The sequence below is a fragment of the Condylostylus longicornis genome, unplaced genomic scaffold (assembly GCF_029603195.1).
Source record: "Condylostylus longicornis isolate FDR11 unplaced genomic scaffold, ASM2960319v2 ptg000010l, whole genome shotgun sequence".
Lineage (NCBI taxonomy): Eukaryota > Metazoa > Arthropoda > Insecta > Diptera > Dolichopodidae > Condylostylus > Condylostylus longicornis.
The window spans coordinates 13089962-13378319 of NW_026577979.1; the positions used below are offsets into that span (position 1 = coordinate 13089962).

At 24.6% G+C, this 288358-nt stretch overlaps 7 protein-coding genes across 10 annotated transcripts; 2 read left to right on the forward strand and 5 right to left on the reverse strand.

The window, feature by feature from the left end:
- Positions 1 to 36561: 36561 nt before the first annotated feature.
- LOC129618857 (chitooligosaccharidolytic beta-N-acetylglucosaminidase) lies at positions 36562 to 46246 on the reverse strand. 2 transcript variants are annotated; one of them, XM_055533879.1, is made up of 13 exons: positions 46090 to 46246; positions 39257 to 39521; positions 38852 to 39063; positions 38688 to 38781; positions 38516 to 38616; positions 38333 to 38450; positions 38103 to 38238; positions 37845 to 38036; positions 37627 to 37747; positions 37259 to 37561; positions 37147 to 37194; positions 36986 to 37085; positions 36562 to 36921 (listed from the first exon to the last, which is right to left on the reverse strand). In XM_055533879.1, the coding sequence occupies exons 2-13, from the start codon at positions 39502 to 39504 to the stop codon at positions 36840 to 36842; spliced, it is 1755 nt and encodes a 584-aa protein (XP_055389854.1). In that variant the 5' UTR covers positions 39505 to 39521; positions 46090 to 46246; the 3' UTR covers positions 36562 to 36839. The 2 variants fall into 2 exon arrangements, with proteins under 2 accessions (XP_055389854.1, XP_055389855.1); XM_055533880.1 differs by lacking the exon at positions 46090 to 46246 and adding an exon at positions 41283 to 41396.
- A 3511-nt stretch (positions 46247 to 49757) lies between these two features.
- LOC129619090 (homeobox protein SMOX-3-like) lies at positions 49758 to 59234 on the reverse strand. Its single transcript, XM_055534174.1, has 3 exons — positions 58447 to 59234; positions 50553 to 50688; positions 49758 to 50492 (listed from the first exon to the last, which is right to left on the reverse strand). Exons 1-3 carry the CDS (start codon positions 58651 to 58653, stop codon positions 50056 to 50058), a joined length of 780 nt encoding a protein of 259 aa, XP_055390149.1. The 5' UTR covers positions 58654 to 59234; the 3' UTR covers positions 49758 to 50055.
- Positions 59235 to 87083: 27849 nt separating this feature from the next.
- On the reverse strand, positions 87084 to 89030 carry LOC129618890 (uncharacterized). Its single transcript, XM_055533916.1, has 2 exons — positions 87511 to 89030; positions 87084 to 87452 (listed from the first exon to the last, which is right to left on the reverse strand). The coding sequence occupies exon 1, from the start codon at positions 88690 to 88692 to the stop codon at positions 87559 to 87561; it is 1134 nt and encodes a 377-aa protein (XP_055389891.1). The 5' UTR covers positions 88693 to 89030; the 3' UTR covers positions 87084 to 87452; positions 87511 to 87558.
- A 984-nt stretch (positions 89031 to 90014) lies between these two features.
- LOC129618871 (translocon-associated protein subunit alpha) lies at positions 90015 to 92149 on the reverse strand. The gene is made up of 3 exons (XM_055533896.1): positions 91953 to 92149; positions 91067 to 91789; positions 90015 to 90249 (listed from the first exon to the last, which is right to left on the reverse strand). Exons 1-3 carry the CDS (start codon positions 92014 to 92016, stop codon positions 90101 to 90103), a joined length of 936 nt encoding a protein of 311 aa, XP_055389871.1. The 5' UTR covers positions 92017 to 92149; the 3' UTR covers positions 90015 to 90100.
- A 1478-nt stretch (positions 92150 to 93627) lies between these two features.
- LOC129619069 (40S ribosomal protein S28) lies at positions 93628 to 94091 on the forward strand. 2 transcript variants are annotated; one of them, XM_055534148.1, is made up of 2 exons: positions 93628 to 93945; positions 94003 to 94091. In XM_055534148.1, the coding sequence occupies exon 1, from the start codon at positions 93713 to 93715 to the stop codon at positions 93908 to 93910; it is 198 nt and encodes a 65-aa protein (XP_055390123.1). In that variant the 5' UTR covers positions 93628 to 93712; the 3' UTR covers positions 93911 to 93945; positions 94003 to 94091. The 2 variants fall into 2 exon arrangements, with proteins under 2 accessions (XP_055390123.1, XP_055390124.1); XM_055534149.1 differs by having other exon boundaries at positions 93628 to 93940.
- Positions 94092 to 96228: 2137 nt separating this feature from the next.
- On the forward strand, positions 96229 to 115655 carry LOC129618743 (sodium-dependent neutral amino acid transporter B(0)AT3). Its single transcript, XM_055533706.1, has 13 exons — positions 96229 to 96671; positions 111351 to 111625; positions 111692 to 111975; positions 112047 to 112224; positions 112300 to 112491; positions 112588 to 112822; positions 112904 to 113036; positions 113109 to 113199; positions 113255 to 113383; positions 113440 to 113643; positions 113712 to 113869; positions 113929 to 114192; positions 114247 to 115655. The coding sequence occupies exons 2-13, from the start codon at positions 111536 to 111538 to the stop codon at positions 114443 to 114445; spliced, it is 2157 nt and encodes a 718-aa protein (XP_055389681.1). The 5' UTR covers positions 96229 to 96671; positions 111351 to 111535; the 3' UTR covers positions 114446 to 115655.
- Positions 115656 to 118854: 3199 nt separating this feature from the next.
- LOC129619050 (tRNA dimethylallyltransferase) lies at positions 118855 to 233345 on the reverse strand. Of its 2 annotated transcripts, none has more exons than XM_055534126.1 (9): positions 232941 to 233345; positions 231667 to 231804; positions 202991 to 203128; positions 202744 to 202847; positions 146333 to 146471; positions 121206 to 121309; positions 121014 to 121147; positions 120618 to 120919; positions 118855 to 119136 (listed from the first exon to the last, which is right to left on the reverse strand). In XM_055534126.1, the coding sequence occupies exons 1-9, from the start codon at positions 233055 to 233057 to the stop codon at positions 118981 to 118983; spliced, it is 1332 nt and encodes a 443-aa protein (XP_055390101.1). In that variant the 5' UTR covers positions 233058 to 233345; the 3' UTR covers positions 118855 to 118980. The 2 variants fall into 2 exon arrangements, with proteins under 2 accessions (XP_055390101.1, XP_055390102.1); XM_055534127.1 differs by lacking the exon at positions 232941 to 233345 and adding an exon at positions 232289 to 232411.
- Between the last annotated feature and the right edge of the window lie 55013 nt (positions 233346 to 288358).

The window sequence follows — 288358 nt, forward strand, 5'->3', positions numbered from 1 at the left end:
ATATCAAAATCAAAACTTTTTTTTTTTTCATACATGTTAATTTTCTGATTTCCTTCTTTAATAATGCTTGTATGTATGTAGATGTGTAAAAATATTTTAATTTTGTATTTCCAATTTTATTGGTTCATTGAACTGTGCGTATATTCACGAACCAAATTTTAAAGAAGAGAAAGTGACAAAACGTTGATAAATTTATAGCAACAATAAAAATAAACACAAAAAAAAAAATGTTGCAATTTAATTTGCACGTCTTTAACACTATAAAAACAAAAACTGTAATGTAACCGTATAGGCTCTAAAATTATGTTATTTAAAATGTTAAAAAAAATGTAGGAAAGAAAATGTTTTGAAAGAATATTAAATAAATCCAATTGGTATATTGGAGTCTATGCCTGTAAAAATTTTTATTGTATTATTTTTTAGACTGTATAGAAAGAATTTAGTGCTGCGAAAATAAAAAAGGTGTTGTAAGTACCTGTAAAAATGTCAGAAAAAAAAACTTTTTTTTTGCATTTCTTTATTTTATTATTTCTTACAGATTTCTAATTGTAAATATATTGAATAGAATTTTTTATAAGAATTTCTTAAAAAAAAGCAATTATGACTCATGAACGTATTGCAATGCACAGTTCGTTCTTGCAATTGAGAATTGAGAGAAAGTTGACCTTCACAATAAAAATTTAAGAAGAAATTGTTTACATAAAATTTAAAGTATAATATTATTGTCCTGCAAAAGTATTCTATACTGATTATAAAAATTAAAAAAATTGTAAATAAAAAAAAAATTATTTTATTGTAATTTACCCTATCAGATCATCTTTCAATTATAAAATTAAGAGGTATGAACAAAGTGCTTTTTTATTTTACAAGAAATAATAATTTGAAATTAATTGTTTATGTGACCACGTACATAAATTTCAATAAAAATATGGGGAATTTTTCCAAAAAAATGAAAATGGGATAAAGAGCAGAATTTTTAAGACCAACTTCAAATATTAAGTCAATAGTTTTGTTATACGAAAGCTAATATTAACATATACGCTTTAAATATAACAAATTTAAGATCTAGACGATCTTAAATAACCTAAAGTCAATCTTTTTGACTTAAATAAACTTAAATTTCATTCCTGAAGGGTAAGTATATAAAATAATTGCACATAGGTTCAACAAGTGTCATAACGAAAATTATTAATACAATATTTTAGACATTCATGTATGACAAAAATTTAAAAAATTTGGTTTCACGCATTCTATTCAAATAATTGAAAAAATTTTTATGGATCTATTGATGAAACGGTAACTCTATTCTTTTTTTTTTTTTTTCTTACGGTAAATTCATGTAAAAAAAAAAGTCAAATTATCATAATTGACCTAATCTTAATTGAATCTGGGGCATATTCAAGCATTATTTTAATGCTTAAATTTTTGTTCTTATCCTGAAAGTATGCAATATTTAAAATATATTTTTGTTATACTAATGCGGGAGTAATTTAAATAGAAGTTGATTATATTTACTAATTTAGGTCTATTTTATGAACCAATGTCTTTATTTAATTTTCATTTACATATCTTATATTTTATCCTCTACAAAATAAACAGCAAAATATTTATTCAATTGCATACAACAAGGGATAGTACTTTTATATATATATGTATATTTCAAGCTGATCTGGAATATGATTGGCAGATATTTAAATTTTGATACGAAAAATACATAGTTGACTAAAATGAACAACGGTTAAAAAATTTCGATGGATATGACCGTTTAAGTTCAGCGATAGGGCTGAAAAAGATAAAATGAAAACATTTTTATTGTTCACTTATTTAAAATTTTAAGAAAGGTTGTAATCTTTCTAGATTTAATTAAGCAAGAATGCAAATTTAAGCCTCATTATTCATATCAAATTTCCGCCTTAAAATTTATGTGATACATTCCGTATTGTATGCAATGTTTTTCGGCAATAAAAATACTCCAATTGTATTAAATCCGAATTGTTCGAAAATAATTACAATAACTATTAAAACAAAAGTTCTTTTCACTCCAGGAAGATGTACTCCAGGATTAGTTTTTGTAGTATATTTCAACCTTTTATGTACTCACGGTTATTAATTTGTAATTTGTGATCTTATGTTGTATAGTTTGTGCAACGCAATGAAAAAATTTGTTCATATTCCAGAATATGATCAAATGTAAATAAGGCACCATTTGGTATGTAACACACACATATTATATACAAATATATGAACATTCTCTACGGCACATGAATTTACTTTAAGTACAAAATTATTTTAGGAAATTGAATATTGAATACAAAATGAATTTTTGATGATTTCTCGAAACAAAAACAAAAATTATAAAAAATTTTATTTTTAATGTGATTTTTTACCATCTTGTATGAATTGCACAAATGCAATAACTTCATTACGTTTTATTATCGCAATTATTGTGAAATTGTAATTTAATTTTTTTTTTTTTTGTATTTATTTTGAAATTTTTTTAATATGAAGTAATAAACAAAAAAATTAACAAAAATTGTACATGAAATTTTTTTTGTGTTGTTTTACAAAACTCTGCAGTATTTCTCTTGTTTTATACGCATAAGTCTATACTACATTGGGTAAATGAAATAAAATAAGAAAAAAAAAAAGAAAATTGAAAATCCCCCAAAAATATTAAATAGGCATGCCAGTATATACCAAATATATATATACAATATATAGAAGGCATTTTATGCATATAATATAAATGTTATGTACAACATGCATTAAAAAGCAAATTACGACCAGTCGCATAAAAATTTCAAATCTTTTTTTTTTTTTAAAAAGCAAATTTACGAAAAATAAAAAAGAATAAAAAATAAAAAAATTCTGGCTTACAAATAAGAAAAAATGAAATTAAAAAAAAAATACTTATATATATTTACATGTATATGTAGGTAGGTAGGTGTATGTACTACTATTCAGCTCATCAGAAAAGAAGAAGTAGTATAGAAAGAAATAAAGAAAAATTTCAGACCTATATACGAGGTTTCCATCAGACTCTAAACTAACTTTATATGGGCATATTTATTTACTACTATTATATATGTGTGTTTGTATGTATATTGTTTGTGTACATATAATGAAGTACATACATTTAGGTATGACGATATTCTCATATAATTTTGTATTTTTGTGTTTTTTTTTTGTTTTTGTTGTAAAATTATGATAATCTGTGATAGTAAGTTAGTAGTGCCATCACGGCTGGAGAAAGTCTGGTCGCAAGCGCAACAGTGTTATTTTTTTTCTGTTTGTTTTCTTATGAATGTTTATTGTTTTTATTTTTTCTTCTTTTTCTGAGTTGGGTTCAATAAACTCCATGTCGTTCGCCAAAAATTATATTTATATTTGTTTTGTTTTTGTTATTACTTTATTTTTATTTTAATTTTTCCTTATTTTCTTTCTTTTTTGTTTTTTTTTTTTTTTGGTTGAATGTTTACAAATTTTAGTCTACACACTGTACTTGTATAACATAATATTATAATTTTTTACTATAACATTATTGTAGCGGTGGGTAATGGGAATTAAAAAAATTAAAAAAATGCAAAAAAGAAAAAAATTAGAGTTGTTCTGGATAACTTTATAGTTGATAAGTATGTATATTATATTATGTATATGTTATGAGTATGTATGCAAAGAGTAGAAATATAGGAGTAAGAATTAATGCAAATATGTGCCTACAAACGAGTAAATATTCATAGTTAATTCAAATTTTATAAATAGATAATGAATTTATAATTATATAGCAATACAAGTACTTTTTAATATTTGTTATAAAACTTACATGTCTTTTAGATAATAAACTGTAATTTATGCAAATAGATCTTGTTAAGAAACTTATTTCGCTTGATAGAAAATTTTACCCACCTCTGCAAAAGTTGTGAGCCTCAATTTATCCTAAGGATGAAATTTCTTGAAAGCTTTTTGTATCAAAACAACAAACATTTTTCCAAAGATGTTTTAATGAAACCGTAAGCTTTTCTGAGTTTCTATAAAAGAAAAAAATTAACGGTAAATGGTTTTCTATCAAAAAACATAATTGTTTGCTTTAAATCATTTAATCAATCATCCAATTCGACTATTATATTATTTTTTTATATTTTGTTTTCTTATATCCTAAAAGTATGCTATAATTATGAAATATTTTGCAAGATGCTCTCCATTCTCTCAGATTGATTCGGTCGATTTAAACACTGTTGGCATTATCAGAATTCATTTATTAAATTAAGGCTAATAAATTATCAATTATTTGGGATCTAAAGATGAGATCTAGTTAATTCTTAGAAATCAGAATTTGGCTATAAATCGATTTTGTGAAATTCAGCTAGTCAGTTAACTCCAAAGCATATATGAATTGAATATTAATATACACATTTTTGTTATTAGATTTATTGGTATTACAAATAAAAAATCAAATTTTCCATACTTTTTCAATTAGTCAAAAATGCATATGATTGAAATTAAATCACAGTCGGATCAACTACTCACCAGAATATTAAAAAAGATTATAGCTACATATATATATATATATATATATATATATATATATATATATTAATTTATGACAATATGAAAAAAGAAAATCAAAAAAAAAAAATAAAAAACAAAAAAGTTGCAAGATGTCTTAATAGTTAATTAATGTACGAAATTTATGGCTTCAAAATGATAACAGTGTATCTCACATAATATCTAATTTAATGCAAAACCAAAAAAAAATTTTTATTGTTCTTTATTTTTGATAAGTACATGTTTTAATTGACGTATCTTAATTTAAATAATTTCTTAACTCCAAAATTTTTTAAATAGTTATCCTGTAAGAATTAAGGTATAATTATTTAACGTACAAGTTACATCAAACATATATGGAAGAAGATGTTAAAAAACAATCCTAATGTTGCTGTGACAAAATGAGAGAATTTTTAAAAGTTGAGTTGTGCGAAACATTGCGAACGAAAATAACCGCTATAATTTTGTGATAGTGTGAACGAAAATTAACCGCTGCAGAAAACATAGTTTCAGAATTAAATCTATATTCTGTAAAATTTAGAAAATTTCGTATTATGGATTTCCTACATTACAAAACAAATTTTTTCATATTGCAAAAACCAGAGTGTAATATTGTAATACTGAAGTGAAAGCGAAGACTTCACAATTTTCCAAAATATCCTATCACATAAAAGAATACCGATGATGTAATAGCCAGTAAAGCCAGAACTGCTACAACCCGTACCAAAATCCGTGGAAGGTGCGCTCGAAACGTGAATAGATAGAACATGGAAGATAAGCTCGAAAGCATGGATGTCGCAATAAAACGCCTCTACAACAACCTTTCAGAACACATCCACCTGATAAATTCAAATAGCTTGAAAAATCCGGCAGAACTCAGCAACAACTTAGTATAGTTCAACGAAATTGTCTTATGAATTCTAAAAATCATAAAGTACACCAAACATTTCTTAGTCTTTAATAATATGTCACCGGCCTGTACTCAGATTACAGAGAGCTTCAATCAAATTACGTTTCGATTCGATGAACTATAGTAAATTAAAACGTACATTTGTTGTTAAACCATTTGAGAGAACTTCAAAAATCCTTCATTGAAAGCTTAAATTTTAAATGAACTTCTAATTGAAAGTTTTTGTTTTTTAAGTTTTAAGAATTTTGTCATGTTGTCATAGTAAATTTGTTTTTTTGGATTAAATTAATGTTCATTATGAAAACTCCAATTTACTATATCAAACAAGACATTTAAAATTTTTTTTTTAATTATTTATTATTCATTTAAATAATAGTTTTGTCCAAAATCAAATAAGGTGTACACGCCTTTAATGTAATATGAAATAATATTTTAATTATAATTTCACAAAATCTACTATTTTTAGAGTTATTAAGCTTTTGATTTGATTGAAACATTAACAGAAATAAAAAAAAAGAACAAAAATAATAATAAAATTTTAAATGATTATTACAGCGCGCTTCATATTAAATATACATTTTATGTGAACATATATAATATATATACATATATACATACTACATTGTATAAATGAAATTTTCGGAGGGTACCTACATATACATATATATACAAAAATTGTGACTTTATTTCATATTAAATATAGATATGTTTATATGCCCACATATAAACAACCACACTACATACATATATAATATTATAGAGTCTCTTTTGTTTTTATAAACTTAAAAATCATATAAGTTATTCGCGAAAGAGTTTGGGATCAATGATCGCAACCGAAATATATTATACAAAAAAAAAAAAAAACAAAAAAAGTAAAGCAACTGACCACTACCCAACAAGAAAAAAAAATTCATTTTTTTTTTGTTTTTATACAATTCAAATCTAGCTCTTTAATATGTTAATCATCCATTAAACCTTGTAGGCCTATTATATTTTAATAGGTAAAGTATCTCTTGTTTTATTTTTATTGAATTATTATAACAAAAGAGCGCGCCGTGCAGACACACCAAATATTTATGCGATTATGAATGCTTATAAATATTTGTATGTATATGTATAAGTGTGTGTGTAGGTATATTGTATATACAAGTATGTAAATTTTATAGTAGATTTTGTGTCTGAGTTTTGAAATTTTTAAATAATGATTTTATTAATTTTTTTTTTTTATTGATATGAAACTTTTGAACAGTTTAGCAAGTATTAACAAAAAAAAATGCATTGACACCAAATTATGTAAAAATTAGACACGATTGTTTTTTTTTCTTCTTCTTCTATGGATTTTTTAAGCTTTTTTAGCATAGAAAATGTTCAAATTTGTAAAGTGTATGAAAAGATATTGAAATTTTTTTTTTTGGGTAATCAAAAGGAATGATCTTTTTGTTATTATTTAGAAATAGTAATTATTATGTGTGAGAAAGTCAAAGCGGGAAATTATAATAGGGGCTTATGATTGCGTTAAAAAATTAAAAATATGATTTTGAATAAATTTGTTTTCGAATTTGAAGAGCATTGCCCTTAAAATAACAATCGATTTCGTTGAAATTTGTAGTACTTACTGAAAATTTAAATAAGTCTAGCAACCGAAATACGATGATTCGTAAATTTGCTTAACAGGGAAACTTTTTGTTGTTTTTTTTGTAGAATTCAAACTTCTTTATTATAAAAGAAAAGAGGATAACCCTTAATTTATAACACAAATATTTAATAAATAAATTTCTGATTTTTAAGAGATTAAATTTATACAATACTTAATATGGAGGCTTGGCTTTCTTTTCTTATTATTTAAAAGTTGACTGATTATAAATTGTTTTCAATGTACAATTGAATGTGATTTCATATATGAAAGGTCATTGCATTTTTTTCTTTGTTTCAATTTATTTGTGTAATAATTTAAATTTTTATTTGCGTACCATAAAATTTTATTAAAGGGTACATATGTACATATATTATGAGTAGAAAAGCATAATGCTAATCAATCAATAAAAATATTAAAAATTTGCTCTTACATAATCGAATTAAAAATGTGTTATAAAAAATTTTATTTATAATTCATTTATAATCGATATGATTTTTGATATAAGAACTTTATACAAAATTAAAAATGTTATATAATATTGGTGTATTTGCGTTATATAATATAATATTAATATTGCAATTATAATTGTTATAGTATGGGTCTTTATAACTAAAAGTTAATGTGGTTTTGAAATTGATCCCCACCTTAGATTGTATGATATTGTTGTAATACTGTTAATCATATAATTAGAAAATAAAAAAAAATTTTAGCTTCTAGTTTAACAGTTAATTTTAAGGTATTTAGCATTTATAGTACAGTTTTACAGTCGCATCAAATGTATACTATCTACATTTCAACAATTGTATTTGTTTGGCATTTGTATAAAAGTATTATAGTTACCGCAACTTTGAAAAAAAAAATTCTAAAAAGATCAAAAATTGCTTACAAAGACAATTAAACACTCTCAATTTTTTAGCGAATCATTGCAACTAATTTTTAAATTTTTTTAAATTGGAAATAATTAATTCATAAATTTAAATGTAATTGAATATATTAGCGAAAAGTTTCAGAATTCGTGTACTTAATCACACACTGATTTTAGCTAACAAGCAGACCCGCCGGCACAAAAAATATTGTGATATAACTTATAATAAATAGACGATTCCAAAAACGATAACATAAGAAATCTAAAAATCAAAATAAAATGAAATTACTAAGAAAATATTTAAGTAAATTAAAGCAAATATTTAAGGTTACTGCATGCAATTAAATTAAATTAACGTTAAATTACCATATTAACTGCCAGACCAATAATTAAATGCAGGTGAATGCGCCTACAAACATTAAAACTCTTTAAGTAAACATCAGTATTTCGGAAATTCATTCTATTCGAATAATCCACTTGATTGAAAGTTCCACAAATTGAATATCATTTAATCTAAAATCAAAATAAGACTCTACATTACTTTGTTATTCTAGAAATATTACGAAATTCCAACACTTTATATTTAAATTTTGGTGCGGTTTTTCTTTTTTTAAATTAAACCTAAATTATAAAATTTATTTAATTATTTAAAAAATGGTTTTTAAATATTTTTCATTAATTTCGATAATAAAAAGAAAATATAATTAGTACAAATATTAGCATTAAATTGAAAGTAGATTATATGATGTGCTAATCATGTTAAAAAGAGTCATATAACAGAAGATTATGTTAATTACAAAAAATTTAAATTAACAATGTAGCGTAACTTTCTCGTTATTGTTTTACAAATAAAAATAAAAGTTTAGAGCAGCGACTTTGTAAGAATAATTTTTTGTTTTTTCTAGTCTTGGAATATTTGCAAAGTTTTTAAATCGAATAATTTTCACCAAAAGAGGTGCTACGTACTTTGATATTGAAATATTGTGAATTTGTGAACCTAAAGAAATATTGTGAATTTGTGAACATGATGACGTTATTAATAATATTTGTTATTTGAATTGCATGCAGGAAAATGCATTTTATTATTTTCCGCCAAAGGCCAATGAGTAACAGTAGAAATATTTTTGTTCTACACTATTTTTTCTGGATTAAGCTAAAGTATTAAAAGGGTAGCAAAATTCGCAAAAAATAATATTTTAAAAAAAAATCCAAAAAATTTAGGAAAGAAACAAAACAAACTAAAATTAAGACAATTGAAATCAAATAAGAAAACTTTTTTATAATTCGGTTATAAATAATTCACAATCAGGTTTTGAAGAAACATGGAGAAGCAGCAAATTCCAGAACTCCATAGCTAAAACGATATGAGCTGAAAAATAAATTTTTTTATTCAATTTAATATGATTCTCCCCCATAATCTCTGCCAATGAAATTGCAGTAAATTTGTATTAATACAGAGTTCAGACTTATGAATTCAAACTCCTGAATTGTGAATTAATACCAGTATAACCGAAATTTTTATAGTCAGGTGATGTCGATGTAAAACTTTGACAATCTAAATAGCGATCATTCAATGCAGTTTTAAATATTTTTATTACATATATCTTTTTTAGCCGAAGATTACATAGGTATCGAGAAAGTAAAATTAAAACAAAAATTAGCATATTAATTTTCATTCGTTCCAAAAAACTAAAAAATTTAATTAAAAATCTTAATATTTCTATAAAAACATACAAATGTATATATATACAAACATGTTTTATATCTAAGCATCTATATAACATTAAGACATAGAAATATACATAAATAAATTTTATTTAATATCTATAATTTATATGCTCATATAATGTGCATTTAAATGAACTTATTATGACCTTTATATCTGAAAATTCCAAACTGAAATGAAAAGTCATCATTTCCTATATTGCGTACGTTGACCCGTTAAATATGCAATTAGATAATAGGCATTAGATTAAGCAAAGTTTTTCCTTGAAAATTATAGAAAAAATACAGTTTTTTTTTTCTTTAATTTTTTTCTTATTATTATTGATCTTTTTTATATTGTATGTATGTATATATTTATAGTATACTCATATTTCAATACAATATTTTGTTTTAATGATTTTGAATGCCCTAGGTCATGGTAAAATATTAAAAAAGTTCATATACCTAGAGATAACGTACATTAATGTTTTTATTATTATCATAGGCTTTATTAAATGTAGATATGTGTGCATGTGTGTGTGTTACCTACATTATTCATATAAATATAAACAGTTTTAACTAACTTTATGATATTGTTATAAATATTATGGGTATTTAATGATAAATGAATGTGCACCTATACTATATAGCATGTATATTGTTAATATGAGAATTAAAATCTTTATACTTTATTTTACGAATAAAATATTTTAAAATTTTATTGTGCTTTATGAACAGTTATTGAATTAAATAAATGTAGGTATACACACTATTATCTTACATTGTTAAAGTATGTTATAATATTTGAATTCTTGCATATTTAGATTAGTATACAATAGAATTTATATAGGGTGTTTTTTTTGCATAGAAAGAACTAAGCTATAAAGTGGCTTTGTGCTATCTATGCAAAATTTTATGTGAAAAAATAAAAACAACTGAATCAGGTAACATGATTATAGAAGGTTTGTTGAAAAATATATGAAGTGATACCAATCTAAAAGAGACTATGAAATTATTTTTAGAAACCTTTCATCTGTTTGGTGAAATTTATGCGGCATCATTAGATTTTCCAAAACTTTATCAGAAACAGCTTTGTATTCAAAGAAGATCTTTCCGATATTCAAAAATATTTTGTTTGAAAAGAAGAATGATATTGACCCACAAGGAATGTGAACATTGGAGACAAAATTATACGCTCAAAATTTGTTCCATCATAACAACTAATGCAGTGATTCTGTCAAATCATTTTTAAAAGTGCACGCCATTTCGTAAAGATCAAATGTTGATTGAAAATTTTATTGATCTTAGAAAAATACATCCTATGTAAATATTGTAGTCGTATGTACATCAAATATTAAGTGAAAATTTAATTATTACTTGTACAGTAGTTTAATTTATGTAATATTATGCCGGAGTATAACATTAAAACATTAAAACACGTGGAACAATTAAAAACTTTAATATTCACAAACATATAATATATGTTTATATGCATTTAATATTAATAATATGGCAATTATACAAATATTAAAATTCAATAGAAAAAATAATAGATTCATTACACGTGTATGTTTATCAATAACACTGCACTTTATATGCACAATAAAAAGCACGTGTACATTTATTAAGTATGGGAGTTTTTTAATTTATTTATATAGAAATTTCTTTGAGCAATAACAAAAATATGATCAATATTTTTTTTTGTTAATAATATTATATGAATATTTTGTTAATCCTACATACATATGTACATATATAAAAAATAAACTTAAATAATAACAAAAAATTTATAATAATAATTTACAATTAAATAAGCAATTAAATATTAAATCATCAATTGGTGGCGCTACACTTTAAAACTATGAGCTGAAAAATAAATTTTTTTATTCAATTTAATATGATTCTCCCCCATAATCTCTGCCATTGAAATTGCAGAAATTCGGCGCAGACCATAGGTACATTTATATTGAAAAGCGTCTCAGTATTTAAAGAAAGACGATTGATCAAGAACTTTAAATATGGAAGCTAACTGACTCATCTTATACTGAGTTCTTTGAAAACCTTTAACGGGCCTTATTAAAAGAACGGGCCTTAAGATCTCCGAAAATTTCAAACAAATATTCGTGAGATGTAATCACGTGGTTTTAATTTATTCATGTAATATATCAAGAGATGCCATTTTATTTTTTGATCGCAGTAGCGAGCTTGTGACGCTATATATATTCTGCGTAATTATTTATAGCTCAACATAGTTAATTCAGCGATGTGCGTGTGTAATATGATCTTTAAAAGAACATGGCAAATAATATACCTTATTAAACTAAAACAATATACTCAGAACCCTCGGGTTAAAATAGACTATATGAAGAGCCCCTAATATTTATTTTTCCTTTTATAGTAATAAAATCGACAACCACTTATTTTGTAAATCAGAAAGGTCATAAACACACACTGTACGCTATTTAATTGTTATAAATATTTTATTCATGAAACAAAATGTCACCCAACTATAATAAATTATTTTTAATTTAATTAAAATAAATAACATGCATATGTAATGGTGTGTATGTAAATAATTTATTTGAAAAATTCATATTTCGCGAATATTATCATTTATTTCAAAATCATATATATATGTTGAATAAACAAAAAAAAAATTTGTTTTTAATTTATTTGATTTGATTTACACTTCATATTTTTTTCTATAATAATATTGTCCATGACGAGATCATGACGTATGTAGTGCATTGTATTTTATATATAAAAAGATTTTGAAGATCTAATTCAAATGGAAATTTTTACACATAATAATAATAATAATGGTGACCTATTGTAAATAAATTGTTGAAGGCTATATGAATACTAATTTAAAAATTGTCTGCGATATTATTAATTAATTCAAATAAAAAAATGATTTTAATTTAATTAAATTCAAAACTTTTACAATAAACCAAAAAATAAAAAACAAAATTATAATTTACACTACAACTAAATTTTTATATGTGTATATATGTGTAGTAATAATCGGCTAAGAATAGACGAAAGGAATGCATATAGTTTTAATCAAATAACTTGTGTTGCTCAACAATTTCCGAAAAAATTGTATATAAAAAATAATCAAACTTTTCCTCTAATTCAAATGTTTTTGCAATGCTTCAATTCCACTCTGTCAGTCCGGGTCTATCTACTTACAAAATTTCTGTCTTCAAAAATTTTATAGGAATAAAAGAATGAATCTTTGTGAAAAATTTACATATCTAGAAGAAAGTTTTTTACTATCTTTATTGGCCATCCCATAAATAATGGAAATATATTAAAATATCAAAATAATTATTGAAATTTGTTGTCACTTAAATAGATCATAAATTATACCAGTATAGGAACTGAACAGTTCTTTTGTAGTATTTAATTAATAGTTGATTTTGTTGAAATAAAAATATTTCTCTTCTCTTTCCTTTTAAGATATCGCCTATCGAAATTAACATAATTAGAATTTTTTCCTTTTATTCTTCCCAAAATGTAAAAAATTTCTAGAACAGCAGGACATATTAGGTCTTTATCTAAACTTATTTATGTAAATCACAAGCAAATTCTGCTATTATGTGTACATCCTAAAAGTATGCAATAATATAATTTTGCTACAAGAAAAATGTTTTTAAAATAAAAAATATTCTCACTTCTCATTTAAAAGAAATGCACTTTTACAAACCGTTTTATTTTTATTAAATCAAACAGAGTCAAAATATCTGCGAAACTAAAATAAATAAGCATTTACAAAAATGTAACCAAAAAAACTCTAAAATACTTATGAATTTTACTAATACAACATCATAGTTGCGGAATTAATAAGAATGTGCTTATTACACTACTACGTCATCTATCTGTTCTGCAGTTGAATGAAGAAATTTCCATTAAGATAAATTAGTAGTGTAATAAGCACATTCTTATTAATTCCGCAACTATGATGTTGTATTAGTAAAATTCATAATTTAATTAGTGCAATAGGCACAATCCTATAAATATATATGTTCTTGTTATTGTGTGTTTCAATAGTAGATTGTATGTAGCAATCAATGTAAACAAAACAAATACTTAGTAATCACGTGAATTACAGTATAAGCAATGTAGAGAACATTTCGTCGGCAATTTCTTCATGCCTCTGTAGCTCAGTTGGTAGAGCGTCCGCCTAGAAAGCGGTAGGTCACTGGTTCGAGTCCAGTTCGAGGAGAAAAATTTTTTTAATGAATTTTTCTGCCTTTAACTCGTTCCTTTGATTACGTCATCCATCTGTTCTGCAGTTGCATGAAGAAATTTCTAAAATACTCTTTAATGTGTAAGTACACTAAATCAAATATTGTATTTATGCTGCAGACTAGTACTTGACCAACTATGATGCCTAAATACTTTATAACACTTAAATATGTTGTGGGTTATAATGCAAAATAATAATAAGGTATAATTTCCATATTATTAAAATAACAAAATAGTACAAATGTTAATGTAAACTGTTAAAACTTAATTAAAATTTCAATATTATATATATATTAACATAGGTATATATATATTAAACATTGATATTAGCATGAATAGATTTTACTTAAATCAAAAATGAAATTTGGTGCAGACATTTATATTGAAAAGCGTCTCAGTATTTAAAGAAAGACGATTGATCAATTAATAAAAAAATACTAGCTACAGCGATTTAAATTGCTAAAATAAAAAAAAATCTTCGATTTCCATTAAATTAACATAAAATAAAATTAATATTCCGATTTACAGATGATGCGAACAATAAAAATTCACTATGTAATATAAAATTTGATAAATCATTTTCGTCTCGCATTTTAATTGACAAAAAAAAAGTATAGAAAAGATAAAATTTTTATTTTAAAAAAAAATTTTTAAAATTTCGTAAAAACTTTTTAAATCGATATCAGGTGATTTCGAATTTAAATTTAAAATAAAATTAATTGATTCATTGATTTTGTTCAATAAAATTTATCAATAAGTCAGATAAATTTTTTATTTTCGTTTTATGTAATTTTGTGAATATTTTAAATGATTTTAGGCGAAAATTTTGCGTATAAGCTATCAAATTACCAACATTGATATGTTATATACTTAAATAAAAACTACCACATTTTACAAATACTTTGATAAATGCTCTATACCTACTTAACTTTGTTTTAGGTACTTAAAATTAAAGAAAGGATTGAATTAAAGAGTGTTAGAAAATAAATTCGAGTAAAACCAGTGGTTTACAGAGCAGCACTTTTACTTAATCGTAAAACTTTTTAAACACACCAAAGTAAACAGTTTGGCTTTTTAGTCAGATATTAAATAATATTATTTTATCAATGATATTCTACAATTTACATTATTTACTTTATTCTGTCAACATTATAAGCTATGAATTTGCATACTTTTAGGAGAAGAATAGAAATTAGAAAAATATAGTCAGAGAACTGTAATTTTATACATAGGTTAATTATAGAGAAATTAAAAATTTTAATTGAATTCAAATTTTTTTATTATATGGTAAAAAATTGAAGTTGCTTCTTTTCATAAAAATTTCATAAAACTTATGTTACATTATTCAAAAGAAATAAATTGCCGAATCAAGAAATTTTACTGATATTATTAGACGAAAAGGAAAATAAAAACAAAAAATCTAACATTTTTTACTGAGAGAAGTATGCAGTTAAGAATTCGAAATATGTCCATAATTACATAATTTTAAAAATGCGTTTATGATACTATGAATGCTTTAAAAATTGATACAGGGCGAAGTAAAGCAAAAATAATTTTCTTGTAGAGAAATTTTAAAATTCATTTGTGTACACAATTGAAGTTTAAAATTTTAAGAGAATTTCAAGAGATTTGAAATTTTGTGTGCCTGAATTGACCGACAGGGTAAAACTAATAAGCACTTTTCGTTTTAGTTTTTCATTTAAATGGAAATTTTTGCTAAAAAATTGCAAAATTAAAAATTTTTTTAAAATTTTATTTCATATTATTCAAAAATTTAGGCTTAAAATTAATTTTTTTTTTTCTTTCATGTATTTAAATTAGGTGCTGCTAATTAATTATTATTAATTGATAGTATTTAAAATGACAGAAAATTTTATTTAACTATTAATATATGTAGTTCATTGAAAAAGCGAAAGAAATACATCTGAGTAATTTTAATTGGAAATTATTTGCTATACTTATAACAATTTTCTTAATATCCTACGACAATCGTTTTTTTAGATTGAATTGTATTAGAAAAACATAAAAACTACTCGTATTTAAACCTGTGATTTTAGAGCACATATTTTAAAGGGCAAACAAAATTTTCATTTTACATTTCCCATCAATTTTATTCAAGACTCTCATGTTATTTTTGAAAATTTTTAGAAAAATATGAATTTTTTCAACTAATTTAAAATAATTGATAACTTAAATAAAATATATATATATGTAAGTATGTATTGTAAGTTATATAACAGTTTACAGTTTTATTACGAATTCTAAAAGTTAAATTTGAATATTAATCACTTTTTTTCATAATTTTTATTTTTTGTTGTAAAATTCAAGAAATAAATTTGTTAAAATTTTAATTTTAATGTAGAAGAGAAAAAAATAAAAATGATAAGAACTTTTAAAATGACATTATCAATTGCGTAAATGATAATAATTTTTAAAATGTATTTGAAGATTATTAATTACGACTTTTTTCTAATATTTTGCATTTTTCTTATCATAAAACTGCATATTATTTATTATACATATTACATATACATATTGTATAAGTATGTGTATATACTTCAATATTATAACAGTTTTACGCAGTTTGTAAAACAATATCATTGATATTCATGAAAATATTTTATTTTATATAATAATACAAAAAAAAATTAATAATAAATTTTTGAAATTTTAAATTTTAATTTAATACTCATATTCAATATATACATACAAACATACATATTATATGTATGTTAATAGCAACATAATTAAAATATTTAGTTTTTGATTTGAATTTTATTGAATATAATTAAATTTTTCTGTCACCAAATTAGAATTTATGTAAAATATACAGTTAATTTACTTATGAAAGTTACCTAATTCCCAATATTAGAAAAAAATCACTGTCTTTAGAATTATTTATAAAATGTAGTGTATATAAGATATTGAAACGTAAAAATTTTAATTTATGCAAGATTTTGAGTGAGATTTAACTAGGAGAATTGCCATAATAACTTCAAATAAAAATTTTTTAATTGAATTTAGAATTCAGGACATTGTGGTATAATTTTTTAAACCAATTGAACATATTGAGTCCTTTTAACATTTAGAAAAATAATATTATTAAGAAGAATTTAACGGGTCAAACTGCAAAAAAGAAAATGAAATCTTAAAATTCTTAATTAGGATTTTTTTTCGTTAATTTAATTTTATCTTGAATTCAGAAATTTATTACCCCCCATCTTCATTTCTATTTTGCAATTAAATACATAGATATAAAATATTTAAACCATCACAAAAATTTATTTGAAATTAGTAGATGCTTTCTTAACATTTGAAAGATTAAAAAAAATTAATACCGTATAATCATAAATGAGCATTATTTATTAATTCCGAAAATATTCAAAACTTTATTCTATACAAAATTCTTTTTAAATTATTTCTTATAAAGCCTTGACCATCAGCCATAGCTTTAAACGGAATGTATATTATTCATTTAAAAATCTGTTTATTTTAAAACTTATCAAAATTCTACTGCTCGTGAAGAGACCATATTTTAATGGTAAGCAATAATCACAACCAACCAATGTAGATATTATATGCTTTTTTGCTTAGAGGCTTAAAAAAATAATATCATTACCCTTTGACTTCTTTTATAGTAATGAAGCTATGATTGAAATAAATTTTTAAATAAATAAAGAAAAGCATAATAAAAGCAAAGCTTTTTATAATGTAAATGTACCATATTATAAGTTATTTTATTACATTTTCTTTTATTACAAAAAGCTCTAAAATTTTAACTCTTCAAATTTTCATAATTTTTTGATGAAATGTTTTAAACTCTTACATTCTCTTTTTAAATATAAAAACAAATTTGTGACTCTCGATCAACATTGATTCTTATATTTTTTGTATTTTTTGTATTATATTAATTTCTCTTGAAATTTTTTGAGCTCTTGCAATATATTTCACTCATTTTGATTAACTTGTGTCATGTGCTCAACTTAATTATTCATCTTTATACAATATAGCGCATAATACAGACTCAATAAAAGAAATATATACGTTAATATGCAGCAATAAAAATGATCAGAGAATTAAATAATTAAATTTTTCCTATATTAATTATTTTCAATATTAATGTATATAAACATCAGAACGACAATAATTATTACAATAGTAAAAGCATCACTCATTTTAGTAGAATGATAGAACTTATATTATCATTCTCACGAAATTAAAAAATTATACTGTAAAATTAAAATCATTCTTAACTCTCATACACTCATAAATGTATTGTAATTGCAATAATTCTCTCTGTAACTTAATTAATTCAATTCAACATTTTTTCTTTTTTAAATGAGCGTATACAATTATATTTATTTATTGCATGATTATTCTCTTTAACTTCAATATTTATCTCTTATCAGTGAGATTAAAAGTTAAAATTATATTATGCCAAATAAAATGTGTATAGTGCAATAATATGTGTAAAATATACAAGAAACCGTATATAAGAATGTAACTTACAATAATCACGACCACGACAATAATGCTTTTATGTTGATTAATAAACTAGTCAACATTTGAACATCTTATTGAGTTGATTTTTTGTTTTTTTTTTTTTTTGGTTTTGAGTATCTCTTACACAAATTATTTGTTCGATATATTTTTTAAATAAATACAAATATTTGTATTCGAATTTGTATTTTACTAACATATGCGCAACAGTAGAGCATTATGTATATATAATATATACATTATGTATCTAAATGTCACACAAATATACACATAATATGTGTACATTTAAAACTTTATTTTTTGCTCACGTTTTTGTCATTTATTTTACTTTTTTTTACCTTTCTTCTCTGCATTTATTTTCTTTTTTATAAATTACAATAAAAGTAATCAAATGTACGATAGCATACATAGCACATATATGTATATTGTACAGCTATATAACACTCATTAAATTTTACTCAATACAAACATGTAAATATTTACAATCACCCAAAGTTGTTAAAGAAGTAAATAAGAAATAAAAAAAAAACAGAACATCATTATCATCCGCTCTCCGTTTACATTAATCGGTATTTCATCCATCCAGTCCAGAGTATAATACTAAAATATTGATAGGTTGTAGTCGACAAAAAGCTAAAACCAGTGATAGTACATTATATAAAAATGACAAACTCATAATAAATCGCGCATATAAAAGCGACTAAGACGTCATTCTTTTTTTTCTCATTTTCTTCTTCTTATTACACTTTTTCGTTCTTCTTTTGTTTTCTTACTTTATATTTCTTCTGTGCGTATATTTTTTACTATCATGTTTGTATATAAAATAATAAATGTATATACACAGTTTTGTATATAATTTTTTATTTTTCTTTTTTACACATAGAGTGCAAGTGAGAATGAATTGCTGATAAATAACTGTATGTGCAAGCGGTCATTCACCCACAATTTGACCTATCTAAAAAGTGGAACACTATGTGACAGCTGATCGGAAATGTTGTGAATCTTTTACGTTTTTTCTTTTGTTTTCTTTTTTTTTTTGCTTCTTTTCTTTTTCTTAATCTTTGCGCATAATTTAATTTAAGAAAAGAAAAAGGAAAATAAAAGAAGAAAATGACTTTTTTTTCATGTAGAAAAGGTAAAAATATTGTAGGTAATATTTGTTAGGTAGGTTGGTTTAGTATGTCGATAGGTAGGTAGTTAGGTAGGCAGGGTAGTAAAATATAGTTTTATTTATATGAGTTCTATATATTATGTATATATAAAATTGTATTAAATGTAAATAGGTATGAATATAGAAAGATTAGATTAAATATTTTTAAAACAAAAAGCAAAATAGAAGAGAATGAGAAAAATTTTGTAAACATTTTTGACTACACAAGAAAATTATCGTGGTTTTTATAAGTGCCACAAATAGTGAATAATAAGAGGAATAGCAAATAAACTAAGTAAATATAGAAATTATTCACACAAAAGATGCATACATTTAAGCGATTCTTATCACTCTTATATTTTTTTTCTCAAAACTATTTTCGATACATTACTGTGTGTATAACTGAATGTATGTTAACAATATCGGAGAAGATTAGAAAACGCTTATTAAAGAAACAAAGTATAAAAGTCATTTAAAGGTTTTAGAAATAATTGTGTATTTATTGAGTAGAAAAGAAGAATAAAGGCTTCTAATAAGTTTTATTATAGAAATTAGAAGGTAAATAAAGAGATAAAATTAAAATGTATATAGAAGAGCGTAAATTGAGTTTTAATTTAATATTTGAGATAGATCATTATTTATTGGTATATATATATATTTGCTTACATAAGCACACAATGCAACATTAATATTTTATTTTAGTTGCAAGAATAATTTGTTTGAAAGTATGTAAATTTTATACATAAATATTCTGAGAATATAATATGTTGATCGAGTAATATATGTATATTACTAAATTGTGTTCCTAATATATACCTACATATATACACATTCAACCATTATATATCATATTATACCTTCCTACATTATGTGAATTACGTGTAAGTAATGTAAATCATCAATATATTTTGTAAATAAAATTGTACACACATGCGCATGGTGATATGCTTCGTTAGAAAATTAATACTTATGCTTTATATATGCTATGTGCATAGATATGAAAAAGAAGAAAATTAAAAAAAAAACGAGAAAATATTAGTTAGAAAAATGCAAGATAAAAAAAAAAGTTAAATTATATTTCTCTTCTTATGTCTGTATATAGTTATACATAATTTTTTTGTTGTTGTTATTTTTATTATTGTTATTGCTTTTTTTTATGGGTTTTAATAATTTTTGCGATGAGAACCAGTGAAAGTACATCCGCGGAAGTAACTTGTTGCAATTTTTTTTTTCTTTTTGTTTTTTTTTTGTTGTTATTAACTTTTCTTATTATTATATTTTTGTTGCATTTTTATATATTTATACTTTTTTTTTATTTAACTCTACATATCGTATAGCATACATAATATACAATGGATATATATATATGCATATAAATGTATGTATATAATAATATTATAGATTTTTTTCTCTTACAGTTCTACATTTAAATAAAAACTATAAATTTAGTAGGTAACTTTCTTTTATTTATGAAATTTGAAATCATTAAAAGAATATATTCATAAGTTCGTATATATGTGAACACATATTGTACATATATTAATTAAATTTATGAAAAACTGCACACATACAATTATACATGCTTTGATTGGCAATTAGTGTTAACATTTTTGTTTATAAATAAAGTGCATATTGTTGAATGCACATTTGAATTAAAGAAATTTTTATGTATTTTAACTTTTAAGTTTTTCTTAATAATTTTAAAATTTTCTAAAATTTCTCGGTCCTTAAATAATTAATATAAAAAATTTGAATCTTGGTTTTGGTTAGTCACTTATTTTTCATCAAATTTTATTGAATTCTAAAATTCTTCATCATTTTATTAAGTTAAAAGTAAAATATAAGAGCTTAGAAACAAAATATTGCATTTTTATGAAAAAATATCAAAAATTTAATTTGATTTTGCAGCTTTATCTAAAATATGATAGGCCAATATTATTTTATTTAAAAACTCGTACAATTGTCAAAAAACAAAAATCCAGCCTGCAGGGGATTTCAAATCGTTTTTTATCCTTTTTCTCCGCATTAATTTGTAAGATAATATGTGAAAAGTGAAAAGCCGAATTATTTAACAATTATTTTACCAAAAGTAATACATTTAATACAATATTATATTTATTATACTCGTAAGTTATAAATTACTTCCAATGTTCTGTGTAACCTCACTGCCATGCCAGTAACGACAATTTTTTATAATTTAATTTAAATTCTAATATTATAAGTTTACATGCTCAAAATGACTTAAAAATAAGCAAAAATTTATTTTAAAAGAGAAGAGAGAATTAAAAACAAAGTTCATGCAAACAATTATGGATTTCACTATCAATATAACAATAAATTGTCTCCGTAAAATTTCAAATGTCAGAAGAGAAAGTTTGAAAGTAAATAATATAAGCAGTGTTAATTAAATAATTTTGAACTTGATTTTAATTAAGAATCTCAAATTCAACTAGAACTATATTAACACATTAATAAAATATTCGGAAACGTTATATGCCCATGTTCTAAAGCAAAGTTGAAACATAAAATGAGTTTATTTAATTATAATAATGATTTTTATGTGGTTGATTTTAATACTCCTAATCTCTCTTAATAGTTCAATATTGAGTTATACGGCACAGTGAATTCAAATTTTACAATAGAAAATTTTCTAAAATTTGTATAAAATAGAATTTATTACAAAAATATTATTAAAATTAATCTAGAAACTTCTACTTAATATAACAAATACAGGCATAATAACATGTTATATAGGCTACTACAATTATATTAAAATACCATCAGATTTATCTATGTTCTTTTGTCTATCTTGCAAATGTACAAACATGTTGTTCACAATTAAATATATACGTATATATATATGTATAAATATTTGTATGAATTTTTAGATTATTAAGGACAAAATACAATTACTTATTCACCCACAATTTTGTACAATCATTCACAATGATATTATAGATACGAAAATACAGAAGCATACAATTTATTTGTGTATAGAGTTCCAAAATTTTCTTATTTTTAATCTTATTGCAGAATATTTTATGTAAATGCACTTATACGTATATATGAATTGAATCTATACAATAAAAGATATTTATTTGACATATTTATGACTTAAGGTGTTTCCTATTAAGGTATGCAATCATTTTATCTATACATAATATGTACATAACTTCTTATATTCGTTATAAGTGAAAAGGTACTACTAACCTTACAATATGTCAAGTTTCCAAGAGTTTATTTTCATTCATTAAGAATAATGTTAAGGTAAAAATAAAAAAATACAAAATGGTAAAATCATTTATTTCTGAATTTAAAGAAAAAGAAAAAGAAACAGAACAAAATAAAATAATAATAATAGTAATATACAAAGAAGAAATTAAAATTTGTAAAATCTACACTTGTATATACACATATATATTAAACGTGCATATTATTTATAAATGTACATATCATTATATATATAAAATATGTGTATATGTTCATCTGCGTTAAGTATTAGTGTAACGAAACTTCAGCAAATTCGAAAGTAGGACACAAACAAATTGTTATATGTTAATATATGAAAAAAAATAAAGAAAATACAATGAAGGTAACAATAATATGATAAATAATAATAATAACAATAATAACAACAGAATCGTAATATAAAAGAAGCACAATTCAATAAAAATGCAATATACAGAAGATGTATAAAGCAAATTGTACGCACAGAGTGTTATCGTAATATTTGTAATTCTAATCAAATATGATTTGCTTATAGAACAAACTTTGTTAAGTAAAATCAATCAGAAGTATGTTTCGCATTAAAAATTAGACTTAAATTATAATAAAAATTATGTACATTTACAACTAAAATTAAAATAATCGAAATGCTCCATTGAAATAATTTCCTTGTTATATGACAAAATAATTTTGCATAATTTCAGGGGAAATCATAAAATAATAATTTTCAATAATAATAATAAAATAAAATTTTTAACAATAATAATTTATATGTCCAATTTTTTATTCTTTTGGATAAGAAGACGATATCTACTACGATTACGGAGATAATGTAGATTTAAATAATACAAAAGCTATATACAATGGAACTATGTTGCAGAAGAAATAGGGGACCGATGAATGGCATAAGTTCTAGAGGAATAGTGATTCCATTAGAAAGAAGAGAGAGAGCAAATACAATATTTTTTGTTTTAATAAAATAACACTTTTATCAATATCTAACGTACACATACATACGCACATATTAATCGATATCTATACGTAAAGCTCTATGACGCAATGGAACTGAAACATGCTATCTATGATACTCGTAGCTCCGTGGTCCTCCTAGGGGTGAAAAAAGGAAAAAAATTTTTACATATGTATAAAGATATGTGTATATGTACAAAATTTTATAATGTTTATAATAAAACAATAACGGTAAATATTTAACTTTATGCAAATATACACTTTGATTGGCTCGATTATTGAATCCAAATAAATCTTTTTAAATAATTTTTTTATGTTAAATCTTTTCATATTTGGCTCTCCTCCTGGAAGTATGCAGAAACAGGATGATAAGGAATGTTTGTCGATATGGCTATTGTATATTTAAAATAATTATATTTAAAACTGTTATCAACAATTAATAATTGAATATTTGACAATGGCAGTACAGAATTTAAATAATTTTTTTAAAAATTAGAATGAGCACAAAAAATAAAGATTAGATCAATATTGTACAATAGCTATGAAATTATTAAAAACTTAAATAAAATGTTAATTTAGAAAAAAAATTTAAGGTTTTGTTGCAAAATTTAAGGTATAATGAGCAGTAAGTTTGCAAATAAAATTTATTAATGAAAAAAGAAAAAAATGCAATTTGAATATTTGTTAAATCCGGTTAAAAATTATGGAAATGGTTGAACAATATAGTACAAACTATAAACACAATCTACGTAGGAATTCTTTAATGTTTGGAAGAAAACAGAATTCCCTTAAAATTGCATATTAGATTATTGTTACGTTATCAGTTAGCTTTTGTGTTTAGATCACGTAAAATGTAAAATATTAATGAAGTCTTGCCAGCAATCAGAAACAGAATGTGATTTGCATTTATAGCGTTGCCTATTATTCAAAAATCTTCAAGACGCAATAACTATGCTTTACAAATTATAGTTTAATACATTTTTTTTCAATTGAGTAAGTGCACATATTAATGCAGAACAACCTGTAAATAATATTGAGAAAATACACAACATACATACTTATATAATTCTATGTATTCACATACAGCAAAAATTGCTTTTTTTTTTTTGTGTTCAAGAAAACACAAAAAATTTCCTTTTCGGTATTTTTGATTTGAATCGGGAACAACCAAGCATTTGTTTATGTTTTTGCATAAAAAGTATGCGAAGAAGACGGTAATGTCATTGAACTTTGCAGCGCCACAATATAGACTGATTTTTTTTTAAACAGCGGATATTATAAAAAAATAAATTGTAAAATATTCAAACAGAATATCAAAATAACAAGAAGAAAAAAAATAATAAGAGAGAAAAAAGAAAAAAAATTCACAGATCTAGGTATTTTTATATTGATGTGTATGCATGAATATTGACGAAAAATTATCATATGCATATTATACGTACGAGTAAATTTAAGTATGTGGGCTATAAAGTAAATGAAATCTAGGTATATTTGAGATGTATACATACGAATTTGTATGAATATTTCATATTTTGTTTAACGAAATTAATGCATTTTTCTTAAATAAGAATTAATGTAGAATTTTAAAGAAATTTGAACGTCCGTCATAAAATAATTTAGTGGTTATAAAATTTTTTATGGCAAATTTTCACAAGAGGAGCTTTATTAAATTTTTTTTTTTAATGTACTTTGAATCTTACTTTTAGGTATTGAATTTTTGGGGAAAAATCTCAAAAATTAATTGAAAAATTGCAGAAATACTTGAAATGTCATTGCATCAATCTTAATTGTAATGATTCAACCTCAATTGGAGAATTGAAGATTGAAAGTGCCAATAACTTACTGACTGATTGTCAAAATACTTCTAGATTATCACAATTCATTATCGCCAATTTATTAAGTGGCTATAATTTTTGGTGAAAACTTAAAGATTTTTGTTTCTACATTTAATATGATAGTTGATATTTTCAAAAATGTTTTTAGTATAGAATATGGAAAAACTTAAACGAGATATTTACCTATAAATGTAACATAAGAAAGGCATAATACACACACACAGCATCTGTACGGTATAAAATAGTCATGCCTTATTTTTACTCGTACATAAAATATGTAATAAAGATTAATATTAGAAAATAAAAGTTAAAAGCATATTATAAGAAGCGCATTCTATTACATCTGTTGAGTTTGATTGTAATTTTGTATTTTATTGGAAAATTAAATTTTTTTCTTCAAATACATTTGGTTTATTTGTTGATTGAAAAATTCAAATAATAAATTGTAAAATATTGTTACGAGTATTACTTTTCTTTAGAATAAATTTTAAAAATGCCCTTCACTCAGATTTCAATAATTTTGTGTCATTTTTGTATCAAAATTTTCACAAACTAAAACGTCTATAGAAAAATGAAAAGTAAACAAAATAAAGTAGATGAAATCACATATTTCGTTCTACATTTTTTTTTTCTTGTGATATATTTTAGATTGTGGGAGCATTATTTTTTAGATGCGGGTACATAAAAATCAACCGTAATAGTCAAAAACTTGCAAATTTATTCCAATATTTTCGAAGCATTTTTTATGTATTTTTTGGCATAAATGAATGGGGGTCCTGGAATCTCGTGTTTGGTATTTTGTCATGTAAAAGATATTTTATTAACATTTTATCGGTAACATTTTACAATAACGTTGACTCCCCATATGACTGCCAATAACAATCCATTCGTGATAATCAATAGTAAATTTTAAAATTTAACTAAGGAACTCATGGAATTTCATATTAAATAAGAATGCAATTATATTCGATAGGATAAGCTTGGCGTATTATAACACTATTTTATAAATTTTAAGAGCTTTTATATCAAACGAATTTAAAAATTTATATAGAAAAAAACATTCTTATTAAAATATAAAAATGAGCTCTTTTTTTTCAAATTGCAGCTTGTAGCTTCCAGCCTTAATTAATCTGGCAAACTATATTATTAATTCAGTAAAGAATAATTCATTCTGTGATTTATTATGTAAAGAAATGGCATAACCTAAGTTGAAAATAAATCATAGAATGCATTCTAAACTTGAATACTTTTACTGATTCCGCAATAGCAAGTCCATAAGATTTTTTTAACGAAACACTTAATTTATTATGTAAGAAGCATTTTGCATAAAAGATAACACTTGAATTGAATACTTTTTTTCTATTATTCTAATATGAGCTACATTAATTGATAAATTGGCTTGAAAATGTTCTATACGAATTGATTTATTTTATTTTATTCGTACAATTTTAATTCAAGTGTTGCCGTTATATTAAGTATAGTGTTGTATAGCAAAAATATTTAAATGTAAGGAGGAAAAGTTGCAAAACAAAAATTTTATAGACTGCTATGCGTAATGATAATTTTTAATCTAAACTTGTATGTTATGTATGTTTGTATGTAGAAAAAGAAAATAATTTTTGTGAAAGCTTCTTAATTTCTTTTTTCCGACTTTTTCGGAGTTTCTGCTTTTTTTGTTGTTTTTTCGTTTTTTTTTTGTCATAAAACAAGAATATGATGATTTCTTTATTCTGTTTTTTTTTCTTATACTTATTGGTTGTTTTTTTTTGCTTTCTTTGGTAAAGATTTTATATTTTTATATTGCTTATTAATTCTTTTCTCATATACAACATACATACATAGTTTGCACATATATACACACACACACAACCTTATCTGTAAGTATACAATCTGTTTATTTAAGGTTTTCACTGAAAATATACTCAATTTAAATATGTAAGTATGTATGTATATAACTAAAATTAACCGCTAAGTTCATTGTAAATAAAAGAAAAAATAAATTTTTGGAAAAAGTTGCAGGTTTTTCTGATCTAAAAAAAATAAATATCTATACATACATACATACATACGTACATAAGATATAGAGAATTTGTGATTTCCCTTTTTTCCTCATTATAGGTGAAATTAAATTTAAATTTTGCTTGTTCAGAATTACAAAAATTTTAACACTAAAAATTTTTGATTCTATCGTATAGCAGAATTTTGGATATTTCAGTTTTAATGAAATTGTAGTAAGTAAAAATTTATACATACATAAAAAAATGCAAATGTAGAATAATTAATTTTATTCTAATGTTTTAAAAAATTAAAAAATTCATTAAATCGCATTCGAAAACCTTTAATGGAGTGTGAGTATGAAAATCTTAAAAAATTTTGCTAGTATAAATAATTATTATATTCGTTGATGCAAACGTATTTTGTGACGTAAGAGATAATTCCTGTGATATAAGAAATGATTCCTATGACATTAGAGGTGATTCCTATGTTATAAGAGCTGATCCCTACAAAACCTTGAAATATTTTACATATTTTTGTTTTCATTGTGTATTTGCAGCAAACACAAAAAAAAATCTGAAACTATAAGAGTTACGTTATTACTAAGAGGTAATATTAATTCAGGATATAGTTTTTACTGTTTTATATATGAGAAGAGTATGGTGGACTCATTACCTAGCTAGTAAATATCGATGACGCAAAGAACTGGTTCATGGTTATGGTTATTTACTCTACAATATGATGCACCAGCCCTATGCTCCTCCCAGGAGCGAGGTAGGTTAAAAAAAAGATTTATGAAAAGAATGAATTATTCTCGAAAAACAAAGGAGAAGAACTAAGTTGTTAAAAAATTGAGAAATGCTGACAATACCAGAAAATCAAAATCGTACGGGAAATTTGTTTGTGTTCTTTGGCAGCATAATTGAATTGGATAATATTTTATATAGGATATAAAAATATATAAGTGTCGTAGATTTGTGCAAAATTCGAGCTATTTAAGACTTGGTAAGATAATTAATTAAAAATCATAATTTACTCACAACTTTCATTAAATTAATTTCTTGTAATTTTTGCTTTAAAAAAAAACTCTGAAAATTTTTTATCAGAATAGAAAAGGAATAAAATTATTACCAACTTTTTTCCTATAAATACATTATCGTATTGTTCTAATAGTTCGTACTGTTCTCTAAGTAGCTATACTATCATTTTTGAAAAATGCTCATTTACTGACAATTAGTTATATTTTCTCTCTTAATTCTTCTAATAATTTTCTTTTTTTTCATTTTATAGCAGTCGTTTTTTGCTAATCGGTAGTACGGGTACAACATTATCTGTAGCATTTCCTATACATGATTTGCCTAATTTCATTTCTATTTTTTTTTGTTTTCCTAAATTACACTCAATTTTGTCAATATTGTTTAAAATTTTCCAAAAATAGAGAAAAAGTATAAGGAGAAACAAGCAATAAAAGATAATTATAAAGAAAAAGCTTGTTAGTTCTGCATAAACAACTTTTTCTAGAAATGTTTAGAAAAGTTTACAAGCTTTTCTTTTTTTTTATTTCATCTTTTTGATTTCATTCACTTTATCGCTATAATAGCTGTGTACCGCGTGCTGCTAATATTGCATTTCTCTCGACTTAAATTTTAATTTCACATATAGTGAAAAATATTTTTTTTTTTGTTTTTTTTTTTTATGAAAATAATTTCTTATTTTATGCATACAGCTGCATATATATTAAGATATATATATATATATATATAATATATATTTGTTTTAATATATTATGTATACACAATATGTGTATACCTGTATGAAAATTGACAAATAAAAAGCAGAATAGGTGGAAAAAAACAACAACAACTTATTTAGGTCAAAAAAAACTAAATATTCCAATGATATATAAAAATAAAATCGACGTCCGTTAATATCGGTTAATACCAAATTTCATCTTTTTTACACGTTTTACAAGATTTTCAAAACTTTTCACATACTTCGAAAAAAAAAATAAAAAAATAAATTCAATTTTTTTTTTTGCTTCTTTTTTTCTGGGAAAACTTCATCTTTTTCAATTGAAAAAATTAATTACAAAAACAACAACATCTCTAAAACATTAAAAAAAAAATAATATAATTTTTCTAACTAAACTAGCGAACTCTATATTTAAAAAATAATAATAATAATGGTATAGTAAAAATATTAAAAAAATTGAAAAAATGATTAAAATAAGCAATGAGCAACTTAAACCAAATCACAATTCTGTTTAGTTTAAAACGTGAATTTTTTTTTCTCAACTTAGATACCTATATACCTATAATATCTACATGTACACACCTACATAATACTACATATATCTACATAATACATTTTTTTAAATAAAATATTATAAAATTTACGAATAAAACCATATTTATATTTTGTGATCTTACACATGCACGCATGTGCAACACACTATATATTTATCTCTCCATATGTATATTAATGGATGCATTCATCTAATTCAAATACAGCAATATTGCAGATCACAACTAAATATACTGCCATATATATATATATTTGTACATACATATTGCAGGCTTACATTAAACTCTATATTAATATAAAATGTTAATAATCAGGTAATTGGATTTTATATATTATAATCATATACATATATACATATATGAGTTTCATTCATATACATTAATTCATCTATATCTGGTTGTTAATTGATTCCGGAAGGAAACTTACCTGACTATACAAATATTATTATACTATGTTCACTGTTGTTTCTACCTGTCTACTTAATGTTTATGCGAAATTAAGCTCTTTATTGCGTTATATGTGGAAAATTGTGATGCACCAATCGCGGCAAAATATATTATAAAAGAAAAAAATGTACACAAAATGTAAAAGAAATTAATATATAGCAAAAAAAATAAGAAAGAAAATAAGAAGAAGAAGAAGAAAAAAAGCATCAACTTTCGCAATTTGAAGAATTGCCAGTTACATTTTTTTATCATCTTTAAAATATAAATAATAAGTACGCATATATGTATATAAAATATTATTTACTATTATTATATACAAAAATCATGTATGTGGGGTAATCTTATTTTTAATTTGATTATAAAAGATGTGTTCTTTTATTTAAATTTATTTTTTTTTTAAATTAATTACTATTCGACTTCCGATCTCTTTACATTTCATGTAGTAGGCGAGTTGACACACATATACACTTTCTTGTTGAGCATATTGCAATATTCTAAAATAATTTACACCAATACTTTTACAAATTTTTCGTATTCAGTCATTTCACTGCTTCTTTAATCATCACTTTCTCCCTTTTTTAATTTTTTATTCTGTTTATTCTTTTACAATAATAAAATGATATTCATTTTATTATAACTACTAGTTTTATTAGTAAAATGTTTAAATACATCTATATATCAAGTCATGATGTCGCTTGCATGTCAAAAACTGTTATAAGAGAAACATTAAGAACAATTATCTGTAAGTAATAGGAGAGCGACAAATCAATATTTCTGTTCTCACCAGAATTCCCTAAAAATTTTTTAAATTTTTTAATAAAAAAAATTTAGCAAACTTAAGTGAACTACTAATCAAATTTAATTTGAAGCTAGAAATTTTATTATTTATGTGAAGATTTTTAATCTTCATACCAAATTCGAATAATAATTCATTAATTATAAAGTTATCGTTTTAAAAAATTCTTACCATCTCATATATTCTAATCACCATAGAATAATGCAAATCCAAGCGATAACAATAAGAAAATTTAACTTGAATGGCTATACATTTATATATACTCAGTGTTTAAGTATACACAAGTTCATGCATTAATAACGGTCAACATTTTTTGGATATTTTTATATTTACGAGAAATTTTTTTCAATCATAGCGCCATATTGCTTTATAGTAAATAAGGATTACTATAAAGCTTAATAACGCAATTATAAAATGAATTTTGAAGATTAAAAAATTATAAATTTTATTCATGTAAGAATTGAATCCAAAAAAAACTAAATGTATAAGTATCATATAAATTGATACTTATACAATTAATGAATAATAATCAAATATAAACATGGAATATTTTTTATACAAAAGTATTATGAAAGAATTTTATGAATTCTTCAAAATTATAAACCAAAATATAATACAAAAAAAAATATTAAACAGTCCTCAAATGTCTACGTTATTTGAGTTCACTCTATATGCAAAAGCCTTACAGAAATAAAATAGGTCCTATGACCCTATGTTATACATGAAAATTTTGTTAAAATAATTGCTAAAACAGTGGAAAAATTATTTTTTAAAAACCAATTTTGTTCAACGTCAAAAACCACTAATATAAAAATTCTTCTTACAGAAAAACATTTTTTTTAACTGTTCTCAACAAGAATCATGTTTTTCAAAAACCAAAATTTTTTAAATTAGCAACATTTCGATGTTGTCGATTTTTACAAATGTAAAAACACACAATTTGTTTTTTAATAATTTAAATGCAATTTGCGTTTTAGCACATAACAACGTCACAAGTACCATACAATTATCAAAACTGTTATACTAAAAATCTTCATATGTAAATTTTATTTAATTTATTTATCCAACTTCATATAAGTTCATAACTGCTATGCACATATAAAATTTAGTTCTAAAGAAAAAACTTATAATTTGCTTGAACCTAAAATAAAATATTTGTGTGACATTCCAAAATTAACTTGATCACAATATTAACATTGGAATTTTATTTCTTCTGCATTAATTGTGTTTCAATAATTGAAATATGCCAATTATTTTTAATATAACAAGAACTTTTAAAAAATAACCAAAAGTTTATGAATCCTTATGGAAATTTTGAACTTTGAAGATACAAATGTGCTACATATACTACATATACTACATATGCTCTTGTTCCTGGATAAAAAATGATTTCCAAATTATTGATTAATTTAAACAAAAAAAATAGTTAAATCATAATGATCACTTGCCTTAACTGTAAATACGTCAGATATGTTCAATCCAGAGTGACCTGAAGCTTGAATTACAAAAGCGCCTCCATTCATTTCGATTTATGGCGACTTGATACCAATTTAATATATGTCTTTAACTCAAATCTTTAATTTTTTTTGATCAAGTGGATTATCATGCTTTTCGACGCTCTATTTGCACTCATATGCGTTTAATATCCCACATAAAGAAACGTTTGTTCTTTAATCTACCGCAAAATTTCCGAATTTTTCATAAACTTACTGATTGATGATTTTTTCTAGTTTCGCATTCATTGTTTTCATTTATTCATGAACCAAAAATCTTCCTACTACATATAAGAATATGTTCTTATGGGTGAGCAATAATGCTAATATTTCGAAACTATTACTTAATGTTGAATGCAATATCGTTTTCCATATTTATACATATTGAAAATTTTAATTGAATATTTGAATTTTTTGTGTTTATATGTAAGCTAACATAATTAGATCTCGCTTTATGACAATTGAGAATCATATATGGTTTTGAAATTTCCATTTGTTTGTTCAGACAAATTTGCCATATGATGGTAATTGTCAAAAAAAAATTTTAAATCGATTATAGAATTTATAGAACAACAGAAATTCAATTATTTTTCAATAAAAATCGCCCAACTCTTAAAAAAGCAAAAAAAAAAACAAAAAACAAAATAAAAAAAATGCAAGAAAAACTAAAAAGACAATAATCGTAAAATGATAGTTATACATACGTGTTACCCTTTAACTTTGTGTACACATTTTTAAAGCAAACATATAAGTAGAAGCATAACAAAAAAAAACATGAAATTAAAAACATAAAAAACATAAACAATATATAATTACATTGTTGTTTACCATAATGTTTTCTTATTTTCAATGCCATAGCGGCATAACGTTCGCAACTCGCATATTATTTTGAAAACTTTCTTTTTAAAACCAAAATGAAGAGAAAAAAAAATATAATAATAAATTTTTCTTATAAAGTGGAAGTAAAATTTTCTTCCATTTAATGAAATTTAATTTTTTTTTTCTTCTTTTTCTTCTAGTTTTTTCTTCTCATTTTTATTTTTTTTCAAGAATTTATAATTAAACATGTTTATTAGAGATATTCATTTTGGTTTTGTTGTTGTTACTATTGTTGTTTTTTGCATTATTAAAGAAATTTTCTAATAATATCACCACCGTTAAAATATCACTTTTAATTATGTGAATTTATTTAATTTTTTTTTTCTTTTCTTTAAATTTTTATAAATAATAATAATAATTTGATACGCATTGAATTGTAAATAATTTTTACATTTTGCCGGTTTATTTTATGTGTCGGTGGCGACAATATTCATATAACATTACACTTTAAGAATAAATTAATAGAAAATATTTAAATAAAACAGAAAAAAAATGTGAATTCTTTAAAATTATTAACATGTATACACAAATGTATGTAATTAATTTTTTTAATTAAATAAAAAGAAATGAGAAAAATCAAGATATTTTTAATAAACTAAACTGATAATCAACTGCAAAATTAAAGCATGCATTTTATCTTAAAATGAATTTTTTGTTTTGCAAACTAATCCCAATAAATCTTAGCTGAATATTATGAAAGATTAGAAAGAAAGTTTTCGTGTATTAAGTCAGTTCTTAAGCCGTTCATATATGTACACTTAAAAACCCAGGATTTGATTGATTTAATTAGTAGGTTGAACTATTTTTCAAATACGATACTCAATTTACCCTATAAATTATAAAAAAAATAAAAATTTAGTATATTCAATATAAATAAATTCATATCCTATCTTAAAATTTTCCTCCTTTATATTATAATCCTATTTTAATCAAATATGTATTTATTTTACACGATCAGAATTAAATGACTCCCTCATACAAACAAAAATATTTTGGTTCTAAAATTAATTAAACATAATCTGTTTAATGATCGAACATTATTCTAACTTATTTTTCAAATAAAATTCGAAAATAAATTTATGTCAATTAAACATACTCATAATATATAAAATTAATATACAAATTTGAATTTTCTAAATATAATAGTCATTTATATAAACTATGCGAGTTTGTATAAATGACATAGTAGTCATTTATAAATGCGAGTTTGTATGCCTCATGATTTTAAGTAAGTTCTTACTTCATTAGTCCTGTAACTTTACATTTAATTTGACTAATTTATTAAACTTACTAGTTTGTTGACCGTGTCCTATGTATAATACTTCATTACTACAATAATTAAGATGTTAAGGCAATACGCCACTTTAAAAATATGTATACAATTGGAATATTATAAAAATTAAAATTAAAATATTGAAAAATATAAATTTTTAATTTTAACATAACTCAAATTTAATATTCTATTCAAAACTTTTTCATTAAATTCTTGTTCTTTTTCAATTTTTAATTTTTTATTCATATTTTACGTAAATTTACAGCCAATATTTCGACCACCATTTTTGTAATTATTTTAATGGTATGCTTTATTTTAATTTCAAAATAAATAATTTGAAACTATAGACTCAATTATAATTATTAAACTAATATAAAATTTAATTTATAATTTACAAAAGAATTATATATTTCGATTTACTACTAATAGAAATTCATAATTATGGCTCTTCTCATAATATTTTTAATAAGTTAAATATTTTAACTGGGATTATAAAAGAAATTAAAAATTTTGAAATAAATAAATAAATAAATAAATGAATAAATAATTTGATTAATTATGTACAATTAAAGGTAAAATTAATAAATTTATAATTTTATATCATTTTCAGAAAGATTCAAAAAGAATATTATTGCTTTTCTGAGAATACCATTACTATTCATATAGATAGACTATAGACTTATAGAGTATAAAACTCTACTACTAATTACGAATCAACAACAATAGAATCACTGCTCACCGAAAGAGATTATACTATTCTTTTAGAGTTAGCACAGTGTTTTAAGGATGCTTTACAATGAGCTTAAAACTAAAATAATAGCTCCTAAATTCAAAAATGCAAGATGACCTCAAGTAGCTACAATCATAACTCATTTACATTAATAATAATTATCATTGGAAATTTTTCTAAATTATTTACTTTAAATTTTTTTAGAACTTTTTCTTACAAAACTTATTCTTACAATTTTTTTTAATACTATTTTGTTCTTTTATGTACTAATAACGTTTACTAAATACATTTTGGTATTGAACTTTGACAATTTTAACAGTAAAGACACAAACCAGAATGAATATAAATAGGAAAGATAGGAAAAGAAAATACAAAAAATAAGTAAAGACAATTTAAAAAATTAAAAAAACTTTTCTCAACACAGCATTAAAATTTCACCACAGTAAAATTTTAGTTCAAAAATCTTGAATTAGTGATAAAATTTGTATTTTCTTCGAACATTTCGAAATGTTGTTATTAGTATTCGAGGCTCAACTGCTAGTAAAACATATAAAATCATAATATTGAGGTTGAAAAATTCTGTAAAAAAATATTAAGCACTTTAACTTTTCTTAACAAGTTACGTTAACGATTAAGAATTCATCTATTGTTATTATTTGAAAATTGAGCGTTATATCTAAAATGCTACCAGAGTAGGAATTTTATAAAAGTATGATTTGTAACAGTTTCAAGTCTTGCAAAATGTAATTCAGAGACCGTTGTTTCAAAATTTAACATAAATTTTAGAAAATTGTGTAGATTCTCACAGAAATAATTGGTTATGTTTTCAGATATTTTGAAAACATATTCATATCATGCAAGGCAATTTTATTATAATACTAATTTTTTTAATATTTCATAGCTTTATATTACAACGTCATAAATATAATCATCAGAGTTTCATAGTAGCTATAGGTGAACTAGACAAAATATGTAATTCATTTATCGGCACTGATCGGAGTATGCAGCTATTAGTACATTTTGACATTTTGATAAAATTTTAAAAAATGTTCGAGCTCTTTTAAATAACAAATAATATTTATTATATGCTATATATAGGTATATATATTTTAAACATTAAAATGGGACTTACATCAGCTATAATTTCATTAAAAAAAATTTACATTTCAATTTACATAGCAGTCTTAAGACTCTTGCATAATTTTTTAATAAAACTTTTACATTATTATAAAATCATTATTATAGGAGACGGAATATATAAACTAAATATTTTTATTAAAGCTTTCATGACCACGCATAAGTGTTTAAGAATGTGTATATAATGACCTATATTTTAAAAACATTCTCCCTCATTTAGTTCACAATATTTGGGAACTACTGCATCAGGATCAACACCTCTTGTTATTAAACGTTGTCTAAAAACAATTATTAATAATTTATTATCCAAAAAATTAAAAATCACATTTAAATATAATTTACCTATATCTCAAAAATCTTGGTTCTAAATCACTTTCTAAAACTCTTGGGTCTGACCATAATCTTTCGGCTGCTGCACCAGCTCGTGGCCATATTCTACCATCTAAATTAAAATAACATCAAAATGTGTGAATATATTTGTAAAATTATTGAATAAAAATTACCTAAAGTTTGTTCATCAACAAATTCTGACCACATACAAACTTCGCCGCCTATTGAAATATTAAAATATTAGAACCTTCTTGCTGAAAATAATTGTTACTATTTAATACTTACCCAGAACACCAGAATCTCTGGGAATTTGATTTTGATATACTCTTTTCCAATTATAATATGTTGTTTGACCCCAGAAACCATGATCTAAATACCAAGCATCCTTTGTTGAGACAATTATTCTATAACCTTTTTGTAAGAGTTCCGTATTTAGAGGTAAATCGGCTCCAACCCATGTTTGAATGATATATCTATTTTTTGGGAAATATTTTTCTATAACATCTGGATATGTTAAATGACTAGACCATACTATTACTGGTTGTTGATCATTTAATCTTTTTTTTGATTTTATTTCATCCCAGATATCTGTAAGGTAAGGTATCATAAATAATAAATAATTTTATGTAATGAATATCATAAAAATTTTGTACCTAAATTATTCTTATGATAATCAGACCACAAACGATAAAAACTTTCTTCTGTCCTTGACAATCCGTTCAGTTTAAGGTAATCCAAAATTTCATTTGTAGCGTTCCAACATGGAATGAAAACCTGTTAAAATTTAAAAGAAACTTGAAAATCTGATGACTTAATTTAAATGAACTTGGATTTGTATGTGATATTCATATATACGTTATTTGAGTTTTACCTCATCACCTCCCATATGAATAGTTTCCTCTAATGGGATCATATCGGCAATATCATCGAAAAGATGTTTCAGTGTAGGATATAAATTTTCATTGATAGGATTAAATTGACCACATGGTGGTTGAATACAGAATTTGCGCCATGGCTGTGCATTTAAACAAACTACTAAATCGCCTAATCCCGCTCGGGATGCCTGTTTTAAATGTAATTTAGTAAAATAAAATTCTAAATCATAATTACATATAAAATGAATACTAACAAATTGCCAACCATTTCCAACATGGGCTGGTCCATCAAATTCAATTAATACTCTTATACCTCTTAAACGGGCATATTTAATTATATCTTCTATATCTGATTTGGAATACTTCATTTCGGAAGAATATGCGCCTAATCTATTAATTGAAGTGAAGAAATTATAAAATATCTACCTAATATACAATTCAATTTTATTAAAAGTCAATCTTAACAAACCAACATTATTCTAACCTTTGCAGGTGAGGAAGCTTAGAAATTTCTATTGGAAAACTTTGTGAATCAGTTGCATGCCAATGCAGAATATTCATCTTTGAGGCTGACATTGCATCTAAAGTTTTTCTAATATTTCCTAGCAATAAAAATCGGTATTCAAAGTGATGTTTTGAAAATTTTCATAAAACAGCATTTAATTACTTATTGGTATAAAATTCCTTGCAGTATCTAAGAGAAGACCACGATGTTTAAATACTGGGGCATCAGATATTCTTCCAGAAGCTACTGTAACAAGACCGCTCCTAAATAGTATAAAAAATACAAAGATTTAAATCTAAATGAAGTCTTGTTAAAAAAAATCATTTGCTCGTACTTTTGATTCCCAGTAATTAACTGGCTTAATGTTTCAAGTCCCAATCTGGCACCATATATTGAATGAGCTCTAACATCCACATAAACAGTCACATCTAAAAATATATTTGTCATTACAGATAAATTTTCTAATTAAAAATAATTTTCTACAGATATTTAACTTACTTGTTGAATCAATTGTCAAATTATAAGATTCATTAGTGTTCCAGTCAAAAGTCATATCGTCAGAGTTAACGCTAACTTTAACAAAAATTTGTTCCCTACCATCCCAAGCACATGCATTTTTTGGACATTCTTTTAAAATATTTTTTTTGAATAATCGGGAATTGTCTGATAAATACTGTTGAGTTTTTGCACTTGGAGCTACCAAATTAAATCTGAAATTAATAAATATTTGTAATACTGTAAAACATTAATCATCATCAATATTTTTGGAAATAGTAGTTTTTGAAGTACAAATCGATACAAAAGAAAAAAATATTTAATATTTCAAAAATTTTACTCGAAGTTAAACTTAAAAATAAAAGAATTTCCCAAAATGTTGTTAATCAAATAGTGAAAAGAGCTTACCTTACATTAGCGGGATCAAAATATACTCGTTTTGGTGATAACATAATTCCTCCGGTTGGCTGTGGCCATAATGATCCATATGACCCACAGGACAGTCGACATTCATTTTGTGTTTTATATTCGAATTCACCTGTACCTTTTACGCAATGATGGTTTTCATTACAAATGTATGATCGTCCACTAACCACAAATTTTAATAGACTTATTATAATTAAACAACATATTGCGGTAGATTGACAGCTTGTCATCTTCTAATGAAATTTTTCTAAAAATAAAATTTAGCAAAAAAATTAAATTTCTAATTGAATTTTTTTGGAAATAATTTATTTTTTATTGCACTTAAATTAGCTTTTTCAACTGTAGGAATGGTAATAATATTTTAGCTTTTGTTCTTATGTATGGTATGATGCAGTTGGAATGCTATGCGCTTAGAGTATAATATGTTTAAATTAAAGAGCCCTTAAAAAGAACGCCATAAATATAAGGTTGAAAATGTTTACTAAATACTGTAAAATAAAATGTAAATAAACTAATAATAAGTACAACGTAATGGCTACAATCAAATTGTGTCATATAAATTAAACGTTAATTAAATGTAACAATGAGGAATGCGGGATTCCGATAATATTTTTTGAAGTTTTGATAACAATTGACAAAAAATAAAAACATTCTTCTTTATTTTCATAAAACATGCTGAGCTGAGCACACAAATTTTACTTTTGCTCTCTAAATGAATTGCTATTAGAGAGAACAAATTAGTCATGAAAGACAAAGTGGAAGTGATTAATGCCATATAAGTAAGTCACCAATAAAGTGTAAATTAAGTTAACGGCAAACAAAATAACTGTAACACATTGTATGAGCTATTTGAAATTAAATTTTTTGGCAAAGTCAGCTAAGGCAATGGAATAATATCCTGTTTAACATGTAATTGTTACAAAATAATACTATAAACTAATATCACAATTTCACTACATTTCCAAATGACTTATAATCAAAAACATAATGAACTTAATTTTTTGCTAAGTGTCATATTATTTAATTTTTACAGTCAATAAGAAAACATTTTTTTCCATTTAATATAATGAGAGCTGCTTGTACTTTTAACTCATTATTAATTTAAATAATTTTATAATATACACTTGTTATTTTACTATTTGCAAAATCATTAACATATCGACGTTAATTGGATATGTAAGCTTTATACAATAGGTTAATTTTAATAACAATGAAGTATTAAATATTTTAATTATTAAGAACAATAATTTGAAAGTTGATCGTTACAATTTTGGGATATATACAGAAATAAACTTTTATTATAAATAACTTTCACGGCAGTATTTTTTTAAGAAAACGTCTTTGCATTACAAACTTCTTTATGACAGTTGTCACCGTCACCGTATAAAATAGTGTCGACAGTTCAATAAATCAAAAATTTAAATTATTTAAATTATTATTTTCCATAAAAAATTGAATCTGTTATTTTGTTTTTTGATTGAGGAAAATTTTTTGACTAGCTCGCAATAGCATTACCACAGTTTTACTTTACTGTCCTTGTTTCGCTATTTGATAAATAAAATATAAATATACATATTTTTGATCAAATTTTTAAAAAAATGCTACAAATTATAAGTAGATGAATAATTAATCTCATGAATGGTAAATTATTCATTTACTTAAAAATATTTAAGAATAAAACAATAATGTTTCTACATAAAACACATTTTATAACGCACTAATTAAAATGAATTCGCTTACGCATAGGCTTATTTTATGTCATTAGAATTGTTACGAGCAAAAATCTACTTAAAGGCAAAAAAAAACTTTTTTGCCTTTAAATCACTTACAACAGCAGCTGTCATTGCATAATATTAATAATATTATTTTCAATAGTTTTGCTGCTACAAAATTTAATATTCGACACTTATTGTTGCATACACAATATTGTTCATACTAAATGAGTACGAGTATGTACAGAATGATTATCATTGTTTTGTTTTTTTTTTTGTTTTTGCTTTCCACTTACAACTTGAGAGAGCGCTATTTACAAAATAACTTTTCTAGTTTTTTTATTATTCATAATTTAATTTTTTCAGTTTTTAAACTCTCCGGTATTTTATATTATCAGAACGAAATTTTTATTAGAACTGCTATGTATGTTGTTTTAATCTCTTTTCTTTTTTAGTTTTAATATAAAAAATAAAAAACAAAAATATTTTGCTTGTAAAATAAAGTGAAAAAAAATTAAATTGATTCTATTATTTCTGTTTGCCTGACTTTTATAAATAATTTTTTTTTTCAACACTATTTCAAAAAAAAAGCAAACAAACGCTTGCTTTGATCGTTGTTACAAATAAGTATAGGATAGCAATTTATTTGAGATTATTAAACAATAAAAAAATAAAAGCCCACAAATGTTGTTGAATTTTAAAATATTTGCAATGATTTTAAAATTGTTAAAGGGATCCGGAAACTTCCAGGTCACTTTAAATCAAGCATTAACGGCAAACCTCTTGTCTATATTAAACGACACATTTCAGATTACTTTTCCAATTATTACATGTGTTTGTTTGCAAGTTTAAGGTAAATGGCTTAAAGGATGAAAAAATTGCTAAAAATCAATGCAAGACTTAATGTGATTTTGTTAAATTTTGAAGATTTACTATTGAAAATCTCAATTTTATTTTTAACTCTTATTAATCACAAATAAGTTAATCTGAAACTTTCACTCTTACAATTTTTTATCAAATCTACTTTACGAACAGTAAGTTCACATCTCTTTACTTATAAATTATGTTTGGTACAATTACTGTTATTATTATTATTCACAACATAAAACTGCCAAATTTATATTTTTTTTAAATAATTTTTAATGTTTTCTTATTATTAAACATTAACCACATAATAAGAATTTGATATGGGATCAAATATGCCACAACAAAACTCAAACTGTGAATTATTATAAGTAAATTATCGCTCTTACACAATATTTTTCTTCACCCTTCTCAAATTTTAAATTTAATCCCGGTTTCCAGTTTCGTTCAATTTAAAAATTATTTTTTTTTTAATTAATTGTTTTAATATGTTTAACCGTCCACAGTTCAGGTCGCTAATTATTTAATCAAAAAAATCAACTAACACTCATTATTTGCATATTGAAGCAATTAAGTATTTACCCGAAACTTAATGAAAATTCATTCAAAAAAATTTTATTAACAATTTTGACTATTAAAATAAAGAAATAAAATTTATGTATAGAAATACTATATTGTTGCACCCATGTATGTATGTATGTATATAATTCTATTTATATACATTATTGTTTTAATTTATATCCATTTACGTCAGAGTGCGTATATGAAGAAAATTCATACATATATTGCGTTTCGTAAATAATAACATATAAAACAGAAAATTTAGTGTGCATACGAATTTGGTGTAGCACATTATTTTTTGTAATTAGTAAAAAAATATTCTTTCTTTTAGGTTTTTGTCCGTTTTCTAAGTGATTAGCCAAATACAAAATATTTACAAAGGGGTATACTTACCATATAAAATATTTACATACCTGACGTATAAGGTTCGAAATGTGAATTTTCTTATATGTGCACAGTATATATATTAAATAAAACTGTTGTTCTCAATAAAAATGGCGCCTATATACTGTTACTCTCTTTATGAACTTTGTTACTGATCTCAAAGTTTTCATATTTCTACTTAGTAATTATTATTTTCTGAATCACCTGATTCTTTAGCTTCAAGTCAAATTTGAACAGTATTGAGAATAATAGATTACAACTTACAACTAAAATTTAGATGTCATACAGTAACAAAAGATAAAAAGCAATTGTAGAGACAAATTTGCATATAATATGAAAAACATTAATTATGTATGTGTATGGTAAATGAAATATGCTTTTTTGAAACATTTTTTTATTTGCTAACTTAGTACTAAAATCATAATAGAGGTCTAATAAAATTGTATAAGTGTTAAAGGCTCATGTAAAGTATAAATGTACATATATAGTATTATTGGCTAAAATATGTATACATTATTATATGAAATTGTATATATTTCATCATAGAAAAGTGTGCCAATACAAATGTACACAAACATATTTTACAAAATTACCGATTTGCAAAGGGAAAATAGGCTATGTTTTTAACATAGCCTACATATTCACATATTTGTATCTACATTATTATTACAAGTTATCTTGTTATTACATACATGAATATTGTGCCAAATTTGAAAAAATTGAAATACATTATATACATATATATATATATAAATAATAGGGTATGAAATAGAGTACATATTTAATTCAAATTATCTAATTCTAAAATATTCTGATAAGTGTATAGTGTTAAGTATATAATAACATTATTGCTTATTATTTCTTTATAATTTCTTTTCTTTCATTAATGAAATATATTTTTAATAGTAATGTAAGTTAGTTCTAAGTTGTTATAAGTGAAAAAAAAAAATCAAAGGTAAGGTTTTCTCGTTTTCCTTACAAAAATTTCTTTTATATTCTAAAATCTAACTGTAATTAATTATTGTAATGAAAATATTCCAGTTGTGTAGATTTAAGTAATCTGTTCTCTGTAAAGTTATAAATATGCATGTATAAGCAGATCAATATATTAATAATAAAATAATAAAATAAAATAAAAAAAAAAAAATTTCTTTATAACAATTGGAATTTCAAGTGCTGAAACGAAGTTTTCAAGTACATATTTTATTTGATTGTATGATACTTCGATTTCTAACCAATAATATAAAAATATTAAGAGAACAATTTTATATACACAAATTTTTATCGAACGCCCTATTTAATCATTATAATTTTTCTTTTTCTCCTTGTATTTAACCTTACCAAATGTAGTAAAATAGGTTAGTATTTAATAGTCGAGGTTTATATTATCAAAGTCACATCATTATAGCTTCTAACACCAAAGTATATGGACAATTTAGTCTAAAGTTGGAATTGATAACCGTCTGTCTTGTAGACACAATGATGCAAAAATCTGAATCTATACTTATTAATAAAAAAAATTTATTTGAACAAGTCACACTGAATTTAATATATTTAAGTACAATTTTTAAGAAGTTTTACAGGCCTGAATTAATTTTGGTATAATTTATTATTACATAAAAAGAGTATAGTGTACATTACATTTATATTTATATATATATATATATATATATATATATATATATATATGTATACAGATGATTGTACGTTTATACGTTTTGTGCTTTGCATATTTAAGGATTTTACATGAAAATTTTACAAAACTCATAAAAATTATAAAAGTGCCTATGTTCAAATTTTAAACCATAACTAACAATTTTAATTTCTTTTTCAAATTTCTCGATTTGAAGTGAGTCTATGTAACTGTTGAGAATCTCGTAAACTGAAAAACGTAATTTTGATATTCCGAACATCGTAATATTAAAAAAATTTTAAGAGCGTAAAACTATATACATATATAATTATAAATAATCAATATATCCAAATAAATATAGAAATTTGGATAAAATAATTTACTATAATTTCAATAAATTTCAAACATTTAACAAAATTACTTTTTCTATAATAAATTTAATAATTTATATTTAACAAAAAATTTTTTTATTGTAATTATGTTATAGAGTTTACCATTTAATTATCAAATTATCATTTCAATTTGCTTCCGCGCGTGACAATAATTTAAATAACTATAATTGAAAATTTTAGAAAAAAAATTTTTTCTTCTGATATAAAATTTTATCACAATTCAAATGTGAGTTATTTACAAAAATTCATAATTCAAATTTACTTAGCAAGCATTTTATAAAAATTTTTATTTGTCAAAGCATATTTTAATTGAAAATTGGAGTTAATTATTTAATTAAAGAAATATTAATTTAAAACATAATTTTATCATCGTAAGACATTACATATACATATATTAATATTAATTAATCAAGTACAATAAAAACTTGTAATATTAATTATTTCCTATGCCATCAAAGACACTCTCTATAGATAAATAATATTTGTATACTTGTATTTTTCAAACAATGACGAAATTCGTATTATTTTAGCAAGCTCTTAAGGGAATTGATTAAATACATACATATTAAAATCGCGGAATTAATTTTGGTAAGCATAAATCTATCCCAATATAATTGACATATTTCTCAAATACATATTACATCTTACTATTCTAATTCAACACTCATTCCAACGTCAGGATTATGGGATATAGTGAAATATAGGAGTGTCATTATAACTCATTTCTTTTGTTTTGTAACTAAATTAACCGTTACAAAAAAATCACTTTGTTACTGTTATGGACTTCAAATTTTAGGACATTAACCTTATTTCAGGCATAACACGGTAAATTTAAAAAAAATTATTTTTTATCTTCTCTTATTTATACACCAATATTTTTAGAATTAATAAATTTAATTAATCAAAATTTATAAATGATTTTCAGCTTAATGAATGTGGTGATTCAAGTTAAAATGGCCAAAATCTTTCTTATATGTATTTTAAGTTCTAAAATTTAATGGTTTAATAACCCCTATCTAAATAAATATTCACATTTTGAATAAGCTTAATAAATTTGACGTAACGTTACTAATTAACTAATTAATTATTTGATGAATTTATTAAAACATTTTTAAATTCATTATTTCTAACTTATGAGGAAATAAAAGATTAAAAACAATTTTAATTTTATTAAGATTACAGAACACCTTTTAAAATAATATTTAAATTTAACACATTGTTCAATTAATTATCAAAATTTTTTCAAAAAAAAATTACAAAGTTTCTCACCTCTTTTAGATTTAAATTAAGCTTTTATTTTTAATATAATTAAATTTTATTAAAGAAATAATGTTAATTTTAAATTTGAAACATTTATATTTTTTTCATTTATCAATTCTTAGATAGGATGATGACTATTTTTAAATATTTTATAGATCTAGATTCACTGCCTTCAAAATGTCAACTAAACACTGAATTAGAAATTGTGTTTATAAATAAATTTTATTTATACTTCAAGTTTTTTCTTGATATTTATTTATATTTTTTTTATTTTTATTATTTTTTTATTCTCTGGTTTGTATTCTTTAAATCAGTTTTGATAAGAATATAATAAGAGAATAATTTTGTATTTTCTTTCTAACTCAATTGGCTTTTTTTTCAACTGCGGGCGGTGTGATATAATTTTTTGTATTGTAAGCCTCTATGTATGTATAATAGATTATATAATATTATGCATAGCCATATGGTTAGTGTGAATTTTTTAATCGTTTTTAGCACATTTCCAAAAAAAATGCTTTTTAAATGTGAAAAAATGTGCTTGTTCATTTCACCTTGTCCGATTGTTCGTCCGTATTTTTTTTATCTCCTTTTAAAATCTATGTCCTCCAGAAAACCCAAAAATGCAATTTTTTGACAATTTTGGTGGAAATCATAATGATGTTTTACTTCTATTTTGAAATAGCAGAACCAATCACATGACAAAATAGTTTGCGCATTTTTAAATTTTTGGCACGATAACTTTTGGAATCTTTAGATTTGAAAATTTGAATTGTTAATTTTTTTACCTTAAAATCTATTTAGCCTCAGAATTAGCGAAATTTCAATCACTTTTTCTATAAACGTGAGGTCTAAGTTTCTATAATAGTCAGATCTAACTAACAGGAAATGTCTTCCAACCAAAAAAGGTAAATATTTGACTTAACTTACCTATTTAGCCATTATGAATTCGATTATTATGTAAACGCTTCATTTAATTTTGTCCTCGTCCTAAAAGTATGCAATAATTATTTAGTATTTTTTAGTATATTAATGGGAAAAATATTTAAGAAAAGCACTTTTTTTTAGAAGGAAATGTGCTGCTTTATGAACCATTTACTTTATCAATTTATTTTTCTTTAAATCACTTATGCACATTGTACGGACAATCATATTCATTGATATATACTTACTATATATTTACAAATGTCAGTACCTAAATAGATTAGATTTTATTTTATTTCTTTTTGATTTATTTTAAAAATTAATTAAGTATTTAAAACTGATTTTATATTATTATTAATATATTACCATATAACCAATTATTTATAATTATTACAATAATAGCACTTTTAAATTGCATAATTTCTCAGTTTACTTTTTTTGGATATACTGCAATAAAATGGTTTTTGAGATATGTGAAGAATCATTTAACTATAGAAAATTCGCTTATAATTAGTAGTTTATTCAAATTGCAATAATTAGGAATTACAATTAAAAGGTGGGTATTAAAAGTCATCTCCAGTACATAGATTTTTATAATTGCCTTCCATATGAAAGATTTTAATTTTTCCTTTAAATTTTTTCTTTATTTTCTCATTTATTAAATATTTGGAATGAAATTTTTTGAATGAAAAATAGTTATTTCAATTAAAAATACAAAATATTTATAAATTTTAGGCAATTAATATTTAAACATATTGGTTATCATAACAAAACTCACACAAATTGATGGGAAATTCCTTCTTCGCAAATAACTATATAAACTTGCAATATTTTAGTAGAATAATTTTTCATCCTTTATACACAGTTCTTAAAATATGAACGAAAAACATTTTACGCCTACCAAATATGACTATTTGTCATTAATTTCGTTTTGCTTAATATTCGGAACTTTCATCCTAAGAGAATAGGTTGAAAATTATAATAACACATAATATTTATAACCAATTAAAATTTTAAGTACCTAGTTAGACTTCCCATCGATGATATTGACCTACTAAAATAAAAAGATTAGAAAGACAAGTGTTTGATAATTTAATAAGCAGAAGTATGTGTTAAAATCTAGGAAAATATAGTCCCTATATATGGATAAATAAAAATGGGTCTAAGAGATTTGAACTTTATGCTGAATTCTTGTTTGGAACCACACCTAAAATTTGTATAGATACATACATATATAAAACTATATATTTGAATTGAATTTCAGAATTTTTTTAAGAAAAATCTTAAACAGTATTTTGTTGACGAAAATAAAAAGTTTCACAAAGCAATTGTTGATATTAAGATAGATAGATAGATAGATAAATAGTTAACTAGATAGATAGAGAGATAGAAAAATTATAATTGTAACATAAATATTTTTTAATAGTACTTAATAAATGGTTTATTTTGTCGTTTCAAATTTCAGCACCCTACGAGTATTTTTTTGGAAACTATCAGCTTTTGTTATTAATTTTTGTTATCATTCCAAAAGTGTATACAATATACATAGGTAAATTTATGAAAATAATTAAAATAAAAGATTATTTCCACTCGTTCAAGGTGGATTTCAAATTTGCAGTTGTGGTTGTTTGCATGAAACATCCTTACTTCAAACGCGATTTTCATATGTGAACCGTAAAGGTGAACTTAGTAAAATTCAAATTTTCAAAAACTGAATATTCACTAATATTGTAATACTTATTTAATCATAATAAATTATTAATTTTTTTCAAAAGATGTACTCTAAATATGTACTCTAAATTTTCACTCGGCGAACACATTAAATTAAGTAAACTTAAAAGAAAAAAAACACTCATTATTTGAAAGATCCTCTCTCTTTCTCTCAGTGCACTTACTTTTAAGTGAAAAAATTTCCAATAATTTTGCAAGATAGGCAAAAAAAAACGTTTTCAAAATGCTTTTATCATTTTATTGAATTTGAATGATCAAAACAATTGAATAAATAAAATTTCAATTGGCTAAGTATGTAATTGAATAATAACAACAATGTATATACATACATATATGTACGTAGATGTGTATACATTAAGTTATTGTAGAATACTATCTTTTAATTAGCTCATTTATCAATTTGATTACTTTCTGAATTGAAGTATAAGCACAACATTAAGAAAAAAATGTGTGTAAAGAGAAAAAAAAAGTGACATTCGAACTTATTGTAACCCATTTATTTTCGAAGATTATAAACAATTAGTGGGTATAATAATTAAACCGCCATACCGATATGCACTACGTGTGAAAATGTCTATCGAATTTTGTCTTATAATTGTTTATACTTTCAGTTTTATGCATTGTAGTAGCTTTTAGTAGTGCAATTTTATTAATGTACTGGAAATATTAGATTTCATTTAAAATGCTAGACATAAATTTTTATGTCTAGAAATATTACAATTTTCTTGAAAAATTTCGGCCACCTGAAAAATATATAATGCTTTCCACAAGAAAGAAGCTATTTTTCCATTTCTATCTGTCGGTATGCAGGTATCTCAGCAATAACTCCGAAATGAATTAACGAAATTGCATCACATATTTACGAATGGTTTTATTTCATTTTAGAAACGTTGAGATGGTTTGAGAAAGAACGCAGGCAAAACTATACTTTCAATGAATTTCTAAATTTTAATAAATTCAAAAACAAAATATGCCGATAAACGATAAATTATACAATTTCGGTGTCTATTAGGCAATACAAGGCTGATTTTGTTGTCTGACAAGGCTGATAGAGTCCAGAGTAGAACACTAATTGGAATCCAAAATAAAAACTTTGTTAATTAATTTTATTTTTAATTATTATCTAAAGCTTAATTTTAGCATCATCTTCAATTTCTGTACAGATACAATTTAGTTTTTCTTTAAATAAATTTTTACATTTTACATAACTATTATATTTAAAATATAATTGTTTTTTGTTTCATTGTTTTAAATTATTAAGAAGATATGCGAATTTATTTTGGATTTATATTTTTTTTTTGTAAAAGCCTAATGTAAAATTTATTAAAGATTGTTACATTTATTATTAATATTATTGTTAGTGTTATTATTGTTGTTGTTATTATTAGAAAAATCAATACAAGTTCCTGATGATGTAAGATCAATTTCTTCTGAATCAGATCCATCTGATTCTGATGATTGATTACTTAAATTAGTTCTACATCCTGAATCAAAAGAATTTCTATTTGAATTGACACCGTTATTTATACTTTCAATTGTATGTATACTATCTTTGTACATTTTTAATTCTGTATAAGTTTTTTCTGAATTTTCACTTAATTCTTTTAAATGATCATCAGTAATTAATTTATTATTAATAAATGATGAATGCATCATTGTCATATTTGTGGATGAAGTTTCATTTGTATGAAAATTTTTTTCATTATTCGATAAATTCTCTGGTGTATTTTGTGATCCATTAGCATCTAAAGGACCTCTGCCTAAAATATAAATATTCGCATATTAATATGAAAAAATTAGCGATTAAATTAATTTTGTACCTGCATTACCACTACCAGCAGCACCTCCTTGAACTGGTGATGCGCCTATACTTAGACAACGCATTCGCCAGGCATCCTGTAATAATTGTAGTCTTGCTTGTTTTCTCCATTTTGCACGTCTATTTTGAAACCAAACCTGAAAATTTTATTAAATTTTTTACTAATAATGTATTGTTAATCATATTGAATATAAAATGGAAATATGTTTATAAATAAATATATAAGCATTTGCAGTAAAAGCAAAATTATTTCTTATTATTTAGCTCTAAATTAACAGATAAAATTATTTAGCTCTAAAACTAACAGATAAAATTCAAAATTCGATTTAAATTATTGGTTTACAAATTTTAAGATATTCGCTTATGATAGAAATTTTATAAAATATTCAGAGACTTCCCACAACCTCAAGTTCGCAGTTTTTCACCTGTAGCAAAACAAACTTCCCAAAATAGTTTTGTGGAGATTGAAATAATAGTGTAGGAAACAGAAGTACATACAAAAGCACCTACTTTCATTCTCGTATGTGTAGGTAGACGTAAATAGAGAGAAAAAGATAAAACAAAAACATTACAGTTTTTATTAAATTAACGATTATTTTTACATTCACGCGGAAAACCATGTATGAGTTTTCAGCATAAATTAGAAGATATTTTCACATGCAATCTAAAAAACGGCATGTCATCAAACCCACATGCATATGCCGTCATCGTAGCCAACTTGCATAATCAACATCCATGATAAATATGTTTGATCAACAAGCTTGTCATGCACAACCAACTTGCATGATCAACATACAAGACAAACTTTCACAACCAATTTGTATGACCAACATATATTGCCAGCTTGTATGATCAACTTGTATAACAAACTTGTATGGCCAACATGCTTGATAAACTCGTATGACCAACCTACATCAACAATATGTATGTCCAATAAGCATGATCTACTTGCATGACCTATGTATTTCAAAATAAAAGTAGCTGTAAACAAATAACTTTAATTTCCATCTTTAAAATATTGAACTTTCTGATTCCGCAAAACAATCAATACTAAACACAAACCTCTTTGTGTACATGTTTCTAGCATTCTATGCGTCTAAATTTCTATACATAAAGTTTTCTGTTGACTAATTGATCGTTTTGAGCAGAAAAGAAATTAAACGAAAAAAAAAACTTTTCTTGTTTTCTTAAATATTATAAAATATGTGTGTATGTATTTTAGGTTTTCCTTTTTTGTCGTTATCAACAGTAAGAATATCTTATGTTTGGATGACCTCAGAAATCGTTTCTCAATTCGATAGCACGTTATTATAGAACTTCATAATTCTAGGAAAACAATATGTATGTATATTTCGACTTTCGAATCGTGAAAAAACACTATTTCAACAAATTAGTAAGCTCAAACGATTTTTCACTATATGTTTTTCTATTAAGGTTTAATTAATCCTTTTTTAAATTTTTTCTAAAATTTACCTTCTCTTTAGGTAAAAACAAACCGCAGCATGCTTTGTAAAAGTACAAAAATCTTAAAAAAATTTAATTTTAAAACAAGCACATGCGATTTAGAAATGTAACATCGAAACGAATATTAGAACCAAGTAAAAGTATTAAGGTTTGTGATATTGAGTTTGATTTGAGATTCGAACTTTATGATTTGTTGAAAAACTATTGCGGAAAGTAAGTAACTGTTTTAAATACTAAATTGATATTAATTTTTAATTCTCTTCTTTTTTAATTCTCTTAATTACCAGAACTATAATACTTACAAAATTTTTGCCAAAGCAAATGCACCCATAAAAATTCACAAGTATATACAAATAATCTATAAAGGATAATATTATTTGTACAAGAATAAAACCAACATAATATCTTAATGAAAACAAAATGAACTTTTTAACACAATGACAACCATATTATGTACTCACATATTATTAATTTCATTTATAAATTGTGTGTTATTTAATTATAATGTTAAACAAATTTTCATATAAAATTTAATAAGATACATACAAGTGGTTCTATTCTCTAATTATACGACCTGTTAAACATTCATTTAATTTTCTATTCAACATATTATTTATTATACAATTTAATTATATTAAAATTTAATCCCTTTCAAAAATCAAATATATCCTATTGTATAAATCCTTTATTTATTTTCAATGATGTCTCTTTTGTTATTTAATAGAATTTGAAAGACCTCTTAAAAACAACAAAATTTTATACTATATAGACTCAAATATTAAATGATTATAATTAAATGAGGGTTAAAAGTAGTTCACTTAATACCACATTACATTGAATTATTTAATTATATTTAAGGTATATATATATATGTATTCATAAAATTAATAAAATTTTACAATCTTCATCTAAATGGTATGTATGTGTATTCTGCACATAATAAAGAAAAAATTGGGTTTAATAATATTCAAAATTTTTTTTATACAATCACATACTGTTAACGTTTGAAGATTTTATCACCCGAATTTTTTACAGAAACAAAAGGGAAAAACGACTATATAATAAAAAGGATAAAAAAACAAATAGTTGTGCTTGAATGCTTGTCCTTTTGTAATTGTTGATTTTGATTTTAAAAAATCAAGGGAATAACTTTTGTATTTAGTTATGCTGTGCAGTATCCTTATTTTTAGAAAACAAAATTTGCTAATATTATTACAAATTTTTATTATAGCAAAATTATAATTTTCAAGTATTCGAAAAATGTTATCTATGAGTTAATCAAAACGAATAGTTGACTGATTTTCATTATTGTGCTTAAATATGTAACGAACTAATGATTTCGTAAGGAGTAACGTCTACCAATTATAACAACAGCTGACCCTATATCGTGTTAACATTAACATAGTTTTCGTAGACAAATATTATTTGGAATAATGAGAGGATAAAAGTAAATAAACTTTTTAGAAGCAATAACACTACCAGATTTTTCCAATAATTTTGCAGAATTTCAACTAATAAATTGTTGAAAGTTGTGTTTAAAAATTTTTCAAGGATAAGCGGTTTGTCACTTTTTAAACCAAAACTTTTTATCATTAATGTCATTTTGAAATATTTAACTTTGCACTTCCAAACCATAAAAAGGAGAAATGCAAAGAGAAAAGGCAAGTTGTGATTTTTAATAGAATAAATTTTAATTTCGTGTGTACACCCAAGTAAAGTGAACCTTACAGTTTAAAAAATTTAAAATTTCTCCCAAACTTCCATTCACAACAATTTATAAACAGTTGATATTAATATTATATAAACGGTGAAATACTCTATACAAATATTTTAATGTATTCTTCCCAGTGTCGAACTTAAGACATTATTTTTAGACGGCTGAAAACTAGTCGGATTGTTACGCTCTTTTAATAATATCTGGATACACCGTTAAAAATAATTAAATAATATTTCAGAAATATATATTCTATATGAACTACGTATTTTACTAAAAACTTTCCTATTTGAAAAAACAATACCTTGTGTAACATGAATCCTTTCAGCAATTGTGATGCAGTTCTTAAATTTATTCAATCGTATATATATGTACATGCAAATCACTTAAATTTATTCAATCATGGATACTGCAAATCACCGCTTTTTGTTTTTTTCTTTTTATTATTTTTGATATTGCCACAGGGCACTGAGAAATAGTGTAGAATTCAAATTTTATAAAAAAAATGCATAGATGCTGAGTGTATAAATATTTATGCTGGTATGTTTATTTGTATAATTTTTATTACTTATATGAAACCGAATATAATAACATAATATCCTTGCAAAACGAACGAAAAGTGGTTAATTTACTTTCATAATCCTTTTCATTTGGTGTCTAACAACGAAAAAACTATTTTGACTATTCAAAAGTAACATAAAAAAAAGAGTTTGAGTAGAAATTTAAAAGCAGAATAAAAATAACTCCAGTAACATTGAAAACAGACCTTACAATTTAGAAAAGGAATAAATATTTTCTATAACAAAAAAAAAACAGAAATCTAAAATAAAGGGAAAATCGCTTAAAGTCAAAATTTTTACTATTTCAAGTTCAACTACAAGTTAAATATTTTCAAGGAGCCTAAACGATTATGTAGTGAATGCTAGTTAGAAAAATATACATTGAAACACTTTGTAAATGCAATGTAAATTTTTTTCTTCTCTAAGAGGAACAATAAGCTGTCCATTTCATACGATTCTTTTTTTCCTGGCAGAAAACTTTAATTTAACTGTCATTTAGTAAGTTTCTTTAATCTACTATAAATTTAATAACTAAAAACGGTAAATTGAAATTAATTTTTAAATTATAAGTTCAACAATATTTAGGATAACATGCAAAATTTCTATAAAAATAAGATCGTTTAGGTAATATTTTCACACATACATACATACATACGAGTACTTCATCTAATTTCTAAATTCTTAAAATTTTAAAAAAAATCTTAGTACAATAATTTAAGCAAGCCTTTAAAATTATAATTTTTAATAGATATTCCGATTGATATTTTTTAGGATCAGATAAAAAAGCAGCAAGCTCTGCTATAGGCAGACATTGTCTGCAAATTAATAAAAACAGTTAGTCTAAAATTAATATTACAATACCCAAATATTTTATATTTGAATACAAAAACAGTTTTTTTTTTATATTTGACCCTTTTCACACCCAAAACGATTAATTTTTCAATGAAATGTTCTATGTGCCACTTATTCACAAAGAATGGTGGCTATATTATGTTATACACTTAACGTAAACTTTGTGTTTAATATTGACTACTTTATTTTTTTGCTAAAAAACTTAACGATTTGAAAATGAAATCTGAAATTCTGCGTAAGATTAAGCTGCATTTATTTTTTTTTTTTTGAAGTACTGTAAAATCAAAATTTTACGCTTAGCATATATAAGCTTACCGCTTAGCATACTGCCCAAAAATGTAATTTCTTTCTTGTTCTTTTGTAATTTTACGCAAAATGAAATTTTCTATACTTGCTGCCATTCTCAATCAGCAATCAAATCAATTCTAATTGTTGTCATAAATAACTTATTTCTTAAATGTGTTTTGTGTTTAAATAAGAATTTTTACATAACGAACATGGAACTGCTGGCATATGCTAACATTTATAACAAAGAAATTGACTGTGAACCTGGCTAGAACCTGACTTTTTAATTATTTTTTAACTATTATATAGTATTCGCATTTATCATAATCAATAGCATGAATTTTTTTCAAAAACACAAAATAAAAAAAAAATTATAAAATTTTCCAAAAATTTAGTGTGTCATTTCAGAAACTATTTATTTTTTCTTGCAATTTTCTTTGGCATTCCTTTATTTATACGAATCCTATAATTAAATTATAAATCGTATATTTTTAGGAGCAAATATATAGGATGGAGTTAATTTAGCCAAATAAATTAGCAAACAATTTCGAGACGAGGTATATGAATATGTATGCTTTCTTTGCCACTAACAGACATGAAATTCCTTCTTCCTTGTTCTTCTTAAGATTAATAGAAAGTAATACAATTTTTATTGAAATTTCAATTTATCAAACTATTTGTCATGAAATTTTATAAAATGTCAATTTAAGAATTTAGAAGCAAGAATATTAAATTGATAATCTTTTTATAAAACAATACACCTTTGTGCCTTGAATAAGTGAATTTGAAATCTACATTAATTCTGACATTTTGCTAGTAAAACTTTCTTAAAAACTACTTTTCTTCCTCAATTCGAAAAAAGGTGAAAAAATTCTTTGTAATGTTTGCAGGAATCTTAGAACGAATAAAAAATTTTTCTTCAGATTTTTCTATAACTTTATACAATATTATCCAACAATAAGTGCATTATTTTCTTTTCCTATTCAGAACTAAGTTTTTCTTCAAAGATACAATTGCCAATATCAAATTTTGAAAGAGAAGCGTTTTGTAGTACAAAAAATGGTTTTGGTCAACAGCTTTGTAGCATTTTTCCCGAAAATTTGGAAAAAATTGATTACTAATTTCAGTTTGTCAAAATTGTCCGTACAACAAAATTTACAAAATTTTAACAAAACTTCTACACCCTTTCAGATAGAAAAATGAAAATTTATATACAAATAGATCTTTAGCCAAAAACTTATTTTCGTAAAAGAAAATATTTACCCATCTCCTTCTCAAAAAGTTATAGCACTTAAAGATCTACAAATGCCATTTTTTAACTATTTACTGTAAAGGAAAAGCAGAGGTAACCTTCTTCTACTGCGGCATAGCTTTTAAAAGAAAACGTTATCTAAATCTGCTTCTTTCTCCAGTATTTTTAATGCTGTTTTCAAGTTATAGGCCCTCAAAATTTGTAAAATATGTATTTTCTGAACCTAATATTTCCGAAACTGCAACCATCAAAAATGCCATTCATCCATGCCACCAAATAGTATAATTGTTTTTTCATAACTCACGAAATTGACTCATTCATCCGATAACTATGTTAACGTTACTTTCAGTTTTTTTTTTATCTCATCCGAAATATATTTGAAATGTTCTGGTGAACAAAAGTAAATTAAATATTGTAATCGATTGCTTTTAAAAGCAGTATATTTCATTGTCGAACTTGACCCAACTTTATTCAATGTTAATTTTAATCTTGAATGTTTTGTAAATTTCTTAAGTTAATCTTTTGTTAAATTAATCTGTTAAAATAATCTTTTGTAAAATTAATATTAGGAGTAGAACCTGCTCAATACCTATAATCGTGTATGTGAGATTTGTTAAACGAATTTTGTGTGATTATAAGCAAAACCTGTTCTAGACGGGTGTCACGGTGCTTAATTTTATTTCAAAATCCTTTTCTCTGTTGTTAATCTATGCGTATATTCTGTCAAATTTTGATTCATGTGTGTCAAACAATTATGAATACCAATAGTGCAACAAATTAGATCAATTTCATTTTCTACATCCAGTTTGAATTTTTTCATAAATTAATTTCAAATCTGTATTCCTTATAATTTTATTTATCTATAAATTTTGTCAAAATGTTTTCATAATATTTCATTTAATTTCGAAGTTAAAAAATGTTAAAAATAGAATCAAAATTCTTTTTCCACAAATAATTGATAATTGTTTTGTAATTAAAATTAAATTGGAAATTTATTAAATTAAATATTTTATAGAAAAGAACACAATCCAATTATAACCAAATTTTTTTATCGGAATTCCATAAATTTCGTGCAGATGTATTTAAAGAATTTGTAAAAAATTTATAAGAATTAAAAATAAATTTTCTATTTTTTTGTTTTTCAAATATCTTTGAAGCTCTTATAAAACAGAAGCTTGTATAAATTAAAAAATATTAATAGATTAAATAAAAAATAATTAAAATATAATATTATTTTAAACGCTATTCAATTGTTAAATTTTAGAAATGTGTCTGCACATTGGTTATAATCGACATTAAAATTAAAAAATGTTTCAAATATTTTTTTAATTGTTAAAAACACACTCCCTTTAAAAACTAGACTCCCCTCATAAAATTTCAATTAATAATTTTTAAAAACTGAATTTAATTAAAATATTTTTTTCTTGTAATAAAAATTCACTTTTATATTAATAAGACCGATAATTTCTCATTAATAGTAAAAAAATCAAATCCAAAACTTTAATAATAATTTTTTATTTTAAAATTTTTCCAATTTTATTAATTTAATAATATATTTCTTAAGTACCAGATTTATTTATTTAATATTTAATCTACTTTTATTTAATTGAATTTTAACAAAAACATTTGAACGATTTCAAATCAATGTGACAAAATGAAAATTAAAAAATAAACTCATATATCTTCCCTTTTAATATTTATTTTTCATGTTATCATGCGTTATCATCCTTTATATAAGAAAATAAAAGGTGTTTTTTTTTATATGTACCTGTACACGTGCTTCACTCAAACTAATCCGTAAGGCAACTTCCTCTCTGAGAAATACATCAGGATAATGTGTTTTCTGAAATAAATTTTCCAATTCTTGTAATTGTTGTGGTGTAAATGTTGTACGATTTCTTCTTTGTCTTCGACGCCCAAACATATATTCAGTTATTAAATCACCTGGAAGCGGTGATAAAAATGGCCCAGCCATTTATTTTTATATACAATATATTTTAAGTATATTATTATAGTATTTGTAAGTATATGTTAATATAATTTTAATTTCAACTATATTAATGTTTATATGTATGTATATTTTATTATAAAATTTTTGGATTTTGTAATTGAAAAATAATAATTAATTTATTTTTTATTTTTCTCTTTATTGTTGCTTGTATTTTAATTAATTAACAAATAAAAATTGGCTTTTTTTTTGTTGAATTTCGAAATTTTTTTTTCGTTGTCGTCTTAATTGAATACCGTCCGAAACAAAACTAAATTTATTTTTTAAAAAATCACAAGTGAATATTATCAAGTTTTGTCTTTTTTTTTTTTGTTGAAAATAAAATAAAACAAAAAGAATAATAAAATAAAAAAATAACAAGGATAACAAACATAAAATACAAATATCCTTTTTTTGTTTTTTAGGTTTTCTGTTTTGTTTTTTTTGTTATTTTTTTTTTTACTTTTGATTGCAATTTCCCACTTTTCAAAAAAAAAGCATGAAAATAAAGACGAAAGCAAATTATTATAAATTTTTTTTTCTTTTTGCTCATTTTTTCTTCAATTTCAATTTTTTTCCATTCTGATGTTGTTCTTCTTTTTATTTTTGTTTTTCTTTTTTTGTTATTTTTATCACGATCATCATCTATTATTAATAAAAACATTGTTTTAACCAATTTCCTGAATATCCTTATACAACAATAAAATGCATAATATAATTTGTATGTGTGCATGTGTGCATGTGTACCACTTTTTATTTATCTATATATGTACTTGTATGTATATATGTAAATGCGGGCGAATAAAATTCTTATTGTAGTTGTAAATTTTTGTTCACTTTTTTTTCTCTTTCTTTTTATATAATATTATTGTTTTCTTCACTCTGTATCCCAAAAGGTATTAACAAATAAATAATTTTGTTTGTATTAACACATATGTATGCGCTCGTTCACTAAATTCCTTGAAATTATTATTCAACTTAATAAACAAAATAGAAAAAAAAAAAAAAAAAAAGAAAACGAAAAGTTAACAAAACATAAATAAAAAATAAAAACGAATTAAAAAATGCGAATAAAAAACGAAAAAAAAAATAATAATTATGTAAAAATTAAGAATAAAATAAAAAAAAATTATGCAAAAAAAAACAATACTTAACAAAAGGACATAATATGCATGAGTACAAGTAATTATCACATAATCTATAACTTGTTATTTTATAATTACACATAATATATGTATGTATGTGAGTTTATATATTGTACAATGTAGGCATGTAGGCATACGAACATAAGAATACAAAAATGAAATTGTTAAATATATAAAACGAGCAAAAATAATAAAAGCAACAAAATAGATTAGAATATAAAATAAATATTAAATATTTTATGCCACCTCACTGCAGGATACGTATAACAAAAGGATGGGTTCAAAAATAGCAGAATATATTTATCAAGTATTTATAACACGAATGATTATTACATTCAATATTTTATGAATTTAATGAAAAATTTGCTTATTATTGGAAAAGTTATTCTTCTTCTTAATTCAGTCGGAAATTTTATTTTGAAAATTTGACTTTCGATTACAAGACTTAAAATATTTTCAGATTATAAGCAGACTTTACTGGAAGATTATAGAAAGGATAAGTTTACTTTAAAATTAACTAAAAATTTTACATTGTGATTGTATTTTGCACTAAAGACTTCAATTACATAAAGTGATTTTCACTCTAATCACGATTTAGTACTTAGATTTATGAACACACTAATTTCAGAATTTTTTTTTGCAATTTTAATGTTAGTAATTTATAAAGCAAACCAAAGAAAATGTTAATTGAATTTTATTCAAACATAATTTTTTTATTAACAAGGTTTTATCTGAAAATTTCATTGTTCTATTAAGTATTAGCTATTTTTTAATTAATTTATGTAAACTAACAGACGTTGGCAAACTAATTGGAATAGAATATAATAAGCATAGAAGTAAAAGCAAGTTAAGAGCGTACGTATAAAGTCATTGGTTTATAGAATCAAACGTGCTGCTAAAATCTCTGTTCTAGTGAAATTGATCAAATTAACAGAAATAATTTCCAATTAATAGACTATGAATTTTTAAAATTACTTCGTACTTCTTAATATGTACTAATAAAAGCCAAATTTCCTTTTTTAATAATATGGGTAAATTTTAAATAAAATGCTATAAAATTCTCTCTCAAATAATAGTAGCTCTCAAGCTGTAATATTTTCTCTCAAATATTTCTTCCTCAACTTCAATACTATCTGAAAGCTAAATTATAAAATCTCTGCCTGATTTATGAGCAAAAATTTTATATTAAAAAAAAAAGGCTTTCTAAACGTAACTTGGATACAACAACCTTCCAAATCTAACAATCAAAATAATCCTATTGCTACACAAAAGTAGTTAAAAAAAGGAAACAAAAATATTATAAATAGAAAAAAAAATAATAAACAAATAACATAAAAAGTGAAAAAAAAACAAAATAAAAGAGTAAAAATCACAATAATAAAAGAGAAGAGAAAAAATTACATCAAATCAAAAAGAACAATAACGGTGTTTATGCTTACATTTTATTAAATTTTCTTCACCCTCTTTGATACTGCATTTTTGTTTTTTGTTTTGATATTTTTCGTTTTTATTTTTATTTCTCTCTTGCTTTCTTATTGTTGTTTTTGTTTTTGAATGGAGTAATTCTACTACAGTGCATTGCATTCCAATATTAAGGAGTAGCGCCTGCGTGACTTTTTTTTGTTTTTTTCCTCTTTCATTTTTATTTTTTTTATTTTTTGTTGTTTTAATTTACTTTTTGTTTTTAAGTTTTCATCATTTATTTCATTTATTATTTTTTTGTTAATGTTTTTTTTTTGTATTTTTGCTATTTTTAAATAGAAGGGCGGGACATTTAGAGCCAATCATAAAATTTTTTCAAATTTTCTATTGTTGTACATAAACAAATTTTTTTATCAGATTATGTTTCTCTTCTTTTTTTTTTATAATTTAAGAATATACGAGATATTGTTATGTTTTCAGATTTCCACGTGATGAAATTCATAAATATTCAACAACAAAAAAGATGATAAAAAAATTTTATTTTTCTATTTTTGTTATTTTAGAAGACAATTCGAAAAAAATAAAGAAAAATAAAATTTTCTTATAATTTTTTATAAAGATTTTTTGTTTATTATTTTAAGTTTAAATAAATATGATTAGTGCAAGGTTTAATGTTGTACTAACATAGTGTTGTTGAAGAAATTAACATAGTGGCGGTAAAAATGAAAGGAAGGAAAAATGAACTACAGAAATGAAGGAATTAAGGACGAAGTGGGAGTGTATTATGGGGAAATGAAATTTCAAGATTCAAAATAAATTTTAATTAAATCCATAAATTCTTGAGAACCCATTGGAAATCCCTAAAATTAAATCTACCAAAAACAAATTTTTAAAAATTATTTTATTTAATTGTAGTAAATTAACTCGAATACAATATTTTAATTCAAAATCATACTATTCCATCTACATACACCATTCAATTCAAATTGCCTTTATAAAAACAAGTAATATGTTCAAATTTCCACGACTTCAAATAATACAAGCATATTAAAATCAAAATGAAACAAACAAATGAGATCACATTTTTATCCTTGACATTCTAAACAGAATATAACAGAAATAAAATTTTAAGATGATGGATAACTAATTAAATATTATATATACAAAAAAATAAATGATGCCAACAAAATATTTCAAAGAAAATAAGTGTACCTATATTTGTACACTTGTACATTCATATCTAAATCGTGTACCGTAAATACTAAATAGAAAAAGTAAAAATATATTCTTGATTTTTTGCTTCTGGCAGCTATTATTTTCGTTTTTCCCTTGTTATTATATTTTTTCTTTTATTGTCATATCGTCGTATATAATATAATATCCTGATGGTGGTTTGACATTCTGCAACCTATATATAAACATTTTTAGTATATTCATATATACATATATACATGTCACGTTAAAATATTTATATGTATATAAAAGTATTTGTATATATTATGTAAAACAGTAAGCTTTAATGTTTTTCATTTTCTATATATAGTTTTCCAACTTGAATAGTGCGTTGACCTATGACAATAATAAAAGTACTATATTTATAAATATATTCATACATATTTACATATGTATGTACGTACTCTAACAACAAATACATATTGCACTTACATACACATGTATATATGAGTGAAAGATGTGTATGATTGCATATGGAAGTTAAAACATATTCAACATAACGTAAACATAGAAAATAAACTATGCAACTCTAGAACATATTATAAAAATTCTTAATGTGGTAGACATTTGTTCTTTTAAAAAGTTTTCATCTTTTTTTTTCTCATTATTTTTTATTTCGTTTTTTATAGTTTTTCTGTATGTTTTTCTTTTTATATCCTTTATAAATTTTTCTTTTTATTTTGCAACATTTTTGTTTCGTCATTTTAAAAAGAAGAGATAAACTTAACCATAAAGGAATTTATGAACTTGAAAATTATTTAAAAAGGATGATAGATCGAGGAATTCTGATGACATGAACTTGTTTTAATATTATTTATGTACCTACATATATGTTTATATAGACACGAACAGGTTTAACGAGGATTAAATTTTTTTTAATAAAATTTTATTTATTTATTTTATTATATAAGTGTACAAATGTACAGAATATTATTTAAAAAAATAAAAATAGTTTAAAAAACTTTTGTTTCAAAATTGTTATCGTTTAATTTTATTTCATTTTTATAATTTATTTAAAATAATGTTATGCATGAACCACTCAATAAAATGTTTCAGAAAAATACTGAATAATTAAAAGCATATTTTAAGAATTATTTTTATTTTAAATTTGTTAAATTTTTAAATTTCAATGGCTACCAAATCTTTAAATTGCATATGATTAGGATTAATATCACAACACTTCAAATCAATGATTTTTTTATTTTTCTATAATAAGGTTTATGTGTTGATTAAATAATTTCCACTCCTGCGTTTCTTCAAACCCAATTCCAAACTTTTTCTAAAATATAAATCTAAAATTTTCTATATAATTAAATATTTGCAAGAAACCTGATTCTCTAGAAGCAAATTTACACCTGCCTTTCGAAGACATAAAATTATCATATTTTACTATTTATCGTGTCGAAACCATAAACATTTTCTAAATTTCGAAAACACAGATAGCTCCAGAAACACAGTCCATAAGTCATGTTTTAGTTTCGTAAATCATTGTGTTTATCTAGAATTTTTGTTTATATAAAATATTTAAGATTATTGATATATATAGTTTATAATTCAATCTCGAATATTATGAAAATATTTTAATAACTTTTATATTATTTTTTCTTTTAGAGTATTGTGTATTAAGCTTTGTACTATTGAATACAATTTTTAGGTTTTTATGTGTCGGTTAAAAAACCATTACTACAATTATTGCGCCATTGGTCACATCATAAGCAAATATTACAATGATCGAAAACCACTGAAATCGATTGTTATCTTAAACCTGTACTTTTTAAATTTTTAATTAAATTTTCCTTCTATTTCTCTGCAAATTCCAAACTATAAAAATTATAGAAATTTAAATTTTTGACATCTTTTGCGTAATTTTGTTACTGCCCAAAAAATTTAATTATTTATCTTAACTTACTCAGTTTGCCATCAAAATCCATCATTACGTTGCTTTTGTTAATTTCCGAAATAAATGCAATAATTTTTTATTACATAATAGTTAAAATTTTATATTTATTTTCACTAACATGAACAATTTTATTAATGAACGAAATTTAAAATGAAGATTGTTTTTTAAAAAAAAATAATATTAACTTGTTCAAGGAAAATTTGCTGTACTACAGGTACTTAACTAATCCTAAAAGATTTATAACATTTAGTCATAAGCTGATTCCTTATGACATTTCTTTGATTAATTTTTTTTATTTAAAATCTCATAGTTATGAAATACATGTTTTCCATTTTGCACAACCATTTTAATTAAAGATATTATGTAACACAGTAATTTAAATTAGACTCAGAGGTTAATAATTTTGTTAATCTATATCTACTCTGCATATATATATAATACACAATAATATATATTCTATAATTTTGTTTCTTTCCATGTTTCTTGCAAAAATTTACTTGAATTAAGTTGATTTGGCTCAAATTCGTATCAGTTATTTAATGTTAAATTTAAAAAACAATTTATATTAAATTTCAACAAATAGAAATAATATTTTCATGTCCTTTGAATGCAATAATTGTTATAAAACTTATGAAATATTTCAATAAAGCAAATTTATATTTAGAAATAAAACTTAAGGTAATAATTTAGAGTCTAATAAGGTCGCATAAATCAAAAGTTATTTTTATTTTAGAAAATTTTCAACTACTGAACACAATAATTACGATTTTTTAAATATATACAAACTAATCCTGAGAATGTAAAATTTAATTTAGAAAGAGATTTATAAAGTCAATTGAGAATTTGCCGAATATGTATACAAATTTCTTTCGAATCTGTAAAAAAATTTTTAAATAAGATTTATTTTCAGTTTAATTTTGAAATATTTGAAAAATTTGCAATTTAAAATCAAATTTTAATTTAAAGAAACAAAATTGAAAATATTTTATTCATTTAGAGATTTTTGGGGTTTAAAGGGATTGATTTTGAATTATCAAATGTTAATTACGATATTCCCGTACTCATTAAATTTCGAAATTTTCAAAATTACTCAATTCTTATAGACAGAAATTCATTTGAATACTTTATTGAAACTCTTTTCTATTAAAACTAGAATAAAGACAAGAAAAACAATTATCCTTTTTTATTAAAATAACACGCATACAAGTCATTTGTCTAGGATGAAAATTATGCAAGCAGACACTTAAGTTAGATAAAATGGCGTTAATATATTTTTATAGCACTTCTTCCATTTTCAAATTTTCCATTACAGTCAATTTATTTATTTTATTTACGCATTTGAAATATAATTGAAAAGTTGTTTCTTTTCTAATTAATTATTATATAGACCCATCGCATTTTAAACATCATTCATCCATATACAACATAAGCGTTCGCCCTTACACAACATAAACGTTGATTCGCCTTTAAAAAATTTATATTTTATGCTTACAATTATGAAATCTTATCTTAATAAAAACAAAATATTAATTTAAAATTTTAATATAAAAAGAAGTTAATAATTACATCGCCCCACATTATAACAACAACAACATCATTTCTATTAATTTGTACTCGTATATACATATACAAGTAGGTTTATTAAGAGGTATGCTGCTAAAAATAACAATTTTAATTTTACAATAAAACAAAATAAAAATAAAACAAACAAAAAACATTTTTTTTTAATATCCTTACAGAATAATCCTCTTTTATAATTCGAATACACCCTAATGATAATGAGGTAATTATTTTCACTTTATAAATAAATATAAGTTAAAAATTTTTTTAATTACGATTAAAACAAAAAAAATAACAAAAAAAAAAAAACAAAGACTTCAAGGAGTGAAATATCTTCTTCCTTGTAGCTTTCAAATTAATTTCTATTGTTTAAAATATGTTTATGATATCTGCCTATTCTAATTATATTCTCTCCTCTACCATCCGCATCCTACAAATTTTCAGATTCTAATGTTGTTGTTTTTCTCATATTTTCCATTTTTTTTTTTCCTCTTTTTATCTAGAAAATTTTGTTTTACTTAACAATATTTTGTTATTATATTTTATATTTTCTTGTTTTTATTTTTTTTTTTGTTTTTTTTTACTGTCTTTTCAACAGATTTTGGTATTATACTTTACAGCCTCAGACTATTATTTCCAGCCCATTTCCACCCACCTAGAAAATTATTTCATTAATGTGAAATATACTTCTAATATATACTTACATATATTTGTACTTAAACCTTATGTATGTATACAAGTATATGAATTTTGTGTAATAATACAAAATTATGTCGTTAGCTGCTGTCAAAATATAACACAAACAAAGTAGGCGGCTGAATTATAATGGTGCCTAAAATAGGGAAATTTTGTTCTTACATTTTTTTTTTCTGGAATTTATTAAATGTACCGATATACAAGTATTATTATTATTATTACGTTATATACAGCGAAAATGTGTTATATGTATACAAGAAAAAGTTAAAAAACATAAAATAAATCCAAAAAAAAAATAATAATGTTTTTTTTTCATAAAAACAAAAGGATTCACTTTAACTTTGTTCTTGCCGATTCTATACTCGTTTATAAGATAAATTTTTTGGCTTTTTTCAGCTCGCTTTAAAAAAAAAATGAAACAAAAACATATAACATGTTCGTATTAAAAACAAAAATATTTAAAAAAAAAATCTTTGTAAGTAATTCAAAATTACAGTGGAAATTAATTCATTAAACGAAAAATATAAAAGAGAGAATAGAAGTGAAAAAAAAAAACAAAAATTTTCGAATATTATTAACACAATGATAATTTTGCATATTTTTAGGATGATAAAACAAAAATTTTTCGTCAAATGAATTTGTTCTTTTTTTGAGAATTGCAATACTCGTAATTGACTAAGCATAAAAATATTCTCGAAATTCTTATAATTTACTTAATTTTAATGACTTATTTTTGACAAGCAATATTACAATAAAAATTAATAGCTTATAAATTTTGAGATTCTTTGAATTATAAGTTTAAAATGCTCATATAATAAGTATTTGCAATGCAACTACACTTTTCATTTGTACTTTATTAAAATTGCAATAAATATAAGAACTTTTGCTTTGGAATAAATACGATAAAACAAAATTTATATAACAATTCTCTAGAAAAATGATTAATATACTTGGTATGATTATTGACTTCTAATTAATTATTCAAAATCAATAAAATTTACCAAACAATTTTAGCGGAATTCCACTCTTTGTTGTTTTAAAGTTCGACTTATATATGTGCGGCGAAACAATGAACTCAGCTTTAAAACGACACTTGTTATATATGAAATAATTAAGGAAATTTTTACGATAACTTCAAAAACTGTATTTTTAAGATAAAGCCTTTTATATTACCACAAAATTGTTTTCTTTTAAAAATCACTTATTTAAAAAAAATGGTCAAAGATTACAACAATTCAAATTGTGGAATATAGTAAACTCGGACACATATTTTATAAAATTGGATTTTTTTATAAAATCTGCAAATGCTGTCGCAAAAATCGCTGTTAATAGTTTAAACAAATAAAGTGCGGCCATACATATTATCTAATGTGCTTATTTTTAGTTCAGACGATGCTACTCTGTAATAATTAATTGACGTTGTATAGAATATTAGCAACAAAAATTCTAATAATCCAATTATTTTTAATAATCCAATCATTTACTAGTTATAATCCTATACTACAATTTAATTATAATACACATTTATGCACCGCAAATTAAAAAAGTTTTGGATTCCTGTGAAATAGCGAAGTACTATTAACTATAATTCGAAGGTTTATATTATAAAAAAAAAGTTTTATATTTTATGGATTTCCATAAAATATAAAATATTACATAATTTAGCAAAAATTTTTTTATAATATAACAAAGAAATTTATTAAACGTCATGTTCAAGGCGAATAATGCTAAAATTCTTTCACCAAGCTTATCTAATAAAAAATTTTAAAAAATTTATTCATAATAGAACGTCGTACCTCTTCTTTAAAAATCTGAATAACAGACGTAATTTTGAGTCCACATTAGATATTATTACATTGATAAAACACAAAATTTACAGAAAAATAGAATTTTTTTCTTTATTTTACATGTTTGAGATTCTTGGTGCACTCAGTACAGTATATTACATAAGAATTATAACAAAAAACTAGATAATATGAAATTCTCGTAAAATAGTATAAAAATTATATTGAAAAAAAAATAATAAATTTAAAATATGAACGCATTTATAAGTTTAAATTAGGAGTTCATGTCATGAATCGTTATATGTGACTATTGTGAGAACCACTTTCTTATCATTTACTCTCCTTTCTTCATTTTTTTCTATTTCAATGTTATATTTTAATTCAGACTAACTTTCACCAATAGATTCAAATTTTGTTTTCAATAAATTCAAGCAGCCAAAACAATTTTGATTTCCGTATTTGTTGCTCCAGCTAAAAATTTCAAGTGAACAAAAACAATACTCATTATAGTTTCTAGAGTAAAAAAGCCTACAAAAACCACTTTGAACCTCATATTTTTTCATATTGTAACGTCAGAATTCATTTTATTTTAATTTATAAAATTTCAAGTCTTGAAAATTCAAGGAAAGAAAACTGCATAGGTTAATGCATATATATTTAATTTAGAACTTCAAAGCTTCGCGACATTTTTTTTTCATATAACATACGAGTAATAATATTATGTATAACAATCAGAATTCACATATCAAATGTTATAAATTCATAGCCTAACCTGATATATAATTCATCTCATATCAAATTCAATGAAATTTAAATAGGAGAAAAAAAAAATGAAACAAAGTTCATTTTACAGGCTGATTACATTTCAAAAATGATATAATAATAAAAATAAAATGAGAAAAAACAGCAAGAAAGTAGAAAAGAAAATGAAATTATAACAATAAGAAAAAAGGGAACAAAAAAATTAACGTGCCAAACAAAACTGATTTTAATATAAAATAAAAGGTAAAATTATCCTTTTTATTTTTATTTTTTTGTTTTTATTCTGACTGAAAAATTTTCTATTATGGGCAGAAGTATCTACACAGATCTAAAAATTATACCAAATTGCTTTTATATAATTTGAATTTTTCTTATACCTTATAAGGGACATTATATGAACAAAGTTATTTATGACAAAAATTTTATGATTCTATTTTCCAGGAAGTATTTTTTACCAAAAATTCTCATAACCCCGGCTCAGCAAGAAATTTAACATGAATGACCCCGTAATTTCTACTTTTAATTTCTCGATTTTTTCCAAATTTTCTTTTATTTTAATCTTATTCGCTCAGCATTGCAAATTTCAGACTTCTGTTAGTAATATCGCTTGAATTTAATTAATTAGAACTAGAATTTAAAATTTCAGTAATTTCTAACATTTTGAGACCGAAAATCTGGAAAAGGGGTGAAATTCTTCAGGACAAAAATCATACCTTATTTATCCAAGAAAAATTAACTTTGCAATCTGGATTTACTTATAAAACAGTATGACTTTTAGCGTGTTAAGGCTACTTAAAGTTTAAAATTCTCGATTTGAATATCTTAAATTGAAAACTTTAAACTTTATATCGAAATTAATTTAAGATCTAAAATTAAAAATTTTGGAGATTTATATCGAATTTATATCGAATTATATCGTATCAGAGTGATTTTATGCGAGGAATTACTTACTTTTTATTAATATTAAAACTCTTATATAACACGAATTTCTAACTTAAACCGGTTCACAATCATTATATCATATTTCGAAACCTTAGACATTTATAACATATTTAATTTTTCTAGCGCAGACCGGATCTCAGAGCTTTAAATTTTATACATCTAATTTTAAAGTACAATCCTGTGCATAACAGGTAATGTCTTCTTTTCTTTATAAAATTTTAGAACTACGAGGTTTTGATGTCGTTTTCCTTCTGGGATACTTAGAACGAAGATAAAACGAGATTTTTCTAAGCTCACACTTATATTAATTTTTATAAGGTTTTACGGAATTATTACGGTTTGTAGATTATAATCAGAAGGATTTTCATTAATTCCCGAATAAGGACACAAATAATATTGAAATTCAAACACAAAATCATTATTATTTTTTCTCAGTGAAAATTTAATAATTTATTTTGTGTACATGCATTTCAATACACTATACATATATATACACATATACAGTGAATATATAAATATTTTTTGTTGTTTTTCTTTTTTTTTTGTAAAAGTTTATATTTTGTTGTAATTTATTATTGTATTTTACATTATTATTTTTACTTTGCATTCTCCTCATCAACCAAACTTATTTACTTGTGCCCATCAGGATTTTAATGTAAGCAAGTGAATGATATTTTGTTTTAGGCGTTCTGTAGACCCACTTTGATGAGATGAGGAAGTTATCCAATCTGAAATGAAAAATTTGTGCAAAAGTGGAATATTATAATGAATTTTTATTTCTATTGTTATTTTCAATTTTTTTTTCCTGTTTCATTCATTGTTATCATGTATTTTTAATTTTTATTATTTTATTTTATATTTTTACTTTTAATTTTGTTTTTCCCATTTTTTTTGTTAGTTTATTATTTATTATTGTTAATTTTTTTTTTGTTATTTTTAAAATAATTTGTAATTTTAGGCTCAGTGTATTGTAGTATTTTTTTATTATGTCGAAAAATTATTAACACAAGATTAAGAAATATTACTAATGAAATATTGTTTTTGAATTGACTTACTTGTGGTGGAAGGAAATTCATAGACAGCATGACGTAACTGCACTGGAAATGTAAGACCAATTAAAGGTACAATTTTTTTAGGTGTATGAAAAGAAAACTTCCTTTTATTCGGAATAAAATATGCTATAAACTTTTATATTTTCTAATATATTTCGAGCGCTACATATACGCACTTTATCATAGCTGATTTTCTTCTCTTCAGGGCGTATCAGCTTTCAAGAGAAGAAAATCAGATTTGATAAAGTGCGTATGTAGCGCACGGAATATATTCTAGCGAAAATAAAAGTATTTTATAAAAGTATAAAAGTATATTTCGGAAAAATTATCGACATTTTCCATGGACAATTTTTTGAATCAATTAAAGGGTTAATAATATTTTGTTTATAATGTAAAATGTTGATTAACAGACACACTTTTTATTGCATGAAAATTTAATTTACAATAATAAAACTGTGTGCGGTACATGCTTACAAATTCGAGCACATTTACATGTACCCTTTTAAAATAAATCGTAGATCAAATGACAGGTCTCTGATGTGAGTGAAATTAATCACAATCTAAAAAACTTTTTAATGGAATAGTATACAACAATATGTTTTTAAAATATTCCTCTACCTTTGTCTACTTTTTCATTTGCTAATAATCTTCTGACAAATTTGAACCAAATATCCAATTGTTATTTTAAAAAGTTTTATTTTTCAAAATAACATTTGTAATAAACTTAGCTTATATTGTGCTATCGATATTTTCTATCTGTTTTTCTAATAAAGTAAATGTTAGTGTTAGCTATTAAGAATTATAAAATTATCATAACAAAGAACTGTATTCAATGTAGTTTTGTCGACATTGTTATAACCACCTGAACTCACATTTCACAAAAATTTCTTATTTCTTCTATAATCCTTTCTAAAATAAATGTGCCTCGCGATGGCCAAATTCTAACAATCAAACAAAATGTATACAACCCTCCCATCTATCCTTGCAGAATTGACGTTAGGCAGGAAAACATATTTCCCCATAATTATCTGCATATGTAAATGATATTTTTGACTGGACAATATGAGCCATATTCAAATTTTTAAAATTTTCACTTTTCACTTAATCGAACTGAACCCTTTATTAATTTTCAGTTCTTTTTTTCGATCTTCTATAAATGTATAACAAAGCCAAAAATGACAAAATAAAAAAGCAAAAAAAAAAAATTAAAAAACAAAAAAATCATAACAAAAGAAAACTTTATATTATAAAAAAAAATTGAGAAACAAAATAAAAATTATTTAATATTTAATAACGTTTGTGAGTTTGTTAACTGTAATAATATTTTATTATATACACATCTACATGTATATATGTATATGCATATACATACATGAATGAATACAATATTTAAATGAAATATACAAATACATTTATCTCTATATAATTTGTATTGTTGCCTTTTTTTTTGCTATTTTGCAAAAAAAAAGCAGAAAAAGAAATTAAAATTAAAAAAATAAAAAAATGAAATAATAAAGTTTTGTTTTATAATTTTCGACATCATAACTACACCATGTACAGGAATATAAACAAGATTATATACATATACATATTATATAAATATTCATTTATATGAACAATATTAAATAAGAATATTAATATATTGTATAACATAATATATATATATATATATATATATATATATATATGTATATAATATAATATAATACTCAAGGACTTTTTTCATCCACCCACTAAAATTAAATGTTTATATTCATAGATACGTAAATAAAATAATATGTTAAAAAACAAAAACTTAAACCCGAAAACAGATTGAATAAATTTACAAAATCTTACAAAAATATTAAACCATTTAGTTATAAACTTTATGAATTAATAACTAGGTTGGCACATTGGAAATTCCGAGAAGGTAGATTACTTGAGTAATCTAATGAGTACGGCATTAAATAATATTTGACAAAGTTCTGTCTACAACGCTATTATCAATTTAACAAAGTTAATTTTGAGTTTGGCTATATAAAATCTATTTTAAGTGAAACGAAATTTCTTTAAGGTTATGTGACAATAATTTTGTAATTTGTTATTTATTAAATATTGCAGTTTCAAGTGCATTTTAGAATAAATTTACAATAGAACGTAAAATGTCTTTGTGATATCTTAAACTAAAAGAAATATTTTTAAAATGTTTTGAGAATTTTCTCACTGCTTTAAGGTTTTTATTTGATTAAATCAATTTTCCTTCTATTGGACAGTGATTGTTAGGTTAGGTAAATTGTCAATTAATAGTTTGGAAATCGTATTTTTCCAAGTATTGTTTTAAAGGTATTTTATTGTTATTCATTAGCATACAAATTTTCTTTCATGAAACCCTATACTAACTATTGAACTAAAATATTTTAATTAAAAGCAGGTTATTACGTGTACAGCATTAAGGAATCTATACATCCTATTTGAGGATTTCAATACTGAAAAAGCATTATCACTTGCTCAATTAAATAAACTGTAATATTGTTAAAATATAAGAAATTGAGTATTGAATATTTTTTCTTAGAAAAATGTATATTAAAAAAATGAAAAATTTTACATGAATTTCGCCTCAACTTACAACGCTATGTTATTCTTAATTCATAAAAATTTCACATGCTTTCCTGCAGATTACTTCTCGTTTGTTATAAAAAATATTTTGACTGATTATTAAAAGATATATTGGCATTAATCTAAATTATAAAGACGACAAATAATTTGTAATACGATAAGCTCCTTACAATTTTATGAATCTGTTTTACACCTTATTTTAATTCTTATATAGGAAGATTGCAAATTGTATTTGCATAAAAAAAGGCCCACCTTTACCATCTTTTTATGAAAAACAAAATCGAAAGAAAAAAAAAAAACTATGTATACCGACACTGTATAACAGATTATAGGAAGATGCAATTTACAATTGTATTGTAAAAGTTAAAAAAATAAAAATTAAAAAATTACAAATACAAAAAAAATCAAACAAAAAATATAAGCCAAACAAACAAAAAGTAGAATGAGAGTGTGTATGTGAAGGAAAAAATTAATCAAAACATTGTATAAAGGAAAAATAATGAAGTAAAGACTATGAGTTTTTTTGTTTTCAGGAAAATGAAATAAACAAAAAAAAATGAAAATGAAATAAAAAAAAAATAATGAAACACAAAAAATAAATGGAAAACAAAAAAAAAAAGAAATACACAACAAAAGATGAGATAAAAAAACAAATGGTGAAAATTCAATTCAACATTATTATAGGAAAGCGCCTATTTATAGGCAACAAAATTTAGCGTTAAATAAATTTTGCACATTACAATTGTTAAGAATTGCATATTTTATTTCAGTATTAAGTTAAAAGTATAACAATTTTAATAGTTTTAGCGTTAATCTTTCAAAGCAATTGTATTATACTAAACGTTTTTACATATAAAATTTAATAGACTCAATGTAAAACTTAATTAAATTTTAAAAACGACACTCTTTTTTATATTAAAGCTAAATCTTCTATTGAAATATTCAAATTTTAGAATGAGAATGTGCAGAATTTTAGAATGAGAATCATAGAATCATCGGTTACAAAGATGATCTATTACTCTATTAATCTTTATTAAACAAATTTGGCAAATAAAAATTAATTAAAATTTTTAAAGAAAAATTGATTTAAGTACTTAAATTTTTTTTAATTATTTGTATTTTTAAATTCTAATTGCCCAGATACAAGTTTTATAATTAAGGCTCAAATAAAAGAAAATTTAGTTAATTTTTGGGAGGATTTAATGAAATTAATTACATTTTGCATGCATTGAAAAACTAAAATTTCATTTTTTATTCAAATATTAAAATTTTATTGAAATGCGAAAAAGATAGTTGATTGAATGTAAAATTTTATGAAATAGTCTCCGGAATTTTATGAAATTTCAAACGACAAACCATTTTCAGTACAAAAATTCATATAATTGATTAAACCAAAAATTTATGGAATTAATTATAATTTTATTGCATATAACAAGGAATACAGGAGACAAACAAACTATCTCATGTGCTAACAGGATATTCTTTTATATTATTAGCAATATGCAATATGTAGTTTCGTATGTAAAATATAACATAAAATTTCCATAAAATCCCTATTTTCTTCTTTCTTAATATCCAAAAAGTAAAACTAAAATTTAATTAAGAATTTTCACTGCTCTCGAAATTCTCGTAAAACTGCAAATAATTAATAATAATCTATTATTCAATTAACAATCTTCTATAATTCAAACATATCCTACAAGATATATGCAAATAGTAGTATGATAATAAAATAAAGTAAAAATAAATATTGGTGTAGGTACATACATCACTACTATCGTAATAATAACAAAATAACAAAATTTTTTCTCTATTTCATTTTCATCTTATTTATCATCTCTTTTCCATTCTTATGCTATATATATGTAATATAATAATACACATACACACACATAATACATTTATATATAATGTTATTTAGAGCCAAGGATAATGGTATAACAATGCAATGCGCAAATATAACAACAAAAGAGATATTATTATTAAAATGACATGACATAAGTCCTGTCTTCGCTTGGGAGCACATGGTTTAAATTAAATAAGGATATTAAAATGGGCGGACTGGTGCAAAAATAACGATAATAAAAACAAAACGTAAGGAATAACGAAAAAAAAAAAACAAAAATATGAGAAATAAAATTAAAAACAAAACAAAATTAAAGAAAAAAAAATAATATTTATATTTATTTTTTTTCTCCTTTTTTTTTGCAAAAAAAAAAATAGAAAAAATGGCGTCAAAAGTTTAATTACGAAATATGTTTTAATGATTTTTGATTAAATACACATATACATTCACATATTGTAATAGATGTAGATATTTTGTATATCTACTAGTATTCTATATAAATAATAATGTACACAATATACATACAGTCGTACAAGTGTATTGCATGCATGAAAATTTAATATAGAAAATCATAATTTCATTTTTTTTTAAATAAAAACAAAAATTGTCATTCAATTTTCTCTTCTCTTCATGTACATCTTCTCCTTCTCATCATAATTCTCATTTATTTTTTTTTCCTACTCACGTCGCTGTTCTGTTTCTGTTGCTGCATATACTGTTATTTTGTTATAGTCGTCGTTGCCGTTGCTGCTATTTCTACATTATTATTATCATTTTTATTATTATTGTTGTTATTATTTTTATTGTTATTAGTATATAGTTGTTGTTTTATGTTAATATCCTCATAACAGTATTAAAGAAAAGAATTATTATAATGAAAAAGGACTTCATGTATTTTTCTCATCTTGAGATAATTTAATGAACAGATGTGATTTGTTGTTTTGTTATAATTTTTTTTTTTGCTTATTTATTTATTGTTTTGCTGCTCTTGCTACTGAAATGTAATTTGAAAAATTTTTCTTTTGTTTTAACGTTATGGAGGTGTAGATTTTGCTTGTTTTTTTCTCTTTTTTTTTTATTTTTAATTTTTTTTATTTTTTATTTTTTCTATTATTATGTTATTGTTTATGTCCTTGATTAATTAAATCACATTAGAGTTGTTTTTAGATTAAAAATATAAAAAAAAATATTATAATAATTTGTTGCAGAAGATGATATAAATTGTGTTGGAAAATTAAAAAAAAAATAAGAAGAAGAAGAAAAAACAGCAGAAAAAAAAATATAGAAATTAAATAAAATTTTTGCATGGTATTTGTTGTTGTACATACACGCATTTATATTTACATATATAATTAAATAAAAATATAACATGTAAATTGTGGGATTCATAAAGCTTTTGGAATTTTAAATAAATTTTAAGATTATTCTCATTTTGAATATAAATATGAGTTTTGTAGAAATGGATTGTTGATATATTCAACTTGGGACAATTATAATTTTCATAAAAGATTCCGTTTAAAATACACATATACATATTTTGTATATGCATTTTTATATATGCATTTGTAAGAAGACAATAATTGAATTCAAATGTAATATTTGCATGGGCTATTATATCGTAAAATTAATGCATAAGCAAAGTGTGTATACACAATTTTAGAATATTTGATTAATGAGTTTTTAATTCAATAAAAAGCTATGATTTTAGTAAAATATTCTAATTATCAATAATGATTTTATTAAATTCAAAAATTAAATTTGATTTCTACTGAAATATGAGTTGGCTTATACATACTGGAGAATAAATGAATTAGGTTGTTTACTCAATATTCATTACTTAGAAATATTCATATCACATTTCATATTGGTTATATTAGAGTTATTAAAGGCAATTTATAGTGGAATTTAATGAAAATTTTAATATTTTGTCATACTATTTTGTGTTGGCTATTTATTGAGTACTAACTTAGCACAATAGAGTAGCTCTTGGTTCTTTCTTTGAATAAATATTTTTTTTAAGCTATCAAAAGTATGTTTGTAGGAAAATTAATTTTAATAAGTAATTTTTTTCTATTTTCTGAAGTGAAAATTAAAAATAAAAATGAACAATTTGAAAATAAAATTTATAAAGTTTTTCAAATATCATAATTTAATCCTTGCCACTACTTACCCTATAATCATCATTTGTTTATACGTAAACAAATTTTTGAATAGAAAGTAGTAAATTTGACTATTTATAAAGGTCAAAATAATGTGACAAAATTAACTTTAAAAATTTCCATTAAAGAACATTTATAGATTCCATTGAATTTGCATTACTAAAACCAAACAAACTGATAAAAAATTGTAAGAGAAATTAAGCATGTATAGAGTCTATAATTGATGTAAACGGAAAATGAGAGTATTAAGTTCAAAAAATCTTTTAAAGGAATATTAATATTCGGATATCCTATAGTATAACTGTTTGGTTTTGGAAATTTATTATTATCTGTCCCGTTCATAGCGATAAAAATATAATCTCCCCCTAATTATCACATTAATAACTTAAAATAACAAGAACCGAAACCATCAAAATGCAATTTTTTTCCCCCTATTTTGATATTTGACTTCATTCATATTATTCGTAATAATATTCAATACATATTTAGATTTCCCCTAAATTCTAAAATTACAAAATATGAGTTTTAGAAAAAAAAATTTTAAATTTTCAATAATTATAATTTTTAAGCCCAACCACTTTTCTTTTAAAAATATTTGAGCCAAAATCAAGTTTTTCTAAGTTTAGCAAGCATGTTAATAAATTAAATGTAAATTTCAATTATAGATTTATCAAAACTTCAAAATAACAAGAATTTTTTAAACAGAACAAAATTGATTATACCGAATTTTTTATTAGATTTTCTAAAATTTATAATTAAATTTTATTTGTCAGGAATTTTATTAAAAAGTGAATTTAATAATAAAGATTATGGTTTTTAAAATACTTGTAAAGTTTCGCACCTCAGTCTTTCGTTAAGGAACCAAATTTATAAAAAAAAACTCAATTTCTTTATTTTTTATTGTAAACCTACAAAAACAGTACATTTGCGTACTGGTATAATATGAAGTGAAGCCTTATGTCAAGTAAAATTGCACGAATTTAATCAAAGAGTGACAAATTATTTAAACAAATTTCGCACCATATTCGTACAAAGGCCGAATGAGCTGTATTGATTAAAATATCAATGTAATTGAATTGTTCAATATTGAACTTTAAGTTTCTGATTCAAAAAATAATAATGAATAAAATAGGAATTCAATCATAGAAACAACTCATGTGCCGAAAGGCTTAATAACTTTTCCTTGCTAGAAATTTCGCTATAAATTCATAAAATTCTTAAGTGAAGTTACCAATAAGAATGATAATTTATGAAAAATTTAAATATTTTCAAGCAAATTAAGAAAATTTGGGACCCTATAAATTATCTTTGTAAAATTTCATTTATTTTTCTATATGAAAGATCTATATATTTTTTATGCGTGCTTATAGAATGGCAGAAATCACTTCACTACATTATTATATGCAATTTATACATCTCAATTCAAATAAAATTGTGATAGTGATATTTATTTTAAAAATTTTAAAAATCTAAGTAAAATTTTAGATATCACAAATTAATTTTTCGCTCTCTAACAAAACTTCATTATTTGACAATTCCAGTTATTAAATTCGGCAGGGGTGTATTACAAAGCGAAAGAATCCTTTCAATTGCATAATTTTTGTAAACTATTTCTTTGTGCTAAATTATTAATGAACATTACAATAAAACCATTGAAGAGCTCTTCAACTCAACACTAATTAAAGTAATAAAACAAAAATGCAAAGCATTTACACAAAAGTCAAACACAAACAAAAAAAACTGAAAAGCATGAAAAGGTATTTATTACATAATAAAATTTAAATTTAATGAAATTTAATAAAATATTTCAAAAATTTCACAGCAGGTTTCATAATAAAAAATAAAAAAAACGAAATAACATAAGAGATCAACCATAGAAAAAGTGAATTTTATATAAAAGCAAAACTGAAACAAAAACCCAATGCAAAAACAACAAAACGAACAACAGAACTGTAAATCAAACATCAAATGAATAAAATGAATAAATTTTCATATATTTCTATATACATGTATATATATAGATATATACACATAAACACACAAAAAAGGAACAACCCACAATTCCTTTAAAATTGTAAATTAAAATTTCTAATTACAAACCGGCTGATGGTTTTCATTGTGATTTTTTGTTTTGTTGTTTTGTGTTATTCTTTTTCTACTAAATGCTTTATTTTCTCTCTATATAAGTATAGGTATTATTTTGTATATATATATATATATATATATACATACGAACCTATTAATATTGTATATAAAATGTGAATAGCCTCTCAGTGCATTAATGAATTAAATTCAATAAAAACATCACCCCTTTTAAAAAAAAAAATAAAAAAAAACAAAGCATAATACATTAAACATTCATCGAGCTAGGAAGGATCATCATCATCAGTAAGGATACAACATAAATTTATATTCAAATACTTTTTATAAATTCGTTTAAACAATTTTAACAATAAAATTTATAGATCAAGAGCTAATCGCAAATAACGTATATGTTAAAAAATTAAAATTTTTATTAAATAAGTTTTGTGGTCTCGGTAAAATAAATAGTTAAATAATTACATTTTGAGGACTATGAACAGGAGGAATAGTTAAAAATTAATTTTCAGTGGGGCAATGTTAACTAAAAATTTTTTTCTATGAATATAAGATCTATTTGAGTATAAAAGTTCAGATGTCAATTTCAAAAGTGCGTAGAAGTTTTGTAAGCAGGCACACGATGGACGGATGGACGGACAGATTGAAACTAATAAGCAATTTTTTTCATTTTTTTTTTATAGTTCTAACAAGTTATTATTTATTTTCTTAAAACGTGAATCTTCTCTTTAATAGGAATAGATGTATTGCATACCTTCACGAGACCGTACTATCTATATACAATAATTTAATCAAATAATTAAACAATAAATTAAAATACATTTTTAATTAAGAACTAAACAAAATTTTTTTGACAATATTACCGTTTCATTTTAATATAAATTTGGGACCGCTTAAAATTTAAAAAAAAATGATAGCCAAAAATTTACATTGCTCTAATTTTTAAAATTATAAAACCTTAAGAGCTACATCACCTTCTAATAGGTGTAAATAGATGAAATAAATAACTTCAGTACTCTATATTAAAGAGTGTAAACATTCTTTAAAAAATTTTGCATACAAACAAAGTTTTTCTGTAATCAAATTTATTCACAATTTGAATTAAATAAAATTTGAATTTAAATGCAATTAAAAATTATTAACATTTTCATTTACATAATTTTTCAAATCTATTCTTATAACATATTAACAAAATATTAAATTAAACACTTGTATTTAATTGTTATTTAAATCCATTCCTATAATGACATTAAGCTCTGTGACTATTAAATAAACCAATTCGCTTTTATAAAATCAAAGTTTATGTGAGTAATTTGATTCAAATAAATGAAATAATCTTTATAAGATAATAATATACAAATAGCTATCGACAACATTTATAGTACATATTTAAAAGTTACTATTATTTTGATATCATTAGCAAGGACTACTTTTTACCTATAGTATCGTTTTTAAACCATATACAACGTTAATAATAGGAAATTTTCATATACATTATGTATATACCTACATATTTTTCTAATTGGAGTTAAACTTTATATAGAATTTATTCAATTTATAAATAAAATGACAGAATAAACAGAATAAATATACAAAAACGAAAAGAGAAGAAGAAAAACAAAACAGAATGAAAAATAAAAAAACCAAAATCTCATTATCCTTTTTAAAAGAATCAGAGTTCAACTATTGAAGAATAAAAAGTATATTATCCTTTATTTTTCAATGTCGTTCTTGTAAGAAAATAAAATGAATAGATGAATGATGCATCATTACATGTATATGTATATATATATATAATACATTCGTTGGTATGTAAACAACTATGTATATACGAATACATTTGCATAGTAAGAAATATTTTCGTATTTTCTTAAAGTTTAAGAGAAAGATAGAAAATAGGACAAGACTTTAAAAAATTTAAGTTTATATTTTGTTTTTATTTTCATTTTCATAAGAATCTTGACCTTCTCCTCGAAGAATATTATCATGGCATTGATTTTTTAAGATGCTGCTGATTGTACATAATATAAAAAAAGAATACTGCAATAATTTGCTTTTAAAGAAAACGTTTCAATCGTTCAGAATTTTTAAGTGAGTGTTTTGTATAATTTTATCAGTTAAGGTAATGAAAGATATTCAAGTTTAAGAAAATTTTTTTTCAACATCCTTATAGTACGTGCATACATACATAGTAGGAAGGTTTGTATAAATTCCTTAAGATCAAAATATCAAGCATCTTGGTTATAACTTACTTCTTTTTAAGATACAACATGGCAAAATTATTTAGACTTTGGGTTTTCTTCTTGTACAATCTTAAATTAAAAGTCACATTTGGAACTAATTTAATTTTAGACACCAGAATTTCAGATAATTGCACATATAACCGGAATTGTGTAGCAGGTTATTTTTTTTACAAATTTTGCTAAAAAATTCTAATTTTTCAATTATGTGTAGTTATCTACACTTTACCTGCGATGTCAGGTTTCAATTTGCCGATGTCAGGATGCCTTTTGAATGAATTTTGATTTTAATTTTTATAAATGTTTACCAATTAATCTTTACGATGAACAATAACAATGTGAACGGGTATGTTGTATTTATTTACCAATATATTGTAATGATGTTTTTAGGAAAACATGTTGATTCATTATGTAGCAGCTTCTAAAGTAACAGAAGTTGTGAATTTCTACTCAAATTTATATGTTTTATGTGTTAGACGGAGATTTTATTTCAACATTTACTTGGTGAAAATTTTCATTGTAGTTCAAAATGAGTAAGCAACAACAACCGAGTTGAATTTTTGTAATACGTGGGCAGCTAAATCAAGACTCAGTAACATGTATATTAAGTAATTCATAACTGAAGTTATCTATATACTGTAAAAAAAATTTTTAGAGTTTTTCTCTATTATTCTGTGTATTCATAGAGGCTCTACTAACACTTATTCCATATTAAAATTCTAAACATATTCCATATTAACTAAACGTTCTCAAATCTTTGGCAAACTAGATTGGAATTTTCATAATCGACGTTTTTTTTATTTTTAATAACTATGGGATAATAACTCAATAACTCTTTTATGCAGGGTGTTTCGCGTAAGGTGGCAAATAATTCCGACGATGATTCTTTGATAAATTTCCGACAAAAAAATTCCTTATTTTACATACTAAACCAAAAATAAAAATATTCAATGTATGCATTTTTCACGTTTTTCAAAAACACATTTAACACGTTTTACTGCCAAAACTATGACAGATAGAGGAAAATGTTATATAGGTTAGCTTTGAATTCTTCTTGTAGCACTTTAAAAAAAAAATCTGATTTTGACAAACTTTATCTCAAAAACTATACCTCAAATCTATAATTGATTGCAAAATTTAAAATAAAGAGCAATCAATTATCTGTAAAACAAGTCATTGATGGTTGCTCCATGTTGCGTGCTTCCGGTGTTATGAACATTTATGCAGAAAAATAAATATATTTTTTTCAACAGGCTGCAGCTCAAAAACGAGTATGCCTCCCCTACCTCCACTCATAAAAATTTTTTGCTAGAAATTTATCAAAGAATCATTTCTGAAATTATTTGCCACTTTATGCGAAACACCCTGTATATTTCATTTATAAGAAATTAAAATCACTATTCGAAAATAAAAATAAAATAAGATAAGCCATTCATAAATTTCGTTATTCCATTATTAAGCAAAATTATTAAAAAAATAAAAAATTTATTTTTATTATTAGAAAAAATTATTATATAAATTTAAATTTAAGTGTTTGTGTGATTATTTGTAGCAATTATCATATGTGATATTAAAGTAGTGTAAGAAAAAACAATTGAAATCATATTTTTCTGCACTAAGTTTAGGCAAAATTAAGGAAAGGAAGGAAACAAAATTAAAAAAAAAAAAAAATTAATCTACATTGAATATTATTAAATCCACCTTTGGGATAATTTTAACAAGGCAGCAAGCATCTAGGAACAAAAGCTGAAAAAACACACACATACACAAATAATAATAGAGTTGAATAAAAATCTGAAAACAAAAGAATGAACCAAATGTGAAATTAATTTTTTTCCCTACATCTTTTGTTTAAATTATAAATTTTTTTCTTTATTTTTATTTTCACTATATGTGCATACATACATACATATTTGAAATCTCATATGTGGATGATGAATTTAGTCGAGCATAAGAAGACGAATTTATAATTAGGAATAAAATAAAAAAATGCAGTTTTTATAACGTTTTGTTCTAAAACAATAACGGGAATGAAAAATATACATGTCAAGAAAAAAAGTAATTATGAAGCTCTAAAAAAAAAGGATTTTATAGTTTAATTTGACGTTAGAATTTTAGTAGACGATCTGCCTAATATGAAAATTTAATATTTAAAAAAATTTATTCACACTTGCAAAATTTTGCAAAATTTCACATAGCACCCACATAAACTGGATTGCAATTATTTTGCAATGACAATAAAATAATAAAATTTTGTAATAATCCAAGTTTGATGACTGGGTAAAATATTTATTCTTTTAATTAAATCATATTAACACCGCGCTCCTGTTAGTCACAAATAAAATAAGGTAGCCGAGATTTTGATTTATGCAATATTTTTTAAAGTTGTATTGAAAATATGTTGCAATTTATCATTTACATGTTCGTTACCAATAATTAAATCAATCGTATGATTTAAAGACTGTGTCTGTAATAGCAAATTCGTTTATGACTTATTGATTTCTCCTCCATGGCAAAGACAATAGAAAAATAATAAGAGAAAACTTAAATGCACTCATACGACTTTAAAAATTCTTGTTAGTTGTGATAACACCGAAATTTTAGTTTTAATGTAACTGTATGAGTTAGATTCATTTTTTAAAATAAGTGGTTACTTTTTAGATTTTATGCAAAAAAAAAAATTGAAACGGAGTGTTAGTTTATGCGTCTGTCCGTTTGTGTGTCTATTTATAAAGTTTATTTTTTTTATCAAACCAGCCTTTTAATGCTTATAAATCATTTATTGTTCTTGAACAGGAATTTTTTTTCACCTAGGGACCGTCCTTAGCTATTGCCTTTCGAAATTCGTAAGGCTTGAATTTTTAGCGCCTTATATTTCCGAAACTATCAACTCTTCCAAATTTCTGTAAGACAAAAAGCTGACAGTAAATGTCATGTCTTGAAAAATATAATTACATATGTACATACTTATCTGAACTCACCTACTTAAAAATCAAATTCAACTATTATATTAACGCTTAATTTAATCTTTTTTCTTCATCCCAAGTATACGCAGCAATTTGATTTATTTTGGTATATTAATGTATTGATGTATGTAATATAAAATTTATTTTATTTTTTAATAAAAAAAAAAACAGTATTTTCACTTGTTCAAGGGAAAAGTGATTCCTTTTCAAACCATTGATTTGATCAAACTTTATCCAATAGAAGATTCCTATTTTTTTTCAATTGAATTTTGTAATTTTTTTTCGAAACTCTGAAATACGAGTATGTACATATATATATATAATACATATATATAAGTTATAGTTATTAAACTTGGCGTCTTCTAAAACGAAGTGGTATACAAAAGTGTTTTACAAAATGAACAACCGAAAGACGGCCATAATTCCAGAAACATTCTTCTCATTAAAAAGTTTATTATACCGATTATTTTATTTACTATACTTAATTAACATCTCACTCAGCGAGTCTAACGTAATCGAAATTTGTAACATAAAACGAGTTAAAATTGCCCATCACATACAATATGAGAAACTGGCTTGTTTTAATAAAAATTGAATTAAAATGCATAGTCGCATTAAAATTATATTCCAACGGAAACCGAAATTCTTTTTCGGAACACTTATTTTTTAAAGTAGTAAAACAGTCACAATGCTTTTTTCTATTCTTGTAATAAGAAATGCTTTTCTTGAATCACTGAACGATAATTCACCTTCTCCCATCAGTAAACCACAATTAACTCATTTTATTAAAAAGTAGCATAACTATTAGTTTTTCATTTCCTTTTTTATAGCTTTTCGTAAATGAAACTCTTCTTTCCTTTCATGCCTCGCAAATTAGCACATCAATGTAAATTTCAATAACCAACATGTAGATACAGTCCTTCAATAAAAAAATCAAATACATACATAAAAAAAATAAAAGGATAATAAAAACAAACACAATTTTAAAATATAAAAGAAAAACTTTTTATTTTGTTTGGCAACCTTTTTATTGCAAAATATCCTTTTATTCAAAGATATTAGAGCGTAATAAACTAACAAATTTGTGGGATATTTTTAAAATCAAATAACTATTTAAAAAAAAATGAGGAAGTTCATTTAATTGCAAATTTGGAATGGTCCATGCCATAATACTAAAAAACAAAAAAAGAGAATTTTTTTAATATAATTTGCCAATATACTGATAAAATTTTTTTTTAAAAAGTTGATGTGAATCACTTATTCCATTTTTAAGTTAAATTTTAGAAATTAAATCTCTTGAATGTAGTAGATCTGCGGCAAGTAAACTAGAAACCCAATTATTCTAAACTTCGAATAAATAATTTATATTAAATTTTTTTTATAGTTTGCATTTATGTAAACCTTTAAAATTTTTATTTTTTAATTGTGAAACAAAATAATCCTATAATATAATGAAAAACTCTATTTATTTTTTGCAACTAATGTAGAGAAAGTTTATTTAATACCAGACTTTAAAATCTATTAAATTTATGTGTTCGAAAATCTCGTATGTAACATTTACTTTAAAAATTTTTCATCATTCACAACTGATATCTCTCTCAAGATTTAATAAATTCCATGTCCAAATATTGAGCTTGCATTTTCAAAAAACTTTACTGTAATAAAATTAAATATTTGTAAATAAAAAATGTATACGGAAATTTGTCCTAAAGAATCCTATGATTCCAAACTTAAATGTTTTGCATCTTGTTTTATATTTTCATTTTATTCTTTTGTACAAATTTATATTTAATGAAATTGAATAAAAAAATTAAATTCTTTTTCAAAAGAGCATCAAAACAAAACCATCAACATACGAAATTACTTTAACAAAAAAAAAGCCATTAAAAATTGGGAAAAAAAATTTTAACATTTTTTTAATACGAGCTCTGAGAATTCAATTGATTTCATAGTTATTTTCAATTTAATTGAATACATTCGAAAAAAAAGAACAAACAAAATAAAATACGCTCACAGATATACCATTAAATAATTTATTCAAATTAATTCTGCTGATTGATTAGCGACTGAATATTTTTTTTTCGACAATTTAAAATAAAAAAAAACATGTAATTTAACAAGTTTAATCTTTGATATTTAAAATTACTTCGAGAGGTTGCAACTCTTTGTAAGAAATTCCATAAAAGGGAAAAAACATTTTTTTTTCCTTTATGACTGCTGCAGAAAATTTTGCTTATACCAGAAAATGACCGAGAATACGAGTAGAGATCATTATTTTTTCTTATCGCTTCATATTTAATGAATCATTCCCTTTGGTTGTGTATTTAGATTGCTGCTTTTTTTCCTTTAATTTCTATCAGCATCACCATCACCATCAAATCTGTCATGCTAAATGAAAAAAAAGCAAATGTATTTTAAAAAAAATTTTTATAAGTTCCAAGCTTACATTTTTCCGAATGGTAGAAGTTTTTCACTTCTTTTGTTTAATCGGCAGCTAAACAAAGTCCTGTATTTGCTCTAATAACTGATTTGTCTCTTCCACGCTTTCTTCTTTAGGATCCGCTATTCGGAAAATCTTTAACTTGGCGTAACGGATACCGAATCTCAGTTTGTTATCCTGCTTATCAAGAAAATTTAAACTATCCTCATTTATGAGTAGCAAGAATGATTCACTATATTTTTGAGGTTCTTCTTTTTTGATTACTTGCCAGTTATCCATTGGAATTTCAGGATTTGAAATTTTCAACACTTTAAGCAATTTGTCACCTGAAATGTCCGTTTTTGGAATCCAAATGCGAGCCCGAGGCTCTTTAGGAATATCCTTAGCAAGAATAAGGTCAATCTGGCATCCATCCCATTTTTTATCAATATTTGCAACGCATGATCTAAGAAACTTTGCAGAGGGGCCATTCTCACATTTAATTACCCGATAACCCCTAATTACTTCTGAAGAATCAAAGCCTAAAAGCTGTTTTCCACCGGTTGCAAGAAGCTCGTCAATAACCATTTTAGATAATTCGGCTTCAATCCTACTCCACATTTCGTTCGACAGTTTAAGGCTAGTACCTTTTTTATTTATCACCGCAAACCGAAGATTATCATAGGACTCTTCATCTATATGTCTCTTCTGAATCTGATATGTAGTAGATGTTATTGTGCTGACAGTTCTCTCCGGTTCGTCAACTTTCGCTCTTTTATGCACTTGTTGAGTGGATTGTTTATCTGGGTATATAATTCTTTTCCTGAGTTCAGAGTACAATGAATTTTTATAATTATTGTATTCCTCAACTACCTTCTGGTATCTGATTTTATCTCCTTTATCTCTTTCGTTGAATTTACCTTCTGCTTCATTCCGAGCAATCTTGTCCAAAATATATATAGCCTTCGAATATCTTTTCTTAAAGGCACATCCAGGTCCCCTTGATTTTCTCTTTTTGGAACTATGACTGCTTTCTTCAGTGTTTTGTATTGTATGTTCAGTTAGTTCAATTTGTGGTAATTCATTCTGATTCATATTGCTACCACCAATAGATTCCTCTTTCTCCTGACTGGAGATTAATTTATTATCCTCCGGTGAGGAGCCGGTTGATAATTCCTTTTCTAATATATTTTGATTTACATTCTCCATTATATTTCCCACGAGTATGTCCGGAATAATAGTCAATCCTGGCAGAGCCGACTTACCAAGATAAGGCACTTATACAATCGACCTGGCCTGGGCATCGAAGGGAGCTCGTAAACGGCTGGTTTAACCCCCAACCTTTCAGTCCTCGGCACGGATAGCTCACACCACTTTGACATTAGGTTTCACAATTTATACTGTGCTATAATGTAACTTGGGATTCTCTTTGTTTTCGGATCTCACTCTTATTGTATAATTTATTTGCTGAATATTACAAAACTACAATATCCATTAGTATGAAGTTCACTGATCCTACTTAAGCCCCCCCACCACAGCAAGGTGGAATCCCATCGGGAGGGTACACAATAGGTTCTTCACAAAATGTAAACGATAACGTTTTACAATAAACTTTTTTTGTTCATATTAAACACAAAATATAAATAACACGTTAAACAAAAGAGCTCAATTATACAAAAAAAAACAATTGAAGATAATCAAGAAAAAGTTAGTTCAATTATATAACAAATTACGAGTACATATTATATAAGACTTAATTTCATATATGTATGCATATAAAAATTTAATTCAATAATACATACACAATAAAAAAAGGGATGGCTTTTCACTTCTTTCATTTATGCATGTACTTATCATGTTGATATATAAAGCTAACACTGAATAATCTTTAACACTATGCGGGGTTACTGTACGTGTAGGCAAATATATTTTTGAAATACTCATAATTAGCCATAATAACACAAAAACATTAAAATAATATTCAGATCATAACTTCCATTAATGTAATTCATTACTTGCTCTCTTTACCTTAAATAAAATTATAATCTTGTATCAATATTTCTTAAAATTTTCATTAATAATTAATACAAAATAAATTCATCCACTATATCAAAATATTGGAAAACATTGTAGACATTTTTGTTTTAATTATTTTTATTTCAAATTTGATATGCTACATAATAAATTAAAATAAAAAAAAAGAACAGATTTAAGTTTTAAGGATTTTTTTGATTTTTTTTTTGTTTCGTTTTTTTTTTCTACCAAAAAGTAACAAACTTTGTAATATAATGTAAAAAGAATTAAATATAAAAAAATTGTTCAGCATATCTGAGTTACACGGTAAAACATTTTTATTTCTCTTTTTCTTTCAATTTTTTAATTTCGAATTGTTTTATCATTAAAATGCAACTTGCACTTTTGTTAAATTTCGTTTCTTCTGATGTTAATGTATCTTATAAATGTAAAAGTATTTTATTTAGGTGGTAACTATTTTTAATTAGTACAAAACCGAAAATAAAAACGCAAAAATATTTTGTGTTATCTTCTCACAACGAAGACAATAAACGAGAAATTAAACTTTTATTCACAGTCTTAAAAAATAGTATTTAAATTTTATCTAATCATCTGAACCAGCTGTACGTTTAATTTTTCTTTGCTTAGGGCTTTGACCTTGCTGTTGTTGTTTTGGTTTGGGTGATGTTTTTGGAGAAGTTTTCGGTGAAGTTTTTGGTGAAGTTTTTGATGATTTGGATTTTGGTGATTTTTCTGAAAATACAAAAAAAGATTAAAAATAATTTTTAAAGAAAGAGGAAACTATTAAACTTAAAAAAAAATTAGTAGTTACACAAAAAAAAATCATACATACCTATAATGAAATAAAATTACAATTTTACTTATACAACAGAGTACAATTATCCTACTAATCGCAAAAATCTACTAATTACCTTTTGTTAAACCAAAAATATTATATAGCTTTCAATACACAATTGGCATAAATATACTTATTGAGAAAAAGAAGTATAGACAGTTTGAACTGAGATTACAGAAATGAACTGAGTATTACATTTTAATAGAAAATAGAATCAGATTAAAATTATGGCTTTGTTGGCAGTCCTTTATTATCTCATTTGTTATCTGTATTCAAATTACTATTTGCACCTTTTGATTTAAAATTATTTAAGTACAATCATAGCCAAACTACTTGTTGATATGAAATATGTACTGATTTTTCTTATCTCAACAGACTACTTTATGCATGTTTAATTCATACATAGTGAAAAAAAATATAAAACATATATGTAAAATTGGTTATGTAAAATATAAGAACAAATTTCCTATTGTTGTAATTTTATTAGTCTATTATGTATTCGATTTGCTACGTAAAGACTTTCATAAAACTAGTTTTTGCATAACCATAAAGTGAAAGTAAAGTGTGTTGATGACGTAAAATGGCATATGTTACTTTCTCAATTTTACTAACAATTAATATTCTCACTTCTAAATTTTAACTAAATGAACTTTTTTTATATTCTTTTTTTATTTTATATTATTGCAATTAATAAATATAGGTATAGGTACTTACGAAGAGCACGTAAAGTTTCTTCAGGCAACCAATCATAATCAACATTATTGCTGTTGACCGTTCCTGTTTCAATTGTCTTTTTAACAGCTTGTGCACGTTTTCTTTTGCCTACAGAACCAACCAAAAATTGTTGTCCCAAAACAAGTAGTAAAACAACAATACCAGCTAAGAAAACATATAAGAAAATTATTTCCCCGTCAAGCCCTTCATCAACTTCAGTTATATTAACAGTTTCATTAAAAACTGCTTCTGTAAATTGTGCACCATTCGCATCTCTATAATTTAAAGCAATATTTAATCCAAATGGTCTGCCAGCGAATGAATCTGATGGTAAAAATGAATACGAGACGGTTGCCTCATGTCCTGACTTTACTTCGCGGTTATATGGTATTGCTGAGAAATTTTGAATATAGTAATTAAAGTCCTGTGGGTAGCGGAAAGATGCTTCAACACTTTCGATTACAAAATCATCTTCTCCTTTATTTGTAAAGCCAACAAGAAATTCGACTGGATTACCAGCTGGTAAATCAAATTGAGCACCAGGGGTGTAAAGCGGTCTAGTGAACAACAAAAACGTATCGGCATACGGTGATGTAGTCGTTTCAGGCTCCTCCTCTGTTTCAACATCATCCCCTACAACCGCACCATCATCATTTTCTCCTTCAACATCAACGTCATGATCATCATCAATTTCATCTTCAGCATGCACTAAATATTTATTTGCTAAAACAATAAAAGGAAATTATTTTATAAGCTTCAGCAATTCCAAAGTATTAGCAGAAAATTAAGTAATTTTAAATTTTATTTAGAATATAAAATTCATGCTATTAATGCCACGTCTGATGCGCTATCACATTTTTTTTTATATATAATATTCTTTACTTACGTGAGCTAAATGTACATAGAATAGTTGGAAGTACCAATAATAAGAAAAATACTAATTTTTTCATTTTGATTAAGCTACTTTAATTTATAAAACCCAAACGAATTAAATGATGAACAATATTGAAATACTATACTACACTCCACTCAATCTCTCATATCAAAGAAATGTACATATATATAACACAAGCGCAAGTAGAGAAAGACAGCGGTGTCTAGAAATCGATGATTTTTGATGACATTTGACATTTTTAGTTCCAAATCTTTTCTACGTGGAGGCGAAAGACACTTAAACGTCAAAATTGTTACCCTTTAAACAAAACGAAATTATCAAGTACTAACCCTGAAAAAATTTTAGTACATTAAAAAAATTTTCCTTGTTTCCTCTTAAAGGATTGTTAAAAGCGCTAAACTCTGTAAAACAATTCTACATAAAATTAGTTAATTTAATTTGCCATTTCCCATTAGGTCTTATTATTATAATAGTAACTAAATATTTTGTTTAAAATTTTGGGTATATTTCTTGACATAACATACGTCAGTTGTGGCATATTCGGAAAATTTTCCTAATCTTTGCCTTTTGTTCTTTTCTTTTTGTTCATTGTTGTTTACACGCATTGGTAAGATACAATATGTTTTGTACCTAAACTTAAATTGTTACAACACCATTTTCGTCTTTTTGGGTTAAATTCAATTGATGAGATAGAAGAAGAGTGTGGAACTCACAACGCAAAATAAATTAGCTCTTAAGTAATTGCTCAAGTGACTGATTTAATTAGCTCACTCGGAAATTTGAAATTGAAACGGTCAAATTACTTTAAGTTGATATTGTCGAAATATATAAAGTGTCACTTTTTGGCAGTTTAATTTAATAAATTTGAAGAAAAACACTTAAAAAAATTCAATTTTGCAATGTAATTTTATTTGAAATGATAAATCAATAATTGGCATTTTTTTACCAATATTAAAATATTAAAAAGTCCTTTGGAATGGTAAAATTTATATAAATTTTTTTTTGTCATTCTGCGATGAGGATGTCTTCATTTATGCTAATAATTATAATGTTGTAATTATTTTTTAAAGCATTCGTTTAAGTTGGATAGTAGAAGTAGATAACAAATCTTACATCCCACCAAAGAACTATCTTGTATCTAAAACACACGATCAATTGCGGTCAATTGACAGAAAATAACATTTTAATGTGTATACCGCTATCTTTCAGGAACATAATCTATTAAAGAATAAAGAAAATTGATTACTTTTTGAATACTATTTTGAGAAACAAAAATCTTTATTTTAGTACTTGCCATTCTACAAGAGTAAGTAAAAAAAGAGCTGTTTGTTTATACACAGTCTTGTGTCGTATGTTTCTCTTATGTTTACTCACTAAATTTCATTAACATATTACATAATAAGTAGTCCAAATGTATCATATAAAGTTGTATAGTATTCGAAAAAACTTACCTTTGATTTATTATGAATTAATTATTTTCGAAATATGTATGTAATATTTAATATTACTTAATTATATTCTATCAGAATAATATAATTCTCTTTTATTTACATTTATTATGGACTTCAACCGGAAAACGTAATTGTCTTTCACAGCGACATCTAACGATAGATATTGTCTTGATAAAGGTTATTAAATTTTTGATGTTTCATATGTCTTTCTCAAATTTCCTTCTTTTTATTTCCGCCTGTCAAGAAAAGAGGAATTCACGAGTAAAACTTCTTAAATAAAATAAAAAAATAAAATAAACCATGGAAAAACCAACCGTTTGCGCTCGTGTTATTAAAGTTCTTGGTCGTACCGGATCCCAGGGACAATGTACACAAGTTAAAGTTGAATTTTTAGGTGAACAAAACCGTCAAATTATCCGTAATGTTAAAGGTCCAGTAAGAGAAGGCGACATTTTAACACTTCTTGAATCTGAAAGAGAAGCAAGAAGATTAAGATAAAGATGTTTCAGATGATTCAAAAAATTATTCGTAAGGTAAAAATATTGAATTATATGTACTTGTTTTTTTAAAATTATGTTACTTTATTTTAGGTATTTGAATGGATGAAGTAAATAATTCTGAACTGGAATGTTGATTGTATTCTATACTTTCATTGAATAAAGAAGCAGTAACAAGAAAATATTTGTTTTAATTGAAATTGAGATTAATTTAGGAAAGCAGGTCAACACAAAACTTTAATATTTTTTAGTAGAAGTGCGCGTACTCAATTAATATTTATATTTAGTAGATACTAGGAATGGTATACTAGTACATTGCTAAAAATCATATGGCCATTAACCTAGTCAGTAATTTTCTTTACTCGTTACTGGATAAAAGTACCTAAGTACCTTCTTCCTAAATAGTTCAACCACAACGTAATGTATTTCATTACGGTACAACTATGTAATTTGAAGTTATACCTTATTTCTGAAACTATTTTAGTTGAAGAATTGAAATTTTCTTTTCAATCAAGTTTGCTCTGTGTACTATTCCAAAAAAAAAAACTAAATCCATTATGTATATGAGGGCCTTTACAATTTCAATAGCATATCTCAGGAAAATATTCTAGCAGTAATTATAATTATAAAATTATAGTTATAAAAATATTTTATGAAAAGCATCTGCTTGAAACTGTAGTTACATTTTATTAGCCATGGAACTCGGTAGTTATCACAAGATTAACAACATTAAATCGACCTTTTCCTATTTTGCATTTATTTTGATACAAGTTATTTCTTGTACATAAATAACCATGTATGTAAGTACATATACATAATATTGAAGACACTAAAAACAGTAATTTATTCATTCAATCTAATTAAATATTTTATGTTTGGCATTTATAAAATGAAGTTGTTTAAGCAACCTCTTAAAAATATAACTTATTTTTTTGCTTTCTTTAGTTCCAGATCATAATTTTTGCTATATCGAAACAAATGTTTAAAAAACATATTGTAATTCATACAAATATACATACATACATATATTAGTTTTAAATAATATCCTTAAATTCTATTCACATAAAGAAAAATCATTTATTCGACGAACTTAACCTATAATTTATTTTGATTTTAAATTTTAAAATAGACATACCGCCAAAAATCCAACAAAAATTATTCTTAAAATGCGCAGGATTTCAAAATATCGATTCGACTCCGACGCATTTAAACAATTGAATATGTTAAACAAACTGAAATATGCAAGGATATGAGCATAAATTCTTTTTCTTTTTATTTTGGTTATTAATTGTATATTTAACAACATAGGTTGTTTACAGTAATTTCCAAATGAAATATTGCCCAATTAAAATTCATCATTTTTATATAAAAATAAATTGTAAAAGTTGTATATCTTAATTATGAGAAAAAATTAATTACATATATCATGTTGTTAAGAGATTATTTAGGGACTGATCGTCTATCTCGCTGTATTACTCGACAAGGGAGAAGAAGGTGAATAAATAAATGTTCTGCGCATCTCGTTTTTTGTTTTATAAAATATGTAGAGAGTTTATTTACTTCTTTTTTGAAATACAAAAATTCAATTGAATAAATGAGAAATCTTATTGAAAAAAATTAAGTACTCATTGGAAAAACGGAGAATTCTGATTTCAAAGTGAATAAAAATTTTTATATATATTTTTAACTGGATACACAATTAGGTTGTTAATTTTTATTAATAAGGAATAATTCAGTAAACCATTAATTTTTACATATATGTATGATTAAAATTGGATATTATTCCGAGTCTATTGGAGCTGGATATTATTCAAACATATCGGTATTGAAATATTATATTTGAATTAAATGTTTATGTATGTATTCTTAAATTCCAGAATGCAGTTTAGAATATCTGAGCCGAACAGGATTTAAGAACTGTGTATTTTAACACTCTATAAAACTAAAAGTATACTTTATGAAATTTTCAAACTACTATTGTAAGCAGCGTTATGCTTAAGAAAGTTCGCATTTGTATAAATCAACAAATATATTCTGGTTCTATATTTTTGTATTTGGTACGAAAATAATATTAAAAATAGTTGTTTAATAAATTAAAAATAATATGAAAACGAAAAAAAAAAAAAAACTCAATTAAATCTTAATCTTATCTAAAATTTATTACTTTAGTTCTTAATTCATTTGGTATTTTTTTCCACAATCTTCTATACAATAATGTATCTCTCTTCATTTTTATTTAACGAGTAAAAGGACATTCATTCATAGAATGTACCATAGTTTTAATTCTATCATCATATTTACCTGTTGTTGCATTATAAAAATGTTAAAAATATAATTAGAAAATAAAAGAAAAAAAAAAAATAAAATATAAAAATAAAAATTTTTCCTCTTTTTTAAACTGCACATGTTAATTTTATATATTTTTGTTCGTTTAAATAAAAATTTTCTTCAAATAGCAAAAAAAGAAAAAAAAAAAATAAAAATTTATTTTCTAATCAATTAAATCTTTTCATACCAATATACATATAACAAATAATATTTAAAAGGAATTTTATTTTTACAATATTACTATTGAAAAATAAAACATAATTAGAAAAGAAAATAATAAAGAAAAAAAAAGAAAATTATGCAGAAAATGAATAAAATTTTCAACAAAAAGGATATTAGATGTAATGAAAATATTATACATATATATATCTAGATGTTTAATCCTGAAAAATTTCAAGTGTTTGTTATATAATAATAAAATTTTTGATAACAGGGTAAGTTTATAATAGTACAATAAAAAAAAAACACAGAAAAGCTGAAAATTTTAATTTTTGCAAAATTCAACACTTTGCATCAGTTTTTCGTAAAGATTTCACTTTAAGTTTGTTATAAATATAAGATCGGAATGAATTTTAAATAAAATGTTATTGAAAAAGGAATTAGCATACAATTGGCATTTTTCTTTTTCTTGTATTTACTTAGAATGAAAAGTTTCTTATGTTTAATTTTTGTAGTTGGTTTTGGTGTTTTCTTTTAATATAAATGTATTGTATTTGATTAACTTGTTTTTTTTGTTATATAAAGAGGAAAATCCCTCTATATATATATATATATATATATATAAGACAAAATTTATTTTATATACAAATATCTATACATACTTTTACCTTTACTATTGTTTTATTTCGTATACATAAGAAATACATACTCGTATCTAATAGTATAGATATATACGAGTATATGGGTATGTCTTATATTCAAAGTGAATAAAAAAGATAATAAAAAGAGATTAACAGATTAAAATATGTGTGTGTGTACAATTTCATCATATGTGATACATGAATTGTGATATAATGTATAACTACTAATATTCTTATTAAGTATAAAGAGCGTATAATATACTATTTACATATATACTAGTGTATATATAGTTGATATTGAAATATTGAAATGAAAATGTTAAGGCGCATTTTCTTTTCAACAAAAAAAAAAAATATAATTAAAACAATAATGATCGATCATTTATAATATCGAATATTGATTAGAATTTAAAAAAAAAATATAAATGTCGTATCATATCGTATATTTTTTAAACATTACTCTGCTACATGAAAATTGAGTACATTAAAATTATGCATTATTTACAATCGTTGTATAAATGTATGTATGTAATTTTTTGTATTTGAAAAAAACTATTGGCTTAAATAGTGAAAGTATCCTTAGAATTTACTTCTTAATTTAATTAATGAATTTTGAACAATTTGTTAATGTTATATTGTTAGTGTTTTCCTAGAGTATTAAGCGAAAATCATATTTTGTAATTCTCTATGTAATATAACCTAAAAGCTATTATAAGTACTTATAAATATAAATTTAATAATACAATATGTTCTTGGTATATAAGTTAGCTAATCGTAAATTTGACTATTCCATCATGTACAATGTGTCAACTGTCATACGAAATTATAAGACCCAAATTAAAGTTCAATGTAATTTTAATGAATTTTTACATAAAATTTTATTTTGAAAAAAAAGTTGACCTTATTATTTTTTAATCTTTTCAAAATAGATTTTGCATTATTAACGCTATTAAGTTCATATTATAAACTATTTCTATAAAACTATAAAAGTTTACCTCCCTTTGTCTATATTTTACATTTCGTAATACAAAATATTAATCAAAAATTTTAAATGATATTAGAGAAATTTAATAAAATCACCTCTGAATAAAGTATGTGTACTTATTGTATTTTCTGAAATATTTTTAATTTCTTCTTTCATTACTTACTTATGCATGTAGATACGAAAATTATACAATACTTTTAACGACGATTCCCTAATAATTACAAAATATAGTATGAATTTGGTTATATATAAAAATTGCATATAAAACGGCGTTCCACTCTATTTATATGAGCGTAATGTAAATGAATAACATTAATAATTGATATACATGAATACCGCAAGTATACGAGCGTAATCTTAATGAATAACATTATTAGTTTATATACATTAATACCGCAAATATTATAATATAAGCAAATAAATCTCCAATTTAACTAATTATTTTATAAGTAATTTAAAAAAAAAAAATTTGTTCAATTCGTATCTGAAACGTTCTAACGTACAATGACTATTTTAATAAGGAGCTAAGGGTGATAATCGATTTTTTCGGTAATATTAATATACATAAATTTGCAAATTTTTCAAAAAATCCGAAATTTTAGATTGAACCCCAAAAAATGTTGCTTTATTAAATTTTATCTATATATAAAAAAAGAACTTTAAAAATTCCATACAGATTTTGAGTTTTTTTTTCCATAAATTCGATATTTTAAATTGAAAATATTATCAAATTACAATTTTAATTCAATAAAATTTTACGTATTATATTATAATATATTGTGCATGAATAACTTAACCTTGTCAAGTTATTCATATAAGATGAACTTATATTCAAATTTCTGTTATACATATAGATAATGTGCATAAATTTGCATATATACAACATAATTTATTCATAATATATACAATCGCGTATACATATATTTATAAATCTATATATAATATGTAAGAATACTAAGTGCCTATAATATGTATACCACATATACTCATAATATCCTGCACCAACATATGTGATTTTCTGATAGTAATATCCTATCTCTCTTCTCTTATAGCATGCTGTGTATCGCGCAAAAACACAAACAAATCCTTTTTTTTCTTTTTGTCATTCTGTAGACATTTTTATATTAAAAGTTTATTATTAAATATTATAAAATATGCTATTAAAAATGTCTCATGTTTTTCTTTCGTATTCCTTTAAAATAAAAAATGGCACATATACGCATAAATTCAGATTTATTATAATTTTTTTATGATTTTATTCCCTTTGGATAAGAATCTGAAAAGAAAAAATATAAAGGCAGAAAGAAATAAGAAAAAAATTTCGTCTGTTACAGTTTAATGGATTGTGCTAACATTCTGTTTACTCTTAAAGGATAAATTTTTACATTTGTAAGGTTTTTCTTTTATTACGAATTTTTCTAACATTTCGGAGATTTTTTGTTTTTCTTTTTGATAATAAAAGGTAAAAGATAATAATTGTTAAAATATGCAAAATTTACAAAAAACAATTTACAAAAAAGAGAAAAACAAAATTTTTCTATCTCACCACACGTCCTAAAAAGAACATTGAAAAATGTTAACAAAGCAAAAATTTTTCTTTAAAATTTTTCTTTTTTTTTTCATTAACATTAACTCTATGATGAGGTTATATTTAAAGGGAATTTTTAAAGATAAATTTAAAGTTAGTAAAGTTCATGTAGGTTAGAAATTAAATTTATAATTTGATTAAGATAGACAAACTCGTATAATAGATTTTTCAATTATTGAACTGGAATTGTAAACTTGTGGGAGGTGAAAAATTTATTCCTTATTGTAATGAAAATATTTTGCACACATATACATTAAGTATATTTAATGGAATTGAATAAAATTTTATTGATTAATTTAATATTATATTTTGTTATACTTACTTAATATAACATCAGTTTTTGTATTTATAAAAGTGTAATATACTTGAATCATATTTTCTTTATTACTTTTCATAAGCTGAAACTGCGTATGCAAGGGTGAAAAAAAAAACCAAAATGAATTTTAATTTATAATATTGTATGTATGTATGTACATGAAAAATAAATTTATTGCTATATTCGCCAATAAATAAAAATAAAATATATAATATATTTGGATTTATGTATATACATATACATGTATATGTGTATATATATTGCCAATGGGCATTAATTTTAAAATTATTGCATTGATAATTCTTTTATATGTGACCTCTGGTGTATTTATTCATCAACAATTTTGTGATGTGTATAAAGTACTATTGTATTATATAGTAATCTCTTAATCTCTTCTATGACACTTGTATGTATCGTAAAATATCAAGTATCTATTTTTTTATGGTATGGTCTGAATTTTAATTGTGTGGTACTTTAATTATTTTCAGTTGAAAAATAAAATAAATGGTAATATAAGAGAATTCTAGATTTCGGATGCCACAATCAGGTTATAAAATGTTTCTTTTTTCATATTAAAATTTTTTTACAATTCTAATTGAATTGTAATTCATTTGTTATTATTATGTATGTATGTATGTACATGCATACAAGTGGTCAGTTATAAATAAGACACTCTATATTTCGAAACATTAACTGTTTTCGGTACAATTAATTCAAATTTCAAAAGCATTGGTTAAAATTCTTTTATTATTGCATTACAGAACTTGAAAATGTGTTTGACACACAACACGAGATTTTATGTTTTTGCTGCAATAAATGATACCAATTATATTGTGTAAATTTGAATTAGATTGTGTGCAGCTACCCTAATATTTTAATAACTTTTCGAGATGTCCATTCGGAGTTATTGCTCTTGGTGTTTTAAATCTTCTACAATAAAAATAAATAAATTTTGTTTAATGTATTATGAACAAAAATTTTAATTTTATTTATGAAATATTTTTGTAATACCAAAGGAATAATGGGACATTCTTTAACACATGTACGAAATGCGTTCTCTTTTAAGTAAGCAAAAGAATAAGGAAGTATAAATAATAATATTATTATTTCTGCTCATATTGTACATACTTCATTTATACATGCATTCAAACAAAAATTTCTCTATACACGTTGTACAACTTATGTTAAACTGATCCTCTTCTTTAAAAAAAAATATTTTTTTTCATATTTTCCAAATACTGAACAATATATTTGCTTAGAATTTTAATTAATTTACCTACCCTTAGGAAATTTTATTCATCCTTTTCGGTTCTTATATCCTTATCAAAATTGAATTTAGAAAGAGAAAGAGAGAGAGAAAAAAAAACAAAATCCTCAAATTCAAATAAATTAAATTAAAAAGCAAACATAAAATGTGTTGGAATTCAAAATTGGAAATGTGGTGAATTTTTTTATATTTTTACAATTTTTTAAATTTTTAATAAAAATTTAAGTTTCAATTGCTTACTTTTCAAAAATTGTTTATATTAGTAGAAGCACTGCCCTGGTTATTATAACAGATAAAATATATAGCAGTAATAATTAGATTAATAACCAACTAGGGCCTTGGTTCCAAATTATGTGAATAAAAATTATTTTTTCGTTTAAAACCAATTAGAGGCAATTGTTATTAACGAAACTATGACATGCCTATTGAAAATATTTTTGAAACACTCTTTAGTGACTAAAAGCAATATTATGGCCAAAAATATGCTTAAATCTTCATAATCTATGAAAATTTAAAATTTTGTTACCATATCGAATTAATAAAGCAAATTTGTAGTGGTATGGAGTATTTTCAGTAGTGTAGTAATAAAAAATAATGTTCTTAATTAAGCAAATAATTTGGATTAATTATAGAGGTGTAGAATTTTTATAGGTGAAGTACATGAATGTACAAAAATTGACGTAAATATAGTAACATTCAATAAAAAATCCTCTTTGAATTAAAAAACCTAGATTGTTAAAGATCAATTATTTTTGTTACATTCTTATAAGCGTTCGTCCTTATTCATTGATTCCTTCAATTCTACTTTTTAATTTTTGTGTCCTTTAATATTCTTTAAAATCTTTTTCTTTTTTATTAATTTAGAAATAATAATTGTATCTCGTTGAAAAAATCTCGTTTCTTTTCTAAACTTTATCATCATATACTTGTATTGCGGATGGTAGCTATGCGTCTATACACTTATGTATCATTATGTATGTAACAAAATAATTTGGAAAGACGTAATGATATTTTGGGATTTCGATTACTTTATTACAAGAAAAATTAAATAAAAAAAATGTTTATGCATATATATATATATATATATATTTTTTTTTTTTTGTGTATAAAATCGATAAGATTCCCTTATAATGCCTAAAAGTATTCTCATACAAGTCACTCTACAACGTAAGGTTCAGTCAACATTTAATTTTGAAGGTTGATTTTATGATTCAATTTAATTTAATGTAAAATTGGTGAAATAACCAAAAATTTTTGAATATTATTATATAACAAATATGTGTGTATATAAGGAGACATACTCGTACACACAAAAAGAAAGAAATTTAAAAAGTGAATAAACCAGAGACACCCACGTGTACAGACATTTTCATTTTTAATGTAGGTGTATCCTGTGACAATATTGAACACATTTATGCACATACATGTATTCAAATATTCCATACCAATATGTAAATAATATACAAGTATAAGAAACGGTACCTGGATAAAATTTCTTTATACCGTTATATACAAATGTGTAAATATATTCTATGGGAAAAGCAATAAATATTTCCAATATCTACATCCTTTTAATATAGTATATAAGTTATATAAAACTTTAGGCTTACCAGATATTCATCATAATAATCTGGGACAAAGAGATTTTTCTTTATAATTTTATCTTTTGGATAAGTGTTTGAATTGATCCGGATTAAAATAATTGTTTATAAAGTAGCACTTTTCCACCAAATAAAAATGTATCAAAAAAATTATCTTTTATATTTATTTCATTTAAATAACCGAAATATATTAAATTATTGCTTATAGTCAGGATGAGGAAAGAAATATTAAAAAAGTCGTAGCATAATGGACGAATAGCATAACGGTTTGTTAAAGGAGTTAAGATAAATAATTGTGTTGCTTAATGGAACGGCATCTGTTGGGTTTTTGTAAAAATTTGTTACAATTTTGGAAAAACATAAGGCACCAAAATGAAAATTTTAATAATTTCAAGAGACAATAACTTTGAAAAGCTGAAGGCAGAACAAAATTTTCTTTTAAAAAAAGTAAATTGTGTATTATTGATATTGGAAACTACTAAAATTTCAAGCAGCAAAATTTAACCGTATAAAAGCAAGACTATACCCGAAATTGGGAAAAAAGTATTTTAGAAAGAAACTCGTTGCTTGTAAATGTAACAGGTTCGTAACAAACTAATGGAATAAAAAATTTAATACAATAATATTTTTTATAAGAGAACCATTACTTATGTCTTTAAGACAACTATTAATTTCAATTAATAATTTCAACAGCAACATTTGCCAATATACTGTTTGGCAGTATAGAAAATTTTTTTCTAGTCAGATTCATTTGAAAAATGAGTAGAAGTTTTGTAATCAACCACACGAACAGACGGTCAAAGTAAGGGCAAAATAAAAATATGGATATCAGTCGTAATAAATCACTGGCCTTTTTTATTGTAATATTCGAAAAATATAACTTTTTTCAATCTTTCACAACAAAATATAAGAATTTGACTGAAATCTGAAGAAATGAAAAAAAAACGCCACAGCACACGTGAAATATAACTGATTGTATTTTAGATATGCACTGGGACACGACCTTTTATATAATTCATGTACTTAATATACATATTAGATGTTTAGAAAGAATTTTTGTGGGACATTTTATAAGCTCGTTATATTTTCAAGAGTTTTAATTATTTTAAAAAAGTTTTAAAAGCAAAAAGAAGTAGAACAAAAAAAATTCTTTTATCTTTTAGAATTATTAACTTAAAATCCCTTTATCTTCTTATTATCTAAAGTTCATGATTTTAAAAAAAAAAACCTTCAAAAAATGAAGAAAAAAAAAACCAAAATTAATTTCTGACCAACCAATCATTATACAATCATTTGGGTCTTAAAGGCAATTTAAGAGTTAAATTTTGGTTTATTGTTCTTCCACATTTAATGCTCATCTACATTACCTTATAAATTATATAAAAATCAAGATAAATAATGAATTATATAGAACTTAATTTATATAGTATGAAGAAAATAAATTTTTATTCAAAGGTAAAGGTAACAGAACTCATTTATTTGTGCAACCTTCTTATACATTTACATATTCGTCGTCAAATTTTAATTTATTTTCTAAAAATTTTAATATTCTAACCCCGGTACAATTGAAATAAATTAAAATTTATTCTAATATATAATTCAGAACAAAGGATACTTACGAGAATATTTGAGTTACTTGACAATAATAAAAAAATTTCTTAAAATAAATTAGGAAGAACAGGGTTATGTTGGAAGAGAACTGTTCATTAAATATTAAATGGTATACTTTAAGTACAATTGTTCTTCACTTCTATAAGTGACTGAGAAATTTACCTATTAAATTATATTTTTGTTTTTATTGTTGAAAACGACTTTAATATACAATTCGTTTAAATTGGGCTAGATGTTTAAAAAATATGGTGTTGCGCAATTTAAGCAATTAATGGCAATTTTGGCAATTGATCTGCTCACAAAAGTTTTTTACTTATCAAATCTCAGAAATTATATATTTTTTAAAATACTATGTTTTCTTAAACCATTCCCTCACGATTTATGAATGTTATAAGGAAACACATATAACGTTATAAACACATTCATCTAGGGAGAATTCTTGGGTTGAAAGAAAATTTTGAACTTGTAAAGTTCAAAGATATTCCGCTTATAGAATTCGATTAATATAAATCTCGAAATTTCATTTATCTAGAGCTTCAAGTCTACATATTTGAAATTAGAATTTCTAGTAACGTTCTATACTAATAGTACTTATTACATAATTCTTAGTAATATTGAAACTCTAAAATATTTGTATATTATTTATTATTAATAATATGTAGGATTAATTAATATAATATTGAACTGATTCCTCCTATTAAAATTATTGTTAAAGTACAATAAATTTCAATAGTTATTTTAGCTAAAAAATTATTAAAGAACTTATAATCTACTGATTTATTATTGAAATTCTTCGTGGATATCAAATTCAATTTAAATTTGAACTTGTGTTCCAACTTTCTTAAAAATAAACACATATACTTATATATATATTTGAAAATTACTGTAATTTTGCAATTAAATTTTGAATTTAATTTAATCAAATACTAAAAATATTATTTTTCTTGTGTAAAATTAAAGTATTAAGATTCCCAAATACACAAAAACATTCTTGCAGTGATAATAAAAGTTTTTATACGAAAAAAAATTTTGGACAAAAAAAATTTGTTTCGTACTCGTAGCTACTCGTATTACAATTTTTTTTATCATATTTTATTATGGGTACAAAAAGGTACAAAAAATTTCTGAACGAAAATATTTTCTTTATAAAATAAGAGAATCACGGATTAATTTTATTAAATAAGCATTTTTCCTATAAATATGCAAATATAAAATAATGAATGTAAAATTTTTGATTAAATGTGTGTTGTAAAATCAATAAAAAAACAGGAATATTGAAGGACAACTTTGACAAAGCAACGATTTCTAACTTGCCTATGGCTACATGTAAAATTTTTTACACTGCAATTCACCTCACCTTCGCCTTTAAAGTCTTCCTCTCTCCTTTCTTTTGTTTCAATGAACACAAATAAAACATTCGATATGTACGAATCCAATATAGAATTATGAGCTTCATTTTGTTTTCCATTTTTTCAATCACTGAAGCAAGAAAAGGGTAAATGGATGGCGTATAATTGTATAACAGAATTTTAAAATGAAAATCTTTCGCGTTTTTTGAAAAAGGTTAGTTATTTTAGTATTAATTATACTTATTTTTAAAAATCTGGCAGGTTTTTTAGGTTTTATTGAGAAAAGATAAAATATCCAATTAAATATGTGATAAATCTAGACAAATTTCAAATATGTTAAACTAAACAAATTTTAAAAACTAATGAAAAAAATAAGAGGGAGAATCGCAAATATCTAGCGCATCGTAATATTTTGCCGAAGCTATCCTAATTATAACCCTAATTAAATTCAAATTTTCAAATTATTATTCCAATTGGATTTCATACATTTTCACAAATTATAATTTTCGGAATTACATGACAGACTAACGAAAATATAATTTAACATTATTTCATTTCTATACATACATTAATTTCAAATTTAAATATTAGTTGTAAGAATGTGTAAAAATAGAATTAAATAAAATGATAAAATAAAATATTTTTAAAAAGGTTTTTATGTAAATAATAATTTAAAAAAGAAAATTATACAGAACACATCGATATACGCGAATAAACTTTATCTATAGAAAAAATTTTTTATTTTTTATATAATATAGAGAAAGCGCGATGATATAGAAAAATGAAGGTAAAATAATAAGGTAGAAAAAAAAAGTTTAAATAATAAAAGTCCTTCCCGTTTTTATACAATTTTTCTCATTTTTTAAGAAATTATGTTAGTATTTACATAAAAGATCCTTAAATACAGTTATATTTTTATATATTATGTGTATATAATGTATGTATCAATATACGTACGTGTGTACATAAAAATTAAACAATTTGCATATAAAGAATTGTAAGAAACTGTGGTTTAACTACATACATACATAGCTATTCAGCTATTTGATAATTAGTGTACTACTTATGTACATTAGGTAGGTATTTGTCTATTAAATGTACTATAATTTTTAAGCTATTGCTTGTATTATATATGATTACACATGTTTTGTTATATGTATACATATATATATATATATCGTATGTATATATGCATATAGTATATATGTATATATGTATGCAATATTTTCAGTATTCTTCCATCATTATTTTTAGAACAAAGGAGAATAAAACTGACATTGAATTTTGTATAATAAGTATATTAATAAAGTATGTATATTAAACTAAGTATTTATTGTACATATAAACATATATTTATAATACATATTATTTCATACCTTATGAATATTCTGAATTTTTTAATATAAATAAGTTTGCCCAAAATACATATATATTATTACATATAATATCACTTCAGACGAAAAAGATTTATAAATACAAAATTTAGAATTTTCGGTTTTTGTTTTGACTTCTATTTAAGTTTTAAGGTTATGGTATCAGAAGAGGTTATGGTTAAAATAATGAAATGTCAATTATGAAAATGAATGATATTATTAACAATGAATGAATAATTGAAGAATTTAAGCATAATTTATTTAAGTTTAACATTAAATTAGTTTAGGAAACTTTAGATAAGTTTATATTTGCTAAGTTTTATATAATTCAACTGTAGTAAATTAAAATTTATGTAGGTGTTCTTTTTGATATTCATCAATATTATATTCTTTTTGATATTTTAAGTTTGTAATCATATTTGCAGCATTGCAGCCTGAAATTTCGCTTTTTTACTATACAGAAATTATACAATATTTATTATATTATATAGTTTATCTATTCGACTTGCATTATTGTACAATAATGCAAGTCGAATAGATAAACTATAAATCGTTTTAATAATTGAGGTCTGATATAATTTTTGAAATGCCAATAATTTCAAATTGACACTAATATACCAAAAACCAAGTGATTTCCCCAAATATCTAAAACACTCTGAAATAAAGTTTTTTCTCCTTCACCTCTCTTAATCACTGAAAAGACTGAAATAAACGTGAGTTAATATTCAAATAAAAATATAAAAGTAAAACTTTAATGTTTTATTTAAATTTTTTTAGCAAATCCTACAGCACGATTTTTTTTAAGCGTTTTAATGTTCACTCATATAAAATTATACATATATGTATGTTGATATCCCGCGATTGCCCATATATGCAATGTTAATAAATGTGTTATTAAAAAAGGACGAGCATATACAAATATATTTTGATTTCTTTATATATACATACATATATATATTTATATTTACATATATAACCAATTATAATCGTATTATAAATTTATAATGAAATAAACAGATTTTAAAACAATTTGAATATGTTGACATAAAACAATTTCTCAAAGTCAAATTCATAAATTTTAATAAGTTTTAAAACTTAAAAATTATATAAGGTGCCAAATGTACTTTAAGTTGAAAAGCTGCATGAATAAAAAAATAATTCACAATTGGCAAGAACATTTAAAAAAATATTTCTTCCTTTTATATTTTATTTAAATTTGGCTTGAAAATCACTTCAACTGTTGCGGAAAGGATAAGTGAGATATTCAACAAGTAGCAAAAATGTTTGAGTTTTTAAACTTAAATCCACTTGACATCAGCATGAATGTTTGTTTGAATTTAAAAAAATTTACAAATTTTAAATTGCTATTGAAAAAATCCTTACCAACTTTTAACTGTTGATTCAATATTTTCCAACAGGTTATCTTTAAAATTTTATAGATATTGCTACAATAATTTTAGTTTTGGGTCAGATCACACTATACATATTTTAATAAATCATTAAAATTTAAATGAAACAAATGAAATAGATTTAAAAATTGTAGACTTCCAATAAAATTTATGTCTCTCAATTTTATAAACTCTAACACTTTAATAACTCTCTACCATTTCCTTTTCCTTCCTCACTAAATGATGACAATTTTGTTGGGCAATCTGATAGCCGCATTTTGTGCGTCTAAATGATGATTGTTTAGGCTCTTTCGTGCAATGTTTGTCTACGTTATAATTGTTGCTTGGCCTAAGCAATTCGGGTGATAATAAATACAGTAAATGACCTAATATGTTAAAAAAGATAAAGATAAAATATTTTTTTTTGACAGGACATAGGAATGTAAAAAATTCATGCTAAAACACTACAATATATTATACAAGTGTATAACGCTTGAAAAGCACTGAGTTTTATTAACAGTATAATAAAAATATTAAAATGGAAGCTTACTTTAAATTTACCTTTTGTGTTGTGCGTCAAGAACATATTTTTACATTTTTTGATGTTGTTTAAAATAAAAATAATCAAATCAGGAAATATGCGTGCAATCATACGCAAGTGTTCATTTACACACAAACATACATATAATGTGTTATTGAAAGATAATAAAATTTTATACACTTACACACAATTTTTTATCATAATACAAAATAATGTACTTGAAATATATTGAATCAATAGAAATAAAAATGAAAATTTCGATTGCGTTTACATTCAATTTCATATACCTATTTTGTCGAACAATGGGAGAAGAGGAAAAAAATGTTGACTATTAATGAAATTGTTTTCCCGTTTCATTGTAATTTTCGAAAAACTCTACTCGATACATTAGTAAAATTACTTTGAACTCTATATGTACATATATCCATTTGTACCCATATAAGTACAAATTTGCTCTTCAAATGCTTCCCGGCGGAAAAAAAAATGTTTCTATTGTTTTGTTTGCCTAAGTGTTTCCTTGGATTGACGCGCCAACCTAAACAAAAACCTAAAACTTTTGTTTGGATGAATAATTTTACTCTTATTCTAAAAGCATTAGTGAATGGTAAAATAAATGTGTAAGTTTTGTTTTAATAAGAAAAAAATCTGATGTGATCGTCAGCACATAAACGACCGCAATGTGTATTGTCTGGTTAAATGAAAGTGTTACAGAATATTATAAAAATTCCTGTTAAATACTTCTTTCCAATTTTTAGGCCATTAGTAAGCCTATAGTTAATATACCTAAAAAATTTAAATTTGGCTCTTAGTAAAGTTTCGCTTTGTGCTACCCGAATTCCCTGAAATGCTCGTCAGTTAGTATCCGAGATTGGAGTTAGTTTCCAGACCAGTTTCCGAGCTCTGATCTTTCCATAAAATTTATTTGTTCGTTGCTTTAATACGAAGAATTTAAATATTAAATATCAATGAAATCGGTATGAAAAAATGGATATTTGGCCCGTAGTAAACGTCCTGTTGCTGATGCATGATTTCTTTCAAAAGTTAGAAGGTTTCGCGGACGGTCGAGCGAAGTTTATATATGAAATTTCAAGTAAATCTGTTGAATATTTTCTTAATAATGAACAAAATTGTAAAACAGTGAAATAAACTTACACATCACATTTCATCAAAATCGGTTTAGCCGAACTCGAGATACAGTTGTGCACACATAGACAGACAGACCGACAGACCGATAGACCCACAGACCGGCAGACCCACAGATCGACAGATTGCTAAAAAATAGTTTGTTTACACTTCCCTAGCATGGAGAAGTGCTTTCTCACCGAAAACTCGATATGCAAAATTTGTTGCCATCACATAATCTAACTATTGTTTGCACAATACGGTGGGCAAAAAATAAAATCTAAAAATGACAAATAGAATCATAGATACATTCGTTTTAGAAACTAAATAGGTAAGAAACCTATGTGAGTCGAGTAAAACTTTCATTTTTTTCCTCCTGGATTTTCATTTTATGAGTAGAGTTACTCCTATCCACGCTCAATTTTATATATAAAATGTTTCATTATTATTCAATATTCCTTGTATAAACATATTTATTTTCAATTTTAAAAATTTTGAAATTTCTCTATTTCGTTAAGTTGGAAGGCTTCTACAGAACTTTTTAAATTAGTTGAATGCGTATTGAAAATTTTAAATATTAAAAGAAACGTTGACACAAAGAATACTATAAATCAATTATTAAAAATGTATATTTTATTAATACACATAGAAACAAATTATAAGTTAATATCGCCTCAATCACATACATATATTTAAATCTGTTATGGTTATTTTCAGGTAGAATTTTCTATAAATAAACTGACCTCATTAAAAATTTAACCTAAATTTTGTCTTCTTTTAATTTATGATTTTTTATGATAATCAGAATCGATTCACCCAAATAATGCATGTATTTTCTATATATTTTCCTTTTTCTATTTGAATTTTGTTACATAATTTCCTATTATATTTAATATTCCATTCATTATGTGTAATTTATAACAAATTAACTATAGAGTTTTTTATTCAAACCTTAGCATGAAATTTCATTTAACCACGGTAGATGTTAAAAGTGAATGAATTTTTTTTTAATGTAATTTATTGATTATTTCGGTAGTTAAAAAAATTTAGAGAAAATTTTTATTATTAATGTTTTGAATGTTTAAGAACTAATACAAATAATATTTTTATAAAAATAAATTCGTAAAGCAAAATGTATTAAAAATGCACATTAAATTAATTAAAAATATTAGTTACTACATATCACAAATGGAATCGAGCACTTAGCAATTAAAAATTGATGTTTAAAAATCAAAAGCACTCATTACACCCAGATCAAATTTCGACGTTATCAAAGAATAGATTTTAATAATCAAAAAAAAAAAAAACTAAAAACAAACATAAAAAATTAAAATAAACATAAAAATTATAAATAAATATGGCTAATACTGCTCAACTCCTACGCAGGCAAAGTTCTAGGGATTTACACTTAAGAACTCAAAGAAGTATCGATAATCTAGAATTAAAAGTAAGTAAAAATTAATCAAAAAAATTTTATTTATACAAAAATGAAATTTTTTCTTTTTTCCAATAGGAACTACGTGGACGTTTAGTTAGAGCTGAAAATGGTTCTAGAGATTCAGTACCTTTATATGGTGCAACAAATCAGGGATTTATATCAGATGATAAGGATCCAGATAAAGACAATGTTATATTTGGAGATCCATTGACCCCACCACCGCAACAGCATCAATCTCAAACTATAACAAAACAACCATCGACAAATATACCACTAGAGGATATAGTTCAAGAAGAAAAACAAGAAGATGAACGTGAAAGTTGGGATAGTAAAATTATGTTTTTACTTGCAACCATTGGGTAAAATAATATTTTCAATTCATATACCTTTATTTGACTATATAAATTATAAAATTATAAAATATTTGTAGTTATGCAGTTGGACTCGGAAATGTTTGGAGATTTCCGTATTTAGCACAAAAAAATGGTGGCGGAGCATTTTTAGTTCCATATTTCATTATGTTATGCATTCAAGGTATACCAATTTTTTATTTGGAATTAGCCGTTGGTCAACGATTACGTAAAGGAGCTATCGGTGTTTGGAATCAGGTAATTATAGTCACAATTTGGAAATTTATTATAGTTGTTGTTATTAATTATAGGATTTTGTTAATTTTCTTTTAGGTATCACCATTTCTTGGTGGAATTGGTATATCATCGGCAGTAGTTAGTTTCATAGTTGCATTGTATTATAATACCATTATAGCTTGGTGTCTAATATATTTACTACACAGTTTCGAATCTCCATTACCATGGGCCGAATGTCCAACTCGTTTATATAAAAATTTTACATACGATTACGAACCTGAATGTGAAGTAAGTTAACCTTTTATGTGATTAATTTACATTTTATAATAATACTAGTTATATACAAGTAATTATTTAAATATTCTTCAATTAAACTGTTTAAAGGCATCATCACCTACACAATATTACTGGTACAGATCAACTTTAATGTGTTCCGATAGCGTTAATGAGCCTGAACAATTCAATTACAACATGGCCTTAGCATTAATAGTTTCTTGGTTTCTAGTTTATATCTGTATGGTACAAGGAATAACATCATCAGGAAAAATTGTATACATGACAGCCCTGTTTCCTTATGTTGTCCTAATAATATTCTTCTTCAGAGGGATTTCACTTGATGGTATGTAAATATTCATATCAAAACCGAATACTTGCCAAAAACATTGTTAAAAACTAAATTATTTTTAACATTAATCTTTAGGTGCGAAAGATGGAGTCTTGCATTTATTTACTCCACGTTGGGAAATATTATTAGATCCCGTTGTATGGCTTGAGGCCGGTACACAAATATTTTTCTCGTTGGGTTTAGCATTTGGAGGACTAATTGCGTTTAGGTATTATTAAATGACAAACTGTGAGTAAATTTTGTTTCTAACTTGAAATGATATTGTTATCATTTTATTTAGCTCTTATAATCCAGCAAACAATAATTGCTTCCGTGATGCAATTCTAGTTTCAATGACAAACTGTGGAACATCAATGTTTGCTGGGGTCGTGGTAAGTATTTTATTCTATATAAAATGTAATATTATCTCACCAAGTAACAATACAGGTGTTCTCTGTGATTGGCTTTAAAGCTCACAAAACCTACGATAAATGCTTGGAAGATAGGAGACATCTTACTGAAAAAAATATTACTTCAAATTTACCAGAGTGTGATTTACAAAAGGAGCTAGCTAACGTAAGCATTTCTTTTAAACATAATTTTAAGGGAATAAAAATGTTACGAATTTTTAGAGCGCTTCTGGTACGGGATTGGCTTTTATAATATTTACGGAAGCGATCAATCAATTTCCCGGTGCGCAATTATGGGCGGTTTTGTTCTTCTTAATGCTCTTTACATTGGGAATTGACTCCCAATTCGGAACATTGGAAGGTGTTGTAACATCCTTAGTCGATATGAAACTATTCCCAAATTTGTCTAAAGAGCACATAATTGGAGTAATACAAACTTAACTTTAAAAATTCAGTAATTGAATACAGATAAATGATAAAAACTTTCATTCTAGATACTCTGTACTACATGTTGCCTCCTATCAATGGGATTTGCTCATGGGGCCGGAAGCTATATATTTCAATTAATGGACAGTTTTGCAGGAAATTTTCCTTTGTTAATAATAGCATTATTCGAATGTATTTCAATAAGTTATGTATATGGTATTAGAAGGTTAAAGTTTTAAGCAAAACAATTATTGCTTTTATTTACTTTTACTTATTATTTTACAGATTTTCAGATGATATAGAATTAATGACTGGATCCCGTCCGTCCTTCTATTGGATGTTTTGTTGGAAGTATTTATCACCTGTGGCGATGATTACAATTTTATCAGCTAGTTTTTATGATTTAATGACAAATGGAAGCAGTTATCCAGCGTGGATTGCTGCTAAAGGGATGACCGAAGAAAGTGAATGGCCACATTGGTGTCTAGTAACTGCAGCCTTATTAATATTTTCGTCTATATTATGGATACCTTTTGTAGCTATTGCAAGGTAATTAAATTATTTTTTTTTTATATTTTATTTTAATTTTTTTTTTTATTTTAGACTGTGTGGTTTTACAATTGTCGAAGAAACAGATCCTGCATGGTTCCCTTCAGCCGAGTTAAAAGAAGTTCACGGTATTGTACCACATGAACCTACGGATCTTGAAAGAACTTTATTCTGTTTTAATTCGGATGGAACAGAAGGATTTTGCTGTCCCACTTACGGTTTACCAGAAAAAACTTTAGAAGAAGAGGAATAAAAAGATTATATAAAAACAGGTAAATGTTATAAAAATATTTTAATATTAATTAATATACTGAATACAAATTAAGCCCCAACGGAGTCCATATAAATATGCGCGCAACAAAACAAACAACAAAAGGAAAAATTTTAAGAGAAAATCAATGCTCGATAAAAAAAATAATTGTAGCTATGTATATAACTTTAAAATTAGTGTAAAATACTGTTATATTTAGAGGGAACCACCGACTCACACGTGACCAGACAATAACATTGGTTTTGAAACAAACATGCCTCTCAAATTATAATTCTTCTGACCAATTTAATTAAAATAAGTTTTAAACAAGAGCCCATTTTGATTCTTTTTTGAACTTGTACTTATTTTGTAGTTATGATAATTTTCTTCTATTAGATTATATAATTATTTCAAAAGACATATGATTTTGATAGCTCATATATTGAGTACATGAAAGTACTGTGTATTTGTATAATTACATAGCCGGTCTAAAATATAAAGAATTTATGTATTTACAATGCATATTGAATTAATATCTGTTATACAATATTACAAACCATTTGCAATCAACTACAAGAAACACTTCGGGTGATACAATTTTTAAGTGCATTATTCATTAAATATAAAATTATCTCGAAATAATCAATTTTTCAAATTATGTATTTCAATTACACAATTCAAAATATTTCGCTAACACTTTATGAATTCAAATCGAATTTTATGCAGCAACATTATAATATTATATAAATACACAGTAATCTCTATTCTTTTAAATACCATAATTTGTTTGTGAAATATTTTTAAAAAAGTTCACGTAATATAAAATTTAAGAAAAATAATCAATATATATTTTAATATTATTCGCTTAGTTGTACATTATTAAAAATGTTAAAGCATTTTTTAAGAACCTGTGTTAAAAAATATATTATATTCTGTGATTTTAACGAACTAAATTCCTCCGGCAATATCCCTCTAATATCGTAAATAAATAAATTATAAAATACGATATAATTTTAATTAAATATACGTATAAATAAATATCTCATGTGTAAAAAAATTAGATGATTTAAAACGTTAGAAAAATATATTAAAAATTCATAATAATTCAATAATAGATTCATACTGCTCCAGTTTAAATAAATCTAGTTTTATCATATTTTTGATTTTCGAAATTTTATTTTTAATGTACGCCAAAATTGAAATTTTATTTAATACCAAGAAAAATTCAATTCCATGTTCTTATAAAAAAAAATATTATATCTTTGCTATTATAGTTCAAAATAATAATATAAATTAATTATTAGCAAATTCATATTTGTAATTTCTTAATTTGTTTCTAAAGAACAAAAACATAAAAGAAACCTATTTCCCTTTATTATTGCATATCAAAAACTTGCATTCTTTTCACATTTTCTAATTTTAGTTGCAAATATTAAAACAAAAAATTTCGAAAATGTAGAATTTTATGTACGGAATATTAAAAAAAAAATTAACGAAATTAATAAAAAATGTATAAAACTTACGAGGCTATTGCCAATTAATTAATGTATAAAAATATATATAATATGTATGTATTATATAATAAAATTTATAATTGATATTATATAAAAAAAAGGAAAAAAAGAAACTATTTTTTAAGAACAAGAACTAAAAAAAATAATTTTAAAGACTTAAAAATTACAATAATTTACTCATAATGAAAAAAATAAGCAATTAGTGCAAAAAATTTCAAATAATAAAAATAGAAAATTATTGTACATATATGCCTATATACTTACATTAATATTATATAAAAATAGAATGAAAATAACTAAATTAATATATATGTTCATTATTATTAAAGAAATATTTAAAAATTTTTGACTTATTTGCAGAATATGTAAAAGTACCAATTTTTCTATTTAATAAAAATCCGGTTGATTATTTTACTTAATCTAAATTATCAATTAAAATTTTAATTATTTAATTAAAATATATGGAAAAAAATTATAATATATTTTCAGAGTTACTTGATTAAGTTCCACAAACATTACAAAAATTAGTAAAATAATATTTTTTTCAATATCTTCTTTTTCGAACTCTTTTTAAAACATAATAATAAATAAATGTGATTTAAATTTGCAATAAAAAATAAATGTCATCTTATATATTTGTATATAATATATAAATAGATAGTCATATAATTATCTTTAAATTGATATAGTTATTTCAAGATTGTTAAAAATGGTACATATAAATTTTAATTTTAAAAACATATCTTGTTTTAATGTAAATTAAATGTTATTAATTATTGTTATCTAAGTAGAAAATTAATTTTAATTTAAAAAATTATTTTATTTAAAATTGAAAATTTTCTTTAAAATTTAAATATTAATAAATTTTATCATCTATATTACATTTATATATGTATATAAAAAGGAAGTCTTATAATAATGTTGCTTCATATAACATAAAATATGTATATAAAACACAAAATAATAAATAAATGAAGCTATACTAAAAATGTACGTGTATTTGAACAAAATGCAAAAAGGTTTTAAATTATTATGAAAACAAAAAAAAATTGTAATTTCCATATATGCCTTTTTTTGTGAGATTTTATCTGTTGTTTTACATATAATATTATGAAATATGAATTTTAAACTTATAAAAAAAAATAATTAAAATATTAATTTGAAAGTTTCATAAATACTAAATTTTAAATATCCCATTTTTTATAAATGTTATTAAAATCACGATTCATCAGCGGTAGAATTATGATAGTCTTTTTTATAATGGTGTGAAATGAATTTATTAGTATAATATGTTAGGATGATAATTTGTGTAACAAGATTCTTATGCTAGTTTATGCTTAAAATATCCTAAAATACAATATTTTTAATTTAATTTTATTAAGTAAACGTTTTTGTTTTATTAAACAAACCTTATATAAAAAAATTTATAATGAAAAAAAATTATAGTATTTATTCTTTAAATTTTAGTTTTCTATAAAATGAAACTGTTTAAATGAAAATAATTTACTATCCAAATTTTTACTTGTACACATGAAATATGGTTATAACGTATATTGCTACATCAGAACAAATAATTGGAAGCAATGACTTTGTTCATAGATTAAATCAGTTCTAACTTGACGATTCTGTTAACGATATAATGAATAAATATGTATCATATCCATATGTATAAAAGAACAGCAATATAACTTTATGTTTTGCTTCCTCAATCCAAAAAACATTATAATATCATAAATAAAATTTCATTTAATTAGACTATTTAGGGAAAAATAACAATATAAAATTTAGAAACTTATAATAATTATTTTTATTAAAAAATTACAATAAATTTGCTTTTTTTAAATAAACAATTATTTTTATTTTACAATTTTAATGTTATAAACGGCGATTTTACCTAATAGAATGCAATTACAAATACTTTTTATTTTAAGATAGGGCAATATTTGTGGCAATAATATTTGAGTTTCAAAACATAATTACAATAATTTTTAATAGTAAAACCAGACAGACATAAAAAAATTAATAAATTATAAGAGTTAAAGTAAAATTTTGTAAAAATAGACTACAGTAGTTCAATAAAAACTTTTTTTTTTATAACAATTCATTTTAATTACAATGGTTTCTGATTCTCTAAAATACTTTGAGACAATCTTAACTTGGAAAACACAACATGTACATATAACTCGATATTACACTAATAATTTCATTTTATCATATTAGTTTTAAAACATTTAAAGGAAAATTAAAAGTTTTTAAATACGAATAAAAACTTTTGATGAAAAATTTAATCGCCGTTTTTTAAAGTAATTCTTAAAAGTAAGAATTTTTATTTAGATTTTATTTTACTATTAAATTTCTGAAAATATAATATTTTATATTGGAAAACAATATACATACATATGTATTTGTTTATTTTTTATTTATCATAAAAACTATATTTAGTCCTAATAATTATTCTTATTTTAAATTTATTTTATTAATCATCATCACTATAATTGTTTAACAATAAACTTAAGAGACAATAAATTCAAAGTTATACCTTTTTAACATAATAAAATATTATAAAAAATAAAACAAAATGTTCATTTTTAGCATTCCAAGTTTAAATAAAATAACAAAAAAAAAGAACGTATTTATATTTACATTAAAGAGTCCTGTATTCAAAATAAGATTTATTAAAATAAATTATGTATATATATACATAGATATAAATAAATATAATATATACGTATAAATATTTAAAAGATATTATATATATACGTTATTATATATAAATAAATATATACATATATATAATAACATTTTATTATATAAGTGTTTTTGATGTTAAAAGTTTCTTGTATTTATTTTAAAAACAAAACAAAAAAAAATCAAAAAATAATAAACATGCTAAAATAATATTATGAACGTTATTCATACTTTTAAATGTAACAAAATAAAAATCAGGAAAAAAAAATAATAACAAAAGAAAATGACAATAAAGTATTAAACATAAATTGAAATAGAAATTTGTTATTTTTAAAACTATTTTTTCAATTTGGAAATTTCTTCATTTTGCAGCATTTTAAGTTTTTTATTATTACTATCCTTTCGTTTTTTATGTTTATTTGATTTTAGATGTACACCCCACTGAAATTCTCCAATAAAATGTCTTTTACAAACTTCACAATAATTTGTAACCTAAAATAAAAATGAAAATTATTCATTATTCAGGGAAATATCAAAACACCTTTTACTCTGCTAATTTCAAACCCTTGACAAAATTATTCTTTTAATTTTGTCAAGGGTTTGAAATTATCAGAGTAAAAGGTGTCCGATCAAAACTGAGTATTTAATTTTGTTTTCTATTTTAAATCCAAAAGAGTTAATTATAAATTGTTAGTAAAGTTGTTAATTATTAGCCTTAAATCTGTATAAAAGTGACATTATTTAAATGCATTATATTTAGTTGCTACTAAAAATATAGCAAATATTAGATTGCAATTGACTTTTATCACAATTTTAATAAATTATAATTTTAAGTTCTGGCTATTATTTTCAATAACAATTTAATTGAAATTATTATTATAAATAATTTGCAGCATCGTATACGATCAATTTATTCGTACTAAATCAAAGTCAGATGCTCTTGTGCAGCAAAGGTAGGTTATCTTATTTCTGAATCAAATATCAAAAAACTCATTAGAAATATTTTACCTAACTAATTTATTTAAAAGAATTATTTTTTTTTAACAATTTTTTATGAACTTTTAACAATTAATGGAACTTTAATCATTGCCAAATATTATTTTTATAACCGTACGAACTTATGTTTGAGGGGTATACTAAATTTACCTTACCGTTTGTAACGCTAAGAAATAATGGTCTAAGATATAGATTCAAGTGTATGTTTTTGATCAGCGTCGAATTCTGTGTCGATTTAGCTTTGTCTGTCCGTCCCAGCGATAACTCAAAAACTAATTGAGCTAACTTCACCAAATTTTTACAAATGATTTATTGTAGTAAGTGCCAGAACCCTATTTAAATTGGACATGATCGGAGTACTGGTTCGTGTAGCTGCCATACAAATTCATAATTTATTTAACCATATCTTAGAAACTATGAAAGTTGTGGTATTGAAATTTCGTACAAGTAAATATATTAGTAGGGCCAAATTGTTTGAAAAAAGTCATTGAAATTGCTTCGCTCCTTGTGGTAGCTGCCGTACTACTTCAATAGTAGTTTGGCCATATCTTATAAAACATTAAAAACACAGTACTGAAATTTTGCATAAATTAATATGGTAATATGGCAACTTAAAGTCAAACTTAGTCAGCTATGGGATATTCATAACTCACGCATAGGATAACATATTCGTACGGGCATCACAGAGTTGACCGCGTCAACTCATGTAAAATAAACCTCGAATTAAATTAGTGAAATGAATGTTTTCTAAATGGTTTAACATTTTGCTTAGAGATTATAGATTTTTGTCATCAGAAGAAAAATTGTTGAACGAAATTATAATTACAAATTAGCTTTAATTATACAGATAGTATAAAATATCAATAATATTATAGAACCTTACAGATAAGACAAACCTACGAATTTACTTTAGTTTGTTATTTATATTATTACAGCATGTTGAATTAATAAAAATAATAAAATGTAGTGATTATTACTTCTTCATTTAATCCACTTCCCGGATGCTTTATATGTTTTAATGGTTGTATAGTACATGATTTTCCTTCAATAAATGTTTCAATAACATGAATAGCTTTCTTTTGAACTTCGTTTTCCCATTGATTAACATCCGATGTATCTAGTTTATATATTGGTGGTACTTGTCTGTCTTTACTAGCTAAAAATCGATTTTTAATCCATTTGATTTGTTTTTTTGAATATCTTTGTGTCACCAATTTTAATTCCTCAAGGCAATTTAATAATATTGTCATACCTTCTGGTTTATTTTGGTCGCAGTCTTCTAAAATATAATATTAAATAATTTGGATGGTTAATTTATGCTTAAACATTTTAAAATTTCAAATTTCATTGAATTTTTAAATTTTTTTGGCAACCTTTTATTTGAAAATTGTTTTCTTTTAAATATTTTCCAATAATTTCATCATGATTAGAATCGAATTGTTTCAAATATGGTATAAACTCCTTAAATCCAATACTTTGAAGAATTCCTTTTGTATAACTGTCGTCCCTATAATGAAAATGTATTAAAGAAAATTTTTAAAAGGATTTAATAAATTTATTTATACTTTGTTTCCATAAAATGAATATTATAGAAATTCCTTATTTCCTTAAGCAAACCCTGTTTCAGCATAGAATCAACCCTTTTGTTCAATCTGTCATTTAATACATCCTGGAAAAAAATATTAAAAATTGTTGGATAAAATTAATTTAAGATTATTTAAAATTAAATTATAGATTTTTAACAATACAACTCTTTACAATATTGGGAACTTGAATTCAAGCAAAACGCTTCACCCCTGCATTAAAGCGTCAGAGTATAAATATTTTTTAATTAGTTCAAATTTGAATATTTAAGTTGTGCGTAACAGAAAATCGCTAAAAGTAATCTTTTTTTTTTCCTCTTCATAACTAATAAATTTTTTACGTGAAATTTTAATTAAACACAAAATATGCATATTCAATTAATAATCTAGAATTATAAGGAACAAAAAAAATAACTTTTAATTTTTTATATTAAATTTTATTAATTATTTTAAAATAGACTTATGGAAAAAGATAAAAATTTTACATCTCATGAATATTTGAAACATTCTTCTTAGATTCTTTCATCACGCATTAAAATTTATAAATAATTGTTGAAGAAACTAAAGGAAAGTAAAAGCAAAAATTCGAGTTGTTCTTGCATATAATAATGTTTGTTCTCGAATAGTTTTTTTTCAAATTAAATATAGTTAAACTAAAAAATCAGCATACAACCTTGTATAAACAAAAACTATATTGAATATGATAGAAATAGTAATTTGAAACGAACAAATCATAATTTTTATATTTATACATCGGACATTCTCCGATTTCTATCTTTATTATCATACTTTAATTCTAATAAAACTTGTTTCTCAATTATTTGGTAAATGTATTCTTTTCCTCTCCACGTATTCAACCAGAAATGCAGAGAGTGAACGAAAGGCGCAAAGAAAACTAATAATGAAATCAAATAATTGAAAGCATAGTAAACCAAATCAAATCTGTTGCAATATAAAGATATATGAAAGCGATCTTTAAATAAAATTAAGCAAACTTTTAACAGAGCTACAATAATCCCTACCATTGAAGACAAAAGCGCGACATTGAAGTAATAATAAAAACTTTCAAAATATTGGAGCAAATTAAACATAATTTTTTAATTTGTTTGCTATTACAAATTGCTCAGCTAGTTTGAAAAAAATTTGATTTTAAATCATTGCGAGTTCTCATAAATTTTCATTATATTTCATTATTTTTCAACAAATCAATAAGCATTAAAAGCAAAATAAATTCCTAATTACAATCCTACCTAATTTAAAAAGAAAATTCTAAACGAAATTTTTTATTAATTATTTCCTTTCAAACTTTTAACATATTTTTAATTACAAATATTTAAACAACAATAAAAGGAGGATAGAAGAACAAAAACAAAAATAATTCTAAATAAAGATTGATGAGCACAACAAAACTAATCAAGCAGCCTTTGTATCTTATTTTGATTACTTATACAATTTTATTGTACAACATGATTACATACGTATCTCCACTTTTTCTATTCCATGATTTAATTAAAAAACGAGAAAAAAAATAGAGTTGACCTTGTCAACTCTGTGATACCCGTACGAATTTGTTATCCTATGTGCGAATAACTAATGTGCCATAACTAACTATGGGGCAGACTATGACTTTAAGTTGCCTTATTACCATATTAATTTATGCAAAATTTCAGTACTATGTGTTATTCAAAATACTGGTTGTGCCAAACTACTAATGATGTTGTATGGCAGCTACCAGAAAGAGCCAAGAAATTTTAGCGAATTTTATCAAGCACATCGGCCCTACTAATATACTCACTTGTGTGAAATCTCAATATCACAGCTTTTATAGTTTCTGAGATATAGTCAAATAACTTTTGAAGTTGTATGGCAGTTACCAGAAGGAGCCAAGTAATCTAACGACTTTTATGAGACACATTGGCCCTACTAATATATTCGTTTGTGTGAAATTTCAATACTATAGCTTTAATAGTTTCTGAAATATAGTCAAATAACTTTTGAAGTTGTATGGCAGGTACCAGAAGGAGCCAAGTAATTTCAACGACTTTTATGTGGCATATTGGCCCTACTAATATATTCACATGTGTGAAATCTCAATATCACAGCTTTTATAGTTTCTGAGATATAGCCAAATAACTTTTGAAGTTGTATGGCAGGTACCAGAAGGAGCCAAGTAATTTCAACGACTTTTATGGGGCATACTGGCCCTACTAATATATTCGTTTGTGTGAAATTTCAATACCATAACTTTTATAGTTTCTGAGATATAGCCAAATAAATTTTGAAGTTGTATGGCAGCTACCCGAACCGGTAACCCGATCATGTCCAATTTAAATAGGGTTCTGGCACTTACTACAATAAATCATTTGTGAAAATTTGGTGAGCTTAGCTCAATTAGTTTTTGAGTTATCGTTCGGACGGACGGACGGACGGACGGACGGACGGACGGACGGACGGACGGACGGACGGACGGACGGACGGACGGACGGACGGACGGACGGACGGACAGACAAAGCTAAATCAACTCAGAATTTGACGCTGATCAAAAACATACACTTGAGTCTATATCTAACACCGTTATTTCTTAGCGTTACAAACGGTAAGGCAAATTTAGTATACCCTTCGAACATACGTTCGTACGGGTATAAAAATGTAAAAAATTTAAGATTTGTGCTTTGCCAAAATATCTACATAATAAGAAATTAAATAATGAAAAAATAAAAACAATAAAGAAAGCAACAACACAAAACACAACTAAAAAAAAAAAACGAAAAATTAGAATTGAAACGAGAAATGCGAATATAGAAAAAGGTTAATAAAACTTCAACCTTGTAAAGCATATTGACACCGGCCGACACCGGGTCTTTTGAATTATTTTCTCTTTTTATATTTTCTATTATTTTTTTTTATCTAACATAAAAAAAAACTCACTTTATAACGCTCAAATGGCGTATGTATTTGTATTTTTATCGCAATATAAACTTTATCCGTACTCGTTTGTATGAATGTGTTAATACTAAATTTTTTAATTTTGTTCTCACTTATGTTAAGCGTTTTTGTTAAATTTTTGAGTTGTGGTTACGCATATTAACTTTTGCGTTTTGTTTTTTTTTTTTTTTGTTATTATTATTATATTAAATAATTATCATTTAAAGAGTTTGATCAATTTGAATTGGAATACTTACAGAAGTAAATTTCGTTAAGTCAACAGATTATGTTAATAATGAAAATAATTTTTTTACAATAATTTTATTTATACATATTTATAAAGAGTTTCTAATTACAGGGCTTTCAACAGAGATAGGTTTTATAAGCTTTTTTACAATAATTATTACTTACTATAAATGAAAGAAACTTTCTTACACGGTCATTATATCGCATTTGTCATGCATTAGAATAAAAATTGAGTGTCGGAATAAATTCTTGTGTCTATATTTTCAATTAAGTTTGCGAAACCAGTTATGCGCACATAGTGTTAGATATTTAATTGTAGATTGATAATAGAGGCGATAATGTAATGCGACATAACCGATTTATTGTACCCCCGCCCTAAGCGCCTAGTGTCTTACCTAGAGAGCTTTCACATACTCAAATACCCTTACGTTTCAAATGAATCCAACCAAGCTGGCCAGGCCAATATCCTGGAACTACATGTTAACAAATAAAAACGCAGTTTTTGTAAATGAAACATTTTGCCGAAATGTGTAAAGAAGAGTTGACTTTATTGAAATTTTGCATTTGAACTTAAAGTTGCCAAGAAAAAAAATCAAATTTATCGTTATTCTTTTGTCAGTACTGCAGTAGTTTTCATTTTATAATTTCATTCGCGATTAAATTGCATATATTTACAGCATTTTGTTAAAATACGCGAGAAAATCGTTTTTGGATTTCTTTCCAAGAAATTTCGAATCTGAATTGCAAATATTGCTGTATTGCAAATAATTCTATTCAAATGAAATTGAGTGTTGGTCATTGATACAAAAATTTTATATAAACAACAAAAATAATATTAGATAATATTTTAATAATAATAATAAATTTTTTTCTTATCTCTTATTTCAATTACTTTACTCATTACTTTTTCAAATATAGGAACATAAAGACAAAAAAAAAAAAAATATTTTTCTAACACCTTAAATTTTTTTTAAAAAAGAATAAACTGACTTTTTCCTTTTATTTTTCTTTACCATTTTTTTTTTCAATAATTTTAAAAGTCAAGTAACTCACACGCAGCACGCATTTTATTAGTAAAATTTGACTCATTACTTCTTTCATTCTCGATCATATTGAAAAAATTTCGAAGCTCGATTAAGCAGTACGAAACTCATAAGAAAGAAAAAAAAAGAATAATTGCGTTCAAAATGCGAAATTAGAAAAAAAGTAAAATAAAAAAATCTATAAAAATCTAGAAAAGAAATAAAAAGAATAAAAATAATACGCGGCGAAACAGGTTGAAAATATTGATATTCCGATGTTAATGTACTTATTAATTAGGAATGAACAAAAAAAAAAAATAAGAAAAAAAAAAACTTTTGTTCTTGACAATAAATTTAGAATAAATTTTCTTAGACATAACAAATAAGTTTTTGTTATGTAATTTTCATTCAGAATCGTTTTATCGATGAGCACCGAATGAGTGAATGAATATTTTTTTTTTTATTTTGAAAAGGTCTATAACATCTGACGACCGATAAATACTACTCAATGTTAAAATTATGTATGTGTATGTGTATTTGTATATATACTTTTATTTAATACATGCGTGGTATTTACGAATGATTTAAGCGTAAATGATTCCAACGTCTAAAAAAAAAGATTTTAGTTTTTTGTTTCGTTCTTTTTTTGGTTTTGATTATTGTGATTGGAAAATTTTAATAAAATTCTTGTTCTTAATTAAATAAAAAATATTTATACATGCACACATTTTTTTTATTTAAAACAACTTTATTATTAAATATCTTAAATTTTTTTTTTGCTTTTAAAGATGCGAAAAAAAACATGATTAATTTTTTTTTTTTTAGAAAAAAGTGAAATTAAAAATTTTAAAATTTTTTCTTCTTTAAATAAATTTTAGGTTTTTAAACTATTACAGAGAACTACTATAGAAGTATAAGAGAATTATTAAGATTTTGTAAGATATTGGATGTTGTTCTTTTAAGGACATAATTGATATTATTGTCCTTTTAGAATTCCCCACTACCAACGCGCATTTACTCTGGCACACGATTTTATATTTTAATTTGTACAACAGAATACTCTCTTGTATTTTCATACAAAAGAGCATTTCCGATTATGTATGTACTAATTTACTTTCTCAACTCTTCTTAATTAGTGTTTTCATAATTCTGATCAAAATAATGATTTGTAAAATAGCATGGTTCTAGGCGCAAACACTTTTTTTTTAAAAAGAATTATTTTATATAACAAATTTACATCTTTTTCCAGATTTTTTCCAGACAGCGGGCAATTTTCTTGAACATAATTTCATCGTTTCACAAAAATTTTACAGTTCTTAAAATGACAAAAAAATACGACTCCACTTACATATACATAATGTATTTTAAATTAACGAAGTAATTCATATTTCATTAATTGATTCATTAATATTAAAAAATGCGTTTTTTGTTCTTGAATATTGTTTGAATAAAATTCATTTCAGTCTGGTTGTGTTTTGTATATGAATACTACAGTAACAAATTGGCGAATAATGCTGTAGTTCCCAGTATGTTTCCGTAAGCACACATTTTTGCGATTGGTCACATTTCGGCAAACTTACCGGGTCGCACAAAATTTTTCAAAAAACCACACGTTGCCGACCCCTGAGAGAAAGTTAAGAGAAAGAAGGGTTAACATGGAGGAATTATACGATGTGTCAAAATATTAAAATAACATTTCCTCATAAGAAGATTAGACATTTGGTTTTATACACAAATTAGATAACGCTTATACATACAAGTTACACTTGAAAATTGAAATTTTAGTAATTGTGAGGCGAAAAACCTTGAAAAAATAGATGATTTCAATGGTTAATTTTCTATTTTTGTATTTTCTATATCATTTTTTGTACAAGAATACAATGGCATTTTTTCTCCACTTACGAAATTTAAAATAAATTTGTGGTTTGGACAGAATAATAATTCGTCAGTAAATGACATTTTTGGGATTTTGTTTAGAATAAGATTCATTTGCGTATAAATGTTTCTGATTTATAGCTTAGTAGTATTTCAAAGACGAAAAGTTAAACGAACGGACGAATTGAAATTAATTTTCTTATTTTGTGCACTTTCTTTAAACTAAATATACTTGACAGTGTTTAAACCATTATTTTAATCAGTATCTTCAATATTCTTCTCTAAAAATATCTTTATAGCAAAATAAGTGTTTTTGTTTTACAACCTGCCTGTCGCAATTACAGAAATAAGAGCAAGTGATTTAAAGGAATACGGAAAGTACATAAAATGTAAAACAGTTTAGAGAATTAAGTCTTTAATCTAAAATATAAAAATGAAATGATTTACGAAAATATGTAATTATTTATTTTAATAAATTTTGCATTCCATTCACCTTACGTAAACTCTGTGGAACATTATCTACTTCATTGTATATATAGAATCAATTATTATATACATATTATATTTGTTAACTGCTGTTATTAAGAGAAAAAAAAAAGTTCTCCACTTCAGTCTTTTGAATAATTTCTTTATAATTTAATTTATTGCAAAAAAAATATTATTTAGCACAAATGCAATGGAATTAATGTTAAAAAACAAGAGAAAAATTCTAAATAATTTAATCCTAATCCTAATAAATTACTGAAATTATTTGTTGACTGATTTTACTGAAAATAATTTGTACAAGAACAAGAAATAGAGCTCAGAGGACCAAAATTTTAAAAAATGTTTCAATTGCTAAAGAGAATCACATTTAAAACAAAACCTAGACTAAGAAAAATTTTAAAATTTAGATTTAATTTTAAGTTTTAATTTTTTTATTAGCAAATTAAATCGACCGATTAATTTTATTATGGGAACTCCTTTTTGATAAATTTAAAAAAAAAAGCTATTATATAATTACAATGATTTTATTATCAAACAATTAAAATCTTTCAACGTGATTTTCGAATTAAAAGTAATTACTGTAACAGAAACAATCTATTAACTTAAGTTAAACTATACTCAAAATACAAAAGTGTGCTTAATATACCGAGCACTTGGTGTCCTTTATATAAATTATATTTAAAATAAAATAAAAAAATTATTTAAATTTCAATTGTATCTATTTAAAATCTAATTTTATTTTTAATAATTCAAATATTTTTAAATGAATAACAAAGAATTATTTATAACAATATAAAATTCTGACTCAGATAATGTAAAACTATTTATGCATATTAATATATATAAAAATATATTTTTATATGTACGTATGTACATGTCATATATAAGCCAAATAGACATTGAATTTCTTTTTATAACATAATAAAAATTTCGCGTATACATTCCAATCCATTTTAAAAATTTCATGGCCCACTGTTTCTAGGCTTTAACATTTTTTTTTTGTGTTCTTTTTAACTTTCGTGACCAAACATTAAAACCAGTTTAATTTGCAAAAAATATATAGTTTTTTTTTCTCATATATGCTTTCAATTTCTGCTCATTTTCAAATATCTTTTCTAAAACTATGAAAAATTACAAAATTTACATATTTTTTTTTGCGAAAAAATTCAATATAAAAAAATTTTTTTTTTTGGAATGTCACCAACTATTAGATTTATATTATTTGGTATTAGCAACTCATTTCACATACTCGTACATATAAACATTCTTTTTATAAATTAAAACCATGTATGTATGTATATATTATGCGTATTTATTGATCTAAAGTATAAGATATTAAGTAATTTATGAGTTTAAATTCTTATCAAAAATAATATATTATATTTTATATAATAAACGATATACGCAAATAATTTTAAGTTCAATTACCCGGACTAAATAAACAATAATAAATACAAAAATTAAAAACCAAAAAAAAATATACAAAATTTGACCATGAAAATTTGTTAAAAAAGCAATAAATTTCTATTTTTTTGTGTTCGGTTTTTAATTTTTAAATTAACAAAAAAAACAAATGGAAGAAATTATAAAATAAAAATAGTTCTTAATTAAGGATTTTAAAGATAACTTAATAATTATTATTTTTAAGTAAAACAAATGTGAATAGATAAGATTAAATAATGGCACACAAGAAAGCCGTATTTTTGTAATTTAATTTTAGATTAGTTTTTTTTTCTACAAGCCACTTTTGTACGCATATTCAAATGTTACAAGTGTAGAGATTCAAACAGTCTTAGAGAAAGCAATTTTTAATCTACATAAATTTTTTTTCTTTTATAAAATTTTAATTAAAATTCAGATCTTATTCTGTATAATCTGATTATATTTATTTTTTGTTTTAAATTTATTGTTTTCTTTCAACACAAATTAGAAAATTTGCTTATTAAAAAACTCCTACATTCCTGTGTTATACATAGAAATAATTTAAAATATTTAAAAATAGATAAAATACCGAATTATGTTGTGGAATACATTCAACTTCAACAACAGATCTTAGAACTTTTAAAATCAATTTTAAGAAACATTTAAATTTTAAGAGCCTTATCGTGTATCTCGATTTAACTTTTTGTTAATTTTCAAATAAGAATTCTCAGAATTCACATTTTTTAAAAAAAGGGTTTTTTGCATTTCTTTCACATTACTGACTAAACGACTAATCTTCAAAAACAAAGTTAATAAATTTTGTATACATTTTAGAAAAAACGAGATACACAATACGAGACAATTCTTCTCACCCGCAAATTACATTATACAAATTTATGATAGTAACTCACTTTCTGCCCACTTGGCGAGTAAAATAACGAATTTCTTAATTTTTTCTGCTAAGCTTTCCTATCCCCATACATTTTACATTTTTGCAAGAAAATCTAATAAATTAAAATACATTAAGCTTTCTATATTAATTATAACAAAATATTTTATCAAAACACAAAAACCTAGGTATTATCTAGAGTTAATTCAGAAATCTGAGGTTCTAAATGCACGTTTTCAATTAGATACTATTAACTCAATACGAGTAATCTAACTAAATTTATGAATGAATTTTTGTTTTCAGCAACTTTTAAACAATTTTGATTTAAAGGCAAAAATACTATTGCCGCAAATATTATTTGCAACAGGGGGTTCCTATATAGTAAATTTACAGTTTTTCTACATTCTCTATAAGAAAAAGTTACTATTCTTATACACATAATATAGGTATTCTATCTTTTTCTGTTATTTATAATTTAAGTTAAGTTGCGCAAACAGAAACCTGCTAGATAATTAAAATTGGAACATAAATTAGTTTCGTTATTAGGGATCATGATCAATATCTTAAAAATATTATTTGTGTTTCATACTTTTGCATAATTTTTTGAATTTACTAAATATACTCTTCACTTGTAAGTATACACCATTGGTTAGAGGATTGAAAAAGTGTAAACCATTTGTTCCGAAGTGGGTGCCAGTTCTCAAGGATTTCCGAGTTCCAGGGATTTTAAGGAATTTTTATTTATTCAAGTTTTTTTGAATACATCTTCCGTTCTGAAAAAGATGGGAACTTCAAACAAACAGTATCTGAAAGGCCTAGTGAAGGGTTTAAAGTAAATATGTTGCTTGATTCTGTATTTTATGTATGTTCGAAATACAAAGCATTCGAACTTTAGGCAAAATCAAATTTTTCCCTTGTTTTTTTTTTCAGTTTAATTTAATTTTAGATTTCTAACTATAGGTAATTTCGTAAGACATTTTTTTAGAGAGTTATGCCCAGTTGCTTAAGTGTTAATTTAAGTCCTTAAACATTAAAGAAATTTTTATGGTATAGAAAATTTAGCACAAAAATTATTTCTATTTAAAGATTTTAAAGCCCCTATTTTTGAATTTTGCTTATTTTAAACGCTGTAATTATCAACCATTTTTTAATTTTGGATGACAAGAGTGCTATTTTGGATGAACATCACGTTATTTTGTAAAAAATCTGAATTTTAATGTTTTTATTGAAATGTAACAATTAGTAATAAAATTGAAACGAAATTTTATATAAACTTTTATTTGAAAAACAAAAATTGATTTAAAAAAAATTTGAAATTTTTGAAAAGAAAAACTAGAATTTTGTATTAGGAAAAACAAAAAAAAAATTTAGTAATCTAAAAATTTTTTTCGAAACTTTTTTTGGTAAAGAAAATTGATAGGTTTTTTATTTTTGCCAGTTTTTATAAGAAATGGTAACTATATGGTTTGAAATTTTTAAATGCATTTTTCTCACATTGGGTGCAATTTAAAAATTTAAAAAAATAATTTTTAGAATCTAGACACCATTTGGTATCTGAAGTTATTAAAATTATCTAGCTGGAGCGAATTTTTGAAGATACGCCATATAAATTTTGACATTTACATTATTTATTAGAAAAAAATTTTTTTAATAGGAAAATTTAATATTTTACACAAAATGGAGTTTTTAAATGATATGGTATTAAAATTATGAAGCTAATAAATAATTAATAAATAATTTTAGGTAATTAAACTAAAATTATATAAAATTCAGACTACAGAGAATTTCTATAGTTCCTCTTTATTTTATGAAAACTATCACTTTTATTAAGTTAACAACATTTAAGTAACAAAAATACTAAATATTAACGAATAACAGACAAAACTAGTAAGGTACTAATAAATGCAAAATAAATAAAATCGACTTTTTCAATATTACCAAGTCACTGGAATTTTTTTCGGAGTTTACAATAATAGTTGTTTAAATTATAATTGATATGTTTTATAATATGTAAAACAATATAACTAGAAAACTTGAAAGTTTCGGAGCCTATAGCAACACGAGAGAAGTAATAATTAAAAATTTCATTTTGAAGAATATTTTGCTTCCGTTTTAAATACCATACAATAACTTTGAAACAAAAAATAACTCATTTAAGAAACAATAAAATTTAATGTTCGTATATATTATATCAAGCTGTCTGTGAAATTTTCCCCCCAATTTAAATGAATTTAAGGAACACTGTAAAGCTCGGTATATTATGTATCCTATTTTGAACAAGAAATCTTTCCAATTTTACTTTATTACTTAATAAACTCTTACGAATTCATGACTGAATTCATGATATGAAGCTAAACAGGTGATGGATATGTATGTACGTTTAACATTAATAAACTTTGCCTATAATATGTGTATGTAAGTTTCACACAAAGAACTGGTAGTAACTTAAATTGATAAATAAATCAAACTACCATTCTTTTTAGTTTAGTTAATTTTCTTTAGTTCTTTAGATAATTTTAGTTAATTGTTTTCTCTTTACTTTTGAATGTAAGACTTTTCATTACACAGCATAGTTATCAGCTCTCATTTTAATTACTATTAATTCTAAAATTTATAATCCGTGTACTATCAAAATAAAAGTTTCCAATAATAAAAATCTACTTATCATTTACTTTGTTTTGCATAAAAATTTGAAAATTACCTTTCATTAAAAGTATTTTAACACTTTAATTTTTATTGTTTCACTATATTTATATGCTCAAATAGGAAATTCCAACACATTCTTAATCTAAATGAATAAAAAGAAAGAAAATTTCTTTTATGATTTACTTAGAATTTAAGACAGTTACTTAATTCTATTGTCGCACCTTTCAATAAACTAAAAGTAGAATTCAGCAAAGAATAACCCTTTAGAACACACATAAAACTTAAATGGATCTTTTTCTACGCATTCAGAATAAAAATGACTCACTACACCAAAAATATTGGCACTTTAATATACAAGGTATTATGAACTGCTTTATGAAGTTCTTTTTTTGACTTGTTGAGCGAAAAGAAAGACAGTGAGTATCGTAATATGGTTGTATAATGTAATTCTTAAGAGTGAAGTGAAAAGAGTTTATCGCATTCCATATTTATTCATTTAAATTTTTCATAGATCAAAGAACTTTCTGGGTGATTGTCAAAAGCGATAGATATAAAAAAAAATAAGTCAAAACATTTATGAGTCTCCATGGCCCTGGAACGGGAAAGCTTTGTCAAGTGATATCGATGCTACTTCTGACAAATGCCAGATATTTATTAATGGAAGAAGAAGTTTCTGGAATGGTACTTCTTTCCGGCGAAAAAGTGTCGGGTCGAACATTCGGGTCGAAATTGTGAATTATGATTTCAACTAGCTCGATTTGCCCGTTTATATTAAAAATTTACATGGCTTTGCTTAACTCATACTACAAATAAAAAGTAAGGGGTTAAGATTCTAAAACAGAAATAGACTGTAAAAATTTAAAACTAGTGATTTTTTTTAATTTTGATTTTTATACTCGTAATTTTTAAATATTTGAATTATAAAAAAAATTAACATTCTGAACAAGTAGTTAATCGCTGCCATAAGAATTCTATTAGACTATAATAAAATATAAAAAAAATATAGTTCTTTCTATTTCTAGTGATATTTCATCACTTTGCGAATGAAAAATTGTGCGTTTTAAAATTCTTGATTCTATCTTTGGTTCTTTTATTTAAATTAGTTTAATATAACAAAATACTAATGTGTAAAGGCTATGATTCAAAACTAGCTCTTTTTTGATTATCGAAAAAACCCATTAAAAAAATTATTTTTTTGTATTTTTTTTATGCGTATTTAAAACAAATGTATGGCTGGTATTTTTACATATTTAGTAATGTAATTGAATATAGATGAATTGAAAGCACTGAAAGTGAAAAATTCTACAAGAATTAACGAACTTTGAATAATGATAAAGACGTCTTATGTCATATGATATTCAATGAATGAAAGAAAGAGAAAAACAACTATACGTGTGTCTACATTAAACCTACTTAAATGGTCTCAATTCTGAATTTTTTAATAGAGAGAACACATAAAGCAATTTCGTCAATTGAATTCAAAATTTTAAGTGATTAACATTAATATATGAACGACACCATATACTACAAAGCTAATTTTATATTTGGTCTATGAAATACAAGAAATTTAAAATTGCTATGGGAGACTAGATCCATATCAAACCAGACAAAAGTGTATAATTAAAGTAACTATATTAATTTAAGCTTACCATGTTGAGTATAATTAAAAAGTAAGAAAATTTTTTATGGTTTTAAAGGAAATGGGCGCTTACGTAGTACCTTTACTTTTTTTTATAAATAGAACCATTGTAGAAACATTAGAAAATATTGGAAACGTATTAACGGAAATTGTTTATTATTAATAATCCATTTTTGAATATGAAATTTTAAAAAAAACTTTCATTTTTAACACAGAATGTTTTATTTTTATTTGATTTGGGCTGTATTCTAGAATAGCACAAGCTCTTTTGTAGTTTAAATATTAATTCCGATTAGTCAACGTTTTTCAACCATATATACGTATAGATGACACGCCCATAGAAGAGGTAGATAAATCCAATTACCTAGACAGCATTATAACGACATATGGCAAAACCAAGTGCGATGCACTTGGCAACATATCTAAGGCCAGAAGCACATTCGTTCGATTGTGGCCGGTATGGAAATCAACCCAAATCACCAGGGGTGCAAAACATAGAATTTAGAATGTAAGCGTTAAATCTGTGCTGCTATATGGAAGCGAGACCTGGCTGACAACAAAAGCAATATAACAAAAAATACAGCTTTTCACTAACAGATGCCTCACAATAACACGTAGGATCTTCTGACCAAGAAGGGTTAGAAATGAAGAGCTTTGGCCTATGGCACAACTATAGATCCGACATATGTGCATTTAAGAAGAACGAAATGGAAATGGATCGACCGTGTTCTCAGGCAGCCAGAAACAGATGTAGCTCGTCAAGCACTGGAATGGGATCCCCACGACAGAAGAAAAGTGAGAGGACTAAAAATGACTTGGAGAAGATCGATACCGAAAGAGGTAGAATGAACAAACAAGACTTTGTCAGAAATTAAGAGCATGACTCAAAATAGAGTGAGAATTATATGGTGGCCCTACGTTCCCTCGGTTATTGTAAAGGAAAAAAAAAGTCGACTTGCATTTAGCATTTTGATCACCTATTGTTTTGAAATTCTGAAACAAATTGGATAATAGCGTACAGCTGAAATTATTTCACTATCAACCGGTATAGAGCGTGTGCATATTATGTAATTCTTCACCTTTGGTAAATTAAATCGTTAAATTTTTTCTGTTTTTACCTAAATAACCAACGTTTAATTTCTCTTTGCTAATATGGAAGTTTTTACGCATGCGGCATCTACTCAGACGTAGCTCTTAGTTTACACATCTATTTGAAAATATTCCAAGGTTCAAGTTTAACAAAATTTAAAGCAATTTTTTTAATCATAATCGCTAAGGTGTAAGAGCTAGTTTTAATCCTTAATTTCGATTCATCTTCTAAAAATTTCATTTGCCGTTTTTTCTAGCTTTTAATAGTGTTTTTGATTCGATTAATCAAATTTAATATGAGTACTCGTACCGTTTTAAAAACAATAAATGCTCTATATAAACACCTTAGTAATAAATATGAGCATCATATGTACATGTTTCAATACAATGCAAAAATCTTATTTATTATATGGTTATTCTTTCATATGATATTTCTTATATAGTTATTAAAAATCTCTTTTAAATATCTTAATTTAAAATGTTCTATATATGATTAATAAATCACTGAAAAATCTTAATCTATAATAATTTAAAGTTAATTCCCGATATTTCCAATAATTAATATATAATTCAAAGATATTTTTTGTTTCTTATCTATTCTTATAATATCAATGAAAAAAAAAAATTCACAGATTATAATTTACTTACTTAAGATGATTATAAATAATTCTTTGTTTTCAATAACAATGGCTTAAACTTTAAAATATTTTGAAAAATAAAATTTTTATCGTAACACAAAATTTTTAAATTCTATATGACCATATTATTAAGGGCATCGACAAGAGAAAATCTTGACCAAAAAAAAATTTGATTTTTATCACATTAAGTTTTTGCTTTAGTTCCTTTTCAAGCATTCTCCTGCTTATTATACTCGTATTATAATTTTTTATTGTTATTATTGATTTTCGGCTTCTGCTGAAAACAGCCTGAGGAAATTTCTCAAAATCAAATGTATATATACAATGTACATACATATATGTATATGTTTATATATGACAAAAAATGAAGAAAAAAAAAATATTAAAATGATCACAAAAATATTAACGCCGCGTATCAGTCATTTTATTAAAGAACATTTTTGTTCTCCGTCTTTCTGTGTTTTTCTAATGTATTTTATGATGTTTATAAAGCATAATCATTTTATTGAACAGGGGTTTAAAAAGTTTTATTTCGTTGATTCGATAATAATTCTGGTTAATTGAAATTAGTAGTCATAGTATTAAATATTATTACTCATGTTTCTTATAAGCATCTTTTGAGGTGATTGGATATTATTTAATACTGTATTGAAATTTTCAGAGTGATATCGCCCATTACCGCAAGAAAAGTGTTTGTGAGAATGTTGCTGAATTCAAATTGCATATTAAGGTACATATGTATATGATACTGCAATAAATGAAATATTAAGCAAGTATATGCACTTTAACAATGTAAACGAAAAATAGAAAAATTCACAAAATAGTAAATAAAAAAATATTAAACAAAATACAGGTGAATTACTTATCGAAGCAAAAATCAATTAAATTAACAATGGCTTAGAAAATGCTTAAAACATCCAAATTTTACCCATATTTTTTAATCAAATTTCATTAGCAAAAAAAACCTTCTCCATCTCTTTAAATGAATAGCAATAGCTTATAGCAACATATTTCTAATGAATGTCAGAATATTTCAATTATTAGCAGAACCAAATAAAAACGAGAAAAAAATAGAGTTGACCTTGTCAACTCTGTGATACCCGTACGAATTCGTTATCCTATGTGCGAATAAAGATGCCATAACTGACTATGGAGTTGCCGTATATTAATTTATGAAAAATTTCAGTACAATATGTTTTTCAAAATACTGTGTGTGCCAAACTACTGTTGAAGTTGTATGGCAGCTACCAAAAAGAGCCAAGAAATTTTAACGAATTTTATCAAGCACATCGGCCCTACTAATATATTCGTTCGTGTGAAATTTCAATGCCATAGCTTTTATAGTTTCTGAGATATAGCCAAATAAATTTTGAAGTTGTATGGCAGCTACCCGAACCGGTACCCCGATCATGTCCAATTTAAATAGGGTTTTGGCACTTAGTACAATAAATCATTTGTGAAAATTTGGTGAACTTAGCTCAATTAGTTTTTGAGTTATCGTTGGGACGGACGGACAGGCAAAGCTAAATCAACTCAGAATTTGACGCTGATCAAAACCATACACTTGAATCTATATATAAGACCATTATTTCTTAACGTTACAAACGGTAAGGCAAATTTAGTATACCCTTCGAACATACGTTCGTACGGGTATAAACAGACAATTAACACTGAAGTTTTGAGAAATGAAGGTGTACTATGTCACATTAATATTTTTGAATTTTCAAAAGAAATTAAATATTTCCACAAAATTTGATCATAATTAATTATTGTAAAATTATATTTATTTGTGCAAAAAAATTAGATGGGCCAAAAAGGTTATAAAGGCAAAATTGAAAACCTTTCAAAAAATAAATAAATTAGAATATATAGATCCCAACTGATAAATATTAATTTAAGTATTGACTTTGTCAATTTCAAAATATACATACATATATTTATCATTTATTTAAAAGCTACTGTATATGATTTATTATAATTACTGCAAATAATTTTTAAAACAATTAGAATTTTCTAATGCTTGTGACACAAAATAAACTCGAATTCACAATACCGCCAAAATTAAATTTTGTGAATATTTCAGAATGTGTGTCATAAAAGTTCGGAAATGTGAACAATTTTCAACAAACAGATAAACTTGAAAGAGTAGATGCTAGGTTCTACATTTCATAAAATATTTTAAATTTTTTTACAATTTAAAAATCAATTTGGTATAGAATTCTTGTAGTTTAGATCTTATTAAAAGGTCACTTAAAGAACAATATTGGTGATTTTGGAGAAAAAAAAAGGTTTAAATTTAAAATTTTAAAACTATTCAGCATATGAAAAAAATTTTATGAATATAATAAAAATTCAATAAATTTGCAACTTGTATGTGTTTGTACAAATATTCATACAAGTTCACACACATATTAATAATAAAATAATCTGGCTCTTATTTATAAAATTTATAAATTTTTTAATAATGCTTTTCAAATATAAAATGGTAAAAAAAAGTATACATTCATATTATTAATATTAAAAATTATATGCGAACCAAAACTTGAATAACACTGGTTTTATAGAGTTTCTGCCAAATATAAAAAAAAATAAAAAAAATTAAATAAATCCAGTTTCAAGAAAGACTCCTTTCACTTCACATTCCAAAACTTCAAAAATGTTACATGGAACCTGAACCTGAACTGTAACACCAACGGATTATATTTTGGCATCCAACATGAAAAATAAAGTAACCAAACAATATAACTACAACACACAGGTAGTTTAAGGTAAAAAAAAAATAACCAACAAAGCAACTAACATCAAAAATTTGGCTGTTAAATTTTTTTCTCTTTAAATTGTTTTCTTATTTTTGCAAAATTTCTTTTCTTTTTTCTGCCAAAAGATACCAAAAATTATTAAAATTAAAACAACCAAAAGAAGAAAATGAAAAATGTGTTTTTTTTGTAACATTTTCTTATTTTAAAATTCTTTTGGTCAGAATTTTTACATTGTATTTGGACGTACTCATAATATCAATCTGTAAACATTGTAAGGTACACGAGTATTTTTTATATACTTATACTCAAGTATATTGTATGTGTGTTCACGTCCTCGTACACAGGTTCATTCATTCGATTCTTAAATTAAAAAATACTTAATTAAATGTCCAAATGTATGACGGGATTAATGAAAAATGAATATAACATTAACGTTATTTCCCATTCTGATTGAATTTAAAACTTATACATTCTAAATTTTTTTCCTTTCTGTATAAAAACTCTCTTTTATATTGTATAAGATTTTTAATACAATTAATTGATTGAACAATGATTTATTGGTTAATTTATACAAGTAACAGGTATTATGATTGATTAATTAATAAAAAAAATAAAATCGTAATATGAAATAAATTTTTTTGCCACATTTACAGTTTGCAATAAAATCACTTTAAAGATTCCATCTTCAGAAATCATAATTCGAATTTCTATGAAGAAGAAATCTTGATTTTAAATAAAATGATAATTTTATTGATATCACATTGTTTTAAAAAGATTTCAATCGACTTTGGAATTTCAAGATATTAGATCACAAAAACATTTGATCTGAAAACTAAAAAAAATAAAGTTGGGTCGAACCAATGGTTTGTAACGTAGCACTTTTCCAATCTAGCTACGTACAAGAATAGCTATTGTTATTGAAATAGCTATTGTTATGAAAGTAATGTTAATAGATACTGTTGTAGCTATTAATATCATCCTAAAGTTATGTAGTACAGTAGCTATTAATATTACTTTCATTCATATTCAAATATATTTCATAGATTACATAACTTTAGGATGAGCAATATGTGCAATCTTTGATAATATAAAACGAAAAAAAAATTAAAAGAAGCGTTAACATAATGCTCGAATTTAAGAGTTAATTACGTGAGTTAAGAACAATAATTATATTATTTAATGACATGGCATTCACCGTTAAAAAATTTACTTTCTGCAGTTATAAAAATTTGGAAAATCCTTGCAGTTTCGGAAATATAAAAAACCCCAAATTCAATATTGTACAAATTTTGAGCGACGATAACTTGAGAGAAGGTGTAGGTGGAAAAAAATTTTCTTCTAACGAAATAAACTAGTTATTAGTGGCTAAGAGCTGCTAAAATGTTAGACTCTTACAACCTGTGCTGTAGGAGCAAAACAATATCAAAAATTCGGAAAAATAGATTTTAGATAACGGTAAATTTTAACGGTGATTTTATTTTTTTAAAGTTCAAATGCCGCGACAGAAGAAGGCAGCCAGTACTTTTGTCTGAAATCACAACTAAATGTTTAGTTGTGATTTCAGACAAAAGTTTAGTACTTTGACGGCGTTTACAAAGAAAATTTTTGATTTTACTCGACTTCAAAAGTGCTATTTCGATTTGTCAATGTCGAAATCGAAATTCTGAGTTTCTGGTCACAATTCTATTCTTAAATGTAGCAAAAATACAGTCTATTATCTAGAAAATTTCAAACGATTCTGTAATTTTTGTAATACATACATATATCGTAGGTTATATATTTTGTAAATATCCACAAATAGATTACTCTAGATCTAGAATATCAAAAAAAAACCTATTTTCACCTTTCCTTTAATAAAATTTGCATTTTTCTTACACTAGTTTCGTTTATATTCACTGAATGAACACAGTATGAAAAAATATATTTCCCGATTCATAAATGTGAAGTTATTTGGGCAAGAACACCAGACATTTATATTTGCCACGCAGGTAATGAAAATTATTTTTAAAAATTCTATACGAGTTTAAAATTTTTGATTATCCAATTGAATTCAAAATCATTTTTTAAAAATTTTAAACTTGTCATAGAATTAATTTGCCAATTTTTATTAAAGTCTAGACAAAATATAATAATTATAAAATTTAGAAAATTTTAATTGGAATTTTATATTACAGGCGCATATTATAAACAAAGCTAAAATAGGTAATAATATGGAATATAGTTTATGCTATAATAAATATTTTAACTATCCGCAATAAAAAAATTTAAATAATTGTCTTGAATATCAGAACTAGTTATTGAATATTGAATAATATTTGGCTAATCTAGTTTTAACTGCTGCGTAGTTCATTCAGAAAAAGACTCAAAGTCTAAAATTCACTATATTTGAAATGAATCGAAATTTGAATTTATGACAAGAAATTTTGAAACGAACTCCTAAATACGTTCTACATTATTTCGTTCTACAAAATAACTGGTTTCATTTTACAATATTAAAAAGTTAAAAAATACAAAAAAAAAACATAGAATTATGTATGATGAAATATATAAAACCTGTTCGAAAGTATATCTACTAAATGAAATATACCATTTTTTACATTTCATACAAGTATAACATACATTACAATAATTAATAATGTTTGAAAAATATTACTTAATTTATAGTATATATATTAACAATTCCAACAAATAATTGTTGGAAGTTTACTGCGCTTGAATATCATTATTAAACATGTATAAATATATATATTCAAAACTAAATCTGAACCTGTTAATAAAAATTCTTCGGAGTTGAATGTGTTTAATATTTTCGAAGTGATATCCATTAAAACATTCATTTCTACAATCAAACATTTTTCATAGAATTTGTTTGATTTGATTAAAATTTTTTTGAAAGTTAATTGTATAATTTGTATATATAATGTGTTTTGTATATATTGCTTAATACAAAGCACCTAATGCCATCCGATTCTCATCATATAAAATTAATCGAAAATGTTTGATTTCTCGAACTTGTCTAAAAATAAAATTTTAAAATTTAAATTTGCCTAAAAATATGTAATTGAAAACCTCAACTTAATATGAGCTTAAAGCATACCTGCTTTTGCGCATTTTTTTTAAGTATTTTAAATTCTAAAATTCAAATTAAAAAAAAAGTTTTTAAAGCTATTGAATTTATCTGGCAATTCGATTTAATTTTCGATTGGAATAGATTTCGAATCTCAAACGTAAAAGAATTTCGACCTTTAAAGAATCTTTAGCTTGTTCTCTTAATCTATTCATTCTAACAAGATAACCTCAATTAAATTTATTTTTCCAAAACGCAAGTAAAGCGCGGTTATATAATTTAAAAAAATTACGTTAAACTCATCTTTACTTTTAAAGAATTTTTTTCCTGACATCTAAATGTGGTATGAGCTTCAATGCAAAATATTTCTCCATAAACTCACTCATCTTCAAAAAAATTTTTTTTTATAATTTGCGTCTTTATTTTTTGATTTTTCTTAAAAATATTTTATGATTTCGTAGGTCAGGTTTTTTTTTAACTATAAACACAATTAACTAAACTAAGTTATGATGTTAATTAATACATGTGTACATACATATGTACAAATATATATAATACGTATACTTATATAAAAATATTTAAACAAAAATAAGTGTGATGTTTACAAAAAAAAAATTCGTATAGATCGTAACTTTTTTTCGCGTTTTAATATTTTAACTTTTATAAAGAAAATGTCATAAAACGCCAAAAAAATTTGAAAAATGATTAATAAGTAAAAGTGGACAATAAAAGAAATATTTAGAGGCGTCATTTATTAAAAAATTTCTTTTAGTTATGATAAACCAAATAGATTCAAAGAGAAAAAAACACCTGATTGGAGCAAACTTTTTCCATTTTAGTTTGTCCAACAATAGGGCGACAATGGATTCGTTATTTTATTTTTTTACTTTTCTAATTATATTTTATATTCTGCTCTAATATTCGAATTACAGAATATGTTGTACCACTAGTACTTCTTATAATTTCTTACATAATTCCAAAATTGTAATATTGACATTAAAAATTAAATAACATTTATTTAAAATGTTTACTTCTTTGAATATCAAACCATAATTTTTGTCGAGATTTTATACCTTTCATTTTCACGTCAATATCTGAATATACGAGTACTGACATATTTATGCCTAGTAAATTGTGACTGTAACACAGACTTTGTGACTGATTCTATTGCTTTTAATTTCGTTCATTTTCCAGTTGAATTTCAAGATATTTCAGCAGTGGAAATTATGAATTTGTATTTTCTTTCCAAATGATCATAATGTATAATAATCTGCCAATTCTTATATCGTTAGAATATTTTCAAAAATAATTCTTACTTTCGAATTCGAAGTGAAGAGCGGCGGCGAATATCGACAAACATATTTGTTGCCATATTTTAATTGCCGTTCAATTGCGATATTTTATCTTTGCATTAAATATTTAATACATATACAAGTAAATATATTTGAAATGCGATAAATTTAAAATTTATTTGAATTCTAATTAATTTTTATAATTTTTAATTTTATTTGAATTTGAATGAATTTAAAAACATTTTTTTAAAACAATTCTCTATACGCAATTTGAAAGATTGTAGATTAATCAAAACTGAATTTTGAAACTCAAAATATTGATCAGAAACGCTTTTTTATGGTGGAACTCATAGTAGATTTGAACAAAATTTGTCATAAATTCTTATATAAACTCTTTTTTCATTCACTTATGTGTGGAATAATTTTTCTGTTCGTACTTGTTCGTAGAAGCTATAAATTATCGCGTTTTTCTCACCACAATTTTTTTTATAAATATCCATTACAATATTAGATAATTTTATATTTTTAAATTATTTCTAAAATCTTTAATAATTAATTCCATAATTATACAAAACTTTTGGCTCATCATATGTATATGATTAAGAGTTCAATGTTCTTAAATTCAAGGTGAAATTTCAATACTAATTTTCTACTTTTTTCTTTTAATATTTTAGTAAATGTATTATTCAATGTTATTATGAAAAATTAAGTTTAAAATCATAAATAAAATTTTTTGAAATTATTTGAAATAAAATCTCCTGATTGCATCAAAATTAATTGATGCGAACAACTGCTTAAAATTGCTAACAATAGAATTTTTACCGACCGTATTGTGTAAACAATAGGTAGGTTATGTGATGGCAACAAATTTTGCATATCGAGTTTTCGGTGGGAACGTACTTCTCCATAGTAGGGAAGTGTAAATAAACTATTTTTAGCAACCTGTCGGTCTGTCGGTCTGTCGGTCTGTCGGTCTGTCCGTCTGTCGGTCTGTGTGTGCACGCGTGTATCTCAAGTTCGGCTGAACCGATTTTGATGAAATTTTATATGTAAGTTTGTTTCCACCATGGCACGGATCGATCAACTTTTGGTATATATCAGGCCTCGGGAACTGCACTTTTTAGCGGGCCTGTTTTACATTTTTGAACATTTTGAAGAAAATATTCAACCGATTTACTTGAAATTTTATATATAAGCTCAGCTCGACCGTCCGCAAAAATTCGTATGTTTTCGAAGAAATCAGGCATCGGCAACTAGACGTTTACTACGGGCCAAATACACATTTTTGTGTATATAAAGAGAAATAATCAACCGACTTAATTGAAATTTAATATATGAACTCCTCGTATTAAAACAATGAACATATAAATTTTTTGGAAAGATCAGGGCTCGAAAACGGATTTGCGGGCCGAATTTACATTTTACACCATTTTGAAGAAAGTATTCAACCGATTTACTTGAAATTTCATATATAAGCTTTGCTCGATCATACGGAAAAATTCCTAACTTTTGGAACAAATCAGGCATCAGCAACTGGGCGTTTACTACGGGCCAAATATACATTTTTGTGTGTATAAAGAGAAATAATCAACCGATTTTATTGAAATTTAATATATGAATTCCCCGTATTAAAACAATGAACATGTAAATTTTTTGGAAAGATCAGGCATCGGCAATTAGACGTTTACTACGGGCCAAACATACACTTTTGTATATATAAAGAGAAATAATCAACCGATTTCATTGAAATTTAATATATGAATTCCTCATATTAAACCAATGAACATATAACTTTTTTGGAAAGATCAGGGCTCGAGAACTGATTTGCGGGCCGATTTTACATTTTTCACCATATCCACAGAACAAATTGATGGAATTTCTTGAAATTTGATATTTGAGTTCTGGTTGTTACCGAAACTAACTAGCAAGCATTTCAGGGAATTCGGGTAGCACAAAGCGAAACTCTGCTAAGAGCCAAATTTACATTTTTCTAAGTATGTTAACTATAAGCTTACTAATGTCCTAAAAATTGGAAAGAAGTATTTAACAGACATTTTTATAATATTCTGTAACACTTTCATTTAACTAGACAATACACAATGCGGTCGGTTATGTGCTGACCACATCAGATTTTTTTTCTTAATATATTAGAAAAATTTTCAATAGAATTGAAAACGGACTATATAATTCATTTTATGCAATTTATCATTAATATATTTTCAGTTTTTTAAAAACGTAGGTAGTATTCGAGAAATCGATAGATTTTATGAACAAAATTTCATTTCAATACTTTGCTTTTTAGATGGACTTGAAAATTGGAAAATTAGTGTATGACTCCTCCTAATGTACTTTGTGTGCTAATTTATCACTTTAACAACAAATCAATATTAATCAGGTTGTATGAATGCCATATGCATTTATCGCAATACCAAAATAGAGAATTAGTTATATTAAACTTTTGAGATTTTAGCAAACTAAAGATTTGTGATAAATTCAATTTAAAATTTTTAAAAGAATATTTTTTTGGAGTTTCCCTCATATACATCTCAATAGATCCAAGTTGTTTTTGGGATATTGGCCTTTTTGTTAGAACACAATCATTCCCCCTTCTCTATATATAAATTCTCAAGATGTTAAATTTCCTTTTGAAACCTTAAGTACTTATACAAATAAGGTGATAATTATGCTTTCCTATAATTTTTCAAGTAATTTTAACAATTTATTAATTTTTTCCACTAATTTTTTTAGTGTTAATAAACTTTACACGTGTCTACATATTATATATCTATAAAGAATTATGTTTCAATACTCTAAAAAAATTATTGAATAAAAACGAAATATTCATCACATGATCAGCAATATTTCACTTTTTCTCTATATGAATTAATCTCTTTTCTAAATTTAATGAAAAAAAAATCTCTGCGCGTAAAAAAAAATCTATAAATCTATACAAACAAGAAAAAAAAAATTATGATTTAACACCGACGAGTTTTGGTCTCTTTTAATATTATTATTGTTATTATTTTTGATTTTTTTTTCATCTAACATAGGTATACATAGTTGTAAATATTTTTTTTTCTACTATGACTGGTTACCGATTATTTAAGTATTTACCTGATTACATCGCAACCAAAATAATATTGTATGTGGGTATCTAAGTGGCCCACCCAATCGATTTCCGCCTGGTTTATTCCTCTGATCTTTAAGAATTTCGCTAAGGGGTATACCAGTTCGTTTGAAAACATCAAGAGCCCTAGAAAGAAAAATATTTATTTACTTCTACTTTATATACATTTGTTATATTTTACTATTATTTTTATTTTTTTTTTATATTCAAAAGAGTAAAAAGTAGTTTGAAAATTTTTGCTAACAATTATTTTTAAAGTGGTACAAAAAAAAAAATAAATAATAAATGTGGAAAGAAAGCTTAAGGAAAATTAAAAATGTCGAAACTTTTAATCATTCAAGTGTCATTATTATTGAAATTTGAGAATCATTTGTTGCTGGATTTTCAATGGCAAAATCAAAAAATGTTAAATATACTATATAATACATATGTAAAGGGATTATAGTACAGGATTATTGGTAGCAAATCGATTCATACTTTCTTACGTCATAATTGTAAATTACATTAAAATTAATAAACTAAAACTGATTTTGTGTCCTAGAAAACAAGTTGATTTCTATTCTTCCATTCTCCTTGCATTGAAGCTTTCCCGCTCGTCAAAAAACAACTTTGAACTATTAATCTACTTGCTATTCTATACTTGCTTACTTCCTATTCTATATTATATCCAGTACCAATTACGTATTATTTCCGCTGCCTTTTCAGGAGATTAGCATTAAATCTTCAGAGATCTGGCATTAAATATTTAGCATTTTTAAAGTATACAAATAAAATTTTAAGATATACGGATACATATACAAACAAAATTCATACATAATTGCTTTTTTTAATAAAGACTAAATTCCATAATTTTATTTGACAGAAAAAAATTCAAAATGATGAAATATTAAACAATTCCTACATAATTTTGGCACTAAAAATCATTATTTATAAACACTATATGAATACGTATACATACATCTATGTTAAAAAAAAGTGTATATGCCTGTGTGTATTTGTACATAAAATAAATTAAATTGCCTTCGGAATCTAGTTCGGAAATGTTTACATAGAATAGGAAATACTAAAATAGTGTGGGAAAATATTATGTGGGTACGTTATTTTTTTTTGTTGCATATGCATAAATACATATGTACATACAAATGTATATATGAAAAAGAATGTATAATACATACAATTAGAATTGGAAGGGACATTCGGAGAAAAAATATAAAAATTATAGGCCAAAAAATATAAAACTTTTCGTATTATAAGAAAATAAGTCGGAGACCAGTTAGAATATTGTCAAATATATTTAAAAGTCAAGAAGAAATTTCTTACTTTCAAAATTCTCCGCAAAAACTTAGAATTTTTGAGTTCTATGCTTGTGTATATAAAATAAAAATTTAAACAATAAACCGTTTCAACCTTCTTTATGGAAACAAAGAAATATTAAGAGGAAACTTATAATTATGAAAAGAAAATATTGAAATTGGCTAAAAAATGAGAATGTAAAATGAATTTTCCCGGCCGGTATTTTTCATTCTCTGTCATGCTTTATGCCAGTATATCTATGGTGATATACGATATACGACTATTTGAGTATTTCTTTGATATTTGAAAATTTTAGAAAATTTAGTTTTGACATCTTAAATTAAGCATGTTATATATGTAGATATGGTTATATATATATTTGTGCACATAAATATCCGACAAGCTATTCCATGTATATTATGTACAGGTACAAATGAACTTAACTATTAAATTATGGCATGCCATTAACCTCAATTTAATGAAAATATGAAAAAAAATTCTAGTATATCTAATAGGCATACATATATATATGTATATATATTTTTTTTCTCTAATTATCTAAAATTGTAAATTAGCACTTCGCAGAATAACTTTTTATTTAATAATGTTTTGTTGTTGTTTACATATGTATGTATTTGTTTTTTTTTACTACTATGTTACCTACTTAAATCTTTGTTTAAGAGCGAAAAACTATTTGTCACAGACCAAAAAGGCTAAGTTCAAGTGCTTGTCAAGAGTGACATTATTGATACAAATGATTTGGTTCTTTTTTTTTTTGACTTTTTTTTTGTCTTCGTCTTTTCTTTGTGATTATCAAAAAATTTTTTAATTGTTTCAAAATGACAAGATGAAAATGCGTTGTATACCTATTTAAAAAAAAAAAAAAACTAAAATGTGAAAGTAATCATTCTAGATTTGACTGAATAGATCAGTCAGTTCTCTAGTTGCCCACACTCATTTTTCTTTTCTTTAACGACAATAATTATTGTACCTATGTTTTTTTTATTTCACTATTTTAGATAAGATTTTCAAAAATTTTAAATTTGTTTTTTTTTTTTTTGTAATTTTTATACAAAATATACACGTGCACTCATACATACATACATATGTATGTGTATGTAGCTTTTTATTTCGTTATACGCATTTTATTTATTTTGTCAAGGCGGGGAAAAATTTATTCATGCCTAATGTTCACGCGACATTTTTAAAATAATTTTAGGTATGTGTTAAGAATGAATTTCAAAATAATTTTAAAATTAAGAATTAATGTTTGAATTGAATTTTATTTTTGTATTATAAAAACATTCTACCATGCAAAGACCGGTAAAACTATAGTGTACAAATAATAAAGATCTAAAAGAATTTAAAATATGTATCCTATGAAAACTTGGAAAATTCATTAACAGATTCTTATAGAACGTATAAAAAAAACAATAAGAACAATTAACATAGAACTATTTATAATAGCAAAATAAAAATCCGTACGTATACATATACACACAATTACATTCATACATGTATGAATAATGAATCAAAAAAGAAGTTGCGTACACCTACTGTTTAAAAGTTTTTGAGCGAATAAATCACAAAACATGAGCCTAATTTATTACTTTTAAAATTTTCTTAAAACAACATAGTTTAAAAAATTGTAGGAAAAGCAAATAATAAACTATAAGCAACTACATATATATGCATATGTATGTATGTACATGTCAACTCCCAAACAAATACTCAGGAGGAATCTAAAGTAAAAATCTTCTTAAAAGTTCTATTAGCAATTTGTTTTGGAGTAAAAAATATTTTTGAATAAGAAAACGATTGCTATTTTGATTCTGATGAAATAAATGTCCGAAAAATAATATTTTCACAAAATTTATTAAATTGCGGAATTAAGCCGAAATAAAAATTCATACATATGTACATACATGTTTTTTTTTTGGTTAAATAAAGTCGTCTAAGTACACATTTTACCCCTTTCAATTTTATAATCCTTCCAATTGTCATTCACGAAAGAAATGATTCAAAAAATTAAAGAAAAATAAAGTTTAAATAATAAACGGATCATTCGAATATCCCAGTAGTCTACACATATGTATGTACGAGTATATATAGTACATATAGAAAATCAAATAATTGTCCACCTTTTTTGGGTGGTAGGTACTCATTTTATCAAACATACGGAGAACTAGTTTTTACCATTTTACATAACCCAATTTTTATCATCTTATAAAAATTATTAACAAAGTTACCGAAAAACTCGAGTTATCAAGTATCTATTGCAAGAAATTAACTTGTTAATCTGATAATTATGATTAGAGAAATGTAGCGACAAAATACAATTTGCTTTAATATTATTATTTAATACCATTTTTGACATTTATTACTCTTTGTTTTACTTTTCTGGAATTAAATTGCGTACTTGGCAATACTAAATTGATGTAAATATTGCCACATAAAGTAGGTGATATAAAAAAAAAACAAAATCCATAATAAACTTAATAAAATGTAAAAATTTATGATTTCCTATGTAAATAAATATGAAAGTATTAATCTGTGTGCATTTATTTTGTATTTTACACAGCCGTTCAATAATTTATAATGTGTTTATATAAGTATTTGTGTTTGCAATAAAATAAGTTCAAGAGAAACACTGCAAAATTGTGTATGTACCAGCAAAATTATTAAAGCGACATCCCAGTTCTCTTTAAATATTTTTAAATGCTTCTTACTCAATATAAATCAAAACGCTATTCAAAAGAGAAAAAAAGCGACAAAATAATACAAAATAAATGGGTATGACTTTTAATTCTCTTAAATTTACATACGTCTCCAAATTTTTATATTTCTTTTGCCTCTCATATTCTATTGCCATGAACACTATTATGGGTGTGTGTATGCAGTAAAATTTTAATTTCACTTTTTTTATATTATTTATATTTATTTTGTACATAACACGTTATATAATAACCATACGATTATACCTATGTATATAATATAGAATATAAACCCACATTTTCATACATATGTACATGCTATTTGTAAGTACGCATATGCATGTACATCATATACACAGTTATAATATTATTTATATAATATTCCATGGACACAGTATATTAATATTATATTTATATATACATAAAGTAAATAATTTGCTATAATGAATTGTGAAAACATACACATGTACGTATGTATATCAAAAACATAAATAAAACAAGTGACGCGAGATTATTCTCCTAGTATATTGATTTTGGCGCCAAAAATATAATTTAATATGAAATGTAAAAAAGAGAAAGAGAGCGAAAAATAGAGAGCAAACCAAAAACAGATATAAAGGAATTAAAAAGAAATAAACGAAAAATAAAAAAAATAGCAGAAAGATTCGAAGTACATATTCATAAACAGTATTGCCAAGCCCAAACGCAATTTTTCTTTCGGAAACTGTTTAAAGAAGCTACATCGTATTTATTTGCGGTATATTCGAAAATTGCGGTATAATGGAAACTGACAGATGGAACGTTATTACAATTTTCACTAAAATATGGAATTATGGTTATGAAACTTAAAAACATAACTTTTGAACTTTTCCATTTGTTTTCGCATTTGTTTGCGAATAAATATAACAAACGTTATAAACAACTTCATATTAGTTATTTGAATATGCATAATCAAATTATTCGATTATAATTTAATATTCCTTACATTACAAAAAATTTTAAATATTTTTATAAAACCATTATTGTATATACGTATATGTAACACTAATATAAAGCATTCGGACTTAGACGCATATTTTTTTAGGTTTGCCATTGTTACTTAGCTCAAAATTAATGTATTAAAATTATTAAACAAAAGATCGCTTATATGATTTAAAACGCTTAAGCCTTTATTGCACTTATGAGTTAGGCCGCCCACATACCTTAGTAGACATGTGTACATATTTTGATTAATAATCGTTTAACTAACTAATTAGTCATTATAGTTAAATATAAAACGAACTGGCAGTACTGCTGCTATAGCTACAAAATGTAGTTATGAGTAAATAATAAGAATCATTGTATGAAACTGTGAAGAGATTTTTATTTTTATATATAGAAATTTAATACATACAATTATGTATTTGTATATCATATGCCAGAATATAAAATAAACTTTTTACAACATGACATGTATGTGCGTATTTATGAAAATATTCTATGATATTATGAAAAAATTTGCGTTTTGTAAATATGCATACATATGTATCTGCTCAAATAAGTACACCTTTACACGTAGATTGGTGCATATTCATTGCCACATAAGCATGCATACTTATGCATATAAATATATCATACGTACTTATCATTTTTGATCTAGATATTAGAATTTTTGTCATTTTACATTTACACTAATTAAATTAAGGTACATAAGTATGTAATATGTAAATATTTGTGCATGTATGTATGTACACATGTAATTTATTTTTCCAAAATTTAGATTCTTATATTTTTGAAACATTTAGGCACAAATTTTTAATTTGTGTAACTGTAATGTTTAGAATTCTCAGTATATAGTATGTACATACATATGTATATAGATGTGTAGATAATTTATGCATGTACTCAAACATGAGTAGAGATATGTGCATACGAACATGTGCAGATTGCAGGTACTGTGCTGTAACCTATGAATTAAAACTAACTAAATTTTTTCTACCAAATTTTTTATTTGAGATTAAAACACTAAAAAATTCGGTTTAATAAAAATTCATAAGGCAATATTCTATACTTACATACATATAAATATACACAGTAATGCATGGATAAACATACATATTTGATACATCTGTTTGTATGTAATTATGTATGTATATATTATATATGTATATGTACACATGTATGTACTTATGTACGAAACTACATACTACATTTAATATTTATTTGAATGATTATTCTAATCACCGCTAAATTTTTTTTATGTAAAACTTCTCTCCAAATATGTATGTATGTACACTGTATGTATGTACAAGCATACATACTTACAAATTCTTAATTAATAAATCCAGACAAATTAAGTTTATTATACGTAAGCGGTATTTTAATAATTATACTTACATTGTCCATAAATAAATATATACATACATATGTATATAATATTATATACGATGCACGTACATATGTACATATAATTCTTATGTTTATCGTGTGAACAAATACGGCAATATTGCTTGTACATATGTACGTGTATATCTATATACATAAGTACATACACTATAAAAAATATAGTCAATTTTATATTTTAAAAATTATCAGCAAAATAGAGAATAATATATGTATGTATGTATATCAACATACAATATATAAAAAAAAACACACAAAACAAACATAAATATACCTTATATACACCCAGTGTATGCACACCGCAAATAAAATAAAAAGGTATAAAAACCACTATTATATACAAATGCCCATACACACATTTTACATTAATACATATTTACATTCGCAGGGAAAATTGATAAAAATGAATGGGAGAAATAAAAATACTTCGAATTTTTGTGGTTTTAAAATTATTCCTCTGTTCATTTTCATTCTCTATAAAAACGACAGAAAAAAATTATCTATTTCTGCAGTATAATTATTTGTCGTAGACTACAAAATAATTTTTGTGAAGAATAATTTTAATGTAGTACAGTCTATGGACTACAGAATACAAATTATATTTTTCGCTCTCATTTTCAATAAATTTTAATGTAGCATTGTCGTACTTTTTCCTTTTTCATTAAATCAGAGAAGACTTTATAATAATATAATATAATATGTATTTTTCATATTTTTAACTTACAAACTACTTTTTATATGTATATTATATTTTTATAAAAATATTAAATTACAAACAACCAATAATTTTTGCAGAAATATTAGAAAAATTAATATCAACTCATCTCGTATTATGTTATGTTATGCGTATTTAAAATTTTTACAAGAAATCTCTTATAATGACTCTTTTAGATGAGATGTGAAGAGTGCGTGTAACCGGCTTTTTATGTACTCTTTGGTTCTCTAAAAGTTTAGGCAGGCCTTGATTTTTATAATGTTCAGGTAATAAATATACAGTATTACAAATGATTTTATTTTCTATTGAGTAAAAGGTGAATTACGTGTTCATACTTAATTTCAATGATTTTATATTTTGTTTTCTTGTTGTTATTGTTAATAATATGTATATAAATATTTTTCTTTTACATAAATTGAAATATTTTTTTTATAGTTATTACAATTTTTGTTTTATTTTTTTTATTATTGGATTTCATATGAATGAAGGTAAAACATTTAAGAAAACAAGAGATAAAAAGAGTAAGCAATATAAAAAAATTCATTCTTACCGTGATTCGTTTGTTATTCTTGTTCTCTTTCTATCTTTCATAGTATATTTATAATAATAATGCATATAAATAATAATAAAAATAATAATTATAAACGGAATTGCAGTCTGTGTAAATTGAAACCACAAAATATTTATGAATGTTTTCTTCTAATTTTTTCTTTATTTTCTTTCATAATCAAGTGTATCTATGATGCAGAAATATTTTTATATGTACATACATAATATTATGTATGTATGTAAGTGGTATTTTGCACATTTGTAGTTGAATATTTGCAGGAAAATATTGTAATATTACGATATGCATAAACCCGTTGAATTATTTAAATCTTATACAAATTCCTTAATTGTACGTTAATAGCGGGGTTTTTAAAATGAAGTTCTTAAAGTTTGAGCTATAGATAAGTAACATAATTAACGTATGTATATAGGAATGTATTCAAACTTTTTTTAATTCTCCAAAATTACTAAGGAAAGGCTAATGAAAAATAAATTAATTTTCAGAATAATTTTAAGATCCGATATACATATTAAACTACGACGTAAGCTTTATTGTAGGTACATACATTATAAAGACATATGTATGTATGTATAAAATTTATGCGTGCATTATAATTACATATGTATGTATGTATAAAATTTTTAGGAATTATTTAATAAAAATAGTAACCAAGCTATACTATATAAGTACTGCTTAAATTATAGACCTATTATTTTACAGGCACCTAAGACTATTACAGCAAAATATCTACAATTATTTTTCTCTAGCAGATTACGATATTGTTATGTGCTCGTGGTAATTTATATGAATATCCTATAGTTTAGTCAATAATGTTTATTTATCCTTGTGCTGTTAACGTTTTACACCTTGGTTTGTCTTTCTAAACATAATTTTGTATTGTAACGAATATATATATTCAGTTATATACCTAGATACATATGTATATACCATAAATGTACAATGTAAATACATACCTAAATAAATTTGCATATGGATATAAATACATAAATACTTACAGACATATTTTTTTCTTTTTTTATTCTGATACCGTTGCTATGATTTAATACGTTCTTGTTTTGTCTGCCCACATAACGAATAAATGTACATAAGAATATAACTTTAGTTCCAGATACTCACATACATACATATGTGTATAGGTACATACATTTTTATAACTATGAGAATGTACAATATTTAATCGTAGTACCTACATACATATTGTATGAAATATTTTAACAGTTTATATAGTGAGTATGCGAATCTAATATACAAAATAATCATGTACAGGAATTTTCAATACGATAAATCGTATAATAAAATAAGAAAATAAAAAAATAAAACAAGAAAATTTAATAATATGTGGCAATGCCTATTACAGAGGTATAAAAATAATATAGTATACATACATATAATGTTATATAGAGGTAGATTTTATGATTTAACGTGGCATTTAATTCCTGCCAGGCTGGCTGACTACCTTGCTGACTCACTCAAATTGTAGAAAAAAAAATGCAGACAAAATATTTACTTATAGGCAAGTTTATATATATATATATATATTAAATAAGATACAATTTTGTACATTTATAATACAAGTATGCACATAATGTATACATATATACAACATTGCAAGTTTATATGCACATGTTAATGTACATACACATAGGTATATTTGGGTTATATTTAAAGTTATATACAATTTTATATTGCAGATTAGTGTATAAGCAATTAAGTACGTTTATAAATATAATTAGGAATATGTATATACAATTGTATCTATAATATACCTTATTTGGAGTAAAAATTTCCATTTGTTCAGAAAATAACAACTTTTATTTTTATTACACTACAATTAAAATTTTTATAGTAATGTTGATAGTAAAATAGTAAACGGATATTAAATAATTCTACTACATATGTGTCCATTCATATAGGGTACTTAGATACACACACAATAATATTATGTAAAAAAATATAGGATTATATGCAAGCATATGTATATGTATGTACATATATGTATATAGGCCCACCTATACATATTTTATTATTTTTCAATAAATTGAGAAAATCTGCATGCATTTAATTTGTAAATTGATTGCGTTAATTTGTCTCACTTTTACATTGAGTTTTAATTGGTAAGGTAAAACTAGATTTGATTATATGTTCTTATTAAAAAACATATGTACATATAGATTCGGTTATTTACAATAAATATATTAGTTTTATTGAATTTTGCTGTATGTTTATTTAAATAAAAGTGTGGACGAAGGTATGTTATTCATTGAAATTTGCATAAAGTAATGTCAATAATATTTAATTATTGTGATTTGTACTATAAAGTTTTTGCATGCATATACATTGTATGTACGTACGAAATAGAATTCCTGTAGCATGAATAATGATTAGATTTATAAATATGCACATACGATTATGAAATATTTACAAATAATAGACAGCAACACTCAATAAAATTTATGTCATAAACTTAATTTTTTTAATCAAAATAATTTTTATTAACATTTTTTATAAACTAGATGAAATATAGAGTCTCAGTAACTTGTAAATTAATAAATTATGTGGTTCAGCTAACTGTACTTTGTATGCTCATGTGAGTGCTCAAATTAGGCTTTGTTTATCATTTTCAAACAGAGTGACCATTACAATATATGTATTTGTAGTATACCGATTATTTTACGTCCACTTTTGTCCTTATGTTAATACAACTACGAGTATATACCCCATATAAAATTATAATTTCCCATCAATAAAATAGAGTAATTAATCATTTCACACATTTTTATACTTCCCTGTCGTTTGAAATTGAAATTATATCTTAAGAAGTTTAATCGAAGTTGTGTAGATGTGAAAAAGTGAAATTATATTTTGTTTGTATTTTTATTTGTTTACCATAAACTACTTAGTTTATTATACCCGTACGAACGTATGTTCGAAGGGTATACTAAATTTACCTTACCGTTTGTAACGCTAAGAAATAATGGTCTAAGATATAGATTCAAGTGTATGTTTTTGATCAGCGTCGAATTCTGTGTCGATTTAGCTTTGTCTGTCCGTCCCAGCGATAACTCAAAAACTAATTGAGCTAACTTCACCAAATTTTCACAAATGATTTATTGTTTTAAGTGCCAGAACGCTATTTAAATTGAACAAGATCGGGGTACCGGTTCGGGTAGCTGCCATACAACTTCAAAATTTATTTGGCTATATCTCAGAAACTATAAATGCTATGGTATTGAAATTTCACACAAAGGAATATATTAATAGGGCCAATGTGTCTGATAAAAGTCGTTGAAATTACCTGGCTCCTTCTGGCACCTGCCATACAACTTCAAAAGTTATTTGGCTATATCTCAGAAACTATAAAAGTTATGGTATTGAAATTTCACACAAACGAATATATTAGTAGGGCCAATGTGTGTCATTAAAGTCGTTGAAATTACTTGGCTCCTTCTGGTATCTGCCATACAACTTCAAAATTTATTTGGCTATATCTCAGAAACTATAAAAGCTATGGTATTGAAATTTCACACAAACGAATATATTAGTAGGGCCAATGTGTCTGATGAAAGTCGTTGAAATTACTTGGCTCCTTCTGGTACCTGCCATACAACTTCAAAAGTTATTTGGCTATATCTCAGAAACTATAAACGCTATGGTATTGAAATTTCACACAAACGAATATATTAGTAGGGCCGATGTGCTAGATAAAATTCTTTAAAATTTCTTTGCTCTTTCTGGTACCTGCCATACAACTTCAAAAGTTATTTGGCTATATCTCAGAAACTATAAACGCTATGGTATTGAAATTTCACACAAACGAATATATTAGTAGGGCCGATGTGCTAGATAAAATTCGTTAAAATTTCTTTGCTCTTTCTGGTAGCTGCCATACAACTTCAACAGCATTTTGTCACAGTATTTTGAAAAACACATTGTACTGAAATTTTTCATAAATTAATATACGGGAACTCCATAGTCAGTTATGGCATCTTTATTCGCACATAGGATAACAAATTCGTACGGCTATCACAGAGTTGACAAGGTCAACTCTATTTTTTTCTCGTTTATTTTAAAAGTGATCGAAGTCAAATTCAAATAAATATAAAATATTACAGTTAAAATATTTCATTATAATTACTGCATTATAAGCATTACAGTTTAGTATGTAATACCCGACTAAACGAATGAAAAATGTTCTAGACAAAAGTTTAGACATAAGATTAGATAAAGTGTTGAATGGATGAAATTTAAGGAAATTTATTCCCTAAATAAAATTAATTTGATTTATAGCTACATGTTTTGATTTACTACCATGTATAGTCAACAATACCCTTCGATTCAACACTTTTTTTTGTTAATTGCAGATGCGTAAATCCTTATTAAATTTATAAGTATTTTCACAGTTATTGTTTAACAATTATTTTTGAAAATCATAGTCATGCGGGTGTTAAAATTTTTATTAAATTTTATTTGTATTGAATTCCAATATAAAATTTAAAAGCATCAACCACAATAATAAGGAATAAAGAATTTCAATTCAAAATGTCAATGTATAGTAATTGCAATTCGAGTATTGGCAATGCGTGTGTTTTAATTTTAAATAAAAACCAAAGTGAAGGGAAATTTGCACTACCAGCACAATGGATCTTGTATTTGATTTCTTTTATTGAAAAACAACTTGACAAAAAGAAAATTGAATAAGAGTTTTTTTTTCAATTGAGAAATTATGCGTACAAGAACATTTTTGAAGCAAATACAAGTATCTAAGTACATACATACGTACATATGTATATGCAATATTTGGAGAAAGCAAATATTTTTACTTATGAGTTAAATATAAATTTATAAATTTAATTTGGAGACTTTTTTCAATTAAGTCTTATAAATTTTAACATAGTATTGCTCTACAACTTTTGTTTAATAGTGATGTATTTAAAATATTATTGAACTGAAAAATGATAACTCAGTTTTCGAAAAAGATCCTTAAATTTTTTATTTTTTAAGTCTTTCAGGAACTTAATTTAAAAACAAAAATTCATTTTGAAGACTTGGGTGTTACAGGACAGACCTAATCAATTTTTTTTAACTTGTTATTTTAAAGTACAAAATTAGAAGTTATAAATTCTCAATTAATATGAATATAAATCTTTAACGGTAAAACTCACAATAAAAAAAATAATATAGCTTAACCAAATTGCTAATAATAAAAAAATAAGTAGTAGATTACTGAAACTTTTCAGTTATCCGCAATCACATGCTTGAAAATCAAGGCGCAGTTGATATTATGTTACTAAATATCTTAATACATTAAGTAAGTTTTTTTTCTTCATTTATAGTTTATGGACTGGTAGCCATAAATAGTTGAACAGTGTCATAAAATCTAACTAAATTTATATAAAAATCGTAAAATATTAATGATAATTTCAAAAGTAATCATAGTAAATTATAATACAAATGTGTTAATAAAAAAAAATTAAAATTAAATTATTAATTTGATCCATTTAATGGGGGTTAAAAAATAAACTATTAAATTTAGACACACTTTAAAATATAGCTTTTAAAAAATATTAAATATCAAATTTTTAAATAAAATTCATAGAATTAGAAGAATAAGAAAGAAATGAAATTTTTTTTTATTTTTATATTCTAAAATATCTTTACGTATAATTCATTAAATATAAAAAAAACCAAGACCTTGGATAACATATTAGCACGCGAATTAATAAGGGGGTTTCTTTCTTTTGTTCTGTTTATTTTTCTTTTTTTTTGCTGTTCGAATAAGTTTACATTTATAATATTTACACTTGAAACTCAACATGTGTATGCGAAATAAAAAAATTTTTTATTTAAACAATTGGCTAATCTGCGTGATCCATTTAGAAATTTTTTTTTTAATTTAAAATTGAGAGAAAAAAAAATGGTTTCTATGAGAAAATCTTAGAACAAGTGTACAAGAAAGTATGTATTCTGCGCATTATTTACAAAGGATTATAGAATAGGTATTTATATGCATACGTTTCTACAGTACTTGCTTAAATTTTTAAATGAATGAATAAGTGAATGAATTCTGTAAAGTAAAATGTGAGAACATATACACACACATACATAAGTTTAAATTTGAATTACTCATTCGAATTTTAGTGTATATTTCTAAAATCTGTACATAGAATTAAACGTATCAAATTTGATACTTACATATTCGAATTGTTAGTGAGAAAATGAGAGTAATTATAATTTGATATTCTTTTCTCTCGCATATGAATTTAAAGCAACGATGTATATATACAAGAGCATGTCACGAGTATAAGAAAACTTGATTTCAATTTTAAGTAACAATAAATTAAAGGTATGATGATTTTATTCAGACCACTTCTAAAATCCGTTCCTCTCAAAAAGATATTATTAGTAGCAGAACACATTGCGGATTCTTGTAGTATTGCTGACCCATTTCACAATTTAAAATAATTTAGTTTTAAATGAATGTATGCAAAATTCAGATTAAAAATAGGAAATTATAAATAAATAAAGAATTATGTAAATTTCGTACATATTTAGATTGCATGTATGTGTGTTCGTACTAAGTATGCCGAACATTGTCATCATACTTCATAATAATTGTCAATTGATACAAAACTATTATGACTTTTAGCAACACTTTTCTTATATACATACTTCTAAAATTAAACAATGTGGTTTAAGTAAATAATTGAAATATACAAAGAAATTTAATTAACCTGATTAATTTCACATGTATATTGTGCTGTATTTCTATTCTTTGTTTAATATAAGAATTTTGAATTATTATTATATTTATAGAAAACTGTTGACATAGTGTTTGTCTTTTGCTTAAAAGTTAGAATAATGTCCTATAATACATATGTACTTTAAGAAACTAAATAAACTATTTGCCAAATAGAAATCTTGTCTGCGTTCAATACTCCATTCAAAAAATATTGTGACAAATGGAGAATTTCAGTTGCTTTAAAAGAAGTACATATGTATATGGTTATATATGTTTAACCTGTGGAGAAACAAACATCGTATATATACATATACAAAAAACTACAATAAAACTAGGTAGGTACATTTTAGCATTATAGGTAACAAAAGATTAATTTTGAAACATACATATATCACTTGTATTATGTTATTGTTATTCTTTAGAAATTCGATTCAAAGACACGACTTTCAAAGGAGCACATTTTATTCTAGTAATTTTAAATATTAGAATTAATTTTGTCCGTTCAAATTATTTAAATTATGAAAAAAACTGTAATAGAAATTTGTGTTTCCTTATGTATTTTTCTGTGTTGGTTAAGAATTTTGCGTACTTAATTTAAATTACAAATGTATTCATTTAAAAAAATTTTAAATGTCAAAAACACCTTACTACCACTCTTTGGCAGAAATATTTCTGTGACATTAGGGATTCCAAACATCAATTTACCCTCCTAGGGGGTATTTTTAATGGCACAAGCTTTTATTAATAGAAAAATAAATGTTTTAAAATACTTAAATGTATATACGTATTGAAATATAAATATGTGTGGTATATGTGTGATACGTATGCAATATTATTGTGAAAACTCGCTCTTATCACCTCCTGATTATGTCTACAATCAGAAGCTGATTATTACATTAATATTCGCAAATGGAAATTTTCATAATCTAAAAATTAGCAGTAAGATTGAGACTACCTTATTTTTTCAATTTTGATAAATTATTATACTATAACATTAATTTCTAAAAACAAATTATCACAACACAACTAAGTATATAAACGAAATACTTAAATTTGATTAATCTTGAAATTGGAACAAAGTGTGACTATCACGGCATTTTATACAGAAATATATTAAAATATATAGGAAAAATTGAGTAAAATTTTTTGAAAATTAAATTAAAAATATCTAATTTTTGAATAAAATGTGGGTGAAAATATTTTACACATAACGCATTAACATAGATACATCCTACAATTACATATTTATATATTTATTTAAAAACTATGTATATAGGTTCTATAATAAAATCTTCTTTGTATTTGTACAGAACATCTTCCGAACAATTAAATTACTAAAAAAAAAAATTCCACTTAGATTTTCTTTAAAATCGACCTATATAATATTTTAAATATAATTTTTAATATTATAATGAAAATAAATGTTTACAAAATATTCTCTGACGCGGAAATTTTCATATTTAAAAATCACAGTTTGTCAAACTTTTTGTTAAACTTTAATCTTAATAAATTAATTTATTTTATATTTTCAATTGAGTGTTTTATTGCAAAATTCTCTTTGAGTATTATCCAAATTTTTCTCTTAAGCAATTTAAAGAGTGAACTAAATTTCTTTTAGGATAAAAACTTGCCCCTTCTTATTGTTACATTCCGATAAAAAATTTGATTTTTTTTTTAATTTTATGGTGCCATATATTACTTAAGAATGAAAGAAGCTACTTGAGAAATTGGAAAAGTTATTGAAAACTCTTACAGCTCCGATGGAATTGAAAAATACACCAAAGTCCTTCCAGATAAATGTATCATTAAGCGTGATATACCAAAATCTTAATTTTTTAAAGACTTATTTTAAAAAATTTTCCAAAAATTCTATGATTGCAATTAATAAATCCATTCCAGAATGCGAAAAATTGGAATGTATGTTAAATCCCTTCTTTGTTATAATAAAAATTTTACTACATAAAATTTATCAGTTGCAAATATTCTTTTAAATAATAAATATTTTATTTACACATGGAGAATACATAAATTTCTGAATTTTCTTTTATACGTGTATGATTAATGCGTGAAATATTGAATTTTGAGTTTAATATTAATTCGAGTTTGTACTTGTACTTTGCTACAAGTGAGAGCATTTAAACTTTTTATCATGAATTTTTCATAAATTTTCTTTAATATTTTAAGAATATCTGGACATGGTGTGAATCTATAATTATACATATCTCACATTATTTATAGGTATACGTTTATATTTTTGAATATTTCTTATATTTTTATATTTACTATACATTTGTTTATATATGAATATACATATTTACTTTGACGATTATCATTAACCTATAGAAAACATAAATAAATATTTACACAATTGTTAGTATTTTAAAATGCTGTTTTTTTTTCTTATTTTTCTTTTTATTTTCATGGCTACAATTTATTGTGAAAATTTTAACAATAATAAAAAAAAAATTAATATTACAAATTTGGGGTTATAATATTCTTTTTCTTATTATATTAATCTTCATAAAGCAGGAAATAGAAATAAAATTTCTATAATGTTTATTTAATGATAAATCGTGACAGTAATATAAATCTGATGACGACAATGTCAATTTAATTTGACAGTAATAAAATAAAAAACTATAATATAAAATTCATCAAAGATAAATTTTAAGAAAATCAAACAAAAATAAAAAGTTGGTGTTGAATAACGAAAATGCAATTTCGGCGATTACACAATTCAGTTTTTCTGATCAGAAGTACAATTTCAATTCAAATGAAATTGGTATTTGATCTTCATTTGGAAAAGTTACATATTTGAATATTTTATGCTAATAAATTAACTTACTGGCAGTCGAAAATGAAAATTTCATTACTTAAACTAACACACTATTAAATAATAAATTTTTATTTAAAAACAAAAGTACTCCAACGTTGAATAGAATCAATTCAAATTTGAACTATTAATTATAGAGATCAAAAAGTAAATGAGCTTTTTAAAATTCTTATATTTCCGATATCACAAATATTGCAGATTGTTACACTCTAATACAGTTTAATCGATGCTGTACAGAAAGGCTACTAATAATAAAATGTGCGTCTCTTTAATGTTTATTAAGTTTTTTTCAAAAAACACAGACAAATGTGTGGTTATGGAAAAGTTTTGTAATAAATAAAAAACTTAATCTTACTTAAAATTTTTAAATATCTTGAAAATTAGTACTATATGATACTTAATTGAATACTAATATGGTATAATGATTATGGCTAATAATTACTATTAGCCATAATCATTATACCATTTCAACCATGTTATTTCAATGTTAAAATGTACAGAGCATTAAAGAGTTCAAGAACTCGTACAGTGAATATAAAATCACTGCATATTCTCTTTATAATGCAATTTTAAGTTTGCAGTACTGAAAACAGAGGATATTAGTTATTTTAACGAAAAAGACCCGAAAAATAGGCAAGCATATGCTAGCAAAATTCCTTTAATTAGCAAAACAATCCGTTTTATACTTTAAACAGTAAACTTTTATAAACGCAAATAAATTTTTCGAATTCAAATCTTTCCTCTTTTAATGAGTAGAAACGTTTTAGCACAAAAATCTTATTGATTTCATGTAAGACTCAATTCTGAACTATACAGTTGCTTTGGGGCGAAATTTGTAAATATTTTGAGCTTATACTTAAGCTCTTTCCTTTTTAACAGGAAAAACCGGATATCAGCAAACAAAAATCGTTGTAATTTTCGATGTTATTGTAAGCTAGTTCGACCGACTGTAATTTCAAAGATAAATTAGAGAATTTTGATTTCATTACATTTCTAAATGTTATATGTACGTATACATATATAGAATATTTAAAATAAAAATAATTCAATTGAAAAATTAATAAATATACTTAAATTCGAGTAAATTTGTTCATCATAAAAAAATTATGGAAGTATATTAAAAATTCATAATTAAAAGCGTGCAAATAATTATTATTTAATTGTGTAAAAATAATGTAGAGAATTTTCTAATACTTTATATTTATTATTATATATATTATTATTATACATTAAGTTTATTATTAGATCTTAATTGATTTGTTTATTATTTAATCGTGACCAGAGCAATAATTTTGAGATTTCATCCAATTTATTCCCAACATACTATGAAATTTGTAATTGCAATACAAAATTTGTATTGTTTTATGAAAATATTTTATGAAATTCATATTTTTAACATCTTATAGTTAAAATTTCAAAATTATATAAAATTGAAGTAAATAAAGAAACAAAATAAAAATTTTAATATATTTGTTTAAGACTATTTTTAATAAGATTTTGGTATAAATTTTGCGCAAATATTAGAAAGTATGCGTAATTTTCACATTAATCAAGCTAGATATACAGTGTGTTGAGAAAATGGTCCTCTTGTTTTCTTTTTGCTACAAAATATTATTATTAACAAGTTTATATACATATTTTATATATATATACAATTTTATATATGTACATATAAAATTGATTGAAATTCTGAAAATAATTAACGAAATCTTTCGCATATAACGTAAAAACCTTTATAAACATATTCATTTAATTTGAAAAATTAAAGTTCATTTCAATTTAAAATTTAGAATCTGGAAAACTTTACACGGAGGAGATGTTTGTACATACATATGTATATACTATTATTTGAGACACACCCAACACAATAAATTTAAATAAATAGAAAAATGTAGAAATTTGTATTTCTATCACCGTTAAGGTAGACTGATATAAAAAATGCGGGGTTTTACCGCAAAACGATAATTTTCATTGTTTAAATGTAAAAAAAATATCAATATTTTCAACTAATTGAAATTATTTAGTGGCTTAAATTTAATTTTATATTTTAAGCCATCTGATAATGCATACCATAATGCACAAGGACTGAAATTTTCATACACGTATACATGCAAATATATACGTACAAAAAAATACAATACATATTTAAATAAAAATTACAATTGAATTCAAATCAATTTCAAGAAAATTATTTAATATTCAAATTAATATAACTTAGTTTTAACGTAAAAACCCATAAAAATTAAGTAAGAACAGATATGAACACACATGTATTATGCATACATATTAGAATTGCGCAAAACCAAAAAAAAAAACGGTCAAAAAAATAAAAAAAAAAGCGCGCGTTTTTTAATTTTAGAATACTTTAAAATGAGAACTAAAACAATAACAATAACAAAAGAAAAAAAGAAAATAAAAATTAAAATAATTTGCGCGTGTAAAAACAGTTAAAATGTTGCAATATTTTTAAATTTTAATCACTAATATGTTTACTGTTGTTGTGCGGTACAATATGCTTCCCTATTTTCAAATCTTCATTCTAATATTTCAGTATAATTTTAGGTTGGTGTAATGAATTTAGCTTTACGGAAGTAATATTGAAAAAAAAAGCACAATGGAATGGGAAAGACGTATAAGTCAATTTTGCCGAAAAACGTGAAAAGTATACATATGCATACTAAGTATTATTACTTATAGTCGTACGTAGTGTGACGTGTATGTAATTTACATATACTCCTCCGATTGCCCCTCAAAAAAGGATCAGGGATATTTATTGCAATTTTTTCCAAAACTGTTTATAGAGCAATATTTTTTGCACTTCTTTTATACAAAAGGATTGAGAAAGTAAGAATTAGAACAAAAAGAATAAGGATTATTTTGTTATACAAAAGAAAATGTTAATCTGAATACAAAGCTTTAAATGCCAAAGATATACGGTCTAACTTTATAAAAAATATTTATTAAAACCATCTGTTAGAATAACTACTACATCTCAAATACTGTTTTATTTGAATTTTTGTAGTAATTGGACCTTGGAAAGAATGTTATCTAAGTTATGTATATGAACCGGATTAATATTTAGTATTAACTTACACGTGCATGTAATAAGTTTTGTCGTGATCTTGCCAAAAAATTATTGTATTAAATGTTATTAAAAATTATGTCCCATCCCTGGCAGAATTTAAAATATTTTTTTTTCAAATATCCTAAAGTTAACATATAACTAAATTTATATTTTTATAAACATAATTTAATATTGATAACGAAAAAGTCATTATTTGCACATGTTTTGCCATATGCATTGCGATTTTTATTTTTATGCAATTGAATAGGTACATATGCAATATGAACGTACATATAAATATTTATGTGTGTATGTAAGTATATACTAAATATTGAAAAATAAAACAACATTTTAATTTATTTTCAATATCATTAGTAACACTTTGTTGAAAAGTTTAATATTTTTGTATATACGAAAGTATGTATCAACGAAATAAACAACATAGTAAGTACAATTTAATATGTAGACACATTATATAAGATTGGTGTACATTTCGCGCCATTAAAAAAAAATGCAAAAAATTGCAAAAAAAAAAAAATGAGAATTGTAAGAAAAGTCATGACAGAGACCTACAAAATTTATGTTTGTATATACATATAGTTTTTTTTTAAAACGTCATACCATTATGAAAATTTACCGATAATATTGTTTACTATTTCTTAGTACAGGCCTTTGAATTTTAAGTACATTTATTTGCATATTTTATTTTGCTTTTTTTTTTGTTATAACCGAATTATAAATGCAAACTTATGTATTTTTAACTCATATTTCAATATATTTGACGTTATTCAGCATTATTGAAAACTGATATGAAATTTATCATGAAATATTTAAGCAAGTATAATGTATGAAATGTTGAGAATTTAAATGTTCCTAATTTGTTTCGTAAAATATTAAGTATGTAAGAGTTTCACTTTATGCGAAATTTAACATAAAATTTAAAATAAGGATATGAAAATGTAGCTTCTGGTTTTAAATCTTATATAATGAAAATTTAGAGTTGATCTTAAATGTTTGTTTTGTCTAAATTTTATTTTTGAAGAAAATTTTCCGACACATACCTACATACATGATTTTTCAACAAAATGGCTTCAAATACGAATCGAATTATTTTTACAAGTAAACTCACATCAATTACATAATTTGAGTGTAATTAGATAGAAGATTTATTAAAAGTACAAATAGGGGTAAAACTATGAGACCCACTTTTTGGAAAAAAAACTATTAAATTTCAAGATTAATAATAAAAAACTAATTTTTATCAATAACGGTAAATAATGACATATAGTAAACTTTATATGAAAGACCTGCTGCATTGAGTTTATCTTATTATTTTAACATTTCAAAAAACGTTAACTGTTATACATTGCATGAAACGGTATTTTAAATGGTAGGTACTCAGCATATAACATTATCTAGCATAATAAAATTGCAAGTAGGTAAAATTTACAAATTAATTAGCCCTTTAAATTTGAATTTTTAAATTTTCAAAATCCTCGACTGTTTCATAAAGAGATTGCTAATACAGTGTAAATCACCATACATTTTATTATCAATATATTTACAAACAAAGAAATAGCATAATTAGATATCGATACAATTTATAAGATAGCAAGTATGTACAAAAAATTTCTGTAAAAGCATGAACTTAACAAAGATTTCAACGATCGTGCTTATTATTTTTTATTTAATTGCCATATTTATTCATTATATAAGTTAATTTTAGAAAACAAATAAAAATTATTTTTGCAATATTATTGTTATTATTCTAAAAATAAATAAAACATTCGAATTAAAAATTTAAATTAATTTTTATAATATGCAGAAAATATTTTTAAGAAAACAAAACACAATACGGTCGTGGCAAAATATTAGAAAAATAATTATTGAAAAATTACAATGCATTTACAAATATTCTATTGAAATGCACCAGAAATCATTTAATTTCTAATGAAATTTTCAAAAACAGAATCATCAACAATGCAATATACATATAACTTATAAACGACGAACACGTTCCTTGAAATTAAAAGAAAGTTTGTTGAGTGATTGTATCCATTCGTTTACACTAAGAGTAAGCCTAATAAGCGAAATAAACTTCAAATTAAGTTTTATTTGAAGTAGTACTTATAGGTGAGTTCAGCTTATTTTAAAGTTATTGCAACGCTATTCTTAATCATTCAGTATACGGGGGATTTTTTGAGGTCCTAAATGATACAAGTATATATTACATACATATATTTATTGTCTCACTATCCAAAATATACTCAATATATCACTGATTACTTTCTTTTTTTATATAATGATTATTACTTTGAAACTATTGTAGCAAACCGGTTTACACCTTAAACCTCAACACTGCACACATAAAATTTACGATGTCATAATATTATTTCTCGTCTTCTCTTTGTAATAAGTTTGTTTAGTCTTACAAATTAGAAACTAAGTATAGTATTTCATCAAGGATAATCAATTTAACGTAAGTCATGATAGAATAAACTAAAATTTCCGTACAGTAATTAAAAATCTCTTACATAAAGTTTAACTAGAATTTCGAAAACCTAATCCATCGTAATATATTACAAGTATATATTATATACAAGTATGCTAGATAATAATTTATGCTAGATTATTTGTAAATAACCATGAATTTTGAATAAATTATAGAAATAATATGTAAAATATTAAGAACAGTTATTTAGATTTTATCAGTTTGAAGAAATTGCAGGAACAAAACACATACAAATGTATAGCTATCATTTATTGTGTTGCTAATAAACTACTTCTTTGTAATTTTTTGTCATTCGACCGAATTATTGTGTGATAATTCAATAGAAATAATAGCAACTAAAATTCAAGAAGCAAATATATTTATTAAATTATAATTTAATAATATGAAAAACTTAAATAAGTGACGTATAAATTTGCTTGTACAAATAAAATTCAAATTTCATTTCGTTATTATTTGCAATTTTAAATGCTTTGTTTCTTCAAAAATTTCACTATTAATGCAAAATTACAACCAAAATTGATAGCTCTACTTATTTATATATATACTGTAGTGATATATATTTTAAGTAAAAATAAAAGAATGAAAGTGAAAGCCTTTTAATTTTTGTATAATCATTTCGGTTTTTATTGTGTCTATATAACACCCCAGAAATTACATTTTAACATTTGCATTCGCAAATCGTAAATATAAACAAAGAAAATTAAAGAACATTGAATTAATTCACAATAATAAATTTTAACCTATAACTTAACCCAACTATAATATTGAATAAATAGAAAAATAATTTCAAAAATTTTTCTTTTTCCTTCATAATAAAAAATTGCAATAAAGTAATGTGTTTACTTTAAGTATATTACATGAATGTGAACAAATTTAACGTAAACAATATTGCAGTACAGGAAAATCTAATAATAATAAATTTATACAAGGTATATTACATTAAATATACATACATATGCAAATATGTAATAAAGCAAAAAAAGTGTGTTGGATTTGAATACGTTCATTTTGAAAGATGTTTGTGTTTAAAAATAAAGTCAATTGAAAGAGCATATTTTAATTTTAATTTTACTTAAAATTATTACAAACTATAATTGCATATATTTAGGCCACTTTTTCTAGTGTAATGTTTTGTTAAAAAATGTATAATACAATACATATATCAAAAATTTAAGAAAAACTTTCAATTTAACCCATTTGGGCCCATGATACTATTCCGATAAAAAGTTTACACACAACATTTATATTTTTACACGAAACATTGGGTTAGGAAGTGCCTTTAAACGAGTATAATGGGATCAAATGGGTTGATAGTTATAATTTTCAAAGGTCAGTTCAGCTTTTATTGTCACAGGGATCAACTGTCTTTACCGAAAAAAAAGTTTACTATAAAATATTTGCTGTGAAATTTTCTATAACGTTTGTGTTTCTTAAATTAAACTGCGTTTATTTCACTTATTACTAATATTTTTGGTGTTGACAAACAATTATTTTATTTTTTTCAATTTTACAGTCTGAAAATTAAAATTAAAATTTTAGAAATGCTATTACTTACTTAAGACTTAAAATCTGAAAAATTATCTAATTTCGTATAGACATAATGTACATATTTAGTTTTATATTTTCACTCTAGAACCAAATTCTATTTTCTAATTACACCCCCGTCAAAACTAAAAATAAAAGCAAAAAAAAAATTAATGATTTTTTGCTTTTTATTTTTGTTTTTAAACAAAACGAACGAACGTTCAAACATCAAAAGTTCATTACACTTTTTATTTAAAATGAATAATAAAAAAAATTAAAAATATTTAACAAGCTTTTCTCCCGAATATATTTATTGTTTTATATTATATAATTAAAGATGTGATCAGTCATCCAATGTAAAAAAGAAATTTTGTTTCTAAATTAAGACACATGGCATAAGTAGTTCGACAAAAAAAATATCAGTTCAGTGTAAGAGATTTCGGAATTTTGTTTGTTCTTCGCTATAATTGACAAGTAAGAAGCTTTTTTGATTTTTATTTTAAAGTACTGGTGTCAGAATACACACAAGAATAATATACACGTTTGCTTTCGTTTCCAAATTTTTTCTATTTTAAGAGTAGAAATAGACGGTGAAAAAATAGAATTTTAAAATTATTTTCCGATAAATTCAGAGAAGATAATAATTTTAAGGAGCATAGAGCGCTGGGTATAACAAATCACATTTTAGCAGTATTACATTTGGATACATTATATGCAGTAGTCTAATCTCAATTTCACATAATTTCGAATCATTGTGTACGAAGTAGTCAAAAGTCATTCAGCATTTATTATTAATTATACAAAAGTCTAAAAATTTTTATTAAAAATACAAAAGTCATTCAACAATAGATTCAGCATTTATTATTAATTATGCATAATTAATATTATTAAATATTTTTATATTGACTTAAAAGAATATACGAGTACTCATTCGTTTCAATAATCAACGACCGATTTGCTTTTATTTGCGACGCAAAATAATTCGCGAAAATATTTTTGACCATGCCCAATAAATTGTTTATTTAGGTAGGATGAGAAATCTATTGTGTATTCGTGCGCGGATAACAAGTTTATAATATTTGCAAAACTGTAGAATGTACTCATGTTTTTTCGAAGTTGATAAGATTATGATAGCAATTATTATATACGTTTAGATAATTGAGAAATTAATGAGATAACTTTAGATAATTAAATTTTTATTAATCATACATAACATGTGTCATGATAATTATGTAACAAGAATTGAGCGAAAATTTGGCACAAACTAATCGATTACTACTCTTTTCGAATCACAGCTTTCTTAAAGGACTAATTTTTTAAAAACATAAAGGCAATCGGACTCAACTGAAAGTTAATACATTGTTAAAACAAAAATCTTTCTAAAAATATTGAGCGAGGAATCATTTTTTAATTCTAATCTAACCAATGCGTTATATATTTTAAAGGAGCAAAAATCTTTTCTTTGCATTAAATATGCCGTATGAAAAATATACCATTAATATCAAGGGTTTTCAAACTAGAACAATTCAAGGATTTTTTCAAAGTGATCTCTTCGTGAATTAAGTAATGTTGCAAAGCTCGGGAAACAAAAAAAATTAAATCGTATTCAAGTTGAACCTTCAGATTCCCGCTGTGTTTTTCAAAATAAAATAAATTTCGATCATATTTTAATAAACTTCATATTAATTATTATTGAAAGAACGGGCATAGATACGAGCACTCTAGTTTTTATAAAAATAATTTTAAATGCAAAAATGTGTAATGAAACTTAATTAAAAAGTAAGCAGTATGATTAAAATTTCACTTTTTAATTAAAAAAATTAATATCAAAAGAAATTGTAAAAATTAATTTTTATGAAGTACAAAGTGCAGGATGCCATTTCCACTTTGATAATAATTATATTATATTTTGTTGAAATCATTAAGACTGACTCTAAGCTTAAAATTAAACTTATATTGTGTTTATTTCCCTCTTTTTTTTCCTATTTTTTAATACCATTTCACATATTTGACCCATGTATAAATTGTTAAAAAAAACGTATATTATATACTTCCTTTATGAAAAATTAATTTACTGTTTAATTATATAAAGTTCTATAGGTATGTACATATATACTTGTACATAGAGCGTGTAATATAAGTTTTATATATGCATTGTACATACACAATCACGCAACATTGTCTGAGTACAATTTCACTAAATAAGTTTCAAATGTAAACACGGCTTTTTTTTTGATAAAAATTTTTGCAATTTTTTTGCAATGTTTTTTGTTTTTCTTTTTTTTTTTGATAACCTAATGAAATATAAAACTAATATGAACGTAATCCCTGAAATTATCTAGTGCTTATATTGTAATTAAAAATAAATACAACGTAAATCTAATTTATTGTACTTACTTGAAAAAAAACAAGAAAAACAGAAAAATTATATAGTACCGCGGCGCTGCTGGTTGATTATGAACGAATTATTTTTCTAATTTTCTTGATTATTATGATAATTGTTGATGTAGCATTTTATAAAAGTTATGGAAGAAATTGGAATTTTAATCGCTTTATTAATACTTGTTGAACGTTTGTAATGCATGTGTGTACTTAAAGATAAAGAGTCTTTTGAAAAATTTAACGTAATCTTTCAAATTAAAGCTCGGAAATGTTTGTCATATTAATTAAATATGGAGATTTTTATATTAAAGCCATCGGTTGTAAAATTTATGATTATAATAATGTACACTGATTAAATTTATATACGAAATGTACACATTATACAGACACAGAAAAAATTTATTTAAAACTGCAAATTGTATGCCATTTAACCCATAAGGGAAACAATATGATACATTGTAATGATACACTGATAATTTAGAAAAAAATTTCTGTCATTGTGATTAGTATTTGAGGATCATGCTAGCTGATTGGTCCTTGGTGGATAATCGTTCTTTTTTGCTGCTGTTTGAAATTTGACGTTTGATTCGTTACAATCATAAAAACATTAAACGGTTTGGGTTGCATTTTCTTTTTTACAAATAGACTGACAGCCGAACAATGCTTCAAAACTGTGTCGCGAATTATTATTTTCATGTAAAATTAAAATTTATATAAAAAGAATTAAAAATTATTTATAAAAACTACTCACTTTTTATTAGTAAATGCCAGTGTAATAAAAAAATGTTTTTACATTTATAACTTTTTTAAATATAGATTTTTCTGTATAGCGAATTCGTCAACTTGTCGTATTATCTTCAGCTCCCGTATTCGTTAAATTTATTCGCAATTTTTTGTATTTATTCTGGTACCATTCGTACCAGAATGAATTTATTCGTCAATTTTTTTATGCAATGAAGTAGTATTGTATAATATATGTTGATAGTATTTTAAAGTGAATTATTATAAAGAATTTTCTATACTCTTAACAAGTACGCGTTCTTATCATATCATAATATGAATCGCCAGATGTCAATTTCGGAAAGAAATCAAGCGAATTCGTCATACATTATATGAAACTGCCGAAATCGCCAAATTTCTTGGCACATTTCGCCATAATTATAAAATCAATAAATTCTTTTTTTTTGTGTATCTTATAATTTTTAATATCATTTTTATTATTTATAAGTACATAAAATAAATAATTTAAAAAAATATGATTGCGGAATTTGCAATTTAATAATTTGTCAACACTGATAATTTCATACATATTGTCGTCCATATTTATGTGCACAATGATGTTATAACAGTCACGGATTTATTTAAATAGTATACATATATTTTGATTTTAATTATTTTGAAATAAATTCTTAAGTAGAGATTCTTTTTGTGCAAGTACTGCTATGAATTAATTTGAATTTTAAAATTGGAAATAGTGCGCTTAAGCGAATTCCGCCTTCACAGTAAAAGTAAATACCAATAATTTATAAAATTACTATATAAATTTAAGTAAAAACACGGTCTGTATAACAGTTTAATAGATTTTGTATAACCTGTTTAATACAATATATCCATGTGTGTAATAATTTCACTATATGTCCGCTCGTTTTAATATTTGCCATTTGAATCTACATGGTCAGGAACAGGAGGATACATGTGATATGAAGCCATGTCCTGCTTTAGGTAGAAAGAGATTCGCGTTACTAATATCTAGTTAAGAGACATTTAAGAGAAATGAACTAGCTCTGCTCTTTGTTTAGTAGGCAAGAGGCTGAAAATCCCGTGATACTTTTTTAAAATTAATATCTTAAGTTAGAAGGAAATTTAAGAAGATTATAGCGTTAGCTTAAAATTCAATAATGGATTAACGTTTTCTGACAATGGATACATGAGTTTATGTATGCGAGAGTGTACGTCTTATACGGGTTATTTCTTTTGTAAATGGAATGTCATATCTATATGATGATAAACTTTAATGATGCACTTCATTTATTATTGTATATAATATGTACGTACATATGTATCTATATTTGAATTGACATGTTATGTTACATAAATATTTGTTCTGTCTGTATATACTGTAGTTTTCATTATTAATTACTTCTTATTGATCAGAATGTAACTTTATTGTCAAACCGAATTAATCAACGTAAATATCAAATTTTATGTTTAAAAAAACAAAAAAAGATTTTGTCAACACATGTATTTACACATTTGTACTTATATATAAGTACACACATGTTACATATATCGAAATCCAAGTTGATATTAATATTCATGTACATCATTCATTTTTTGTTAATGGGTACACAAATATTCGCATATACATAATTAATTATATGTCACATATAAGTTATTCGTGTATCAACAAATAAAAGAACTAATATTTACCTAGTGGTTGATATGGTAAATTTGGGGTTTAAAACTTATAGAAAATCAGTATTTTATAGAATTTGTAAATAGGCAAGCAGAGTATTTCCATTTACATAATTAGAGAAGAGCTATCAATTTCTTTTTTTTTTTAAACGGAACTATTTTGAAAGTGTGGTAGAAACGACACTTTTTACCAAAATGCAAATGTAATGCCAATTTTACTTAATAATTAAGTTTACCAGTAAACTTTAGTTACTGAAAAAAGGTTGCTGAATCGCCATTTCTTGGACACTATAGGTTCTTTCGAATTTCTATAAAACCAAAAATATAAAAGGAATCATTTTCAAGGTACACACGTAGGCTTCAAATAAATTTATTAACAATCTAACTCCGTCTCTATGTTAACATCTATAATTTATTTTAACAATATTATCACTTTAAAAATTGCTCCTAAATTTATGCAAAATTACCTAGTAATAAAATAATTATTTCAATGGACCATTGTTTCATTACTTTGAATTAAAGCTAAAAATTGTGAAATATTTTACAAACCAGGAATTTGATCGATTACGTTTTTAATTTGAAAAAGAAAAACTGGACCCATTTTAATGACTAACTTGAGCAATAGATTTAACCTGTGAGCTACTGTCTATATGTGTAAAAATTTTAATAATAAAGACTAATTCAATGTTAATTTTCTGTTACAGTTAAACATATTCTCGAAAATGACAACGTAAAGGTAAAACACAAATATTTTTTGCAAATTTCAAAAATTTGCTGACCACGTATAACTCTAGTAGTATGTCGTTCCTTTACTAAGTACATGCTTACGTATAAATTTATGTTGAATAAATACATGCTGACAACAAAATAACGCTGAAAAAACAACAAAATAGCAGCAATTACAATTATGTATATATACAAATTGTGTACATACTTATGTACAAACATACTATTGTACACATAAATTTTGTATGGGCAATAATTCCAGTATCGAAATATTTGTACATTTAATAATGGTTGGGTCTTATCTTGTATTTGTGTTGTCAAGCCACCAAAATAAAAATAAAAAAAAAAGAAATTATTTATATAAGTTTCAAGATTCAAGTTGAAAATGGTCAGGTCAGAATGTCATCTTTTTTTTTTTTTGTTTTTTTGCGAACCATTAAGATTGCAACAAAACATTTTTATACTGTATTTATTGCGGTTATTATTACGGTTTTTCATTCTTCTCATTTTTTTTTAATTTTTATTTATAAAAATTTGCTTTACTTGATGTGAATGCGGTGGTGATCATTCAATTTTTATATTACCAGATGCTGATGGATAGCTACTAAAAATAAAATAAAATTCTACACTGTTACATGCACTGTAGCCATGACTCTTTTTGAATTTATTACGAAAATAAGTCGAACAAAGGATTTCTTATTATTTGAGATAAGTTGGTCTTTTTTTTCAAATATTTAAGAAAAAAGTATTATACATTAAAATGAATCATGCGAATAAAGAATGTTCTGAGCCAATTTTAAAAACTTATAATATAAAAACCGGAATTAAAAATGAAAATATTTTTTCTTTTTATTTGAATTATATTTCCGGTAAGTTTTGCGCATTAAGCGTAACTTCCCCATTTTAATATTTTTTCAAAAATAATATTTTGCATTTAAATTATTAATCACACTGTGTTTTGTTAAAGTTTAAAGATTTGAAGAACAAAGTGCATGTGAATAATAAATTGGGTGCTATGTAAAATAAGAAATCATTCACAATTTGTATAAGATTTTGGTTAATTTCCTGTAAATATTTGATTAAAGGAATCATAATTTGAAGAAAAAATGAAGTATTTAAAATAATTAGGTATTTAAATTTGTTTTGTTATTAAATTTTATAAATATTCATTGAGTTACAGTAAATGTTTTGATATAGCCTAGCACACTTTAACAAATAAAGATGTGAAAATTTCTGCAATAAGAAATATTTGTATTATGAAATTTCACATGTATACAACAGAAAATGTTAGAATTTAAATCAATTTTAATCATAGGAAGTTTAATTGGTTCTATTTAAGAATATTATTTCCGTCAATATTGCAATGACGTGGACTCAAGATTTTAAGCTGAAATTAAAAAAGCTGAAGAACTAAAATTTCAACTCTCTCTCTATATATATATATACAAAAGGAAATCGACATATTAATTGAACATGGAATTAATCAACAAATTTATTTATATACATATATAAGAACAAATTATTGTTAAAATTACTTTTGATTGAATAATTTTCTTAATAACACGTTTAAACGTAGTATTAACACCAAAACCATCAAATTATGATAATAAATAACTTTAATGTTACAGACAAAAATTTACAGCATAAGTCTAAATTAAAAATGTTGATAATATTCGGAAAAGGAAATAAATAATAACTTTTTAATGATACCAACTATGAATTTTGAAATTATGTTAATTAGCGATAATTAAATTTTTGCACTAATTAAGTGATTTGCAACTTTAAGATTAATTGTAATATCAAGTTTTAGTATTACGCATTGTATACAAAACATATAATTTTTAAAAATGTTCAGAAAAATTTTAATCACCAAAAATGAAAAAGTAATTGTTGCTTGCTCAGTATAAGGATGTCATCAAAAAATAGCACAATGAATTAAAATATGCGTATAAAATGCCGAAATAAAAAAAAATATTCAATTTACGTTGAAAGAAAAGTTGGGAGTTTTTAATTTTCCGTGACTTCAAAAATGCGTACGGTATTAATAAGTTTAAGTACGGTACTAATACGATTGTACTACCGTCTCAAATCTTTAAATACCTTTACATTGTAGAAAAACTGCTAAAGCTTTTGATACATTTTGGAATACAATTTTTTCAATATTAATACATACTTTGACTAATACATACTTTAATACATACTTTAATTTTCAATTTAAAGTTCCGTGCAAATGTTAATTTTTGCCAAACGTTACCACATCATTAAAAACATTGCATTTTTTTGCTGCATTTTAGGAAAAAATCTTAATAACTAGCACTTTATTGCTGAAAATATGTGATAGTTAACTTAATAGGTTATTTCTAGCAGCATTTATATGAATGTATAAGAAAAGGGTGCTCGATTTTTTCGATGCCAAATTTACGTTTATTTTACATTTCCACTACGTATAGAACACGTATAGGAAAAGTCTACAATGTCAAGAACTTTTACTAAACTTTTTGGAACGTGATACTTTGTAAAGTTTACGTTGTAATCTCAAATCAAATGTCCATTGCAATAAAAATTTACAAATTTGAAATCAGTCTGGAGAAAACTAAGAAAGATTTTCACTGTTTAACTTCATTCGCGCTGTTTTCGATAAGTCATATCATTCTTAGCATGTTAAAACATTATGCAGCTACTCTTTTTTTTTTTTTACTAATTTAAGGCATTTTGAAACACATACTGAATTATAATTTTTTTTTAAATTAAATAAAACAAAAATAAATATTGAGCTAGGGTACATTTATTGAGGGCAACAAAAAATTCTTGAAAGAGCCGCAATTTTTTGTATATTAATATTATAATTATAAAAATGAATTTTTTCAATGCTGCTTATATTTATATATATATATATATATGTATATATATACGGTCGAGATAAATAAACATCAAACGAAAATTAAAAAACTAGCTGAAGCAAGTGCAAATTATAAAGGTCCAATGAAAAAAAAAAAACTGGTAAATTAAAAGTAACGTGTTATTTACGCAAGCATTAAACAAACATTAAACTTTTTTGTTTTACTTCAAACTTATAAGACAAACTCAGTTGAGATTCAAACTAGACCGGCCTAGTCTAGTAAACTTTCTAAATACAACACAAGGAAAAAGTCTACTTTAAAGAAAAAAGTCAAAATTTAGTAAGCTTTAATAATAAGTCCTGTTTTTGGATATTTTTGGATATTTTTTTCGAGAAAAGTCTGCAAATTTTCTACTACATCAGAATCCCGACTTTTAATCGACATTTTCATTAGGACTGATATGACGACTTTCATATATAACTTTCCGGATTATCAGTTTAAAAATACGCAAAATCATCCGAAATAATACAAGGCTTTTCATTCAGGAAAATCATTTCGAAAATTTAACCCAAGTAGAGGATCTGTTATTTGGGCTAAAAATGTTAAAGTATCAATAGATTAAGAATTGATATCAAAATATCAATTCATATAAAAGAAGGAAAATTTGTTTGTTTTCACTCTTTATACTATCGACTTTCCTTTACAGTGACTGTATACTACAACAACAGCCAATTCATATATTTTTATTTCGACATAATTATACTTTTTTCTGCCATTTTCTGATTGTAATTTTTTATTGCAATTTACAAGTAATTTTATAGTGTTAAATAAAAGTTTGTATTATTTCAACTTTAAAATTATATGATAATATTTACCGCCCGTGTTTTATTTATTTTGAACTATTTTATTTTATTATGTTTATGTGTACAACTTTGTGCTTGATCATCATTAAAATTATATTTAAATGAGACAAAATATAAGCTTCACCGTCATCAACAACATTATTGACTATAGACGAAGTCATCCACATCAATATTATAATAATATGCATAAATATAATAATATGCATACGAGCAAGCATGTATGCATATGTATTTTATATCTCAATTCACATCTGAATAATGCTGGTCAATTATATGCAATTGTGAATATTGAATTGACTGAAACGATATGGGTGAGAAGTGAAAAAGTGAAGGCATAATAATATTTTTGTATGTAATAAAAAAAAATTTAATAGCGACGAGACGAGACAGACTATATAATATAAAACAAGTTATTTAAAATCGATGTTGACAATTTCAGTAAAATTAAATGGAGTAACACTACTTCATATGTATTATAAAATACTTGAATTTAATTAAGAAAAAGTAATAATTAAAATGAAAAAATATTAAAACTTATTTTTTCATGTCAAAAGAACGACTTTGTATTTATTATCATTACCCTTTTGGCAGCGCTAATCCTCCTAGATTGAAGTGAATTATTGCAAAAATTATGTTAAACTTTCAAAATATTGATCTTAAAGCTTTGAATATTTTAATCATAAAAATTATAAGATAAAATTACATTAATCTGGACATAACCAATTTAACACATGTTACTACTAAACAACTTACATTTTCGAGAACATTTTACTCAATTTCAAATTCTTTAAAATCAAATGAAGCAAATCATAAATTTACCTTATTATTTTAATAAAATTATTTAAAAATTTATGCATTCAAAAAATTGCAAACAAAAAATCAACAAAGTAAAATAGGTAGTAAAACTACTACATTGAAAATTTAACGAATATATTGTTTAGATTTATTTTTTTTGTTTTTACTCAGTAATTTTATTTTGCGCGAGTTTTTCTTTTTTTTTGCAAAACTTCATTCATTCAAGAGAATCGCAGTGAAATTACGTCAGTTTTCACGAATTGCGGTATGTAGCTGATTTAGGGTGTAGTCGTAGTGAAAACATTTAAATTTATTTTTCTTTTTTTTTTGTGTTTTGTTTTTCATTGATGATAATTTTAGTTTAGTGGCTTTATATTTTCTTGTTTTTTTTTGTGTTGTTTTTTGTGTATTTTTTTTTGCAAGTAGGATGAAATGAAACTGTTGCGCGCAAAATTCACCCAATTTTTATGAAATATGTATTACGATTGTATGAATAAATAGAAATGCTTTTAAAGTTTTTATTTAAAAATTTTTGTATATATTTTTTATCTCTGAAAAAAAAAACCGAAAACCGGCAGGACCAGATGATTTAATTTGTGTCATTTATAAATAATATGCGAAATTTTTATTTGCAATTTTAATACAAAATATTTGTCGAAGTGACTTATCGTATAATAACTTTAAAGGTTTTACGCCTTATTAAAGAAAAAATTATTAATATGCGGGACATTGCGATAAATTTTACAATACATATAATGAAAGAATATTTAGTTTATTAATTTGAAAAAGAAGAATTTTTGATTGTGTACTGAACGTCGTTACCAGGGTTAATTAAAATTTTTTTTTCTTGAGCTTTCATATCTTTTTGAATATAAATATAGCTTGTTCTTTGAATTCGATAGAACTGAAAATTATATGTTTGGTTTTATTTCTGAAATATACATGGTACTGAAATGTGAAAATGATTACTTATACTAAATTTGTATTACTTTTTCAAGTGCGAATAGCTAAAGTGCAATGCCTGTCGTTAATTCACCTCAATTATTGTTGGTTTATCTACTTTATTTAAGTTCCAGAATCCAGCAATCATAATTGTTCAAAAATGAATGAAAAATGACAATTCATTTGATAGTTTCCACTTTTGTAATTTCAATTTAAACGCGAAAAATCTATATGTAAATAAAATGAGCAAGTTACTTGAAAAAATCAGCCATTTTAATAAATTAACTTTTTAAATTTATTTTGAGTTGAAAATTTCACTATGACAAATCTGACATATTCTACATTCTTATTTTAAATTACTTAACAATAATGATTGAGAAACAAGTGTCAATTTCAATATTATACCAAGTAACTTACATTTTCACAATATTTTTCAAATAAAAATGATGTTTTAGTGAAAGCAGAGTTACTTTACATTAATAAATAAAACAATAGCCGGTAAATAAAATTTAAGTACTTGAGACGTGATGTCTCATATGTTATTTTTAATAACTATATTGTACTATTATCACATGCTAAGGTTAAATATACGATTTATTTTATGGATTGTATTGAATTTTCAAAATTTGATGAGACATGTCAATCATATTTTATTACTACATTCATTTAAAAAATAAATTGTCAATTACAATTACTTAAATTGTGAATTATAATTCACAATTCATAGTCATAACATGCAACGGAAATTAAACGACCTAGCGGGAGCATTTCAAATATATCATTTCAAGTCCTTTCAAAAATTGTAGTATATTTAGAAAATTTAGTAATTTCTAGAAAAAATTGATATGAAATATGTAAACACAGTAATTAACTGGGAAATATAAACCTGAACGACACATTTCTAATTTATTGTACCAATTGTGATATCCTGATTAAAAAAACCAATATATTTCAATATAAAAGTCCCGAACAAATTTCACTACTCAAGTTTAGAAGGGAATCACATATAACATTTTCTATAAAAAAACTTGTGGGTTCTCACAATCTTATATAAACAAATTTCATTCAAAAAGCATTGATTTGAATTTTTTATTGCATATACCAAAAATTAATTGTCTGCTCTTGTATAACAATAATCTTAAAATATTTCAAAGTAAGTCTTAGCCACAATGCTTGTGATGATAAAATACCTCCTCTTAATGAATAAAACCTTTTAAATTTTATTAATTTCATTTCAATAATTTTTTAATCGAAATTTGCTTGTTAAACATTCAAGTATGCCATTTTGTTATACAATATTGTGCAGTTTCAGTATACACAAGATACTTTATTAGTTGGTTTTTATAAAGTTATTATATAATAAGTTCTTATAAAAAATTCCATCATGCATCATTACTAAAGGAATTCAGTTGAAAATTATGATTTCTTGCGTCTACTAAATGAATTTCTTTAGATATTTGCACGGAAAAAAAATTGAATTTTTTCCGCGTCGTTTAATAGATTTTTTTTTTTAAGCTTCTTTTTGCTTTTCGCAAAAAAGAATCGTAAAGAAACCCCTAGCAATTCTTGGACAAGAGTATACTTGAAAAAATATTCCAATGCTGGCCAATTATTATAAAATGGCTAAGTAAATTATAAATTTGTATCTTAAAAGTGCAAAACTATAAGAAAAAAAAAAATTTTTATTAAAAGACGGTTGTTAACGATACGCTCAACGAACCACGAAATTTGGACACGAAACAAAACTAAAGTTGTAAGGAATGAGACGAAGAAGTAAAAGAAAAAAAATTGATGCTTAAAAACGAATCACACTTAAGGGTTCGGTCGAATCACCATTGCTGCAATCATATTGCAAAAACAAAAAAAAACAGAAATTGAATATTTTGCTTTTTTAACCTGTACTTTTTGCATTCTTAATAATTTAAAATATTTATGACATGGTTTTATGCACATAACATATCAAGAAAATTTCATTTATTATTTCATTAGAACGCAAGTATTTGGGTATACCTATAACTACATAATAAGATCTACAATTACCAGTATAAGAGCACTTCTTCAAATATATAATATAATCTTTCCTATAGCACCTTACTTAACCTTATCTTTAAGAAAAAATTTCCAAGTTGTATATATAATGACCATTATAATGGGACGACGTCGTTAATATTATTAAATATTGGTATTAAATGTTGTACAAAATTAATTGTCAAATGAACAGAAGCATAACGCTAATAATAAATTTATAATCAGTCTGCCCGATATTACGATTAGTTTTTTATTATTATTAGCTCGAAATATAATCGAAATATAAAATCTGGTGAAAACTTTTAAAAATTTTCCTGAAAATTTCAGTTTTCCTGAATCAAACAAGAACATTTAGCATGTAACATGCTATAATACATTTACCATTTATTTTGTAGACACCAAAATTTTAGTTCTGTGCCTGAAATCGTCGCCTCAACAACATAAATTCCAAAAACATACCTTCGCTTATTTAACAGGAAATGTTTAGGATAAATTATTTCAAATCTTCCAGTGTTCAACTTCCGAGCCAACATTTAACTGTACTAGGAGCGGTCATAGTAATAATTGATGTCAAAATCAAACTTTAAGTTTTGCCTCGCACTATAAATTCATTGCTTTTTATGGTGCTTTGATATTTTCCAAAAAATTTCTCGATGCACATTACAGTAATGATGTTAACGAAATAATGGAATATTTAACTTACAAAATTTTTATTATAGATACATAATTACAACTCATTAAACGTAGAATAAAAAAATAAATTTGATTGAAAACCCCTAACGGTATGCAATATTTTTGCAAAAATTTCAAATGATATTTTTCATTTCCAATTTCCAATCATTTTAAAATTATAAAATGTAAGTGCCAAGTATCTGCCCAAAATACTGTTATGGTAATAATAGAGTGAACAAGTTTAAAATTTCAGTATTTTCAGATAAAATCAAATGAAAATTTTACAGTCTACAAAGCACATGCGCGATTATATAAGTGGATTAAGTGTAAAAAAATAAAGAAGTTAAAAAACAGTTGCATTAAAATAAGAAGGATTTTAAAAATTCGCGTTAATCATATTTATAATATTTTATATAATTAAAATAAAGGAAATAGAATAATTTTAATTGTTAATAATCGCAAGAATTTAATAAATAAATTAATTAATTATGTTTAACTTTTTCTTTTTGTATAAGAATAGCGAAAGATTGGAAAATGTTGATAAAAATTATTCTTCATTTTCATATCTTCATTTTCATGTGATCATCGAAATTTTATTTTTCCCTTAATTCTTAATAAGTGATATGAGTGAACTTGCCATTTTTTAATTTCATTTCCAAGTTTTAGAATTTTAAAAGAAAAAAATTTGCTCTTATTTATTTTATAATTTTTTTTTTAAAAATGCATTAAAAAAAGAATACACAAGGTTTTGGACTATAAAGTAGAACGAATAATTATGACTCTTTTTACGTGTTGGTAATCAAGCAATATTTTCTTTACAATTCAGTAAAGTATTGCAAATTTCAGAAAATTGAGTATCCGAACAACATATGTAAACAGGGAAAAAATGTTTATTAAAAGAAATTTTGGCCATATGCCGCATAATTTTGCACCAGTGTGAAACGAATATGGCAAACCTTTCGATTCCTGACTATGAAATAATGTTAAACTGTTGCAATTATGGAACTATTCCAGTTTCTAAATCATTACAAAGTAAGTTGTTAGATGTAAATTTTTATTTGCAAGCCCTTTCCTATAGTGTCATGCTTAATACCTTTGTTACACCTTATACATACATTGAGTTCAGTGTTCATGCACATATTCATTTTATTGATAAAACTACACCACTTATTTTAAAGAGAAAACTAACATTCCCATAGCTCTAGTTACAAGTTAAATAACTTTCTCAGTTTTAAAATTTCATAGTTACATTTTTATTTCCATACAATTAAATTTTAAATTTTTCAATATTTAAAAATTGAACCACAATTAATATGGTTTCTTATAAACGATTTCATGGTTAAACTTTCGTTTTCATTCTTCAAGTCTTCAAAAAATATTAAATTGTGGCGTTTATTAGCTACAATTCCATTTAAAAATCAAAAGTATAATAATAAAAAATTTGGTTAATAAACAAATTATATAAAATTTTTGTGGCGTGGAGCTCATTAATTTCTTAAATTTTTATAACTACTTATAAAATTTAATCTTTTGAACTTATTTCTAATTATTTAATTATTGCAATTAGTTTCCACAAATTTGAATAAAAAAATTAAATAACCAGAAAAATAAGAATGTCGAAACCAGAAAAAAAAGAATGTAACAATTTATCGAAATTGTTTCAATAAAATTTTTCACTTATTTGTTTAATTAAAAATTGTTACAATAGAGATTAAAGAACTCCTAAAACCACAAAGAGGAGCTCGAGTTGTAAAAAAAGAGTTCACGATTTACTAATATAAAAGTTTTTCAATTCAAAAAATGTTGCTAAAATATTATAAATAATTGTTAATTGCTTTCAATAAGAAAGCAATTAAAATTGTGTGAAATATTGCAATAGACACCATTAAAAGACTGCAAGGCGTAAAAAGTTTTTATTAAAATTTTGTCTTAATATACTGAAAACATTCCTAATAGTTGTTACATGCTTTTTGTAATTATTTTAATTGAATTTAATTATTTATAAAAGTCTGTATTTCATTACACCCTCGCGAACTTAATTTATAAGGATTATTATAAATTCGCTTTTCCGTTTATTATATTAAGAAATACCAATATTTCAATATCAATTAATTGCAATATTTAAAAATCAATTGATACTTATTGGATTATAATAGCAAATTGTATGTTTGAATTTGACTCGATTAGACAGCTACCACATAGTTTATATCGTAATTTTATTCTTGTTCTATATCAGAAAACATTCGGACCAGAATAGTGAAATTTTTCATAAAGAAACTCTTATAATAATTGCGATGTAATATTAATAATAATTTAATCATTTTTAATTCATTAAACATTTATTTTATGAAAAGGACACAGTGCTTAAAAATATAATAGTCGAGGTGGTATAATTTAATATTGCATTTATTTTAACGGGGAGAACATAGTTTCCATGATCAACTCTCTCTAATCACGAGGCTGTTACTGAACTTTTTCTTTAAATATATTAAATTATTTTCAATTAAATTTAATCAATAGTACAATTACAATTTAATAAAGGTTTTTAACTAATGCTTTTAGAATTTTGTAATTTAAAGCTTAAAATTATCAGGATTAAGAATGGGTTTCCTAAAAATTCTATTAGGGAATTAAGAAGTAAATTAGATATTTACTTAAAATAGTGTAATACTACAGTTTGAAAGTTTCTAATAAAAATATGAAAAATGTCTCGATCAAATTCTAAATCTGTTAAATAAATTTGCAAAATTAAATAAATTCTGTTAAGATTCGCAAAGTATTATATAACTCATATATATATGTATATGTATTTAATTAGGATTGTATAATTATTATAAATTAAAATGAATAATCATTTATAATAATTAAAATCTAGTTAAGTTTTAAGCTACACCTTGAAAATTGACGCCATAAATCTTATCTCTTTGATTGAATTCAAAAAAATTTATTTGGAAAAATTATAGTTACTTTAAATAAATAATAATATTTTGAATTTACAATATTTTTTTTTCACTAAACAATCAAAATCATTCTATAAAAATATTACTTTGTATTTAATGTAGTTTTATAGTGTACATAGATATGTAGGTTGGAACATTTATTTAAGAATATATAACAAAGCACATGTAGTAGCTATACTGATAACAAGACTCTCCTTAAAAAATTTTTTTTCTAAAATTTTTCTTTGAAATTTACTATGATAACATTTACGTTTTAATCCTAGAAAAAAATTATTTCACCTTAGAGTAATATACAAGGTTTGTTTAATCATATTAAACGGATTTATACAATTTTATGGCAATTAATCAAACACGTGAACAAATTTTATAATTTTATAAAGTTAATAAATTTAAAAAAAAATAATAAATTTTAATAGATTTAGGTTATTTTCCCTTGTGGAAAATTTTAAAACTATTTGTGTAAAAAGACCTAATAATGAAGGCATTTCTAAATAACTATCAGAGACATAATAGTGTAGAAATCGTAAACATTTTCTAGCCCCCAAATGTTGCTGATAGTTCATTTACAAAAAATAATTAAAAGATTTAAAGTTCACACAATCTTAAAGATTGAATTAATTGAAGAATCAATTTTTTCCTATATTTAAGAAATCGTCGGTTGTGTTCGTTTTCTGTTAAAAACCCACCGCGTCCGGTCAATTAAAAATAACCGATCACTGGACGATGATAAGCACCATTAATCATACCATATGAGCTCCATTCTCTTTTTTTTGAAGAATTTGGGTCCAATTTTGCCACATATATATAAGAAATATTAATTTAATAGCTAAACGCAATATATTAATTAAAAACGTAATACTAGTTGATTTGCAACTGAAATTTGGAAAATTTGCTAAAACCGATTCTATTTGTAATGATTTGCCAAAGCGTACTGAATTAGAATATTATATGTTACAAGTATGGCAAAAGAAGTGATTTTTTTTTCAAAAATTATGTTATTTGCCTCGTAATTAATAAATTCCAGCCCATTTCATGAGTTTGTCTATTAAAAGCATATAAAATTATTACAAATTATTTGATAAATTCTTCGACAAGAAATGTTACCTCAGATTTTCTGGCACTCTTTTAAATACTTTCACTTTTTTTTTACCTAACACTTTTAGATGCTTTTCAATAATAGCAAATGACAAATTACCTATTCATTACCATTCTTCCATTCAATTATATAAACACAAATCTTTTTATAGTCACATAATTACACATTAGAATCTAAGTATTTGACATAAACTTCCGTTTAATAATTTTTATTACCCTACTAACGAATCAATACCTTATTACGCTATAACGTACTCTACAATTATTTTTATTATATAACATTTTTTATATGGTTGTACATCACGTCTGAGTTCTTTTTGTAATATGAAAATAAAATAGAAAAAAAAAACATCAACCTTGATGATAAGAATTTTCAATGAATTGAAATTACCTATTCTTCGTACAGTGATCGCACAATAGATTTATGTATATAAAGATTTATGAAAATGAAATAATAAAGGTAATAAAATGAAAATTGTATTAATAATAAAATATTGTATTTATTTAATTTTAAATTTAATTAATTCATTTTATTGTTGAAAATTTAATTAAAAATATTATTACATTTTATTCATAGTGAAAATTTTTGTACTATGAGCTCATATACGTGTACAGTAAAGAAACCTACAGCAGTATTTTAACTTTTTAGGATTTTAATAACAAAACTTCGTAAAATGTTAATGATTAATTTTCTTTAGAGAATATAATTGAGTTAAAATTAAATAACACAATAGAGCTTGCAATTGCTACCAATTACTAGTTCTTTGTGAAGTACTCAATTAGAACAATAAAAAAAATGCATTTGAAGAAGGTGTACTAGTTTTAATAATATTGCACAATTTAAAATTTTTCCAGTAGAAATAGAACTAGAGATTTGCCTTTTCTTTTTAAAATAACATTCTAAAATTCAAGCAAATCGAAGCTCCAGAATGTTACAGAGAAATGGAAATATTTACAAAATTAAATTTGATAAAAATTTTGCATATACCTATGTGGTTTTCGTAATTCGATTAATATGTAATTTATTGTGATTCTTTGCAACGGCAAATCTCTACAGAAATTTTATTTAAACATGAACATTATTCGTGGAAGAAAATTGAACCTTTTGTGGAGACCAGTATTACATTTATAACGATAACTTCAAGCGACTGCACTTCTTATGAAAGTTATACAAACAAACTTATATCAATAGTTAATTGGCAGCACCATTTGTCATGAAAAATAATTTTATAAGAGAAATTGGATTCCAGTTTAATATTGCAGTTTTGAGGGTTTTCTGACTGAAATCTCATTAATTTTCTTGAGGAGTTTTACTAAAAATTTTGAAATAAGTGCAAAAGAAGTGATCTTTCAAAATAATACAAAAAATACACATAATTCGAGAATTATAACAATTCCTGGACTACAAACTAAATTTTTAAAAGTAGAAATTTGATTTTCATTTAGTTTATTCCAATGCGCTTTCAGGAAAAAAATATTTATGTATATTTTGATATTTTTATTTTTAAAAATTATGCTAAACAATTTTATTTTCTTTCGTGTTTATTTCCTCTTTACTTCCGTAATATGTTACGATACGTCATTTCCATAAACATGATATAAATAATTAGTTTTAATTAGGTGTGTTCGAAGTGAAGTCCCGTTTTATAATATAAAAACAATTAACTTTCATTTAACATGAAAATTACACTGTTATTTAATGTGAATCAAATTTATTATAGCATGCAACTTGCAATCACAGAGATAATCAAGTGCTATAATGTAAAAACAGAGGCGAATTTGTATGTCAACATATTATACAAATATTTCGAGAAATTTCATTGTTCTTTAGACTACTTAATCAAATGTGAATAAAATTAAAATTTTTATTGCATTAGAAAATTTTTTAAAAATATTTACTCTAGAATTACATTCAGTAAACCAAATTTAATTTCTACACTTGAAATTCCGTAGCGAATTTTATATACGAAGAAATCGCGTAATAAATATGTGCAACTTATCTTACATGCACGCATACATTGATATTCAAAAAATTATGCATATATCTGACATAAATTGATGTAAAATTTAAAGTACTTGAGATTTAAAATGAGAAAAAATAAATAAATACAATTTGTAATAAAATATAAAATAAAATTGCAATAAAACAAGTTGTTTAGAATTTTTTTTTTCATTTTACCTTGACACAATTTTCATCAGTTTGGTTTACTTAAAATATTATTGTTGAATAAAATTTCATTACGATTTTATGTCATGCCAGTTCTTTTATTTTTTTTTTTTGTTTTACAAGAAAATTTCATAGTGAGTTTCTGTTTCTTAAGATTTTTGTTAATTTGTAATGGAATTAACTAAATTTAAATAGGTTTTAATACTAGAAAGATGGCTTGATAGACAATAAAAATTTCAATGAAATCGAATTTAATAATGAAATTCACAGCTTCAAATGCAGTCTAAATCGCGCACATGCTACTTACTACGTTATAACTATATTTAAAACCATAATGTCAATAAAATTCCAAGTATATTTAATTAGTTTTCATAAACCTCACATACATATATGTAATGATATTTTTATTCATAATACTACTAAACAGGAGAAGCAAATGTTAAGTGGTATCACCTTCTATATGCCTTAGCATATGAATTGTCCAGCATTTAAGTAACTTCAAGCATTACTTTTATTATTACCTTTCATTATACATTTAAAGCCTTTTTTTCCCAATTTGAATGCAAGATCTGTTTTAAATATTTGGAACTGAAAATATGTAGATTACATGCATAAGCTTCTGAAATAAAAAAAGCTAACGAAGGAATTTCAATTTTTAAAACCTGCTAATTCTTTAATCTATACAAAAAGAAATCTTAAGTTAATTAAAGTGAATGTTCTTTTATGCCAAAAATATATGAAATAAACTCCTACGAGCCATTTTTAACTTACAATTTTCAACAAATTAATTTGTAGAAATGAAACGAAGGTTCTATCTCTACATAAATCAAAAACCACATTTAATAAAGTACTGAATAAACGGCTGCACTTGCCGATCGTGGCCATAACCACATAACTATATGTTTTATTTATAATCTAAAGGTGAAATTTATGCAAATAATATTTCATTGCTAAACAGTTACATTTTTGGAGTATTTCAACTAAAATTGCAGAAAATTCTAAATAATTAATTAAAATATACGCAAAAGTACATGGGCACCTTTTAATTCTTTACTTAAATTCATATATATTCTTCACAAATAGTGAGAAGTTCCACAACTAATAAATGTAACTTTATGAAATATTCTATGCGATCGAAATACTTAATATCTTACTTTAAAATTTCTATATAAAAATAATCGAAATAAATTATCGATTACCAAAATTTAAAGAAAGACAGGAGTTTACATAAATGCTTTATTTAAATTTTGTATGTGTAATTACGTTTTGTATTAAATATCCTATAATCTTAGAGCACAAATAATAAAATTAATATTTCATAATGCATCTAAAGTAGAATAAAATTTAAAAATAGTAATAATAATAATAAAATACAAAATTATATAAAAGTAATGAACTCATCATCAGACTATAAAGAACTTTTAATTTATTTTGAATTTATAATGATTTATATTTATGATTTATCGTCTGCGTTTTCGTTTTCTTAGAGTATATTAAATAGCTAGATGTAAGATTTATGCTTATACAATTATGTATGTACCTTCACTAAAACTTTTTATTATGCTCACATTTTTTTAATATTTTTACTTATTCCGGACGAACGTTCGTAATACCTAACAAAGTTAATAATAATTACCAGAAAAAAATATTTTATATTATTAGTCATAATGAGTTTGATAGGATAACATTTTGTATAAACCACAAGCAGACATCGCACTGATACGCACGGACATGTCTTCAAAAATTATGGAAATTGCTTGAAATAGAAATACTCGAAATCAGAAGTGTTAGGGCCTTATATGGCTTATATCTCTTTAGTTCACTGCAAAGTGTTTACACAGCTAATTTATTAGCTTAATTAAGAATACATACGTACACATACATACGTATATTAAATTAAAATAAAGTTAATAATATTATAATTGGAATTTGCATCCAATCTAATAAATAAATATCATTGGACACCAAAACATCTCACAGTGCGGAAATCAACTCATTTCTATGATTGAGCTCATAAAGCCTTATTATACTCTACTACTACAAAACGACCAAATAATTGAGGCAATAAAAGCATGGCAACTACAAACTACACACATTATTGTATCAAACATTTCCAGTTTTCCCCTCACACGGCTAACAATAATTCATCTTTATTCTTCTTTTTCATTTCTCTTTTAATTTTTCTATTTAATTTTTGTTCCTGAATATCGTCTATGTCGGAAGTTCTAAACTATATGTTATTCGAATATTGAATTAAGATATGGAAGAAATAGATGACTGAAGTGGCATGCTAATAATAAAAGAATGTCATTAAATTTAATATGGTAGGGAAGTGGCCAATATGAAAATAATAAAAATATTTTTAACTTAATTTTAAGGTAATACCAAAAAAAATATTTTGTTTTCTGATTCTATTTTAGAAGCGAAAGTGTTTCAATTTTCATTTTTTATGGATCTTTAATTTCTATTTAATTAAGAGAAAATAAAATAAAAAATCTATTGCATTTTTACGCATATCAAAGCCCAGCAAGTCTTTTTAAAATAAATTATGTTAAAATGCGTGGAACAAAAAATTTTCTAAATTTTCTAAATGTTTTTATTTGACTATGCGTTTGTAAAAACAAGAAAGTCGATTATACGCACTCTTTTGTAAAATAGCACATTTGCCTCTAATAATTTATTTCCTAAAATTGAATTCTTTTATAGCTTCAGTCGTCTAAATATTGAAAACATTCTACAAAAACATAATTTGGCATAAATTTCGAAAAAATTTGGGAGAGAAGTTCATAATATCGAAGAAACTATTAGAAGAAAATACAAAATAATAATAAGCGAAAATTGGCACTTTGCTAACTTTAAAGGGTAACTTCGTAGAGGAAGGAATTGAAAAAAAATATTTATCCACTTTGGTGAGTGGTTAAAGTTTAAACTGAATTGAAATTGTCGTATAAAAGAAAATTACTCTAAAAACTAACGAAAAATAGGTTTCAGGTAGCGGTTAATGCGACAGAAGTTTTTATGATAGAAAAAATAAATTGTCATATTACAAGATTTCTAAATTTACTTTGGTTTGAATAGAATATACGTAACTACTTCCGTTTCCATATGAAACTTTTCTATTTTGAACAATGTTTGTAAAATTGGCGAACAGACTGACAGACAAAATTAAACTATTGAGAAAATTCAGTTTTTCTAAATGTTTTGGAATTCTTCTTGACGGAAGCTACGAGATCAATCTTTTTATATAAAAAACAATAAAACCTAAACTTTATGGCAAACACAAGCATATGTATTGCATAATTTACAATAAAAGTGAATAAATGTGTAGGTGCTAAAAGATCAAGAAACTGATGTAAAATATTACAAAAAACAAATGTTTTATTCGAAAATCTTTTCTCTTTTCGTGTTTTCTTAATAAAATTGTAATAAAATTTGTAAATTTTCAACACATTTCTGCATATGATTAAAACAACAAACTTTAATTTAAATGACAATTGAAGTTGTTACGACATGTACGCATCTTACAATGCGCTCAATACTCTCATTACTTGTTCTTAGGCGAAATTCTTTGATTTCTAAATCTGACAAGTCTGTTAATTGCGTATAGTTAAGCATGTTTATTAATCAAAGACGGTATGGGTACGTATGGATAAAGTTGATAAAATGCTATTAAATTTGCCCTATACCAATTAGGATTATCTTCTTAAGTTTAATTATTGATATAATCAATTAGAAACTGTTCAAACTATTAAAACAGTTATGCCATATTATACTACAGTAAATTTTAATGTGTTAAGAATATTAGAATGATTAATTTTTTAAATTGGATGTTAATTCTTCAGGTGAATTTTCGATTTCCAAAATTAAGTAGAATATTACCATACAGTGGCATTAGCGGGAGCACAATTGAGAACAATGAACTAAATATTCGTTAAGTTTTCTATAACCGTCATTGTTACTTGAAATTTGAAATACACATTTTCGTCCTCAAAAATCGTTACACTCAAATATTTATGCAAAATACGAAAATTAACAAGGATATCAGTTGTCTACAATTCAATTGAGCTCGAATAGAGACATTCACCATGTCTTCCATTCCCTTTTTTTTTTTTGAAATAAAGATGTTTGTCTCACTATAAAAAATGCATGTGAAGTTTCACTTAAAACAACTGTCAAATATGTCTATCTGTATAATATTCATAAGTCATGCAATTGCTAGTTTTTAAAGGCACCAAAAAATTCCGACCGTTAAAAAAAACTTATCTGCTTTCATACACAAAATTTAAGTGTATTTTAAACAAAAAAATTTCACATATTTTTTTTTATTTACATTCAAAATTATAAATGTTTATTTTTAGTGTGTTTTAGTGTGGTAATTTTTTTTAACGGTTCAACATCTTCTGTCGCAAAAAAAAAAACAAAAATTCCAATGTTTATAATAAAAATACTTAATAATTGTCTGGGAATGCTTAGAGGACGAGTTGTGTATTTTTTTAATAGGTCAATTAATGATTTAATTTAACATAAATAATACAACATATTTTATTAAGACTCAATTTAGTAACAAATTAACAAAAGTTCTTTTTGATCAAATCCCTTCGGAATTCGTAATAAAAAAAAATGAACTAAAAAATTAGAAATTGAAATGAAAACGAAAACAAAAACGACACGTTTTGTATATTTTTTTTAATGTCACCGACCTAATATTCTATTTAAAGAATAAGCGAAAATTCGCATGAGTAACTGTTAATAAATTTTTGAACTCATATCCTTTGAAATAATTAAAAGGAATAAAAAAAAATAACACAGAAAACTGAAATAACAGTTTCATTTTTCAGTTTTTTTTATCCCAAGTGATGTCATCATAGCTTCCGTCCGTTTTTAATTCATATTTGTATTTTATTTGATTTTGTTAATAAAGCAGATGAGATAAACATACCAGCACATTCAATTCTTAAATTAAAACTTGTTAAAATGACGAAACAACCATAATGTGGTATGTGACGAAAGATTTTTAAATTAATTTCGATTTTAATTCATTAAAATTTATTGTAAATCCAAAACGATACAATTTCCATCAATTTGAAATATATAGGAATGTATTTACATATGTAGAATGAACTCATATGTCACAAGTTTATTAAGTTGGTATATGTTCATTTTAAATACAATATTGTAATATTTGTGGAAGGAATAGCATTAGAAGAAGTCGTGTTCTTAAAAATTAAATAAAGTTGGACGAAACCAATAGTTTTTACCATTTTTTTTCTTGAACAAATGAAAAATTTCCAAAAAAAACAAATTTCCCTTGTCGTCTTTTTCAATTTTTGATAGGCTCCTGCTACTTTCTTTGATGTGAGAAAGTTAAATAAAAAACTTATTGAACTAAATTCATATTTTTTCATAGACCCCTAGCGGGTCTTTATGGACTCCTGGGGGTCTATATAGATCACTTTGGGAATCACGGAAGTGAACGTTTGAGTGAGTTGAGATACATAATTATATTTTTTGATGGCATGACATTTACCGTCAGTTTTTATAGAAATATGGGAAAACTTTCAAATTTTGAGAGGCAACAAATTTGGGGGGGACTGAGGCGAAAAATGACAATAAAAATTCGAAAAAGCGGGTTTTAAATACCGATTCTAAACTCAATTTTGTCATTTTGGTTAAAGAAGCATGTCGCTACTATTCGGGTTTGCGTAATTCAAAATATATTTGCAATTTTAATACTACAAGCACCTACGATTTGCATTTTTAAATTAAAAACTTTAATTATATTAAAAAATTTATTTTAAAAATAAATAAGTATCTCAAACTTTTTAGACAACAACCGTAAGGTTTGGTAAAAATAGTTAAAAGGTTTACGGATAAACCTGCAAGGACATAAGTTAATTATTGCTTTTGATTCCTTAACAATTCTAGCGGGATAGAAATTGAAATTTCAAATAAAAAATTAAATCCAATAACGGTCGAAATGTTATTTAGAGGTCGCTAATATTTTGGGACGATTATATGAATATTTTGAGGTTCAGTTTTAAGTAAATTATGTATTGGTGTCAAGAACCCTATATGATTCCGGAAGTTAGAGCAAAAACTTTATGAAATCATTTGGTTCATGGATAGTATGCCAGATTTAATAATTTATAAGTGATGATAAGCTATAATTTCTTTCAAAAAGATAAAAAAGAATTAATTTTAAAAAACTCTTATATAATTTGTTAAAAAAATTTGTTCCCGATTTTCTATATAAAATTGAAAAAAAAAAAGAAATAATTTCAAAGATTAAAAAAAATAATGGAACACCGATTTGATTTCTTCTTATCAAATTTTCTTTTTATGGTGTGCTTTTAAATTATGTTTTATACTTGTTCTATACACTTGCACCTTGACATAAGCATTAAGGAAACCTAAGTAACAAAATTGTCATATTATGCTTTTGCGATAATTATTATGCCTTTCCTACATAAATAATATATATATATATATTTTGGAATTAGGTTAATTTGATAGCGTTGATAAGAAATTCAAAAATCTTGTCAAACATGACAATGTCAAAATTTTATCAAAAAATAATGACAAATTAAGTGAAATTGACAAAAAGAATGAAAAAAAAAATTATGTTATCAATCACCGAAATAAAAGTACTTTTAAGTGTGTCAAATTAATCGAATTAATAATTTTTAAACTAATTTTTTGATAATGTCAAAAATAGATGAAATAAAAGTAAGAGCAATTTTAGAAAATAGCGTGCTAGTAAATCGGTACGTACAAACTAAAATGTTTTAAGTTAATTTAGAAATATATGGAAGAATTCTCATGCAAACATTTTGGAAAATAACGAAGAAATAAAAATCGTCTTAAGATGTTTAAAAATGCATATACAATTTTATTAGAATTAGACCAACAATTATTTCATTTAACTTTTACGTTAATTAGTCGCTTGAATGTAAAATTGTCTTTATTATCCCCTATTTCTTTGATTTATTAAATTTGTGTATTCATAAAAAGTTGAGATAGCGTCTAATGTGCAAATAAAAATTATATGTCCTCAATTCTTGATTGAAAACTATATCAATTATTAATGTTAATTAACAATTATCATGTATTAATTTACAGTTATGACTAATTAAAACTAATAACTGCAAATTAGTATTAAAATAATTTTAAAGAACAAGCGTTAATTTAATCAGGAAATTTACATTTTTACTTGATTGTGTTGGTATCCCGATTCAATCAGTTTCGCATCACAATGGCTTCTTCTGAATAACTAATTAATTACTTTGCAAAATTATAAAGTAAACAAATTAAATGCATTGATCTGTCCTGTTGTTCAGTACAAGAAAAGCACAGAATTTTCTATAGTAAAGATATTATTTCAAAGAAAAGTACGTAAGTTTTAAGTCTTTAAAAAAATTAAGTATCAAAATTACGTCCAAGTTAATTGAAAAGGTAAATTTTGACATATGCATGTAATTTTCTCATTCTGACCGAAATAGACACGTTCACATTGTTTAAAATTTTAGATCAACTGTACAGTCAGATAACATTATGTTTCAATTTACTTTTTACTGCAAAGTACTTCTCACTACGAATGAAATGGAATTGAAGTGTCTTTATACAACTTAGCGAACTCATCTATACTTCTAGTGCACTAATTTTAGTAGAACTTATTTAGTTCTAATACAAAGAACATTTTTAATGTACGTCCCGACATGATTATTTTTGGTTATCACTTTACAGATTTAAATTCAAGTACGGTCATGAATTTAGGCAGTTATATAGGCAAAATTGACTTGAAAATAATTAAAATTGTAATCTAAAAATTGACAATAATTCTAGAAATTAGATTTTTTCTAAAAATTTTTAATAAAATTTACACGTATAGTATACGACATGCACGAGGCACGTGTATCTAATTCTAATCAAACATACTTAAGCCAATTATTACTTCTGCCAGCAGATAATAAAATTCGTCTATTTATAATGTAAAATCCAAAGGAATATTATTTCTTAAGTACCTGCATAGGTGGTATGATGTATGTATATGAATAAATCATATAGATTTTAAAATGAGCCAGCAAAATGTTCATAACATGTATGTATATTAAATTGGAACTCAATTCAAAAGAAATTTCATTCTTTCATATGTTTAGATAAAATGAAGTGTAGGAATTCCTTAATAAATCTTCAAATCACTTGATTAATCTTATCATAATTAAAAGATAATTAAAACAAAAATCAAATATTAGCTAATAAATTATAATAATATTAATTATTATACAATCTTAATAACACATTCACTAAATTGGAACTGTACAGTTTCCATGTAAGGAATATAATACAAGTGATTTTATAGTTTCGGCATTTATTAAGGAATTTGTGTATGCGTTAGAGGGAATTAAAAATACAATATTGTATTTTTTACAAAAAAAAAAAAGATAGCAGCGTTTCAGAGGTGGTCTATAAAAAATTATGGTAGCATTTCAAAAGCAATGTTTTAAAACAGTTTTTAACTTATATTTTCCAAAACCAAATACAATGACATATAGCACTGTCACAAGTATCAATAAAATTAACAGCCTACTGCCAATTTATACCCAAATTTAATGCAAAAACTCAAAATTTAGCATTATGCCAGTTTAAATATTAACTAACACATACCGATAATACTTATCGTCGAAGTTTTACTAAAAGCATCCAGAATTTTTCGAATACTCGGAATACAGATTATTTTGCAAAATTTTAAATATTTTTTCAAGCAAAACTAAGTTTGAAAAATAATTTTAAAATTAACTAATTTCCAATTTTACAATCAAAATAAATATAATTTACTTATCAGGGCTATTAGATATCTTTTTCACTCAAGTATTCCTTACTTAATTGAGTTTATTCAGTGAAAACACTTTTTCAATGTGTATTTTGCATCTAAAAGTTTAAAAAGTCTCACAGTTTGTAAAGAAGTTCATTTTGCTTTAAAAAATTTGTGGAGATCAAAACTCAGGACAATAATCTGAAGAGCTATTGTAAGATTGTGATTTCATTTGTGAAAGGAAAATGAACTTGATGTACATTAAATATTTTTATAAAATTCGTGACTATCTTGAGCAAGATTATCTTTAAATATATGAAATTAACCCTTTGGGGATTTAAATTTCGCGAAAAAAACTTTTAAGGTCATTAAATTTAAAAATAAGCAACAAAATATTTAGAAAGAGAACTCGTTCTCATCTATTTTGTTAAGAAACTTATCCAATTTTTCCATTGATAACAATTTATGGAGAGCCATGTGTTCAAACATATAAAATTAATTGATATACTGCAAACTACAATTTTAGCAATTTTTCAATAAATTCAACTACTGCTATTGTAAAAATACATTCAAAATTATAAATTTTTCCTAGAAATTTTAACGTAAATATCTAATCAAACTATTTCAATATTTCTCGCTTCCTATAATAAAAAAAAATCTTTTTACACTTTTTAATTTTTACGTACGAAATTTTTACTGTTTAAACAAACTTTACGTCCGTAAATATTCAATCATTCATTATCTATTACTAATGAATTTGAAAAAAAAAAATAATAACAAAAAAATTGTGTCAAAATTGTTATAATTTTAAAATAAAATAAAATAAAAATATAAAATGAATGATAAGTGCGAATTTTGAAGTATTTTTTTTTTTTTGTATAAAAAAAAAGAATGGAGGGTTAATGAAATCATTTGAACTCTCCGGTTGATACAAATTTGATTTTTTTTTTCTAATCAAAAAAAAAAAACTTCATTTTTTTCGCGATAATGTTACCTTGTTTCTTTATGTGTACATACATGATAATTTTGTTAAAACACACATTCTACATACATTTTACTATAATAAAATGGTTATCATATCAAACACCAATTTGTGTATAGGCATAACAGTACATATTTATGTGTAGATACATATGTAAAGGTACTCGTGTAAAAATGACTCAAACTGTTTGAATCAAACATAAATTAAATAAAAGAGGTAATTGACCGTGATTTTAATCATTTGTGAAAGTGGTAATAATATTTTCTCTCTTTTAATTATAATATTCGTATTAAAATCCACATAATATGTACTCGTATGTATATGGAAGATTTGCACTTTATTCTTTTGACCTTCTCACATCTCCCAAACATATAAAATACATTAAAACACAAATTTTTATTATTAAAGGTGAGAGAGAATTTGTTTTATTAATAACATTACGAACGTAATTATATATTTAATTACCTGTAATAAGATTTTGTATATAAGATTATAAATATAACAGTTTTTGTGATAATTTGGACCAAAAATATAAAAGTAACAATATAAAATTTCAATATTTTAGTTTTCGCATTTTTACCGACCGTATTGTGTATACAATAGGTAGGTTGTGATAGCAATAAATTTTGCATATCGAATTTTCGGTTGGAATGCACTTTTCCACGGTAGGGAAGTGTAAATAAACTACTTTTAGCAACCTGTCGGTCTGTCGGTCTGTGTATGCACGCATGTATCTCAAGTTCAGCTAAACCGATTTTAATGAAATTTTATATGTAAGTTTATTTCGACCATAGCACGGATTGATCAACTTTTGGGATATGTCAGGCCTCGGGAACTGCACTTTTTAGCGGGCCTGTTTCACATTTTTGACCATCTTAAAGAAAATATTCAACCGATTTACTTGAAATTCCATATATAAGCTTCGCTCAACGTCCGCGAAACCTTCTAACTTTTGGAAGAAATCAGGTATCAGCTACAGGACGTTTACTATGGGCCAAATTTACATTTTTGCGTATATAAAGAGAAATAATCAACCGATTTCATTAAAATTTAATATTTGATTTCTTTGTAATAACAATGAACATATAAATTTTTTGGAAAGATCAGGATTTTGGTAAAACTGATCTGCGGGCCGATTTCACATTTTTTATCTATGGAACGAATTGTTGGAATTTTTTGAAATTTGATATTTGGGTCCTATTTGTTGCCCAAACCAACGGGCGAGCATTTATGGGAATTCGGGTAGCACAAAGCGAAACTCTACTATGAGCCAAATTTACATTTTTCTAGGTATGTTAACTAAAAGCTTATTAATGTCCTAAAAATTGAAAAGAAGTACTTAACAGACATTTTTATAATATTCTGTAACACTTTTACTTAACTAGACAATACACATTGGGGTCGGTTATTTGATGACCACATCAGATTTTTTATTTATCTTTTCATATACAAAAAATTTTAGTTTAAATTTAAGTGAAGCTCAGAGGGAGGCAAAAACTTCAAGTATGTATAATAAAAATTTCGTATATTTACATTATTAAAACATTTTTAAAATCAATCAAATTATTTGAAATTTGCGAAATTTTGGAAATGCCATCTATCAAACAAAACAGTTTAAACTAAAAATCGGATTACGTTATACTTGTTGTGTTGTTATTGGTTTTGTCAAAACAGAAAGAAATCAGAGGTGAATAGTTGCCGACTAGCATACGAATGTCTGAATTTAATCTTAGAAAAGTTATGAAAAATAATTTTTTATTTGTTTAACATTAAAACAATATAAAAAAATGTTGTTCAAACGAAATGCGAAAAAAATGTGAAATCTACAATTTTTATATTGAAATTCAAATTTGTCTCAAAAGTGATTACTATCGTAGTCATAGTTACATGAAATTTTATGATTTTTAGATACCCATTTGTTATCCAACAATGCTTCACTAAATTTGCGGTTCTCAATTATGCGTCCAATGCTGACAAATATTGTTCAAGTACATGTAAAGCTTACGTCAAACCATTGCGTAGTTTCACTAAAAACTACATTAAGGCTATTCTACCCTATAGAATATGTGGTCAGTTATTGACAATTCACAAGAACTGGTTTTTGACAATTGAATTTTAATAATATAAATGAAATTTAATCTACTGAAATCACAATATGATAGAAAAGTAACACGTCACTTATTTAAGGCGTTATACACAAAACAGGTTTTCTATAATTTTGAACGAAACTTTAATGACTATAGGGAGTTCAATACAAAATTATGAGTTTCAAATTTTCGTTATGAGTTCAAATTCCATAAATAGCAATGGTAAAGGTTACACAAATAAATTCAAAGAGTAGAAAAATATTAATAAATTGTGAATAAACTTACCGAACAATTTTTCTTTTATTATTTGGATGAATCATTTGTGCATATTTTGGATCTACCTTTTTTAATTCTTCGTGAAGCTCCTCAGATGTCGTAGTTAGCCATTTCTATAGTGAATAACGTTGCAATTGCATACAAAAATAGGAAAAATAAAATGAATTTTAAAATTTTTGTTGGCGATAAGCAAACAAACAAATGAAATTAATTAATAAATTAAAGCAAGATTAAATCTAAATTAAATTTTAATTACCTCATTTGATTCCACTGTACTTTCTATGTATGAATCTTCTGAAGCATTCACTAAAATATCCCATAGTATACTTTCAATATAATAATTTGTGCCACCGACAATAATTGGACATTTTGATTGTTTCAACAAATTATCTATCTAGTTTTTTATTGGTTAAGGAAAACATTTGCATATAAATGATCTTAAATTAAAAAGTTCTCAATTCAAATTAAAAAAATGTACACTTTACAAAAATTTTATTTATTTATTCACAATTTTAGGAATAAACTCATATTTTGAGATGAGGCTTTTCTTTTCGTCACAAGGTTTAATTTATTCAATAAAGTGATAACCAAAGGCTACTATTATTCGAAATCAAATATCTATAAAAGAACCGTGTTTTTTTTTTAATTTAATTAATTTGATAAGGAAACTCGTTGGAGCAAATCAACAAAATATTATGTACAAACACCACGTTTGATTTTAACCAAAATAATCAAAATTTTCACAATGTTATTCTATATTATGCCTAAAATCTAAACTTTAAATGTACAAAATAACTTACTAGTAACAACTACTATAATAAGTATAACTTTTATATTTAATTTTTAAGTAAGCAACTTTATTTAGAAATTGAATATGAGATTAAAAAATTAAAACATCCGGCAAGAATTTTCATGTGTATGTGCACTTTTTAAATTTAAATGTTATTGGAGTATTTTTTAAATGGGGACTTTCCCCATTATTATTTTAAGCTCAAATATAAAAGTTTTAACTTGAATGTTTAAAATAAAGGTGTTTTGTACCTAAGTAGACACAATATACACTCATAAATATTTCTGATTTAATTGATATAACATACAATTAATGCACATATTCTGTAAATAGAAAAAAATTGTTTTAAGATCATGATTGCCCTCTTACAGTCTCGTTTTAAAATTAAAAACATATGTATGTGTGTATGTATGTAATTTCAACTTAATTCTCCTTAATTAAATAGTTGCCTTATGATTTCCATTCTATATGCATATGTATAATAAATACATAAATATTTAAATACATATGTACATGTAAATTTGATAAAAAACGAAATTTCAAAATGAGTCATTCAAATATAAAGATGACTAATACAAACATATGAAAAATATTCCACTCATAAATAATTTCTTAGAATCGAAAAATCGATATTCTTAGTTCGCACTATAATCAAACGCTCTTAAAGGAAATGGCAAAAACTGGAGAACAAAAAACAAAACACATTGCTGTTTGGATATTTTGAAATTTAAAATCACGCTTTACCAAGAATCTAATATCAACTAAGTATGTGCGTATAAGAAGGAATCAAACATTTTTTTTTTTGATTGATTTCACAGAAATAATTTTAACTTTTAATTTTTATTTTAGATTTTCACAAAAACTTATTATAGAGATTAAAATTATATTATAAATATAATTTTAATAGTTTTATAATGGTGTGTATAATGAAAACTGTTTTGAAAACTGAATTGCACAATTCGCGTAAAATCATCGATTCTTGTTTTGTAGGTGTTCAATTTTACATAAAACGCTCCGCTTTAAGGCCGCATATTAAGAAATAATGTGGGAAGATAAAAGCAAGTAATTTTAATATTTGAAATCAGAATACGCAAATATGTTAATAAAAAGTGAAACTTAATCTTTCGTTATTTTTATTAGAATATCTAGCTTTTCCCGTTCTTAAAAAAGCGCTTCAGCTACAGACAAAGGTGGTACTTTGTAAGAAGGAGGTCATAAATGCTATTATATAATCATGTATGTTGTATGACTAATTGAATATGATATCGGTCAACATACGATACAAATTGTGTTGCTGCAAAATATTTACAACAACCAATTTGTGATTTCGCTCCATAAATTTAAAATGCATTCAAGAATTTTATCTGCAATTCCAAGAAATAAATTAATGCAGACATAGAAATAAGATAAAATTTTGAATTTATTGAATTGAATAAGATTTATATAAAATTTTAATAAAAAAATACTTAACTGGTGGTAAATATAAAGCACATAATCCTAGTCAACTCAACTTTTGAAATAGATATTCTTAAAACTTATGTCTTTTGGAAATCATAAATTGGACCACCATAGGAAGTCAAAGTTTTTCCATTTAATTTAAATTACAAATAGAATTTAAATATACATATTTATATATACACACACGTATACATTTAAGCATTTGTTTGGTTTTGATCAATTACCCGTCATATTTTTATGAAATTTGATTTGCACAGCGCTATCAATAATAAAGTTTTATGAAATTTTTATATTCATTTTAAATTTTCATTGAATTTTAAATAGAGAAATTTATAATTCTCTTATCTTATTGCGATATAGAAATTTATACCCTCAAGGAAATATTTGTGATTATTAGAGAAAAAAGAAAATTTTTTTTGTTTTTCTTTTTTGGGAAGGTAACAAACGTAATAAATCTTTAAATGTTTGCCTAATTCAAAAGTTTAAAAACTTTTTTTTCAAATTTAAAGTCTAATTTTCAAGACTGTTAAATTTGTAACACTTGCCGTCAAAAACCCTTGAGGAAATTTTCTATTTTAATTTTTCAAATTTTTGTTTCTATTTAAAATGCTATTTTCACATGTTTGTCTGATATTTTCAAATCACACATAACTTAATTTTAAAAGAAATGGAAAACTAAAAGGAAAGATTATTGATCTAATCAGATATTGTATGCATGTATCAGTAGTTTTGAATGAATATGCAAGAGTTCAAAAGAAAACATTAGACGTACACGATATGATACCTAGTCACAATAACATAGAGTTTTTTAACATACTACTACACTTTTTTCAATATAACACTATAAATATTTAACTATAACACAATAAGTGTAACGCCAGAAATAATTTTTAAATGTGTATTAGAAAGTAGTACAAAGTGTGTAAGCAGACATAACGGAAATTATAAAGGCATGCGTTCATACATATTTCATTTGAGAATTTGGAAGCTGCAAAATTGATTTTTATTTGTGAACCATCATAGGTTGGGTTAGGTTAGGTCGACGCGGCTACCGCAAGGTACACATAGGCCAGTAAGGCTCGTTGTGATACCGCCGGATCCACAAAATCCCCCGCCCTCACGAGAACCAGCCCGAGCTTTTCAGAAACCGGTTAAGGCCTCTAGCATTTACATTTGCCAGATCCGTAGTCCGCAAAAAGAAAAATGATCCGAGGAATTTCTGTCTCCTCCTGGCCAAAGCCGGAAATGAGCAAAAAAGGTGGGCTACGGTCTTCTCCTCCTGACGTTCGCAAGCCGTGAGCCATCATAAACCTCTAGAATAATTTTTGGAAACATAAATTAGTGTGCTGGACCAAATTCTTGCACGACAATTGAAATTTTGTTTTGAATTGAATACTGAATTCCCACATCAATAAATTAATGTAGAATTTTTTTGCAGAACCCGGAAATTCACCCACGTTTTCACATTGGAACAATTGACCGATTTAATTCATTTAATTTGGTCCAAATTAATCCATTTAATATTTGCTCTCGTTTTTGTAAATGCTCATATTTGAGTCATAGTTTATGCTTTGTTAAATGTTATAATAGATTTGTTAGATAAGTTATTTTATTTGAAAAGAAAAAGCAATAACAAAAATCTAAATCATCTCTCTCTTTTGTTCATTGAAATGAATAGGAAAAATTTATTTAAATAATTTTTGTATCTCTTATATTAAAACATGCAACGTTTTGATCACTCTGAGTGATTGCCTAATTTTCTCAAGAAAAATGACAAAAAAGTTCTTAAAACTTTCCTTATTAGAGAATTAAATGCTTCCGTAATTCATACTTCACAAAAATCACCTTAAAAAGTTCTTATGTTGTCATATTTATATCCGCAAAAATTGGATGTTTGCAGAATTGTGAACTTATAATTTCGTTTATAACAATTGGTTTAATTGGAAATAAATATTGATTTGTATAGTTAAAACATTTTTACTCCTTGTTGAATTCTTGGCCTATGAAACCATGTTTAATCAACTATACTGAGCTTAATTTATTAAATTTTTTATAAATTTAAAATTTTTACCTCAAAATCTATTAACTCGATTCGAACTCGATTATATGCAATAGTATAGCTCAAATATCTACAATAGAAATTCAAAAATAAATTCATCAATTCAAAGCAGTTAATTAGGAGTACGGAGTAAGTTAATGCAATCATGCACAAAAATAGGAAATGGTTGCGTAGCATGAACTTACAGTGAACTCATTGAATCATTTCTACGGATACCACCGAATTAACACGATCAACTAATTTTTTCTATATTCCTTATCATTTTTATCAAATTCTTTTTTATTAATTTATTTTTCTATTCAAATGTCGCCGTTAAAGAACTTAATCTCATACTCGTAATGAATGCAAAAAAACTTATTAAAATGAAAAAAAGTCAAAATCATTTGAATTTAAAAAAAAGTTCTATAGCAAAAATACTTCACTCATTTTCTACTATTATTATTAAACTTTTATCTATACTTGACAATATGGCAAAAATTTAGAAATACTGTAGACTCTTGATATAAAAACTCTTTTCGTACAATGTAGATCCTTATTTATAAAACAATTTATTTGACAGTTACAATATGTTGCGTCCTATCTTAATATGTATAATGTAAAAGCAGCCTATTTTACAAAAGATCCATATTATATTCCAATCCGTGTAATTCAACTTAGAGATTCCACTGTACACCTGCTTAGATATTACACTATTAGATTAAAAGCACATCATCGTTTAATTGCACCGCCTATAATTGAAATATCCGCTTAAAGAACCCCTTTTTTGGTAATATTATCAGATCAGTATAAAAGAACATTAGTGTTCATTATTGATTTTTGTGCATCACAGATGGAACGATTGTTTATCTGTAGTTATTCGTTTTAATGCATAAACTGTCCTATTAAGAACTTTTTTTTATTGCACTAATTGTTTAATTGAACAGGATTTTTATAATTGATTTACCCGTTTCACCCATTCCTGGTGCATTTAACCGGGGAGAACTGTACATGTATTAAGTAACAAACAGTTTCAATTAACTGAAATTTACTTTTCGAATTATTAAATTTCCGGAAAATTTAATTTATTGTTATATGTATACCACTTTAAAAATTATTTACCTAATTTTAATCAAAATAAAAAACATTATTAAACTGAATTAATTGAGAGATGGTTTAGAATATTTTCTAAAGAATTGAAATTCTCATTTTTCAAAATTAATCCAATTTTAAGACACTAATCAAAGTTAATGGAACCTGGGAAGTTTTTTCCTTATAGTTTAAGTTTCATTATAAAATTTGTAAAGTGTTACATAATAAAATTCCATTTAAATTATTCAAGTTCAATTTTCTCGAAAATTTTTTATATAACATGCTTTTGTATTATGTACAATAGATATAAATTTTTGCAATGAAAATCGACAAAAAAATAAACGTGTGTTTGAGCGTGTTAATAAGAAATATATACGTACGTACATATGTGTGTACATATGAATATATTTGACCTATAAAAGGGAAGTGAAACTTAATTTTTTTTCTGTATAAAATCAAGAGTAAATACATAAATAATATTTATTATAAATAGTAGATTTTAGCCATTTATTAACAATATATGGTGTGATACGTTTTTAACACGTTTTACACTTATTTTTTTACACAACAAATTTTCATTTCCAGCAGGAAATTTTCAATATTATTTGCAAATGTAATTTTTGTAAATTGTATTAAGAAAAATAATAAAATATTATTTACAAGTGTAAATTTTGGAAGAATAGAATTTTGGTAGAATGCGCACGTGATGCAGGAAACATTTATTTATTTTGGAACAAATAAAGTGTTGAAATCTTTAAAAGATTGTGTATCTGAAATTACTATTACATGCAAGCCATTAACATTTATCATTTGATGCATGCGACTACTCAATCTACTAAATTTTGTTATGAGACAAGCTGGAAATTTATTAAATGACATATTATATTTGATATATGTAATTATTTTTGCTAGTATATTAAATTCGTAATAAAAATTCATATGAAAATCCAGCATAGAATTCTGAATAAACTTATCCATGTCGGTCCGTTAATCTATCGATTCCATAGCAATTGAAAAATCGATTGGGCTATAGGATAACCAAATTTTCGACAATTACTAAAAATATTTTACATTAAGAACCTCACTTAATTGAGGGTCAATGGAATCAGAAAATCTAGTATTTGACATCTAAAAGTTTGCACTATTCAAATTCAGCTTAAATGAATCAATTTGTTCATAGTATTATTAAAATTTAGTTTTTGTTATGTAAGTTCATACAATAGTATACTACATACAACTCCATAAATAATTTGTTTATATCTCGGCAACTACAAAGCTTAAATAAGTATTAAAACTTTATAAAACGAGTACGGTAATATGTGGTCTAGATTCTAATAAAATTTGGTAGTGATTATAACTCAAACAAATGAGAATATGTACCTATAAACGCCAAATTCAGGTGATAAACTTTAGAAATAGAGAAACATTGAAGGGTTAGTAGTAATTCCTTTCGTTAACTGCAACATAGTAAACCATTCGCACAGATATTACAGAGTTCACACAGTTAGCTATTTTAAATACAACCAGTTTTTCTATACAACCAGTATTTTTTTTTGCTGCTTGATCCACAAGTCATCTGCATAACTATTTGAGGTAATTTTACTTTTGTAAAATAACTATGAAGACTATTTAAAAATTAATTAGTTTGATAAATAGTGCGTTTACCCCAAATAACAATAATAATGTTTACTATTTTTGTTTTTTGGAAAGTATTTGCGCACTTAGCATAACATTATACACAAACAAACATACATTTATTCATACACATTTCAAATAATTCCCACGAAATTGTACGAATTGTAACAATTTGTGTACTAATATTTCTTTTTTCTTTTTCTGATACTTTTAAAAAAAAATCATTTATTATTCAAATGGAAATTATTCTCTGTTAAGGTTAACCCAGTTCAATAAAATGTCTTAATAAATAACAATTCAATAATATATTTTCAATAATCATAGTAGCAATGCGTAACTACATAATCGTGAAAATTAAAACTGGCAGCCCGTTCCGTTCCCTCTCTTTACGTTCTTTACGCATTTTTTTTTTCGATATTATGACGATTAGTAATAATTATTTTATTAAAGACGAATAAATTTACTTATATAATATTAAAAAGTAAAAAACGAAAAAAAACACTAAACTTGTTTACTTAGTTTTGTTGTAATTTTTATTAATTTTCATTTTTCTTTTTTTTATTATTTCTTTATTTTGTTTTTAAGTTAAAGGGTCATTCACTGATGATGAATGGTTACTGAAGTTATTGAAGCGGAAATAGTTTTTTTTTTCTTTTAATTTTATTATTATTCTTGTTGGTATGTTATTTCATAAACAATAAATTGTTCAATAATTTCCCATATTCAAAAAAAGTCCAATATTAAATTTACTTATGTGTTAGGTTTCTTTTTCATTTTAAGGAGGAAATTTGTATACGTAATTGATAAATCATTTCATAGGATATGTTTTTCAGAAGTAATTTAAGAAATAGTGACCTTGAATTAAAATCAATATATATTTGAAATATTACCCTATTGTAATAAAAACAACATGTTGGTATTTTAGTAACATAGAAAAAATTAACGAACTGGTTACTTTTACTATATTACTAAAATGAGTTCTTAATTATTATTATTAGTTCTTAGTAAGAGAGAAGCCCCATCCGAATATACAAAATCCACGCACTAAACCTAAAAAGACGGCCGTTCAGCAACTCTCAGTAGTCCTAGGATTACTTATACATATACTCCGACAAATCATAATGAATAAACCCACGCTAATCTCAAGAATGTAAATTTGATGTTCAAAATGCAGTTTGTCTAGAACAGTATGCTCGAACTCATTATTTAAAATTCGAATTATTTAAAATTCAATTCCATTTAATGTTTTTAGCAATTGATCCTTTGATTATTAAAAAAATTTTTAATTTATTAATAATTTTTTGTATAATTTTTTACAATTTCAAGTCCTATCAAACTTAAAAAAACACCCCATATACACTTATGAAAAAAATATAAGCGTTGATGCAACTACTGTACATTAACTTTAAATTTTGTTTTCATTTGCATGCGAATGGAATCATACGTTTTTGGTCTAAAATTTATGTGACATTGTCAAAACTTCCAAAAAAATATTTCAAAACAAAATATGTAACATCAAGAACACTAAATTTGGTATTTTTCTAAAATAATTGCAACAAAATGTTAAAGTCTGTATTTATAATTGACTTTGTAATTTTTAAATCTCAAATGTTCTAAATTTACGTACATGTACTTTACATTCATATACCAAAAATTTACCTTATAAGGGATAAGTAATTTTCAGTAGAAATTTGAGCAAAGTACTACAACGGCTTCAATTTTGAAGCAATTGAATTTATACCGGCAATTTTTTATATGGAAATTTTTAAAGTTCCCGTTCTCGATTTATTATAAACGAAAAAGCAAATCAATATGTGATTAAAATTTATATTTGTGTATTAAAGAAGTTTGCGTTCAAATTGGTGCGTTACTTAAATGAAACATTTAAAGAATTAATTTTCTTTTAGTAAAATTTAATTTTTACTTAAAAATTATTGAATAACTTATAAATACCTACAATAAAATTTATATGAATGTATTAAAATTAAATGGTTTTTAAGTTTTATTTGCACTCATACATATATGTATGCCTATAATACATTGTTAGACATAATATAGTATAGTAGCAGACTTAATAAAGTAAAATGTTTGATTATAATTATAAAGCATGTACGTATGTGCATATAATATATGTATGTATGTACATAATAAACAAGCGAGCGAGTTATAATAAATGAATAGCATAAAAAATAATTTCCGTTTCTTGCACGTGTGTTGCCTTTTTCTTCTATTTTATTTAATTTCCAGAGTTATTGTTTTTAAAAGTTAAAGTTCAAATTTACATAATAATAATAATTAAAAGGAAGAAATCGTATAAGTACTTATAATGGAAAATGAACTTCTTACGATCCATCTAAAGAACTGTAAATTACGAATGTTGGGCTAAAATTAGATTTGTATTAAAAATAATTTTTGTAGTCACATTGCACATTATATGGGAAACCAGTTTAAAACAATAATATAATAGCTTTTAACTAAAAAGAAATTTTGAGTTAAATGGTTGTTTGTTAAGAAAATTTCATTTAACATTATATAAGGGAATTTTTAAAATTAGAAAAACTGGTTGAAATTTAAGATTCTAATAAATTATCGATCATATTTAAATAACGAATTTGAAGTTCACACTTAAATTTGATACGCGACTCAAACATTGTTTACATATAATGTAAATGTAAAATATGTGAACGGGTGTTTTTTAGATGATATAGACGGGTATTCCAGATGCTATACTAGGTTGTAGATTTTTAAGGAAACCGAGTGGGGCAAAACGACCCTATTCCCAGTATAGAACTGGAGATATCCTGAAGGGAATCGGGCAGCAGTTCCCGAACGCTTAGAAAACATTGTCCAAAACAATTGCGACGCCGGACAGTTAGTACCGGGCAGTCGCAAAGAGTGGTAACCGTCCCCACCAAATATGCACAGGGAGGAGCCTGATTTTCCTAGTTTATGCAGGTGACACTTCAATGTGCAACATGAAGAAATTCGCAATAGCACGAACTCAATTTGTATTAATCCCCAAAAACTCTGCAATGAACTTTCCCGAGTATTATGGACGAAAAACATATGCAAGACGACACCTTCTCGTGTCCCGTCAGAGCAAGTCGCATTCCACCGCGAGCAAACAGGCAAGCTTAGTCATAACAGCGGAATAAGGCAGACCACAGAAAGGTGGTGGGTGCACAAAGTCAGCCCAACATCTCCTCAGCGCCAGCCCATCGGCAACCTCATTGCCTTCACGTTCACTATAGCCAAGCACCCAAATCAGCGGTTTTTGCACCCATTTGATGCTATACTGAAATTAAAGGTCGTTAAATATTATCAAACAGAAAAAGCTATGAAATTATCGTTTGACAATGATTTTTGAAATACGTATTGCCCAACCCAACGAGACGAAATAGAGCTTCAAGAACAATTGATTTTTTTGGAATTTTTCTTTCCGTTAAAAGGCTATATTTGTATTTCTAATAAAATATGATTTTGCTAAAAATCTGGTACTTTAACTGATGAAACACTTAACTACACAATATGTAACTAAATTTTCATATATGTATGTACTTTTAGCACCTAATATGCTTTTTGCTTCTTTAATAGTCGTAAATTTAGGCTAAAGACGAGATAAATCGATACATTGAATAAATTTCATTACCTAATGGCTGGAATGGAATCGCTAACAGCCTGGGTAGTTAAAAGTATGAGTAAATTTTGCAACATTTTTTGCATACATTTATGTAAAATTTACTTATACTTTGCAGGTCAACAATTTTTAACATTCTTTATTTTAAAATGTAAACAAAATGCACATAGTAAATAATTAACCCATTCATATATCAAAGTACAAGGAATTTAAATTTTCCCTAACTATTTTATCCTCCATTTTAGTACCACTTACTAAGGCACGTCATACAACATCTTTACACAAAGGAATTGATGAAAGTAGTAGTTACGCACATTTATTTCGGTAGGTGGCTTAACATATGGAATATAAATGTAAAATATTTAAATTTATGGAATATCATTTTTTACTTCTAAAATTACTCCTGATCCCAAAATAAAATGGAATGATGTAAATGTATTTGTGCATACATATCTTCCTTGAAATAAACAAATAAAACTCTTATATTAAATCAAAACCGTTCAAACACAATGAATAACATTTATAAGAAAATGTAAAATCTTGTTTAACATAAAAATATAAAGTGACAATTTGATGGATTGGACTTCAGAAACTGATTTATTCAGTCACGCTACCAAAAAAATAAAAAATAAAAAATAGGAAATCTATTGCAAAGAATTTTTCAAAATAATTATAGTATTAATTGTCTATACGTGTGTGGTTATGTACATATGTACGTACGTCTGTATCATGCAGAACACATTGTGCATGTAGAAAATTATTTTATTGAGTTGTTACTTGGTAATTAATATTTTATAAATTGAGCGCTATTTGTTGTCAGTTTCACACTGCATAATATTTTTAAAATGATAACTATATTTAATATTTAATAAGCATGTATAACAGTATAGTATAAGTAGTTCATGTTTATTGGCGCCAATTCTACAATTCTTTTATTTTTGTAAGTTAATAATAAATTTTAAATGAAATTGTTGAACCGTTTTGTTATTTTTATTTACCAATATGCCTACCTACTTTCATACTATGTATTTAAAAGCAATATGTAAGTATAAACAAACACAATATGTTCGTATAATCAAAATGTCACTTACTCAGCTATTATGTCACAAAATATTAAAATTATAGTTTTTTTAACTTTTTATTTTCCAAACAAATAAAATTTTTTTTTAAAAAGAAACCAAATGTACTTATGTGTGTATGTATGTATGTATGTATAATGTTATGCTTGATGCCGGCTCTTCTTCATCATACTCTAACTACAGTTTACAATAATTTTTTACTTGTTTTGTCTATCTACTTAACCCAACTTTTATTATTCATCCGGTTTGACGCTTAACTAAATCGTTTTGTACATGCATACCTACTCTCTTAGGAATACGTATGTATGTACATATATGTATATATATGTACTTGTACCCGTATATAACTTATATCAAAACAGTATCTATGACCATGTATACATACCTTCTTTATATAAATAAATACGTACTTAAATAATATCAAACCATTAAATTATTCTATAGACTTTGCTTTGCTGTATTTTCCTCTTTACATTGCCTTGCTTGCCGCATTTCATTTTCACTTTCTCGTATTTGTTTATTTCTTTTGACGTTATTATTATTTTTGTATTGTTGTTTTCATATTATTGTTTTGGTAGTTTTTTGTTTTGGTTTTTTTTTATTTACATTTCCAGATCAAGTTCACAAGGGTATCCCAAAAACCTTATTTTTTCTATCCCAAATTACATGAAAACACAAAAATTGTATTTTTTTCTGCTTTTTTCTGTTTTTGAATAAAAATTGAATGCGTCTTTTCAGCGTCTTATTTCAAGCGTTGCTTATTTTATTTATTTATAATTTTTTTTTTTGTTTTCTATTTCTTCGGACTAATTTTATAATAAAATTTTCAAAAAATTTTCAACAAAAATTAAATTGGAATATCGTTTATAACATTAATTTATATGACAACATGATTTAAAAATTCTTTGATTTAGAAATTAGACAAAAATTTTAAAATTGAAAATTTTACAAACACTTCAATTATGAATTCAAACACACAAATGGAAATTTTATGATGAAATTAACAAGTTTGCATTGAATGATTACAATAAAATTTTCGTAAATTCTAACACAGAATTTTTAGTGAACAATATTCGAAAAAAATCCTTAAGCCAATCCCAACAAAGTTACTATTTTTTGAATGTGCATTAATGCCCGATGTTGTTAGCTAAGTGGACTTGCTTAAAAACCAAGGTGACAAAATCGTTGTAGTTAATGCGTCCCGGGATTATTATAGGAATGTGAATACACATACATTATTAAGCCCAAAATTTATAAATAATTCCATGGTTTGTTTTAATAAGTTCAAAACGTCAGTTGTTTTCAATCAATAATTTATGCAAATAGCTTTAGTCAATGGTTTATGCAAACAAACGACATTCTAGTCAATGTATATAAAATAAAATATTACATAGAAAGTAGCCGAAAATTTTAGTTGGGAATTGCGCTTTATTCAGTTCAATCATAGTGCTGAAAGAGTAACTTTCAAAAGTGTAATAGCATAAAATATTTTATTAAGCGACTTATTTCAAAGAAAAACTATCGCTAGAGTTTCCGCATCATGAAAATGCCCAACACTCATATAAAATTTAAAAAAAAGCTGAACTGAAATGAGAGCTTAAGTTAATTTAGTTTTAAATTTACATAGAAATTCAAATAAGCAAATTTAATTTTGTTAAAGTACTTCTCAAGAATATCATGATTTTTTTGAATGGATTCTCTAAAGGCGAATCAATTGGTAATTACAGTCCATTTCCATAAAAATAACTAAAAAGGACATTTCTATTGTTTCTAACTTAGTCTCAACAAAAAAATTTAATATCGCACAGACGAACACTTAATATTCTAATAACAACTCGGTTTTTCGAAAAAACCCAAATTTTTATTTTTGTTCTCAAATAATTTTCAAATACATTATATATGTACATATTAAATTAAACTCATTTTCAAAATTATCGAAAATGTCATTCTAAGTTTACATACCCAAATTTATTGCAACATATTGGATTATATGCTCTTCAAAACATACCGTGTTCAATTTGTTAGGCCCATTTTTCAAACCTAACAATGACGTAATCCATAAGCACCTAACAATGACGTAATCCATAATAAGCAATTTTACATTAATAGAGCGTATTCTCATTTAATTGGAATTGGAATTATTAAATTTAGACTACTTCAACTTGTCTTAAGGTTGATTGGAACAAAAAATATATAAGTGCGATATCCCTTCAAATTTCTTCATATTAAAAATATACATGAAGGTGTAACTATATGTAGGCCTAAACACATCTCCAAGCTTCATACATTCATTCCATACATCCATACATATATTAGTAGAGCTTGATTATAATTTCTACGAAAAAGTCAAAAGAAAATAAAAACAACTGAAAAAAACCTCAATAAATAATGACCTCAATACTAAAAGATTTTTTTACATAAGCCTAAAAATATTAAACAAAAACTGCCTAATTCTAATTTCACACAGTAGATACTTGCACACGCACATATTTACAATATAATGTACATTATACTATACGTGAGCTTACATTGTACATATATAGAAAAGTTAGAATATTATTGTTATTTTTTTGGCGTTTTTTCATTCTCTTATTCTATACGAACATATACATTTACACGCATGTACAAAATTTTATGCCTATAAAGCCTATTTAGTTCTTATATTTATAAACAAAACACACACACAACCACAACCATTTATCTAATTATATGGCATAAAATGTAAATGAAAAACTTTTTTCTTTTCTTTTCCTTTTTTGATTTTTTTATATTGACCTTGAGGACTTTGAACAGACATAGAAGGTCACTGATCCTATATATTCCATCAAAAATGAAATTGAAAAAACAAAAAGAGGAAAAAAAAACTCGCGATTTTTTGATAAGTAGGAAAGGAAAATAAAATAAGAATAAAAAAAAGCAAAAATCACCGAAAAAATGAACCATCATTATCAAAAAAAAAAAAACTCACTATGGAAAAATTTCAACTCGTATACTTATCCATATTATTATGTATAAGCAATTCTCAAAAAGCGAGTCACAGCCCAGACCCACACAAATATTATGTGATACGTAAATATATTTTTGACAAAACACAAGTTTTCATACATACAAGTACCTAATTTTATTTATTATGGCTACGCGATATACGGCATTGTACATATTGGGTACATTGTGAATCCATTTCATCTTTATTTATAAATATCTACATAATGTATGTATGTATGAATACAATGTATATGATATTATAATTTTTTGTTCTCTATAGAATTCTAGACATTATAAGTCATTTTAATTGACCAATATGAGGAAATACTCCCATATATTACTTGTCTGATATTACGTACATTTGTATGTATGTATGTACATACAGTTTAAAAACATATATCTACTTGTATGCACGCATATGTACATATATGTATACAATACCTACATACATATATATTATTATGAGTATTCGGTAAAAATCAAAAGCTTCAACTTAAATTAACGATCTTTTTACATTGCGTAATAAGATATGCAATTGTTAATGAAAACAAGTAGGTACAGGAAATTGTACCGGAGGTTTTTCGATTTTCAAAGCAACATAATTGGACCCCTAAAATATGTCTTTCTAAATAATTTAAAAAATTCAACAATATTTATTAATTGAATAAGATAAACATTTTCTACAACTCCAAAAAAAACATTACTTAAGTAATGTCGAATTTTATTGGGAATTATGTAATCTTATATCGCTCATTACAAAATTTAAAGTGACGAAATGCTTCCTCTGAATGGCTTCATGTTTTAGGAACTTCTTTATTCGAATTAAGTTGTAAGTTGGTATTTTTGTTTAAATGTACCTATATGAGAGCTATAATATATGTAAGAAAATTTTCGGGGAGAATTCTTTGGTATTTAGAATTTGAATGAATGTTTTGGCAAATGTGACAGTGATGTCAAATGTATCAGACGAAGAGCAAAATCATTTTATGTTAATCAGTTGTTCTGACACAACACGTAAAATTTCATTCGTTCTTTATGTTACGGGAAGCAAGTAATTCCCACATATAGTCGCTCTACTTTCGTGAGTATATACACAAATTCTATAGAGCAAATAAAAAATATTTAACAGCAAGTAAATTTTTTTTTTGTACAAATAAAATTATTTAAAGGCAATTCCTATGAAATTTTAAAAATTGAATAAACACGGTTTAAATTCTCAAAATCAATTGCTTAGACACAAACTCACATATCAATTTAGTTGAATGAATCAATATTGTATAAATTTTTCAAATACACACACACATATGTACATCTGCAAAAACGACGGTTATTATACTATAATGACGATTTCTTATAAATTATACAATATGGATGTATATTTACATACCGACGTATATATGCACATATTTAACATTAAAGCAATATTTATTCATATTATATTCATAAATGTTCATATGTCAGAAAAAAAATATTTATAACCTTCAAAATTTATTCTTAAAATGTTTGGCCAAACAAAATTCAATTTGGATAAATTAGATGTAAATCAAATAAAGCACCGGATTTAGATTTTGCTTACTTTATTCACTTCTTACCCCTACTTCACTTAAATAAGCTATAATTTTTGCATACATATAGAAAAACGATTTATGTATGGAAAAAATGTCTTATTAAAAAAAATTGAATATTAAATTTATGTACATATATATGTACATATAACATAAGCAAGTGTGCTATGTCCCATAAAGTTATTCTAAGTCTTCACATATGTATGGATGTACAAAGGCATGTGTATACGTTAGTTTAATTCGGCGGATTTTGAAATTCAATAAAAAGTTGAATATTTTAAAAGAATGCGTATAGATCTTTTAAAACTGTTAGTGATTTTTGTCTAAGTGAAAAAAATAAAAAGTAAAAAAACCACTTAAGGTAAATTTTATGAGTACTAAAAAATATACAAGAACATTTGTATGTGCATACAGAGACTTTTATTCATGTACACTCATACATTCATATTATGTATGTTGTATGTATATAAATATTATACAATATTCTCCTTGTGAATTATAAGATATAAGTTTACATTATGTAATTATTAAAAAAATCTTAAGGTTTGTCTTATATTCAATCTTATAAATAACGAAAATGAAAAGCAGAAAAATGTGAATCTTGAGATTCGTATTCATACTTTCATTGCGTTCCAAGACATCAGATTTCGCTTAAATTTAAAAGGAAATGCAAGCGTATATTGATAAATACGGGGCAAATTATATATATTTAATCATAACTGTTTTAAAGTAATGCAATATAAATTTATCACAGCAAAATAATCTTCTTTTACTCGAATTATAATTGATCATTGAAATTAACAAGTTAAACTTACAAAGATAAATACACACTAAATAGGAATTACTTAAGATTTGTTAGCATACGAAACAATATTAATTGAAATTCAAAATGAGGGTTTATCTGACAATTGACAAACAAATTCTCTATTAGCATACATAGATCACTTATACAAAACTGTCACGAAAGTACCTCGTATTATTCACTCGTTAAACGAACACTAAGTAGTCTTTTAATAAATCCACGATACAAATTAACATTTACACGATACAAAACATTTTCTATATATTGTTGACACAAAATTTATATTAACTTTATTCTATTTAAATTTTTTTCGGAGACAAGTTTTTCCGATTACCAAAAACGCCTTCAATTATATTCAATGTTCCCAAATATCCTATTCGAAACTTAAGTCGGGCATCCGATAAAGAGCTCGAACGAAAACTGTAAAAGACGTCGAAACATTGTCAACGACTAAGGATTAGTCAAAGAATTTTTTTTATATTTTGTGATGTAACTTTCCACACAATTACAACAAATTTTACCAAAAATGTTTTCTATAAACCGCAGAAAAATTTCGGCAATTTGCTAAATTTACATGAAACATATACATGCAAACATTAATTTTTATATACATATATACATACATACGTTCTAGAAATAACAGACAATTCACAATGTGGGATTCAATTATTTTTAAAATAATAAAATATTTTTAAATCTTGCATCAAAGAAGAATTAATTTAAATTTAAAATATGAAAAATTTCAAAACGTTACATGGAAATTCATATATGTAATTCCGTTGTTACAGAATCATTCGAAACATTGTTGTACAATTAAGCATACAAGTATGTTACATAGACACATTTATGTAATTTCTTAATTTTCTTATAATTGAATTATTTTGATTTTACAATTTCCAATATTTTTTTATCTGAACAACCAAAAATATTCTTGGCTTAAAATTAAAATAATTTTATAAGATTTTATCATACATGACATTTGCGAATATGTAGATATGTAAAGCAGTCATTGCTTTTGAATTGAATTTTACAAAATTTAAAAATTAGTAACAATTTCATAATATTGTTAAATTAAGAAAAAAAAAATCTCGTTTTCTCCGTCCCCTCTCTTCCCCCTGCTCTATTCAAAATATACACCGAGAAAATTAAGCTTTAAAACATTCAAAAGCTTATATGACAACAAAAACAAGCAAATAAAAAATTTAAAGTAGAAAAAAATGAAAGAAAAGTTTTTGTTGATTTTTTTTATTTCGCATTTTTGTATAGGCCTAATTTTTTCTTTTTTTTTCTACCTTTAGGCAATTATTGTACTTGTAGATTATCTACTTCGATTTGCTAATTTAAAAGTTTATTACCTAGCTGAACTAGTTAATACATGTTATAACAAAATAGAAAATTTATTTTAATAGTATAATAGACGCAATTATGACAATCGCAATAACAACAAGAAACACAAAATAGAAAATTAATATTAGTGAGATTTTTTCCATGTATAATTGTACGTGCGTTTGTTTGAACTAAAATATTTGCTCATTTGTGTTTTGTCGGCATAAAACTGATTTAGATTTTAAATTATCATAGTGTAAATCGTCATAGGTTATAATATAAGAAGAGAAATGGTTGAAATGTAAATTACTACATTAACAAAACAAAAAATAAGACTAAAAAAACTCCAGATTATGTCTTGAACACTTTTACGAATGATGCGACATTTAGATGTTTCATTCAAAAATATAGTACGTACATATATTTTTTATGCGTAATTATTGTATGTAACCAATCATGAAATCGTTTATGAATTAAAATCTGAAGAATCAATATGTATGTAAACTTAAACGTTCCATAAAGAATAATGTTATTAAAATTGAAATTGCATAAACAAATTTTTTTTACAATTACCAAAATAATTGTCATTGCTTACATATGTACGCAAGCAATATGAATCATCAAGAAGGGAACACCTTAAAATCATAAAATATAAAAGTTGATTCAATCTAGTCACAACCACAACTTAATTAGCCTGTCCCTTAACGTGTCTGCCGTTACTTGCGTAAGTCCATCATTGAAATGCTCATTTGTGGACAGAAGCAGCTAAGAAATTAGCATGAATTCCCTTGCTGAAGCGAATATTTGCGGTACAAACGAATTTTCCTCAAAACTTTGCAATTTTTTTCAGTCTTTCTTAAAAATTATTAGAAAAAACTTTATAAAATCGTTTCAAAAAACTGCCAGGCTCCAACTGAATGAGTAAATTTTTTACAGAAAATTGCATACCTTAAGGCGTCGAAAATTGCGTACTTAAAAATTTAAGAAAAATTTTATTTATAGGTTTACTAATTCAATAGAATTTTTATAAGAGTTGTTATTGAGGAGAACAACTGCTGTTATTTTGCATGTTTGTTAAATGAGAAGCTACTGGTCCAACTATAGTCATCGTTAAAAAAAACTTCCATTAAGTATGTCTTTTCAAAATTTTCACAAAATTTTTTTTGGGAAAAATAAATTTTTTTTTTAATTTTGCAGATATCTTGGAAAAGCATCTTTAGAGTTATTAATTTTAGAATGTAATATAATTACAGCAACTAAAAATATCATTATAACATACGAAAACGCCCAGAAGAAATCGAAATTAAGAGCATTTTTTGCGGTTTTTATACTGTCGGCTAATGCACTTGTTTGTTATTTTTTTCTTTTTGGATTTTAATGTTATGACATTTTGAACGCTGGTATTCAAACGTATTTTTTGTGATACCGATTCGGTTTAATATGTGTCTTTGCCTGTTATAATGCATGCATACACTGATACTTGTGTATAAAATTATAAACAAAATATAAATGTGAAGTTGACATATACCAAACCAACATAATACGATGAAATTAATCTGTCATTAGTATAACGAGTACCGTGCCCAAAATCTTACTACATATATGTAAAAAAAAAAAATTAGTTCACCACTTAAGTAAAGAGAAAGGTTCACTGATAATTCATTATACTTTCTATATTCACGCATTGAAAAAAAGAAAGTTAGTATAAAAAAAAAAACAAAAAAAATCAGGATTGCGTTAATTTTTGCAAAATAAAATTTCAATATTAAAAATATTCCTTCCTTCATCTCTGAAAATTTAAGTCATACTTAATTTTTAGGTGGAAGTTCTACAAAAATTCTAAATTTTATTGTAAAATATAATTGTAAGCTAAAAAATTTTTGTTTAGCTTATTTCCGAACTCCGTCAGTGCTCCTAAATTAAGTCATTACAATTCAAATTAAACAAAATATGCAATAGAATGCAGTTGGAAAAATTTAATGTTGTAATGTTTTACGTTAATCTGAAAATGTAGTTAAAGTTACGTTATCAAACAGACACCCGTGATATTATTTGCCACCTAATGCGAAATACCCTGTTTAAACAGAAGTTGAAGTAATGGTTATTTTATAAAGCGTTAAAAGAGACGTTATGATTTATCATTCATTTTTGGATTTATTTCAATATGAAACCAATAGCTCTACAACTTATTTTCAACATTTTTAAAATTCAATATCTTTATTAAATTTTAGAGAACATAATGCATTTTAAATATAAAAACAATAACTTATTTTAATAACGTAACTTTAGTCGAATATAAAAAATAAATTGCCTAAAAAATTACACACCAATAATTTTTAAATTTTTTTTTCCACAAAAAAATTATGAATGAAAGAATAACACGCTTTCTTATTAGGCAAACATTTTTGAATTTCCAAGAAACGTTACGCTAATGAAGAATATTCTTAAAATATTGAGTATAGAAATAATTTGCAAATACCGACTGTCAATTTCGGGTTAAAAAAAATTTAACTAATTCTCATTAAAAAGAATGTCTGCTAGCTAAAGTAATTTTCAATGAATCATTTTTTTTCGATATTCATTTTCTTCTTCATCTTCTCATTCTTAATACAAAATATTCAAAACAAACATTTATTTCAATTCCACCATTATACGGAATATGGCAAAATAATTGGTATGTAAAAATTTTATATGTCACGTAGTCATTCATGATTACGATTTTCGATAATCATTGAATTTATTACATTGTTGATTATATTTTTTATTCCATATATATGATTCCTTTTATATATTATATTGCGTACGTTAAATTACTTAATTTCCTGTTCGCAACAATATTCTTTGAATACGAAAATCTGAAAGTATATTTTCGAAATTAAAATTTTGGTAATTTTTACCAAAAAATATTGAAATTCGAAACAACGCTATATGGCAATTAATGGCATAGTAACATTAAGAAAGTGAAATGATTCCTTTAAGGAATCGTAATAGAAGTAGTTTGGATTTGATTTAAAAAAGGAAAAAGAATTACTTAAAAATTCACTTAAATTTTTCTTCTATAATACGCATGACCTTGATCCGAAAAATGTTTTGCAGAAAATATCCTTATTGGTACACGAATTTGTTAAAAATAATTCAAATTCAGTTGCAATCATATATTATAACATAAAAATCAGGTTACAAGTTATTTATTAGGCGCAAACTAAAGGTCAGTAAGATTTCTTTGTGATTAATCTCTATTAGGATTAGGCCAGGAACTGAAATTCAAAGAAAAGTGTAAAAGAAGAATAAGTAGGTTTGTTTAGTAGGAACCAGTGGACTTATTTCAAAACATATCTAAAAAACGTCGCATAGAAAAATTACATGACAACAAAAATAATAATAATACGATGAATGAATCTTAAAAAATTTCCATTCCATTTAAAATAAAAAAGCAAAATGAACAACATGAAATTTTTTATTATTTCTAAACATACATGTATGTTTGTGTGTACAAATGTTCGGCAGTTAACTAATTAGACAAAATCATAAACACATTTAATATTATGATTTTATTACAATTTTTTCTTCTATTCTTCACCTAATTGTAATTCAAAATTTGTACATTCTCTACAAACTGATTATAAATTCCTATAAAACAAACTTTTAAAAAAATATTAGACTACATTGGAATTTGATTTTTTTTCATTTTATTATATAAAAAAAATTAAAAATTTTAATCAATTTTATAGTAGTGATCTACTTAAGAATGCAAACTACATTATTAAATCATAACAATAAGAAAAAAACAAAATTGGTTATCTTTTAAAAAGTCAAAAAACCCATATAATTTTGTGTGTTTCAGGAAACCTAATGCAAAATAAAAAACTTATACTATACCTATGTATGTGTTTTCGAAAAATTTCGCTAAAAACTTAAAGATCAAATTTCATTTTAGGTTTCCAAAATTGTAAGTATATATGTATGTTTAAGGTCCCCATATTTAAAAAAAATACCTAAAATAAAAATTTAATAATCTAAAAATCAACAACAATTTTTGGCCATATTCGATGAATCATCAATAGAATTGTTGAATTTCTGTCTACGATTATTTGCTGAATAATTTTTAGTCACATTCAAAACGAACAATTTTTACAAATATTCTTTAAAATTTTCCAAGAAATTCATTTTTTTTTTGTTTTTTTTTTTGAAAACCTTTTAAATATGTAATAAAAAATTTTAGAAAAAATAAAATATCGAAAGAACAGACCAAAAAAACTTAAAAGTATAATGAATTTAAGCTTCTGAGAAATTAAAAACAAAAGATTCCATTCACTATATATAAATATGCATTTAAGAAAAAGACATAAAAATTTACTCAATAATTTTATTAAGTATAAATCATAAAGTTATGGTAAAAAAAGTGAACGTCCAATAAATTGACCCAAAAAAAAAATAATATTAAAATTTTCTATTACAAAATACAGTTTGACATGATTTTGATTGATATTGAGGAAAAAATTAATGAAATGCAAAAAATATTTTTTACAGCCAAATTAATTATAGTTTAATTAATTTGAATTATAGTTGAATACAGTTGTTTGACGCTACCCAATGTGTTGAAAGCTCTACACTTTATTTTACACCAACATTTCTTAAATGGGATTTTTCTTTTTCTTAAAGTTTTTATGAAGTATGGGTAAAAAATGAAATGTAAAATGTAGACAGTGTAAAACGATCGAAAATTGCGTAAATTTCGCTTGCTAGCTGTTGCACCAGTTATTTCAAATTCTAACAGTTATAGCAGCTCAATAATAAATGAATTTCTAATGTTACGAAACTTGTAAATTTCTGCGTCCTATAATTGCTGTTCATTTTAATAACGATCGTATAACGACAGTATAACAATCGCATCTTATTGGCAAAAGTTAAAATACTTTTCTTTATTTAAAATGCTCAACTAATATTTTTATTCTTATTAAAAAGCAGTTTATAGTTTTCATTTTTCAAAATATTTGGTAAATCAAGTTAATGCTACGAGTCTCCTAATCAAATTTTGGTAAAAATTTTGAAAACGACTTGAACCAATAATACCTTTTGCTTCATATAAGCGGGAAATATTGCGATTAACACTATATTGTTCAAAATTTGCCTTTTTTACACTCTGTTCCTGTTTTACGGTATCAAAAACAAATCTTTAAATTTAAATATCAGAAACTTGACACTTCTGGTTTTGTTGACAGCATTTGAGAGTATTTTGTTCAAATATTATTTTTAGCCGATTTTTAAAACGATTTCAAACTAATATAAATTTAATACTAGTAATTGAATATTGATTTGGTCCAAACGTTGCTGTTTGCTGTAATAAAATCTTCAAGACTTTAAAAAATATTTAGATAATCTACTGAAAACGAGTTCCATAATAACATACTATCGGCAATTAATATAATATTATATTGGCATTTCTTCTATTATTAAGTAGAATTAAAAAAAAAAAATACTTAAAACTTTTGATTTGATACAAAAATTTTCTCACATAATTTCTAATAAAAAATTTTTTGTCTCAAAAAGAATTTACAAAAAAAAAGACAATAAAATAAAAATAAAATGACTTGGATACCAACTAAGCATGAAAAATCTGTAAAATTTATTAGCACAGATAGTCGTTTAGATAGCAATTTTTTGTTCGAATGTATCTTTAGAAGAAACAAAAAATTTCTTGTTTTACAACAATGTACGTGGGCAATCTAAAACTTAAAAAACGAATATTTGCATTCATTACTTTTGTATACGAAGCTCAAATTAAGAAATGCCAAGCAAATGGTTTATGTTTTAGTGACTTCATTTCTTGGTTCAAAATCGTACAAGAAACTTGGACAATCTCCAGAAATTTTGTAACCATCTCTCATTTATATATTTGGAAAATCAATTTTGCACCGCATGATGTCGTGTCCATCACTTATTTAGATATAAAAAGTGAATTTAAAAAGGAATTTAAAAAATAAATATTTTTTACTTATTTAAAATATACTTAAATTTTTAAAAAGTCACAAAACTTTTGAAATTAATCAAAATCGAAAAGTCAGCACCACAAACACACAACATTTTAATGACAGTGCAAATTTAACATGCACTGCACATATCAAACATTAGCAGTTTTGTAAAAAAAACTTAAGACAATCATTTTTATAACTGTTTTATTAACAATAACAAACTTTACTTCGAAAGTTTTGTCTTTTGAATTTTGAATTCGAAAGAAACTTAAATTGAAATCACATCAATCCTACAGTATACATATTTCTCTCAGCTATGCAATAAAATTAATGTATTGCAATATCGTCTCATATACTTATCCTATGATCTTCTTCGTGATCATTCACAAATGTTCTAATTTTGAACAATGAAAGAGTAAATTTGATTAAATAAACTTTTTCGATTTTGGGCAAGGAATGTACTTAATAAATCCACTAATGAACATTAGCATAGCAGCAATTTCAGTTCAACAAGCGGTATAAATATCCAAAAATTAACAAACCAAATTTAACAAACGGAGATTGTTTTTAAGAAATCCTAACTCTTTTCTAAAGTTTGAGAAAAATTATAAGATTTGCCTAAACTATATCACGACATTTTATGTACTAAATATTTTAATGTTTCACATTTTCGATATTCTTGTATTTTTATATGATGATGATTATACTTTACTGATTAACTAGAAAGCTATAAGAAATTAGTTAATTGAAAATTTATATGAAATATGTTAATTTAGTCATTATTCGATAGTAAAAGCAAAAAAAAAAAACAAAAAAAAAAAATTAAATAAATAATAATGAAAACTGGTTTATTAATTATTTTACTACGTTTTTATTTTCTTCCACTTATGGTTTCCATTTGGTGAAATGATGAATAAAAGTAAAATATCCAGCTAGGTATATATGTATATAAAAGTATGTGAGTTTATAATAATAAATCATAGGAATCGATAAAAAAATTTTTAACATTTTAAGCTTCCAAATTTTTTTTTTTTTTCGTAAGATATTTTCGAGCTCCCTTACAAGTATAGCTCACAATTTTAAAATACAAAATGATAGTTTAACAATAAAATGAAATAGAATTTAAAATATTTATCTATAAATCAAATAAAACAAGAATAGCACGCAAAAATAACTTGAAAAATGAAAAAATTTCTAAATCATAAAGAAATTCATACAAGAAATTTCAAAAAAAACGAATTCATATTCGAATTTTCAATATTCTCTGATTTTGTAAATTAAAGAATCAAATATTTTGATTTCTCTATATTTTTTCAAAATTAACTGTTATACATTCTTACATAACTGTGTTTACTTTTTACAACTATAACTGTGTTTCTTTCTTTCTAATTCAAATTTATTACTTTTAATATAAAATTTTTTTTTTCCTTTGCAAATTTAATAGTGTTGGAATAAGAAAAACAAACAGATTAGAATAAAATATTGAATTGTGCTACTTTCACTGCTAATAATCAATGCGAAAACGCTATAGGGGTGATGATTTTAAGATTTTAACACAAATTAATTTTAACATACTTGATTAGAACTAAATAACAGAATTACATTGTTGTTTTTTCGAAAATAGAAATTTTGTGAAATCTTGTGCTTCCGGATTGGAATTCATGTTGACTGTTTCAAAAATTTAAGTAATTTTAAAAAAATTTATTAAAAATGAATATTTGACTTATTCAAAATTATATTGAAAAAGGCATTCAATTGCTGGATTCTAGTTGGAGAAAATGTTTAAAACTCATTTTACATAATCAGTCCAATTTAAAGTAAAATTATTGGATAGGCAGTCAATATTTGAGCACAATATTCAAAACAAAGCTAGTCACCTACCTAGCTAACTCTCTATGACTATAGAAACTAGGACATGATATCATGAACTAACCCTATGCTCCTCGTAGGAGTGAAGAAGGAAAAACAAAAACACATAGGATTCGAATTGAAATTTAAAGGTTGGCTAATATACTAATAATAAAATAATTTTAAATAAACTAATATTTAATATTTACACAAAAAAAAAGACTTTTTAATTAATCTTTAATTTTCGCGAACATCTTTTTTTTTTGGTTTGTGAATTTTTTATTCCTACTCTAAATCAAGTTTTTGAGTTCAAACACCTAAATATCGACCTTCTAGCATTAAAATTAATTTTTCTCGTGGTAGCATAAATTGTTTCAACTTATTATTAACCATTTAATTTTCTTGTCACGAATTGATTAGTAGATTCTTTAACTTTTTTTTAAATACACTTTTGTATATATTTATGAATTATATAAAAGTGTATACAAGTTTCGTTATTTGTGAATAACGAAAAATAAAAACTTTTTTTTTTGTTGTTTTGCGCTTAAGAAATTTTTAACATTTTTTCTCTTTTAATTCTTTTAAATTTTAAATTTTTTTTTCTTACTGTAATTCCATTTTTTATAAAACATTTACATTACAAAAAAAAAACATTACTTGAAAAATAGGTGGGATAATTCCTACCCTTGAGGAATATTGAATATTGATCAGCAAATTACAATACAAAATCGCTACTTTTTAAACCAAATTGTTTAAATAAATTTCTTGGGTATACTTATATGAAAGTTTTATAATATTTGCAATATAAGCATGTTGATTGCTAAATAATTATCTTTAAATATAGTTATATTCGAGATTACGTTTCAATGATCTATTTTTTTTTTTTGTGTGACGAAGTTATCTGAAGTTAAAGACATTAAAGGATTAATAATGTGATAGAAACTAATTTTTTTCTGAAATAATTTTTCAATTATAGTTAACTTGTTGTTGCTTAGCTATTTTCTGTTCTTTTATGAAAGCAAAATATTGAATATAAATGATCATAATTAATTAATATACTTTTGATAAATATTTGACTTATTTATTTTAAGTAAAATGTTTATTTAAATTCTTATTATTTGCCATAAATTTAGCCAATTACAACTGAGCGTAAAAAAATTTATTTAAATAATTCCCTAACGTTTATGTCACTTTGAGTCATACTAAAATCAGTTTAAAAATAGTTAGCCATATTAAATTTACTATAAATTATCGATAATCTCCGGCGCTTAGCTAAAATGATGATGCAACAGACTTTTTCAATATAATTTAAAACCACAATATAATCTATATATGTATTTATGAGATCAATTCAGAGACCTTTAATTTTAAATTCAATTAAAATTGTATTTAACATTATTTGCATTTTAATAATGTTTAATAATATATTTAATTTTCATTATTATTCAGGGGAATCTTTCTGAATCTCATGGTAAAAAATTTTTCAAAATACAAAACTATAAAATTTTTAAGCATTGAACAAAATCTGATTATTAAGTGTTCAATATAAGCACAACATAGAACAAAAAAAAAAATATTATTTATCTATGGTTTTAAAAAAACTATTAAATAAATTCCCATAAACAATAATTTTCAGATAATTTTAGAAATAAAAGGAAGCATGAAAACACAAACCTATTTTTACACTAAATAATTTTTTATTTTTCTTTTTTTTGTAATGCAATTTAATTGTAAAATATATTTTGTGTGATATAAAACTTCAATAACAAGTAATTTAGCTTATAATTTAAAATAATTATTCAATGCAAATGCTTTTTCGTTAATGTTGAGTAATCATATTCACTTTAATGGAATTAATGCTTAAACATTCATAAATTTTTCTAGCATTTTTTTTAGCTCTTTTCATAACAAAAGTATTTAAAAGTAAACAAAACATTTATGTATGAAAAAACATAATTAAAAAAATTTGAATAAAATTTGCATCACAAATTATAAACAAAATTAGTTTAATGGGTTATAAAGTTCTGTTAGTAATTATTCTTGATTTATTTTCATACACTTATGTAATTGTAAAAGCAGAAGTTTTCGCGTAAATTTTACCGACTTACAAACTAATACTTTTTTGAAACCTATTTCTTTAGCAATTATGACTTTTTAAAATTATTACAAATAATACTTAAATGGTTTTACTCTGCTTTGCAGCTAAAATATCTGTTAGTTAAACTTTACAATAGCTTTCTTACAAAAAAAAAAGTTTTGCTCATTAATTGTCAGCTTTTATAGAAATACAGAGCAAATTTGGAGTACCTGCACTGGGTTCTTATTTGCCAGATATGTATATTACAGTTTATAGTTGCATAGTAAGATCGTGTGCAACATAAAAACGAAAATGATTATAAAATTCTATTTCCCTTGTTATATTCATACACTACATACATAGTTATAAATACATATCGGACTTAATTCATCTCAACACATGTTAGAAAATTCACATATTTATGTATATGCAAGTAAACTTTCAAGTGAAATATGAGTGGTCCATACAATTTTCTAGTAAAATTCTATAATTGTTTTCAATACTTGTTCAATAAAAGTGTTCAATCAAAGTGTTTTCTAAAAAGCTTTAACAAAATATTTACTTAATCAAATTACCTACCTCACAAATAATTTATGTAATTTGAAATGTATCTTATTTTTAAAAAGGATACAATTGGTAAAGCTTGATTCCTGAAACGTACAACAGTAAATGGATTCGATGGCGTAGCTACATCTAATAAATGATGTGGAACTTCCTTTTGTTCTTCTTTGGTAGCTTTCGCTGTAACAATATCCAAATTTGCATAAACCTGTAAAAATAAGTTTTCAAAATACATTTGTACACTTAAAATATGAAGGAGGTAAATACAATATGTAAAAATAACTTGATCATAAAATTATTCTACAAATTTTATGTTGATTTTGAAAAGGACATCGCTTTTGAAATGTTCACAGAATATATTCCCATTGTAAAAATGCCAATGTGAACAATGCAATTATTATTAATTTACTCAAACATAAAAAGTTACAGTTATTTGTAATGGATAAAAAGGTATGTTTATTAGCAGAAAAGGAGTTGTCATTAGGTAGATGAAATACAATATGTATGTATGTACTTTACATATGTACATATGTATGTGCTCATATTATGATGTACCTACCTACATATATTGGTAATTTTTACATCGAAAAGTTAGTGCTTTTGTCTCAAATTCAACTGGTATAGCTAGGTACCTACTACTAATTTAAAATTGGCAATAACGTTGTTATAAAACTTTCAATTTTCATACTTACATACATTACATACATACATATGTGGGTATGTACATAAACAGGTTAAAATTTACATGTTCCAATGAGTGTACGGGTGTCTCTAATTTCACTTTTTAATTTTCAATCTCTTTTTTTCAATTAGCCAACAAAAAAATATTACCTAAGAATTTGATAATTACATTTATCTGAAATATCTTAATAGGATTTAAAGCCTTACATGTAACTGTTAATTTTATGGATACTAAAAGGACACACAATGTATTCCACAAGAATTTTAATTGTACTTAATATACATATGTATTATCTACAATCTAACAAGTAATTATAACGCTTACTTTTTGCGCCTAAACATTTCCAGTCTATAACGGCTCTTTGGCATTTCTGACATTCAATACGTACATACATACATGTGTGTGTATATTTTCTAATTTGTTTATTTTAGAAAAACCATCATATTGTCTACGGTATCTTTTACAAAACATCGTACATACATAATGTAAATAGAAACGAATGCATACTATATAAAAGATTTTGCAGATTGCAATATTGCTCATGTATTCATTATAAAATTCAAGCAAAAACTTATTTTTAAACTTTGGTATTATTTCACTTATAAAACATAATACAAAATCTTAAAATATTAACTAAATATATTTTAAAAATTTCAATTTACTTGCATAGAATCAGCACTTATAATTTCTGAAGCAAAACGTTTTGCTAATTCAATTGATAATTTAGTTTTGCCAGTTCCAGTTGAACCTAATATCACAATTAAAGGTATTTTCGACATTGTTTATAATTATTTATTATTTAAAATATATATTTTTCTATTTAAATAATTTAATTTTAAATTTACACTTTTATTTTTTTCATATTTTTACCGGCACTTAAAAACAAAACGAGTAAAATTTCACGAAAAATCTCACTACTAAAGATTGTTATTGCTAAAACACATGGAAAAACGTCAGAATTGAAATATAAACAAAAACACTCGTGTAAGGTTGTTGCTGATTAATTGTCATTTTTGCTTTTATGGAAACAAGTTTATGCCAGTGGTAAAATTGATTCATACTGATAATGCTGTTCCATGTTTATTTTCACTTGTATATTAGAAGTAAAAATTAAAATGGATATTATTTTATATTTTTGTTGTTTAAGAAATATTTGAGTAAATATAAAAATACATACATTTAATTATAAAATATAATGTGATTATTTGAAATTTAAAACAAAACTATAAACACTAAAACAGAAGTACGAAAATTTTTTCAGTATTATTTTCGAGTCTCGATTGATTTTGACAGATTAAAATTTAAAAGTATCATTGTGTGTAAATTAACCGTAACAAAATTTTTAATTGAATTTTTGTTGGTAAGAATTGGAGATTAGAAAATGAAAGTGATTGAAAAATATTTTAAAATTCAATTAAATAGTGTTTTTGTTATGAAATTCAGAGAAGATAGGTAAGTATAATTGGTTAAATATTTGTTTCGTACTTGCAGCTTGCAAAATTATATTATTAACATAATATTTTCAAAACACAATATGTATGGACATACTTACTTGTATGAACATTGACGCATTGAATATTCAGTGGAGATTTCTTCAGGTTTTAGAATAGCTAATGTGATGAAGAAGTCGTTAAATTATTTACAAAATTTAATTAATGGAATATTTGTGTATGAAACATCAGAAACATCATTTTGTCAGAAACATTATTTTATACATGCCTGTATAAAAGTACCTTATGTGGACAAATGTTTTTTTTTTGGTTTCATATGTATGTATGTATGTACCTATAAATATAATGAAATTCTTATTTGGTGATGTTTTCCCACGCTCGTACATATGTACATATTTATGTCTTTGGAATATATTTTAGGTTTATTATTATTAGGAATTTTGATTTTGAGATTATAGAACTTCTCCAAATTGCAGTAAATGAACTACTTTCTTGTTTTAGTCAGTTTGAAAGGGAATTGTTTTTAATTATTGTTCCTTGGTGAGGTTTTTACATCTCTCCCAGCATATTATTTGCACAATACTGTTCATATTTGTGTTACACATCTGATTTTTCATTCTTTTGAAAAATCAGATGTGTAAATCTTAAAAATGTATTTGTCTGTAATTTTACTTGTTCTCAATTAACGTTTCATATACGAATGGAAACTTAAAGAAAATCATTTTGGTTCTTCGAATACTATAACATTTTTCTTAAAATTTCTGCTGCGAATTCACTCAGTGTCCCACAATATGTATGTATGTATATATTCACTATATACATACATATGTAAGTATATAAATTTAATATGTACATACATACATACATATGTATTTATTTTAAAATTTCTATTCAATTTTAAAGTTTTCCATACTTTTATATTTTGGCTATTTTTAAAATTTGAATTTTCAGATAACAAATTTAACGTTCACTAATATTAACGTTTAGATATTCAAAGGAAAATGCTGTGTTGCTTACAAGTTTTATCATATCAAATTTTATGTGTTTAATTTAAACCATAAATTTTTTGTTTTCATTTTCAAAATGTTTTACATTTCTTAAAAGGAACGTCGTCCCGTTGGCATTCAGGGCTATGCATATCCAAAAATAGCCATATAAAAAAAACTTATTTTATATTTTTTGTTTTCACTTTTTTTTAAATTTATTTTTGAAATCGTGATCGTCACAGCTCACTATATTTAATGAAAAAATGTCACAATCTAAAAGTACACTCTTACATACATATGTACATATATTCATATATAAGGTATTATATACGAGCATAGTGGAGCGTTTTGAAATATATACACGTGTAAGAATGTATGTGCTCATATGCATCTATCAGTATCAGTGTATAGCTATTCCAAAATATTATAAATTAGAAATTATCAGTGGAAAAAATATATTTTTAACGCCTTAATATTTACATTATAAAGTATGATTTTTTTTTGTTTTTGTTTTACATTATGGTCCCCATCTTTTTCCTTAATAATTAAAAGAAAATTTTCAACAAAAAAAAGAAATACTCAGTTTCGGTAGCTTGGGCATCACGTAAAAACAAATAAAATTCATTTTTTATATTCACTAATTTTTTTTGTGTATATTTTTATATTATTATTTTTAAAATAAAGTATAGGACATTCACCTTTACAAAAGAGATCCGCGGCTTTTCTTTTATTTTAAAATAATTTGCTACCACTAACTTAGTTCATTATGTAATTTATTAAATAAATATTGAAAAAGACAATAATAATAAAAATATTAGGCAATCTATTGATAAGAAATTTGAAAACGTTTTATTGTTTGATTATTTTTTTGTTTTTAAATTGTGGGAATATCATTGACAATTGGAAAAAACAAGGTGTAAAAAATTTCTTTCGTTCGATTCTTCTCAAAGAGAAGAATGGTTCTTATCTTGATAATAGAGCCTTTAGATTTGAAAATAGTATAAAATATAAATTATTAGAAATATTTTTGAAATTGAAATTTTAAAATCTCTATGATGTTTTTGAATTGTGATAGTAAGTAATCTTAGAAGTGGATTTATTCTTTTATTATAAGAGTCTCAAAAGAAACACTAAAATATTAAAAATGATATTATAATTTTAATATTGTATCGGGTTGTTTTATAAGAAAATAACATCTATATGTATATATTTTTGGGAACAATTGCCCCTTTTCTCACAGTTAAAATTGTATCTGTTACTACTATATAAGGTTGTCAATTTCTATTCAAACTATTAGCGGCGGCATCGCAACACATGTTAAAAGTTCAGAGACAAATCAATCTAATTAACATGATAAATGTTTCTTCCAAAAACAAAACGTAGATCAGCGAGTTTTCATAATTAATTTTTGTAAGTTAAAGCAAGTAATTATAATCGTGTATTGATTATAATTGAGGTTTTTAATTTTTGCAATTTTTATTATGGGGTCTTATCTTACATTCCTATATTTTTTTTTTAATTTTTAAATATATTATTTGCCTCAATTCTTAATTTATGAATTACCGGTATTGCTATCATCTTTGAGTTTATTATAGACTTAATATTGGAACTTAAATAAGTTGTCACCATAATAGTCAAAAATTTAATTATGTTGGAGTTTAATTATGAACTGCAGCTTAAGGTTTTGAATTTAGAAGATTGAATGTTAGAAAATTTAATCCAAAGGGTTTATCGAATTAGGGTGCCGAAGGTTAATCGAAGTAGGAAAATTTGCTTAAATTTGCAATAAATTTTTATTCTTTTGATGATAAAATTTATTTACTATGTTTTCAAGATTTCTCATCTATTTTAGTACAAATTGAAGAGTGAAGACCTTTTAGATTTTTTTAACAAATTATCAGTGTTATTTTTTTTATTGTTTCATAAAATTCTCTTTGAATTCTTCTAGTCAATTTTATGGGATAACATTTTGCTGACAAGAAGTGGAAGCTGATAATGAGACTTCTTTAAAAGGGTTATCGATTTTTTCGTATAATTTAACCGAAAAATATCGCCTGAAATCTTATTATAAAAATCAATTACATCTGTATATGTATACAAAAATGTTCCAATCAAGAAAACGATTTTTTAAACATCCCTTTAAATTTTAGTATTTTAATTAAATATTTGTTGTTATAAATATATACATATGTATATGTGTTAATATTTCATTACAAAATTATGAAAAAGAGTTGTCTGTCAATTCTAATTATTTATTTTAATTTTAAATTTTAACAAATCGTGACATTTCTTAAAATTTTAAAGTACCTTTTTTTTGTTCTTAAAATTGTTCGACGGTTGCCGTTACAATAAAATTATAGAGAAAAAGTTCAAATTCAAGTTATAATAAAATAAATTAATTGCGAGAAAGCACATTCTTTAAGGTAGAAATTTAATAGGAGGGCAAATTTAATAGCAAATTTAAAATCAAATTTTAAGAAATTAATATTAGAGCAATAATAATCTTCAATCTAAGTTGGAACTCAGTTTTTCACTCAGAAGCACATTGAACTGCAATTTTTTGTTTCGAGTTTTTAAAGAAAAAATTAAAAATCTAGTTTTCACGGGCTTTATATCGAAAACTGTGGTTCAAATCTAAATGATTCTAAGATCGAAAAAGAACAATATCCAAATGATTAGTCTTTGGCGCATGGTTCCGAAGTTATAAACATTTATTTCTATGCAAGAAAAATTTGGTACTTCTTTTTTCAACACGTTGTAGCCCGAAAACGAGTATAACTCCACGCCCCTCCCCACCCGTACAATTTTTTTGCTGAAAATTAATTAAAGAATCTTCCCTGTAGTTATTTGCCATCTTATCAGAAACACAAAAATTTAGTTACTTTAAAATATTAAAGCTGTAGTATTAAAGGGTGAAAACTTAAAACTATTTCCTTAAAATAAAAACTTCACAGGATTTTGGCAAGTTCACATTGTACATTAGTTCTAATAATTTTCTAGAGGAGATAACATTACTTGTATTTCATTACATTATACTTGGTCAACAAATTTAGCAAGCGTTTTACAAAGTACTAAAATTTTTGCAATACAAAATATTTTGATTTTAGTGACGATTGCTGATCGCGAATCGGCTTGTAATGCTCATATTTACTAAACAGTCAGACACAACAAAATAAATAAGTATGTTTATTTATTTCAAATTTACTTGACAGCGTATACGAGTAACTAACGAGGACTTTTCAACATTATTATAGGACTTCTAGAAGTAATTTAAAAATTTCCTTTTCTTTAAGAAAAAGGTATAAAATAGAATATTGTTGTTGCTTTAATACACATACATTTCTACATAATTGCGTTACTTGGTATGCGCTTAGTTTCCTTATGTATACCTTATATTTATTTTGTTTTAAGGAAAAGATTTACTTTTATTATTTCTATCTACAACTTATGTAACTATATTATTTTATGATTGACATAACTGTTTATAAAACTATGAAGAACAGTGAAATGATTTATTAAAATTATATAACAATTATACGATTACTTTTGTTCCGTGCTATTATAATTAACTGTTTACAAAAAGGAATCCATATTGAAAAGGATAAACATTAAGGTACCAATATTATATCAAAAAAAAAAAATCAAAAAACAAAAGATTTAAAAATAAACAAGAATAATGTGAACTGGATTAGCAATATTGTGTATGGAAATAAAAACGTGCAATAACAATTTCATTGGAGGGATAATTTTCTTAAATTTAAAATAAATATCCTTTCCATTTTTCTTCAAACCAATATAATGTTTTAAAGGTGCTCTATTTAAATTTGTATTTCTTAAAATATGTATGTATGTATATATTTGGATATTTCTCGAATTCTTGAGTTAAAATATTTACAATCTCGATTTACTACTTTTAATCCTCATATCTTGCTCTAGCCCTCAAACATTAAAATTTTTTAAACCTTAGGGGGAAAAATATGATATGAGTAATCTAAAAAGCTAAATATCTACAAAGGTATACCTGCGCATGTTTATTTAAACATTAAATCCTATATATTTAGGATATTTATTTAAGCTTATATGCATCGTCATGTAGAAATATAGTAAAATTATCTTAGGCAATTGTTTCAAACTCATCAACTGCATTTTTAACAGAAAGAACATATAAGATCATAGTTATTTTACGAGTACTACATTTCTTATTTATATACATATATATGTACATTTTTAATAATGATTGAATTAAAAGAAGAAAATTATGAAGACTAAGATTTTTTTACAAATTTAAACGAGATTTTAATTAGGAAAAAATTATATTTTTTTTCTATATATTGTGAGGCAAACACATAACATACTGTGTATGTAAGAGCAAGCCTTTTAAAATTTTCATTTTTCAGCAAATTATCCCGAAGATATGAAAACGAAATTTATTTTTTAATAAGCAGTTTATTAGATAAGGCGTTCTATTTAATTAAATATATCAAAGCGTAAAACAGATTTTTTTTGTTATTCAATACTACCGAAATTAGAGCAAACTTATATATTGTAAATTTTGTTTCTGTTTAATAGGATAACTGCTTTTCTTTTAAGGTAAGGTAAAATAAAAGAAATTATAATTTGCGAAAGAAAATTCGATTTTTAACAATTTTATTAAATGTACGCAAGGCTATAAATTATAATTTTGCCTATTTTAAGGACAATTTTAAAATTAACAAAATACTCGTATTAGAGCTAATGGCATTTAATTCAAATTTGTCTATATCAAACTGTAAAAAGTGAAATGTAATATAGTCCAGGATACTTTGCCTCAACATTTACGAAATTGTCTTCAAGCTTATACGCAAAAATCTTATATGTATTTAACAATATCAGAATATTTAAAAAGGGGGAGTGTAGTACTAAATGTTAAAATAATATTTTAAAACTCCTACTTGCATTTATATTAAATGATGGGTTATTGCGTTGGACGAATAAAATCAAATAATTTGATAACCGACAATTATTGCTCTTTTAATTATAATAATAATAATAGTAATGTAGTAATGTTTTCAATTAATTTAAATAAAAATAATGGAGCGAATTCAAATCCTATGATAGGAAAATTGAATTCAGTCAGAAATTTTTGAGTAGAATTTTAAATTGTGGAAATAGTCCAAAAAAAAAAAAATAGCGAATTCTTACCAATAAAAATTATTTGTTGTCGGAAAAGTTGCAAAATTTATAATAACCTTAAGACAATAAAGAAAATTTTTAACAATATTATCAATAAAATTTATTAAATTTAAAATATTATGCCTTTTGTTTTCTCAAATTTTATTTGAAAAAAAAAACAAAAGATATTGATTTGACAAGATGAATTTTAGCGGTAACACCTTTTTTGAAAGAATTTTCTATTATTTTTAACCTCTTTTTTTAAATTAAGTTTAAATTTTAGTAAATTATTATTTTTATGCCTTCTTAAACAGTTTTCAATTTGGACCCTAATTTCATATATTTCTCTTATAATTCCCTTATACATGAAAGAGTCACAGCATGTGGACAACAATAACAAAAAAGAAAAACTGTAAAATAGGGAAATAATTTTTCTTATTGAAAAAATGCGTAAGCGCACATGGTAACTGAAACAGAGTAAAAAAAAAATTCTTAATTTACCAAAAAATTTAAAAACACTAGAAAATTTCTTAAAAAAAGTAAAGGTAAAAACAAACGCATATTACTGTAAAATTTTGAAAAAAAGATGACAATGCTTACATGTCGTTGATTTTAACAATACCGGAAGCACAGATTTGACGTAATTTCACCTCAAAATTTCTAATATCTTTTTTTTTCAAGTAACTTTCTGGAAAAGTTGAAAAATAGAAATATTTCTAAGATCTCAATTCCTTGAATTAAAACCAACAAAAAGAAATCCTTTTGTCAATATTTTTTTTTCTTTTATAAATATTTTTCAATATTTTAGAGCCCAACTGTCTACTTATTGCATTACGTATGAATGACTGAATAACTAGATTAAATTTTGTACTGATATAGACCATTTAATTCTATTATGAAAAGGTTTTTTAAAAATTTAGAAAATTAGCTTGTCTATCTTTTTTTGCCTGCAGGTTAGAGAATGCAATAACATCTACTGGTAATGCAGAAATTTTAATGGTTTAATAAGCATTTTACTCTGCGTTTCGTAAATCTTTTGCGTAAAGTTTTTAACTCTCCCTTTCAGCTTTTTTGACTCCCTTTTTAAGATGGCTGCTGTTTTCATAGCTTGCGCTCTCCCTACTTGGCAGAACATAAACTATAAAAACAAGTAGAAATAACTTTGCTATCAATCCATAGTCAAAGACGTACAAAAATGAAAGAAAAAGCTATTAAATTTATTGACAATAACGGCAGCTATGAATTAATTTCCAGAATTTGCAAATGGTAGATAATTAACATAATAAAATTTAATTTCTCTTTGTGGTGGTTAGAAATATTTTTTAGATTTCATAGAACTGTCAACCATATTATTGTCAATTTCCTATAAGCTACATATTTTTACCACATAAAATTCAATTGAAAATATTAAAAGTCCGGTACTTTTAATGTTCAAAATTTTATCTCTAATGTCAATAATATTTACAGGTATAAAAATATACCTATACCATCTGTCTTTTCCTTGATTATTAAGAATTATAAGAAATATACTTCAGCCCAAGCTGTATGTTGTATAGCTATACATAAAATACCCATATTCAATTGGAAATTCACCTCTTCTATTTCTATAGTTGCATTATTTGTGTAAATGAGAAATTACTTCCATGAAGATATTTATCTTAGAGCAAAAAAAAAAAGGTAAGCAGCTCCTTTTATAGTTTAAAAATGTACGCAATATTTAAATCTTTTCATTATGTATTATTGATGTTGGTAGAATGATGCGATGATCGTGTCAAACCATGTAATATCATTTATAGATTTTTAATTTGCTCTATTTATACAGATTTAATTTAATAATTTTTTTTTCCTTTAAAGATGTTTGTTTGATGTGGCGGTGAAATGATCCCTTTTACTTTGTTTTGAAAAAAATAAAATATCCTTGAATTCATTATTCTTTTCTTGTATTGAAATGAGTAATGAGTTTTTGGGTTTTGGTTTTTTTTTGTATATTTAAGAAATTATTCTGTAGATTCATGTATGGCTCGTTTGTTATTTTATTTATGAATGTAAAGTAAGTGACATTTACAAATTTTAATTTCATTTTTGTGTATTGTTAAAGAAATTTTAAGAAATTACAACTGTAAAAAATTGTAAATCATTATTTAATAGAGAAAGGCAGAAAGTATTTCAGGTAATGTTCTACTCCAATTCAGTCTTATATAACATTACATGAATTAGAGGAAATTGGAATTTTGGCCAATGAATTATTTCATGTGAAGTTAGTATATTTAGTTGTTAATATCAAAATATCATCCAAAAATCGTGAAAGTAAATCTTTAGAAATATATATTCAGTCGCAGTTTATGCTAATTCGATTTCTAAATCCGATTCAGATCTCACAACTTTAACTAAATATAGGGTTTTGAATTAAATTTAAATACTATATTATATAATAGCTCTCAATTTAAAAACTGAACATGTGAAAATTATATGTTGCAGCTTTTAGAATTCAGTTTAGTCTTTTCAAATTAAATCACTGAGCCGTTTAAAAGATAAAAACGTTCTTCATATCCAATAAATCAATAGAATTAAAAAAATACATAAAATTATTTAAAGTACTTGGCGACAAAACGTCTACAGGCATTTTTCTAAATTACAAAGAGCAACAATTTACTAGAATCCGCTTCATTATGCTGTTGCCCCATTATTTTTCATTATTTTTATTTAAATTATTATTTTTTAATCATAATGAAATCAAATTGAAGCCAAGGATTTTTTTATATCAATTGAAATATTAAAAATTTACAACAAATCACTTCTATATTATAGAAAATAAAAATATCACTGCAATTAAAAGCCGAATCATAGGAAATAAGTTGCGTGCGCGTCTGGGCTTATAAATCGGTTTTATGCAATTAATAAAATCAATATTGACAGTTAATATTGGATTTTTTTCAGAGTATTGATAAGGTCCTTCAAATTAAATATTAATATTATTAAAACAATATCTACAAATTAATAAATTGCCAATTGCCTAATAAAAATAACGGTTTGTCACTTTTAAATTGAATTAAATTAAAAATAACAAACTTTTATTTATTAATTATTTAGAGCTAATTCAATTAATATTATGTATCGGAACGTGCACGTTGACATATAATTAATTAAATTAAAATAGAATTGCAAAATGGGTAAAATTAGTACAGTTTAGTGGCTATGCTAATAAATCTGTGTCCCAATACAACTGTATTATTTTGAAAGAATCATTAAAATTTTAAAGCCATCAACTTTTTATATTTCTGCCTCTGTAATGCATTTTTTATTGAATTTCGAAACATTTATGACCAGAATGGACGCGATTCTGGGTGTAGTATATATTTTTAATGGGTACTTGACTAACAACGATAACGAAAAGGTTTCCTGAATGTATTCTTGACCCTTTTAATTAAATTTGTAAATAATCGCTGTTCAATTTGTTTTCATATAATTATTAATGATTACAAGGTACATACGAACACAATAATTCACAATATGATTTGCTAAATAAATTACAGAAAATTTATTGTGGCATTAATATAAAAGTTCACACGGCATGACTGACTTATTAGTGTTAACCTATATATATAATTACTTCATCATAGAATAAATCATAGAATTTATGAGTAAAGTATTATCAATACATGACAAGAAACAAATTTTATTTTATTATTTGTAAATATTATTTTTTACTTTTCATTTAAATATGCTTGCAATTCTATGAATTGCATTCAAAACCGAAACAGATAAGAAAATTAAAATGTTCTAACTTATAAATTACAAATTTGTTTTAATAATAATAATTTGTAATTTTATTACTACAAAAGCTTTTTAAGAGATAAGATTTACCGTAACCTCGAGTACTGTTATACTTTTCCTGAATTTTAATCAGTTATAATAAATTCAATAAATATGTGTACATGTTATATAGGTCTGGTATTATCGCTGGTAGTAGCTTTCCATAATAAATTTTGTATTGAATGGTTGTCATTATTTTTACAAATGCTTATTTATTTGATAATAATATCATTAAATTCTTTTAATGCTAAATAAAATAAATGATTATTATAGAATATGTCCATTTTGCAAATAAATAATGTCTGGTTCGATATTTGCAACACTACTCTATATATTTAATTTATTCTAGTAGACAGTGGGACCAATTCATTTTATAATTTCGAAGAAAATCATTTTAATTTTTCAATGATTTTTTAAATGAAAATGGCTAGATGGTTTCAACTACATATTGCTCACGATTTTATTTCTATTTAAATATTATTGGTGTATTTAAGGAAAGTATAAAAATTTGAATAACATAGTCTTCAGTGTTAATAAGTGGAACCAATTCAGGTTGTCTCAGATACGATATTGTTTCCGAAGTAAATTGATAGAATATGTTTATTTTGCTTTTTGGGTTCTTCTTTTCGTGTTATGAGGCCTTAAAGTTGGATTTTATGAAATCCGTCCAATTTTTGAACTTGACAGGAGTTGCAGAAAAAACCAATTTACATGCATTATTATAGGAACATTTTTTAAAATTGCAATAATTGAGCTCAAATCGCCTATCAATTAATGAGTTTTTATTTACGTTTGCTCGCATATCAACATTATCGCATTACATCGCATTACGTTACGTTTGCTCGCATTATGGTTTCCACGTAACTAGAATGCACATATACGAGTACATACACATATATTTCATATAAGCATGTCCACAACATTATAGTTTCTTCGACTAAATTATTTTTCTATTAATATTTTTGCTTTTACAATTTGTTTATTCTTACCTTGAGTGTACATAAGTATGTACTTGTTTTGCAAATATTGAACCTAAACATATTTACAAATAACCATATAAGCACAAATAAGCGGTTTAAATTTCATTTGAAACGTATAAACTCCTCATATTCATAAGAGGCGTTCAATTGCACAAAATTATAATAAAAATAATAAAAGAAATAAAAATTGTAATAATAACTTTGCTGACAATGTAAACATTTGGTTAAAATTTTTGCTTTTTTTTATTATTTAATCATTTTCTCACGCTAACCGCGAAAATGCGAAATAAAGACTTCCTTTAAGGAAAATTTTAATTACTATTTTGGTCGTAAATGAATTGTAAAATGCACTTACTGTTCTGTCAGCAGATTTGTTTCTTTGTTTGACGAAAAAAGACATTGTTCATATAGACACCCGAAATCTAAAAATATACACATATATGTACACATATGTACATGTAAAATTGTTATTATGATAAAATTGAGCATTGGACGAAAACGTTGGATGGCTGTCAATAGGATGCACATAAAGTTGTTTAAAAATTTAATTTTTTTAATTAAAGAGTTTTCCTTTAATGTAATCATCTTGCAAGCTTTGTTCCACAAAAGTTTTTTACGATTACATTAAAGGAACTAGAATAAACTAGACAAAATACATTCCTTAGGAGATAATCTTAAAGTGAAAGAAGTTTTTAAAAGTTAGTTAATTTTAACTAGGTAATTTCTTCCTTGTTATAAGAGCAACGTAAAGGAAAGTTTAATATCGTTGCCAATTTTGAATCATCTAAGAAAATATCTAAAAAAATATTGAGTCCGAGACATAATTATTGAGAAAATTGCTAAAATACAAAACATAAAGCCGAAAATTCTTTTTAAGTTTTCAATAAACACTGCATTTAGAAACACTTATCGTTAGTCAAAATGTACGTCAATTCGAACATCACTTGCAACAGGTTGTTTTTAAAAATTTTGATGACGGCGAATTAGTTTGACTGCAAAATTTATTTTGAACCGTACACTCTTCTATTCAAGGAATTTTATTCACATAATTTGTATTATAAACGTTGCACCTTCTCAAAAATTCCATTTATATTTTATTCGACAAATTGCTATAAATTTTGATATCATTTAAAAAAATACTAAAAAAAACAAAAATTGCAAAAAAAAACCCGAAAAAAACAACAAAGAATAAGGCTTAATTGAAACATAAAGCCGTGTACTCGTACGCGGCTAGGAAATAAGCGAAATGAAATCACATTAAAATTGAAAAAAAAAAAACATGCAAAATAAAATCACTGCTTCAGCATTTAAAGACGAACGCGATCGTAACAAAAATTGCGAAAAAAATTTTTATATTTTTTCACTTTTTTAACGAATTGTGGGAACTCTGAAAAAATCAAGAAAAAACTTTCTGATAAAATTCAAATTTTTTTTTTTTTGATAAACTTGTGGTTACATCTCAACTGTGAAAACAAATTGTTGGATCAAAAATTTTTTGCTTTCTTTTACATCAAAAAAATTTTTCTATTCTTAAATTGACATTTTTAAATTACTCGGTTAGGAGTGCCATAGCAATATTTTGATAAATTTTAAAGGGAAATGTGATTTTATTGTGGTTTTTATGAAACGCCATGAAGCGTACTGTTTTTGTTGTTTCATAAAAAAATAAAGTAAAAATTTTTGATATCTTATAATGACCTTGGAGATTAAAAAATTGTATGGAATTAAAGAAGAAAAAATTTTTTGTTATTTAAAATGAATTACGAATGCCCCACATCGCTATATTACTGTTCTCCCAAGCCTACTGCATAACAAAACTATAAATTGAAAAATTGAATTATAGAAGCAAAGTATAAACTTGAATTTTATGTATCCTAAAAAGTTGAATAAGAAAATGAGATCAGGTTAGTTCTTAAAGTTTACGAACAAATGGAAAATAACTTTAATATTATTATTTCAATAAAATATTTGAAAGAGATGAAACTGCTTTGTAGAACCACTTCAGAGCGGACAGGTTCTAATTTGTAGGTTATACGTCAGATAGTGGTACTTTAAATACTTTTTGTTTCAAGTCTCCACTACTTCTAGAACGACTGAAGTATTCTCCTAATTGGAATATCACGCTCTTATGTTAAATATTACATGAAATCTCAGCTTGGTTGAAAATATTACCAATTTTTTTCTACTTTTAAATAAAATTTACATTCACATTTAGTTAATCTATACTGTATTGAGCAAAGCGTTATTGTAGACAATACTATGCAATTAGTCTAATATATAATTAGAAATCTTTTATAATATAACCTTTATACCGCATTGGGCAGTAACTTTTATAATAAAAATATATTAAAATTTAGTATTTTCCAATTGAAGTATATATTCCAAAAAAAATAACCTACCTATTGTATACACAATACGGCCAGTAAAAAAAATAGGTACTAGCAATAGTTGTCGTCGGTTTTCTATACAAGATTTTTCATGCTACTATTTTAATATTTAAATATTTTTAAAAATATATAAAATTTTAACTGGCCCTTGTACAATTATTTATGTATATCTCACATGAACCAAGTACCTAGGAAGAAAAAAACTAAATTTGAACATGTCGTGGGAAGCTGCTTAATATTTCTTTTTACTTTTTCTTGTGTTTTATGGGAACCATAGGAGAAAATTTCATTTAATTCTTTTAATAATAGACTTAACTAATTTAATTAATTCTGTTTCAGTAACCGCAGTATAATATTTTGCTTAAACAAATATTCACCTGACAAAACAAGAAGGATTTCTGTTCGAATTAATTCTGATTTAACGTTTGATTTACTAGTGCATAATTTGTATTTCGATTTTGATTCAGTCACAACTAAATATGGTATTAATTTTATTTCTAAAGAAATTCTGGAAGATTGAAGAAAACATCCTGCTAATAAATCTTCTCTAAATTCCATATCTCCTTTTCTTTGTTTTTATACCAACATGATGCAAACATTTATACTTACAATAATTTCTAATAGATTTAAGGTGGTCTTCTCATTTATATGAAAATCAAAACAAGGAAATAAAATCTCTTGTATAGCAAAAATATTTTTTGCTTTTAATTTCATGTATAAATGCAAACACAAACAAAAAAAAATTTAATTAAGAAGAAAATTTAAAGAAAAAGGATCAGTTAAAAAAGATCATGTTTGATCCTGTTTCTTTTTCTTCCTTATAAGTCCTTACAAAACAAAAAAAAAACTGAAATTATGTAAATCCATAGATCACGGCGGTGCTACAAGGCAATTTCTTTTATCCTATACAATTTTTGTTTTCTCATTAATCTTTACAGTGAACTTTTTTTGGTTTACTGTTCCATTCTCAATTAGTAGTAATAAAAAAAAATACTAAGAAGGATACTTTTAATTTTTTTTATTTCGAAACAAATCTTTTGTTAAATTTCTTTAAAAAGAAAGGTAGAAATTCAAAAGAGCAAAAAAATTTTTTGTTAACCATTTTAAAGAAAAAATTAAAAACAACACAATTGTAACGAGCCATCTTCTTTTTTTAATTTGAATAGAATTCGACTGATCCTTAAAAATCCTTGAATGTAAAAATTTAAAGTTGTTCTTTTTTTTTCCAAATGATTTCTTTAAAGTAAAAAAAAAATCCAAATTATTGAAATTTACAAGAACTTTATGCCATGAGCAAAAGTCTACGCTTGTTACGGAACATCTGACAATTGATTTGTTGCTTTTCTACTTTTCTTCCTTGTTTTTTTTTTTGCACAATTAAAATGGTCATAAAATAGTGAGTTTAGTTGTAAAACAAAAAAAAAATCAGAATGGATATGATGAAATAGTTAGAATTTCACACCTGCTTTAGTTTATGGCAGGTTGTACAATTTTTGAATTATAGTGTAAATGTGATAATTACTGTCTAGGTGTTCATTTTATTATATTTTTATTATTTAATTTGTTTAGGCTCCAAGCGCCTTATTTGGCAGATGGTTACTTAAATTAAAGCATAGTTGTAGGCTAAAAGCGTCAGAAATCGCACTTATTTAATGTTGATGTTACTATAAAAATCACAAGTTATTCAATTTAGCAAACGGAAAAGACACTGCCTGTAACCAAACAACCTTTTACTTTGTTAAAACAATTGCCAATATTTTAAAGAAATTAAATTTTTGTTTGTTTGATTGGAGCTTTTGCGGCGTTCTCAATAAATCCCAGTATTTCTCATTAAATTTATCAGAACGATAAATTCTAGTAGAGTATAATTAACGAAACTAACAAATTACCGTTAAAGCTTTCATGTTAGATGAAAGAAACCAAAATAACACAATGGAGCAATATTTTACAGGGTTTATTTTCGAAAAAATTTCCTAATAACATTTGAATGTAGATGATCTTACGACAGCCGAGAATCGGCTATGGCTAAAATTTTGCTTATTCCGTAACCACCAAAAAATTAGAATGTTAAAGTTCTTCGGATCTACTATCACTAAGTATTATCAAATGTGATAGTATAAACAACATATCTGAAACAAAGGAGTTTCAGATATGTTGTTAATTTACAAGGGCTCTATTTTTCTATAAAATTCATTATTAGGCAAAAAACTGGAAAAATAGGGGGTATAAAGCAGAACATTTTACTAAGAATAATATTTCAAATGAAATACCATAGCTCCCGATATTTTTTTTTAAGATTCTTAATATTTCTCGCAGCTTAAAGTTTAATTACTTATTTACATAAATTTTTAAACTGATGTTAATTGAAAATAATATTAAATTTAACAAAGATATTCGATAAGTTATAAAACTTGACCCAACTCTTATAGGTTCCAAATAAATTACAATTATTGAAGTATGAACAAAATAAATTTGCATGTCTAGCATTTTGAAAGTTAACATTAAACTATTTACAAAAGTTAATAATGACGGGCGGATTTAAGCTGTAATAGTTGCTACATACATGAGAGACTTTTAGAAGCTTTTCTTTCAAAGAAAATTTTCAATTTTCCAATGAAATTTTAAAAGATTAAATAATTTTATTGTATTTCAACCTACTAATTGTTGTATTCAATATTACAAAAAACTTTAAAATTTCTTAAGTCGCAAATTGAAATCATTTCAGCTTTAAATTTAATGTTGAATATCTAATTAAAGTACTCAATTCGCAAAAAGGTAGTGTAAAAACTGTCCCACGTGTACATTATTCAACTCACGTTTTGAAATACAAAAAAAAATATAAACAAATTACCAGATGAAATCAAAAGTAGTCAAATTTTCTGTTTTAAGTGAAATTTCAATTGTTCAGACAAGTTATTAATGTGCATACATTTTCATCGAGTGATAATCATTTAAAATAACACAAAAGAAAGGAAAGGAATAAATAAAGCCAACAAAAAACGAAAAAACAAATCACAAAGAAGCAGGAAGACTCACTGCGTTTCACTGTGATATACGCAATATGTAGGTGCAATGTTATATTGTCCAATGTTCATCTGTTGCGCGTTCTTTTACAATTCATTTTTTTTTCCTTTTTTGCTTTTTAATTTTTCATCCCATAGTCACTGTAGAAAAACACATTGTGGTGTACAATTAAAAGCAAGGAAAGTGTTTTCAAAGGAAAAAACAAAAAAAAAATAAATACTTGACTATTAATGGAAATTGAAGGTTACAACTTGTGTAAAATAGAAAACATAACTGGGAAGAAGAATAAGGTGAAAATACATTGGAATTATTTGCATTGATTTTACGATGCGTCATCCAAAAATGGCGATAAAAGATATTATTGCAGACCTCTTGTGGAATACAAAAGTTAAAATAATAAAATAATTCCATGTTCAGTTTGAACAAATAAATCTTGGAAATTCTTTAATACAATTGCTCCATAGTTGATAAATTATATGTGGAAACGCTGCTTTATGAATATGAAATTTGCGAATATGAACAAAGAGCACTCATTTGTTTAATACCGTGCAATTTTCTGCCACACTGTTCGAACATATTATTATTCTAAAAGCTATTATTTATTATTCAATTAAACAATTATTCTTAAAGAACTTGTTTTTAAATCGAGAAAAGTTTTAAATCTAGAATATTTTTTTTCTGTTTGGCCTTTGTTGACAATTTAAAATGAAATTACTAGATATTTTTAATAGTACTCAATGTTTTTACGTAACAGCATTTAACATCGTTCACAATATGAAAATTCAAATTGTGTTTCATATTTGAAGTATAAATTTGCATTGAACTGCGCCACCTTTCTACATAATAAAATCGAATAAAATATAAAAAAAATATTCATTCGCCAACCTATAAGAAACGTAATTATTTTTCTATCCTCACACAAGAGTTGAAATAAAGGATTTTTATTTATTTTAAGAGTGGGTACAAAATGTTAAAGGAGCAACTAAATATCTACATGAAAACCTTTTTTTTTATTGTAGCCCAGACGAGAAAAATTAAAAGTTAGACTGACAAACTTTAGGGTTGCGATTGGATTTCGTTAAATAAAAATGGTGTTCAATTTATTGTTGAGTAGCTTCCTGCATTCACATTTGCATTAATTTCATATTATGAAAGCCCAACCTGAAAAATTCATCATTGTTTTGGTCCTTGCCTGATAATTATTCTATCGCTTAAATTTTTGCTACCCAAAATTTCTCGCAAAAAACTGAACAATTAATTTCCCAAACAAGAAATTATTTTCTTTACACTTTTGTGTAAAAGATCCAGAAATTGCAAAATTTCAATTTGAAGCTAATTTTAATCCGAACCAAAATCCTGATTTCTTGTGCTTAATCACTTTAAGATTGCAAAATTATTCCCAAGTATCAAATATTGAAACAAACTCTATAGTATGCATACATTTTTTGAATTAAAAATTTCTAAAAATTAAAATTCACCGAAACACTGAAAATCATTGTTGTATTTCTGGAAGACATGAATTGAGCGTAAAGAAGAACAAAATGTCAAACAAATATTGAAATTTGCCGAAATTGACATTTGTATGTTGTACAAATGTCATTTAAATTTTTTTCTATGAATAGTTTTCAGAATTTTTCAAAGCCAAGTACTTAACAGTCTAAATATGATAGTTTCACAAATTAGATTTAAATTTACCACATATTTATAGATTGAGAATGGCACACGACTTATTTGAAAAATGTGATTAATTCAACTTGCTTTTCAGTTATAAAATATGTAGCTCCATTGACAAGCTATTCTAACATACATAATAATTTCGTATTACCGAAACACAAACAACAAAAATAATTTGATTAATTTTTTAAAAAACCTTTATTTACTTAAATTGACTATTCCATTCGTTTCCACACGGTCTTATACCTTATCAAGATGTCCTGTATATTTGACGTTTACCGAACTGTCACACTATCGCAGAGTTATAAACGTCAGATCAATTTTATTATAAGTACTATTCTTCACCTAGCCATAAATACAAAAGGATATATTTGGAGTGTCTTTAAAGTGCAATATGCAACATTGGTTTAACCTTTTTTCAGCCAACTTCTCTCTATACTGCTTTTTCCGCTTACTTCCATACTTTATTGTTATTTTAAGTATATAAATAAAAACAAAATAATAAATGTGAGAAATAATATAAAAATAAAAAAAAATCTGATGTGGTAAGCACATAACCGACCGCATTGTGTATTGTCTAGTTAAATGAAAGTGTTACAGAATATTATAAAAATGTCTGTTAAATACTTCTTTCCAATTTTTAGGACATTAGTAAGCTTATAGTTAACATACTTAGAAAAATGTAAATTTGGCTCTTAGTAGAGTTTCGCTTTGTGCTACCCGAATTCCCTGAAATGCTCGCCAGTTAGTTTCGGTAACAACCAGAACTCAAATATCAAATTTCAAGAAATTCCATCAATTTGTTCTGTGGATATGGTGAAAAATCTAAAATCGGCCCGCAAATCAGTTCTCGAGCCCTGATCTTTCCAAAAAATTTACATGTTAATACGGGGAATTCATATATTAAATTTCAATGAAATCGGTTGATTATTTCTCTTTATATACACAAAAATGTATATTTAGCCCGTAGTAAACGTCTGAAGTTGCCGATGCCTGATTTCTTCCAAAACATACGAATTTTTGCGGAAGGTCGAGCTGAACTTATATATAAAATTTCAAGTAAATCGGTTGAATATTTTCTTCAAAATGTTCAAAAATGTAAAACAGGCCCGCTAAAAAGTGCAGTTCCCGAGGCCTGATATATACCAAAAGTTGATCGATCCGTGCCATGGTGGAAACAAACTTACATATAAAATTTCATCAAAATCGGTTCTTCCGAACTTGAGATACACGCGTGCACACACAGACCGACAGACCGACAGACGGACAGACCGACAGACCGACAGGTTGCTAAAAATAGTTTATTTGCACTTCCCTACTATGGAGAAGTACGTTCCCACCGAAAACTCGATATGCAAAATTTGTTGCCATCACATAACCTACCTATTGTTTACACAATACGGTCGGTAAAAAGTACAGTCATTAGTTAAATGAAGTTTCACGATGTCTGTTACAACATTCTGATATTTTTGTATTGAATTTTTCAAAAGTGAACAATAATTGACTAAAAGTATAAGCATATTTAATTACACAAATTGCTTACTTTAAATGTTTTGTAGGTATTAATAAAAAGCCTGACGATGATGAATAAAAATTTTTGCGCTATTATACGAAAAAGATGATGTTACTATTTATTATTTGTAACAACTCTTGTAAAATATAGAAGAGATTTTAACATTTGCGTTAATGATTTAAAAAAGGAGCGGAAATAACTGAAAAGCCAAAGGGTTTTTTTTTAAAGGTTAATGTTATACCGTATTCAACCCCTTAACATATACATATGTGTTGTAATATAAAATAGAATAATTGTCTGTCGAATAGAGTAATACATTGTTGCAAACTTAATTTATGATTGACTGAGTTTAAGTATTTTTGTAATTCTAGAACTTTTGTTATGTGTTCTACATTATATTCATATTCTTTTGTAAAACTGAAAAAATTAAAATTTACAAAAATAATTACAAAAATTTAAAAATTAAATAAAATTGTGTTCATTACGTTTTTCAAACTTGAAAATAAAATTACTTAAGAAAATACTAAAAAAATATTTGCAATTTCTTTAAGTTGTATAACAGTGCTAATTTTGAAAGGAATTATGATTCAGAGGAATCTGTCCATTCCGATACATTTTAATATTCATTTCTTACGATATAATGGTTTCTAATGAAATGAAAGATATTGTGTAATAATTTCAACGAATTCTTTTAAACATGATCTAGTGTTTAATAACGTATGTTCTGGATTATAGGAAATGTAGCTTATTAAACTACCCCTAACTAGGTACAGGAGAAGTTTGTAAATGGCTTTGTTTAATGAAATCCAGTTATAACGAAGTAAAATTTGATATTTAAAACTTATAAATTTTATAAATTTGAAATTTATTTTTTTTACTTATCTACTAGAATAAATTTGTGTAATTAAGCTATAAACTACGAGTTTATGTGCTTTATATTTAGAGTGTTATAAATCTTTAGTATTCCATGTATACTTTTAATTAAACGCAAACAATTAATGCTTTCCATTTAAAAGCATTATAGCCTGCTCAACTAAACCATTCGATACAAAGGACTAGTTGAGAGGTAGCCCTTTGTATCGACTGATAGTGCGCATTTATTCGAAAAGATGGTTTCACATTTTTAAATTGAATATAAATGACACTCTGCACTTAAATAATTTCATCTAGGATGTGTGAGTACAAACGGTTTAAATTAACAAAATTCAACTTAATAGTGTTCGATAGAACCACAAAACTAAACTATTCAAATTACCATCACGATATGAATAAATTTATTTACGTGTATGTATGTATGTATGCCAATTAAAATTACCACAAAAACGTTGTTATTATTTTTATTATAAAATTAAGGTTACGACAAACCCTTTTATATAAATTTTAATTAAATTAAATATATTATAAATTCATAATGTACGATTTAAAATGAAATTGGTATGGGTTACCAGGGTACATAAAAATTATATTCAATTTTTTTCATTAAATTAATTTCACCTATATACTGGTTTTTTTAATATAAAAAATTTTGGCAAAATATTTTGAATATTATTAATAAATCATTTTAAAAAAAAAAATTTATTTAACCCAGATTTCTATATCAAATTAACACGTGACACACATCAGATATAAATTAAGTACGGTTCAATTTCATTTTTTATTACCATGTAACATACACACAATTAAGATTTTAATTAATTCACATTTACCGATATTTATTGCTTAACGGATTAAAAAATTAATAAAAAATTCTTTAAGTTTTAAATTTTCCAGTTTTCATTTTTATATTTTATTAAAATTAAAAATTTATCAACTTACAAACACGTATACATACGTTATGGTCATATGATGTATGGGGTACAAATGTACGTTATATAAGATTGACGTCATTAATTGTGTATACAAACTAAAAACTTGACCCAATTTCTCGATCAAATCAGAGTTAATCAATAAAATATGAATTATTTTTTTTGTTTTTGCAACTAAACTCCAATTAAAACTTTGTAAATATTTGAGCAAATATTTGTACAAATGGGTAGCGTAACAATTTTTTTAATAATTATTTTTCTTTATTTATTTAAAACTCACAATCGATTTAACAAAAATTCAAATTAGGTAGACTTATTTAAAGTAATTAAATGAAATTCAAATTTAGCAATTGTTTTTTTTTTAACGAAGAAATTAGTGAAAAAACTAGTTTCGTTTAAAGTAATTTTAGGTTTTCGGGCCATGGTTTTTAAATTTAAATACATCTACAATGAACATGCATGCTTTTACATTAAAATGAACCTACTTACATATTCTGTAGACCGTTCCTTTATTTATAAAAGTAGAAGATTTTCCAAAATCCAAAAACAATTTAATTAGCGCTACATTTTAAGTATAAAGACTCACAATTTTTCATTTTGTGTTATTTCTTCTCTCTTTTCTTAACTTTTTGAGTTATTTGGACTCTTCTTAAGTTATTTGCACCTTAAACGGGTCCTTCTCATTTATTTATCCACTAATTTTCACTTTTCACATATGCATATGTAGTTTCATATCATAGTGAAGGACATAAAGGCAGATTTCACTTGAAAAGAATGATAGATCATTAAGATCCTTTATTAAATTTTTTGTTATTATTATTAGAAGTCTTGCTGAAAATTATGTTTTAATTCTGGATCTTGCGCCTACAATTTCTTGTTAAATTAAAAAATTTTAATTTTTATGATGCGTTTTTAGAAAGAAAAATCTTCATATATTGTAAGTGAGGAAGTAAAAAGAAGAAATATATTGCAAATGATTTTTTCATATGGATCCATTTTGCAGATCACCGTCGAGAATACGGTTGAAATTTCAAGAGAACCTATGTAATTGAATATTTTCTTCTTTATTTATGTATCCAATAAGTGTTGAAATAATATTCTTACAAGTTAAAATTGCTCAATTCTACTTTTGGAAAACAAAATTTTTTTATTTGAAACAGTTTCCAAATTAGAATGAAACAAAAAATAATAAAAAAAAATAAATTTAAGCTGAAACAAACAACTAGCAATTTGGTCAACTGCTTTCGAATATCATGTCTCATATTAAAAGTAAATAAAATTTTTATTTTTTAAATAATTGTAAATAATACTGGATAATTGTAAGCTATAGTAATAGTTAACTACGGGCATATTTCTATAACATAAGAGTGCTAAGCATTTGTAATAACAGAAATTTTGTAAAATCACATAAAATTAATCGTTCGAAGTTCGGGTAAGAACAATAAATTTGCTTAAAAAGAGAAACTTCATATATCTGTGTTCGGCCGTATATAGAAAAATAAAATAAGATGCTTCCCTTTCACAAATTTTGATAAATTATTTAATTTTATTAAAATTTACTAAAGTGTGCTACTATTACTATACAATTTAGAATATCGTATATATATAGGAGCATAAATAACCTAGAATTTTCATAAATTTCCATTTCATTTATTGTAACTTCGTGGTTTTCAATAAAATAATATAATATGGGGTTTTTTCATATTATATAAGGTATACCTACAACAATATAGTATTTAAGTCAGTTCTGTGTTTTGCACTATTAAAATCAATAAAAAATTAAATCTCAAATGAATACATTTGTCTTTTTATAGGAACGATTAAAAAGTCCGGAAAAGAAAAACGTAAGCATTATACGCAGTATAAATTAATTTTTAGATCTAATTATATATTTTTTTCACGAAAATATGTAGATGATGGTTGTTCAGTTTACATTTTGTTATAATCAACCTCAATTTACTGATTAAAATACACAACGTAACCGCGTAAATAACAAAGAACAAAACTACAAAATATAAAACATATATTCCTTTCCATAAAACCGCAAAAAAACTACAAACTTCCTAAATCGGATAAATTAAATGAACACGATATAAGGAGCATATTTGTGTAGTATTTTACAAATATTTTTATTCGTATTCGTACAATAGCTCTACATACATCCACTTAATTAAAAACAAAAATTGAAGGTCTTGTAACATTTTTTTATGTTTTATATTTTTTTTTTAAATGGAAATTCCAAGAAAAATCCCATTCTACACAGTAAAACAACTGTACTGAATACTAAAATATTCTTCTTACAGCAGATTAAAAAATTGTAGGGCTACATTTTATTATCACGTATATGCGTTTGTGTATTTTTATGTACAAATATTTTATATACATAATATGTGTATACTCATATATTCCACGCTATTATAAAATTATGTATTTGTTAATAATATTTTAATTTTAATTATTATAAATTGTTGTTGTGGCTACCGAATGTCCGAATCAAAACAAAACAGTTTTTGAATTTCAAACGAATTATTCTTCCTTTTAGCAACAACAAAATTATTTAATTGAATTGAAAAACCGCAAAAATCAATTTTATCATCAAAAAGTCGATCAGTTGTTGAAATTTGATTGAGAACGAAAATGGGATTTATTGAACTATATTGAGCTATTTTGGATTTGTATTGGCGGTATTTTGGATTTAGATAGATCATTTTTATTTCGCTTTGAAAATATTTATTGCGCCCTGTAAATATGGGTCGTTATTTATATAAGTATAAATGGCAGCCAGTTACACTTATGCCATTTTAAAAATTCCAACTTTCTATATAATTAATTGTTAATTTAAATTATGTTTATATACATATAAACATACATATGCATGTACAATGCATATATGTAATGTATTTTTGTATTGGTATCTGCTGAAATTTCGTTTCTTTGATTGAATTACTCGCTGATTAATTTGAGAACAATCGAATATGTATCGATAGAGAAGTCTTGAAGTTAAAGAAGAAATTTATTATAGAAGTCTTGAAATAGACTTCAAATTTATAGAGAAATCTTGAAATTTAAATTTAAATAATCTACTTACATACGTTTGTGTAAATATTAAATTTAAAGGAATATCGTAAAATTAGGATTTAGATTAATTTGCTTTGTAATCTAAATTTTCAATAGTTGAGAGTGAGGTGTAAAATTTCCTATTATTTTTCTGTCATAATTTTCAATAATTTTAGTTTTATTGCTAATATTTTAATTTTTTAAAGAATTTCATAATTTTCTTATTAGATAAGGAAGTAAATATTTACGGTATTTCATTTTATTGAACTACAAGGTGATCAGATATTGGTTTTACCACCCATTATTCTCCCAAAATTATAATAACTACAAAATTATTTTTTATTAAAAATTTTCATAGAAAAGGGCCTAAACAATGCATATGTAATAATGTTTAAACTGCTGTTTCCTAAAACATTTGAGATATTTTTAGGTAAATCGATTGAATGACATCAAAATTGTTACATCAAGTGCGTAAGAGAATGTCACAGGCGAAACTTAATTGGTGGTTTCGACTTTAAAACGAATAAAATATTATCGTCGTTGTGTGGCATCGTTTACGATCGCCATTAGCGTATTGTAAAAATAAATAAACATTGTGAATATTAATAAATAACTGTTGTGCATATTTAATGACATAATGTATGTATGTATGCATGTATTCAGTACAAAAATTACGATACAATTTTAATTTAAAATAATTAATAAAATTACTTTATAACATGAAAATTTTTTCCTTTTTTATTTCATTTAAATTAGTAAAATACGAATGTCATCGCCAATTTAATAACGTGCACCCTAAAATTTTATAATTTTATTCCAATTTAAAACAAATTCTTAAATTTTATTATTATACAATAATATATTATTATAATATGTAGGTAAACTTGCAATTAAAGTAATAATAAAGGAAAACTTAGTATTTTAAATACTCTGATCTTTGATAATTTAATAAAAATTTATAATTTACCATCGTTTGTATATTATGAACTTTTTAAAAAGTCATTATTATTTTTTAACAAAATATAATTATAATAGCCGATTACAATAAATAAATAAATATAAAAATTCCAATAAGTATGTAGATTTAATTGAATATACTTAAAGGCATACATATGTAGTCTATGTAGAAGTTCAAGTACAGTAAAATTTAGCGTATGTTTATAATAAAAATTAACACGCGCTTACCGGTTGTCGGCATCGGTTAACATACTTAACAAAATATCCCTTCCAAAGTATGAACATATATATTATATGTATATAATAATTTGCTTGTATATCAAAGTATATAAAGAGTATATGTTTTCATAATATGTTGATTTTGAAATATAAATGCACAAATTCAATGAGAATATTTTTATTGTACGTATATCATACCGCTTAACTTCAAGCTCTTGATATAATATCACTTTAGTTACACGTTGCAACTGAAGGAGAAATTTTGAATATAAAGATATAATACAGGGTGATTCTAAAAGGTATACAACAACATATTCCATTAGTTAGAGGATCGAAAATGGGTTAAACATTTGTTCCGGACTGGGTGCCAAATTTTTCCCTTGTTTTATTTTTTCAGTTTTTTCTAACTAGATAATTTTTGTAAGAAATTTTTTAAAACCTTGAAAATTTTTTATAGAATTTTATCCAGTCGTTTAAGCTTTAATTTAAGCCGTCAGGCATTAAAGAATTTAGAATAAGAAGTACAGAAGATATAGCACAAAAACCACAATTATTGTGAGCCGCAAACTCAATTAAAATCAAACCAGATGTAAACTAAAATTAAATTCAATTTAATATTGCTTTATCAAAAAATTTTAAGATATACGAATTCCTTATTCAAAAATTTTACAAATTTCTCAAAACAAACACCAAATTATGCAATTTACCTAATTCGGAAAAAATTTATGTTTATCTTCTTTCAAATCTATTCAACCGCATATTTCAAATTAATTGCTTTACTGGAATTCCTCTTTAGTTGCATCAACTGTATACGAGTACCAATTTTGGTTTTTGGAAAATTTGTTGAAAATTTATTAATTACCTAAAATTATTTATTAATTGTTTGTTAGCTTCATAATTTTAATACCATATAATATACAAACTCCATTTTGTGTAAAAAATTAAATTTTCGTATTAAAAAAAATTTTTTCTAATAAATTATGTAAATGTCAAAATGTATATGGCGTATCTTTAAAAATTCGCTCCAGCTGGATAATTTTAATAACTTCAGATACCAAATGGTGTCTAGATTCCAAAAATTATTTTTTTAAATTTTAAAATTGCACCCAATCTGAGAAAAATGCATTTAAAAATTTCAAACCATATAGGTACCATTTCTTATAAAAACTGGCAAAAATTAAAAACCAACAATTTTCTTTACCAAGAAAAGTTTCGAAAAAAATTTTTTGATTACTAGATTTTGTTTTTTGATTTTCCAAAATAAAAACTCCAGTTTTTCTTTTCAAAAATTTCAAATTTTTTAAATTCAATTTTTGTTTTTCAATTAAAAAGTTTATATAAAATTTCGTTTTAATTTTGTTATTATTTGCTACATTTCAATAAAAACATTAAAATTCACTTTTTTTACAAAATAACGTGATGTTCATCCAAAACAACAATCTCGTCATCCAAAATTAATGATGGGATAATTATAGCGCTTAAAATAAGAAAAAATCAAAAAAAGTGAAAATAGGAGCTTTAAAATCCTTAAATAGAAATAGTTTTTGTGCTAAATTTTCTGTACCATAAAAATTTTTTAATGTTTAATTCTATAAAAAAATTTTCTTACCAAATTATCTAGTTAGAAAAAGCTGAAGAAATAAAATAAAGGAAAAATTTGATCTTGCCTAAAATTCGAATGTTTTGTATTTCAAAGATACATAAAATACAGAATTAAGCAACATGTTTATTCCAAGCCCTTTACTAGGCCTTTCAGAAACTGTTTGTTTGAAGTCCCTAACTTTTTCAGAACGGAAGTTATAATCAAAAAAACTTGGATAAGTAAAAATTCGTTAAAATCCTTGGAACTCGGAAACCCTTGATATTTGACACCCAGTCCGGAACAAATGTTTTACCCATTTTCGATCCTCTAACCAATGGTATTTGTTGTTGTATACCTTTCTGAATCGCCCTGTATATGCATATAAAATTTTTTTTTTTTTTTATTTGTGTGAAAATTTTTGACATTAGTATTATAAATTAAATAACCGATTTCGAATATGCAATTATGCACAATAGGCAGTTAAAAATAAACACATATTTGATAACATTTTAGACAAGCAATAGCTGCTTAAACAATATTATATAAAATACAAAAATATACACATATTTGTATATGCGCCCTTTTATATTTTTTTTCGTGTTGAAACCTTTACGTCTTAAGTTTAACAGCTCCTTTCTCATAAACTTATATTCTCTATATTCCGGTAATAAAAAAATAGAATGTAAAATAAAGTACGCACTGAATGGTGTAAAACAACAAGTGCAATAACGAAATGTGAAGTGCACTGCAAACCCTTTAATATCAGTTATTTGAAAATACTAATATGAAATGTAACTCCTTAAACTAAAAGGCGGTTGGAAGAGGGAAAACAAGCAGCAACCTTACGAGCAACGGCTTGTTGTATCTTACCTTTATAAAAGTGATTTTCATATACATACATATATACATATATGAGTACATTTTTAAATGTTACGAAAAATTATTATGCAGTCATGGATAATGGGCGTCTTGTGCTATGAAATGATCCTATGGTTGGTGAAATACAATTTCAGAAATTTCTTTTATCGGTCGACTTCTTTATTTATTTATTATTTTTTTTTTCATAAAATCGCGAATCTCCAAACTTTACACAAAATCAAAAAGCAAAAAAGAGAAAAAATACTTCATAAACAATGCAGAGAAAGGTAAGAAGGTAAAAGGTAAATAAATATTCAAAAATTGCTTTAATTTTCGTTTCCTCTTTAAAACGATTCAAAAAACAAAAATGCTCTTAAAAATTAAAAAACAAAAAAGTACAATTTTAAAGAATGCTGATTTCCAGTTAAAATTAAACCAGTTTTTTGGTTCACACATAACTCTTCATTTTTTCTCTTTGTTTTTTTTTTTTGCGATCAACAACATTCTTATTCGGTTGATGCGAAATTTTTTTTTGCAAAACATAAACAGGCAGTAATTTTGTATAAAACGCAAATCGCACATTCAAAACAACCCTGGATCCTTTTTGTAAAATTTTGTAGAATTTAAAACAAAAATTCTAACTTTGACGCGCTATATCTCGAAAACTATGGCTTGAATCAAATTAATTGTCAAACCACAAATAAAGAACAATCAATCGCCTGTAAAACGAGCTCCAAATGATAAATCCATGTTGTATGGTATATGTGCTATGTGGTATGCAGGAGAAGTTCGGTACCTTTTTTTTAACAGGTTGTAGCTCGAAAACGAGTATATCTGCATCCCCCAACCCATACAATTTTTCGCTGGAAATTGATCAAAGAATCATCCCTGAAATTATTTGCCATCTTATGCAAAACACCTTGTATAAATTCTGTTAAATTCACTTGATTTTATTAAATTAATGTAAAAGTATTTACCAACTTATGAGCACCGACTTATAATTACTCTAATAATTTAACATCAACTACTACAAATTTAAATTAAAATATTTGAAAAAAACAAAAAGAGTACTTTCAAAAATTTTTTCATCATCACTGAGATTTTAATCGCAAAAATTCTAATCCACGCAAATTAAATCATTGCTTCAAAGTTCATATTTTTCTTTAAATTTTTATTATCCTACTTAGATTTTTGAATTTTAAGGTAAAACAGTGAATACACGTTCATATATTCTTAAAGTTTATTCAATGAAACTCATGTCAACGGCCTGTACTATAGCATACCTGGAGCGTATTTCTGGAGCAAACTAGAAAAATTGGTTCATATCACATTTAATAATGTAGAAATGGTTATCAAATTGAAATGCAAGTTTTCTCACCAAAATTAAATCTTTGCTTAAATAGAGTCTTCAAGTTTATCTAAAAGCCAAGAAACTGTAAAAGTTTTTATGAAATATCATTATTCCTGTTAGCATACTACATCTTTTTACGACAAATTCTTTACTACGTATAATAAAATATTGCATCAACTTAATGAAAAACTTTTAAAAATTGCACTTTCTTATAACACAAAATTTATGTACTAAAATTTTATATGTACCGCGATATATAACTAAGTGCATACGTATGCGCATATTTTTTTGACATCTCTATACATATACCTACAATATAGGTACTTATATGTGAACTCTAAACTGACACCCTTGAAAAGATATTCATTTAACTTGAAATATTTTTTAGCATATAGTAGGTAATATGAGTCCTCACGTTCCAGTGCAAAATAGTCCAGTATTGGAGCATCAAAGCAATTGTGCAAAATTTTTATCTTATCCTAAAATTTACACGACCTTAAACACTAGGGGATAATGTTAATGTCTACTCGTACAGGCCCAGTTCTTAATTCTCTCCCGAGTTTTCAAAAATTTGGACATTGCGTATAATAATCACTTGTAACTTTATCATATACGGAATGCGAGATTAGTCTAGAATTAAAGCCGGGAATTGTTTGTATATACGAATAGATACATGTTTCAAAGTTATTTTCGCTGTAAATAGTAAAAGAAAAATTTTTGGAAAAACACGTAATAGAAAAAACTGAAAAATTTATTTGTTATTGAAATGTCAAAAATTGGACAGTCGAAATTGCATATATCTGAAATTTTTTGTATTACAATTTAAATTTTGCAAATTTTTTTAACACTTTTCCAAAAAAAAGTACTTATTAGTTTCATTCTGTCGACAATCCAATCAAATAATTTTTCATCAAATTACAGAAGAACTCTTTATTCTATAAAAGTATACAATTTCGGGTACATCATGTTGCACACCCAAGTAAACAACACTACATGCACACTTGCGTATGAATTTTACAAAAATTTAACATTGAACTGCATTCAAAATGAGAGCCAAAAACAAAAGAAGTGCATTAAAATTTTAACTGAATTTCACTAATTCGCCTATAAGTTATTATAAGACACATACGATGACATTTATAAATTTTTAAGTATCTTGTGTCTGAATAACCAAAAAGTTGAGTCTGAAAATTTTTTGTTAGACGTAACGTACATACGTGAGCAAGTATCTAGGTACATAACTAAATACACAAATATACAGAAAATTTTTTCTTCCACTCTTTTCGAAAAGAGTCGCTCGTTTTTCTTTGAAAAATCACGGTCAAAAAAAAAAACAAAACCCAATTTACCTTTTCATTTTTTTTTTGCTGATTTTGCTCTGATTTTTTTTTATGCTTGTTTTTTAAAACTTTTTAATTTTGATTTTTTTCGCTAAAAATTTCATGGAATTTTATAATAGTTTTGAGTTTTCAGACTTCTTAAGCTGTTAGTTTTTTTTTGGTTTTTTTTGTCGTTTTCAATTTCTTTACTGGTTTTATTTTTTTTGAACTCTGCATTTTTTATACTTCAAATTTTTTTTTTAATTATTAAACTCTTTGCGCTTAAAGATTTAACGTCTACATATTTTTGCAGTTGAAAAGACAACATCACCATATTATATTGTAAGAGATTAAAACCATTTCCGTTTACTAAAATTTTAAAATAAAATTTTCAGATTTAATTTTCATTTGTCATTTTATAATTTTTCTTTCGGGAATTCTGAAATTTTTAGAATGCTTTCACACATACACACATACAAGATCGAATAAAATATTAGAGTATTCTTAGATTAAATTAATTTTGCATGAAATTTCGACAATAATTAAAATATAAATTTAAAATATTGAAAATTTTGGAAAAATGCAGTAAAAATGAAAATGGAAAGGATTCATCTGATATTGTAATCATAATGTCTTTGATTAAGGAATCACATCGTTATTTAAGAAGTTGAATAAAATCTTCGCTTAGAATAATTCTAAGTTATCAATTATTCTTCATCATCATAAATCGCTTGCATAAACTTACAAACTGGAATTAATTTGTTCAAAAATAAATTGTCTCAATTTAAATATCATTTAATTCAATATTATTGTCCTTTATGAAATTAATCAAGGAATAATTTACTATTAAGCTATTATTTACGAGTATATGTAATACATAAGCTATTAATTTATATGTAGCTCTTATACACGCAGAAATGTAAATGATATTTAATAGCGAAGAGACAATCAACTTTAGAATCTCCAGTCAGCAAAAAACGGTTTTATAAACAACGCTCAATATGGAATCCGAACTTTTCTTTTTGTTACGAAATTTTACAAAAATGCTTAGAAATCTAAAGAAACACAATTCTATTCTTTTCAATTTAAAAAGCACAAGAGTACCTTAATTCCAACTCAATTTCTGAAAAATCAAGCCGATCAATTGAGGCATTGATTGAGAATATAATTTGTTAGGAAACAATTTTGGCCTTACTTTCTATTATAGAATTAGTAAAATCGAGCATTTCTAACTGCATGCGAGCTTATTATGTTGTAGGTTATTGTACAACATAACATTAAAAACATGAAAAATAATTCTTTAATGTTAACATTCTTTTAAGTTTTCTATAGCATGCAAACTTAAGCTTATAAACTAAATACAGTTCGTGCACATATGTGCACATAAGTACAAATTTTTTTCCCCCATATAAATTTAAAAAAAACCCACGTGCGTAAAATTTTATGAATAATTCATACATAAACTCTTAAATTTTTAAAAGAGCTCATACACTCTTTATCTCTATATTTTCGTACCGCTCAATTGAATCACATTCGTTTTTAACTAAAAATTTTATTAAAGATTTTGACAAAAGGAACTTTATACTATGAGTAAAAAAAGGAATATTTTGAAATTTTTTTTATAAAACAAAACATTGCTTGCATATTTCATAAAAACAGAACAAATCTAAATCCTTGTATTAGATTTGTTTAAATATAAAATATACTTAAAAAATAAATTTAAATTTAAATTGTGTTCTAATGAAAAGAAACGTACTAAATGTATGTATGTACTTAAAACATACAATATAAAATTCTCCACACGTTCGAAAATAAAAGTCCTGTTTATATTTTTCAAACTTATTGTAGGAATTCTTGTTATAAATATAAATGAATTAAAATTATGTGCGTATTATGCAAAATTATAAATGTGTACGACAAATTTCAGGATTACATAATTGTTATGCATCCATGATCAAAATTTTGTATCCATTATTAAAAATTTTTGTCTTTAATAAGGCAATACAATATGTAATTTGTCTTTTAAATAAACTTTTACTCTATATGCTAAGCTATATAGAGCAATAGGCTTACGATGGGTTAAAAAAATTTAAATAAATCTACGAACTGATAATTTTTTTTTTAATTTAAATATGCGGAAATCGTAAAAAAATCTCAATTTTTTATTAAATATTAAATTTCAATCAATGTGGTGATAAATAGTGAAATTCTTTTTTCGTAATTTTTTCGTTTAAAATTTGATTGGGTTAAACCAATGGTTTGTAATCTATGTAGTTATCACATTATTTAAATATACCAAAATATACTTACATATACCAAAATTTTTCAAAAATTGCATACTTTTAGGATGAGACAAAAAAAAAAAGTTTAAAGAAGCCTTAACATAATGCTCGAATTCAAGGATTATTTGCGTGAGTTAAGAAAAATAATTGTATTTTTGATGGCATGGCATTCATCGTTCCCTTTTTGCATTTATACAATTTTGGAAAAGCTTGCCGTTTCGGAAATATAAGGTGTCAAAAAATAAGGTGTTTTACCAATTTCGAGAGGCGATAGCTTGAGGGGGGGTCCAGGAAAAAAAAAAATTCTTCTAACGAAATGAACTATTTATTAGCATTTAAAAGCTGCTAAAATTTTAGACTCTTACAACCTGAGGTCTAGAATAAAAGCGATACCAAAAATTTGGAAAAAACGGATTTTAGATAACATTAAATTTTAATGACCATTTTGGTTTTTGTAAATTTCACAAAATGGTATGCCGGCGAAATTTGAAAGATGCTTATGGTTTCACTACAATAAATAGTTAAACAATAACATTTTTATAGGGTTTTGGATACTATAACTTTTAGAGGAGGGAGATAGCTAAAAATATTCTTCTATGGAAGTAAATTTCTGGTAAAGATCTGCATATGTACATATGAAATTTCAGCTTTCTATCGTCAAGGGTGTAGAAGTTTTGTAAACTTCGGTGTGGCAGACAGAGTAAAATTAATAAGCACCTTATTCAAAAATTTTTTGAAAAATTGAGAGCCTATTACAATTTTCATATTTTCTGAATACCTATATTAATATTTTTAAGTATTATCTCAATTTGTTGTACATTTTCATATTCATTAAGTTTTGAGTATATTTCCTCAAATTTGAAGAAAAAGTAATATACAATAATTTGGAAAACATTTTTTTCTCTTGAAATTTTCAATACAAGGATGCACGATAGCTGCTGAAATATTACAAAACTATGAATTAGAGAGAATAGATAAATAGCCTAAAATACTTACAGTATCAAAGTTATGGTAATTTGTTCGAAATATCAGTCGCTATACAAGTACGAATCATATAATTTCGCAAATATAAAAGTCGCTTAATGCTAAACTTGAAAATTAAATATCTTACGCTCGAAATTAACAGGAAATAAAGTTGGGTCAAACCAATGGTTTGTATTGTAGCACTTTTCCCTTCGACAAGTGAAAATTCTGTTATACCTATCACACCTATCCTATCCTATCACACTATTAAAATTTTTTTCATTCATATACAAAACTATTTCTGTTATTGCATATATTTAGGATGAACGATTTATGCAGTATTTGAAATAGAGCAAAAATAATATAAAGAGGGGTTAACATAATGCTCGATTTTAAGGTTTAAATGTGTGAGTTAAGAAAAATAATTATATTTTTTAATGTCATGGAATTTACCGTTAACTTTTAGCTTTTATAGACATTTGAAAAAGCTTGCGGTTTCGGAAATATAGGGTGTCAAAAATTCAAATTTTACAAATTTCAAGGGGCGATAACTTGAAAGGGGGCGGAGATGGAAAAAAATTTTCTTCTAACGAAATGAACTATTTGGTAATGTCTAAAAGGCCCTAAAATTTCAAGCTTCTACAGGCTGGGGTCTAGAAGAAAAACGAAATCAAAAATTTGGAAAAAAAAGACTTTAGATAACGGTAAATTTGAACGGCCATTTTGTTTTTCTAAAGTTTAGCTATAGTATACCGTGCTAGAGGAAGCAAGCCATTGTCTTTCTGCGTTTGCAAAATTTCAAAAATGCTTATGGTTTCATTGCAACAAATAGTTAAAAAAGGCCGTTTTTAGGGTTTTGGGGGGGTATAACTTCTAGAGGGGGGGAGATAGGTAAAAGTTTTGTTCTATGGAAATAAGTTTCTAGTAAAGATCTATGTACGTACAAAATTTCAGCTTTCTATCTTCAACGGTGTAGAAGTTTTGTAAACAGACACACGGACGGACGGACGGACGGACGGACGGACGGACGGACGGACGGACGGACGGACGGACGGACAGAGTGAAACTAATAAGCACTTTTTTTCAAAAATTTTTTGGAAAAGTGCTAAAAAGGGACAGCATTACTTGGTATACCAAATTCACAACTTATACACTGAATATTATTTGCCTTTTAAAAATGATATTTAAATAGCATACTGAATAAACAAATTATTAAAGTTCATTTTAAATTATATTGTAATTCTTGAATCACAAAATTTTTACAGTTAAGAAAGACTTGAAAAATATCATTGTAACAATGTTTAAACAAATAGATAATTTTCAAAAGTGAATAGAGGCCTTCTTTTCCTCTTCTTTTGTAATATATTCTTTGAAATGTTAGTATGTATAACAATTATGATACAATAATGATATATTATTTATGTACATACATTATCCTACATATGTTCGTACCTACTTCTTGCTAACCTGAATAGGTTCTTTCAAAAAAAAATTACATGGTTAATTTGTATTTCTACCATATATAGAATCGGTAAAATTCTAAAAAGGATTCATTGAAAACTTCATTGCCGCAAACTAATCGTAAATTTAATTCAAAGAAGATTTCAAATTTAAATTGAATGAAACCACGATTTTTAACCGTACATATGAAATAACTTAAAGTACAGTACAGTTTATTGTAAAATAAGTTGAAAGAAAAAACAAAAAAAAAAATAAAAAAAAAACACCAGTTATTGCTCTTGAATTTCTGATTTAATGGCAGCGTCTTCCCTTTTCTTCAATTATTTTTTTTTAATTCTCAATTAAAAAAAAAATCAGTACGCGTCATCAACAAGTCTACAACAATAATAATAATTGTCGTCCTCAGATTTAACACAAAAAAGAAAACAAAAACAACAACAACACACAAAAGTATGCAAAAATTATTTTTCACATAAAAAGAAAAAAAAAACAACAGTGTGCACAAATACTTTTAAGCATAATCAAAAAATAACTATACAATACCACGGTTATGATAACAGGAATTGAATAACAAAAAAATAAAAGGTAGACGAACTTATTTCCTGGTGTAATATGAGAATTGTATATGCGAAATTCGTCAATGTTTATTTAAAAAAATATTCCGTAAAAATAAGAATTCTAAAAGAAAAAAAAAATTCATGTTTTAAATTGCCAATTATAAATTTTTTTCTTGGGATCAGATCAAAAATAAACTAAATTAGATCAAGAATAAAAAAATTTTCGTCCCCCGAGATATTTGAATTTTGCATCATTTTGTAATTGTATGTACTTACATTAATTTCGAAACGAAATTGTGCTTGAAAAAATTCCTAAGTTTACAGTGCAATTAAAAGTTTCAGTTCACTTTTGAATATTCTGTGTTGTGCTAATACGAGTATTTATATTCTATATCAAAAATTCATCTTCTCTTGAACTGAAATGATTTATAATCATTTATGGTTCTCACAGAGAACTATACCCTACTTCCAATTATGTATTCCCAATTTTTTTGTCCATATTTAACCTTGGATTTTTCCACATTATTTTCTTCTATTTAGGATTTCATTTTTATGGTTATTTTGCCATTAATTTTTCTTTCTCATTATACTAAATTTATTTTTTCTCTCGTGAGCTACTCTTCGAAAATTTAAGACTAATTTCATTTAAAAGAGCAGGCATACTTTATTATTCCCATTTAAAATTCAATTTTTCGTTTTCTCAATTTCAAATTTGTTGTTTTTTCCATCAAAAGTTAGACAATCTTTTCAATATTTGAAAAACTGTCGTGGTCAATAACTAACGGAGCAGTATTTATGTAAAATAGAACGTTATTTTAATGAGAGAAAAATGATTGTATATTTTATAATTGAAATGCGTTCTCTTTGCAAATATTGTTTTATTCAATTTTGTTCTACGACTACACCCGGCATGCTAGCTGCCTACCTGCAGTTAAGACCCCAATGTCGAAGGAAAGTGGGACATGAGTATCTGTCCCAGTATCAGCATGATATCAGGCACTAGCCCTACATCTTTCCTTGGGATGAAGAAAGGAAAAATACGTGCTCTTCAATATTTTATTTAAGAATTCTTAGTAAAAATTTAATTAATTATTAAAACTTCAAAACAAAAATTAATATCTTTAGTATTTCAAAACGAAACACAATTTTTATAATATTTTTAATGTATTTGATATCAGCAATTGTGCTTCTAAACTGTCTTCATAAATGTTCAAACTCTTGAAAAAAAATTAAAAATATATTTTTGGCAATTAGAAATGCGTTTTTACAATTTCATTGTGTATGAAATTTTTAAGAAAAGGAATAATTTATTATGAAAACAATAAATTAAGAACAAGTTCATGGACAAAAGGAGTCCTTTTTGTTTTGCTCGAAAAATTCTTAAAAGGGGTAGTTTTCGTTGTTTTTTTTTTCGTTATTGAAATTTACTCCTGTTTTCGTTTTCTTCTATTATATACGAGTAAGCAAGAAACTTACATTTATTAACAACAAAATAATTGTTACCCTAATATAATTTCTCTTGCAATAACAGAGACAGCATTAATCTAATAAAAGGAAAATAAATTTTTAATGGTTTTAGTATTGCGCATCAAAAATATTATCGTTACGATTGTAAACAAAACACAAGTTGTCCATTATAACTGGTATTTAATGAAATTGTACTGATATTATAATTATATATCGCAAGATATAACTATTTTATTATAAGAATATTTTGTTGTTATATAGCATTTGTTATTATATGTACATTTCAATGTTTAATAAGTTTTTCACATTCTTAAATCTAAATTGTACATATTTAATTTATTAAGCCCGTCGTATTTAATTTATTAAGCCCAGCTGGATAGCTGAAGCTTTGTAAATAAAATTCTTAGCTTTTAATATGAATACATAGCCTCAGCAGTAAATATTAACTTGAATGTTCGTCAACCATTAAAAATTTTTAAAATACTTGCAGTAGCTTTGATCATGATTTTTGCATACAGTTATAATTAATTAAATAATTAAGCACTCAGTCCATCATAAAATTCGACAAAACAGAAAGTGATAAGTTTCTAAAAAAACTCTTTGAATCATGGATTTACTGCCATTAAGCTCTGATTTACTATTAAAAACTAAATGGTTCCAGCTCTCTTATATTAATATAAATTCTATGGATTTGTATGTCTATAAATTTTTTTCTTTTGAAATTAATGTGAGGGCCATATTTTTCAAATAAGTAAGCATTTATTCTGTTGAACAACAGTGAGAAGATTTAATATATATATTTTAGTTAAAGAATAATAAAAATTTAAGCTCAATTGATTACAAAACATTAAAGAATTCCTTAAACTTGAAAATTACAAATAATCCCATATTCATATAAGGAAACAGATTGTCAATGAAAAGCAAACGAGTAGCACAACATGTTTGTAATGTTGTATAACTTTTAAAATTTGTGTTGCATAAGTCGTTAACTCTTTAATGTTTTATATTCCTATTTGAACATAATGTTATAATGCGACATTCATATTATAAATAAATAATAAAACTAATAAATAATATTTTAATAACTTGTACAAGAAACTGAAATTATCAACACGACATTATGCAAAAAAAAAGATTACCCAAGAAAATTTTATATGAGATCATAATAAATAGAAAATTAAATATACATATGTATGTATGTATAAGAAAAATTTTGTATAATGAAAAAAATGCTTTCAATGTAATATGAAACGCATACTTCCTTAACTATTAAAAATAATTGGGTCTTAAAGACGCTTAAAAACATTTCGAATATTTTAAGAAAAATCTAGAATTTTTCGAAATTCAAAATTCTCCAAATTACAGCTTGAAATAAATTTTGAGTATCTCTTTGCTCTTTATACCTTTCATTTTGTTTTATAAATACAGAAATATTTCAGTTAAGCTTCGACCTATTTTCGATAATTTTCTCTCTATTATCTGAAACTGGTCTAAATTGCTTAGTTATCAGGATTAGGTGTATTCAAATAAGGGATTAACGCAGAATTGCGTTATTAATTAAAATTTCTATACAAACATCTTTACGGGAGATGGAAGGCCCAACGATAAGGAAAAACTACTTCGTCTACCAGTTACAATAATCAACCAATTAATAAAAATTTGTATTTGCACCACATATAAAGCTCCATTGAGAAGTGCAAATTTTCATTCAGCGACACCTAGCGTAAGAAAGTAGAAATCACATAATGGCACAAAATAACCTCGTTTTGTTCGGAAAAAGTATTGTGCGATGTTTTGGCTTTAAATTACTTAGAAAATATTTTTTCTATAAGTCTCTATAATAAAAATTTTTGTTATTCTAAGAAAGCCGTAAAAATTAATAAAATTGTCAATTTTTTTTTTTATTGAAATTAATTTAAAATTTTATTTTATTTTTATTTTTTGAACAAGAAGCAGCAGGAAGCTTAATTTCTAGAAATTTATGATAATTTTTAATTTGGCGAAAAGAAAGCTGAGAATTTTGAAAAAAAAAAAAACAAATTTAGAGAGCTAATCATTTAAGAAAATGGGACGAAAATCAATTTATTTGGATTTGAATATTATAATTATTATATAACAGATGATACACAATCCCAGAAACAGCGATTTGTGAATAATGAATTATAGGAGATTGAATGGAGAAAAATATCAAATGCCATTTGTTCCGTTTAATCGTATGCAAAATATTGTCAATTAAAATATTTAATAAATCTAAAGGGCTACTTGGAAGATAATTTTAAGTATTTTCAACTGATTGTGAATCCATCACCACAATGCACGAGCATTGAATCACATCATAGAAATAAGGACAGCTGTAAAAAATTTAAGGTATTTAAATTTTAAATTAAATAAGGTATTTAAGGTATTATATAAAAATATTAAATTAACTAGGAAATTAAGTTAAATCTGAACGATTCTAGTGACTAAAATTTAATTTAAAATAGCTATATGCTCAATTAAGAAAATTGTGTCTTTTCCTTAAGTTTCTCCCTTTTCTTTTAACATACGTTTTTTGTAAATAATTCGAAAACATTACAGTATATGGTAATGAAACCTTACCCTGTTACTCAACAAAATATATAATGAAATATTTCGTTTTGAAATAGGGTAAAAGCAGTTTCAACAATGTGCTTTTCTAACAGGAAAGATCGTTGTAATAGTGTAGTATAATAATTTCATAATTTGGTTCGAAGAATTTCTGCATCGAAGTCGAAGTTACGAAATTAAATAAATATGACATGTTCATTAAGTCAAAATTAAAGCTAAAATTTATTTTCTTAATAAGCATACATCGCGTGTATGATGTTTACAGCATTAGGTTCACACTGACTGAGAAATTTTTACATTATATCTCTTTGTAAAAATGAATTCCTACACATTTGTTTAACCTACTAAAAACATTTCCCTTACAAAAAATTTAACATTTTTCAACTAACAATTAAAAATATGCAACGGTACTACATGAACAATAATTATTAGTTTTTTTTGGAAATAAGCTAAATTATTCGGGAAGAAAATTATTAAGAGTCATTGAATTAAAAATGTAGATTAATATGTTCAAGTTAAAAATATCCTGAAAATCAACAATAATTTGAAAACTCCGAAAGTTTGCCAATTGTTTTCATTTTACTTTTGATTTTTTAGTAATAATATGCGCATGATTTCCATATTTGTATCCAGTTATATACACCATTCAATTATTAACAATTTACATAAATGGCAATAAATATTACATTTCCCTTATTCAAATCAATGTCATTTTCATATTATTAACGTATTCAATCCCATAATTATCAATTTCTCAACTGCAAATATACTTGAAATATGATGTGCCTTTTATATAATTGGGGAGCAGGAGTTATAAACATATAAAAAGCATTTTAAAATTTTCTGATTGTTTTCTTTTTTGAGAAAAAATATAAGGAAAATGACAAAAATTCTTAAAAATCCAAAAATTGTTTTGAGTTCTAAATATGAAGCTGAAATAAAATTTTCTCAGCATTTCATTTTCGTAACAAGATTTTTGTTTAATACGCGAATTATTTTTTATAAGTATAGGTATGATATGTACAACATACTTATGTACATATGTAATTATTATCACCAAATGTGATCCTTTAGAACAAGTAAATGGTAATGTACAAAAAGCCTTAGTTCGCCATTATAATAAGAATGGGACGCTTATAATTTTTTGGTAATTCTTCTTTTGTTATGAGTTTTGTTGATCGGTTTCTCGAATTCATCTTTTATTTGTTTTCTTTTTTTTTATATTAAACTGAATTATGAATTTAATTTTTGCAAATACATTTTAAAAATTTAAGATATTCGATTACATTTCCTGTGTTAAATTTCATGTTGAGTTCAACTTATGATTCTTTTGTTATAAATCATTGGTTTTTCTTTTATGCAAAGCGCACTATCCGAAGACCATGAGTACCTTAATGGAAAGTGAACGTTTAATTTTTATATTTGTGTAAATTTTTTCATTTAATATTTTTGTTTTCATGTAATTTAACGAAAGTGATAACACAACAAGACTAAGATGTCATTAAATTAAAACTGATGTGTTTTTTTTCTTTAAATATTTTATGAGATTAAATGCTTGTTGTTATTATTATAGTGGAAACAAATGAAAAGCATCCATTCACAAAATAATAAATTTCTGAAAATCATAATGGAAAGGATATGTGTAATAATGTTAAATAATGTGTCGGTTAAACGAATAGCTCCATTCTGAAAAGTTTTGACTGACTACTTAAATACATCCTACATACAGTAGAAAAGTTTCGAATCACGGATATTCCGAATTTCGTGGGCTTTAAAAGAGGCTTACTGTACCAACTCCAATGCTGTTATATTTTCCAAGTTATTCAAGGAATTCAGAATATATTCAGATATGGGCAAGAGAATTTCTTCCCTCCGACCACCGCAGCCAGCTTTGGCTTATTGTAGCCCTCCCATATTTACTCAAATTACTTAGGGAGTTGAACGTGAGCTCCGCAACACCGAGAAAACCACGCCCAAACCATCTGCACCTTATGGCAGTCAGAGTAGAACAATCACACAGAATATGTATGGACAGATAAATAATGGCTTGCCTAATGGCAGACATTGAAAATTCAACATAGGGGACGGGCCGAACGAAATGGACCTCAAATTTCGTTGCTCTGTGCCCACTGTGTCCCGGCACCCAAATGAGCGTCACTCAGCTTGTTGATGCCACCTACACCAGCGCGAGCACACAGCTGCAAACTCCCTCCAAACCAGCTTGAACGTGACCTGAGCCGATTGGAGCGGCAACAACGCTGCCCTGCTGTCCGAGAGTACATTAATGGTGCAATTTTTTTGTATGTCCGGCCACACTCCTTGCACTACCTCAGAGCTTACACATTAAACGTTGTTCATGCATTGTATTTAATAAGAATTGCGTGAACCTTCTATTTTTTCCGTTCACGAAATCCACGAACATTTTCACATCCAACTTTTAGCAAATTTTCATTAGATTGAAAAATATGTGAGCGATATATGTATTTATGTATATTTTATGTAATCTCTGCCTTACAAATAAGAATGATGAACCAGAATACTTTTGAAGAAGATCAACTTTTATAGCTAATAACTCGAAAAACCAAGGCGAAATTAATAAAGTCTCTTATATTTTGTCTTGTGATTACCATTTCGAGTCTCGATTTTATTGTACATTTTAGTTTTCAATCACACCATTTGCCTTAGGAAAAATTCTATACCGCTTTGTGCCACTCCTCTTTAATACCAGTTTGTATGAACATTTTCTTCATAGAAAAATCAAAATATTGTGAACAATAAGTTTTAATCACTTTAAATTTTAACCTGATTTCTCCAATAAACTTCATAATATGCACCTTACAAAATTGCCATTATGTCCAAATAACTTTGAGTTTTTAATAAATTTTACCACTTAATATTTTAATTTTCAAAAATATTTGCATCCGGCATGTGATTATTATTTTTCAATAAATCTTTATACTTTTAAGCAAACTGAACTGCGTAAGGAGTAGCAAGTAGTTAGTTAAAATTTTCTTAAAGGTTTTCATTTATGAATTCAGTTCACGTATTTTTTTTTGGAAAATATTTCGTAAAGAGTGGGTAGGCAAAAGAAAAACATGAAACAAAAAAAAACTAAATTTATTGATCGATTTGTAATTTAGATACACACATGCATACATATTATGTAAAGCATACACACATACACATTATGCAACACATATACGTACGTCAAAAGTTAAAAAAAATAAAGCAAAAATTAAATATCGATTAATGCCGAAATATAGCTATGAAAGAAATAAAAAATATTGGCGTCATTCAGTTTGTCAAAAGAATTCAATGAACTTTTTATATAAATTTTGTCATTTTTTTTTTTATTGTCCAATAAAAATAAAACCTAAAAATAATTTATTTTTTTTTTCTCTTTTTTAGTATTATAAGAATTTCGAAATCAGGAAAATTCATGAATGTTGTACTCTATTTAAATATTTGAGTGATTAATGTTTTGTACATTCGATTATCCTTTATATTATGCCTTGAAAAGCAGATATTGTCGTGGCCGCATATATAACATTACCGTAATATGAAAAACCAAAATAATGTTAACATTAAAATAAGAGGTCACATAAGAATTAGTTTTTACTCTTAATTCACATTAATTTGATGATCCGGTTTCATGCCTTTTTTAAAGATAATAAAATTAAAATCTTAAAATATGCAACAGTTCCTTATAATTGAATAAGAACACCGTCATTTCTGCTTTTCACGTTGTCCTTTTAAAGATTCATATACATAATTCTATACAAGTTGGATGAAAAAATTTTACAACTTAAAATATTTGACAAATTTTCTTCCAATTAAACCTTTTAATCCTTATTATGCAATAATTGCGAAAATAAGTGTAAAACTCTAAAAGGGCTTTATTCCATTAATTAAATTAAATTTTCATACAATTTTAAAATTATTTAATTTCCGTGCTCTTATAAACAAGAAATAATCATAAAAATATTTATTATATGAAAATTCTGAAAATAACAAATTAAATGCTGTAAACCGTTCAGGACGTATTTCCTTAGTTTTCCAATTGCCTTTATTTAAATTCCCGTATAAATATTTCTTATAAAAGAACTGAAATATTAACAGATTTCTAATAAATCTCTACATTCTAAAATTTTTCGTTTAAACATGTCTCAACAGTGTAACTAATGGAAAAGTAGTGAAATATAGTGCAAATGCTCACTTAGTGAGGATTTTATTCACATTAATTAGAAAGTCTACTTCGTTTTAATATTCCCCGTGTTATTTTTTCTTATTCTCATCAATTGTTGCAATATTATTCAATAATATTGAGGATTTTACTATGCCGCATCTCTATTATCTTAATTAATTTAGTTCTGAAACTTTTAAGAAATATCCTATATCACTTAGAGAATGGGTGATTTTTTAAGTAATTCATACATTTAATTCAGTTTGCAATAAAATACTACTAAAAATTACACTCTTCAGCATTCAAGAATACTTTCTAAGTATGTCGAAATTTATTTACAAATTTCATTCTTATTTACACAACAATAACATTTCGTTACAGATTTTTATAAGAAATGAACTCCCATTATTATCAGAATTTTTCTTTTAAAAATAAAAATCTATGCAATACTCGTATTTTCATAAAATCAAAGGATTGCCCATATAAATAACAACATAATAAGAATATTTATACATCCACATAACATTGTGTATATGTATAAACATGTACATGTAATAAGGATATGTTGTAAATCTATAATAAAATGCTAAAATGTGAGCTGTTATAAAATTTCATTTTAGTTATAGAATTCATGTTTTTTCTTACATATGCACAGCTTATAAACAATTTTTTTTTATATATTTACAAATGTATGCAATCGTTATACTCGTACACATGTAATATAAAAGTAATATAAATTTAATCATCTATAGATTAAGAGAGGCCCTTATCCAAAAGAGCAGATGTCGCTTGAATTCAAATATAGTTTTGTTTTTAAAATTATTTTTGTTTTTTAATACCTAAAATAAAAATGTTCGCTTACATTTCTTGTTCTTCATAAAAAAAAAAAAATTGTTTGAGGGTGAGATTAAGATAACCTGTAACAATACTCTCGCATACAAGTACACAAACATATTGGTAGCATTTATATCGAAAATAGTAAAAAATTTTTATACCATGTTAATATTAAAAGGTTAAGGTTATTTTTTCTTTAAGTAATCAATTTTCTCAGGATATGAAATTTTTTTTTATTTTCTTCTTCTTTTTTTACAACTATTGTTATTTTTTAAAATATCCTTTTCGCACGCAAATCTTTTTTCTTTTCTATTTCAATTTATATTCGCATACACACGCATATTTCTGTACATTTTATATTATAGGTATAATAATACATAAGGATACATTTAATTAAATGTAATTAGTTATAAAAGGATATTTTTGTAAAATGAAAATGGTAAATGAGTAAATCAAATACGTATGTAGGAACAATAAGTCTTTTATTTAATAGGAAGTCTTTTATTTAATTTTGCTTTAGTATACAAGGAAAGAAAAAGAGTATAGAATAATAATGGTGCACAAATAGGAATAATGAATATACCGAATAGAAAAATAAAGGAAAGGATTTTCTAAACTATGTCAATGACATTAAAATTGCATAAAATTGTATATAAAAGTACAAATGATTAAAAATCTGTAAACATCCGGTTCTCATAAGGTGTTCTTTTTTTTTTACTTTTAAAATGAAAATTATTGCATTCTACATAATTAAAGTTTAGGCATATAGACACAAATATGTTAGGCATATAGACACAGATAGAGAAAGAGAGAAATTTATCTAATTATTCATTTTATTATTTTTTTCCTTCTAAAGTCCTTATACAGAATATAAGCTATTAATATGGTATATAAGGACACTATTATGGGGATTGTTATAATTTATAAGAATGAGAAGATTTTATTTCCTGTTTAGTTTATTTTGTTTTCATAAAATTACAAAGGTTATCCTTTTTCTTTCTTTAATATTATGCGTATATTATGAAGGTGCGAATGCATTATATTAATTTTTAAAAATATTAGGTTTCTTATATACAATATTAATGGTATTATTTAAATTTAATCTGAAATCTTTTTAATAAATGCTCATTAGGAATAAATTTTTGAAATTTAATTAATTTGACACTTTGTTAGATTATTAAAAAGGATACAAAAGTAAGGGTTTTGTAGGCGATAAAATATAATATGTAAGATATTAATCTATAAAGTAGGTGAGAAAGAAAGGGTGAATAAAGTCATTTCTTAGCTATGAATGCATTGTACATAATTTTCTGTATAATTACAGAAAAGAATAGCTTCCTCTGTTTTCGGGAGTAAATACAGAGTTTATGTAAAGATAAGGAAAGATGTATGAATATAATATGTAGTTTGAAAATGAATTGTTAATTGTGTTGAATTTCGAATTCAAAAAATATTATTTTCAATTATCCTTGGCAAGAATATAATATAAACATCTTTAAAACTGTGTGTTCACATTCAACTAACACGAATTTCACAGGAACTCGAACTTTTATGAAAATGTCTGTCCGTCCATTCCAAGGATAACTCAAAAACTAATTGAACTAAGCTCATCAAATTTTCACAAATAATATTTATTATAAAAATTTACAGAACCCCATTTAAATTGGATGTGGTCGAGGCATAAACCACTTTAAATTATCATAAAGCCTTGCAAATTTGAATAAATTTTCCAAGCTTTTTTGAAGCATATTCGTAATTGAGTATTTTTCTAGTAAAATCAATTTTTAACTATATTGACTCATGCTTTTAAAATGCACTCAATGAATTATAATTTCTAATTGACAAACAACACTTTTTCAACTCCTATAGAATGAAAGGGTAACGTAACATGTTAGTTAAATTAACTTTTATATTTTCTTTTAAATTTAGATTTTTTAGAAATCATTAAGTATGCTTCATAAATTTTAAATATACGGCGCTGTGTACTAAGAAGGACCTGTTAACACTTGATGTGAATGGCGAATCTGTATTTTCAAAAACTTTGTTTTTTTTTTAGTATTAAACAAATTAACTTTTAGTCTTTTCTTAATGAGTAAAATTAATTTTACTGCCTTAAAACGTTAGGCTAAAACTTCATAAATTCTTCAAACTGAATATACAAATTTTGACTTTTATAAAATTTAAATTAAGGTATAAATTATCGAGCACAAAATGATCATGGAAATAAAAGATATTACAATGTTCGTCATTTCGGAAGACGAACGAGATACTATATTGAAATTGCTCTAATTTCAAGTCCTTTATCACGCTTTCAAACACAGTTTAATTTGGCATTAGTAATCTGCTTAAGACGGAAGTAATAAGAACGAGAATGACTGGAATTGGTTTTTTTTAAATTCTGTGTATCTCGGAAACCATTCTGATTTGTTAACTGGAATTTTACTAATTTTGAATTCTCTAAACACTTATTTATTAATAATCTTTTTAATTATTTCTTAATTCTCATTTATTTCATAATAAACTTGCACAAAATGTAATTAATTTCAAAAATTAACTCAGATTATAAAATGAATTCAAAATATTTTTTCGCCAAATTAAAACAAAATCAAATTGTGCATAGTGCCAACACACTATTAATTACTCTTAATAGAAGAATCTTGATCTTTTTTCATTAAAACCTTTTATTTCTCTTATTCTTAAATTTATTCGTTTCCCTAACAAAACGTCATCATTTAAAATGTTTAATAAACCAAAAAAGTATGTATACTTGAAAATTTTATTTCAATTACGAAAATAAAATTAATTAAACATTAAAAACAAAAAATATATTAAAAGTGTGTAATTAATGACATAAGTATGCATTCAACATACACACCCTTTATCCTTTCACCTTCTTCATAAATACGAACAAGCAAGTATACATCCTTGCTTTGCAAATATCATGTACGGATATAATAAGAATGTATTCCCTTATTATGACATTTGTATATCAGACATGTGTATTTATGTATAAATATTTATAAATTTTCCTTTAAATATAAAAATAGAAGGGATAAATAATCAATCAACAGGTGAATTTGCTAATATTAAACTCACCCTTCTAAAATACACAATAAAAACGAAAAAAAAAATTCATTTTATTTTATAAATTTGTTGCTAAAATACGTCATATGCATATATATATATATATGTACATATATAGAAATTTGTTAATATAATAATAGGTATTTCATGTATACGTCACGTCGTGTCGCGTCCTTAAAAAAGAAGAAATAATACATAAATATATAGGTAGAATTAATTTTTAACCCTTTCATTTTCATTAAGACTTAATTGTTAATTGTAATGTTACCTATATGTATATATTGTATGCCACGTATAGTATATAGTATGCAACAGATGTTAAATTGTTCGTATGTTGAGTTACAATCACCTATTTAAATGAGTGGTCTACCAATGTTATTGGAAACCAATTGAAATTATAATAAACATTTTAAAGGACTTAGTCTATAAGTATTATACGATAATTCTATTAGATATTATAGAGCATAATTTAATTATTTGTTACAATTTCTTATACCTATAATAACATTAAGTCCGGAAATAATTATAATTAGAAAGAGAAAGATATACAATACACACATGTCATATTAGTTAGAAAATCAATGGTTAGTTATAGTCGTCGCAATCATGCAGTCAGGAAGGAAAATCAGGTTTGAAAAAAAAAAAAAAAACATTTTTTTGCTCATTTTATGCCTCTACATAAGTGAAACTTTAACACAAAATTTAATATAGAAAAAAATATCCTGCACCTGTTACTTTTTTTTTCTTATTTTTAATTATACATACACACAAATTCATATAGAAACACGTATAAGTACTAGGAAGGTACATATTATATAATATCAAATCCTGCAATTTTCTGTCGCATGCTTCTTATTATGCCAATCACATCATTTATGTATGTGTACATGTTAAACTGTACTCTAACGTTAATCTACCTACATTATGTTTTACGTTTTAAGCATATGTACATGTATATGTACAAATGTATAAAGGTTGGTGCAATTATACTCATTTTATATCCTCTATTTTTTAATTATGTATTTGTCCTAAATAAAAAATACATGTAAATTAATTACAGTAGGTTCATAAGAAATAGCTCCCAAATTAATTACATTCTGAGCACATACATGACATCTATATAAATTTTTATATAAAACTTAAAATGATGTTATTATGCAGAACTTGTTGTGGCATTGGCTTCGATAATTTAAAATTCATCTGATAAATCTACTGTCAAAAGTTAATTCTCTTTTGCAAGTATCAAAAATTCAAAAATCTAATTGTTTTAAAAAATTTCAGGCCACGCAAAATAGGTCAAAAACACGTCACGGACATAGTGAAAACATATGATCATGAAACATTTGATCATGAGGCAAAATAAAATGGTTACACGAGCTTTTCCTTCAAAATTTTGGTCATAAAATTTTGTTTTGGTTAAGTTTTCAATATCTTTACGACAGAAGATCGTAAGCGATTAAATGGATTCAAAAATTTCAAATTAGGAATAACTTTTTAAAATAACAGTGGCTATTCCATGGCATAACGTCCTTTTTTGAATACAACCTAGATTCGTATTCCTTACTAAAACAAAATTTTTGCAACAATGCATTTAAAAATTTGATATTCTTCTTAAGTATGTCTACCTAAGTCTATCTTATCATTTTAAAAAAAAAATCCTATTAATAAACAATCTCAATAAATTTAGGGATGATTCTACTAAAGGTTATCCAATTTACGTCAATACTTAGCTAACTGATTTAAATTTCACAGACTGCGTTCCATGTTCCATTTTAAAAAATTCTTTTCTTTATTTCCAATGGTTTTATTTCACAGATTCCTTTTATAATCGCTTTCAAGTAACAATTTTATATAAACATTTAAAAAACAAAAACAAATTAAATAAAAAAATTAATTCTGGAAATGTTAAGTGCATCTTCGATGCAACACAATGTCATGTAACAACAGGTGTCTTTTATTTTAACTGATTTTAACCTTGCGTTTATTTTACAACCTGCATTTAGCTAATACACATATAAAATTGAATGGACTCGTAATGTGTGTGTGCAAGTTAAAATGCAATTTACCTGTTGTTCTTGTTATTTTGTTTTAGTTAAAATCATCTTCAGCATAACTGTACTTTAAAAGAGAGAAAATAGGGAATAACTTTTGTTTATAAAAACAAAACAAAAAAAAAAGAAACATTAACCTGGTTGCATCTTTATTTACATGTGTGTGAGTGTATGTTGGTGTACGTAATGTTTTTATTTTATACAATAAATTTTAAAGGGTTATACATATGTTAAATATTAAAATATTTTTTAAGGAAGCATTTTTTTGTTTTCACAGGATATTTTGATTTCAAGTTATTTTTATCTGATTTCGGGTTGCAGTCGGGAGCTGAATATTAGTGAGATATTTGACAAATAATGGTATACAATTTTGATAGAAAATTAATTCATTGCTGTCCATTATTCCAAATTGAATCAATGTTTGCCATGGATGTAAGGGACTTTAAAATATATTTTGAAATTTAGGACAATTTTTCCAATTGAACTTGTTTGTTTATTTGGGTTGATTTTGTCTATGAAATTATGTAGAGCGAAATATATAGTTTAAACGAGAAAAAATAGAGTTGACTCGTGTCAACTCTGTGTTACCCGTACGAATTTGTTTTCCTATGTGCGAATAAATATGCCATAGCTGACTATGGGACAGAATATGACTTTAAGTTGTCGTATTACCATATTAATTTATGCAAAATTTCAGTACTGTGTTTTCAATAAGTTTTTGAGTTATCGTTGCGACAATCAGACAAAGCTAAATCGACTCAGAAATCGAAGCTGATAAAAAAAATACACTTTAGTCTATATCTCAGACCATCATTTCTTAGCGTTACAAACGGCAAGGCAAATTTATGTTACCCTTCGAACATACGTTCGTACGGGTATAAAAATACTAGAAGCATTTGCGACATATTTTGCCCACTCTCATTCCAAAATCAAAGCTGACTCTCCAACACTGTATTCTTCATCCTATTTTTCGGCAAATCCTTTTATTTGCTATAATTCATTGCATTAAATATGCGTTTTATGTATGTGTAACTGTTATTGTTCTTACGTCTATCAAACTGGACTAAATCCTATCTGTAATTCTGGTAATATTTTATAATTCTGTAAAAAAAAAAATACCATAACAAATAATGGACGCCTATATGGTCCATCACCAATAGGTTTTAAGTAATTGAATGTATATTTGTAAATTTTATTTTTAAAAAAACAATATAATAAAATTTAATCTAGCAAAATAAAATGTACGTACGAGTATACTAAGAATATAAACAAACATAAATTCACTTGTAGCATAAAATAAACTTGATTATTTTTCAAATAAACGCAACGCACTACTTTTATGCCACCATTTTTACCTTCACCTCATTTACTATCAATTAATAAAATTTTGTTTTTTTTTTTTTGTTTTAATCGTTAAATTTTTATTAAAATTTGATTTACGATCAAACCTGGTCTCATTTGAAGTTTATGATTCCTAAAAAATTTATTTATAGTGTGTGTTTGTATAATATTCAAAACCATAAAAAAAAATTTATTAAAAGTATTACATTAAATTTTAAGTGTTTACATAAAACATTACTGGCAGAGGACCATAATATTTACATACATATACATATGTATAACGAGTATTATATTGAGAAAGTTATTACGAAATTATTAACTATAAGAGGCAGTTTGTAGGGGGAAAAATTAAGGTATATAAACTATAGAAATATAAAAAATTAAGGATCAAATAAACTCGTGAGGGTTTTTAAGCAAAATTAAGAAAATATTTTTTTATTTACCCTTTCAGCATAATTTTCTAAATTATGCTTTAATTGTTACACATCGTAAATTCTAAAATACTAAAATTTTCTTATATACTTTTAATAACTCAAATTATACCAGTTTTAATTCTTATTAAGAAAAAAATCGTAAACTTTAGTCTACGCGTGCAATAAAATTAAATTTTATGAGGATAGCTTAATAGCTTTTTTGGTCGCCCTTGACCAATTGAAGGTGATTTTATGTATCAATGTTAAATTTCATATATAATAAAATTTAAGTAAAGTGTTATACTTTCGTTAATAATGATTTTTATTTAGAAACATGTTAAAAATCCCATTATTTCTATTATTAATTATCATTATTTTAAGGTTTTATTATTATCCTACTTATTATTTTAATCTATAATTTTCTATACATGAAACTTGTCACGTAGGCACGGGAACAAAAATGTTTCGTTCAATCACTATTATAATACTTAATATAGAAGAAAAATTTTATGCTATCTACATATATTAGAACAAAACCACAATGTCAACAAACTTGTTGACATTGTGCTCCTCTCATTTTCCAGAGAGAATTACAAATTTTGAGCAAATACATAGTTTGAAAATTGTTCATTCGCACATGTCTAACTTACTAGAATATCACAGGGTCGAAAACAAAAGTGACCTAGCTAAGAATTTTTTAAGAAATCGTTTTTTTTATCGTAAACATATTGATATTATTAATCATAACTATGGTTGAGAATGAGTATTGTAATAAATTTCATCTAGTAAAAGAGACTCACGTCGTTCCCGCTTTCTCAATTCTCATTCCCGCTAACGAATGAGAATTGAAAACTCCATAGTATAACCGTTCCTGTTAAGTTTTACCACCAAAAGTTGATTGTGAATTCGGGCTCTTTTATTAGCCATTTTCAATAATTAGAATATTTCCAAATCTTGATTAAAATCTTGAAACTTAACTGTCTTTATAATTTTATCTTTGTTAATCTTTGCCCAATTTAAAAAGACGTTTTTCTTATCATTTAATTTGTACCATAAATTAATAATTTTTTAAATACCTTTATATTTAGTCAAGGAAATATTATAAAATTACCAGTATTACATCAATAATTTGGTATAATAAGTTTCATATTGATTAATCTCAATATTAACTATATTGACATTCGTTTCCGTCCATTATTTTAACTTGGTAACACAAGTTTACAATATAAGCCAATTATTAAAACAAAAACAATAATTTTATGAGAAGAAATCAATGCACTCAAATGATTTTATAATTCTAAAGTTGTTCATGAGTCTAAAGTTCCTCCTAATGAAGTAAAAACGAAAATATTAAAATTTCTTTTCAATTTATTTTGGTGAACTTTATAAACCAAAATGTTTAAAATGTTTTACGTACACATGTAAAAAATTATTCATGCTTGCTAGATTACAAAATTTCTAAATCTATATAACAAAATTGTTGTTTCGTGCATAATCTTGAAGCATAATATTATAATATGAGAAGGTCCAATTGTTAATTCATTATGAACTAAAATTTATTCTAAATTCATCCACCGTTTGAAATATGTAAATCATACAATGGATAAATGAAATCATACAAAGGGAGATTTATCTTATATAATCTGTATATTCTACGATCTTTTCCGAATGTATATTTGTGGAAAAGTTTTATGACTACATACAACTGACTAGCATACAATACTTGGATATTATGAATTGCACTGTCCCTAATTCAATTTTAAATTTCCAACAAACGACTAGCTAATTTAAAAGTTAAAAGAAGCTAAAAGAATTGTTAGCTACTCCGAATCCCTTCATAAATTAGTATTAATAAAGTTGGGTCAAACCAATGGTTTGTATTGTAGCACTTTTCCCTTCAACAAGTGAAAATTCTGCTTTAAAATACAGTCTATGTATACCTATCACACTATAAAAATTATTTTCATTCATATACAAAACTATTTCTAAATTGCATATATTTAGGATGACGCATATATGCAGTCTTTGAAATAAAGCAAAAATTAACATAAAAAGGGGTTAACATAATGCTCGATTTTAAGGGTTAATTGTGTGAGTTAAGAAAAATAATTATATTTTTTAGTGTCACGAAATTTACCGTTAGCTTTTTGCGTTTATAAAAATTTGGAAAAGCTTGCGGTTTCGGAAATATAGGGTGTCAAAAATTCAAATTTTACGATTTTCAAGAGGTGATAACTTGAGAGGGGGTGGAGATAGAAAAAAAATTTCTTCTAACGAAATGAACTATTTGTTAATGTCTAAAAGCCCCTAAAATTTCAAAGTTCTAGAATATAGGATCTAGAAGAAAAACGACATCAAAAATTTGGAAAAAAAGGACTTTAGATAACGGTAAATTTCAACGGCCATTTTGTTTTTCTAAAGTTTAACTGTAGTATACCGCGCTAGGGGAAGCAAGCCGCTGCCTTTCTGCGTTTGCAAAATTTCAAAAATACTTATGGTTTCATTGCAACAAATATTTAAAAAAGGCCATTTTTAGGGTTTTGAGGGGGTATAACTTCTAGAGGGGGGGAGATAGGTAAAAATTTTGTTCTACGAAAATAAGTTTCTAGTAAAGATCTATGTATATATAAAATTTCAGCTTTCTATCTTTAAGGGTGTAGAAGTTTTGTAAACAGACACACGGACGGACGGACGGACGGACGGACGGACGGACGGACAGAGTGAAACTAAT

Bases quoted from the DNA above. Each gene is read 5' to 3' on its own strand.
- LOC129618857 (XM_055533879.1), bottom strand. From the start codon at position 39,504: ATGACAAGCTGTCAATCTACCGCAATATGTTGTTTAATTATAATAAGT. The intron at 39,064-39,256 runs GTAAGCTCTTTT...TATTAATTTCAG, and splicing joins TTTGATCCCGCTAATGTAAG to ATTTAATTTGGTAGCTCCAA. The intron at 38,239-38,332 runs GTTAGAATAATG...TTCAATTAATAG, and splicing joins AAGCTTCCTCACCTGCAAAG to ATTAGGCGCATATTCTTCCG.
- LOC129619090 (XM_055534174.1), bottom strand. From the start codon at position 58,653: ATGGCTGGGCCATTTTTATCACCGCTTCCAGGTGATTTAATAACTGAA. The intron at 50,689-58,446 runs GTACATATAAAA...TAAAATTTTCAG, and splicing joins TGAGTGAAGCACGTGTACAG to GTTTGGTTTCAAAATAGACG. The intron at 50,493-50,552 runs GTACAAAATTAA...TTTATATTTTAG, and splicing joins TGCTGGTAGTGGTAATGCAG to GCAGAGGTCCTTTAGATGCT.
- LOC129618890 (XM_055533916.1), bottom strand. From the start codon at position 88,692: ATGGAGAATGTAAATCAAAATATATTAGAAAAGGAATTATCAACCGGC.
- LOC129618871 (XM_055533896.1), bottom strand. From the start codon at position 92,016: ATGAAAAAATTAGTATTTTTCTTATTATTGGTACTTCCAACTATTCTA. The intron at 91,790-91,952 runs GTAAGTAAAGAA...TTATTGTTTTAG, and splicing joins TCTATGTACATTTAGCTCAC to CAAATAAATATTTAGTGCAT. The intron at 90,250-91,066 runs GTAAGTACCTAT...TTGTATTTTCAG, and splicing joins AGAAACTTTACGTGCTCTTC to AAAAATCACCAAAATCCAAA.
- LOC129619069 (XM_055534148.1), top strand. From the start codon at position 93,713: ATGGAAAAACCAACCGTTTGCGCTCGTGTTATTAAAGTTCTTGGTCGT.
- LOC129618743 (XM_055533706.1), top strand. From the start codon at position 111,536: ATGGCTAATACTGCTCAACTCCTACGCAGGCAAAGTTCTAGGGATTTA. The intron at 113,384-113,439 runs GTAAGCATTTCT...ACGAATTTTTAG, and splicing joins TACAAAAGGAGCTAGCTAAC to AGCGCTTCTGGTACGGGATT. The intron at 113,870-113,928 runs GTTAAAGTTTTA...ATTATTTTACAG, and splicing joins TATGTATATGGTATTAGAAG to ATTTTCAGATGATATAGAAT.
- LOC129619050 (XM_055534126.1), bottom strand. From the start codon at position 233,057: ATGTCGAAAATACCTTTAATTGTGATATTAGGTTCAACTGGAACTGGC. The intron at 120,920-121,013 runs GTTGCCAAAAAA...ATTATATTTTAG, and splicing joins AAACAATTTTCAAATAAAAG to AAGACTGCGACCAAAATAAA. The intron at 119,137-120,617 runs GTAATAATCACT...TTTTTATTTTAG, and splicing joins GAAGTGGATTAAATGAAGAA to GTTACAAATTATTGTGAAGT.